At 47.3% G+C, this 286,514-nt stretch overlaps 6 protein-coding genes across 9 annotated transcripts in view; 2 read left to right on the top strand and 4 right to left on the bottom strand.

The window, feature by feature from the left end:
* APLP1 (amyloid beta precursor like protein 1) overlaps positions 1–32,541 on the bottom strand; it is a gene marked incomplete at its 3' end in the record, with an annotated part of 61,923 nt that extends 29,382 nt beyond the window's left edge. Inside the window, exons 1-12 of the mRNA XM_082232549.1 lie at positions 32,126–32,541; positions 24,422–24,589; positions 17,958–18,087; positions 16,065–16,177; positions 13,062–13,240; positions 12,475–12,731; positions 10,904–11,034; positions 10,107–10,181; positions 9,000–9,158; positions 3,082–3,210; positions 2,846–2,945; positions 1,101–1,247 (exon numbers count right to left, since the gene is read on the bottom strand). Of these exons, the coding sequence (XP_082088675.1) occupies positions 1,101–1,247; positions 2,846–2,945; positions 3,082–3,210; positions 9,000–9,158; positions 10,107–10,181; positions 10,904–11,034; positions 12,475–12,731; positions 13,062–13,240; positions 16,065–16,177; positions 17,958–18,087; positions 24,422–24,589; positions 32,126–32,227 (1,690 nt within the window). The 5' untranslated portion in view covers positions 32,228–32,541. The remainder of the gene's footprint in view (positions 1–1,100; positions 1,248–2,845; positions 2,946–3,081; positions 3,211–8,999; positions 9,159–10,106; positions 10,182–10,903; positions 11,035–12,474; positions 12,732–13,061; positions 13,241–16,064; positions 16,178–17,957; positions 18,088–24,421; positions 24,590–32,125) is intronic.
* Positions 32,542–42,351: 9,810 nt separating this feature from the next.
* On the bottom strand, positions 42,352–104,947 carry KIRREL2 (kirre like nephrin family adhesion molecule 2). Of its 3 annotated transcripts, none has more exons than XM_082231584.1 (15): positions 104,325–104,947; positions 64,733–64,882; positions 64,427–64,576; positions 61,789–61,946; positions 59,777–59,927; positions 58,646–58,751; positions 57,291–57,439; positions 55,821–55,948; positions 55,226–55,352; positions 54,703–54,803; positions 51,732–51,930; positions 50,610–50,717; positions 49,070–49,179; positions 46,004–46,087; positions 42,352–44,101 (listed from the first exon to the last, which is right to left on the bottom strand). In XM_082231584.1, exons 1-15 carry the CDS (start codon positions 104,392–104,394, stop codon positions 43,658–43,660), a joined length of 2,235 nt encoding a protein of 744 aa, XP_082087710.1. In that variant the 5' UTR covers positions 104,395–104,947; the 3' UTR covers positions 42,352–43,657. The 3 variants fall into 3 exon arrangements, with proteins under 3 accessions (XP_082087710.1, XP_082087709.1, XP_082087711.1); XM_082231583.1 differs by having other exon boundaries at positions 50,610–50,720; positions 104,325–104,945; XM_082231585.1 differs by lacking the exon at positions 46,004–46,087 and having other exon boundaries at positions 50,610–50,720.
* A 48,081-nt stretch (positions 104,948–153,028) lies between these two features.
* NPHS1 (NPHS1 adhesion molecule, nephrin) lies at positions 153,029–204,050 on the top strand. The gene is made up of 30 exons (XM_082231480.1): positions 153,029–153,168; positions 155,453–155,567; positions 157,497–157,700; positions 159,094–159,216; positions 160,264–160,395; positions 163,065–163,146; positions 164,140–164,243; positions 165,326–165,447; positions 167,192–167,363; positions 169,048–169,205; positions 170,669–170,810; positions 170,934–171,061; positions 171,655–171,823; positions 173,472–173,601; positions 174,537–174,709; positions 175,426–175,566; positions 177,429–177,569; positions 178,922–179,043; positions 184,112–184,283; positions 185,214–185,370; positions 190,313–190,464; positions 190,590–190,701; positions 191,649–191,830; positions 193,100–193,156; positions 196,265–196,387; positions 199,486–199,510; positions 200,214–200,304; positions 201,611–201,713; positions 202,149–202,270; positions 203,699–204,050. Exons 2-30 carry the CDS (start codon positions 155,507–155,509, stop codon positions 203,825–203,827), a joined length of 3,729 nt encoding a protein of 1,242 aa, XP_082087606.1. The 5' UTR covers positions 153,029–153,168; positions 155,453–155,506; the 3' UTR covers positions 203,828–204,050.
* Positions 204,051–205,118: 1,068 nt separating this feature from the next.
* Positions 205,119–237,838, bottom strand: NFKBID (NFKB inhibitor delta; the record flags this gene model as incomplete). Its single annotated transcript, XM_082232483.1, has 14 exons — positions 205,119–207,971; positions 208,530–208,694; positions 210,270–210,386; positions 211,210–211,355; positions 211,470–211,521; positions 213,236–213,382; positions 215,999–216,104; positions 217,399–217,610; positions 218,522–218,820; positions 219,118–219,151; positions 221,129–221,232; positions 236,025–236,144; positions 237,582–237,591; positions 237,818–237,838. The coding sequence occupies 14 exons, from the start codon at positions 237,836–237,838 to the stop codon at positions 207,906–207,908; spliced, it is 1,599 nt and encodes a 532-aa protein (XP_082088609.1). The 3' UTR covers positions 205,119–207,905.
* A 9,517-nt stretch (positions 237,839–247,355) lies between these two features.
* Positions 247,356–263,141, top strand: HCST (hematopoietic cell signal transducer). 2 transcript variants are annotated; one of them, XM_082232242.1, is made up of 4 exons: positions 247,356–247,580; positions 256,364–256,387; positions 258,861–258,998; positions 262,401–263,141. In XM_082232242.1, exons 1-4 carry the CDS (start codon positions 247,541–247,543, stop codon positions 262,439–262,441), a joined length of 243 nt encoding a protein of 80 aa, XP_082088368.1. In that variant the 5' UTR covers positions 247,356–247,540; the 3' UTR covers positions 262,442–263,141. The 2 variants fall into 2 exon arrangements, with proteins under 2 accessions (XP_082088368.1, XP_082088367.1); XM_082232241.1 differs by having other exon boundaries at positions 247,384–247,580; positions 262,398–263,141.
* Positions 263,142–270,904: 7,763 nt separating this feature from the next.
* Positions 270,905–286,045, bottom strand: TYROBP (transmembrane immune signaling adaptor TYROBP). Its single transcript, XM_082233070.1, has 5 exons — positions 285,821–286,045; positions 277,989–278,009; positions 277,385–277,516; positions 272,090–272,127; positions 270,905–271,372 (listed from the first exon to the last, which is right to left on the bottom strand). The coding sequence occupies exons 1-5, from the start codon at positions 285,879–285,881 to the stop codon at positions 271,304–271,306; spliced, it is 321 nt and encodes a 106-aa protein (XP_082089196.1). The 5' UTR covers positions 285,882–286,045; the 3' UTR covers positions 270,905–271,303.
* Between the last annotated feature and the right edge of the window lie 469 nt (positions 286,046–286,514).

Below are 286,514 nucleotides of genomic sequence, written 5' to 3'. Positions count from 1 at the left end.
TTCTGTCTCCAGACTGCTGCTGTTTGCTTTGGTGGCTTCTCTCATTATTTTTCTTCTCTGTGGCTGGATTCTTTTCGCTGGGTTCATCGCCATCGCTCTTATTTTTAAACCTGTATGCCTCTCCAGACAGCCTGCTTTTCGCACATTTGTGATGATTGGTTTATTGCACTTTATAGTTGTGGGTTTTTTTAAAAAAAGGAAAGAAAATCAAAGCAACTTAAAATATAATACAAAAATAAGTGAGAATTTGGCTAAATTGAAAACAGAAGAGCCAAGAAATCTAGTCCTAGTGTCAACAGAGCCAGTTCTAGAAAAGGCTTTATTGAGCAACCATTGTGATTTCTTTCTGGAGAGATTAGATGCTGTCTACTGAATATTTGTTCTGATTGGATCGCAGGGAGGTTAGATGACTTTGCATAAAGCAATTAGCAACCACAATTCCAGGTGCATTTCACTGTCATTTTCCTTACTGCAAGAAGTCTGGCTTTTTGGGGGGAGAAGCAAGATTAAGGTTCCGTAATCAACTATTATCATACAACCTGAATTTGTTCGGAAGTGACTGAATCACACCTGCAAACAGAGACAGCCTAGAAGCACCTTAGTTCCCCCAGTGGATATGTCTTCCCCAAATATCTATGTACCAAAAAGCAAGTCCTACTGATTTCACTCACAAGAGGAAACAAACAAGTCGAATTAGAAGTGACAAAATTAGAAGTGAGAATTTCTAAGGAGAGCTATATTTTGAAAAATCCAAATTGGGCAGGTTCACATTAAAACTCAAACAGAACCAAGTTTCTCCTCCATCCCTGCCCATCGTTCAGGCAATTCCTGATGATTCATGCTGGATTCTTCAATCCTATATGCCTGTATCATTTTTTTGAAATGTTTTGAATGCGTAACTTTATGGTGTGAACTGTTTTGCAGTTCTCTGAATAGTAAGTAGCCTAAACATATTTTAAAATAAAAACAAGATCTCTTGTGAACCGGCTCCTTTTGTACTGGGCCACTATGATGCTCCAGGGACAGTCATGACTTGAGGAGTGTGCTGGTCACCTTTGCTAAGCAAAGCATCGTCTCTTTCAAAGGCATCCTGAACTCACCTTCTCCATCACGTGGGTACGAATGGCTCTCAGAAACCAAGTCCTCGCTACTGTCCATGGGCAGGAATTCCTCAGTGGTGCGTGTCTCTGAGATGGAGGTGGTGAGCAGGTCGTTGGTGGTCACCCGTTCTGAGCGCAGCAGCTCCTCTAGGAGAGCATTACAGAGAAAGGGGTCAGAGAGTTGCCCTGAACATCAGCCGACTCTACTCCTGCCCTCCTGCAATTACATGTGCTGCAACTGTTTTCCCTAAACCTTATTATTATTATTATTATTATTATTATTATTATTATTATTTAAAGCCATCCTTATGGGATCCTCTCTGTGCTTGCTTGGCAAATCTAACCCCTCACTCAAAGAGGACATTCAGCATTTTGCAGAATTTCCCTTCTTTAATTAAAAAAAAAAAAAGCATTTAGACCACCCTTCATCTACAGAGACACCAAGATGGTATACAAAAGCAAATATAAATAAAAATGAAGGCCGTACAATTAAGGAGCACATCAGAATACATAACAACCAAAGACAAAGGTGTTAAACAAGCAAGCAGAACAGGCTGCCTACTAATAAAATTCCTAAAACTTGGGACTTTTTGGAACAGCCCAGGCAAATGAAGAAATTTTGATCTGACATAGAAATGATTATAACACTGCTGGCAGTTTTTACCCCTCAAGGGAGGGCATTAAGACTATATAGACAGCTGCCTTAAACTGAGTTGGACCATTAGGCCACCTAATTCAATATTGTCTCCACTAACTGGAAGCAGCTCCCGAGGGTTTCGGACTGAGGACATTGCCTGCTCTACCCGGAGACATAAGGCCTGACCCTGGGACCTTCCACATGCAACACAGATCTTCTTCTACTGGGCTTTGGCCCTTCTCCAAAATAGGCATATGGGAAATTGCCTTTTACTGAGTCCATTGAGTTCAGTATCGCCTACTGATTGTCAGGGATCATGATGAGGAGGGCTGCACTGAGGAATAATGGTGGGAGCCTTCCCCCTCCCCCTGCTCCTAAGTCAGGACCCTGAATCTTCCCAGGAGCAGTAGGACAGTATAGATTTGGAACAGTGGTTTGCAGAGGGACATAGTTCAGAAGACAGAAGTTGGGAAGAACTGGGTGGTGAACAGCTAGGAGAAGAAGAACTGGGAGAGAGTTGGTTAACAGACTCTCTCTTGCTGGAAAGCATCCATCCGCTCAGCCCAATGTCAAGGAGAGCAGAAAGCACAGTGGTTGCAAGACGAGGAACTGACCTGGGTGACTGGGGGGAAGCGGGTGGAACCCTTAATTGGGAGCACCTTCATTCCTAGGAATGGATTCTTTGTTCTCTCGCTGTGCTCATTAAAATCTCTAACTGGTAAGTGACTCCTTTCGCTTGTTCTACTTATCTATTAGGGGGTGGGGGAGAAGGAAGACGAGTCCCTGAAGCCTGACACTGACGGGCATTTCAGAGATGAGGCACTCGCCTGCAGATGTCAGGGGGCTGAACCTGGGACCTTCTGGGTGCAAAGCAGATGCCCTACTGCTGAGCCACAGCCCTTCACCTCCACAGATATGGTGCCATCAGAAAGATGGGTCTGAACTTCACAGGACAGCTGGCTGGGCATAAGGGCCTCATCTAAAGATCTTATGATATGGGCAGCTGGGATAAGGAGAGGAGGAGCTCCACAACATCCCCCTGAAGGCAGTCTCTAGGAAACCCTCTCCTACCCGGTCAGGCCTTAGGCTCCATCTCATCCAGACCTACCAATGTCTCCTCGAAGCTCTTGGGCAAGCTGAGGGTTCTTGTAGAGCAGCGCCAGACTCTGGTTCATCCGTTCCTCAATGACATGCAGGTGGGTGTAGACCTGGGGACGACAGCAGCCTAGGTTTATTATTGCTCCCCTCCTCCAAGAAGGTGTGAGTGCAGGGACCCCAGACAGGGGCACCTTGGGGGGGGGGCAGGAGGGGAAAGAAGAAGAAGAGGAAGGATGGAAACCAGACCTGGAACTTCATTTGCTCAGCCTTCTCGGGATCAGCAGCTGCCACGTGCTGGTAATGTCGGAGGGTGTGGCGCTGGTCCTTCTGCTCTGCCCGCACGTATCTCTTCAGGGCTAACAGGACGCGGTCCGGCTGGGTCAAAGGGAGGGGACAAAAGAAAAAACAAAACAAGTTAGGCGTAGCTCAACAGTAGAACATCTGCCTTGCATGCAGAACGTCAAAAGTTCTTTTCTTTGGAAAAGTTTTTATTGTTAAAATAATTCAGCATTAATACACACATATTGCGAATATACAAGCCTACAAACATACATTTCATACAATCCTTAAAAATGTTCAAACGTACCTAAACTCAATCCCACAAATAATTCCTTTCCCCATCACCATCCACCACCCCTCACCCCACCTTTGTGTTAGACTTCCAATCTACTCAATTGCAATTTCTTTCCACTTCTATTACTTTCTTTCACACACCTTTAACCTAATTTCATGCTTCTTTTTCTATTACACATTGTTATCCATCTTATTTAGTATTTCAGTATTTAAAACGGAACTTGTTTATTCTAATAGGAGTTCTGATTTTTCAATATGGTTTTGCAAGTATCCTTTAAACACCTTCCAATCCCTGTCTATCTTCTCTTTTGAGATCCTTCCAATTTCTCCCATTGTTTTGGATATATTGTAGTACAATAATTTGGCAAGCCACTCTATTTGTGTTGGTATAATACCGCTTTTCCAATTTTTCGCAATCAATAGCCTTGCGGCTACAGTTGCATACAAATATAATGTCTTGTCTCCTTCCTTTAGACTTCCTTGTACTATTCCCAATAGAAAACCGCAGAAGGTCCCAAGTTCAATCCCCAGCATCTCCATGTAGGGCTGGGAAAAAACCTCTCTGCCTGAAACCTTATAAAGCCACTGCCAGGCAGTGTGGGCATTATTGCGGTAGACCATGGGTAGGCAAACTAAGGCCCGGGACCATCCACAGGCCGGCCCAATTGCCTTCTGGATCCAGCCTGTGGATGGTCCAGGAATTGGTGCATGGATCGGCATGGAGATTCTGATCATTTAGGCTGCGCCATTTCCCCCCCTCCCTCACACACACTGTGGCGGCACCTCCTCCCTCCCTCCTCCTGGCTTTTCCCTGCCCTGCCTAGAGGAGGAAGGGGGCCAGGCTTTGTTGAGCCGCGGTTGGCTGAGCGCCATTTTAAGCAGCCCCTCTCTGCAGCCAGCCCTTTTGCGCCGCTCATCGTCTCACCGCCGCCACCAGCCCCAGCCACTCGCAAGGCACAGGTAAGCAGGCACTGGGGCTCATCTGGTGCTGTGGAGAAGGGAAGGGAGAGTCGGGGGGATTCCCCCCCCCAATATAGTCCGGCCCCCCACAAGGTCTGAGGGACAGTGGACCGGCCCCCTGCGAAAAAAGTTTGCTGACCCCTGAGATAGACCTACCAATGGCCTGAGCTCACAGAAACACATTAGTGAGTGGAGGGGACATAGCTCAGTGGTAGAGCATCTGCATTGCATGCAGAGGGTTCTGAGTTCAATTCCCAGCATCTTCAAGCTGGGAATGTCTCCAGCTTAAAATCTTGGAGAGCCACTGGTTTGACTCAGTATAAGGCCACTTTCGTACATTTCTATGATCACTGGCTAACCCTCTCTCTCTTTTTTTGTATAATTTTTATTAAATTTTCTGTTTTACATTTTAGAATATTCATTTAAACAACCTTAAAATATCAATGACTTCCCTTCTTCTCTTTCCATGGTTCATTCTGCAGAACATAAATCCCTGCCTATTTTATACAAACTAACCCATTCAGTATTCCATTATTACATCCATCAAAACTTTACACTGTTGAATTTATTTTAATGCTGCTCATGTTTTCAAATATACACAATTTTCCCCCATATATTCAATAAACATTTTCCAATCTTTTCTAAACGTATGTTCATCTTGTTCTCTTATTCTACAGAAGCTCAACATCAAAAAAAATGAAGATCATGGCCACTGGTCCCATCACCTCCTGGCAAATAGAAGGGGAAGAAATGGAGGCAGTGAGAGATTTTACTTTCTTGGGCTCCATGATCACTGCGGATGGTGACAGCAGTCACGAAATTAAAAGACACCTGCTTCTTAGGAGAAAAGCAATGGCAAACCCAGACAGCATTTTAAAAAGCAGAGACATCACCTTGCCGACAAAGGTCCGTATAGTTAAAGCTATGGTTTACCCAGTAGTGATGAATGGAAGTGAGAGCTGGACCATAAAGAAGGCTGATCGTCAAAGAATTGATGCTTTTGAATTCTGGTGCTGGAGGAGACTCTTGAGAGTCCCATGGACTGCAAGAAGATCAAACCTATCTATTCTGAAGGAAATCAGCCCTGAGTGCTCACTGGAAGGACAGATCCTGAAGCTGAGGCTCCAATACTTTGGCCACCTCATGAGAAGACTCCTTGGAAAAGACCCTGGGAAAGATTGAGGGCACAAGGAGAAGGGGATGACAGAGGATGAGATGGTTGGACAGTGTTCTCGAAGCTACCAGCATGCGTTTGACCAAACTGTGGGAGGCAGTGGAAGACAGGAGTGCCTGGCGTGCTCTGGTCCATGGGGTCATGAAGAGTCGGACACAACTAAACGACTAAACAACAACAAGTCCGCAAGCTGCGCATATTCCATCAGCCACGATTGCTATGTTTGGTCTCCACTGTCAGAGGCAGAATGCTCTGCTCATGTGCAGGCTTCCCATAGGTACATGGAAACAGGATGTGAGAGTAGATGAGCTATTGGCCTGATTCAGCTGGCTCGCCTTCTGATGTTAGATGTGCCCACTTCCAAGCATGCTATCAACAACATCTTTAATGTAACCAGCCAGGATAGCTGAGTCGGCAGAGCAGGAGACTCTTAAACCCGTGGTCGTGGGTTCGAGCCCTGCGTTGGGCAAAAGATATTCTGCATTTCAGGGGGATCTGAAGGCTGCCCTGTTTAGGGAAGCTTTTACTGTTTAATAGGTTATTGTATTTTAGTGTTCTGTTGGAAGCTGCCCAGAGTGGCTGGAGAAACCCAGCCAGATGGGCGGGGTATAAATAATAAATGATGATGATGATGATGGATCAGATGACCCTCAGGGTCCCTTCCAACCCGATAGTTCTGTGACAGCTTCCGTGCAACTTTTCTGCATCCTGCTTCCCCTTCCTGCTCGTATCCGGTCCATTTCCAAGCACCCAAAGGAGGCGCACAATACCAAGCCCTTCGCTTTGCATGGTTTTGATCTGTATTGCTTGGAACACATCGCCTCGCATTGTTTATATTACAAGACACAGGATGACAGGGACGAGCATCTTTCTCTTCTCGGCACCTGCACGCTCCGGAGGTTATTCCAGGCTAACCGTTCTAACCCCCCTCACCCGTTCCCTCGAAATGTTCAGGCAGGGTTTGCTTGTCTGTTATCCTCCCAGATCAACCTTCATTTCCATCTCTTTCCCCGCGCAGCAAATGCAATAAACAAACAGTTGCTTTATTGTGCATTCATGACACTCGACAACGTGCTTGCTACTGTTCTCCATTCACAACTACAGGCCTGTTGCTGAGGCCACGGGAGCCATTATCACTATTATTAATTGGATTTATATCCTGCCCTTCCTTCCCAAGGAGTCCAGGACAGGGAATATAACAATGCCATCTAGGGCAGCATTATTCTGGTTCAGTACAACCTGCCAGCCTCTGTCCATTCTCAGCCTGCCCTCCATGCTGTCCCAAAGTGTGTCGTGAGTTCTAATCCTGCCCCAGCGCTCTTGCTCCGCTGCTCAGCACATCAGGTGAGCAAAATACGAACAGAAAATTGTTTCTTTACTCTAATCTTTAATGTCTTTGCAAATGTGCCCTGGAATAGGCAGGAAAAGGCCCCTGATCCTCTTTTCTGGAACGAAGGGATATCAGCCATGCCAAGGAGTGGCTAAGCTGCCTCTACGCTGCCTCCCCAAAACTGCAGGTTAGCAGAGATTTTTTCTCTCTTGGGGGCTGCTGAGGAAGACACCCCTGGACTCCCAGGCTGCCACTACATTTGCCTTCAGTTAAGCTGGCCCTGAAACAGCTTGATGAATAACAGGGAAGAGGCTGTACCAGGCATAAGAAGCAGCAGAAAGCACAGTGGAGACAAAGGAGATAAACAGGAAAGGAGCTTGCAAGGAAAGACAACAGAAAGATAAAAGGAGTGGAGAGGGGAGATCTCTTGTACCTTCCTCCCTTTTGCTTATTTTTTGATTACAGGAAGTCCAAAAGTCATGTAGCAAACAGCCATAACTTTTAGCTCACTGGAATTCTGGTTTCAGAAATTTAACTTTGCATTGCCCATACGGGTTTCAAAAACTCATATTCTCAGCCTTTGCTGGGTAGGGAAAAAAATGCTTTCTTGCTTAAAATGTTTATCAGAGATTCTCAGGAGTTCTATCAGAAACTGACCCGAACCCACATCTTTCATTTCATTTTTTGCTCAGCCCTTGCTCCAAGGAGCTCAGGGCAGCAAACATGGCCCCCTTTCCCCATGTTATTCTCACAACAACACTGTGAGGTAGAGCTTAGGCTGAGACACAATGAATAAAGGCTCAAAGCCATCCAGTGAGATTTATGGCTGTGTGGAGAGTTGAACTGGATGTCCTGGGCTAAACAGAGAAATTCTAGGCATGTTGGCTTGATGTTAAGTCCCAAAGCATTCAATAGATCTTACTCTCTTTTAAAATATGTCTAAGATTGCTGCCTAATACTTTAGCCGCTTTGCTGCTCTGTGTATATGCAGGATTCTTCCCCAGTACCAGATTCCACACTGGAGTTCACAGAGTCCAAGCACACAGAGAACTTGAATTATAAAGCCTGATTCTTACAGGTGATGGGGGTAAGGCATTTACCCATGTAAGCATGTCATGTGCAGTCAGTTACATTTAAATGCACACATACATGGAGTGGAACATCCATGTACAATGTGAAGCATTCATGTGCATCTACATGACATTGGGCATGTGCTGGACAAATGTGTCCTGTATATTAACATGCCCAGATTTGTAGTCAGTGCAGAGTGCAAGGGAGTCTGGGTAATAAGGTCTCCAAGGAAAAACAAAAAGATATTTAACAGAGGGGGTGATAACAATGGGGGGAGAAGTAAGAGTTTGAACTAGAAAAGGACAAGTTAATGCATTTTTTATAAAAAAAACACCTCATACTTTCACCTACAAAAGGGAGCTGCTTAAAGTGGCTTACAAATGAAAGGAACAATTATCTTATTGTTAAAAATTAATTTAACGGTGAAAGGTTCACAGGCTATGAAGGACTTGCTCACAAATTCATTGACAGCTGCACGAATTATTATAGCCAGGAAGTGGAAGGGGCAAGTAGAATATAAAATGGAAGAATGGTAATAAAGAGGTGTGGGGTATAGCTATTAATGATAAATTAAAATGTGACATTAGGGTAAGACGGGGAATACGCAGGAGAAATGATTTTGAGGAGATACGGAGGGTGTTTGTAGAATTTGTACTGTTAAAATGGAAAGGGGTCAAACCATTGCAAGAGGTGTTGACATTCTGGGAGGTTGGCTAGTTACAGTGGAATGGTCTAGGTGGGTGGGGTGCACATTTTTATTCTTATTTATTTATGATTATGACTTTGTCAACAAATATTTTTTTTATATAAAAAAGAATGTATAAAATGTAAACAAATGTATAAAATATAAATAAAAGAATGAAAATAAGAAAACAAAACAAAAACTAATTTAACAAAACCAAAAAGAAGCAAAAAGCCCAAAGAGTGGTGCCATTCGAGGGAGGCAATGGCATCCAACCAGGTAAAGGTACAGGTAAAGGTAAAAGGTACAGAACGGCATCCCTGAGTAGGTCCCCACCCAACTCACCCCCTCCTCCTCTATATGCTTTTCCTTACCTGGGGATTATCAGTCTGCACAGCAGTCAGGTAGCTCTCTAGTGCTGCCCTTCGATTATCGTTGAGCAGGGCCACCACACGCGCCAAATGAGTCTCAACCAGCCGCTGTCGCTCTCGAGACACCTGCTCCTCCAGCGTCTGAAGGATGGACTGGAAGTGCTGGGTCAGCCAAGAGAAAAGGCGAGATGGTCATGAAGTTAATGTATCTGCTGGGGCCAAAGGGTGATGGTCTGGGAACATCTGGTGCTGCATAGCATGGCTGAAGTTAAGCAGATGTGCAAGCCCTCCCACGCTGCCCCCTTCAACACCTGATGTTGAGTTTTGGGAGGGTGGGAGGAGCAAGCCGCCTGTCAATCATGTGAAATAACAATTGTGTGATGTGATTGACATGTGGGTAGCTATGCCCACCTGTCAAAATTGGCCCATGGGGTGGGGGCAGAAGCAAAAAAGATTCCCCACGGGTTAGTGTGGGTTTTTTGGGGAGGTTGTAGGAGGGGTTAGACTGATGGAGGCCCCAGCAAATACATCTACACAGACAAAACATGAAGTTAATTCATTTGCTTTCTTCCACAAAATAGCAGTTTGGGAACAGGGGAGATAAATGATGCCATTTCAAAATAAAAAAAATATAGACATTCCAAAATCAGCATTCAAAAATGTAAAAATTACAAAAGGAGCCAAAAGTAGCAACAAAAGAAACTTAAAAATGTGTTATTTTAAACGAGTTTTAATTTATTTTGGGAATTTGTATCCTACCCTTCCAACTAATTCCCAGCGCAGCTGGCATTTTTAATACAGGCATGAAAAATACCCCCCAAGCATTTAAAAGCATAGAAACAATCTGTCCAAGATGTAAAACAATTTCCAGACCAGCATCATCATTAAAGAAAAACACCTAGGAAAAAGTAAGCTGGGATAGTTTTTTTTTTTAAAAGCCATTTAAAAAGTCTCAATCAAAAGCTCCATTCACACTTTGGTGGGTAAAGGGTTCCATAGCTGTGGGGCCATCACTGAAAAGGTCCTTTGGTATGCCCACTAATGTGATTTGATTTTACTGGCAAAGCGTCTCCAGAGCTGATCTCAATACAATCCTTCTCCAGTCCTCACCTCATTGAGTGCCTGACGATCAGTCTTGGGCAGGTTTTTTGCTTGGTTGTCTGCCTCGGCCCACTCCTTCATCACCTGTTGAATTGAAATGAAGTGATGAGGTGCAGACGATGCTCCCACAAAAAGGCCCACATCTCTTCTTGGCACAAACCCTGACCCCGTGATGCACTTCCTATTGTGTCCTCTCAGCCTCCATCTCCAGTATCGCTTCTCAGGCTTGAAGGCATGAATTTTATATATGGGATATTGCTGTTTTGTATAGAGCAGGCACGTCCAACTTCCAAGAGGTTTTTTTTTTGGGGGGGCACTCAGGGTCCTGCAATCGACCGGGATTGACCAGGGACACCCCATGATCAACTGGTAGATCGTGATCGACCGGTTGGACATCACTGGTATAGAGTAAATTCAACATTTAGAGATGGAATTATGGGCAGGTGTCCCAGGTGACCATTTGGAGCCCCTGCCACAGACTCTCTCCTATTCACTCAGCAGCCAAAACAAAACAATCAGCTCATCTTCACTTGTAAAGCTGGCCTACATGACAGCCATTGTGTTAACACTTGGTTTGTCTTATTCATGGGGAAAATTTACAACATCAAAGCCTATTCAGCAAGATGTGCCTCTGAGCGATTGTGATCAAATCCGCACATGCAAATTTATCATCTTATGCGACGAGGACAAATTGTGCCTTCTAAGTTGCGAAAGAGGCTACCGATGCATTGAAGACGTTCACAATTTAAGCGAAGGACGCCCCTCGCTTGGGGTGACAGTTACTCTAGAGCTGCACCCCCCATCACCTCATTGATCTGTCTCATGCGCCGTTCCTCCAAGTCCATCTTGGCACGCAGGAAGTTGGCGTGTTCGTTCCCATCTCCGGGCATTTCGAAATAAACGTCCACTCCGTCGGTGGGGCGAGGGGTGGGGGCCACTGCAAACACAGGAAGTGAGTTACACAAGGGGACATGCCTCGGCCCTCCCACCCACACAAAACAGGCCCCGCAGGACAGGGGGCTCCCCACTCGGGCAAGGCATCAATATACTCCCTTCTCCAACCTTCTAGATGCCATTGAACTCCAGTTCCCATCAGCCCCAGCATGATGGGAGTCATAGTCCAAAAACCTCTGGAAGACGCCATGTTGGCAAAGGCTGTAATATTGCCTCACATGGCATAACGGGCCCACTCCCCCCTTATTTTTCAGTTGCTCTTTCAATAATAGTGTTTCACAGATTGTAACTGTTTTATACATTATTTGTTGAGTATTTTATATGATTTGTGCTGTACAGACAACTCCCAGTTTATGAAGGGGTTACGCTCCAAGGCACTGTGTATTTAAGTGAAATCGCATATATTTCAAACAACGTTGAAAAAGCCTGCAAACACCTCATTCCGCTTCTGCCCCATTCTGCCCTTTTTTGTGACTTTTTTTGGCCACTTCCAGGTTCAGCATGGTGTGCGCATGCATGGTCGCGCATGTATTGGACGTGCCTAAACCGGTCGCTGCCTGTTTTTGTGATGTTCTACCATGTTGTTTCTTACTGTTTGTAAGCTGCTTTGAGATCCGTTTGAATGAAAATCTAAACAATACATTAAATTGAATCCAACCCCACCTCTTACTAAAACTGTACAGGACAAAAAACCCCCGCTGAATTCTCAGCTCCCCTTGGCTCCTCACAGACTGAGGCGGGAGTGCCCCCTTGTGCCCCACCCCCAAGCTATGTCGGCTGAGGGACGCACTGGCTCACTGTGTCTGCCCCTTTGTGTCAGGAAGAGCCAGGTTCCGAGCTGCCTCTAGAACAGGCGCCCCATTGTGAGGAGGACGAGGAGGAGACGTGACCAGGAGAAGCAGCTGAGCATTTCCGTCTTGTCTCACCACCCCTTGTAGCTGCTTGCTGGCTCCATGCGCCCCTCCTTTCATGTGCTAACATCTGCAGCAGGGATTTCATGAACTTCGCCCTTCAGATGTGCCCTGAATGAGAACACTGACTTCACCCACTCTCAGAAAAACAAAGTACAGCTAGGTTCAGGTTCCATTTCTTGAGATAAGCATCTTCAGTAGGCCTCTCTCATCCTTGCTTTTTATAAGACAGATCAACAGGGCCTCCCAGAAAGGTGAGGGAAAGGATGGAGGAGGATGGAGCTCCTTCTCCTCCGTCCTGCTACTTCTAAAGAGGTGAACAGGCAAGTGAGGAAGAGCAGGTGAGGAACCTGTAGCCCTTCGGATGCTGTTGGACTACAACTCCCATCAACCCCGTCTATTGGCCACACTCACAGGGGCTGATGGGAGTTGGAGCCCAACAACATCTGGTGGTCCACAGCTTCACCATCCCGGCTCCAGCCGCTAGCCCTGCCCTGTCCTCCAGAGCTTACCTTTGATATCCTCTTCGGTGGTCTGCGTGGTGGTCGTGATGGTAGTCTGGGTGATGCTGTCGTCATAGTAACCCGGCTCCACAAAATAGTCATCCCAGGCAGCAGGGAAAGGGTCGGGGTCAGGGGCACTATCTCCAGGGCTCTCCTCCTCGTCGTCCTCGTCCTCCTCCACCTCTTCATCTTCATCCAGGTCCCCTTCCTCCTCCATTTCCAGGCTCTCTTCCTCTGTTGGGATGCGTCCTGTTGGAACCTTGTTGCTAAAGAAAGAACCATCCGGTCAGGAGACTGCACAATAGATACTTAAAGGAAAGAGTGTGCATTTTGGGGGGGTCTTTCTGGCAAGGGGGAAACTGTGTGGGGAACGCCTTGCAGAACATCTGAAGAAGTGTGAATGCCACCGGGGTGGAAGCAAATAGGGCCTTGAATTTTGCACAATTAAAAACCTGAATTAAAATAAATTCTGTGGGGGGTGGGGAATATATGGCAATTTGCCAACATGGATCCTCTTAAGCTCCAAAGTGTCCCCTACTGCATGCCAACAACATTAAGGGGCGAGTGGCAAGTGGAACTTGGGGTCGTTTGCTCACCTGTGGAGGGCCTCCTCTCTCAGATGGGAAAGGATCTGGGGTGCCTCAGTGGCTTGTTCCAGCCTGAGAGCTGTGGGGCGTGCAGGGCAGCACACATATTCGACCCCACGGAAGCGGTCTGCCCCACAGGGCAACAGCATGCCATAGCTGTGAAGCTCCAACTCCTCACCGCTGCAGGCCTGGGAATGGGAGATGAACAATGTCAGAATGCTGCTAAGTCACTCACTGGCTCAGTTCAGACATCACGCCAAAGCATGATTTGTGCTAGCCATTGTGCTTTGAACCTGTGCTATGGTTTGAGCTTCAAGATGTACAGCAAGCAAGCCATGGTTCGCAGCCACTTGTCTCCTTTCATTTTCCATCTGCTCAACACACACCTTCACCCCTCTCACCATGGGGCAGCAGCCTCTTTTAAGGCAGAACAGTGACCCTAACTGTGGTTTGTGACTTCAGATGCCGCAGCAAACCGTGGTTAGCACAAACCATGGTTTGCAAACCACCCCCCAGTTCGTTGTTTGGATATTCTTATTTGGCAGGTTTCACAGAACATGGTTTGTAAATTGGTATAAATAGACAGACATAGTACCAACCCATGGTTTGGCATTATGTTTGAATGCAACCAATTCTCACTGTGAGGTTGGTGAACTTTACATTTAAAAGAAAATTAAAATTCTGCACCAAAGTATCTCAAAACTCTGTTACGAGGAATACCAAACAAATCATGCAACTTGTAGACCTTTTGCAAATTAAACACATCTACATGATTTCTCCTGCTGTGCATGATATATTCTACACTTTAAAACTGGTTTTCCTAATTTATCCCACTTTCTGCTACTCCAGAGTGGGGCAGGGCAAAGAAGAAATAACACAGGGACCTGAAACCTCACCCCTCAGCTAGAAACCTTATCCCGCAGCCATTCTTGTTTCTGAGATTTTGGCAGACACTGATTGCACCGTGCCAACATTATTTTCATACTCATGAGATCTAAAACCTTTTTTTTAATAAAGGAAACCTATGTTTTTTGGAAGCCCTCCTATCTTATTTTAGTCCTCAGATTAAGAACATAACCCATAAAGACTTCGTCCTCTATTTATTAACTGCAGTGAGATTAGTGACTGCAAAAAAAGGGGGAAAACTTTAAAAGCCTGGATTTCACAAGTATTGGACATTGTGCATATGGACAAGTTAACTAATTCACAAAAGGAATAACCGCCTTGGGGTGGGGAGAAAGACTCACACCTTCTCAACGACATGGTATCCCTTTATTGACTTGGTTAAGAGAAGCAGACAGGGGTTTTCACCCTCCATTGATTTACGGAACTTTATGGCTACTTTCATTTGGCTGCCTTTCTTGGAACACATAAAACTACAACCATCAGCTCCTATTTTTTCTTTCTTTTCTGTATGCCTACTCAGCTCTGTATTCCTTGTATGGATATGTTTTGTAACTTGAAATTAAAAAGCAGCAAAAACCCCCACACTATTTTAAAAAAGGAAGCTAAATTCCATAGTTCTTTTCTGTGCTTTTGAGAAATTGACACACACACACACACACACACACTTATACCATACCAGGAGTGGGCAGCCTTTTTGCGCCCAAGGACCACATGGTAGTGGGTAGGATTAAGACCTGGCCAGGCCTACTATCTCCCTCGTCCCCCATTCACAAATGCACCCAGTTCACACAAACTCTCCCCTTTAACACTTATCTGACACACAGACTCACAATCCGAGACACCCACATTCCCTCCGTGTTCCCCTCCACTCACACACAACACAACAACTGCCAAGCTCTGCAGGAACTTCCATGTTTCCTCTGCTCCCCAGCCCAAAAAGAAAGTCAGCAGTAAAAATGACTTGCTTGACATGATGTACAGTATTATTATTATTATTATTATTAATTTATTTTACTTCTATACTTCCCTATACCCGAAGGTCTCAGGGTATTTTCACATGAAAAATCACTTACATAAAATCAAAACAAAAACCAGATTAAACCCCCTCCTGAAAAGAGCCAGCATTTTAAACAGGGTATAGGATGTCAGGTCAGGTAAAGGCCTGGTTGAAGAGGAATGTTTTTGCCTGGTGCCTAAAGGTGTATAGTGAAGGCACCAGGCGGACTTCCCTGGGGAGAGCATTCCACAGACGGGGAGCCACTGCAGAGAAGGCCCGTTCTTGTGTTGCCACCCTCCAGACCTCTCGAAGAGGAGGCACACGAAGAAGGGCCTCAGAAGATGATCTCAGGGTCCAATAGGTTCATATGGGAAGAGGCGGTCCTTAAGATATTGCGGTCCTGAGCCATTTAAGGCTTTATAGGTCAAAACCAGCACTTTGAATTGGGCCCAGAAATTAATCGTAGGTCGCATTATATCACGGTCATCCTCCAGGGACACTTAATAGGAAACTTGGGAGGTTAAAAGTTATCATTGCTAGCATCCTACTTTGGGAGGAAGCGGCGAGGGTTCCTGTAACTATGGCACACTCTCTCAACATCCCTTAAAGCACTGTTTCCCAAACTGGGGCCTCCAGCTGTTTTTGGACTACAACTCCCGTCATCCCAAGCTAGCAGGACCAGTGGTCAGGGATGATGGGAACTGTAGTCTAGAAACAACAACAACAACCAGAGACCCAAGTTTGGGAAAACACTGTTTTAAAGAGTCTTGGCAGCCTCTTCACTTTCAGGAGAGCTTGCCTTAAAGCAGGGGTAGGGACTTGTTTTCAAGTCCCTGGAGAAAGGGAAAGAGGGCAGGCGGAGGATATGCGAAAATGGGCAGAGCGCCGGAAGGGGGAGTTTTCTACGAGCCACCAACTGAGACCTTGGGCAAGAGTGATCTGCTCTTCCCAAGGCAGCCCACTCAGCGGTGGGGAAAAAGAGAGGAAAGGGGAGGCTGGCAGATCGCTCCCGAGGGAATGCGATCCTCAACTGGAAAAACGAAGGTTTCCCACCCTCACTTTAAAGTATCTGCTACTTTCCCTTCGCTAAGTTGCTCTCAGCTGCTCACCTCTTTGGCCACGCTGTGCCAGTATAAGTAGGTCTCGCACGAATCCATTTTTTCTTGGTGCAGGAATTTGCACTTGTCGGGCACGAGGAGAGCTTCGCTCACAAATTCACCCACTAGAGAAGGGACAGAAGGAGGCAGCGTTACAATTTATGACTTTTTTAAAAAATCCCACCCATCCTTGAAAGAGTTCAAGGCAGCATGCATGGCCCATTTTATCCTCACCACAACCCTGCAAGGTAGAAAGGTAGGAGAGAGTGAAAGATTCAAGGTCGTGAAGCTTACTGTGTTGGTTAAGTGGGGATTTAAACCCGAGTCTTCCCAAGAATAGGGATGCGGGTGGCCCTGTGGGTTAAACCACAGAGCCTAAGACTTGCCGATCAGAAGGTCGGCGGTTCGAATCCCCGCAACGGGGTGAGCTCCTGTTGCTCGGTCCCAGCTCTTGCCAACCTAGCAGTTTGAAAGCACGTCAAAGTGCAAGTAGATAAATAGGTACCGCTCCAGCGGGAAGGTAAATGGCGTTTCTGTGCGCTGTACTGGTTCGCCAGAAGTGGCTTAGTCATGCTGGCCACATGACCCGGAAGCTGTATGCCAGCTCCCTCAGCCAATAAAGCGAGATGAACGCCGCAACCCGAGAGTCGGTCATGACTGGACCTAATGGTCAGGGGTCCCTTTACCTTCCCAAAAACCAAAAATGATAGAGTTGTAGAGTTGGAGGGTCAATCTAGTCCAAATCCCTGCAATGCAGGAATAAGCAGCTGTCACTTATGGGGATCGAACCTACAACCTTGCTAACCCAAGCTTCCCCAACCTGGTGCCCCCAGATGTTTTGGACTACCACTCTCATCCGCCCCAGCCGGCAATGGTAAGAGATGATGGGTGCTGCAAGTCCAACAACATCTGGGGATCCAAGGTTGGGAAAGGCTGCTGTTGGTAGAGCATGGGACTCTTAATCTCAGGTCCGTGGGTTCAAGCCCCACATTGGGTAAAAGATTCCTGCATTGCAGGGGGTTGGACTGGATGACCCTTGTGGTCCCTTGCAACTCTATGATGGACAAATAGTCTGAATCTTCTATAAGCCAGCTTCCTAGATAGCAAGCTTCTCATGCAGTCATGCAGCTTACAGCTGGTCCATACAAAGTTCTCATCAGCCCCAGCTAGCATGGCTAATGCTAAATGGAGGGGAACGTTGCCCTTAGCACTGCAACACACTGGTGCTTGCTCCTTCTATTTCCCAGTACATTTCTGAGCACAACTCAAAGTGCAAGTGCTGGCCTTTAGGGCTTTGTATGCACTGGGAAATAGGCCCTGTTTACCTGAAGGAGCATCTCCAACCCCATTGCTTAGCCTGGACATTGAGGTTCAGCTCTGAGGGCCTTTCCTCACTGCAAGAAGTGAGGTTACAGGGAACCAGGTAGAGGGTCTTCTCGGTGGTGGTGCCCACCTGGTGGGATGCCCTCCCATCAAAAGTCAAGGAGATAAAGAACTAGACAACCTTTAGAAGACACCAGAAGGCAGCCCTGTATAGGGATGTTTGATGTTTTGTTTTGTTTTTGAATATGCTGGAAGCTGCCCAGAGTGTCTGGGGCAACCCAGTTACATGGGTGGGGTAGAAAATATAACAACAACCACAACAACAGCAGCTCAGTAGGAAAGCACTTGCTTTACAAGCAGAGAGACCATGATCTGCAGGGTCTAGACCAGGAATGGGAAACCTCTGGTGTTCTCCATGCTTATCAGCTTCCATCAGCCCCTGCCAGTTTAGCCAGGGATGATGAGAAGCGAGGTCCAACCACACCTGGAAAGCCACAGCTTCTCCAGCCCTGGTCTACACAAAATACAGCAAGCGCAGCTCTCATGCCAACTCCCTGCGGCTGTTCCTCATCTGGCACTTACCCAGACACTGATAGGGCACCACGATGTGCTGGTGGCCTTTGCATTTGGGCCTCCCCTTCTTGCACCAGTTGTCGATCGTGACAGGCTGGGTGCCCTCCACGGCGTTGGTGATCTGCAACTCGGGATACACCTGCGGGTGGTGCATAGAAGAGGCACACAGATCACAGCAGGGAAGGGGAGACAGGGAAAGGGGACACAAGAGCTTTTGATCCTTACAATGCATCAAAGAACAATGGCACATGCATACACTTCCTCCTCCTCCCTCTGAAGGAGCGTCTTAAAGTGGCATACCTGGAGTTCCTAAGTACAGCGGTGGCCCTACTATGAGGCAGAGGGAGGCAGCTGCCTCAAGCGATAGGTGCTGAGGGGCAGAAAGCAATAGTGTGGTGTTGGGAGGGCCATCTGTGCATGATAGCTAGCCTGACGCCTTCAGGTGGGGTAGAGGATGCTGCCCTGTTGGTGGTGTTGACGCCAGCTTCAACTGCAAGTCTTCTCTGGCATGTTTTTGTACAATGAAGGGGAGAGGGTGTCAACTTGTCCTTTGCCCCAGGCAGCCTTGACTGAGCTGAGCTCCTTCAGATCGCACTCTGGGCTCAGATTCCATGTTCAAGGCACAGAGGTGGGTGGGTGGGTTGCAAGCACAAACAAGAAAAATCCCATTTCTCAAACAAGAGCAGGGTGAACCTGAAGGGACGGCCAGCTCAAAACTTTGGTGCCTGAGGTGGAAAATGGCATCCTTCTGCCAATGTGTCTCGTATATACCGGCCAGGACACCAAAAACCTTTTCAGAAGACATTTTCTGGATATTCCTGCCAAATGCGGCAAGACCAGTGGCCACAAGAGACAGTGACTTTTCAGTGGTGGCTCCTGGCTAGGGAATGCCTTCCTCACTTGTTCATTGCATTGTGCTCTTGTCAGCACCAAGCGAAGACCTTTATATTTCCCCAGTTTCTCTCTCCAGTTTCAGAACTTTTAAAAACAGTTCTTTACGCTATTGCTGTTTCTCTTGCTGGTTTTAACTATTTCTGTGGCCTATATTCTTTTATATATATATATATATATATATATATATATATATATATTCTTTTATATATATATATATATATATATATATATATATATATATATATGCAGGTTTTGGTGTCTTCGGGTGTCTTCCCGTGTAAGAGTCGGGGTGTCTGGGCGACGTTTCGACGAGGTCTCACTCGTCATCTTCAGGCTGGTGCTTTCGGCTTCTTGTTACTGGAACAGAGCAGAATCTGGTGTTTGAGTTCCTATAAATACTGTTGAGGGGTGTGGTGTATAGCCTCCAACGTTCTGGGCAGGGAGGAAGTTCCTAGATTAGTGTGCCTTTTCTTCTTTTGTTCCTTAATTACTTGAGGGATATCTTGGGTGATTTCATGAGTGATATTCTGAATACCACTGGGTGGGTCATTAAGTGTAGATTAGTTGCTAAAGCTTTTGTGTCTTGACCTCTTGAGCTTGTGAAGAGTTTTTCTGAGAAGATGGCTGTGCTGCATTTAGTTGTGCTCTGGCTTGGCTTCGTGTATAGGGGCGAGCTGTGGTTTTGTGCCTTGTGCCAGCCAGATCTGTGTAGGGATTGCAGGGGGGTGCAGCATCCGGAGGTGCCACTATAGTTTGGCTACTGGATGGAGTCTGTAATATGTCTGTGGAGAGGGTCTGGGTTTGGGTCTGGTGTGGTTGATTGGTGACGGCGTTCTGTGTGCCTCTGGTTCTGGTGTCGGTTTTTGTGGGGAGGGCTAATTTCCAGATGTCTGGCAGGCGGGACGTGTCGTCACGCTTGTTCATGTTGTGAGGGTGTTTCTCTATCTCGATGGCTTCCATGATTATTCTCTTGTGGTGATGTTCCATGTTAAAGAGCAATTTGGAATCTGCAAAATTAATTTCGTGTCCTGTTTCTTTCATGTGTTGGAAAAGAGAGGAAGTTTTTTCTTCTTTTTTGACGGCATTCTTGTGTTCTGCGATACGTGCATTTATTCGTCTGTTTGTTTGTCCAATGTACGTGGCTGGGCAGACTTTGCAGGGTATTTCATAGACCCCTTGGTCTATGAAAATGCAGCACAGCCATCTTCTCAGAAAAACTCTTCACAAGCTCAAGAGGTCAAGACACGAAAGCTTTAGCAACTAATCTACACTTAATGACCCACCCAGTGGTATTCAGAATATCACTCATGAAATCACCCAAGATATCCCTCAAGTAATTAAGGAACAAAAGAAGAAAAGGCACACTAATCTAGGAACTTCCTCCCTGCCCAGAACGTTGGAGGCTATACACCACACCCCTCAACAGTATTTATAGGAACTCAAACACCAGATTCTGCTCTGTTCCAGTAACAAGAAGCCGAAAGCACCAGCCTGAAGATGACGAGTGAGACCTCGTCGAAACGTCGCCCAGACACCCCGACTCTTACACGGGAAGACACCCGAAGACACCAAAACCTGCATTCCTGTACTCGTGAAAATCTACGAAAGCATATATATATATATATATATATATATATATATATATATATATATATATATATATATATATATATATATATAAATTTTATTTATTTAAACAATTTATATACTGCTCAACTACAGCAGTCTCTAAGCATTTTGCAAGCTTTACAATCAAATGACAATAAAAAAGCTTGCTGGAATTTTTAAAAAGTCTTCAGTAGATGCCGGAGGTTCGGTTCCGGGGCGGGGGGGGGGGGAGGACTGGGCCCGTAGTATTAAACGCATGGCTCTGGGTGGATTCGTGAATTTAACTTTTATTTGTGAACTGCACAGAGGACTTTCTGTTAACTGCAGGTAGAAAATCCGCCACTGTGGCATTACACAACTCTGGTTTGTTTGAACAACAGTTGTGCTGGAGACTAGATAGAGCCCTATGGACCACCTCTCTCTCCCCTCTGCAAACACTTTGGCACCAGCAAAGGAGCTCTGAAATCTGCCTCCTCTTCTTTGCTGTAGGACCACCCTTGGGAAAGGCATAGAGCTGCAGTGTTTCTTCCAGGGCAAGGATGGCTATGGGGGGTCCTTTTCTGCTTGCTTCCCCCTTACATCATTTGGCTGGGCTAATTTGTTTGCGCCTTTTGACTTAAATCGCCACTTAATGGTCCGTTTATTACAATACAACGGCATACGTAAGGCACTTTGAATACTTGAGCATAAATGCAGATGTGGCGTTATTATCCCCATACTGCAGACAGGAATGCTGAGAGGGGGTGGCTGGGCTAGGGCCAGCTGATGATTTCATGGCAGCTGAGAGAGCTTAAACTTTGAGGAAGGGTCATAGCTCAGTGGTAGAGCATCTGCCTTGTATGCAGAACGTCCCAGGTTCAATCCCCAGGTAGGGCTGGGAATGTCCAAGTATGTACTGAGAGCATGCAGGCACCCTGCACCTTCTCTGCAAACAGAGTGCTTATTATGATCTGGATTAACCAGGGGTAGTGGGAGGGAGGGATGACGCTCCCTTATTTCGGCAGGTAGTTGGACTTTCCTGATGCGCCAGTGGTACAATACTTGTCTTGGGTGGGGGGAGTGGCACTGCCGATAACATTCACAAACAGGGGGGCACTCGTATTTGATAGTGGCCTTGCCAAACGCATCTGTTTCAGCACGGGAGAGAGAAGTCCTAACCAAAGCAGGAGGGCACACAGCTTGGTACGTGAGAGACAGACAAATAGAAAGTCTGGTGCCAATGCTTCTGGATGCTTGTGTACCTGAGGGGCTGTCTATCAATGCATTTTGAGATGGAGTGGGGACCTCTGACGGTCCTTATATACCCCACTGATTCCAACAACCAGCACCTGTGTGGTTTTGTTGGTGTAGGACCTGGACAGGTAAAAGGTAAAGGGACCCCTGACCATTAGGTCCAGTTGTGACCAACTCTGGGGTTGCGGCGCTCATCTCGCTTTATTGGCCAAGGGAGCCGGCATACAGCTTCTGGGTCATGTGGCCAGCATGACTAAGCTGCTTCTGGGAAACCAGAGCAGCACACGGAAACGCTGTTTACCTTCCCGCCAGAGCGGTACCTATTTATCTACTTGCACTTTGAGGTGCTTTCGAACTGCTAGGTTGGCAGGAGCAGGGACCGAGCAACGGGAGCTCACTCCGTCACGGGGATTTGAACCGCTGACCTTCTGATCAGCAAGTCCTAGGCTCTGTGGTTTAACCCACAGTGCCACCCGCGACAACTGGGGTTCAAATCCCCATTCATCCCACTGGGAGAGCTTGGGCCAGAGACCAACTCTCAGCCTGACCTCCCTCACAGGCTTGCTGTGAGGAAAACATGAGGGAAGGGGGAAATCGTGCCTGCCACCTTGAGCCTCTTGGGAGGAAAGTGGGACGTAAAGATAACAGCACATAAAAGATACCAAAAATACATCACTTTCAGCGCTCATGCCCCCAGCATATAGGGAATAGCAGTGGGCAAAGGGACATCATTCTAGAAGTGAGCTCATTTATTATTTTCTTGCTCAGTAGGTTTATAGGCCATCCAATAAGCATTGTATACATGGAATGCCCAGGTAGCTAGACCAGTGTTTCCCAACCTTTTTTGGGCAAAGGCACACTTGTTCCATGAAAAAAATCTCGAGGCACACCACCATGCCAGATGGGGAAAGGTCACTTTTTACTTTTGTAAAAAAAAATAAAAAAATAGTAACAGCATAGAAGGTAATGGTTAGGCTAGCATCCCTCTTCCAAATATGCTAGGTTTTTATTTGCAGGGACTGTTCTACATGGGAAGGGGAAAGGAAAGTTAATAGAAGGAAAGGCGGGTGGGAGAGAAAGAGAAAGAAAGAGGGAAGGAAGGGGGGAAGAGAAGTAGAAAGGAGGGAGACCGAGGCGGGGGAGAAGCGTCTGGAGAGTTGCTCCGAAGTTTGGGGGGCCGCGGGGGTGGGCGCGCGTCCCAGGAGGCGGAGGCCAGCCCGGGCTGGGAGCCGCGCCGCGGCCTGGGGGCAGAAGGCGGACCGCGGCTCCTAGGATGTGGAAAGGGGACGGCGGCGCAGGGGGAGGAGACCCGCACGGCTAGGGCAGCGCGCAGGGGGAGGGGAGCGGGCCGGAGGCGGGCGAGGGGGGTCGCGATCCCGCGCGCCGCGAATATGGCCTCCTTCCCCGCGGGCCCCGCCGAGCCCCCCGGCCGGGGAGGGCGGTGCGCCCCTGCCGCCGGAGGAGAGCAGAGGCAGGAGGAGGAGGACGAAGGCGCTGCCGAGGAGGCGTGCCAACTTCTGCCAACTTCGGCGCCCGCCCCGTCGCCGCAGGCTCCTCCCGGCCGAGAGCCAGAGGACGGCGGCGGAGCAGGAGGAGGAGGATCGGGTTTGGCGACGGCTGCTGCGTCCTCTCCAAGCGCGGGGCTGGCCTCCGCCGCGCCCGATCCTCCGCGCTCGCCGCGCTTCTCGGCGGAGCAGGTCTCGTGCGTGTGCGAGGCGCTGCTGCAGGCGGGTGACCCCGGCCGGCTGGGCCGCTTCCTGGGCTCACTGCCGCCCGACGCCGAGGCACCGTGCCTGGAGGCGCAGGCGGGCGAGAGCCTGGCCAAGGCGCGTGCGCTGCTGGCCTTCCAGCGCGGCGACTTCGCCGAGCTCTACCGCCTGGTGCAGAGCCGGCGATGGGATGTGGGAGCTCGCTCGCTCGCCGCCCCGCGTGTGCCTATGTGGGGCACGTTACAGCCCCGTGACGTCAGCGCCACGCAGGCAGCCAGGCAGGCAGACGGCGAGAGCCCCGCGCTGGGCGGCCTCTCCTCGCTGCCGCCGCCCCGCCTCTCGCCGCCCGACTCGCCCGCCTCCCTCCCACGGCACACCAGGCAACGTCTCGCGGCACACTAGTGTGCCGCGGAAGACCGGTTGGGAAACACTGAGCTAGACAGCCAGGTAACTGACCTGTTCGGTTTCACTGATGAATCTATTCCTGGTGCATGTGTGTGGTTCTTTGTGTACATTTATGACTTAGCAGGTGATGGGAAATATGTCTGCCTGAAACCCTGGATAGCTGCTACCAAGCTAGCTGGACGAAAAGTCTCAGCAGATATAAGGCAAGTTCCTAACCACATCAAATAGCCTTGGGTCATTTCTCTGGACCCAGTTATAGAATAGAAATGGGGTTCAATGGATTGAGCTGGTAGACCAGTGATTCCCAAACTTGGGCCGCCAGCTGTTTTTGAACTACAGTTCCTATCTTCCCTGACCATTTGTCCTGCTAGCTAGGGATGGTGGGAATTGTAGTCCAAAAACAGCTGGAACCGAAGTTTGGGAAATGCTGTGGACGACAAAGACAGGGACAACCAAGTTTAGATTCACAATGGTGTGTGTGTGTAGACTTCTGTGCAGGGCTAAGCATATGGTTCAGGGTGAATTGAAGCAGAATTGGAAGGTGGAGATGGGACAAGGCAAAAAGGAGAAGGAGGGCTCGAGGAAGCACTGGGCGTGGAAGAGGAGCAGGCGAGTGCTTGATACCTCTTGGCAGTAGCTCCGGATCTCCTCACTGGTGTGGAAGCAGGTGTTGGTGCCGAAGGCGTCAGGCTCCCAGCGCCCTGTCTGTACATTGAGATGCAGGACCAGCTTCCCACAGAACATGGCCACTTGGGGAGTCCCGAGTGCCGGGCCAAGGGCTGCCCCCATCCCCTGCAACACACAAAGGGAAGAGAGGAGTGATAAACCGGGCACGTTCTGCAAAAACACCAGACACACGTTTGGATCACGTTGAACAGTCTCCTCCTGGCAGGGCACCTCCCAGAGCTAGCAGGGAAGGGTGTTCCCCGGCCACATCACTCCCATGACCCCCCACGAAGCCTCGCATCTTCGCATCTACCTGCCCTTTTGCTGTTTCCCTCCCCCCATCTTTGTTTGCACCATCTCTCTGTCTCTCTCCGTCTTCTCCTCCTCAGCAACCGTGGGGATGTTGTTGCTGTGGCAACCGCTCCCCATGGAGTTGCCAGATCTTCTCTGTTGCCATGGAGACCAGCTCCCAGATGGAAATTAATACTGCATCACCAGCCCCTCCCTCAGCAGTTTCTCATCTTGGGCCCACTCCCACCAGGCAGCACCACCACCTCCCCCTTGTCTTCCTCGCCGCCCCCCACCGCTCCCAGCTCACCTTCCTTCCACTCCTTTTCTCTATTCCTTCATCTAGAATCTCGCTATGCTGCCATCCATCTCTGTCCAAACGCCATCTCCCCCCTCAGTTTCCTCCCTCTCTCCCATCTCAGTCAGTGTTTCTCACAGTGCTGCTTCACTGGGCCTCCACAGCTGGCACCCACTAGAGACACAAGGTTCGGGGTGAGCAGGGGCTTCCCCACTTATCATTCTCCTCTGTCTTGTGCTTGCCCCTCTACACTTCCACTAAGGGCCCCAGGCCTCTGAGGGCCACTGCAGCACCAGTGTGCCTGGTTCAGTGACAACAACGCTGTTTTCATAACTTCACCCGGCTGGACCAAAGGCACAAACAAGGCCTTATTCACCACAGTGCCCAAGGATGCAAGCCAGAAGGCGGCACTAGAAAGGGGGAGACAAGGCCCCAGCTAAACAAGCAACTCTAGGCTAAAGATAGATGGGTCTGTTAATTTCAGTTCCTCCCCCTTTTTTTCTAATATTACGCTCAGTTATCCACATTTTCACATCAGTTCGCGAATTTGAAAGGTCCTCATGAAAATTGTCAACATTTTTGTGCCAATTCCTCCTAATGTATATGTGCTTTATGCAATTTTGCCTAATTCATGTTTGCATGCAAAACACATTGTTTATGTTACTTCTGCTAGCATAGTATATTTTTACTCTCATATATACATTTTTGTACATATTGCATGGCTGGAGAGGTGCATTGCAAAATTCAGAGACACGCGTGAATTTCGAGGGATAAAATCCTAGAATTGTAGCATTGGAAGGGACCGTGAAGGTCATCTAGTCCAATCCCTTGCAATGCAGGAATCTTTTGCCCAATGTGGGGCTCAAACCCACGACCCTGAGATTAAGAGTCTCATGCTCTACTGACTGAGCTATCTCAGCATGGTTGCATTTCAGTTTCTGTGCTGCCTAAGAAAGCGAGAATTACAACACAAACTGAACTGAACTTTCTCCCCTGATTCCTAGCCACAGGTTCCTCACCCTTGACCTAAAACAGCCCAACATTTCCCCAACATTTTCCTGACAGAGCCAATTCAAAACAGCCAGGCAGAAATGTGGCACAACCTTCCACAAAACACCAACATTCACAACAGGGAATTCATTTATTTCTGTGTCAGAAAAAAATTGTCTCCATGCAGAAAGCCAATACATTAGTGTGTTTGCTAGGCACTCACCCTTCAAACATAGCTATTTTACACCCACCACAGAATTTATAAGACTTGCAAGTCCATTTTTAATTTAAAAGCAAAACAACCGAACTAAAAGGGGGCATTTAATTAATAAAACATTTGGTAATTGCAAACTGAACTGAATCTCTTCCCACTTTCCTAGCTAAGGCCAAAGCAATAACAGGTCTGGAAGGGATGCAGCCAGCTAAGTCGTACTCAGAGTAACCCCACTGAAATGAATGGGTGCGCGATATTACGATTTATTAACTTACATATTGGTTCCAAAATGGCTTCTAAGCAGTTTCCAAGCACAAAATTCCTTACTAAATCCGTACGTAATCGAAATGCACAATGAAGTCGGACATGCCCGTTCCTTTCAATAGGTCTACTAGCATAAGATACAACCCATAGGAAGTCCGAATCCGGAGAGACAAATTGCAAGCAGTGCTGGCTGCAGGCCAAGCATGGGGGCCAGCCTGTGAAAGGGCTACAGACACATAGAGTTTGTTTTAAGTGTGGGTGTAGCAAGAGCAAACACAGCACTTGAAGGACAAGTGTAAAGAGGAGCTGCAGGAGGATGATGAGTGTGGGGGACCTGTGGTGCTAGTGGCGGGGGCGGGTGGGAGAGGAGATGGGGGGGAAAGCAAAGATGGCTTTGGTTCCGGCTAGGAGAACCAGCGGTGGAGCTGCAAAAAGACTTCCCTGCCACTCCCACTTCCCCTGCAGTCTCCGCTCTGCCTGGATTGAACTAAGGATCTCAGTTTTCCTGCTCTTGGGGAGGAGGGAGAAGGTGACAGCTTGAGGCGAGGGAGGGAGATTAGGAAGACCTGCTCTGCAATCCCCCCAAGAGATGGGGGGATGGACAGTGCAACCAGGAACACACGTCAGGTACATACGGGGCCTGCACTTTCCCTCCAAGCTGGTGGCGGGGGGGGGGGGAATAGAACAGTCAACTGTGTGTGTGTGTGTGTGTGCGTGTGTGCAAGGGGGAGGACAATGGAGAAGTGAGGCTTGGATTAAGTTGGATCCCGTGGCTAAGCTGTTGCTCTGAGCGATTAAGCAGCTGCTGCAATTTGGTTGCAGGCTGACCTCCCTGCAGGCCGGGGTGGAGTGGGGTTAGGCATCAAAAACAAAAAGGGGGGTGCAGAAAAAAGGAGAGGCCTGAGTCATCACCCCCCCATCCAATCAGCACCCTGACCAAGAATCGGGGGGCGCGTGCGCATACACACAGCAGCATCAATGACAGGTGAACGACAACAAAGAGGTAGCCGGGAAATGGAAGCCAGAGCGGCACGGAAGTGGTTAATTGGCACCGGGATTAATAAGTGCAGCGCTAATCCCCCCTCCTGCTCCCCCCACAAGCACTTAGCGAGATGAGATAGAGAGGAGAGGAAGCATCCACCTGCTCCCCCCCCCCTCCAACACAGGATCTGCGGGCTGTGTGTGTGTGTGTGTGTTAGGGACCCTGCAGAAAAAAAGCCACAGTCTGCTGGCTCTCCCCAACTTTACGCTGCAGGAGGAAACTATGCAGGGTTAAAAGAGGGATGCAGCCTAAGAGAGGCAGAAGTGCGGGGGGGGGGAGGGGTAAAAAGGAAGGGAGAAGGAAAAGGCTTATGTTTTCTCTCTGCCTCCCTCAAAGCTGCAGCTCGCCCTGCGTCCCATCCCTCCTGAGCTGATTCAGGCTGCTCAGAGCATCACAGCACCAGCTAACTGTGTGAGATGGAGGAAGAGCGGGCCGGGAGCCAAGCGAGAAGCAGAGGGGTGAGAGCTGGAAGAATTGAGGCTCCTTTTTGCTCCTGCTGTCCTGTGGAGCAGCAGGCACCTCAGGAAGCACCCCAAATTTATGGGGAACCTCACCCATGTAAAGACGATGGATTTTGCAAGTCTCTGCAGAAATGCAGGCTTGTGAAAGGACCCCGTTCCCTTGTCCAGTGGAAGAGGGTGGCAAGTCCGCCCACCCACCAAGCCTTGCTTGGCACCACACACTTGAAGTAGATAAGTCAAAACACACCACTGCAAAAAAGGTGAATGGTCGCTAGCGGGAGGGTGACGTTTTCTACACGGCACGTTTTGGGTTTAAGGCCTAACAGAACCTTCATGAAGGGTACGGAGCCTTCTCTGTGATTATATGGCCACAACCCCCATTGAGACCAGGAGGAGATGAATACGGCAACTGGATGAGTCCTTCTAGCCCTCTTGGTAGGTTGTGGCGCATGCAGAAGGGACAAGTAGAAGACTAGAAATAGCTTTCATTTCTAATACCGCACGCTATGTTCGGATTTAGGAACAATGGCAACTCAACTGCATTTACAACAGGAATTCCTCTGTGGGCTTTTACCACTGCCGTCCCACTTCAAGCAAGCCACAAATTGCCCGAGCTGCAGACAGTTCTCTTCTCTCAAGGAAAACAAAGAACAGCTCGTCACAAGTCGCCCAGCTGCCGTGAAGTAGAAACAGGGGACACCTAAGGGAGATGTGGGCTGGGCCTTGCGAAGCAGAACGCTTTGGGTTCCACCCCTGCTGACCCCATCCTCAATATGGTGGGGAGGGCAAAGGGTGTCAGGCCCATCCAGTCTTCTTCCTAACTGAAGAGATCGTAGAATCTTCTTGCTGGAACACAAAGATCATGGCTCTGTCTAGACCGATGTTTTGTCTCCAACCATAACTAGTTCGCTGCCTTGGACAGTTATAAGTTGGGCATGAGACCACAAGACCGGGCTTTTGGCTTCTCCAGGAGCTTCTCTACTGGAAGATGCCGTACCAAGAGATGTGAAGGTCTGGAAAATAACTGGGGGGTGGATCTGGGTTTTCTCCCTGCATTTTTGGTGGGGAAGAACAGTGTGTGTGTGTGTTTTATAGGGGTGGGAATCTGGGGAACAGGTTTTTCCTTAATTTTCCTTGTTTCTTTCCTGGGCCTTCACATCTCTCGCATGACTTCCAGAGCTGTACCACCCCCGACACCTTGCTGGGGAAGGAGAAGTGGGGAGAGTGCTGTTGCACTCATGCCCTGCATGTGGACTTCCTAGGCATGTGTTTGGCCACTGAGAGAAAAGGAGGCTGGGCAAGACGAGGTGTTAAATCTGGTCCAGCAGAGGACCTTCTCACAGAGGTGCTCTATTTAGCCAACAGGTAGGGCCTGCAGAAAAATGTTGCAGTAGGAAGCACTCCTATTCAGGGCTCAAGCCAGCTAGCCATGCCTACTTCAAGGTACTCCATTCCATTCTCTCTTCCTGCTGCCTCCCCCCCCCCAATACTCTACCTTTTATGTTGACAGAGCAAGCTAAAGTCTCATTAGATTGCTTAAAGGTAAAGGTAAAGGTACCCCTGCCCGTACGGGCCAGTCTTGACAGACTCTGGGGTTGGTGCGCCCATCTCACTCTATAGGCTGGGGGCCAGCGCTGTCCGGAGACACTTCCGGGTCACGTCATTAGATTGCTTAGGTTCCCCCATTTGTTGTCCTTCTCTAGCCTGCTAGGACCACAAAGCTTGCCATTCTGTATATTAGATATGGAGATGATAGGAGGTAGGTCTGTCTGAAACTAGCAGCTGTCACCATCACAAGAACACACGAAGAACCACAGTTCCCATGGGCTTTCTTGCTTTCTGATCAGAAAGGAGCCAAGTTCTGTATTGAGAACACAGGATCTTAGCGCTGACCGAGACCCATTTGGGAAGGAATAATTTTTATCTCATGCCTCCCACCAAGAAACAGCACATGATGACTCTACTGCCATTATTCACCTGCTCTCAGAGGGGTGGAAGTATCATGAGATCTGGGAGGGTACAAGCAAGTATGGCCAATTGGTTTTCTTTTGCCAGCTAGGCTCTTCAGCACTGACAACCTCACCACCATGGCAAACACAGACGGTGCTTCTCCGGCGCAATGTGCCAACCCATGGCCAAAAGCCATTCCCCCCCACAGAGCAAAGCAAGAAAGGAGTAGCGAGCAAAGTCTTCCCCATCCCCTCCACCGCCCCAACACATGCACCACGAGGAATCTGCATCCAAACCAAGGCTTTGGATGGGGGTCTTGTGCTACATAGGACCCAGAATGGTGCAGGACCAGGAAGTTGCTTCTGCATCTTATCTCAGTGAGCGAAGGGTGGGAGGCAGGACTTGGCGGGGGCTCCTTAGAGTCCGAAACACCTGCAGCCTTTCATCAAAGGGTTACAACAAGGTCCTAAAGAGAGCCAGGGAGAATGAAGAGCAGGCCTGCAGCTTTGGCCTGGGAGGGGAAAGGCAGCAGAGTGGGCAACAATCGAGACCAAAACCACATCTGACATGGAATAACTGCAATTTGAGCTCCTGGGTTTTTTTGTTTTTTTTTTTAATGGGGGCTCCAGATTTAATTTGAGTAGAAATGGTGGGGGCAATGCTGGCCCTAGGCCTAAGCATCCTCCCTCCCTCCCCCCGGGTCAGTGAGCTAACCCCCCACTGCAGTAGGTCCAGGGGGTCTCTTGCCAGGGGAAGGGGGCCTCAGCAGATGCTTGAGCAATGCCAATTCTTGATAGGGAAGATATGGCACAGTCTAGGCTTGATGTTGCGAGTGGAGGAGGGAGACCATCCTGCGCTCCACAGAAGATGGCAGGTTGACAGCCCAGATGGAGGACTGCAATCATCACCAGGCATGGGTTGGCCCACCAGCCTCTCCCTCTTCTGCTGTGCATATGAGAGACAGACAGACTCTCTCTGCAGGCCCCATCGCATCATTTCAAAACAAGTCTCTTTTGGTACTTCCCCTGAGCTCAGGAAGGCCACCATCTGCTTAACCCTCGTTGCTGTGCTAGATGGGACAGATAACAGGACGATTCCCTGGCTTCCAAGCCATGGGGATGAGGGGCTGTGAAGTCCACCTGGAGGAATGTGCCTGCAGTTGGTCAGTAGGATTTGGGTTGCATGCACACCATACATTCAAAGCACATTTCCCCCACTCCCCGCACCAGAAGAATCCTGGGAAACGTAGTTGGTAAAGGAGGCTTAGAACTGTGGATCTGGAGAGGGAAAATTCCCATGATTATGTTTAAATGTAAGGTCCGTATGCAGCTTTGCTCGCAGGCAAGCAAAAACAAAACAGAGAGGAGTGCCAATCCGGAGAGAAGAGCCACGCTCCCCAAAGGAGCCCAAGGGCCCCTTGAAAAAATGCCCCACTGGCTTTGAAACAAGGGGGCCCTGCAGCCCCGCCCCCAAATGTCTCTTTCCCACTCCGGAGGCAAAAGGTGAGACGTCTGGGGTCCAGAGGAGGTCTCAGGGAGGAGGCCACGCCACACCGGCCTCTCTTCTCGCTTTGGGGACACCCCGTCTCCCAAGCAGATGAAGTGGGTGGGTGTCGATCCCCCCCCCAGGCCTCCTATCTCCAGATGGAATCTGGGCAGGGCGAGGAAACAGCAAAACAGATGCCCGCTTCTCCTTGGAACAGGCACTAGGCGCGCAGGCAGAGGGGGGGCGGCGGCTGCTGGGCTTCCCCCCTCCCTGCCCAGTCCTTTGCCTGGCCATCACCTACGACGTCGCCTCCTCCAGCCGCTACCCTCCTTGCTAGCCAGCCAGCCAGCCAGTCTGCCCGCCCGCCCTCTCTCCCTCCAGGCGCAGGTTTCCCGATAAGCGCCTCCTTCCTTAGCCTCTTAACCGGGAGGAGATCCGAGGGGATCAAGGGGTCTCTCCCCTGTGCCAGTGACCTTGGGCAGCCCGCCCCGGACACCTTGAGCGCGCCATCCTCGCCCGGCAGTCCCCTCCTCCTGCGCTCCAAAGAGACACCTCGTCGAGGCTGGGCAATAAAAGCCCCCGCAAGCTCCCCGGGCGCAGCCGCCGCCCAGGAGGCTCTCCTTTCCTCCCTCTCGCCTGCCCCACCCACCCACCCTCTCGGCGGGCTCACCTGGGTGTTGGCTGCGCCTCCGGGCCCCAGGCAAGAAGCCAGCAAGAGCAACGGCGCCAGCAAGCAGCGCGCAGCGACGGCGCATCCCGCCGCCCTAGCCATGGCTCGCTCGCTCGCTCTCCCTTTCAGCCGACGCTGCGGCCGCTTCTCCTGCGGCGTCCGGGAGCTTCCCGCCTCCTTCTGGCGGCGCGGCCAAGGGGGAACCCGGGATGGGTGGCGGCGCTGGGGGAGATCCTAGGGCTTGGGGGTCGCCTCCCTGCGCGCGCTTGCACCAGCTCAAGCGCTGCTGCTGCTGCTGCTGCTGCGGCGCCGTCGGTTCCCAGCTGGGCTGTGACAGGAGGAGCTGGCCCCGCTGCTGCTGCTGCTGCTGCCACCGCCTGCTCCTCCTCTTTCCCCGCCGCCGCTGCGGCTGCAGCGCTTCTCCCTGGCCCCTCCTCCTCGCCCCTCCCGCCGCTCTGCCTGCAGCCACAATAGCTGCGACGTAGCGCCCAGCAGGGCGGAGCCAGAGTCGCAGCAGCCTGGGGGCGGGGCTCGCTGGCCCCTTGCAGACGGAGGCGGTGGGCGGGGAGCCTTCGCGGCTGCCCCGTTTTCCAAGCAAGAGAGTGGGGCGGGGGGAGGCTGGGGTGTCCCGTCCCCGCCGTCGAACCTGGTCGCCGTGCGCTCTTCTTCCCAGCCGGAAAACGCCCTTCGCCCCTTGGATCCGAGGTGCCTGGAGGAAAGGCGGCGGGATTGCGGAGAGAGGCGAGGGAGGGGCCTGCGGCGACCATGGAGAGGGTTTCTGGTAGAAGGAAATGGTACTCTGTCCATGCTTAGGGGCGGTCTCGCTTTAGGCTGCAGTTCAGAGACACCACTTACCCTGGAGCAAGGCTCATTCAGTTCAATGGGATTTATTTCCCAGTAGGATGGGGTTGTTAATTAGACAGTGGGTGCGGCGCAAGGAGAGCTCTTCTTGATGAGCCTTTGGGTGATGTCCGAAAGTCCCTTAGTGATGCGCTTAGGTAGTTTTAGACTCTGGACTTTATGGTCCCATGCCCCAGCTTTTGATGACAATGTGGAACTTTGCTTCCTTCCTGCTTGGAGACTGGTGGGGCCACGCCCCCGATACTGTTTGTTCATAGCAGTCAGAGGGGCAGGAGGCAACTGCCCCCTTTGTGAGTTCATATGAATGCCTAACTAGTGCTCCCCCCACAAGCCCTCTTCAGACATCCAAAAAACCTTGTTTTTGCATTTATAGCACACCTTTCCTCCAAATAACTCCAGGAGAAGCACACAGTTCTCTCCCTTCCGCATTTTATCCTCACAAGCCTGTGCGGTAGGTTAGGCAGAGAGAGCACGACTGGCCCAAGGGGTACCAGTGAGCTACATGGCTGTGGGGGGGTGGGTTGGGTTTGAACCCTGGTCTCCCATGCCCCAGCCCAGCACACTAACCTGTTGCAGGGACAGTGAGGTGCGTGATCTTGCTTCACCAATCCCATTCACAGCTTCTGAACATCCCAAAGAGCCTTTTCCCTTCTGTTCTCCTTTGAACTGAGAGACTCCTGTCGCTCAGATGAGTAGAAGCAGGTAGAAGTTCCCCATCATCTGGACTTCCCTTGTAAATTTCTGTTTGCTGTGTATGTTGTTAAACCTTTCAGATCCTTGGTGCATCTAGTAGTCCAGCACTGACTGCTCTGACTAGAAACAGCTCTCCAGGGTCTCGGACAGAGTTATTTCTCATCGCTTGGTACCAGAGATCTTTTTATTCATGGAGATGCCATGGAATTAGTGATGGGTCCCAAGACTTACATGCAAAGCAAGTTCTGTGCTTCTGAGTGACATTAAGCTCACCCATTTGAGACCCGCCACGGGGTAAGGTGGCCTCTGTAAGCAAATCCTTTGACCGTTGACACAAAGAGATTGTGAAGAGCTCTAGAAACGATCCAAAATTCCTTCTCCAAACTGAGAGAATGGTTAACATGGCAAATGCAATTCAAGTGTAAACAGGAGCAAAGTGATACATGTTGGGGGTGGGGACCCATAGTTTCACATATATGCTCATTGGGGTTTGAACTTGTGGCGAGTGCACAGAAATAAGACCTTGCAGCTGCAGTAAATAGCTTGATGATGATGTTGGTCATGCCAGTGTGTGGCACATCTCTGAAAAAGTACAAAATTCACATGGAAGGCAGCACATGGCAGCCTCAGGGGTAAGTTTGACAGCAAATTCAGCTTCAGAAACATGGAAAGGGCGCATGTTGCTCTCTTGTCCTTTAAGAGATGGGGAGTTGGTCAGCATCTGGTTAAGAGATGGCTAGAAGCCCCCTGTGAGCCACTCTGAATTTTCCAAGGAGTGATTTTGCCTCTCTGGAATGTGCCCTTGAACACTGATAATGCTAGAGAGACGGTATATGACTGGGTGCGCAAACTTTCACCCGCTTCTGCTCCTGACCGCAAGAAGCTTGCTGCATGAAGGAGAGCATCACATTCCGTTCGCTCACTTTCCCTTCTGGCCTTGCCCACTGCTTGGCATCTAGCTCCCAAAAGGTTGCCCTGCAGGGAATATGGCCCCTGAGTTTGAAAACGGCGCCCCTATGCTCCAGAGACCCCTCATGTGCGAGCTTTTGCTGCTGCTAAGTCAGCCACACCTTGTCTCTGTGGCCTGTTCATGCAGGGATGTTGGCCCCTTGCTCAGGGCAGCCTCGTGTGACAACCTGTGTAAGTGAGCGAGACGTACCTTCTAAAAAGAGGCTATTTGCACATTTAGCTGCTCTTTATTTTTGAGTAATGAGAGAGATCAAATGGACGAAGAATGGCCGGTTTCATTAGACTGACCACTGCCTCTTAATAGCTGCTTGATCTGCAGGTGCTGGATCTCTCTTCTCTCCATGCTTTGAAAATCTGCCCAGCCCTACATTGATGTTACCATCTTGGTCCAGTAAACATGGCATTATTGGGCTGAGGATGAGTCTGGTGGAGCTCCCTTCCTTCCTTCCTTCCTTCCTTCCTTCCTTCCTTCCTTCCTTCCTTCCTTCCTCTGGTGCTTCATACTGCAAAACTTCCTGTCGGAGCCACTCTTGCCTGTCTTTGTTCCATACCCATTCTGTCCTGTTTCTGTGCTATCGGCACATTTTTTTTAAAAAAAGGAAAAAAAACTGCACAAAAGTTCATATTTAAACACCTACTTTTGAATGCCTTTTGTCATGTGCATTTCTGTAGCATCTCTGAAGTCACCCTTTTATACTATTTCCTCCTAAGATGCACTTGGAGTGAAATGCAAAGCATAGCTACCCTTGTAAAAACATCAGGATCTGACCCATTGGCCTGTCAAGGCCAGCATCCCATTCTCACAGCAGCCAACCAGCCAGATGCCTATGAGAATCCTGCAAACAGGATCGTGAGCGCAGAAGCGATCTTTTGCCCATTCTGATTTGTCAGGATTTGTGCAGATCGAAGTTCTCAAGCATCTCTAGTTAAAAACTTCGGCTTTTCACTGATGTCTGAAAAACTGGGAACCCTCTTGCTCCCTTGATGGTGAACTGGGATGTGAAGCCGGCACAGGAAGGATGAAGAAGCAAAAGTCCTCCATGCCCCAAATCAAGACGTAATTCTTTCAGGGAGGAAAAGTGCCCTCTGGCATTCAGTTACAACCACATCGCATCACCTCATCTCTGCCTTGTGACACTGACACACTCTGTGAACAAACACTCGCAGAGCAGGGACCCAGCTGCTCTCCACTCTTGTTATGATGCCCAGCAGTGTTAAGCAGAACGCATTATGGAGAGCTGCAGCGAGGGCCAGGAGACTGCTGCAACCAATGGCAACCAGCTAGCATGCTAGTGCAGCAAATGCAATTAAGGCAGCTGAGAGAAGGAAGAGGACCTCTCTCTCTCTCTCTCTCTCTCTCTCTCTCTCTCCCTCTCTCTCTCTCTCTTGCCTTGCATGACTGGCAGGGTGAGGCTGGATGGTTTGCTAAATCACAGCTTGTTGCTCTCACCCGGCAAGGATGTCCCTGTGTTCAGCACAGGAGCCACAGATTGCCCTTCTGGGTTTTTCATCAGCATCAAGGAAAAATCCTTGCATCCTGTGTGTGTGTGTGTGTGTGTGTGTGTGTGTGTGTGTGTGTTTGCATGTCCACACACCCCAATGCAGGCACATTATCAAGCAGGTGTTGAGCAGCGTCAGCTCAAGTAGCACAGATCACCTGGTTGGGGGGCTGGTGGAGGTTGTAGAGTTGGAAGAGGCTGCAAAAGTCCAACCCCCTGGAATGCAGGAATCACAGCTGAAGGGTGGCTATCCAAAACCTTGAATGAAGGAAAGTTTACTAGTGAATATGAAATACCATCCTTCCTCTTCTGAAAGAAGCTGTCCTTTTGGAGTGTTTCTACATGCAGGAAGCTGGGTTTAGCTAGGAAGGGCCAAAACCTATGAAATTTACTGGTCGCGTGCATGATTTCGGGTTGCAACCTGGAGATCTACCCTGTACCTTTAAATTCCCTGAAACGGCAGTGGGCAGAGAAGCTGACCTTTCTCCCCTATCTCCTGTCATCCATCTCCACCCCATTCCAGAGATTCTTGCTTTTTACAGCAGGGGGTGGAGATGACACATTCAGGGATAGAAGGATTAGAAATAGCTGCCCCATTGGCGCAACTGAGCTTTCTACCTTGTGAGCCGGCAACAGTGCTTTGGCCCTCTCTATTCAATTATCTATCCAGCAGCTGAAATAAATATAGCATCATTTGCTAACCTGGTGCCCTCCAGAGATTGGCCCAAACATGGTTCATCTTTGCTTGTAAAGCTGGTGAGACCAACTTGTGCAGTCAACATTGCATTGGCATTCCTTTCTAAATCTGCTTAAAAATTGACAATATCAGTGTCCTTTGGGACAAGTTATCCACACCTGAATGATCGCAGATTCACACATGCAAATTTAAGGTAAAGGTACGGGCCAGTCTTGACAGACTCTAGGGTTGTGCGCTCATCTCACTCTAGAGGCCGGGAGCCAGCGCTGTCCGCAGACACTTCCGGGTCACGTGGCCAGCGTGACGAAGCTACTCTGGCGAGCCAGCGCAGCACACGGAAATGCCGTTTACCTTCCCGCTAGTAAGCCGTCCCTATTTATCTACTTGCACCTGGGGGTGCTTTCGAACTGCTAGGTTGGCAGGCGCTGGGACCGAGCAGCGGGAGCGCACCCCGCCGCGGGGATTCGAACCGCCGACCATGTGATCGGCAAGTCCTAGGTGCTGAGGTTTTACCCACAGCGCCACCCGCGTCCCTATATATATATGATGGGGGTGGAGACGCTCCTTTAGCCATCTCAGTTTCTGATTTGATCTCAGAATGTCCCGCCTTGCATTAGGATGTCCCTATTTTCATTGGATAAATGTTGGAGGGCATGGAGTCATCTAACCCCTGAGGCAGCCCTGTATAGGGAAGCTTTTTCAATGTTTCATGTTTTCTTATATTTTTATATATGTTGGAAGCCGTCCAGAGTGGCTGGAACAACCCAGTCAAATGAGTGAGGAATAATAATAATAATAATAATAATAATAATATTGGAATAGGATGTCCCTATTTTCACTGGAGAAAATGTTGGAGGGTATGCGGCCCCTGGAAGCTTGCCCACGAGGAAATGTGGCCCTCAGGCTGAGGAAGGTTCACCCCAGTGCCTGAACTAAGAGCTTCATGGTTATGAAGCACAGGCTTGGGTGAGTGTGAGGTCATCAAGTAAGAAGAGCACTTGAGGAACAATTGGGCTTTTCATTAGATCCTTCAAGAAGCAGGCTGGGCACAATCCATTGGCTTCCTGGAACATGCATGAGATAACCATCTATATGACACACTTCCATGGCGATTCATTGCTTACAGCAGAATTTGGCTGGGCCATCTGCATACCAGCCCTCGGAGGACACATGCTGGGACTGCTGAAGGTCACATTAACCTGCTGACCTCCTTCCCAGGCTGCCTGTTGGCCCTTCCAGCCACTCTAGAGCAGGGGTCAGCAACCTTTTCCAGCTGTGGGCCGGTCCACCATCCCTCAGACCAGGCACCCTTAAACTCGGCCCTCCAAATGTTTTGGGACTACAACTCCCATCATCCCTAGCTAACAGGATCAGTGGTCAGGGATGATGGGAATTGTAGTCCCAAAACATCTGGAGGGCCGAGTTTGGCCATGCCTTCCTCAGACCATGTGGTGGGCCGGACTATATTTTGAAAAATAACATGAACCAATTCCTATGTTCCACAAATAACCCAGAGATGCATTTTATATAAAAGCACACATTCTACTCATGTACAAACACGCTGATTCCCGGACCGTCCACAGGCCAGATTGAGAAGGCGATTGGGCCGCATCCGGCCCCTGGGCCTTAGGTTGCCTACCCCTGCTCTAGAGACACCACTGGCAGCCCTCTACTGATGATGACTTGATATTGCATGATGTGCCCCCAGTAGGATGAGTGAAGTCTGCCAGCTGTTGTGGAAGAAGCCCTCCAGGGGCGGAGCAGGATCTTTCCAGATGATAAATGCTGCACTTTTCTCTCTGTGCGACATTTGTGCCCGTGGGAGTAGAGCGAGCAATATCCTGTCCCCTGTTTATAATGGATGGGAGGGGAATCAAAGAAGATTGGAGTGCAAGTTTGCCAAATTCTTATCTGGCAGGAATCCAGTGCCTTAACAACAACAGCAACACCCCCCCCCACCTCATTGCCAGATAAGAAATGAAAATAAGGTGAAGTTTTCCTTGTTGTGGGTTACAACTCTGCAGAGGCACCCTTGTGCGGAGAACGCTGGCAACCTGGTGGTGCTGCAGAGAACATACTACTTTTTCTTTTAAAGCGTTATCATAGGAATGAAAATAGAGGGCACTCAAAATGGGAGAGTGGTTATGTGCATCTCAGGCAGGGAGGCAGTTTTGCTGGTGTTTGCTACTTTCTAAAAAGAGCTACACGAGAGCTCCTGCGTTTAAGTAACACACAGCAACGGCACTTGCCAAAAGCACACAGCAAGTGTTGGAAACTTATTTGCCACAGTTATGTGCTGCGTCTGCTGGTCATGTGAAAAAGTCCTGCCTGTGCATTTGCCCATGCGGTACCTAACAGGAAGTGGTCGAATAAATCAATAGCATTTGATTAATGCAATGCTATAATAATAAATGCGTGTTATTTTTTGTAACCTGCATGGGTTGTGTAGAGCTAATTCTGCTTCCTATAAGCTTACAGAATGGGTCTGTCTTGGTTGTGGGGCTTGTGTTTTTTTTCCAGGCAGTCAAAGCCAGCTAGTGGAGGGAAGCTGACTTGCCTAAGATTTAGGACTATATCAGGCCTCGTAGCATCTCAAACACATGGCTGCAGAGCGGGCAACTTGCGCAACTGGTCTGCGTAGCTGAGCCTTCAAGCTGCAGCTTTTGTGGTCTGCATTTTTTAAACAGTGGAGTAAGGTTCACAAATTTTGATTGGCTTTTGGTGCTGCTTCGCTTTTGTGCGTTTTTATTATTGTGTGCTTTTGGTTTTTATTCGTTTAATTTGTTTGCCCTCCTGAGAACTCTTGGGAGCTGAAAGGGTAGGATGTGAACTTCAACAACAAAATAGTCAACTTTTTGTATTCCTGACTCAGACCATTGGTCCATTTAGCTCAGTATTGTCAACACTGACCGGCAGCTGCTCTCCAGGATTTCAGATCAGGAGTCCTTCCTCCCCAGCCCTACACAAAGCTGCTTTGGCTTGAGCCTTCTGTATGCAAAGCAGATGCTCTGCTACTGAGCTACGGGACTTCCTCGGATAACAAAAGGAAAAATAATATGAACAATAGACAAGCCTTCTAGTTTCCATACCTTACTGTAACTCAACTTGTCTAAGCTGATGTAATGGAAATAATCGCCTATTGCTTTTCTGTTTACTCTGCTTCTGGTACTTCCTTTTCCCTTGTTTGCCCTTTGTGCAATGTTAGATGGTAGGCTCCTTGGGGCAGGGAGCTGCCCTCTTCTAACCTTGAAGGCACAATGCACCCAGCTGGCACAAGGTTAAGAAGACTGGAAACAAAAATAAATAATGATTATGTACCACGAATTAGCAAGTGATATCGCTTGTTATCTCCGGGTTGTGGAATGTTCTTGCTTATTTCTGTACTTCAAGCTGCTGTTAAACGACAAAGGAAAAGGCCAGGCTGCTGTTTTTCTGGACAGTTGAGAACCTCATGTGCTCACCAGTGTGTACCATACATCATAGAATCATAGAATTGTAGAGTTGGAAGGGACTCAAGGTTCATTTAACCTGAAGTGCAAGTAAATCATCATCATTATCAAGAACAATAATAACAGGAGCCTGCAAGCAGGACCTTAGCAGAACAACACTCTCCCCACCAACTGTATTCATAAGGGTACTGCCTCTGGCAGTGAGGAACACTATCAATGCTAGTACCTCTTGCTAACAATATCTTCCATGACACCCATTTGAGATGCTGTTTTACCAAAACTATCTCACACTCCCTGCCACAGCACCACACATTTCTGTGTGGGCGGGGAGGTGGTGGTGGGAAAGGCTGCTATTCCCTGCAAGTTATAGACCAGCAGCAAAGAGGAGCACTACTTTTAGCAGACAATTTAAAAGATAGTAAGGATAAAAATGACAATGCTCTTTAAACAACACAAGCATGTGGCTAATGTAACACTCATGAGAAGCAGAGATCTTCACTGATTTCACACACACAGTCATTTCCCGCCCCCCAGCCGGTGAGATACCCGCCCACCCATCTGGTTTCAAAAGCAGCAATGCCGCAGTGGAAAACCTGTGAAATATCGCTGAAGTGGAAAAAGAAATGTTGAAACAGGAAGGGTTTGGTGTAGCAAGCAAATCTCTTTCGCTCACTGTGTTGTGTGTGTGTAACATAGGAACCTGTCTTATACATCAAGTAAAACTGTCTGTTCGTCTGGTATTATCCGCTCTGACTGGAGTCTCCAGCATGCGTCCTTCACCTGCAACCAGCTATTGCACCTGAGGTCTTCTGCATGCAGTGCTTGTGTGCTGCCACTGCCCTTCCCCCAAAATAAAGCACTTCTCATCCGGTGTAACTTGGGGATAGACGAGGCTCAGTTTCTCTTTTTTCCAGTCTTAAATTCAGTTTGTCACAATTCTGCAGTGACTTGTGAAAACGCTCTCCCCTCCCAAATCCTCAGGAAAATTTCTCAGCGGATTTCTCCTAATAAACACATTTGTATGCAGTTTTGATTAATATACAGAAGCAACTTCTCCTAACGTAATGCATTTTTCATATGTAGTTTCCCCTAATCTGTGCATTCTGCCTGCAAACATTCCCCTGCTATATGATTTCTGTTCACATGATTTGGTGGGGAAACTGCATTGCAAAATCTGGAGAAGCGTAGATTTTGAAGGATGTATTTTGGGTTGTGTAATGGTTTGAGAAGTGCAAATTACTTCTCACTAAAACCTCTTTTACCTGGTCTTTGCATATCCGCCTGCTACTTGGTTTTTGTAGCAGGAGATGCCAGGGCTGGAACATGAGATGCTGTCTTTCCCCAAAGGGTGTTGTGCTATGTCAGAGATCCTAGGGGGAAGCCCCCACTGTGGAGGAGAAAAGGGGTTCAGCACCTTCAGTGTTTATTGCACAACAGGGGATTTTACCAATGCTGCTGAAATCTGTTCTTCTGTAAAAGGGTCAAATGTGGGTACCGCTTTTGGAGAATCTAAAGCAGAGGTGGGCAACCTGTGACCTTTAATTATAGTCCATCTGTTATGTTCTGAAGTTCTCACCCTGGGCCAGCAGGGGGATACTGTAGATAGTTATACAAATAAGGGATCGAAAGTGACGTTCAGTGATTGGATAGTTTTAGAAAATTGTTACAGTTACATTGTATTGGAGCTCTATATAAGCAGGCGGACTGAACCCTTCAGTCCAGTTCTGTTCTGGCCTGTGAATAAACAAGAGCTGTTTGAAGAATTGCTGTGTCGTCTGATATGTTCACCCACAACTTAACACCATCAACATCTGGAGGGCCAACGGTTCCCCACCTTTTCCTTCAGATTTTGAGTTTTAAAAGGAAAGGCTCCAGGTCTCATAGGTTGCAAATATATGCTGGAATGTGTATGGGTAAGATACATTTTTCCCTACCAGCCAGTCTGATCTGGTACAAGGCAGCTTCCTCTGTTCCCAGAATTCCCCTGGTGTGTATCTGTGCTCTGACCCGCTGCCTAGCATTCTAAGGCTAAAATAACAAAAGCATAACTCCGTCCTGCTTTTTAAATTAAATATAAATATTTGAATTCTGCAGTAGGCAATACATTTACAACTCCCCCTCGTCTTACGCAACGCACTCAAACAGGCGTGACTGTTGTGTGCTAGTGTGAAATCCCAGTCTAATAATAAAAAAATGCAAAAACAAGCAAAACAGGGGGAAATACCCCTCAAAAAAACCTCCTAGACCACTCCCAAGTGATTCTGGAAAGATCGAAACAAAAATGTCAGAACCATCAATAGCAGAGAAATACACTTAAGGCAAAAAGGAATAACAAGGAATAACTTATTAAAAAGAAAAGAAAAGAAAAAGAATCCCACAAATGAAATCAACAGACCCCATTGGCTTTTGGCTTCCTATATCCTCCCACATCCCATCCTTGGCTTTTTTAATAATTGGATTTTAATCCTCAGCATCATCCTGTCATTTAAAATGTGCCTAAAGAGAGTCCTGGTAAGTCTTAAAATGGCATAAACGTTGAGCACTATCGCCACCTCCCTGTTGGTCCGGTGCAGTGCAGGTGCCATCCTGTTCGAAGAGCAGTGCCTGGTTTATTTGCTTGTCTTTAATTAAAGGGAATGGGCGGGAGTCTAGGAGACACCCCAGCTAAAGAGGGGGGCAGAGGGAATGATTTAAACCACAGCATCAAGCCAGGAAAAAATTAAAAGGCAAGCACTAGGGAGGGGCCCATGCTTGGAGATTTCCCAGAATCATGCGGCTGGTGGAGAATCTTGCCTTGACGGCAGGGGATTTGCCCTCGAGGCAGCTCTGTTTCAGGGTGAGGAGAGAGAACAAGCATCACGTAGTCCCATCACTGTCCCGGCACCTTACTGTGTACCGTTTTCAGCACCCACTAGCTTCTTACGCCATTGCTTTTGTCTGACAGACAGCCATGCCCGCCATTTTGAATCCGGATTCTTACAAGCCAAGACAGATTCCCCAGAAAGTCTGTCCTCTGTTTCAGCCAAGGCAGTGTGCTTTCTGCCGTTTTCAAACCCACTCTTCACTCTGCGAAGGCAGGCAGGATGTTGGTTTCCTTGCTGCCCAAGGGAGATGGGCTTGGTCCCAGTCAGAGGATGGCGAGAGGGCTGTCGGCCATCTTGGCTGCCGAGCCAGCTACCTGCCGCCGTCCCACCCCACCCCACCGTTATACACACAAGGAGAATTGGGCACCCTCAGGAGGAAAGCGAGGGTCGCAAGTCTATCACCCTGGCAGTTCCGAGTCCGTTAGCCACAAGTGAGTGGAGTCCGTTCCCTTTTCTCTTTCTCCGGAGGTGACCGGCATTTGGCAGGGGACGGGCATGAGTCATACGTGGGTCTGCATGCGCTGGTGAGCGGGGCGCCCATAGTCAGACTGTTGGGACAAGGACGTGTAGGAGAAGCGAGAGCAACCCGAGACTTTGCTGGCCTGGTCCGACTGCCCGTAGCCGCTCTCCGCTTTCTCGTAGCTGCTCGGTTTGACGTAGCTGGTGAAGGCCCGGCTATAGGGTGCAGTGAGGTAGGCCGTCCCACTGTAGATGTTCTCCTGGGGGAAAAGACGCTCATGGGGGTCGTAGGCTGAGCGGGAGCCAGGTGTGCCCAGGGTATAGCGGTGAGCGTATTCATACAGCTTGGGCTGAACTGGCCCCGTGGAAGGGTACAGAGAGGTCGCCCCGAACAATGGGCGGGGGGCCGGCGTGTACTCCGAGAAGCTGCTAACCAAACTTGGTTCCTCATGGGCGCGCACCTTGTAGTAGCCATTGGTGGGATCCTATGGAAGAAAAAATACATATCTGTATTGGAATGCCAGGGAAGCAAATGTCAGGATGTGCCCCAAAGAATCTGAATACAGTGGTACCTCGGGTTAAGTACTTAATTCGTTCTGGAGGTCCGTACTTAACCTGAATCTGTTCTTAACCTGAAGCACCACTTTAGCTAATGGGACCTCCTGCTGCTGCCGCACTGCCGGAGCACGATTTCTGTTCTCAACCTGAAGCAAAGTTCTTAACCTGAAGCACTATTTCTGGGTTAGTGGAGTATGTAACCTGAAGTGTATGTAACCTGAAGCGTATGTAACCTGAAGTGTATGTAACCTGAGCTCCCACTGCATATGGGAAAGAATTGTGTACAGCTGAAAACGCTGGCAGCATTAAGATAAATTCAACAGTGTAAAGAAGTTTTGATGGATGCAATAATGGAATACTGAATGGTATTGCTTTCGTAAAATGTACAGGGATTTATGATATGCAAAATGAACTATGGAAAGTGAAGAAGGGAAGTCACTGATATCTTAAGGATGTAAAATGAGTATTTTTAATGGTAAAACAGAAAATGTAATAATAATTATATGCAAAGAATCTGAGAGAGAATTGACAGTGAGGCGTAGTGGTTGGAACTTAGGAGACCCAGGCTGAAACCATCTCTGGCCACTTCCAAGCACAGTTAGACCCCTTTTAGCAGTCATGGTCCCCCCCAAAGAATCCTGGGAACTGCGGTTTGTTAAGGGTGTCAAGAGCTGTTTGGAGATTCTTCAGAGAGCTAAAAATTCCCATAGTGGCTTAAAAATTCCCAGAGCTGTGGAAGTCATGCTGGATGTTCATCTTCTGAAAATTGTTTGAAAACTGGAAAACTCACTTCTGGATTTTGATCGTTCAGGAGCCGATTTGTTTGAGATCCAAGGTACGACTGTATACTACCAATTTAGGATTACTGCCAATTGTCAAGTGACTGTTTTTTTAACTGGGTTTTGCCACCAAATTTTAACTATGTTTTTAAGATCATTGGTGCAGTTCTTTCATTTATCCTTTTTTGTACATTGCCCAGGGTTTCTTTTTGGGGGAAGGGCCATTTATAATTATGACAAATAATCATAATAATCATTGATGTGATTTTGTTGCTTAACCATAGCACTCAAGACAGCTACTTCTCTGTCCCTTTCTACAGCTGGGGAGCTAAATTTCAACTACTGGGACCTGGCTTTAACTGAGCTGCCTTATGTATTTACAAAAAAGAAGAGGGCCTTTTCTGCAGTGGCACCCACACTCTGGAATGCCCTTTCCAAATAGGCACATTTGGTGCCCATATTACAATCTTGTCAAGTCCTATGCATTTTAGGTGACATTTTAGGTGGAATTTTGCCTTACTTCGTTTCTCACTTCTTTAAAAAACGGTTTTCACCTGCCTCTGCTTGGCTGAATATAACAATATTTTATTTGTTTATTTAAGAATCTATTGTTTATTTGTTGGTTTTTATGTTGTATTTATGTTTTGAAATCTTTGGTGGTGGTGAAGAAGTATTTTAAATGATTAAACATTTTTTGTAAAGGAGGAGGAGATGGCTATTACTCCCATGCCCTTATTGGAGGAGACAGATAGCTAGAAAATGGGACAAGCTTTTGGTATGGATTAGGAAGGCATTTTTAAATGTTCGTGTGACTCTTTGGTCTTCGTGAGGTTCAGAAAGGTATACTTAGGGCAGTGGTGGTGAACCTGTGGCCCTCCAGATGTTTGGACTCCAGATGTTATCAGCCCCTTCCAGCCTGGCCAACAGTCAGGGATGATGATGGGAGATGGAGCCAAGAACATCTGGAAGCCACTGGCTGGCCAACCCTGACGTAGGGCTCTTGTACGGTAGGCAGAGCGGTCAGCCTCCCAAAGTCCCAGCTGAGCTCACCTTCAGCTCTTGGCTCCCTTCGTCATCCTCCAGGATCTCACTGTGCTCAGTGTGGGATGTAGCTGGAGACTCACTGCTTGTGGCCTGGAGGGAGATGAAGGGGGAAAGATGAGCAGCCTATATAAAATGCCCTCCTTGTCCTGGCTTGAGTTCTTTAGGTCCCTTAGGACCAGGCGAGGCAAGACAGTGGAGATCCATGACAGCACCTCCTCTTGTCTTCTCTTTATCATTCAGGCTGTGAGTGCCATTCCCTCACAGGCCTAATTTCAGGGGCATAATCTGCAGGCTCAGAGAAACGACGAGGCTGGCAGAAGTACATTGTTTTAAGCTCAAGGGAAGACCCCCACCTCTGGCTAACAGCCCAAACCCTCCTGTCCTATCAGTGACCAGTCTAAGGGAGGTGGGGCTGGGGGAAGACAAATTATTATTATTATTATTATTATTATTATTATTATTATTATTATTATTAATGGAAAGGGTGGAGAGAGATCTTCTCTCTCATCCTACTAGAACCTGGGCATGGGTGCCTGATGAAATTGATCAAGGACACAATGGATGGTTTAAACCAGTGTTTCTCAGTTGTTTTTGGACTACAGTTCCCCTCATCCCTGACCATCCTGCTAGCTAGGGATCATGGGAGCTGTAGTCCAGCAACAGCTGGAGACCCAAGGTTAGCAATCACTGGTTTAGACTGCTGAAATTAATAGACATGGCACATTTATTTATTTAAGTCATTGTTTGCGTTTCTAAGTGCCGTGTGCTTAAAAACAATCCATAGAAAATGGGACAACAAAACATTAAAGTTTGCCATAAAGGCAATCCCTACTCCAACATGCCTGCTGAAACAAGGAAGTCTTTTGTCATGTGTGTGAAGTGCAAGAAAGGTGCCCGTGGGAGCTATAAGTATTATGAGCATTATTATATAATGGACTTGGGCCCTCAACACTGAATTCAGGGCTTCTAGTAGTTAAGTTATGGGGGACCCCAACAGAGACTCCCCGAAGGATCTCAGTGGTCAGGCCAGGATATAAAGGATCAGTCCTTAAGATAGCCTTGACCCAAGTTGTTAAGGGCCTTGCAAATTAATACAGGAACCCTGAACTTGTCCCAGTAACACATGGGCAGCCAGTATAAGCTTGAAGCATGTGCTGGTGGTAGGCAGCCTGTCCCAATCAATGGTCTAGTTGCCGCATTTTCCACCAGCTGGAGGTTCCAGACCAGACACAAGGGTAGCCTCACAAAGAGCTCATTGCAGTGCTCAAGTCTTGGTTAATTATCAGTATGCAAGGATGGCTGCTAGCTTAGATGGCCTTTTAGAAGAGTTAGGCAAAAATTCATGGCGGGTAGAACAAATTGGTACCATGACAGGAGCAATGTAGCCTCCATGTTCAGAGGCCACGTCGCAGCCTAGGTATACCTGAGTGCCAGTTCTTGGTCATTGGCGAAACCCTCTAATAACCCAGTGAGGACTGAGCATTAAAAAAGAGGGCCCAGACTTCGCTAACTAATGGAGTGGGGAGAAAAATGGAAAACCAGGTAGGAGGGGGAATGGGATATATTGGGAAAGTGTATGGCTGGCTGGCTGGCAGGCCAGACACCCTGAAGAGCACATAATCGTAGACTTGTAGAGCTGGAGGGGACCACAAGGGTCATCTAGTCCAACCCCCTGCGATGTAGGAATCTTTGGCCCACCTTGGTGCTCAAACCCATGGCCCTGAGATCAAGAGTCTCATGCTCTACTGGCTAAGCTATCCCAGCACTCCACCATGCAACATTTTATTGTATGCCCCACTTGCACTTTTGAATAATGGAGGCTTGTGGGTTTTCTGGAAACATCTGCTTGCCCACTAGTGGGAAAGGGATGCTGGACTCTAGAAGGGATCTACTTGTATTCTTAGCAGGCTGTGTGCTTTGTGCATTGAAGTAGTAGTAGTAGTAGTAGTAGTAATAATAATAATAATAATAATAATAATATATTATTTATACCCTGCCCAACTGGCTGGGTTTCCCCAGCCACTCTGGGCGGCTCCCAACCGAATGTTAAAAACACAATACAGCATTATAAACATTAAAAACTTCCCTAAACAGGGCTGCCTTCAGATGTCTTTTAAAAGTCAGATAATTGTTTATTTCCTTGACATCTGATGGGAGGGCATTCCACAGGGTGGGCACCACTACCGAGAAGGCCCTCTGCCTGGTTCCCTGTAACCTCACTTCTTGCAGTGAGGGAACCACCAGAAGGCCCTCGGAGCTGGACCTCTGTGTCCAGGCTGAATGATGGGGGTGGAGATGCTCCTTCAGGTATACTGGGCCAAACCCGTTTAGGGATTTAAAGGTCAGCACCAACACTTGTGCTCAGAAACATACTGGGAGCCAATGTAGGTCTTTCAGGACTGGTGTTATATGGTCTCGGCACTCGACACTCCCTGTCACCAGTCTAGCTGCTGCATTCTCGATTAATTGTAGTTTCCAGGTCACCTTCAAAGGTAGCCCCATGTAGAGCGCATTGCCATAGTCCAAGCGGGAGATAACCAGAGTATGCACCACTCTGGCGATACAGTCTGCAGGCAGGTAGGATCTCAGCCTGCGTATGGAGGCTGAGATGGAGCTGGTAGACAGCTGCCCTGGACACAGAACTGACCTGCGCCTCCATGGACAGCTGTGAGTCAGGGGCACAGTTACCTCATTCAGGACTAGGGAGTCCCCCACACCTGCCCCCCCAACAGTACTTCTGTCTTGTCAGGATTCAACCTCAATGATAACTTCCATCATCTCTGGCTCTAACTGGCTGTGTTGGGTGGGGCTGTGGAGTTGCACAGTCCCATTCGGAGAGACCCATTGCAATAAATGAACATGACTAGCTTTGGCGCATGAATTTAAATGGGTCTATTCGGATTAGAACTTAGTTGGCAACAACCCTTGGAGTCCCAGAACATCTGGAGGGTGATGGGCTCCATACCTCTGTTCCATAGGCTAAGCAAGAGAGGACCTCCAGAGAGTGCTTTCATGTATATTAAGTACCTTTTGAGTCATTGGGCAGTGCATCAGGACACCGGCTCTACTCACCATGGGCTCCTTGGCATCGTCTTCGGTCTCACTCGGCCGGCTGGGGCTGCTCTCACTGGTCGTGATCTGCACCAGGATGTCTGCCTTGGAGAGCTGTGTTCCCCGCTTGGCTGCAGAAAAGGCAGAGTGACAGATACAGGCATGAATTCGGTCTTCCTTGCCTGCAGCTCTACACAAAGATGACCCTCCTTGCCTCACAGAACTTGAGCTTTTGGATGGACGCACACATGAAGGTATCACAGGAGGAGATACCTTAGGCCCCATTGTGCTTCCTTGAATGTCTGCTCCTTTATACAGGGCAGCATGGCTGAGTGGTGCAACATTGCAGGAGATTCCAGGTTCAATCCCAGGCACCTCAAGGTAGGGCTGGGACAGAATCCTGCCCTCAAACTAGTCCATTTATGAACTGCAGCAAGTCTGTTTCTTTTTTAAAAAACAACAACTGCATTTGCCACGCTGGGGCATCAGAGCCATTTAATCTACTGTTTATTGGCACAGATTTAACATTTTCCAGTATGTGCTCCTAGATGCCCATGCAGATAGGATTTGAGTAAGAACAGCAGTGTGTGTGTGTGACCTTTCTGTTTTAATTCTGTGATAAGGTGAAGGTATAGAGTAACTATAATGTGCAACATAAATTGAAATTTTGGGAGAACCATGGAGGGAGAGAGGGGAAGTCGTAGGTGGCGTGATTGGTTGTTAAACTTGAAATGTTACTGAGTTGCTTGATACATATCTATCTATCTATCTATCTATCTATCTATCTATCTATCTATCATCTATCTATCTATCTATCTATCTATCATCTATCTATCTATCATCTATCTATCTATCTATCTATCTATCATCTATCTATCTATCATCTATCTTATCTATCTATCTATCTATCATCTATCTATCTATCATCTATCTAATCTATCTATCATCTATCTATCTATCTATCTATCTATCTATCTATCTATCTATATCTATCTATCTATCATCTATCTATCATCTATCTATATCTATCTATCTATCTATCTATCTATCTATCTATCTATCTATCTATCTATCATCTATCTAATCTATCTATCTATCATCTATCTAATCTATCTATCTATCATCTATCTATCATCTATCTATCTATCTATCTATCTATCTATCTATCTATCATCTATCTATCTATCTATCTATTATCTGTCTCATCTGGTACAGTCTTGCTCACTCTGCTTGGCAGTGCCAGCTCTCCAAACACAGGTCTTGGAGCCCCTTTTGAACTGGGAGACATTGGAGACAGAAGTTTCTCCAGGTGAGGCATGTGCTCTGAGCAGGTGTGCTGAGCAATGGTCCCTCCTCTCCAGTAATAACAGAAAGCCTCCTGCTGGGACTTGACCTCCCAGCCTCCCTTCTCTTCCCTGCTGTGCTATTCCGGCTCGTGTCACCTCCTTCAAACACAATTCAGGCTCCCTAGGCTCTCTTTAGTCCTGCAGGTGCACTTCAAGTCTGGAACGACCTACAAAGCAAGGGGAGGGGGGGGAGAGGGGGCTGCGGGGATCCTCACCTTTCCCACAGCGCTTGCGCCGGTAGCAGAGAGAGAAGAAGACCACCAGGAGAAGGAGAGCAGCAACGCCGGAGGCAGCCAAGGTACCCAAAATTAGGACGGACAGAACTTCTGATGAGAATAAGATTGGTTATTTACACACACACACACACACACACACACACACACACACACACACACACACTTTTTATTTGTCGTATTAGGTAGCCCTGCCCTCTCTTGAAGGAACTAGAGAAATTTACAAGGGTTTATTATCCCATGTTGTCACTGCAACTACAGTGGTGTCTCGCAAGACGAAAAGAATCCGTTCTGTGATTCTCTTCGTCTAGCGGTTTTTTCGTCTTGCGAAGCAAGCCCATTGACGGATTAGCCTATTAGCGCTATTAGCGCTATTAGTGGCTTTTAGCGGCTTATCGGATCAGCTGATAAGCGGCTTAGTGGCTTAGAAAAAGGGGGGGGAGGAAAAAACCCCCACAGGAACTCGCGAGACATTTTCGTCTTGCAAAGCAAGCCCATAGGAAATTCGTTTTGCGAAGCACCTCCAAAACGGAAAACTCTTTCGTCTAGCGAGTTTTCCGTCTTGTGAGGCATTTGTCTTGTGGGGCACCACTGTACTCTGTGGCTGCTGAGAGACTGCGATTTGCCCACAGGAGGTTTGTGGCTACAATTTGAACTCAGATCTCCCTGCTCTGAATTTGACACTAGGTGGCCTAGTAGTGGCAGGGCCTGGGTCAGCACTTGGCATCCTCAGGCAGCTTCTAAGGGCTCACCCATACTGCCTGCTCTGGGATTCCCCACAATATTATTTTTCTAGCCTGATATACTCTGGGCATCCCCATTAAAAGATAAGCAGAAATTTTCTCTCTTTCTTTTTTACTTTTTTCTTTAATTCGTAAACTTTTAATAAATATAATTTTTTTTAAAAAAAAAGATAAGCAGAAATTAAGGTCCAAAGAACCTGGAGGAATACAAATGTGGCCCTCCAGATGCCATTGGACTACAACTCCCATCGTCCCTGCCATGCTGGCTGTGGCTGATGGGGTTTGGAGTCTGCCAGCATCTGGAGGGCTGCAGGTCTTCCCTCCCTGCCCCAGGCTTCCTGGCCAAAGATAGGAGCCTCACCTTGGCGGCGCAAGCTGACTGCCGCAGAGCGGGCACCAAAGCGGTTCCAGGCCGTGCAGTTGTAGGGCAGGGCAAAGTCGGCATCGTGGGTTGGGTCGATCAGCAAGGCCGAGAGCACCCCTTGGTCCGTCACCACTGTGTCCACGGTGAAGCGATCCAGCGAGCCAGCATCCAGCACCCGTTCGCCCCACGCCCAGGCCTGCGACAAGAGGAAAGGGAGAGGAACAAGGCTATGAACAGCAGTGGGGCATTGGGACAGAGGTGGGCAGGGGCGCAACACCTGGACCTAAGGGAGAGCTACCTGCAAACACTGCATGACAAATAAGCAAGAGAGATATCCACCAAATAAGCCAAGCAGAGGGAGAGGGAGGTTACATCAACTTGCAAGGCGACGGGTCAAACGGCTACCCTTTAATTTTGCAAAATTCCCCATTATGCTCAGCCAAAATGTCACAAACTATTGAGCAAGCTTTTGAGTCTGCCAGAAGACTTTATCAGGCTGGATGCTAAGCAAAACAGGAGGGTGGGTGTGCTAAAAGAGCTGGCTTGTGGCTATACTGTTTGCATTTGTCATATATTCATTATTTGCTGTACACCTTAGAAAGGTCACGGCAATGGTGGTTGTCATGGAGAGATTCAGCACTTTGGAATGTATCCTTATATCATTGGTAGGCAGATGGGAGACTCAAGAGGGTTTTGACCCAGAGCCAGTGTATGTGTGACAGTTGTCACATGCACACTCTTTAGAAACACAACTCCATGTGGCATTTCCTCCACCTTGTGGCTGGCTGATCACGTGCATTGTACAAAAAAATACTATGGAGAAAATAGGATTGTTTGCACCATGCAAAAACAAAACATAAACTAACAACCCATGGTGCACCAAAATCACCATGCAAGAATCTTTCAGATTCTTGTGCGCAACGTAGAAAAATTCTTGTGTGCAATGTACAAAAATAGACCACACACAAAAATCTGCTTATTTTGTCCAGGCTGCTGCAGATCTGTTTGATCTCTGCCTCTCACGTAGAAGGGGGCTGGGAAATCACCAGAACTGCACAGTCAGTCACGACCCACAAATAGCTCTCCAGATGTTAATAGGCACCTTGCGTAGTGATTTAAAGCTGCAAGGGGAGCGCTAGGCCCTCTGAGGATTTCTCGGCATGGTGGGAACAAAGTCAATAAACCTTTGCCCTGCTTGGTGTATCCAAGTTGTATCATTCACTGACTTTCAAGAATGCAGGGTTCCCCCACTCCCCCTTTTCTAAAAACCCACCAGCTTCTCAAAAACCTTTGATCTGGGAAGGGGTGGGGGTGGCAATCTGCCATCTGGAGGCAGGTGGAAACACATATGGGATCCTGATTCAGGCTGGAACTGGAGGAGGGGGTTTAACCCTTCCCCCTCCATGCTGTTCTCTCAGGTTAACACTGCACCCCTCCCCTTAAGCTATTTGCCCAAGAGGAATCACGGCATCTATGTTTTGACTCATTAGCTTGTAGGTTTTTTTTTTTAGAAGGTGGAGGGAGATTTCAGCCAGAAAAAATAACAGCACAGAGAGGCAAAGGTGAACTCCAGTGTGGGGAACCTTTGGTCCTCCAGATGTTCCTGAACTATAACTCCCATCAGCCCCAGTAGGCATGGTCAATAGCCAGGGATGATGGGAGTTGCAGTTCAGCAACAACTGGAAGCCCCAAAGTTCCCCACAAAGCCCTGCAACTCTAATCTGAACCGGACAAAAAGCAAAAATAAAAAACCCCATGGATCTCCTCTAGTTGGTCAAGGAGAAATTAAAAGGCCAGAACGCTGTGTGCTTTGGGATAGGAACATTAGGATTCTGGGCCAAGAAACGCTGAATTCAGTGACCCATATAAATCCTGCAGATTAAGCAACTTTTGCACACTGAGCTGCTTATTTTGCACAATTCATTCTGCCACTGCGGAAGGGGGCAAAGGGCAATGCTGTGTCTGGCGAGCCCCACACCCTCCGATGGAGAGCCTGCTCAGAACGTGTCTCAGCTCAGAGCAAGCCTGAAGCTACAGCATAACTGCATTTGGGATATCGCAAGCAGTTTTGGTTGGGGAACGACCATAACTCCATTGTAGAGCATGAGTTGAAGAGCTCATTGAACCAATCCTTATTTTTAACAGCAGCTTTATCTGCTGCAGCTCGTCCCTGATTTGATGTGCTTTCATTTTTATAATGCGCTCGTGTCAGATTTGTTATAAGCAGTCCTGACCATCACTTCCCTCCCCCTTTTCCCAGCTGAAAGGTAGGATGAAGATACTTGTATAATAAAGAAATAGTGAAATTCAACTTGGAACTATAGCGAAAGCTGCCAGAGCTTGCCCCAAGATGGGCAGGAAAAAAAATGCACACATGTTTTAAGAACAGCTATCCAATAACCGCTGTGCCTATGTAATATTATGTACTTCCAGAGGGCTAGAAACCTGCGTACTCTTGATTTAAAAGTTGAGATTTCCAGAATGCTGAATTCCTGAGCTTGCAAAGTGCTACTATAATAATAATTCATTATTTATAATGCGCCCAGCTGGCCGGGTTTCCCCAGTGACTCTGGGCGGGTCCCAACAGAATTAATGATAATAGTAATAATAATAATAATAATAATAATAATAATAATTTTTTAAAAAATAAAATATCAGACATTAAAAACTTCCCTAAACAGGGCTGCCTTCAGATGTCTTCTAAAAGTCAAGTAGTTGTTTATTTCCTTGACATCTGATAGAAGGGCGTTCCACAGGGCGGGTGCCACTACTGAGAAGGCCCTCTGCCCGGTTCCCTGTAACTTAGCTTCTCACAGTGAGGGAACCGCCAAAAGGCCCTCAGAGCTGGACCTCATTGTCTGGGATGAACGACTGGGGTGGAGATGCTCCTTCAGGTATACTGATGTACACACAGGTTAAGGGACAAGGAACACCAGGTCTGGAAAGGCTAGTTGACTGAAGTACTTACTATCCTATCGGGAGGTGGGACGCTCCCCACTAAGCACTCCAGCCGTGCCTTGGTTCCCACCGCAGTCCGCTGGCTTGGTTCTGCGCTGATAATGGGCGGACCTGGAAAGGAGGACACAATCAGGGCAGTGTTCAAAACAGAAGAGGCCCTTTCTCCCCTCCCCATCCCTTAGTTACTGTTTTAGAAGGCTACAGGAGCTGGCTATGATTTGGTTAAAAAGAGAGTGTCTCAGATGTAGAGGCTTGCGGATTTCATCAAGGCTCCCTCCTATCTTTCCCAGGAAAGCAGGGCATACAGCTCAATGGTAAAGCATCTGCCATACATGCAGAGGAGAAAGATCCATGGTTCCATCTCTGGCTTTTCCAGGTAGGAACGAGAAGGACAATGGTCTAAGCTAAGCCAGTTTCTTATGGTCCCCAGGCAAGGCAAGCTGCAATCCTCTCCCGTCTTTGCTTTGCTCTGCACCCTTTAACAGTCTTGCCACACCCACCACCCGGTCCCGACACAAGGCCAGGCCCCTCACCGTTCACAGCCAGGGTCACCTCCTTCTCTGCCACTCCAATGCGCGGCACAATGGCTTTGCACACATAAACACCGGCGTCTTCCTGCGTCACCGCCTTGAGATGCAGAGTGTTGCCGTTGCTCAGCACCTGTTGGTACAAGGAGTTCTGGTTGTGGCTCTCTTAGGACCAAAGGAATCTTTCAAGCAGGGGTGGGGAGTCTCTCTCCTGACCCCAGTCCCTGGGGGTAACTTGTTGGGGGCTGCATGCTGGCGATGGGCGGGGCCAGAGGCAAAGTGGGCGGGGCATCCTTCACTTTCTTGCCTTCTGTGTTTATAGGCAAGTGAAGCAGTGGCATGTGGGCCTCCGAGATCTATTTCTTTTCTTCTTCCAAAATTTGTGTAATTTGCAAATTACAATCCCAGAGCTATTTGTTTTTTTAACTTCCAACTTTTGGAAAAAAAAGGGAAATTGGCATGATTTGAAAGTTGCAAGCAAGTTCAGAGCGCATGGGCTTCTGGTGTAAATCACTGGCCGCATTAGACTCTTTCTATTTCATATTTGTTTCTTGTTGTTGTTATAATAAAAATCTGAACAGGGGGCTGATGCTGCAATTACCACACTAGATCCTTTTTTGGTCCAGGCCAGGGTGAGAGGAGGATTCCCAGTCCAGGTACAGGTGAAAGAGGCGTCTGCACCAATGTCCACCGTCAGGGGCTTTGGCTGAGAGACGAGGCGGGGTCCGACTGCAGACAGAAAGAAAGGGGTTGCTGAGAGTTAGTTGAACGGAGCGACTGACCATCAGCCTCAGTCTCCCTACCTGCAATATAGGAATAACGATACTGGAAGTGGCTACCTTCTGGAGGTTTTGTAAGAATCATGGCAAGAGGGTATAAAAAACACATTGACCATGTAAATTAGGGTTGGGGTGAAAATGTAGAGCTAGTGTCTGACTAATCTATGAGCATCCCTGCTCGAATTTTTGTGAACAGGGCTGAAGCAGACACAGCCCATTCTGAGCAGGGTTGTCACACTCTGAGCCAAGGTCAAGTCCATCAAAAGACCTATTTGCAAACTGAAGGAAATGGTGTCTCCAATAGCTTACATAGGGGCACTTCCAGCAGGGCTGGTAAAAAAAATAATGGTTGCTGTCTGTGTGTATGTGTGCAACATCTTAATCCCTTGCAAAGTGGGTTTTCCCCTCCCACTAGAGCATCTGTTTTTGCTGGAACAAGGCTTTTTGCTGGAGCAAAGAGAGGTGGGAATAATAGTTGTTCCTCACCGACCACTCGTAATATTTCCAAGTACTCAAAGAACCTTCCAATGTTTGTGAGAGCACTCAAAAGCGATTGCTTGCAACACACCTCTCCATCGTTTCCAAGGCAAACAGAGGTTGTTCACCCATCCTGAATGTAATTCCAAGGATTCCTGTCATGACCTGCACTAGCCAAACAGCAGTTGGGCAAAACAGGATGGCAAGGGACTTTCTGAGGCGAGAGCCTGCCAGTAGTTACATTACCCATAAGCAGAGTAAACCCTGGGAGACCCTCTGCCAAACTCCATTTTAGGCACATTGAAAGCTGCCTTCCACAAGGCCAGGCCGGGGGTCACCAATCTTCTTGGGACAGTGGGCATGCTTTGGTCTTTTGAGAAAATGCCGTGGGAGCAAAATGGCTGCCGGTGTGCGTGTGGCATTGTGACACAAAATGGCTGCTGTGGAGGCCATGTTGGGTTGGCCAAGCAAGTTCAAGCAGGAACGGAGCAAGAAGAGCAAATGTCTTTCACACATTGTGGATTTTTGAGGCCATATTGACTGAGACTTAGGAGATACTGAAGGGCACTTGCAGAGGTCACATTGGTGACCCCAGAGTCAGGCAATTTATCCACCCTGCTCAGTGTTTTTCACTTGGACTGTCTCAGGCATTCTCAGGTCTCCTACAGGGGTCTTTCCCATTGTTCTGCTTCTTGATTCTTTTAAGGGAAGATGGCGGGGGCTGACCCTGGGTTTGGGTGCCAAGTGTGTTCTCTGCCACCGAGCTATGCCCCCCCCCACTTATCTCGGGGTCTGGAGCCTCCTCCTTTACTTACAATGCACATCCACCAGTGTGCTGACATTGGTGCTGCCCACAGCGTTGGACACCTCACACGACACAGGCTCTGTGAAGAAGGACTGGTCAACTGTTGCCTCGTAGCTGTCGCCATTGGCCTCCGAGATAGGCACACCTCCTTTTGCCCACCTGTGAAGAGATGTGCGGTCTTAGGAGAGATTGGCTCAAGGGTTCCTTTATGAGAAAAGATTCCCCTATGTCAGGGCCAGGGACGTTCCGGCTCATGGGCCAGATGTGGGTCGCAAGGCCTCCCCATTTTGGACCACAAGGCCATTTCCCCCCTAAAACTATGCCCATCAGGTGCAGGGCAGGTGGGGATGCAGCTTCAGAGAGCAGGATTGAACTCCCCACACACCCGCTGACACATGGGGAGTTCAATCCTGCTTACCTCAGGTGCACCAGCCAGTTCCCAGTACCTGAACCCTGCACAAAGCAGGATTGAGCCCCCTGATGTGTGGAGAGTTCACTCCTGCTTTGTGCAGGATCTCCGCTCACCTCGGCGGGTCAGCTTGGACAGCTGGATGCGACAACCCACTTGTCAATCACCCAAAGTCAATACAATGTAAGGTGGTTGGTTCAGCCTACCCAGCAAAGTTGGCCCATTGTAGGAAGGGAAGATCTCTGACCCAATGGACCCCCAAAAAATCCCCCTCTCCTGCTCTGTGTGGAATGCCATACAATGCTGGGGGATCTTTTATTTAGAAAGCAGGTACATAAGGAGCGTGTGGGGATGTGAGAGAGATATATAAAATCATGCGCTGTGTGGGGAAAGTGAGCCGAAGTTCATCTCCCTCCCCGGGGCCCATCCAATGAAGCGGAAAGGTGGAAGATTCAGAATGGACAAAAGGAAACGACTTCCTCACACAGGGCAGAGTCGAACTGTGGAACTCTCTGCCACAAGATTTGGAGATGGCAACCAACTTAGGTGGTTTAAAAGAGGGATTAGGCAGATGCTTGGAGGGTCAGGCTGTCAGTGGGTACCAGTCATGATGGCTATGCAGTAACGCCACTGCCTGAGAGGGCGGCAGAGGGCCAAATTGCTCTCATGTCCTGCATTTGGGCTTTTAGAAGGCATCTGGCTTCCCACTGAAGGAAACAGGATGTTGGACTAGATGGACCTCTGGCCTGATTCCCCAGGGCTCTTGTCTTCCTTTGAAAGGCAAGGAAGGGGCAAGAACCACAGCAAAAGAAAGCAAACACACTTTGCTGTCTTGCTAACTGGCAAGCGTCAACGAGCATGCCATCTCCAGTATTGCCATTAGAGGGCATCCCAGTCACACCATTGCCGCTGCATGATCTCTGATGGGCAGGCTATCTCCTCTTTCTAGCCCTTACCTGTAGCCTGTCACTTCGGGGTTGGAGGTGGCCGTGCAGAGGAAGCTCACTTTGCCACCCTCTGCCACAGTTTGAGGCTGCACCGAGAGCATGACAACCGGTGGATCTGCAAGACGGAGGGAGAGGAACGGATGAAAATCCTGAACATTTATTTCCTGTAGTGCAAAGGCCCCAGTGACCCGGCAAAGGGATGCCCAAAGGGTAAGGTTTATGCCTTGTTTCTCCCCGAGGCCTTTATCCCAATTGGGAAACGGGTACCAAAGTTTGTGCCTATAGCCAGCATCAGCTTGGGTCTTTTACCATCCATCACTGCATCTGCCTGGCTCCCTTACTATCAACCTATGCAGCGTCTATTAGCAGTTCCACCTGGGTACAGTCAGTTAGGCTGCTGCCAAGGCAGGTAGCTAAGATTCCACATAGCTTGCTCCTCCAGGTTTCCATGCTTTCAGAAGCCCCCAGCCACGGCAAGGTACCAAGAGCACTGCTTCTGCAGGATATAAGGACTCCAAGGGTGGCTCCAATCTCTTATTTCGTTTGAATCACTCCACAGTGACCTAGGCCCCATCTGGGCTATGCATTTAAAGCGGTATCACAGCACTTTAAACCGTACTTTATCAACGATGCTGAGAGTTGTTAGTAGGCCCCATTCCCTTTACAAAACTGCACACAATTCAGAGTGTTCCCTGGGAAAGGGGCTTGACTGTTCAACCCCTCTGGGAATTGTAGCTCTGTGAGGGCAATTGGAATCTCTTTTGACAGCTCTCAGCACCCTTAACAAACCACATTTCCCAGGATTCCTTGGGGAAAGACGTGGTTGTTTAAAATGGCATCGTAGCGTTTTAAATTTACGGTGTGAATGTGGCCATGTTTATTGCACCACAAAGCCATCCCGCCATCCGTTTCCTCTCTTCCCAATTCTCCTTCAACATGGGAAGCTGCCTCCCTCATACTGACTCAGACCACCAACTCAGTATTGCCTACACTGACTGGCAGCACCTCTCCAGGCAGGGAAAACGCCCAGCCACAACTGAAGTTGCCGGGAGATTGAACCCAGGAACTTCTGTGTGGAAGGCAGATGCGCTATCAGAGAGTCCCACCCCTTCCTGGCAGGCCCATGCCCCGTGGGCTCACATTGCACATTGAGGGTGACCGTGGTCTGCTTGCCGGCGGGGGCTGCTGGGTTGCTGACTCGGCAGGTGAACGAGCTGCCCATGTCCCTGCTGCTGGGGGTCAAGAGGAGGGTGCTGACAGCCACTTCTCGCTTGCCGTCGTCCATGAGGGCCTGCAGGAGAGGAAGAAGAAGGGTTTCCATGTTGAATATTTCCTTGGATAGCCACTGTCTGGAGACAGGGCCTCTACACACACACACACACACACACACACACACACACACACACACACACACTTCTTTTTTCTAGCCTGCATCTAGTATTCATTTATTCGATTTGTATACTGCCTGTCCGCCAAGGCACCCAAGGAGATTTACCATTTTAAAACCCTAAAATGATTCCATTATATATCAAATGTAGAGCAACAGAGTCCTCTCTGGCCAATGGGGAGCTGGTGGCATGCGTGCTTTGTGGCCTAAGCTCCCTTGCTTCTTCCTGCCCTCAGGGCAGGCAGGTCTAACACCACCATTTGTGAATGTGTGAATACAACACCCAGTGGTTGAAAGCTTGTATATCATCAGCTACATTTCATAGAACGCCGGGATTGGTCGTGCCTCCTTGTTCAAATGTACACTGAATGTTGGAGCTAAGTTCGCTGCTGTGCAATGCGTCTCGCCTATATTGAAATAATTTTGCTGGGCTTTGGTCTGTTCCCAAGCACGATTCAAAGTGGTGGTGGCTTAACTGAGGAAGCTGGACTGAGGAATCTGCAGCCCTCCAGTGGCCATTGGACTACAACTCCCACCAGCCTCAGTCGACATTACCAAGGAATGCTGGGAGTTGTAATCCAACCTTGCTGGTAGAGCATGAGACTCTTGATCTCAGGGTTGTGGCTTTGAGCCCCACGTTGAGTGAAAGATTCTTGCATTGCAGGGGGTTGGACGAGATGACCCTTGTGGTCCCACCCAATTCTACAATTCTATGATTCACTGAACATCTGGAGGGTCACAGGCTCCCCATGCCTGGTATGCTGAGATAGTTCCCTGCTTGATATGGTTACAAAATCCTGAGCCAGCCCAGATAAGGCAAGCTTGGTGTGGCGGTTGAAGTCCCCAAGCACAATCGACTGTGGGTTCACCAGCACTCCTCACGCAGGGGGGCTATTGGGCAATAACAGGGATGTGGGTGGAGCTGTGGTCTAAACCACTGAGCCTCCTGGGCTTGCTGATCGGAAGCTTGGCTGTTCAAATATCTGTGACGGAGTGAGCTCCTGTTGCTCTGTCCCAGCTCCTGCCAACCTAGCAGTTTGAAAGCACATCAGTGCAAGTAGATAAATAGGTACCCCTGCAGCAGAAAGGTAAACAGTGTTTTCATGCGCTCTGGCACTCATCACAGTGTCCTGTTGGGCCAGACACCATTTAGTCATGCTGGCCACACAACCTAGAAAGCTGTCTGTGGACAAACGCTGGCTCCTTCGGCCTGAAAGCGAGATGAGACCAAACCCCATAGTAGCCTTTGACTTAACCGTCCAGGGGTCCTTTACCTTTTACCTTTTTTATTGGGCAGTGAGGGCTATTGTTTCATCTCTGGGACCCCAACCCTAACCCTAATACTCAGAACAACCCCTAAAACATGACATTAGCTTCACAGTGAAAAATAACGGAGAAATAACAAGAAGGTTGGAGTTACAATGAGTGACAGTGACAACCTGTGTTTTTACACCACCAAGAGCTTGGGAGAGATTTGGCCTTCCCAGTTTGTCCACTGAGGTCTTGGTAATACACACCAGGTCAGCCCTGTCATCCACAATTAAATTGTGGAGGAGCCTGCTTTTATTATGGACTGACTTGTCGTTCGGCAACAGCAGCACTAGGTGAAAGGATAAGTCAGCCTGACAACCCAGATTTTGTTGGACGAAGGGAGGGTGCTGGATGTTTTGCCAGCCTTACCCAGATAGATCTCAGACTCGCTGTCCTACTTTTGATCCCCCTCCTCTGCTTGTCTAGCTCTTGCCAACACTCAGCAAAGTCTCACCTTGGAGTACACAGCAGACTCCTGGCGTTGCCCATCTCGGTACCAGCTGATTTCGGCAGCTGGCTTGGCACCGGCAGCACGGCACGACAAGTTGTAGGGGATGTTGGATATCACATGCACGATGGGACCGTTCTGGATCTCGGGGTCATTGGGAGGGACTTGGAAGAAAAGACATGGAGAAGATAGGCTAGCTGTGTTATCTGGTAGGGGGGCACTCCCAGATGCAAGAGGTTTGGGCCACACAAGCTTCTCCAGAAAAAAACCACAAACAACACTCTGGGCAGGGCAGAAGCAGCAGGAGAGAGTTTCCATCGGAGCCAGATTTTGTGAAGAGGGAGAAGTGAAGCACTTAATCGTTTACTGCACAACAGCCAGCAGCTTCCTGCCAGCAGATTTTTCTGGCTGGCCCCCATTCTTCAGGGGATACGCAGCAAAACCAGCTCATCATGTATGTGGGTCCTTTCTCCAGAAAACCATTAGCTGAGGTCTACAGAGGGAGCAGCACTGCCAGGTGTGAGCAGAGCCAGATAGGATTGCAGCAAAGTCTTGGCTGTGGTAGCTGGTCCTTGGGTGCATCTTTAATATAGGGCTGGGGTGGGCTGCTGAACGCAGCTGGTGGGCTGGATCCTTACCTGCCCACACCTGCGACAAGCCAGCTTCGACAGGTGGAAAGTCTTTCCCATCACCTGCTCACCAGATCCTTTAAATGTGAGATGGTGGGGATAGAACCAGGAACTATGCATGCGAGGCATGAGCTTGTCCGCAAAGCTGGCATTAAAATGGCACTGAGATCTAGGCCTCTGATAGCAGCGAAGGGGTGTAGCTCAGTGGTAGGACACATGCTTTGAATGCAGAAGGTCCCAGGTTCAATCCCCAGGTGGGCACAATGGTGGTAATGGGACAGATGCATGCCAACTCTTCACTGCACATAGGAGAGCGAGCCACAGTAAAAGTATATTTCTGATTCAGCCAAGACACAGGAAGGTGTGCTACAAAAGCAGTGAGTCAGGAATTCCTAACTAGTGGAGAGACGTCTTGAGTACCCCATAGGGATAGGGAAGAAATTCAATTCATCTCACATTTAAAGGCAAAGCTACCTAATTTGCCGTTTCCAAACGAGCCAATGAACTGAGCCACAGCTGCCCTTTAAAGTTCGCACAGCTCTGAATTTTGCAATGCAGTCAAGCCATGTGTACAAAAATGCCTAGATTAGGGTAAAGCATGTCTATGAATGGATGTGAAAGTATTGTACAAAAATGCATTATATTAGGGGACCTTGCTTGCAGAAATGTGTATGTTTGTCAAAATGGCAGCTGTTAGGAGAAATCCACACTGAAATTGGTGAATTTTCATGAGGGTGGGATTTTTGTTTTTGTCAAAAAATAATAATCTCAAATTGCTGCAGAAATGTGGGGGGCTAAATTCCAGACTGGGAAAAATGAGAGAAACTGAAAATGAGCCATTTGTTCAGCCCTACTTCCCAGCAACTAAAAGAGTACAGGATTCGGCCTGGGCAGCAGCGCAGCTGATGGGCTGTCACAACAACGTATCCTCCAGCTCCATTTATGCTGCCAAGACACATAGATAGATTAGCAGAAAAGCCAGGAAGGCTTTGCCAGTACGAGATCCAAGAAGCCAGAACTGGATGCAGGAATTTTCGACTCTCGCTATATATTAACCAGGATTGTCTTCTCCCTGGTTCTGAATGGGGTAACTGCGCCCCTGAAGGGTCAGGTGCGCAGCCTGGGAGTCATTTTGGACTCACACCTGTCCATAGAGGCGCGGGTCAATTCTGTGTCCAGGGCAGCGTTTACCAGCTCCATCTGGTACATAGGCTGACACCCTACCTGCCCGCAGACTGTCTCGCCAGAGTGGTGCATGCTCTAGTTATCTCCCGCTTGGACTACTGCAATGCGCTCTACGTGGGGCTACCTTTGAAGGGGATCCAGAAACTACAACTAATCCAGAATGCAGCAGCTAGACTGGTGACTGGGAGTGGCTGCTGAGACCTCATAACACCGGTCCTGAAAGACCTACATTGGCTCCCAGTATGTATCTGATCACAATTCAAAGTATTGGTGCTGACCTTTAAAGCCCTAAACGGCCTTGGTCCAGTATACCTGAAGGAGCGTCTCCACCCCATCATTCAGCCCAGACACCGAGGTCCAGCTCCGAGTGCCTTCTGGCAGTTCCCTCACTGCAAGGTTACAGGGAACCAGGCAGAGGACCTTCTTGGTAGTGGCACCCACCTTGTGGAACGCCCTCCCACCAGATGTCAAGGAAATAAACAACTATCTGACTTTTAGAGGACATCTGAAGGCAGCCCTGCTTAGGGAAGTTTTTAATGTTTGATGTTGTAACGTGTTTTTAATATTTTGTTGGAAGCCGCCCAGAGTGGCTGGGGAAACCTAGCCAGATGGGTGGGGTATAAATAATAAATTATTATTATCATCATTATCATTATTGTTATCATTATTGGGGGGGGGGAGAAAGAATGATTTTCAAAAACTGGATTTTAAGCACTCTCGAGCCTGAGCAGCTCTGATCAAGGATGGGACTGCCTCAAAAAGAGGGTGAAGTGGGATAATCATGTCAGTGATCCGAGGAATGAAGTTGGGTGTGTGTGAAGAGAACTCACTGAGTACGGTCAGCTTGGCCCTCTGCGATCGGAGGGCGGCCTGAGTGGCCTGGCATTCATAGATGGCATCATCATCCAGTTCGGCGTAGTCAATCTTCAGGTTATGCTGCCCAGCAGATGCATCTCCAACAATGGAGTAGCGTGACCAGCCTGCAGTGAGGAGAAAAGCAGGTTGTCACGTAAGGTAAGTTTGCAGAACCCAGGATGGAAAGAGGCACCCACAGCGCCCCCTGGAGTCGTACAGGTTTACTACAGCGACTGATCGCTGCTGTACCTGCTTCCCTCCCAGTACCACGGTGAGCATACCTGGCAGGTCTCTTTCTCCCCCCAAGGCCAGCCCATCCTTGGTCCACTGCACCATGCCTCGGTAGCCCATCACCACGCAAGCCAGTGTCACGGACTGTCCCGACACAATCACCTGGTCCATGGGCTGTTGGAAGAAATAGGCCGCCAACCCTGGGGAAGAAAGAACAACAGTACCAAGGTGGTTAAAGGTAAAGGTAAAGGTACCCCTGCCCGTACGGGCCAGTCTTGACAGACTCTAGGGTTGTGCGCTCATCTCACTCTAGAGGCCGGGAGCTGGCGCCGTCCGCAGATGCTTCCGGGTCACATGGCCAGTGTGACATCGCTGCTCTGGTGAGCCTGCACCAGCGCAGCACACAGAACGCCGTTTACCTTCCCGCTATAAAGCGGTACCTATTTATCTACTTGCACTTTAAGCGTGCTTTCGAACTGCTAGGTGTGCAGGAGCTGGGACCGAACGACGGGAGCTCACCCCGCCGCGGGGATTCGAACTGCCGACCATACGATCGGCAAGTCCTAGGCACTGTGGTTTTACCCGCAGCGCCACCCGCGTCCCTACCAAGGTGGTTAAGGTCAAGCAATTAGGGAGAGATTCAGAGTTCAGTCTGCGTTCAAAGATGAACCTCCCACGCTTGCGCTTTCTGAAACAGCACGTGAGCCAAAACACAGCCTTCCATCGAGACCTGAGCTCCTCCGAATCTTGCGGTGCCGTTCTCCCAGCCCAGAAACGTCTGCGAAAACACATGTAGGAGGGTAGTGTGTGCTTACAAGGGCACAGAGGAGGGAAAACAGCGTGGAAAGATGTGTCTGGGTTGGGGAGATTGCTTTGCAAACATGTGCACGTTAGGCAAAATTGCACATGAAATTGTGCATTTTAGGTGAAATTCACCCCCAACACACACACAGAGAGAGAGAGAGAGAGAGAGAGAGAGAGAGAGATGTGGAAAGGCAGAGAACGGAAGAAGGGGAAATGGAGAGAAGCTGAAATCGACAGAATTGCACATCCCTACTAGTGATGTGGGAGATCTGTGCCTGTTTACCCTCCTCCCTGGGGAAAAACCTGTACCCCAGCTGAGGTGAGAGCATGTCCCAATAACATTCCTCCTCCTGTTGGTAAATTCTTCCACCTCTTTCCTTTTGTGGGAGAAGCAGCAAAAGCCACAAACGCACTGAGGAGACCTGGGAGGAGTGAGAGGGGGGTTTGTGAAGCAGGAGAGCAGGGAGGGAAAGCTGATAGAGGAGAGTTTCAATTTTTGAGGCGCCGCAGGAGCCCCCGGGTCCCTGGCACTGCCTTATCTCCGCGCCACAGACTGCTGAGGTGCTGGTTTGGTGTGCTCTGCACATGCCCTTCAGCCAAGGAAGCCTCTGTTTCCACTCTGTGTTCCCACCGTCAAACAGTTTCTTTTGCTCTCCCTTCCCCTGGCTCTAGGCAAATGCATTAAAAGAAACTTTAGAGATGGTGTGTGTGTGTGTGCGCATGCGGACACACACACACACGTGAGCAAGCAAGTAAATCACTGCACCCTCTGGGGTCCTATATTTGCTTTGGGTGGAGGAAGGATCTGGGGGTCAATAAGAATGCAGGAAACGCCCAGATTATGCAGGAATAAATCAGTATATCCCATTATACTGTCAATCCCAATAAAACAATGTAGGTTTTTCTTTACTGCCTGCTTTGCAGTTGTTTTTCATTTGTCATGAATGTATTAGGAGGATATTTTGTTTAGCTGTTGCTTGAAAATGTGGAATTTCCGTTGTATGGCTTGTAGTTCTTCATGTGCAATGGTTTATTCTGACATCCTGTTCAGCAGTTAACTATAATGTTCTGTAATGTAGGGTTTTTAAAGGGTGGGGTCCCCCCTCCATTGAATCTTTCTTTATTCTGTTATGAGGCTGTGTAGACACTATACCTTTAAGGCACATTTGGAACACATTGTTTCCCTCAGAGAATTCTGGGCACTGTAGTTTACCCTTCACAGAGCAACAATTTCCAGAAACCGTTAACAAACTACAATGCCCAGAATTCTTTGAGGGGAAGAATGGTGCTTTAAAGGCATAGCGCATACACATTGTCAGATGTGTGCTTGGGGTTCTATTTAACCTTAATCATACTTAAGAGTAAACCCACTGAATGTAATGGACATCACTAACTTGGATCCATTCATTTTAATGGATTGACTCGATGGATACAATCCCAGTGGTGAAGCTACCTGGTCCAGCACCGGAAGTGGCGTACATCAGGGGGCGTGGCTGGCGCGCATCCGAGGGGGCATGGCTGCGATGTCACCCCCTGAATGGCATCTGAATGGCCCCCCTCCCCAACCTTTCTCTGCCAGTGTACAATCCTTACCCTTCCAACTGGTATATAAACTGTTTAAACAAAGAAACGAAACAGTCCCCTTGCATTTATTTTGCTATTTTGTTTATCTGAGGAATTTATACTCCATGCTTCAATAAAATTCCCAGAGCAGCTTTGCATAGGATCAAGGACTGTTTTTCCACCTGTGCATGTCCTTTAAAATCCTGAACATGTTCATGCAGCCAGAGTGTCATGTCTTATCAGGGGCTATTACGCAAATGGATTTCAAGGATCGTACATGTGCCTAGGCAGCCGTGGATGATCTCCACTCCCTGCCTTCGCGCAGACAGTGGAACAGATCCATGCTACTGCCCCGGAGACCATGGGCTCCTCCAGGGGACCTGAAGACTCAGCTTTCACCCTCATTTGCTTGCACAAAGCTTATGCAAAGGGTAGGCGGTGCATTCGTTCCAACCCATTGGCAGGGAAGTTGTACGACAATGAGCTTTCATCCTGATTTGCTGGTATGGTGTTCATCATATGCACATTCCACCCTCCCCAGTGCATTTCCCCAACACTTTCCTAACTGCAAAAAGTTTTTTTTTAAAAAAAAAATAAAAATAATAGTGGATTTGTTGCAGTAGGGCAACAGAGCACTTTAATCCGGGAAACCAAGATTTCCAGAATGCGCTTCAATCTCCTCTGCAAAATTCTAGCATTCTGGAGGTGACCCATGTGTCTGTGATGTGAAAACTGGATCTCTTGCAGAGCTTATTTTCTGTGTTAATTAGCAACCAGCTATATAGAGAAATGAAACTGTAGAGTTGGAAGGGACCACGAGGGTCATCTACTCCAACCCCCTGTCCAATGCAGGATACATTTGCCCAGCCTGGGGCTTGAATTCACAACCCTGAGATTAAGAGTCTCATGCTTTACCGACTGAGCTATCCCATTGGTCTATCTAGCTCAGCATTGTCTACACTGACTGATGCAGCTCTCCGGGATTTCAGGCAGGGCACATTTGCAGCCCAACCTGGAGATGCCAGGGGCTGAGACCCGTTTACTATCGTGGTTTGAAATGTTACAAAGATTTGTGTGTGTGTGTATAATGCAGCCAATGTAAGGGATTAATAATAATAATAATAATAATAATAATAATAATAATAATAATATCTTTATTGTCATTGCCCCCTCTCTCTTCACTTTGGACTACACTTTCAATTTTGATCTTGGTGGGTAGATGACTTCTTTCTTCTTTGGTTGGATCCAGACTAAGTTGGGTGAACTTGTTTCACTTTGGAATCAATGAGGTGACTTAAGCCAGGGTTAGCCGCCACCTTGGGGCAGCTGTTGGCAAGATTCCTTCATTACAGGGGATTGGCCTGGATGATCCTTGTGGTCCGCTCCAACTCCACAAGCCTTTGATTCCTCCTCGTTACAATGGCCCAAGTGGAACTCAGCAGGGAGGAGGATGGGGACAAACCTAGAATTAAGTTGCTCTAGCTCCCCCTACTGATGACCTCCCTGCCTTGCACACTCCCAGTCTCTCTTGGGTACCAGCCACCCCTGCTTCGCCAGAAGGTCCCAGGGAGGATCGCAGCATATAAAAATGCAGTTAAAACAGTAAAAGCAACACCAACCTGTCCATAACCCCAAAATCAATAATCCACGCAACACATCGCCAGGCAGATGCCAAAATCAATTCTCCGGTTTTCAACGGCCAGGGTAAAGAGGTGAATGGTATCATGTCTTGCTGGAACCACCGCTGGGCAGATTGTGGATGACAGGAGAGCAGGGGGCAGGAAGATGCTTGTGGATAATTCAAGGTGTGCCACACCACCTCCCCTGCCACCCTGAAGTTAACTTCAGCTGCGGTGGAGGATACTAAGTGGCTTTTAGATAGAACCAATGTGGGGAATTGGTGGAAGTGCTAGGGTTCAAATCTCCACTCGGCCATAAAGCGCACTTGGTGCGCTCTAAGGCTGCATACACCTAAGATCTTTACCTTCGAAGCAATTCCTTTCTCTTAAATAAATCTGGGCATTGTCGTATGCCCCTCACAGAGTTCCGGTTCCCAGCAACAAACTGCAGTGCCCAGAATTCTTTGAGGGAAATAATGGGCTTCAAATGGGCTTCGAAAGTGCAGTGTGTAGACAGGCGCAAGTTTCCCCGCTTATCCTACCTCACAAGGTAGTCGTGAAGGGAGAGCAGAAGAACCAGGCCTGCTGCCGTGAACTCCCTGGAGGAAAGGCAGGATGGAAACGTTGCAACAAGAAAATAATAAAACGGGATTATACAAATGCACAGAGGACAAAGATTTCTACGCTTTACCTCCAGAGCTATTGCCCTCATTTTCCCATAGGCATATGAAAATAGCGAGAAAAAGAGGCAAGACTAGATGATGGTCTGATCCTTTGTAGCTGGGCCTGTGCTTATTGTTGCTATACTATTCTATTTACGTATTGGGGGGTGGGGGGTATCCTTTTTCACAACTCTCTGTGTGTAAAGATCCCCAAAGGGGATTTGCTAGGTTTGCTTGCTGAGGATGTCATGCTCCGTTGAATAGCTCGTGGTTTCCTGCTCAATTGACCATTAAAGAAACAAGAGATGCTTAAATAGATATTTTAGAGAAGTTTCCCCAGAGACTGCTGATCCATATAAAGCTCGCTTGCTTACTGCAGAGTGAACTTGTGCAACCCTGAGATCAGGCCTATCCAGGAGTCGGGAGGACTGATCATTCATTAGTCTGCAAACTAATGAGAAAAACCTAACACTTGCTTGTCTGTAGAAAATGCTCTTCAAGCCGGTGTTCTTTCGATGGACATTGCTGTCCTCAGATTAATCTCAAGAGAGAGAGAGAAGAGCTTGCTCAGGGGACAAATTGTGGGACCTTGGAACAGCCTGCTTCAGGGGGTAGTGGACGAGAGGTTTTTAAGCAGAGGCTGAATGGCCAAATGTCAGGGATGCTGTGGCAGTGGACTTCCTGCATCAAGTGTGGGCAATTACTCAGCAAGGTGAGCCCATGGCCTGACTCCCCATAGGGCAGCTTCTTATCTTCCAATGGCTGCAACATCCTGGTGTGGTCCACACACTATAAAACAGATCCTTACTACAGTGGTACCTCGGGTTAAGAACTTAATTCATTCCAGAGGACCGTTCTTAACCTGAAACTGTTCTTAACCTGAGGTACCACTTTAGGCTAATGGGGCCTCCTGATGCTGCTGCTGCTGCGCGATTTCTGTTCTCATCCTGAAGCAAAGTTCTTAACCCGAGGTACTATTTCTGGGTTAACGGAGTCTGTAACCTGAAGTGTCTGTAACCTGAGGTACCACTGTATTGCTAGAGATAACATCCACCCATTTGTAAGAATTACACGTATACTGCAGTTTCACTTAAAAACCACACAAAGCAGATACACGCACGCACACATATGGTGATAAACCTCAGAAAAACGTAAAATTATGTAGTTAGCAGACCACCAGCTAACTATTGCAGATAATATTTTGTCTTTATTATCTGCATAAGCCTGGTAACACAGAGACGTTTTCAGAAAACGTTTAAAGGTTAATCTGGAAGACGTCTCCTGAATCTCTATTGGAAGAAGTTTCCACAGGACTGGAGTCTGAGACTTGAAAGGCTCGGTTTTGTGCCAATGTCAAATGCGCCTCACTAACTCAGGGGAAAACCAGCCTTGCTTCCACGGATGGTCTCAGTGATCAGGCTGGGATCTGAGGGATCTGAAAGGCCCTAAAGCTGTTCAGGGTAATAAATGAGTGACACACAGGGATGTGTGAATCAGCCTTAAAAAGTTGGGTTTTGAGACTCTGCAGAAACAGCCTTTTCATTCTCCTTCCTTCTTACTGTGGCTAGAATATAGCATGGCAGAGTGGCGAGAGTGTCAGATTAGGACTGAGGGGAGACCCAGGTTCAAACCCACAGGCAGTTAGATAATCTTGGACGAATCATTCTTGTTCCACCTGGTCTACCTGACAGGGCCGCTATGGGAATAAAATGGGTGTGTTGTGGGGGAACCCATAAGATGGGGAGGGGTGGAAAGGTGAGATATAAAAGTAAATAAATAGATTTAATGAAAATGTATTGTTGTGAGTTGGTGCCTGCTAGAAACCCTAAATTCCTGGGAATACTACTACTACTACTACTACTACTACTACTACTACTACTACTAATTTATTTATACCCTGCCCATCTGGCTGGGTTTCCCCAGCCGCTCTGGGTGGCTCCCAACAGAGTACTAACAACAATAATAAAAAAGCAACAACATCAAACATAAAAAACTTCCCTAATAGCCGCTAGAATTTAATCAATGCTTGGTGTGTTAAAACCAGGAAATAGCTAGACCCTGAGTATTAGACTCATGCGCACTAGACCAGACCCATATGGATAAAGCTGTGTGCTAGACGATGCTAGTCCTTTGGAATCAGCATGTGTCAAGGGCTAATTATGCCAGGCTGGCCTCCTGGGTGAGGTGATAGCCTGGGGATGGGCCAATAGGACAACAAAAACCTTCAAAGGGAACTATGCGAGACGGTAAAATGAGTGGGGGCTTTCATGCCACAGCTAAAGCGATGTGAGTTAGGAGCTTGGGGAGCAGAATGGAGCCAGAGCATGACGGCTGATGTCCATCTGGATCCTAAGTTGTGCCTACAGAGGAAACAATCTTCTTGGGAGTATAATGCTGGGAACTCCTCCACCGTCGGCTCAGGTTGTATATATGTGTAAATAAACCATATACCATGAAGACACTGCAGTCTCTGCCATACCTCATTTTCCAAAAGGAAACATGGACCTTGGGTCAGTCTGCCTGGAACCCCTGGAATCTTGCAACGCTTGGAGATGGGGTGACCTGCAATAGTATTTCCCCTTCTATACATGAAGCAGCATCTGCCCGCTGCTTCAAACATATGGTAAAGATGCGCCTTTCTGCCTGGGCTCCCCCAAACCCATAAGATTGGACCCTGTTTAATGTGTTTCTGAATGATTTTAAACAAAGAAATAAAATAAATGTTGATGGTTTGCACACACGCACTCCCTGCTGAAGCATATCTAGTTGTTCCAGCACCCAGCTTTTGCCCCCCCCGCGCCTTCCGCCCTTTCGGCCACTGGGAGACTGTTAAGATCTCCGAGGCTGAAAGAGCCTTTATTGGCACACAGATCCCTCCATCTTGAGACTCTTATCTCCTCACTAAAGCCTGCTTAACTGCAATCCAATAACGCCAGGCCTTTGTCCTATTGTTTAAAAGTTTACCCACTAAACGAGGGTCTGAATAGCACGATAATCCTCTCAAGAGGGTCAAGAGGGCTGAGACATGGAGATGGAGCCAGAGACAAAGGGCTGGGAGAGAGTCAGAAAGGCAGGCTGGTTCAACCACCCCAGGGGAATAGGGGATCTGGTGCCGGCTGGAACAGGGCCACCAAGCCTGGTACCAAACCTGAACTCCCCGCCTGAGCGCCGACTGCCCAACCATTTTCTAAAATTGTGTGTGGGTGTTGGTGTGTGGGTGTGTGTTTACAGCAAGGAAGAGAAGGGCCCTCTGTACGGCTCTGTTTCATCTCACTCACCACCCAAGGGAGAACACTTTTTGATCTCCAACACCTCACTTACAAAACAGTTCTTAAAACAATGAAACAGTGAAAGGACCAGACCTATTTTTACGGGGTGTGTTTGTGCGTGTTCCCCCCTGAGCCCCGCCCCCCCAGGCACAAATGGGGCACATACTCTTCTTCCATCGCAACTCACCTCTCACACCTGCTCCTCTGGAATGGGTGGGGCCACCAGGGAAATAATAAAAAGTGGGGGTAAATAATAAATAATAAAAAAGTGAGAAAATGCTCCTGAGAGAGGTGGAGAACCTCAGGCTCGGGGGGGGGGGGGCTGAATTTGGCCCTCCAGGTCTCTCTGCCTGGCCCTCATAACTCTCCCCAGGCTGCACCCTTCATTGGCTGTGCTTTGCATGTTCCTTGAGTGTTTTTTTCCTGGCTGAAAGGTGTCCCTGAATCCTGATAATGCCTCTTGCTTGTCTGGATAGCTGAGGAAGAGAGGTACATGTATGTGGGGGAATTAGCCACACGTTGAAAGGTAAAATTGGCATCTGTTGCTGCTCTCCCTTTTGCCTCTGGCCCTGCCCAACACTGGCATGTGGCCCTTGGAAGGTTGCTAAGAGGAGAATATGGCCCTTGGTCTGGAAAAACTCCTGGAATGTCCCACTTTTCCCTAGGACATCTCTATTTTCAGTGATATGGAGCTATATGACCTCTGAGCAAGGAGATAACTATTAGAAGACATCTGAAGGCAGCCCTGTAGAGAGAAGTTTTTTAAAAAATGTTTAATGTTTTATTATCTTTTTATATATGTTGGGAGCCACCCAGAGTGGCTGGGGCAACCCAGTCAAATGGGTGGGGTTTTAATAAAATAATAAGAATAAGAATAATGGAATAGGATGTCCCTATTTTCATTGGAGAAATGTTGGAGGGTATGCGAAGGTTGTATCCAAAGCCAATCCTACTCTGAGCAGATCCCTTGAAATCAATGGACTTGACTAACAAAAGTCTGTTCATTTCAATGGGTGTACTCTGAGCGGAACTGGATACAAACCCCAAGGGTGCAAGCAGCTTGCCTTGCCTTCTCCTTTGGGTGCAGTTCAGATCCAGAGGGAGACATCTGAAGGCAGCCCTGTTTAGGGAAGCTTTTAATGTTTGATGCATTACTGTATTTTGATATTTTGTTGGAAGCTGCCCAGAGTGGCTGGGGAAGCCCAGCCAGATGGGCAAAGTATAAATTATTATTATTATTTATTATTATTAGTGAGTGAGTAGGCAGTGGGGAGAGCAGGGAGGTGATGGGCACATTCAGGGACCCTGGTGAGCCCAATGGGACTGCCCAAATATCTGGAGCCGACACTGTTTAATAGCCTGGCAGATTCATTCATTCACCTCCCTCCCTCCCTTCCTCTCTCTCTCTCTCTCTCCCCCCCGCCCCACGCTTCCTGAACACACACACACAGCTGCAGGGGACACTCCTGCCACAATCCCACAAGGGGGACTCCATATGGGCTCCCATCTGGTGACATTCGAAAGCATTGCACCATTGCAAGGGAGCCTCATGTAGGGCAGTGTGACTCCCTCTGAACGGCAGGGTGGATGAGCTCTCCTCCTGACCTTACCACCCTCCCGAAACCATCACTTCGCTTCGTGCCCTTCTGCTGGTTGGGGGGTGGGGTGCCACTGCTGGGCTCCAGTTCTGGCAAAAGCCTTTCCTTTTTCCCATGCTCCCCACGGCTGTTGGGGTGTCGGCAGATGCAGTTTGTAAACAGCAGGCAAAGGGGCTGGCGAGAGGGGAAGCGGCAGAAACTGGAGTGCAGTGTCAGGCAGGGAAGAACATTCATGGTTGGTGAATAGGGAGATTCCCTTCCTTGAGCCACAATGAGCCACTAACTCTCCAGTGCCAAAGCGTGTCCAAGACTGGAGACTTCCAAGCAACCTGATCACCTTTAAAGGACGTGACACCATTTCTTTCTTTTGGGATAGTTGTGAGAGCATGGGGCTAGCCGGCAGGGCCATAGCTCAGGGATGGAGCATCTGCTTTGCTGTAGTATTACCAGCCTGGATAGCTCAGTTGGTTAGAGGGTGCTGCTGATAATGCCAAGGTTGCAGGTTCGATCCCCATAAGGGACAGCTGCATATTTCTGCATTGCAGGGGATTGGATTAGATGGGTCTCACGGTCCCTACCAACTCTACAGTTCCATGATTTTATGATTCTAGGTATGCAGGAGGTTCCAGGTTCAATCCCCAGCATCTCCAGGTAGGGTTGGGGGACAGCCTGAAAGCTGTTGCCAGTCAGTGCAGACAATATTGAGCTAAATGGGCTGTTGGTCTCATTTAGGCAGCTCCCCATGTTGCTAAGACAGAGTTCAAAATTTTGCGTAGGTTTGGGGTGGAGGGGGGGGGTGATAAAGAGCTACAAAGCTATAGCCTGTTAGTTGGGCATCCTGTTAGTCACACAATTCCCATCACGTTGAAGTGGAGGCGGGGATGAGTGTGCCAGTCCTGCCCCCTTTGCCAAGGTCCCTGCCACCCACAAGGAGTGGGAGCCTGGTCTACTCATAGCTCATCCCTGGCCCTCATCTACTCATAGGCCTTCACTGTCACCCACTGAGAGGGGGCGCCTGGTCTACTCATAGCCTGCTCATAGCCAATTTATTTATATATATATCACAATTCCCACAAAAAACATCTGTGCGCAAAGATGTTCAGGAGGAAAACAGTCTAAATACAGAAGCGCGATAACACCTAATAAAGAGTCTAATACCACCGCTACAACCTAACGCTAAAAATAAACAAATCCACAATTAACCGGTGTACATCAGAACCAAAGGGATTGCAAAGTTCACCAATATGTAAATTAAAAACATCCCATAACTCCACATCCAAAAACAGCCCATAGCAACCGCCCACTCCTAGGTTCCCTGCATGGAAGAGGGTTACGGGGACATGTTTTATACTCATTACACATTTTAAACAGGGATTGTTTATTCCAGGAACCATGATATCTAGAAACTTTTAATATGTAAACACTATGATTTGTCTGATCTGTGCTCCGTTTTAAACCAGGAGTGCACCATGTGACTTTGTGAGACACGTGCTTATTTATTTATTTCACAAAAAGGTATACCCCCTTTGATTGTGAGAAACCTCAAGGCGGTTTACAAAGAGATAAAACAGTAAATTCGAGAGAAATGCACAACCATACATTAAAACGTACGAAAGTTAAAATACTAAAACAGGATTCAAATCACTTCAACTTTCTAAGCACCTGGGTAAAAAGGTAAAGGTAAAGGTATCCCTGCCCCTATGGGCCAGTCTTGACAGGCTCTAGGGTTGTGCGCTCATCTCACTCTAGAGGCCGGGAGCCAGCGCTGTCCGCAGACACTTCCGGGTCACATGGCCAGCGTGACAAAGCTGCTCTGGCGAGCCAGCACAGCACACACGGAAACGCCGTTTACCTTCCCGCTAGTAAGCGGTCGCTATTTATCTACTTGCACCCAGGGGTGCTTTCGAACTGCTAGGTTGGCAGGCGCTGGGATCGAGCAACGGGAGCGCACCCCGCCACGGGGATTCGAACCGCCGACCATGCGATCGGCAAGTCCTAGGCGCTGAGGTTTTACCCACAGTGCCACCCGCGTCCCCTAAGCACCTGGGTAGGCTTGCCCAAACAAGAATGTTTCCAGCAGGTGATGGAAAGAGTACAATGATGGCGCTTGCTTGATTTCAAGAGGCTGAGAGTTCCAAAGTTCAGCTGCTGCCACACTAAATGATTGAGTTCTCATAAATGGGTATTGAGTGGCACTTGTAATAGTGCCAATTCAACCGATCGAAGCAGTCGAGTGGGGTAAGGTGATTTCGTGGGTGAACTGGTCCCATGTTTTTAAGGTCTGTATATGCTAACATTAACACCTTGCAACATCAGCAACCAGTGCAGCTCTCTGAGCTCAGGTCTTATATGCTGACAAATCCTCACTCCTGTCAGCAATTGTGCTGCAGCATTCTGCACTAGCTGCAGTTTCCGGATTGTACTTCATAACTGCACTTTGTAAGTTGAATTGTTTTTCCTGCGTCCCTGAGGTTGGGGGTGCGGGAAAAGATCAAGCGCTAGGATGCCTGGGCTCTGTTATCAGCTCTGGAAGGGAGAGACCAAGGCAAGGAATGCTTTACCATTAGAAGTTGTCAACACCGCAGGAATAGACTGCGAGGAGACAGAAACGGCTGTCATCTGGCTAGGAGACGTCCCTTTGTTATGAGAGCCGTCTCCATACACAAAAAGATACCACTGCAGCCAAGATTAGAAATGGGTGAACTCTCCAAAAACCTGCCTTACATTCACCTGGAAACTATCCAAATTTTTTTTTTCCTGGGGGAGGTGACAATCAGAAACACTCAGGTAATTTCCCCAAGCAAATCTGAGAGTTCAGAAAAAATACCCTCCCTCAAGAGCCAGCTGGCCAGCCCCTCACCAACACACAAAACACACCTCCCTTATTTTACCCCGCTGCACACATTCACTGCTGCTGCCACAGCTTCAGGGAATGGGAAGGGAATGTATTTTAGAGTGGGTGGATGCGGGTGGTGCTGTGGGTTAAACCACAGAGCCTAGGACTTGCCGATCAGAAGGTCGGTGGTTCGAATCCCTGTGACGGGGTGAGCTCCCACTGCTCGGTCCCAGCTCCTGCCAACCTAGCAGTTCAAAAGCACGTCAAAGTGCAAGTAGATAAATAGGTATCGCTTTGGCAGGAAGGTAAACGGTGTTTCTGTGCGCTGCTCTGGTTCGCCAGAAGCAGCTTAGTCATGCTGGCCACATGTATGTCGGCTCCCTTGGGCAATAAAGCGAGATGAGCGCCGCAACCCCAGAGTTGGTCACGACTGGACCTAATGGTCAGGGGTCCCTTTACCTTTATGGGTAGCTTTGGGGGAAGGAAAACGTAGCAGGGGTGGGCCAGGGGAAGCCATGAATTCTTCTTTGGTTTAGATTTTAATCTGAGCCCAAGAAGAACAGAGAGGGGGACTTTACAAGCTCAGCTCTCATTTAAGGTAGGTTTTTACAAGTCCTTGGAGTTGCTTCTTGAACTTGAGAACTTTGTCAGCATCTCTAGCTAACATTTCTTCTTATGCCCCCCCTTTAGCCAGTCCTGAAACAGCTTACACCTTTTTTTTAAAAAAATGATATTTATTAAGGTTTCAAAGAAAAAAATTACATAGATAAAAAGAAAAGAAAAAAAAACAGAAATAAGAATAAAAAAATACAAAATACACAAAAAAGATAAAAAACACTTTAAAAAAATACATCAATTTTTCCACCTTACATTCATTTCCTTGCTTCCCTGACCTCCTCACACCTCCCTTTTTTGTATTCCAATTCAGTTAGTTAGTTCAGCAATTTCTTTCCCTCTTTGTTTTTATCTTAATCCTTTAACTTAATATATTGTAACTTTGGATTCTCACCTGTTAATAATTCATTTTTACGTACACCTTTATAACATTGCTGCTTAAACCACTTAACTTCATTCTGACATCATTCTAACATTCATTAATTCTGAAACAGCTTACATCATGGATGGGGAACCTCTGGCTTTCCTAATGTTGTTGGGCCAACTCCCATGAGCCGCAGCCAGGCTAGCCAATGATCAGGGATGATGGGAGTTGTAGTTCAACAACATTTAAGGGTGGCAGGTTCTTCACCCGATATCACAATTCTGTTGCCCCTGGATCAGAGAAAGCAGCATAGCACCCACAAACAAGGACACTTCATCTGGCAAATACACCTAGGGACGCTTTTTCAGGATCCCCTAAACCAGATATGGGGTCGTAGCCAACCAAGTCTTACTCAGAGTAGACCCACTGAAAATCATGACTCTACCTTAAGTCTTGTTCATTAATTCAAATCAGTCTACTCTGAGCAGAACTAGCATTCAATACAACCCTTTGTCAGAACTGTTGTATTTGAAATGCAAGTGTGTGTGTGTGTGTGTGTGTGTGAGAGAGAGAGAGAGAGAGAGAGAGAGAGAGAGAATGAGAATGGAGGGTTGCCAACTTCTTGCACTGGATGTGCCATAGAGTCATCAGCTCTAAAGGAATTTCATAGACTGGAGATAAAGCTCAATCACTGGCTTAATTGCTGCCAATCCAATGGCCGTTAAAAGACAGAGAGGTGGATCAAAAGCTGACAAGCCTACTCAAGGGCAGGAGGAACTGTAGCTCTGGGAGGGTAATAGGGAGGTGGTCTCCTAACCACACTCAGCACCTGTTAACAAATTACACTTCCCAGAATTCTTTGGGGGAAGCTGTGGCTGTTTAAAGTGCTACGATACTACTTTAAATGTAGGATGTGAATGCAGCACTGTTGAGTGGAGACTACCTATGGTCCCACGAGGAGGCGGCATAATACAGTGGTACCTCGGATTAAGAACTTAATTCGTTCCGGAGGTCTGTTCTTAACTTGAAACTGTTCTTAACCTGAAGCACCACTTTAGCTAACGAGGCCTCCTGCTGCCGCAGCGCCGCTGGAGCACAATTTCTGTTCTCATCCTGAAGCAAAGTTCTTAACCTGAGGTACTATTTCTGGGTTAGCGGAGTCTGTAACCTGAAGCGTATGTAACCTGAAGCATAGCTGGAGCACAATTTCTGTTCTCATCCTGAAGCAAAGTTCTTAACCTGAGGTACTATTTCTGGGTTAGCAGAGTCTGTAACCTGAAGCGTCTGTAACCTGAAGCGTATGTAACCCAAGGTACCACTGTAAAAGGGAATATGAGTTTTAGGCTCTGAAAAGGTTGCCCTGCCTTTGGGCTACAGGGACTGGCAGAAGTTCTCCATAGTTCCCCCCCCCCCCAAAACCCTGCCTAAAGATGAAGGGGATTGAATCTGGGACCTTCTGCAAACAAGGCATGTGTCCTGCCCCGGATCCACGGCTCTTCGTATGGTTGCAATCGCCGGGGCCTGCCGGGAGGTGCGACTCCAGTGTTCCACTTAGAAAACACTGCCCTGCGTATTCCCCCTCCCCTCTCCCCACTTGTTGGCTCCGTTCGCCCTCCTCCCACCGCACCCTCCCCGCCTCGGGCCCAGGGCCGCCTCTGCGTTGTATTTCCACGCTTCACGGCAAATCCTTTTTGAAGCTACACAGAGGCAGAGGCGAACCGCTGCATTCCTGCCTGCTAATAGGCGTGAAATCGGCGGTCCATTGTGCCAGAGCTGCAGGGGGAAGGGAGATGAAAGCCGCCCAGATAGCACAAATAGCTCTTGCCAGGCTCCTTGTCCACCCCCACGGAAATAGGGCAGGATCACCAGGGAGGTGTGCGGCTCCTCCTCCCCAGCAAAAAAGTTTGCCCAGAAGAACAGAAGCCGGGAAACCACCGGGTCCAGGAACTAATTCACCTCCGGGAGCCAATTAGAATCCAGAATAGGCAGGAGACCGTGGCAGCGCCAACCTGGGTACAAACCTGGGTAGCATGAACCTCGTGTGGAAGACCCAGCTGCACCCCACAACAGACTTCCTGGCCCCTCGGCTCTAAAGCTAGCAGTGAATCTACCTTCTCCCTCCAACCGCAGAGTGCAGAACACAGAACAGGGGGCGTCCCCCCCCCCCACAAACAGGCAAAAAATTTGGCTGGCGTTGGGCTTTGGGTTTGGGATGTTTTTGTGACGCTTGGCTAGCCGATAGCAACTGGCAGAGCAGACTATACATTAAGAGGCATTGCTGTGGCAGAGATTTGGAAAAGGTGTTTGAGACTGAGCGGCAATGAAAAATAAAATGGAAAGTTGCTTCAAAAGAAGCCCAGTGCTTTTAATTGGGCGGCATAAAAACTCAAGGATGAGAGAAGCAGTGGGGAGCAGACAATAGGTGTCAATGACCAGACCCCATGAGTGTCCCTATTTTCCAGGGACAGTCCCTGATTTACAGAAGCCATCCCAGTTCCTGATTTATCCCAGAATGTCCCCATTTTCAGTGGAGAAATGTTGGAGGGTACGGAGTTACGCAACCCCCAAGCCACGGAGATAAGTAACTACACAACCTTTAGAACACATCTGAAGGCGGCCCTGTATAGGGAGGTTTTTTAATGCTTCATGTTTTATTATGGCTTTATATATGTTGGGAGCCACCCAGCGTGGCTGGGGCAAGCCAGTCAGATGGGCAGGCTATAAATAATAAATTTATTCATACTATCATTGTGGAATAGGACGTCCGTATTTTCATCGGAGAAAGGTTGGAGGGTATACAGTGGTATCTTGTGTTAAGAACTTAATTCGTTCCGGAGGTCCGTTCTTAACCTGAAACTGTTCTTAACCTGAAGCACCACTTTAGCTAATGGGGCCTCCCGCTGCCACCACACGATTTCTGTTCTCATCCTGAAGCAAAGTTTTTAACCCGAGGTACTATTTCTGGGTTAGCGGAGCCTGTAACCTGAAGTGTCTGTAACCTGAAGCACCTGTAACCCGAGGTACCACTGTATATAACTTTTCTAGAGCCATTCCACAAGGATCCAATAGGAATCGGGGTTGTTGTCGGAGGGAATTTGCTAGCAAATGGGGTAACAGGTGGAGTTGTCCCCCCAGGACCACTTCCGAAAGTCATCCAGCCAAATGGTCGTCCAAATGTGCTAACGGGGGTTGATAGAAATACAGGAAGTGACCTTATTCTGAGCAGTGGTCCACCTGACGGGCTGGTAGCGGCTCTCCAGGGTTTCCCCCAGCCCTACCTGGCAATGGAGAGATTGAAGCTGGGGCCTTTTGGGTACAAAACAGGTGCTTTGCCCCCTACAGCTCCAGAGAGCCTTGGCTCTCCTCTATGATGGGAAGCAGAAAGGAGGTTGTGGTGATATTGGCTCAACGGCGATCGAAAGCCGTGATCGGTTCTTGCTCAGTAAGAATGCTTTTCAGAAGTGAGCCTGGAGGGAGAACACAGGGCAAAAAGAGGGGAAAGCCGTGTGTGTGTGTGTGTGGCACAAATCCCATCTTGCCGTCCTGCGAGTGGGGGGTGGGCTTGGGGGAATTCAGCCAGAGCTGGCAGCTTGTGAGTGCGCAAGTCGGCAGGCGGACAATAGGCGCTTTGTATCACAGCCTCATTCAATTCCCATCAGTTCCGCCATCCAGCCACCTCCAGGCTGTCTGGTCTGGGTGCCCCTCATGCTCAGCAGCGCTGCCAGGACTTCTGACCCATGTGTGCCCCTTGCTCGGGCACCCTCTCAAAAGACTTCGGCTTCTGCCCGCCGGGAACTTGGTAACTTTCCACACACCTGTGCTTAGGGGAGGGCTGGAGCCTGGAGGGAAGGGAGCATCTGCTCTGCATGCAGAAGGCCTCAGCTTCAGTCCCCAGCATCTCCCATCCCTGAAATCCCAGACGGTTGCTGCCGGTCTGTGTAGACAGAACTGAGCTAGATAAGCCAGGGGTCTGAACCAGTAGAAAGCAGCTGCCTGTGTTACTTTGGGAGAAGGGAATCTGGCCAATGTAGGACGCAGGGCCTGACTGACACGATGCCCGTCACAGCCTTTCCCTCTATGTAGATTAAAACACATTAATAGCACACGTGGCACAAATAAGAAGCTGCCTTAAATCGAGTCAGATCATTGGTCCATCTAGCTCAGTACTGTCTACACTGACCGGCAGCAGCTCTCCAGGGTTTCTGGCAGAGGGCGTTCTCAGCTTTACCTGTGGATGGACTCAGGGATTTTTTTCCATGCAAAGGGGATGCTCTACCACTGAGCTACAGCCTTGCAGGCCACATTTTAAGCAGAGGTTGGATGGGCATCTGCCATGGATGCTGTAGCTGAGATTCCTGCATTGCAGGGGGTTGGACTAGATGACCCTTGGGGTCATTTCCAGTTCTACATTTTTATGATTGGCCCATTCCTTATGACATTTCCTGCTTTTTAGATTTTTCTTACGTTTAAAGTGGTACCTCGGAAGTCGAACGGAATCCGTTCCGAAAGTCCGTTCGACTTCCAAAATGTTCAGAAACCAAAGCATGGCTTCTGATTGGGTGCAGGAAGCTCCTGCAGCCAATCGGAAGCCACATCGGGCTTCCGGGTTCCAAAGAACGTTCACAAACCAGAACACTCACTTCCGGGGTTGTGGCATTTGGGAGCCGAAATGTTTGACTTGCAAGGCGTTTGGGATCCAAGGTATGACTGTACAGTATTGTGTTTTGTTTCCTGGTGGTTTTAAAGCATGCCATTTATTGGTTGCTGTAAGTCTCTTTGGGTTGCACTGCGGTGGGGGGGGGGAATGGCTAAAAAAAATTAATAAGTTAAAATAAATCAAATAAGGCACATGAACCACTCCCCGGGGAGTGGGGGGGGGAGGCTGATGTGTCGTGAAGTTGTGATAGGTCTTTCCTACCTCCCCCTAGTTATTAGCGGAGTATGGAGCAGGCATAGGCAAACTCGGCCCTCCAGATGTTTTGGGACTACAACTCCCATCATCCCTAGCTAACAGGACCAGTGGTCAGGGATGATGGGAATTGTAGTCTCAAAAAACATTTGGAGGGCCGAGTTTTCCTATGTCTGGTATGGAGGATGCTTTTACAGCAAAGGAGACCCATTGGCTCTTGTCCAATCTCCTCAGAACCAACTTTGATGAAGGGAGTGAGCGTAGGCACCTTTGTCTGTGCTACCAACGTGAACAGATCGTGGTGACAAGGACACACCTCTCTCATTTTACCAGCCCTTCACGCTGACAGGCCTGGCATTGAGCTTTGCACACCCCTGCAGTATGTTGCCATAGCTTCCTGGCACCAGCTCAACCGCCAGAAATTAGGTCATTCCCAGAAGCCAACAGATGTTAATTTTGTGCATTTGTCTCTGTAAAGCTGGCCACTCCTTTGGTCTCCTCCCCCTCTGCCCTGAATTACAGGGCCTGTGGAAATCCACCAGCCACATCTGCTTACCCCCTCTGTTGCCACAAACGCACACAAAGTTTGGGGACGGCGCCACTTTAATATAAGCCACCACTATCTTCTCTGTGAGTCTTCCCAGGCCCTGGTGCCCTCACACTCTGTCCCCAGTAGCTTCAGGCTAAACCAAAATCAAATCTAGGAACCCCTTGGGCAGATTGTAGGGGAATCATAGAGTTGGAAGGGACCAAGAGGATCATCTAGTCCAGTGATGGCCAAACTTGGCCCTCCAGCTCTTTTGGGACTACAATTCCCATCATCCCTTGACCACTGGTCCTGTTAGCTAGGGATGATGGGAGTTGTAGTCCAAAAATTGCTGGAGGGCCAAGTTTGGCCAACACTGATCTAGTCCAACCCCATGAAATGCAGGAACCTTGTGCCCAACATGGGGCAAAACATGGAAGGTCCATAGCTCGGTGGTAGAGCATTTTTTTTGTATGCAGAAGGTCCTAGCTTCAGTCCCTGGGATCTCCAGGTAGGGTTGGAAATATCTCCAGTCTGAAACCCTGGAATGCCACTGCCAGTCAGTGCAGACCAGGCACGTCCAAAGTCTGGCCCAGGGGCCATTTGCGAATCAGGGCCTCGTTTAAACCAGCCCCACAGTTTGGAAAAATCAATCTGTTGCGGCCCCTGAGCACCTGCCTGCTGGTCTGCTTGCTCTCCCCTGGAGCCAACGCTCCACCAAGGAAGGTTAGAGGTGGGCAGGGCGGGCTGAGATTGGTGCGTCTCCGGCGGTGGTGCTGCGTGTTTGGTGGCTTGGGCGGTGCTGCTCAGGATCTCAGTGTGCAAGCGTGATGCAGACAAAGCAGGCAAGGCGAAGCGAGAGGGGAATTCTGCAGCAGCCCATCGTTTGGCTCTCTGTTCTGCCTGTGAACCTAATTTCTGCTATGAACCTAGTTTCCGCTATTCCATTTTGTAAGGATTGTGAGACCCTGCATTGACTTCAATCCTGAAAAAAAGTCAACAACTTTGGGGGAACAATCAAATAATTTCAGGCAAAATGGTCAGCCCTCGTGCATGTTTGGGCCCCCCTGGTGTAGACAGTACTGAGCTAGATGGACCAAAGGCCTGACTCAGGATAAGGCAGCTTCCTATGTTCCTAGAGGTGGAGAACATGTGGCTCTCTAGATGTTGTTTCATGACAACTCATATCATCCCTGATCATTGATCATACTAGCTGGCACTGATGGAGGAGAAATCCAGCAACCTCTGGAGGTACATAGGCTGCCTATTCTTGCCTTAGGACATATGCTCCAACTTGTTTACAGCCTTCCCTGGCCTGTTGCCTTCCAGATGTCATTGGACTACAGCTCCCTTCATCCCCAACCATAGCCTGATGGAGGCCCTCATGCTAGAGAAAGTGATATACTGTAAGAAGTAAGAAGGCAGGCAGGTGGGGTCTAGCTGAGGGCAGATGATTTTTGGTGGAGCAAGGCCTCATCTGTCCTAATGGACCAGCCTCCACTGCTATTGCAGATGGATAGCTCAGTTGGTTAGAGTCAGGTGCTGATAACGCCAAGGTTGCAGGTTCAATCCCGGTATGGGATAGCTGCATATTCCCACATTGCAAGGGGTTGCACTAGATCAGTGTTTCCCAAACTTGTGTCTCCAGTTGTTTTGGGACAACAGCTCCCATCATCCTTAGCAAGACCAGTGGTCAGGGATGATGGGAACTGTAGTCCAAAAACAGCTGGAGACCCAAGTTTGGGAAACACTGGACAATGCTCAGGGTCCCTTCCAACTCTACAATTCTACGGTTCTCTTCTCCACCTGCTACATCCCTTGACTGTGCAATCAACTGCCCTGTACTTCTGAAGCAAGTGTGTTAGTAACCCAACAGGGCATCTCCTTTTAAAATATATCTGTATGGATAGCCCTCGGATTGTAGAGCTGGAAGAAAGCACACTCTGGACTCTGGAATCATCCCAGGGACTAAGGGATCCTCGGTTAGCTGCACAACCCCTGCCCAAGCAAGACAAAACCAGCCTGGCCACAGCTGGATGTGCATGTCTGTTTATAACTCACGACTTTGTCCTGGCATTGTCAAAACGGATGTCCCTGTTCCCTCCGCTCTCCTGCCCTGGCTGTCTTTTTTTAGTCCGTAAGCCTGAAGGCAGGGAGATGGCTTTCGTCTGGAACTTTGTTTTATTGATACGAACTCCTTTGGGAAATAATATTAATCTGAAAACCAGAATAGGAATTCTGGGTTGCAGTAGAACTAAGTTCTACTCAGAATAGACCTGCTGAGATTAACAAACCTACCTAAATTAGTCAAGTTTGTTAACTTGAAGGGCCTACTCTGGGTAGGGCTCACAGCAAACACCACCCATTATGTGTTTGCATCAGGGATGGGAATGGGGAACCTGTGGCCAACCAGAGGATGATGGAATAAAACTTCTATCCTCTTCAGTGGTCGTGGCCCACGCAGGATGCAGTGGATGTGAGTTAGAGCCCAGCAACATTTGGAGAGAAACAGGTTCTCCATCCCTGATGTCCTATATTAGTAATAACCGTGTGTTTAAGATTGCATAAGGGCTTGTCTCATGCCAAGGAAGCATGGGTCTGAGTGGTTTCTCAGCTTGACTCACAACCCTCCAACATTTCTCTGGTGAAAATAGGGATGTCCTAAGGAAAAGCTGATCGCCGAAGAATTGATGCTTTTGAATTATGGTGCTGGAGAAGACTCTTGAGAGTCCCATGGACTGCAAGAAGATCAAACCTCTCCATTCTTAAGGAAATCAGCCCTGAGTGCTCACTGGAAGGACAGATCCTGAAGCTGAGGCTCCAATACTTTGGCCACCTCATGAGAAGAGAAGACTCCCTGGAAAAGACCCTGAAGTTGGGAAAGATGAAGGGCACAAGGAGAAGGGGACGACAGAGGATGAGATGGTTGGATAGTGTTCTCGAAGCTACCAGCATGAGTCTGACCAAGCTGCGGGAGGCAGTGGAAGACAGGAGTGCCTGGCGTGCTCTGATCCATGGGGTCACAAAGAGACGGACACGACTAAACGACTAAACAACAACAACAAGGAAAAGCGGGACATTCTAGGATCAATCAGAAAGCAGAATGGCTTCTGTAATTCTGGGACTGTCCCTGGAAAATAAGGACACCTGGAGGGTCTGTTAAGTTTTGCCTTTGCTGCTCCACTTTCCCCAGGAAAACCTGCTCTTTAGAGCTAAATTAGAGCAAACATCAACCAGGAGAAAACCCACTTGACATTTGCAGTAAAAATTGGGTTTTCCCAGAGGGAAGTGTCAGGGCAAGCGAGTGCAGATGAGCTCTGTGACTTATGACACATTTGTTGAGGTTGGCCCCAAGAATGGTGTAAAGAGCTCCAGAACACTGTTTGGATGTCCTCTGCAGCAGACCACTTTCTTCCCTATGAATTAGTGCTCCGTACTGGATACTTCTGTTCCTTTGCATGAGCTGTGTCAAAACCATTCTTCCAACTACTTGGAGGTTTTCTGCTCCTGTGAAAGAGGCTTCTGCTGCTGCTTCCTCATTCACAGCCAAGAAAGTTTTGAACGCCCTTTATCGCTTTGGTTGGTGTGGTGTACTTTTCTTTCCATTAAACATTTGCCTTGTGCTCTGCAGCTTCCTAAACTGCAGCTGCTTCCCAATATGGAAAAACCTCATAGGAGGAGGATGGAGGGGAGAATCTGCCATTTTCAACTTCTCTCGGTTTCTCATTTTCCCAGTCTCAGGTTCAGTTCTTGTCATTTCCACATCTGTTTCTGATTTTTATTTAAAAGCCCTCCAGAAAATTCACCGGCATTTTAATGCCAAATTTATCCATATCCCCCCACCACGTTTTTAGGCATTTTCCACTAATATATGCATTTTTATGCATATTTGGTCTCACGTATATGCATTTTTGTACTCATTACTTGGCTGAAGAACTGCGTTGCAAATTTTGGAGAGGCATGGACTTCAAAGCGTAGCTGCGTTTCAGCTCATCTATTGTTTCAGAAAGTACAAATCGGGGAGGTTCGCACTGAATCAAATTTCACCCCATTGTGTTCTCATATCTTCCTCTGGGCTTGAATTCAAGAATGGAGTCTGGCAGCCATTGTGCCTGAAACAGGTGCATCTGCTGATCTTGTCTTTAAGGGGAGTCTTCCCTTTTATCTTTTCTTTTCTTTTGTTTTTTTTAAAAGAGACCTTTCCAGAATGATTTCTTTTACATTCAATTTAAAAAAACCATGACCAGCAGCAGTCAGGTGTACAATAGGTTGCTTTCCCAGCTTCCTGCCCTTACAGAGAAGCCCCGCAGAGGATGCTGTAGTTTTTTCCCTAGTAGACACGCACACCCTGAAAAGGAGCAGGATGCAACCTACCAGAGATATCATTTGTAGAATAAAAGGATGGACAGCCACCCAATGCCTTGGTGGACTCAAAAGTGATGAAAGCACAACCAGAACAATGCACTCTGCCACGAGTTTTCCACCGAAGCTTCTCCTTTCTGTGCATAACTTTAAAATGCAATTTCATTTCTCACTAATTGATGGTGGCTGGTTGGGTTGGGGAACCGTGAAACTGCTGCCCAGGCATCCCCACCAGTCCTGCCCAGCAGACATTCCCATCCCCCCCAAAAAAGAAACCCAAAAGGAAAGAGAGAGAGGCAGACAATTCATTTGGTACAGCTCCTGCCAATTCTTTCACCTTCTCCCCTTTCTGCTACAACAAGTGTTCAAGATGTGACAAAGTGCAAGTCAGCTGCGCCGTCTCTTTTTTGGAAATGCCTAAGTGGCTGTGAGGCCCGATAAGGGACTCCAGAGTAGATTAGCGCAGAGCCACATGCCAAATTTAAGGGCTTTTGTGTCTGGTTAATGTTCTGGAGAAAGGTGAGCCTGAGCTGGCGGGGTGGAGAGAGGGAAAGAGACGGGCAGCAGCCTCACCCTAACACTTCTTCAACATTGCTAGGGCTTTCCCCAAAGCTTTTGGAAGTTGGTTGGCCATCAGCCCTGCTTTACAGAGGGACAACCCTCTATTTCAGGAGTGGGGAACCTTTGGCCCTCCAGAGGTTGCCGAACTACAACTCCCATCAGTCCTTGCAAATGTAGCCAACGGCCTGGGATGATGGGAGTTGTAGTTCAGCAATGTTTGGCAGCCTAAAGGTTTTCCATGCCTATCTGAAGGGCTGTCTAGCTGAAGTCCGGTTGAAAGATGAATAATGGCAAGAATAATAATAGAACTGTAGAGTTGGAAGGGACCCTGAGGGTCATCTAGTCCAACCCCGTGCAATGCAGGAATATGCAGCTGCCCCATACGGGGATCGAACATGCAACCTTGGCATTATCAGCACCATGCTCGAACCAACTGAGCTGTGAGAAAGCAGAGACCTTATGAAAATGATCTACAGGTGGTACATGACCCCAGTCAAGCTAGCAAAAATTTATCACCTGCCTGACAACAAGTGTTGGAAATGTAAAGAAACGGAAGGTACTTTTTATCACCTTTGGTGGACGTGCCCGAAGATCAAGGCCTTCTGGGAAATGATATATAATGAAATGAAAAAGGTACTTAAATGCACTTTTCCTAAGAAACCAGAGGCCTTCCTCTTGGGCATTGTCGGCCAATTGGTCTTAAAGAGAGATAGAACCTTTTTTATGTATGCTACTACGGCAGCAAGAATTCTCATTGCAAAGTATTGGAAGACACAAGAGTTACCCACCCTGGAAGAATGGCAGATGAAAGTGATGGACTATATGACATTGGCCAAGATGACTGGCAGAATCCGCGATCAGGGGAAGGAGACGACGGAAGAAGATTGGAAGAAATTTAAAATCTATTTGAAGGACTATTATAAACTTGATGAATGTTAAAATGTCAAGGCTTTGAGAATGAAAGGGTTACAGCGAGATAAGAATAGATTGAAGGAAACATTAGTAAGACATATCTTTGACAGAATCGTTAGAAGTTGCTGAAAAACTTTGGACATTGAGATGCAGAAAGGGGAGGTATGGGGGAGTCTAAGAAACGAGGTTTATGAAAATTTGGTTATGAAATTATACGTGTTTGTATGTCTTTTTATATGTTTGTATTGTTCTAAAAATTCTGTAAAACTAATATATATTATATATATATGAGAAAGCAGAGACCTTGAAACACCAGGACAGCAAAATGTGTAGGACAGCAGACCGCACAGGTCACTTCTTCCCCCCCCACTTGGGTAAGATGTGCCATATTTCTATTTAAATCAGGGGTTGTGAACCTTAGGCCTGGGGGCCAAATATGGCCCCAGGAGTCTTCCTGGACCACCACCCCACTCTCCTCAGGCCACACCCTTTTGCTAACCCTGCATTGCACCTCCCTTGAATTTTTTTGCCTGCCTGGAATGTTTCCTTGAATTCTGCTAATGCCTCTTGCTTGCCTGGGTAGACGAAGAGAGAGGGGAACATGAGTATGTGCAGAAACTAGCCTACCATACAAGGAGAACATTTGCATCCATTGCTCCGCCCACTTTTGCTGCTCACAACTACCAAGTGGCTGGTCCCCAGAAGGCTGCCTGTGACTCAGACTGAAAAACGTTCCCCACCCCTGATTTAAATTATAGTAGTTATTTCTAAATTTGCCTCCATCCATATGAATTAGCAGATCGATGCAGTTAACATTAACAAACAAATGCACATGGCATGCAAAAACAGTCTTTCTGGCGATGCATTTAGTCTTTATCAGTAATGTGCGAGCAGCCACCCTCATTTGACACACAAGTTGGAAAGTGGGAAGAGAGCTGCATTCAAGGCAAAAGCTAGTGTGGATCAGGAACACTGGCAAGTCTCCTGTCATGTCTTTTCACAATCCCTCCACTGCTCCTTTGCTGTCCCAGAGACTTCTGAACACGTGCAGTTAAGGTTGCCTAGTATCCAGTTCAGAAAGCCCATTCTTGGGGCCTGAGGCCAGTAAGCATCAATATCAAGACCATGAACCAGTCCCATATTGCTGCCTATCTTGGGCCTGGGTGTCTTGCGGCAATATTATTTCAAAATATAGCTGTTGCTTTTGATCAGTGATATGAAAGAGAGAATATACTCCTCTTTGCCAGTGCTTCCCCCAGATCCTCATTTTTCCAAAGCGGAAAATTTGCCCAAAACGTGGGAGAGAAAACATGGAAAGCCTCGTTGTTTGTCATATTCCTGCATCTTTACATCGTCACCTTTGCCCTTTTCCGGCTGGACCACTTCCCCGGGCCCTGCCTAGATTTTGGCTGCGAGTCTTCTGTAACTTGAGCAAGCAGACACCAGGCTTGTGTGATCTACTTCATTTGTCACCGGAGTCCAGAGATTCACCAGCTGGAACCAGGTGGAAAACAGCAGCTGGCAGTGGGTGGTGGTGAGACATGTACCTTCAGGTTTATGGAACAGAATTCCCCTGGAGAACATTCTCAGGAATTTGTTTCGGGTACCAGAATACAGGTCAGTCATGTTTTCTCCTGGTTTTCCCCACAATCCACGCTTTCTTCATCTCAGCTGCCTTGTTTAGAAGGGGGGGGGACCCCTATTTTTTGTTATTACAGTAGGAAGTCAATTATCTTGCTCATCTGCTGCAAATTACTCAAGAGATCTATGAGTTAGATCCAGATCTCTTATGTTGGCAGCCCCATGGTGTCCTACATAGCCTCACCCTATGATAACACTATGGTCTGCCCCACAAGTCTCAGGCATTGGGATGATACAGACACATTTCATTTTACCTTGTATATGAAGGATTTTCCTTTTTTTCTTTGCCAAGAGGCAGTGGCATGTAACAGATTGCAGGATGTACATCCATCTATATTTGCATATAGATGTCACTAACCACCTGGGGAATTATCTGGCACATTCTGATGCGCTCCCTCCGCAGATCATGCGCAACCAGCACTGCACTTTAAATGCGGCTCTCGTGATTCATGTACCCGGTCTTTAAAGGATATACACTTCAAAAATATGGCAGACAACAGTGTCTTAATGAGTTACGTAGCTTCACGAATCATGACAGCACCACCAATGCCATTTGATAACGTGGGCCTGCTGGGTGTGTTGGGGAGGCAGACTGAATCCCTACAAGTAGGACATGCAACAAAGTGTTGCAGTGCGGAGTGATCCTGTTCCAGCCAGCCAGCCACATTCCCCCTCCAGGGTATTCCATCCCATTCCCCCTCTGACCTTCCCAGAATTCTGTGGCCGCTGCACACATGCAGTCTACAACTGGTCTGTTTTGGGGTTTCCCCCTTGTGTTTTCCCCCAGCCATCATTTTTTTCTGATTTGGGGGTATTTCTACAAATTTTGGGGTCCCCGCAAGCCTGCCCATACCTCCCTCTTGCATGGCACTGTTTTGGCAATGCAAGCACCGCTACTCCCACCTGAATATAAGATGCAGAACAAATGACAAATCCAGAAACACAATAGAGAATCATAGAATTCACCTAGTCCAACCCCCTGCAATGCCGGAATCTCAGCTAAAGCATCCATGAGAGATGGCCATCCAACCTCTGCTTAGAAACCTCTAAAGGAGGAGAGTCCACCACCTTCAGATGGAGTCTGTTTCACTGTCAAAGAGCTCTGGTATTTAGTCTGAATCTACTTTCTTGTAACTTAAATCCATTGGTCTGAGTCCTCCCCTCCAGAGCACAGAGAAAACAAGCTTGTTTCCTCTTCCATGTGACAGCCCTTGAGATATTTGAAAATGGGTATCCTCTCAGTCTCTTCTTTTCCAGGCCAAACTAACCCACCTCCTTCAACCATTCCTCATAAGGCTTGGTTTCCAGACCCTTGATCATCTTGGTTGCCCTCCTCTGCACAAGTTCCAGCTTGGCAACCTCCTCCCTAAATTGTGGCATCCAACTCTCCATTTGTCTGTTTGTTTTTATTCTGTGGAGAAGGGTTTTAACTGAGGTCCAGCTCCAAGGGCCTTCTGGCAGTTCCCTCACTGTAAGAAGTGAGGTTACAGGGAACCAGGCAGAGGGCCTTCTCAGTAGTGGTGCCCGCCCTGCGGAACACCCTCCCATCAGATGTCAAGGAAATAAACAACTACCTGACTTTTAGAAGACATCTGAAGGCAGCCCTGTTTAGGGAAGTTTTTAATGTGTGATGTTTTATTCTTTTTTTATTCTGTTGGCAGCTGCTCAGAGTGGCTGGGGAACCCAGCCAGATGGGCGGGGTGTAAATAATAAATTTATTGTTGTTATTATTATTATTTTATTTTTGTGACTCAAAAAGGGGAGCCTCGTTGTCATAATGCAGGGGGGCAGCAAATGTGTTGACCCTCCAGATACTGCTGAAAGGTGGTGTTAAGTTGTGGGTGAACATATCAGACGACACAGCGATTCTTCAAACAGCTCTTGTTTATTCACAGGCTAGAACAGAACAGAACTGAACTGAAGGGTTCAGCCAACCTGCTTATATAGAGCTCAACTACAAGGCAACAGTAACAACTTTCTGTAACTATCCAGTCACTGAACGTCACTTTCAATTCCTTATTTGCATATGTGGACCTGAGTGAAAACTATCTACAGTATCCCCCTGCTGGCCCAGGGTGAGAACCTCAGTACATAACAGGTGGAGAGTAGGCAAAGGTGGGGTGGGAAATGATATAATACAGTTGCGGAACTCCATCTCCCATCAGCCACAGCCAGCCTGGCCAGTGCTGAAGGATGATGGGAGTTGTAAGCCAGTAGCATCTGGAGACCACTGCATAGGCTATCCCTGCTGTAGGGGATGAGGACTAAGGGAAGGAGCTGGGCAAAATTCGTCCCAGAGAAGCTGGCCTTTGATGAAGGTAGGCGGAAGAGAGAAACAGCATCACAAAGGTGTTTGGGGAAGCAATTCCAGGCAGAAGAGGAAGCAAGGAAGACCAGGGGCGGAAATCCTGTGACCCACCAGATGTTGCCAGACTCCACTCCCCATCAGCCTCAGGCAGCATGGCCAATGGTGTCCAACCACAACTGGAAGATCACAGATGGGCACTTCTGAAAGTTTATACTGTTCCTCCAGGGTTACCATAACAGAAAAGCAGCCTTCCCAAACCTGCTGCCTTCCAGATGTTGTCGAAGCCCAGCTCCCATCCGTCCCGGCCATCATTTTTTTGTACGCGTTTTTGCACTTGAGATAGTGTTTGTGAAGCGATACGGTTACAGCTGGAGACTTTGTGCGGTATGGACAATATCTCGGGTTTGTCAGCTGAAATATTACCTAGCCTATTCCCCAACAGAGCCCCTGTGCTCTCTTACCTTTGCACCAACTGTGATTAAATCAGGAAGACTCTAACAGAAAAGGGTTTGCTAAGTTTGTTCAAAAAAAGACAGGATGTAAAGGAACTAGCTCCATGGATTCATCTCCTGCTTTGTTCTGAATTTGGTAACCACACGTTTCCAGTTCAGGACAAACCAGAAAAGGTCCTGGGTTAGGTTCATTGTGCTGCAATGGGGGGAAAGAAGGAGCTGAATGCACAGGCATTAATAGATTATTGGCTTATTAAGCCACGATAACATCCTGTAAAGATTGCCCTAATTTATGGATGCATTGAAGCTACACTTACCTTTAAAGAAAAACAAAAAACCCACCTATTTTGGGGGTGCAAAGCTGCATGGGCGTAGCCAGGGGGCAGCTGCCCCCCCAATCAAGCAAATTAATAATAATACTTAATTGACCACTTGTATCACAGATAACTCGGTTCTGCCCGCCTCTAACAATACCTGCCCCCCCAAATAAATCTTGGCTATGCCCATAGGGAAGGAAATCAGCCCTGAGTGCTGACTGGAAGGACAGATCCTGAAGCTGAGGCTCTAATACTTTGACCACCTCATGAGAAGACAAGACTCCCTGGAAAAGACCCTGATGTTGGGAAAGATGGAGGGCACAAGGAGAAGGGGACGACAGAGGACGAGATGGTTGGACAGTGTTCTTGAAGCTACCAGCATGAGTTTGACCAAACTGCGGGAGGCAGTGGAAGACAGAAGTGCCTGGTGTGCTCTGGTCCATGAGGTCACGAAGAGTCGGACACGACTAAACAACAACAACGCCCATAGGGAGATGGGTTTCTGGGGTTCCCCACCCAGTTCAGTCTTCTGGTTTTCAAGGCCTTCAGCAAACACCAGCTGCACATTTCCCAACTTCATACCACAACCATGAGGTTTAGAAACCAAAGCTGCATGTGGGCCAAGTGCTACAGAACATACAGAATCAAAACGCTGATTTTTACAGTGGCAGCCAAGTCCCAGGTTGTTCTGGATTCATGCCCATTATGACACACCAAAAAAGAGAGCGAGGATTGTACCACTACCAGTGGAGGGTGTAAGCACAAAAGGACAAAAGCTGATTCTGCTCTTGTCCAAGCTGTCCGAAGGGCCTTGAGGTGCATAACATGTAACAAACCACAGCTGAGCAATGTACAGTGGTACCTCGGGTTAAGTACTTAATTCGTTCCGGAGGTCCGTACTTAACCTGAATCTGTTCTTAACCTGAAGCACCACTTTAGCTAATGGGGCCTCCTGCTGCTGCCGCGCCGCCGGAGCACAATTTCTGTTCTCTCCCTAAAGCAAAGTTTTTAACCTGAAGCACTATTTCTGGGTTAGCGGTGTCTGTAACCTGAAGCGTATGTAACCTGAAGTGTATGTAACCCGAGGTACCACTGTATTGGATGTTGGGGTGGCCAGACACGGTGGCCTCCAGTTGTGGACTGCAACTCCCATGAGGCATAGCCAGTCTGGCCAATAACCCAGGAGAACGAGTGTTGTAGTCCACAATATCTGGATGGCACCAGGCTGTCTACCACCATGGAAGCCAGCTTATGGGGCAGATCATTGTGTTCCCTTGCAGATATGATGTGGTCTTCCAGACTACAGCTTCCTTCAACCTTAACCCATTGCTCATGCTGGATGGGGCTGATGGGAGCCTGAATTCAACATCAGATGAACTGGCTTGTCACAGAATTGGTTCATCAAGCTCAGCATTGTCTACCCTGTTGGTGGCTCTCCAGGATTTCAGACCAGAGTCTCTCCCAGTTCTACCTGGAGATGGTGGGGATTGAATCTGGATCATCTGCATACATGGTGCATGCTCTACCAGTGAACCAAAGCGCTGCCCCACCATGGCAAGAGGAGAAAACAATGTCTTGAGAACAGCATCCTCATTTTACAGCAGATACATCCATTATTCTACAGCTCCACGTGTTCTGGGGCTGGGCTCTGGCAGTAAAAAAGCACAAAAACCCCCGGGTTCTAGGGCGAAACCAATACATCAAGTTAAGTCCTGGCTCTGGAAGGAGCAATAACTGCAGAAGAAGAGTCACACGGCTCTTTGAATCCTCTCTTCCCCATGAAATATGTTCAGCAGTGACAAAATCTTTGGGAGCCTGCCAATCTATCTAGTGGCCATCAAGCATGTAATAACTGCAGTTTTTGAAGGCTTCTGTGTCTTTTCTCCCTGAGAAAATTCAATTTTCCCTATTTCCTCCAACAATTTTCACTGGTAATAATCAATGGCTATCTTAAAGCATCTCTCCAGACGTGTTAAAAAAAGGGAGGAAAAATCAATCCAAAATGTTTACTGCCGCAGGAAATTAAGGGAGCAGACAATTACTTCGTGACAGAAGATGAGACGCGAGAAAATAAGAGCTTTATTTTGTTTAATAGCAACTGCCACTTCATACAGTGTAAGCAGCCTCACATCCACAAAGCATGCCAGTATTTACAGGAGATGGAGAGATAGGCACTTTTATGCCCCATTCATTATGGGACTGAGCTGTTCATTTGTTTTCATGCGTCCTTTTTTCAAATCTATAGACTCTTCTCCTCCTCCCCGTCACCCCCCCGCCCCAGTTTGTGCCAATGCCACAGGCTGGTGGACACAAACCAAAATCTGTAAACAGAATAATCCATAGAAAACACCAATGTTTGGGGAAAGGCGCAGTTGGGATCCACAGCCAAGCACTGGCTGTGTTTGGACACACTGTCCAGCTAACTAGCTTGGCTCACATCAGGGTTTCCCAAACTTGCGTCTCCAGCTGTTAGGGGACTACAATTCCCAACATCCCTGATCACTGGTCCTGCTAGCTAGAGATGATGAGAGTTGTAGTCGAAAGACAGCTGGGGATCCACGTTTGAGAAACCCTGGTTTACACAATGCGCATGATCTATGGCAGCCTTTCTCAACCTGTGGGTCCCCAGATGTTGTTGAACTACAACTCCCATCACCCCTAGCTAGCAAGGCCAGCGCTCAGGGATGATGAGAGTTGTAGTCCAACAACATCTGGGGGCCCACAGGTTGAGAACTGCTCATCTATGGGCTGCTGCATGAGGCTCAAGGCTCCCACTTTTATCCCTTACTTCATAAAGGCACTGCAAAAGGGCAAACCTTCGCATTTTGCCCTGACAAACTATGACCAGTAAAGCCAGCAAACCTTGGTTCAAGGCTGGCTAGCAAAACAAACCACAGTCCCGGGTTTTGGATGGAATGTGATGCTAGCTCAGGGCCGGAAAACTTATTGTTGTACTCCAACTTCTATCATCCCTGACCTTTGGCCTAGGGCTGATGGGATATGGAGTCTAAGAGCATTTGGAGGGCCAGGTATCACAAACACCCAGCCCTGCGCTAACCCTCACATACCTGTAGCTTTTTTTACCTGCTTGAACCAACAGAGAAGCAAAATGGGAGAACTCAAGCTGTGCCAGCCAGCACAAAGCTCCTGCAAAGCATAATTTTTCAATACTCAAGTTTCTTGGTCTGCCGGGGGCAAGACGAGAACTGCTCGTGATTCCCCCTAAGCGGCTGGGTCACCAACAGCCAGGGACAAATTGCCTGGTGCCATGCCAAACTTAACTTATTAACACTTTTCTATATGTGGTGGTCCATACACGCATGAAATACTTAATTCTGCAACATGAACCCAGGACAGATGCAAAGTGATCAAAGCAAATAGCATTCCACAGCAAAGAACACATGAGCATAGAAGTCTCTCTCTCTCTTTTCTTGTTAAGCACATGGGCTCTAGATGCAACCCATCATTCAGTGCATTTGTTCAGTTCGTATGGCCCAAACAACTATGGACAGGACGGTGTCCATTTTCCAATTCCCGTAACCCGTCTTGTGCAAGTGTGGAAACAGGTAACGAGTTATGGATTCAGCCTCGTGGGAAAAATCACTTTTTTAAAAAAAAGTATAAAAGCACACTTAACCCCATAAGGTTTAGAAGACTGGCTTGAATGATTCCAGACAGCGCCTGGTGAAATGGCGAAGGCTTGAAGAACAGTGCCGTTGGTGTTTTCCTGTGGATCATAGGACTGGATTTAACTATGCATTTTTGCCCCTTTGACCTGCAGAAGGTTGATGTATGCAAATATATGTACAGTGGTACCTCGGGTTAAGTACTTAATTCGTTCCGGAGGTCTGTTCTTAACCAGAAACTGTTCTTAACCTGAAGCACCACTTTAGCTAATGGGGCCTCCTGCTGCCACTGCACAATTTCTGTTCTCATCCTGAAGCAAAGTTCTTAACCCGAGGTACCATTTCTGGGTTAGCAGAGTCTGTACCAGTGGTTCTCAACCTTTGGGTCCCCAGATGTTGTTGGACTACAACTCTTATCATCCCTGAGCTCTGGCCTTGCTAGCTAGGGGTGATGGGAGTTGTAGTTCAACAACATCTGGGGCCCCACAGGTTGAGAAAGGCTGCGTGTAACCTGAAGCGTATGTAACCCGAGGTACCACTGTATATGCATGCATTGTGCATAACGGATATGGCCAACTTGAAGCCTTCCCATTCCTGTTGGCTCAAGCCAGCATGCCCAATGGTTCGGAAGTTGGCATCTGACGGCATGTGGGCGACCACGTGGCCCCCACTCCACCCCTCCTGCCCGCTCTCTGCAGCTCTCTAGCTAAGCAGGTTTCCCAGCACTTCAACGATTTGTCATTTCACTCAGAGAGGGGGAAAGAAGCCGCACCATGTTAAGTTTCCTCCGAGATACTCTAAAGATCACCTTGAATTACGGCAAGGCTTATTTTTAGTTGATCAATGCATCAGTTATAATTGTTTTGTCAGCCTTACCAAGGCAGCCTTCTCTTCTTCCTCTTCCTCCTCCTCCTCCTCCTCTCCCACCCCACCCCCACTACTGCTGGGGGCTGCCGACCAGCCATTCCTCCCTCCCACCCACCCCACCTCCCAGCTCTGTGTCAGTGATAGGCGGAGGGGGTAGTCATTTGCATAACTTAATACAGGCAAGGCTCAGCATTAGTATTCAGATAAATGCACTCGTTGCAACTTTGCCAACTTGAGATCACTGCAAATTTGAGTGGATTTCCACAGAGACAACAGAAGGCACATCCCCCAGGCCAGCTTTTGCTCCTGCCAAATTTCAGTCACACAGCTTCTCAATGAGATGGCTGCATTTTGATTTTTTTAAAAAAATAAATAATTTTTTTTGAAGGTTTAAGAGGGAAAATTATCCCCTTTTCTAGAATTCTGGGAGCCAGCTGGAAATGCATTTATTTATTTATTTGTGCTGCTGGAACACCAAACAGAACCCTGAAGCACAGAAGAAGGAGGGTAGGGGGGCGGGAAGAGGGAAAAGCAGCCTTAGATGGGCAGAAGCTGTGAATGTTTGACAATAGCAGGTTCATTAAGACTATTTCAGATCAGATGCTTTTTTAAAAAAATAAAAAAGCAAGGACAGAACAGGGACGCACAATACCATTTTTTTTTTGCCAGCTCGGAACACCTTTGGCTTGGTGGAGAATTGTGTGCTCTTTGAAAGCTTTGTTTAAACTAAAGAAAAAGAGGGAAAGTGTGTGTGTGTGTCGGGGGGGAAGAGTCTGCCTTATTCTATGTTACTAAAATAGAACAGTGCTTTTCAAAATATATTCCAAAGAACTCTGGGGTTCCACAGCAGCTTGCCAGGGGTTCCTTGATGGAGAGAAAAGCAGCTCCTGCAAAAGGCACAGTCTCCGCAACCACAGACCTTCCCCTACAATGAAGGGGAGCGTGGAGGTCACAACTGCAAAGCCTTAGCCAGGTCCTTATGGGAACCAAGAGCAGAGGCGTACCTAGGCTCCCTTGTGCCCTTGGCAAGGAGCTGTAAGGGCATCCCCTGTCGGTCCCTTGAACCCTTGGCAAGGAGAGTGTGCAAACAGGTGGGTGGGCTCCTAGCCACTCCCAAGCAGAGTGGAGAGTTGCGTTTTTTGTGCCCCCCTTGACCTGATCTCACCAACCCATTGTTACCCCCCCTGACAAAAAAGTACACTATGAAATAGAGAAGGGGAAACTCAAGCGTCATCCTCAAGGCCTCTGTCCACATATGGGACTATTCCTCAGGCCACGCCCCTTTGCCCTTCAAAGCCACACCCACCCACTCAAGGCCACACCCCTGACCAGCCTTGCTCTGTGTCTTCCTTTGAGTGCCCACCTTGGCCAAGTGGCCCCTGAAAGGTTGCCTCTGAGGAAAGCGGTCCCTGGGCTGAAAACAAGATTTCCTCCAAACATTTCTTAGGATCCTTTGCCAAATGTAGTACTTATTGTTGGTCCAGATGTGTGGTAGGTCCTTGATGAAGGCAGGATGTATGGGACAAAGCAACAAACATTGACAAAGACCAACAGCCTACAAATGGTGTGATGCGGGTTAGCTCATGTGCCGCTCTCCAGAGGTCATTGTACTCCAACGCCCATCAACCCCAGCCAGCAGGGCTGACAGTCAGGGATGATGGGACTTGTAGTCCAACATGACCATCCATGGTATACTGGGTTGTGTCAGTGATGGAGCCTTTGTTTTATCCGGGGCTTTGTGGGAAGCGACTGAGGGACTTTTGCCTTTAGAGAAGGTGAAAGAGGTTAAGGGGGGAGAAAAAATGCGGCAAAGGAGGACATCAGACCTAGAAAGGGGTTCCGTGTTGGAGATCCATGTTAAAGAGAGGTCCCAGCTCTGGAAAAAAAGTTGGAGATTATGAGGACGTTGCAATGTCAGAGAATGAGTGGGGGGAAACGAAAAGTGTTGCAGCTCCTTGGAAATTAAGTGCATCACTGCACACGCTGTGACAGGCAACAACCTACTTTGCAGGTTGCTTCCTCAGTCTCCTGCAAACAGCGAACCTGTTGTGGGAAATGAAAATAGGAACAGTAGGGGTGTGCTTTTATTTATTATTTTAAAAAAGGTAACTGAACCAAATTCTGTTGGTAAAGAGCTGAGGAGGAAGCTGTAGCCTTCAAGCTGTTGCTGAACTCCACCTCCCATCAGCTCCAGTCAGCATAACCAATGATCATCCGCTCAACATCTGGATGCCTACAGGGTCCCCAAGATGGCAGCCACGGAGTCCTCCTGAGGCAGCCCAGATAAGAGAGCCTTGGCTTGGATGTTGAAGGTCCCAGTTACAATAGGCTGATGTTCTCCAGCACCACCGGTGAGACCATCTTGTGCATGGAGTCAGTATCCCCCAGCTGCTTATATGCATTGGCCCACAGCCAGTACGGCCAATGGTTAGGGGGTGTTGGGAGTTGTAGTACGGCATCAGGGGATGCCCACAGGTTCCCCATCATAAATCACAGTGCAAGGACTGTGGTGGCTGTTAACTTTCCACCCCATGCATTAGTGCCACAGGGAAATTCTTTTTCTAGGGAGAAGTGTTCAGCTGCCCTAACGCGACCGTTTGAAATCCTGTTTCTGTCCTTAAACTCCCCCGCCCTGCATCTTAGTCTCCCATGTTCCGGCTGCTGCCTCTGGCTGCTGGCTCAAGACACATCATCATTAGACACTGCCCCCCCCCCGTCCCCGGTTCCCTCCCCACCCTTGTGCAGAGGTTGATTCAACGCCAGCGAAGAGCAGGCGCCATGGGGGGAAAAGAGCGCCACAACCACTCAGGAATCATTAGTGTTACTGCAAAGGGAACTTGTAGCCAGGGGGCAGAGGCTAAGCCAGGCGTGCAAGTGTGAACTCACTTATCCCCTCGACACCTCCGCAACCCACGCATCCCCGACACCCCCAAACCCTGCCCTGGGGGCGCCACTCTGCACTCCCATCGCTGCCACTGAAGGCATCTGACAGCAGATGAGCCAAGAGAACCCAGCCAACTCCGGAGGGTTGCCAGGCCCAAAGGAAGACACATTCAACTCCTTGCATCGGTGGTAGAGTCCCGTTTTTGCTTTGTACTCACGAGGCCCTGGGTTCAGTCCTCAGCATCTCCAGCTAGGACTGGGAGAGGCCGCTGTCCGAAACCCTGGAGAGGCGCTGCCAGGGTTGGTATGGACCATACTGAGCTTATAGGCAGACCATTGGTGCAATTCTGCATAAGGCAGCTTCTGGTCCTCTCCAAATGAAACGGCTCCTGTGCCTTTAAGAGCTGTCAGGGAGAAGTTCAGCAGGTGCACCTTCCCCCATCACTGCACTGCGACTGGAGGAGAGCTCCTCCTGGCCGAACAGCAGAGCCATTTCACAGGATTTCATTTCTACATTGGAGGAGGTGCAACCACAGCTGCCCACTGGTCCAGGTGGCTCCTCCCAGTGACCCACTGCCAGGATGACCCTGGGGTGCCCTGCTTGGAGGCAGGCTTCCCATGTTGCAGCAGGCCAAGGGGAGAGGGGTGTGTGTGTGTATATATGATGCCCTTAAGGGAGGCACAGCAGAACACAGGCAGATGCCTGACCCACAATCCACCAGGCCTGTCCGCTGCACCGCACAAACCCCACTGAGAAGGAACCACGCTATCTCTTAACATGCAGATCCTGATTCTTTCCATGGGGGGGGGGGGTTGCACAGGCAAACTTTCCCAGCGCATGGCGCTACCTGCCAATGGGGACAGGGTGTGGAGAGGAGAGTGCTCTTTGGATTCCGCCCCCCCGCCCCCCCGCCCCCCCGCCTCAGGCCCCAATGTGCCATAGGCTGCCTAAACACCATACATTTAAAGCACATTTCCACCACCCACTGGCAGCTGTAGTTTATTCATCCAGAGCTACAATTCACAGGACTTTTAAAACTACAATTCCCAATTTTTTTGGGGGGGGGTTGCTTTAAATGTATATGATGCATATGGAGTCTCCAGCTAGGCCTGCTCCTGGGCATGTAGGGGGTGCAGCCTATTGAGGGGCTGACCAGTGGTGTAGCGTGGGGGGTGCAGGGGGGCCCGGCCGCACCATCTGGGGGTTAGGGGGCGCAAATCCACGGGTTAGGGGGCGCAAATCCATGGGTTAGGGGGCGCAAATTACTTGCCTTGCCCCGGGTGCTGACAACCCACGCTACGCCACTGGGGCTGACCCCAAATCTAGGCAAAGAAATCTCATAACCAGAGACTGAAGCTGATTGGCAGGTTAACTAGCCAACCACCTTCCAACATTCCCTACATGACTCAATCACAGAACTCTTTCCCTTGACACCAATGCCAGTTGAGGGAGGTGAGAGGCGAGAGGCACAACTCTGGGCATCTGCAGAGGGCCCCCCCAAGTTTCCACTTATGCATCCACAACAACCAGAGTTTGGTATTTCTGGAATTTATCCTAAATTCCGCTTACCTGGGCGCAAGCGTCCAATGAACTCAATAGGACTTACTTCTGTACAGAGAAGGGTTAGCATTGAACTTGCCAGGCCTCCTGAAACACCCCCCCCCCCAATCCTGAACCTCTGGTAGAAATTACAAGACAGGAAGGGGAGGGGGAGAAATTAAATCATATTAAAAGTAAAGGTGTTGCGGGATGGGGGTGGGATGGGGAGAAGCACACCAGTGCCAGGCGAGGCTTACCCAGATTCAGAAGGGGAGGGGGGAGTTCAGAGGTTCCGCGCTCCTCTTCCTCCTCCCCCACCCGCCCCCTTCAAGACTGATCGCGTATGCTTGCTAAATAATAAAGCCGCACCTGAATGACAACGAGGTGTGGGTGCTGGGGTTGCAGCACTGTGGGGGGGGGAAGGGGGAGTGGGTGGGAGGGGGGCGCTGGTCGGCGTGCGAACCGAGCTGGCTTGAGATTTAGCCGTTCAAGGTTAACCACGAGAGGGAGTCTGCGGGTGGAAGGGAACTCAAAGATCAACCCTAACCCCAAGCACGCCCCCGCGGAGAAGAGCACTTCAGGGAATCAGGCAGGGCGATGGTAGCCCTCCCATTCCCACAGGGAAAAATTAGAATTATTCACACACACACACACCCCACGCACAAAATAAATAAATAAATAAATAAATAAATAAATAAATAAATCCCTGAGATGAAACTGCAACGCGTGGTTTTAACGAGGGTGTGTGTGTGTGGGGGGGGGGTAATACCCCTCCCCATAGAAGGGGTGGGGGAAGGACCCACTCACTTCGTTGCTGGCTGCACCAGAGGTTATTTACTTAAGTTCACCCCCGCAGATAACAGGGAACGGCAAAGGCAGTGGTACAAAGGCGACTTCTCCTCAAGGTCATACATACATGCGTACTCAAGAATCATTGGCACAGTCCGGATGAGCCCCCCACCCACCCCAGGAAAGAAAAAACACCCTCCCCAGCAGTTCCGAGTCCCAACCCATTCCTCAAGGAAGGTCCCAGCCGGCCGCCTCCGTTCCTCTGCTCAAACCATTAAGCCCCATGATCTCCCCCAGAGTCAGGAATAGAACCCAGGTGTCCTGAGGCACCGCTCCTTGTCCCCCCCCCCCTTGTAGCCAGAAACAGAGCAACCTCCCCGCACTCTCAGCCCGGTCCCAATCCTAATAATATATAGCCTGGTATCTTTCGTGAAAGAGTTGGACCCGTTCAATTTTTTTTTTTTAAGTCTTAAGTTTAGCGTCAGTGGGTGGGGTGGCTTTTTTTGGGGGGGGGTCCCCTTAAGGCTGGCAAACTGGGAGATTCCTCCCCCCTCACACACACCCCTCCCCCCTCCATCAGAAGGAAGTTTGACAAATATAAAGCAGTTGCAGTTCATACCTGGGTCTGCAAAGTAACTCAGGGATACGGTCCAGGTCAGCAGGAGCGCCGTCCTCATGGTGGGTGGCATCGAGGGTGGGTGCTGGTGGGAATGGGCGCTTCAGCGGGGATGGGTCTCACTGCAGGAGCCTCCCTTTCACACGACCGCCCTTCTCCCGTGTCCGCCTTCGAATTCCTCAGCGAGGCTGACCCGGGTCTCGAGGATTCCAACAGTTGCGGGTTCTTTCCTGCTTTTAAGAGAGGGGGCGTCTACCGTGACCTTGGTGTCTGGGACTGGGATGGTTTAAAGCAAAAGTGGAGGATGTTGGGGGAGGAGGAGGGATTTTTGAAGTTGCAAGGAAAACCCCGAAGCTCATCTCCTTAAAATAAAAAAGGAAAGGAAAGCGGGGAAGGACCGGACCACTTTCTCCCTTCTTCCTTCCTGCCTTCCTCGCGCTCTCCTGCCCCTCCTGCAGGACTCGCCAGCTCCCCAGCTACTTCCACACTGTAGCCGTCCACCTCCAGGGAGCTCCTGCTCATTCAGCAAGGGTAGAGCATGGCCACGCCCACCGCGGCTCCGGATTGGCTGCCTGGGAAGCTGCACTCATTAAGAAAAAAAAATATATATATCACACGCTCGCATTCAGAAACCGCTCGCTGGCTAGCAGTGGCTGGCTGGCTGGTTCGCTCGCTCGCTCGCGGGCGGGCGGGCACGGGTGAACCAGCTCGGGCATCGCCCCCTCCTCTCCCCACCCACCCCCGTGGGTGAAAAGGTCCGAGCTTAGTGGGTGCGGTGGGGAGTGTGAGGGGGAGGAGGCAGCTGCTGCCTGCGGAAGGGTGTGCCCCACGCTAGCAAACGCGCCTCGTCCAACGCATCGTGTATCACAATGGGGCACATCATATACTGAGTGTTAAATTAAAGGCTGTGTGTGTGTGCGCGTTGCTAATTGTCCTTTTTTAATATTTAAAAGGATCTTGAGAATGCCAGCATCCGATAGTCCCAGGAAGGATGCAGTGGTGCCTTCTCATATTCCAAACTCCTTCCATACAGAACCTCGTTAAATTGCATTTTTCTCTGGGGTGGTGGTGGGGAAAGTATTTGTTTTCCTGGTTTCTCTCCCCTACCCTGGAAAAAGGTATTTTTTTTATTTCGTTGAAATCCAATCTCCCCTCTGATATTTTGCCTGTTCTGGGCTTCTATGTTGAAAAGTGTGGAAGTTGCATTATTTATTTGTGGTGGGGGTGCTGGTGGGATGATCTGCTGACCCGCTTTGCAGGGAAAGAGAAAGGTGAGAAATAGCGGGGGCTGAACAGCAAGGCCCTGGGGTGGGAAAGCACGCTGCACAACAATCTGATGCAACAACTACATGCATCAAGGCAGCTTTCTGACCTGGCCTTGCTTGCCCCCAAGAGACTCTGCCTGTCCCCTTTTGCACATAACCTAGCTCCCTCCTTAAACTGCCCCAGGCAGGCCTAAGCAAAACCATAGTTTATATCGTAGGCTGGAGGGGCTTGTCTAATTCAAATTTCTGCTTCTCTAATTCATAGGCAGGGATTAATAGAAGCCAATTTTTAGCTCTATTTTTTGTTTTAACCTGCAGACCCTTGGAACATGAGTGCATTGAGCACGTGCAGAGTGCATTCCTCCCAGCACAAGTTCCTGATCCCCTAGTATCGGGCTATGTACACATTACTATCTAAAAATGCAATTGTTCTTTTCTTTAATTTGCATTGGCTGGGTTTTTTTTTTTTTGGGGGGGGGGGAGAATGCATATAAATGCAGTATTGCCTAAGAAATGGCAGGAGAGATATGGGTTGTGGCTTACTCTGCTTACCAAACTGGCAGTGGTAGTGCACTGTATGCAGAGCAAAGGAGGGAATGTGTACACAATTCCTCAGGGCAAAAGGTCACATGACACCCAGTCTACTCTCCCTCCCACCCTGCTTTTGGAAATGAATAATGTTAGGTTGGCATTCATTCAGTACTTTTAGGCTGCACTCCTAAATACATTTACCTGGGAGTAAATCCCATTGATAGGGACGCGGGTGGCGCTGTGGTCTAAACCACTGAGCCTAGGGCTTGCCGACCAGAAGGCCGGCGGTTCGAATCCCCACGACGGGGTGAGCTCCCATTGCTCGGTCACAGCTCCTGCCAACCTAGCAGCTCGAAAGCACACCAGTGCATGTAGATAAATAGGTACCGCTCTTGCGGGAAGGTAAACGGCATTCTGGTTCACCAGAAGCGGCTTAGTCATGCTGGCCATATGACCTGGAAGCTGTACGCCAGCTCCCTCGGCCTATAGAGTGAGATGAGCGCACAACCCCAGAGTCGTCCGCAACTGGACATAACGGTCAGGGGTACCTTTACCTTAAATCCCATTGAAGTAGACAAGTATATGATTGCACTACCAGGCTGCAATCCTGAATGCAGTGGATAGGAATGTGCTTTGAGACGGCTCAGAGAATTTCGTATGCCTGATCTCAACCATTGCTACAACAACGCCGCAGAATGGGTCGGTATTATCCCCATACTGAAGATGGGAGAGGGCTGAGGCTGAGGCAGAGCGGCTTGGGCTTTTTCATTGATCCCAGATGTTCGGAGTTGCGGTTACTCTTTGGTGAGGAAAATGCACACCGCCATGACTTCATGCAACCTGGACCGGGCCTGGACCTATGGTAATCCTGCAAAATACTTTCTGTAATGAAAGAGATTACAGAAAGGCTACAGCGGGAAATCCAAGGTTCAATCTCTGCACCTCCAGATAAAGTTGGGAAGGAGCTCTGCCTGAAACCCTGCCAGTCAGTGTGAACAGTTCTGAGCTTGGATGCAACAGTGGTTGGCTTTCTTGGTTTTTGGTTGATGGGCAGCATGTGATTTTGGGTGGGGGATGACCTGGGAGAGAGGAACGGGGGAGTCAGAGGCATTTTTGCATCATGTTTACCATGATTACTATCTCTTCGTTTCCTGTGCCCGTAGTTTGACTGCAAACCCTACACTGATTAGAAAATATATTCAGTCTCAAAAATAGCTTTCTTCTGCTTTTGATCCTGCACTGCTCCCATTAATATATGTGCACATGCGGGGCAGTTTCAAAGGTAGCTCCCCGTGCGCTTGGAATTCTGCACAATATGAGAAAAGACAGGCTGATTTATGCTAATGGTTTGAGGTAGAAAAAAAGGTGTCAACTGCCATGGCTTTGTGACTGTTCTGTCACCTGCTGTGAGTGAAAAGCATGTAGAGTTAGGATGGGCTGCATTTCTGCATTTGCAAGACAGGTTATGCCACACTGCCAAAATGAGCAACTCTGTTCTTTTTGATGCGGTGATCGCATGGGATGATGTGAATTGGCACTGCAGCATCCCTGCATTCCTTGTGAGCACAGCCATGGTTCTTGGTGTGAGCAGCAGGGGTTGTTGACCTGTGAGATGAGGGAGGTTTGATCAGCACATCTAATAGGTCTGCTCTCTGTTCTGACCTATAAGTGAGATTGAATCATTTGGACGGACCTGCTAAACGCATCTTCCACATCCTGTAAGGGGCTGGCTCTGTGGTTCAGTGGGAAAGTGTGGAAAAAAGTTCACAGGTAAGGCCTGTGACTGACCAGGAAGAAGTGTGAGGCAGGTAGGCTGCATAATACAGTCCTACTACATGGGGCTACCTTTGAAGGTGACCCGGAAACTACAAATAATCCAGAATCGGCAGCTCGATTGGTGACTAGGAGCAGCCGCTGAGACCATATAACACCGGTCCTGAAAGACCTACATTGGCTCCCAGTACGTTTCTGAGCTTGATTCAAAGTGATGGTGCTGACCTTTAAAGCCCTAAATGGCCTTCGCCCAGTATACCCGAAGGAGCATCTCCACCCCCATTGTTCTGCCCAGACACTGAGGTCCAGCTCCGAGGGACTTCTGGCTGTTCCCTCACTGAGAGAAGCAAAGCTACAGGGAACCAGGCAGAGGGCCTTCTCAGTGGTGGTGCCCACCCTGTGGAATGCTCTCCTATCAGATGTTAAAGAGATAAACAACTACCTGACCTTTAGAAAACATCTGAAGGCAGCCCTGTTTAGGGAAGTTTTTAATGTGTGACGTTTTAATGTATTTTTAATCTTTGTTGGAAGCCGCACAGCTGGGGAAACCCAACAGGATGAGCAGGGTACAAATAATAAATGATTATTATTATTATTTTTTAAAATCACTACATTTCTATCCCAACTTTCCTTCAAGGATCTCACCTGAGTCTCCCCTTTCTCGTTTTTGTTTTTTCTGGCAACAGACTGAGAGAAAACGCCTGGCCACAGGTCACCCCGTGAACTTCATGGCCTCCCTGTTTCCTACGAGGGCAGCACTGGCACTAAGGAAGAGGAAGCTGGCAGTGCCACTTCCTAGTCTAGATATATGTGAGAAAGTAGGCAGGTGAGATCTGGCTGAAGGGAGGCGGAGGTTGGTTGGGCAGTGCCCAGTTTGCTTTAATAGTTCCAGCCTCTGCTGCCCTATCACCTGCAGCACCTGGATAGCTCAGTTGGAAGAGCATGAGATTATTAATTTCTGGGTCGTGAGTTTGAGCCCACATCGGGCAAAAAAGAATCGTTTTTTGCAGAGGGTTGGATTAGATGATCGATCCTCGTGATCCTTTCCAACTCTACAACTTTTTGGTGATTCTAACCCCTCTGGCTGCATCACCATAGGGCTTTGAGTCCTTCAGTCCAGTCCTAGACCTCCTTTTCCTCTATGCCTGTTTCCAATACTCCCTGTTTAGGAGGACAAAATTATTGAGGCTGCCCCTCCGCTGACCTTTTTTTTTTTTTTTTGCTGGTTCCCGGGTGGGATGCCCTTCTGCAGCAGAGAACTAAGATGCCGTTAGACTGCGGACACCCCCTCCCTTCTTTAGCACACGCCTTTCCCGCTAGCATCTGTTCCCAATTATCTCTTGGAAGTGTGTGCAACAGGCAGCTGGGGGCTGGGGTAGGGCGAAGGACTCGCAGAGCTTGCTTCTCTCCCCCCCACCCCATGTCACAATAATGGCATTCACTGCTGCACTGGTCAGGGCTTTTCGTTTCATCTGTCCTGTCCTGAAGCAGGTCTCATTTTATTTACTCGTTGTGGGGGAAAATACAACGGTGAACAACATGGAATTATGGGAGCCTTTCAGATCCAGAGATGTAACTCCATGCAATTGGTTCCAACCCCACACCTTAGAACCCAGGATTTCTGGTTCTGCTATTCACGCCTCCATCCACTGAGCCCACTAGCCTCTCAAAAGGAGAGAGCCATTCTGCTGCCTGGGGCCCTGCTCCTCTTTGTCCAAAGCCCGAGAGCTTAAAAGTGCTTGGAACAACCCACATATCCCTCTCCGCTTTCAGGTTCCTCTTTCCAAGCCACTAGTGGGAATAATTCCATGTCACAGGTTAGTCCCCTGAGTGAGGCTCAGCGAATGGGAAGCAGATTGCTGATCAAAGAGCGGGAGGGGGAGATTTAAAGCGATTTCTGCTGCTTTATACATATATATATTTCTGAGGTGGAGATTTAAGCGGGCCAGGAAGATTGGCTGAAGGCTCAGCCCTGGAAAATATGCTCCAGCGTCTTTCCCTCTAAATCTCCACATGTGTCGGTCTGCCACGCTGAGGCCAAGCCCTGCTGACACACAGACCATCACCAGCAGAAACCTGCCGAGGTGTGGCGGCAGAAATTCTCCTGCGATGCTGTGTTTGCAATTGGTGTGTGTGTGTGCACGTGCACCAGTAGTACATGTGTGTGTTTTTGTACACGTGTAAGCAGGATTCTGGGCGAGCGTTGCAGCTGGCCTGGGGGAGGGGAGCTTCAAGACACGAAGCAAAGCACCCGCTGAAAATCCCCTCCAAGAGGATTTGAAAAGAATATTCTGAAGATTTGGGGATTAAAGAGGGGGGTGGAAATTGGCATCTGTATGGGAGGGGGAATGATTGTGCTCTCGGCAGAGGCAGGGCTTGGGAGAAGCATCAGACTCCATGAATGGAAGCTTTGGATTCTTGCCCGTGTTTACATCAGCAAAAGCAGACTGTGGCACATACAACTCCAGAGGTTTGTTTAGAGTAACTGCACTACTTCTAGTTCGGTCAGTAGAGCAGGAGGCTCTTAATCTCAGGGCTGTGGGTTTGAGCCCCACATTGGCCAAAAGATTCCTGCACTGCAGGGGGTTGGACTAGATGGCCCTCGTGGTCCCTTCCAACTCCATGATTCTATTTCAATTTTTCTCCAAGGGCCTCAATGTGTTATGCATGGTTCTCCTCCTCTGCATGTTTATCTTCACAACAACCCTACGAGGTAAGGTTACCCAGTGAGCTTTATAACTGAGTTGGGATTTGAACCCTGGTTGCACTCTAACCACTACCCCACACTTCTGCGTGGTTCAAACTCAGCCAATCAGAGCGCATGCGCCTTCCCGCCCTCATGTTGTTTTGCTGTAGCAAGCCTTGGGGCTGTACGCTTTTGCGGTAGTACAATGCATTTTAATCTCCCTTCAAGGATACAAGTGAAAAGGCGGTGGCATGCTATATATCAGAATATTCGGGATAATGATGCATATACAGGAAGCACATGGAGAGGCCCCTATAGTGACCTCAGGCTTCTAGCTCAAGTGCCCAACTTTATGGTGGTGATATAAATCCAATTTTTAATGCATTTTCTGATTTCACCCCCAATAACCCTCTTCCAGAGATGGGAATATTAGAAACCAGAAGTCCTTGCTCTTGACACTACTTTCACAAGCTCCTCAATATTTCAGAGGTGAAAAATAAAGACACTTGTGTATTTGTAATGCATATTCTAACATCAGGCATCAAGTCAGAAAGTCCTTTACTCTACAAGAGCCTGTCCTCCTCTGCCTTCATGGTTACAGTGTTTTCGAGACACATTAGCTGTGCTCGTCTGTTGCAACAGGGTTTGCAGAGAGTCATGAGGCACCTTAAAGGAATGGATTCAGACCAGGATTAAGGACGGTTCAGACCTGGTTACTTGGCTAATTCGCGCTATGTGCTGCTGAACTTAGTGGGGATTGTTTTTGAGTAGGGGTCAGCAAACTTTTTCAGCAGGGGGCCGGTCCACTGTCCCTCAGACCTTGTGGGGGGCTGGACTATATTTTGAAAAATAAAATAAAAAATGAACGAATTCCTATGCCCCACAAATAACCCAGAGATGCATTTTAAATAAAAGGACACATTCTACTCATGTAAAAACATGCTGATTCCTGGACCATCCATGGGCCGGATTTAGAAGGTGATTGCACCGCATCTGGCCCCTGGGCCTTAGGTTGCCTACTCATGTTTTTGAGTATACAGGTATAGGATGGCAATATTCAAGGGTCCCCAATGGGGTGTCTGGAGGAGCATTTGCACCCACCAAGTCTCTCCCTGGTCCCCACTGCCCTCTGAAATTAGGTTTGAAAGAATAGTTTTACTGTAGCCTGTAGAATCAGCTGTAGTCTGTGCTTGGTTGTGAGGGTGTGTGTGTGTGTGTGTGTATGTGTGTGTGTGTGGTGCTCACAACAGTTCCTCCAATTGCAAACTTGCCCATAGATCCCAAAAGGTTGGCAATCCCTGCACTATAAATTGGTTGCTTCGTTCCTACAGAAACCAATGGGACTTAAGTCAACTTGTCCCATTGTCTTCAACTAACAATGCAGGATCCAACCCTGAGCATTATTATAGCATAAGCTTTCATGGTCGACATCAGATGCCTGAAATATTATCCATACTTGAAGATATGCAGAGAGAAATGGGTGTAGGGAGAGAGAGAGAAAATTAGCTTTAGTACAATTAGCACTTTATTTCTTGAATTTAATTTCCCACTGACCTCACAGCTAATATTTTATTTGTTTCTTTCTTTCTTTGCCAGGAATGGAGGACTTGTGCCATATGCCTCCTCCATCGTTCGATTACATCTCACAAAATCCCTGATTGCTGACCATGCAGATTGGGGGTGATGGGCGCTGGAGTCCGAAAACATTTGGAGCTCACAGGTTTCCCATCATCATTCTGCACCCTGTTAATTTGACCCAAGTGGAGTCCGAACCAGCAAACACATGTACAGTGGTGCCTCGGGTTACATACGCTTCAGGTTACAGACTCCGCTAACCCAGAAATATTACCCCGGGTTAAGAACTTTGCTTCAGGATGAGAACAGAAATTGTGCTCCGGCGGTGCGGTGGCAGCGGGAGGCCCCATTAGCTAAAGTGGCACTTCAGGTTAAGAACAGTTTCAGGTTAAGAACAGACCTCCAGAACGAATTAAGTTCTTAACCTGAGGTACCATTGTACCAGAATAAAACTGTTTGTCTTTAAGACACTACAAGACTCTTTGTTGATCATAGCGGTTTCCTTTTCAGCAACAGCAATAAAACCCCTTAGGAACCCTTAAGCAAAACATCTGGATTTCACAGTGGAGCCAATAGCACTTCTAGCAGTGACATAAACACATGGGGGTTGGACTAGATGACCCTCAGGGTCTGAAAAAGATTCCCCACCCCATGCTGGCATGCCCTATGCAAGGGTGTGGGCCTCAGCAGGTGCTCTGTGGTGCTTTCCTCTGCTCCAGGACCAGAGGCCTTGTGTTTGTATCCCTCTTCCTCCCCAGTCAGATATTTAACATCTAGAAGCCCAGAGAATAGGACTGAACCCCATAGAATTGTCAATATAGATGCCTACTTCCCTTTAAATATATATATATATATATAGAAAAAGGCACCTCCCAACATTTTCCCCAAAGGCAAAATAGGGGCAATGATCTATTGGGGGCATGAATAGAAGGGAGAGATCTGTCTCTGAAATAGATGGGTGCTTGAAAGTGGCATGGCACCCAGCCGTTGTGATTCTCAAGCCCCTTACTCTCCACCCCAGCAGCACCTTCTGTCTACTGGAGCCTGTCGTCCCCCCCATCACCACTCTGTTGGCCCCCCAATTCCAGCACTCCACTGAGTGGCGGCTGTTTGACGGCAGCTGGACTGCGGAGCGAGCGGCCGAGGATCCGGTGGGAGCGCAGCCACATGTTGCCATAGCCGGCTGGCAGTGTGTGGCTGCGCTCCCAGCCGCCTCCGCCTCCTCCTCTGCCGCCACTGCCATGGCTTCAGACGGGGGACGGGGGGGGGGAGTGTTCGAAGAGATGCCTTCAAACAAAGTTGGCGAGGAGGGGAGGAGCTTTGGCCTTTTCACACATCCCTCTCAAGTTTTGTCTTTTCTCTCTCTCTTCCCCCCTCAGGAAGAAAACACACACACACACAACAACAACAACAGCCCCGCCACACACCACCGCCCCTTCTGCTGCTCCCTCAATAGGGACACAGCAGGCTGCGTAACCAAGGGAGACGAGGCCTGTCCTCGGCTCTCGCCTCTCGCTGGGCCTGGGAATTCCAACAGCTTTTTCTGATGCCTCTGCCAATTGATGGAGTCCCCCTTTCCATTTTGGCAGGGCGAGGAGCTGAGCAGGGCGGGTGGACGAACTCGAGGCAGGTGGGAGCGGAGGAAGCCGGTGAGAAACAGAGCTCAAGTGCCACCGGTGGGGACTGGGGGCCCTTCCTGGGCCTGCGAGGTACCCAAGGCTGCTTGAGTCCCGCCACTTGTTCACATGTGGGGCTCTCCTTATCGACTGGCCTGCCAAGCGCCGGTTGGCAGTTGGCACTCACAGGCCCTTTCACAGATAATCGCAACAGGGAGTCCCAGGGGATGAATGAGCTGGGAAGGTTGAATGTCCCGTCCCCCACCTTTTTTTAAAACAACAACAACAATTCAATGCTCTCTCCCCATCCCTGAGAAGAGGGGTGTGTGATGTTCAGAGAAGCTGTTGTCGCTCAGAGAACATGCATTCACACCCATTCTCTCTCTTTCTCTCTGCTGCTCAATGGAGTTTCCCAAGAAGGATGCAAAACAGCCTACATTCAGAGTGCCATCACATAGCAGCTGTTTGCCTTCTCAGGTGGGACAGTTGGGATGCCGGAAGGGTTGGGGGGAAGGAGCGTCAGAGCATCCCCTCCATCACAGCCAGCTCAGGTTTACAAGAGAGATGCAGCACTTTCTCAGAGTTGCATTCTGTTCTTTGACCCAGAAGCAGTACCACCAAATCCTGGATGAATGAGAGCCTCTTCTGGCTGCTCCACGTGGGGAGGTAATGATGCTCTCCCTATGCTCATGAGGTTTTTTGTCTTGTAAGGTAAAAGTAAAAGGTAAAGGGCCCCTGGATGGTTAAGTCCAGTCAAAGGCGACTATGGGGTTGTGGCACTCACCTCGCTTTCAGGCTGAGGGAGCTGGTGTTTGTCCACAGACAGCTTTCTGGGTCATGTGGTCAGCATGACTACACCGCTTCTGGCACAACGGGACACTGTGACAGAAACCAGAGTGCACAGAAACACCATTTATCTTCCCGCCACAGTGGTACCTATTTATCTACTTGCGTGCTTTCGAACTGCTAGGTTGGCAGGAGCTGGGACAGAGCAACGGCAGTGCACCCCGTTGTGGGGATTCGAAATGCCGACCTTCGGCAAGCCCAGAGGCTCAGTGGTTTAGACCACAGCGCCAACCGTGTCCCTGTTTTTGTCTTGTGTACACATTTGAAGTACATCTCCTGCCTCCCCCAGAATCCTGGGAACTGTAGTTTACCCCTCACAGAGGTTCCAAGCACCCTTAGCATACTACAGTTCCCGGGATTCTTTTCTCTTTAATTGTATGGTGTGCATGATTTTTCTTATTATGCTTCACATTCTGCCATGTCTCCAAGGCACTCATGGCAACGCACATTGTCTGCCTTTTATATCCCCTATGTAACAATCCTGCATGTGATTGGTTAGGCTGAGATTCAGTGACTGACCCAAGGACACCCTTCATGGCCGAGTGGGGATTTTGAAGCCAAGTCTTACTCTTATCCTAGTCTGACGCTTTAACTATTACCACACACAGGCTCTTATGTTGCAGGGCTGAGTCCTGATTTAGGTAATAAGGTAAAGGTAAAGGGACCCCTGACCATTAGGTCCAGTCGTGGCTGACTCTGGGGTTGCAGTGCTCATTTCGCTTTATTGGCCGAGGGAGCCGGCGTACAGCTTCCGTGTCATGTGGCCAGCATGACAAAGCCGCTTCTGGGGAACCAGAACAGCGCACGGAAACACCGTTTACCTTCCTGCCGGAGTGGTACCTATTTGCATTTTGACGTGCTTTCGAACTGCTAGGTTGGCAGGAGCAGGGACTGAGCAACGGGAGCTCACCCCGTCACGGGGATTCGAACTGCCGACCTTCTGATCGGCAAGTCCTAGGCTCTGTGGTTTAACCCACAGCACCACCCGCATCTCTGATTTAGGTAATATCTGAGTCTAAACCAGGTTGAGTCTTTTGCTAATGGTTTATTAATTTAATTTTGTTTCCTTTATGGGCCACCCTTCATTGAAAACCACAGAGCATTTTACAATATGTTAAAAAAAGAATGGCATACTTACAACCAATAAAACAACAACACATCAAAGTTTTAAGACCAAAGCAGCTATCCAAGCCTTGATAACTGTCCCATAGGAGCAAGCTTCTTCCTTCTGCTTCAGGGCTGGAGACCCTGCCCTACAATCATTGCCCTTAGCCACTCTCACCTCCCCTTCCAATAGATTTGACGTTTGATGCTTGCTAACCCCATGATGATCAAAACATGTGCTAAAACATGTGCAGAAGCATTTACAATGTGGGGAACCACCAGTCCCCACCCTTCTGCTCTCCTGCCTGATGTGATTTGCTTCAGTGATCTGTAGCCAGCTGCAAAATGCATTTTCTCACCTTTTTTTCTCTGTGTGGCTGCAACACGGAACTTAATAAGCCCCACTGAAGAAAATACAACACACTTTGGGCAAACTTACAAGCAGATTGCACACTGAGAATTCCTTAAAAGCCTGTCTCCTCCAGCTCCGCTCCCAGTAATTTCCTCTGTTCCTGTAGACTTGTTGAAAAGTAAGTAGGTGTCAAACATCAAGTGTCAGCGATGCAATAAAGCCAGCCTAGGAATTTGGGTAAGAGGGTCAGTAAATGCTGTGTATATATTTAGCAGGGAATGTGCACAAACAGATAGCCTGAACGGGGGAGTCACACGTTGCCAAATCAACATGCATAGCTTTTGCGTGATGTTGGAGGTCTTGCGCACAAGATAGTGACAATGTCAGATTGGTGAAGTGTGCTAGATGACCGATATGAATGGTGCAGAAATCAAATTGACATTAATTCCGTACCTTGGGGTAGAACTGTGTGCTAAAATCAGCAGGCACCGGTTACTACCACATATAGACTGAATAAACTGAATGTGAGTGGGATGTACCTAGTGGTAACTGGTGCCTATTATTATTATTATTATTATTATTATTATTATTATTATTGAGAGCTGGACCATAATGAAGGCTGATCGCTGAAGAATTGATGCTTTTGAATTATGGTGCTGGAGGAGACTCTTGAGAGTCCCATGGACTGCAAGAAGATCAAACCTATCCATTCTTAAGGAAATCAGCCCTGAGTGCTCACTGGAAGGACAGATTGTGAAGCTGAGGCTCCAATACTTTGGCCACCTCATGAGAAGAGAAGACTCCCTGGAAAAGACCCTGATGTTGGGAAAGATGGAGGGCACAAGGAGAAGGGGATGGCAGAGGACGAGATGGTTGGACAGTGTTATTGAAGCTACCAGCATGAGTTTGACCAAACTGTGGGAGGCAGTGGAGGACAGGAGTGCCTGGCATGCTCTGGACCATGGGGTCACGAAGAGTTGGACATGACTAAACAACTAAACAACAACAACAGCAATACCTGGAGGTCTCAGGGCGGTTCACAGAACAAAATCAAAATATAAAACCACAAAATATATAATCAGAATGAAAACAACAACCCAATAACGCCCCCCCCTTGGGACTAGTAGGGCAGAAGGCAGGATGGGGCAGCAGTAGGGAGAGCCAATAGTAAGTGGAATGAGCCAATGACAGGCAGAGCCAAGTAATTCTAGGTTTTCCCTCATCCTCCTTGATGCTGAGTCCTAGAAGGGCAACACTGAGAGCAAGGAGGTGGAAGCACACAGGCAAAGCCACACCTTGGACAGGTCGGAAGCAAGAAGGCAGGCAGATGGGGGCTGGCCGAGAGCAGACTGAGTTTGATGGGGCAATGCCCTAGTGACCCAGCCTCTATTGGCTTGTAACCCCCCCCCCCTCCACCCAAGCTGGCTCTAAGATCAAAAGTAAGCTCGTGGGGAGGATGGCGAGGGGAGAAGACATTGTGGTGGTGGGGTGGGGGTGGGAAATCACATGTAGGGGAAGGGTGAAACCCCTCCCAGCTGCTGTTTCTCCCCTGAAAATGCCTCCCCCCTGCACTTGCAGCTTGTATTTCCATCACCCAGCAAATGCACTGAAGGGAACTGGATTCTGCTCAGCGGCTCTCATACAGTTAGGGTAGTCTGGTGTCCTGCTTTACAGAGAGCAGCCCTTTAATTTGGAGAGCAGTCAGAGGACTGGCGGTAACTGGCCACCAGTCAGAGGACTGCCTAGCAGTCTGGTTTAAAGATAAGGAACTAGAGAAAGAGCAGGAGCTTTGAAGTTGCCCACCCCCAGTTTGCAGCACTTGGTCAGCAGATTAAGCCTGCATGCAAGTCACCTGCTGTCTTACCCACTACGGTTAGAGGTATTGCATTTCTATTTAAATTATAGTCATTGTTTCTAAATTGGCAGCTATACATATCAATTACTGCTTTATATGCAAATTGCTGTCTTCCTTTTTTGGTGATGCAAACCACCTTTTTTAGCAAATTGCTGCCTTCTACTTTTTTTTTTTGCTGCACTCCCCCCCCCCACTTTTTTGGGGTGTGTGTGGATACTGCTGCTAATGATAATGCAACCGCTCTTTCCTTTTCTTTTTTGGTAACAGGCCACCATAAATCCAGAGCAAGCGAGTTGAACTTTACATCTCACGTGTGGGAATGGAATGACCTGCGCCACCAGGCTGCCCAAAAGGCCCTAAAGAACCCTGTAAGATGTAAAAGTGTGTTAACTAAATTGCTCCTGCCCACATACACGTGCCTATGTTTATGTGCCAGCACCACGAGGGGCCTAATGGGACTGCTGGGTGAGCTCATGGAAGGAAGCAGGTAGAGCCAAGGCAATAATTATCTCCAGTGGGAGGTATCCTCAGTGCCATGAATGGGGTTGGGGTTCTGTCCTGGACAGCAGCTGTAGAAGGGAGACAGGAGTACGAACACAAGAAAAATAAACAGCATGCTAACGAATGGCTAATTAAAGCTCAATTTTTCCAGACAATAATAACCTGAGAGTCTCACGGGAGTGGAGATTTTTTCCATTGCAAGAGTTGATATCTGTGCTTCATGCAGGTTTGGTTCTGGAAGAGGCTGAGAGCTCACGGAGATAGACAAAGTACCCCAGGAAGTGGCTTTGCTTGGACATTTGTACTGCCCTCTCAAGTTGGCAGGATAATAATTGTGTAAAAACCACAAGAGGCACAGGACTTTTTTATTTAATTAACCTGGATAAGTTTCTGTGGGGGGACTTGAAATGATAAGCACTGCTGTTGAATGAGGGGAAGGAGAGGCTGGGCGATTAAACAAGGCTGGGGGAAAGTACCAATTCATGGTTAGTTGTTTTACACATTGAGTTGCATGCATATGTGTGCGTGTGCGCGCGCGCGCGTGCATGTGTGTGCACAACAGAAACAATGCAGGTGATTTACATTTAAAAAGCAATCACATAAATGGTATCCATATACACAGTATCAGAATAAACAAAGTGAGATAGCATTGCAAGCATTAAAATTATAATAAAATTTAAACATTCAGAAGAGTGGGAAGGAGGATTTCCCCACGCATCAGACATACATATGCGTCAAATGGTCACCTGTAGCTGCCCAGCTGCTTTGCCATTCTTGTAGCCTTGATGCACAGCATCATTTCTGAAGTCCACACCGTGTGAATTTACATCTTTCAAAGGGGTTAGATGTGATGTGCTTACACCAGTTTGAAATGCAATGAGCAGTAGGCTGTTCTTTCCCTTTTTCTTCTTAAAGTGAAACATGTGGACTTAGAATCTTGGTGCGGCCTGTTGAAAGAAAGCCAACTGGTTTGCCCAGGGCCAGTCTAAGACATTTTTCTGCTTGACATAGAGCAGCAAACGCCCGCCCCCCCCCAAGTGTACGTTGGGACTGTGCTGTTACTTGCCCAAATACAGATCTAATTCTTGCTTACAAGTAAGAGCCTCTGCCTGCATGTTTTGGGTGGGAGCAGGACGCAAAGTCAAGGTGCCCAGTACCCAAGGCCAGCCAAGTCCTTTGGCACCTGAGGCTCAAAATCTCATTAGCGCCTCTCGCCCTCCCTGTCAGGAAAAATGCCCTAATAATAACCAACAAACAATTTGTTACCTTTTCCTAACATCTAAAATCAGCTGCCTGAGGCCGTCACCTCACTCTGCCTAATGGTGAGGCTGGTTAGGGTGGCCACATGTCCTACTTTCCAGAGGGCTGTCCTCTGTTTGAAGGAGCCCTTTATCTTGACGGGCTGATGGGACCAAGCAGGGCCGGCCCATTTGTGAGGCAAGGTGAGGCGATTGCTTCAGGCGGCAGGATCCACAGGGGCAGCAGATCCCGAGGTAGTTCTTTATTCCCCCCACCTTTGTTTCTGATGCACATCTTCATTAACCCCTTCTTCCCCAGTCGGGAGCGGGGTGCCATTTTATGGTTCGCCTCAGGTGCCAAATGTATTGGGCCGGCCCTGGGTCCATGTCAATTTTGAAGATAACAAACCATAAGAAAGGAGAGCAGGAGGGGTCTTGAAGTTGCCTATCCACATTTAGCACCTGGACAACAGGCTGAGCAGGTGTACAACTCACCTGACTGTAGCCTTTTCAATGCTAGTGAGATGCTTGGGGTTTCTCTCTAAAGTCCATCTTGATGTCTAGATTTTTAGTTCTCCCTATAACTTAGCATATGCAAATGTTATGAAAACCGGCGTTTTCTTTTTTGGTGACATGAAAATCAGGAGGGGTGAATCTAACAATGCCAGTTCCTCATGTTTTTAATTTTCAGTTCCTTTCCCTGCACTTACACATTAGTTTGCTTTTTCTTTTTTTAAAAAGAGAAAAAGTCCTGACCAGTATTTTGGTGTGAATATCTCCTAACACACACATTTTGTATGCAATTTTGCCTAAGCTGCAAAGCAGGTTGCACTCATATAATGAATTTTTGCATGCTTTTATTGTTAATATAGGCATTCCTTTACCCCAGTATATGTGTTTTTTCAGCACATTACTTGGCTAGAGAACTGCATTGCAAAATTCAGAGATGTGTGAATTTTGAAGGCGGGCCACTTCTCGGTCCATGCATTGTTCCACACTGTGCAAATTAGGTGAGTTTACCTTAAAATGCAAACCGAATCAAATTCTTTCCCCGTCCTTGTGTGCAAGTGGCTGCCCTAAGACTACCTCCAACGTGTTTGGATTCCTACTGGGCAGGAAAGCTGTAAGGAGGGGGAGAGGGTAGGAACGGACACGAGTTGCATAGCTCAGCTTGTTTACAGCGTCCCCTTTTCTCTGCTGTCTCCTTTGCCCTGTTCCAGTGTGCACTCTGCTCCCCTCCTTGTTACCTTTGCCTGTGGCCTGCTCCCTGTCGAGTGCTTCCATAGAGCCGTGACAGGCTGGATGATGGACGGTGTACGTGGCCGGTCACCCATCTGCTTCCCATACGGGAACAGCCTGGCAAGAGTTGTCCTCTCTGTTGGCGATGGCATGTTGCAGGCCGCTCCAGATGGGGTTTCTCCTCCTCCACGGTCTAAGCAGCCATCTTTGCCGGGGATCCATGGGGCAGGGAGGGGGGTTTGAGATAAAGGAGGGGACGGTGCTCGTCGGCTTGGCCTTATTATTTCTATTCATGAGAATTGTGCAATATGCCATTCCTGAGCTGTGGGGGGAAATTATTGTACCAATGTGGGAGCCAGAGGCTGATGGATGGTTTTGAATTTGGAAACAGAGGCAGGGGAGTGAAGGTCCTGGAATCGTCTCGGTCCCAGCAGCTTCTTCTCTGAGTGCTTCCAGACTGTAGTTAATTTCAGTCACATAACTGGCAAATTCAGGTTGGGAACTTTAAGGAAAGTGCTGGATGTGGGGAAGGTAGTGGGGGAATGTGGGCTAACACTTGCTTTGAAGTGAGAGGGAGGCAAATCTGTCGATTTTGGTTTCCCTCCATTTCTCATTTCCTTCACATTTCCACATCAGTTTAAAACCAGCCTTTTCGTACAAATTTCTCCCAAAACGCTCAATTTTGTATGCTGTTTTGCCTAACAGACACATATTGGCAATGCAATGGGACCGAAAATAACACACTTTTTGTATGTTGTTTAAACTAATTTGTGTGTTTCGATGTGCAGTTTACCCCAGCTTAGGCATTTTTGTACACTTGGCTGAACTGCAAAATTCGAAGGGGTGCAAATTTCAAAGGGTTATTTCAGCTCACATCTTGTTTCGGAAAGGGTGGATCTGGCCGATTTGCCTTAATTGCAACCTGAACCTGCATTTTACGCAACGTCGTCTAAACTCTCCGCAAACAAATCTGAAAGAATGTTTAACAAATACCTGTTGCCGTCTAACCTCCCTGAAAACTTTTCGCAAGCAAATCAGGATGTGTGCTGAACAAGGAGGCGGTTTGGAAGTGGCCTGAGACAGGCGATTGGTGTAACTTGCTCAGGAACTTACGTTGCAGAAATACTGCTGTGCAGTTTGATGAATGGTTCCCAAGCTGTGTTAGCAATGCTCTGTTCTGAGTGTTCAGCATGGCCCAGATAGCTTCTCCCTCTTTCTTCTTAATTTACAACCAGACATTTTTGGCTCAAACAAGCCCTAACGGCAGCTTACGGGCAGCTTTACTGCAGTTGTTATTGCTGCACATAAATGTGCTAGGTGCTGTAGCATGTGTCCCCCCCCCATCGGAAAAAAATGTCAGGTCCTTGCTTACTATGTGCCATCTACAAGACAGGCATGTGCAAATCAGGATTGGGGGAAGGAAGGAATCGTATGTTGTGAAAAGGTTTAAGACAACTTTAATGCACAGCCTGCCAATTATAAAACAAAAGGAAAGTTCTCTCTCTCTCTCTCTCTCTCTCTCTCTCTCTGTGTGTGTGTGTGTGTAAAAGAAATGTCTAAGATAGGAACGGAGGGGCTGGTTCATTGCAACCCTCTGGAAGCCTCACAGTTGTTCTTCCTGGGCTAGTGGGCTCCCACTGTGAGGAACTTAACTCACTCCTCGGTCTAGTGGCGTTTCCAGGGATCCAGGCCAATGTGCTTATTCCTGCTGCTTGGTAAATTCCCCGGGCTCTGTCTGATCAAGGGGAAGAAGGGGGAGGAGAGTGGGTGGGGAAGAGAGGGGCTGCCTCTCTGGACTACTAAAGGCACTTCCAGACATCAGGCATTCGGAGTGTCGGAGGCAGTTCATCTATACAGCACAATTAAGCGGGCTGTCTCTGCATCACAACAGGCTGCAGTTGAGGAAGGGTCTGTGTTTGAAAAGTCCCCCCCCCCATACAAGCAAGCAAGCAAGCAAGCAAGCAAGCAACAAGCAAGCAAGCAAGCAAGCAAGCAAGCAAGCAAGCAAACAAACATCCTTGAGCATAGAAAAATAGCATGTCAGGAAGAAGGTTAGATGCCTTTGAATCCTGTACTTTGGATTCTATTTTCTCTCTCTGTTTAAAAATGAAGAGGGCTTTTCATCTGGTTCGGTAATGTGTGCTGGGGAGGGGGCATAACTTTCTTTCCCTGTACCTTTTTCTTGCTGAAATGACCCCCCCCACCCCAAGTTGCTGTTTGCCTTTGAAGTGGCAAGCCTGCCCCCCTGACATGCTAGCTTTTTATGTGCAGGGAGTATTTAAACATGCCATCCCAGCCTATAAGGGTTATAGATGGGGACATTCAGTTTTGTTTGCATTTTGGTGAGGAAGTCACTAATTTGCACTTCTGGAACCAGTATGCAAATTGAAGCACAGCTTTCCTTCAGAATTCACACTTCTCCAAATGTTGCAAAGCAGTTCTCCGCCCGAACAATGCGTACAAAACAACCCACAGAGGTTTTGTTACAATCAAGGAGGAAATAAATGTTTAAAAATAAAAGACATGCCATCACGCACAAATTAGGGGAAAGCATGCATAGCAATGCATATGTTCGTGAAAATAACTTACAAAAAGGCATTATATTGTGTACAAAAATGTGGGCTTTTTAAGGAGAAATTTTCACTAAAATGTTGATGGGTTTAGATAAGATTTTTTTTTTAAAAAAAAATAAGTAAACAACAAATCATTGTGTCAATGTGGAGAACTACATTTAAGAGTGGAAAAAAGTTGAAACTGAAAGAACTGAAATTGACAGATTTATCTGTGCTTAATAGGGCTTTGTTTTTGTTTAGTTATTTAGCCATGTCCGACTCTTTGTGACCCCATGGACCAGAGCACACCAGGCACTTCTATCTTCCACTGCCTCTCGCAGTTTGGTCAAACTCATGTTAATAGGGGTACAGTCCACTAAAAATTTAACCAATTAATCTTGCTGAATATGTTAATAGAAAACATGCAGTGGAGTAGCAGGATCAGTGCAGGAGTTCAGCCCCAAAGGTGCAAGCATAGTGGAACCTTCCCTTTGCCATCTCTTATGGTTGTAGCTTTCCTTCTCTGAGATAATCTTCCCACACCCCACTTCCAATTCTGCACTACTGCACTTTATCAGCTGCGGGGGAAGCTGCCGCTGGGACCATCTCACAGAAGATGAGTGATGAGGAGGATGGTCAAAAGTCTAGAAGATACATGCCAAAGAGGGCAGACTGAAAGAAGTGGGCATGTTCAGCCCACAGACAAGAAAATTAAAGGGAGGGTGTGTTGCCAGTTTTGAAATATTTAGAGGGATGCCGGAAAGAAAAGGAAACACACAGGTCCATTCTGTTGCTGAGGGAAGTTCAAGAAGCTGTAAGTTTAAGCTAGCGGTTCTCAAACTACACTTTCAGAATAAAAATTTGCTCACGGCACTCTCAACATTTTACTCATAATAAATCCATTGGAAAACCAAAAAGACAGAATGCAGAACACAACTACTTTATAATATGATCACGGGGCATCCAGATAATATAAAACAAAGCAGCTACATATGAACTTGAGTTATTCCCAAAATATAATATGGATTGTCCTTGAATCTTCCTGGCACCCTCTCCTGCCACACCCTTTGAGAACCGCTGGCTTAAGATGTAAGGAGCCATAGTAGGCACTGGGAAATCTTTTTGGGCTGAGGGCCACTTTCATTTCTGCGTAACCTTCTAGGAGCCACATTCCAGCAGTGGTTGGGGCCCAAAGGAAAAAGTGGCTGGAGCAACAAATGTAAATTCTACTTTTCTATTGTAGGCTGCTTTCTGCACAGACTCACACGACCTTCTCTATCCCCAACCCAGGTAAGCAAGAAGAACGTCCACATTCCAGTCAGGGAGGATGTGACCCAGCGCTGGTGAGGGGCCTGGCTTAGGCAGAGGCAAGGTGAGGCCACCACCTCAGGTGGCAGGATCTGTGGGAGCCATTCGCCTCTGAGAATGGAGCTGCCACTACCTCGGCAGCCCCCCTCCAATGCCACCTCTACAGCGGCCTCTTGGCAAATAAGTGTGGCTGCTCTCGTCCCACCCCTATGGAGGAAATTGTGGGGGCTGCCCTCCGGGGTCTCCTGGGCTCAGTATGATTCAGAGCAGGCCCTCCTCCTCACCCTGCAACAGCCTCTGATTCACACGTCAACTGTTCATCAAACTATAGAGTTGGAAGGGGACACGGGTGGCGCTGTGGTCTAAACCACTGAGCCTCTTGGGCTTGCTGATCGGAAGGTCAGCGGTTTGAATCCCTGCGACGGGGTGAGCTCCCATTGCTCTGTCCCAGCTCCTGCCAACCTATCAGTTGGAAACCTCACCAGCACAAGTAGATAAATAGGTACCACTGTGGCAGGAAGGTAAACACTGTTTCCATGTGCTCTGGCACTTGTCATGGTCCTTCATGAGCCAGTAGCGGTTTAGTCATGCTGGTCACATGACCCAGAAAGCTGTCTTTGGACAAATGCCGGCTCCCTTGGCCTGAAAGTGAGATGAATGCTGCAACCCCATAATCGCCTTTGACTGGACTTAACCGTCCGGGGTCCTTTACCTTTTTCCTTAGAGTTGGAAGGGACGGCGAGGCTCATCTTGCCCAACCCCCCTGCAATGTAGGAATCTTTTACCCAATGTGGGGCTCAAACACACAGCCCCAAGACTGAGAGTCTCATGCTCTACCAACTGAGCTATCCCAGGATTTGATTCCCCTCCTTGTTCTCAATGTAGATCTTCACTCACCCCTTCTTCCCTGTTGTGTGTGTGTGTAGGGGGGGTGCATTTTGTGGTTCACCTCAGGTGCCAAAATGTCTTGGGCCAACCCTGGGGAGAGGGGCCATGTCTGAGATGTCTGGGGAGAGTCCTGAGGGCTAGATAGCGAAGCCTTTGCCTGAGCTTCCTTATCCCAGATGTATAGGGTCACTACTATTTATAGTGTCTAAATGCAAAATGTATTACTCCCTCCCTCTCCTCTTCTCCAGGCTAAGCATACCCAATTCCTTCAACCTTTCCTGTACCTTTAAGATTTAAAGGTTGGGATTCCAGCCACTGACCCTGTTGCTGGGATCTATTAATGAAGAGAACATCACTTACTCCGGTAAAAAGTTTGCACAAAATATGCTGTTAGGAGCACGGATGCTCATAACTCAGTGATGGAAATCGAACACGACTACAAAAAAAGAGACAGCTTGGGGGTATAAATTATGGGATGTATTGATTATGGACGCAATAAATTTGGGGAAACAAAAAAAATAAGAGAGAGAGGGGCCACGATTCAGCTCACATTATAGGCCCTGGTCTGTCTGTCTAGAAATGGATGCATATATATTCAGCATAGCTGAATATTGGAGGGCTGGATCGAGGTTGAGAAAGATTAAGTAAAGAAAGATGTGTCCTGGGAAAGGAAATAAGCTGGTTTGCTATTATTAATTACATATAGAGCCATGTTTTCCTCTACGGAGTTCAAGGAAGCAGGCAAAACATGCGGGCAATTTGTAGGCTGCCTGCAGCTGTCAGGTACCTTCTGGGTGGACCACATGAGTGACCGAGCCACCTTGTCACCAAATTTGCTCCACTCATGAATTTTACTGCCTCTCTGCCAAGTTCGCATTCCCCCAAACCTCCAAATACCTGTTATCCACTGCCTCAGAAGACAGGACTAGATCAAATAGGGAGGTCCGCTCTCAGCATGTGCACATTTGTGTGCATTTGTGAGTCTATATGTGTGCTCTGTATATCAATCTATGGCATATTCGTATGTGTGGTATTTTAAATTATTTACAATCAGTGAATAGAAAGAGTAGAGAGGAAGATCAGCAATGGATCATAGCAATTTGTAGTGCAGTGTCATACAAATTATGTTTAAAAACCCCCTAAATAAACTGAAAAGGGGGAAGGGGGTTTGATGGGGCAGCGGGGAAGTGAGAGTCCCACCTATTCAGTAGCCCAGGCCACTCCTACTGCCTGTTCTGGTACTGCTCACCAACAGCTCCAAAACACTACCAAACCCTTTGTCACGTTAATACAAAACTGATAACAACACAAACAATGTAACAGGCTGCATGCAACTATGTAAAATTTTTTTAAATGCGATTCAACACATCAAATCAAAATATATGGTTCTATAGACCAACTTATTAATATGTTTCGTTTATATGATAAGTTGGTCTATAGAACCATATATTTTGATATGATATGTTGAATTGCATTTAAAAAGAATTTATATAGTTACATACAGTGGTACCTCGGGTTACAGACGCTTCAGGGTACAGACTCTGCTAACCCAGAAATAGTACCTCAGGTTAAGAACTTTGCTTCAGGATGAGAACAGAAATCGTATGGTGGCAGTGGGAGGCCCCATTAGCTAAAGTGCTACCTCAGGTTAAGAACAGTTTCAGGTTAAGAACAGACCTCCAGAACAAATTAAGTTCTTAACCCGAGGTACCACTGTACAGCCTGTTAAGTTGTTTGTGTTGTTGTCACCAACAGCTCCAGCCATACCCAATAGCGTGCATCTCCTGACCGCCCACCTACGGCTGCATACATAGGAGCGAAATCCTAGGAGTTGAGGTCTCTTCAGCTCCCCCCCCCCAAATTGAGGCGGCCAGGGACCTCTCAAAGTCAGTGGGCATTGCCATTCAAATGGTGTGCATGTGCCGCAGTGCCTTGAGTGAGTGCCCTGTGAGGCAGGGCTTACGTAAAGGTAAAGGTACCCCTGACTGTTGGGTCCAGTCGCGGACGACTCTGGGATTGCATGCTCATCTTGCTGTATAGGCCGAGGGTGCCAGCGTTTTGTCCGCAGACAGCTTCCGGGTCATGTGGCCAGCATGACTAAGCCACTTCTGGTGAACCAGAGCAGCGCACGGAAACGCCATTTACCTTCCCGCCGGAGTGGTACCTATTTATCTACTTGCACTTGACGTGCTTTCAAACTGCTTACTTGGGACCCCCCAATATTTTATTCAGGTTGGCACCCCTGGCTGTGTCTGAACCTTGGGGGTGGGGCAACAAAAGTCCGCTGGCTTCTAGTGTGCAAGATTGCCCCCTCTCCGTTTTATTCTCACAACAACTTTGTGAGGGAGCGGGCTAGGTTGGGAGAGAGTGGGAGAGGGACCGGCCGAATGTCACCTTCTGAGCTTTACTTGCCGAGTGGCCTTTTGAACCTGAGACTAGTAGGACAACTTGGCAAACCACTGCAATACGGTTCTTTTTTGCTTTGTATCTCTGCTTATCTCAGCTAACTCAAACATAATAGCTTTTATTTTAAGCATTATGTAAAAGAGGGGTTCTAGTAGGCGCTCCATTTTTGTACCCCTGCACCCCCCCAAAAAACTCACATCTGGTGAAAGGCCATGTTTTCTACAACTCTTTAAAGGCACCAAAGCCCTCTTCCTCCCTCTCTTCTCCTGAACATGATACTAGTGTCTGGCTTGGATTTTTCTTTTTGTGGCTGCTTATGCTCTATTTGTTTTGAATGGCCTATACCTTAGGGATGGCCTTTTACCTGCCTGGCAGGGCTGCGAAGCTTATCGTGAGGCATTGGGAAACAGTTGCTTCATGCGACAGCCGATTCCAGAGGGTGCACTGTTTTTCATGTCTCCAACCTGCATCTCTATTTGCCTTTTCTTAAAAAAAACAACAACACAAACAAATCTCTCTTTGTGTGCGTGTTTATTGTTTATGTGCATGTGCGAGATATTGATTTTTCCACTCAGGTGCAAAAAGGGCCCTGCTTCCTCGGAATGTGGATTTAGGTCAGGGCGACGCAACTCGTGTGACCCCAGGAGTCGAAGGCAGCCTAGCAGCTATGAAGGGCAGGTTGCTGGGGACCTGGTAAAAGACAAGCCCTCTGGCTTTGCTGCTTGTCTGGGGCCCAAGCAAAGTGGCAGAGCTGGGGCATTTCATACTGAAGGTCCCAGGTTCAGTCCTCAGCATCTCCTGTTGGAAAGACCAGGTAGAACAAGCGGTGAAAGACCGTTCCCGGCCTGAGATTCTGGAGAAGCACAGAGAATCACAGAATCTTAGAGTTGGACGGGTTGGAACTCTTAGAGTTGGAACTCTGAGAATTGTAGCTCTGTGAAGGTAATAGTGGGGCCTCCTGACTACTCTCAGCACTCTTAACAAACTCCCCAATTTCTTTGGGGAAAGTCATGACCATTTAAATTGGCTTTAAATGTAAGGTGTGAATGAGGTCTAGGTTAGGCATGCCCATTCATTTCAATGGCTCTGCTCAGAGTAGGACTGACATTGGGTACAACCCACTATTACTTAGAGTAGCCAATATTGGACATCTAGGTCATCTAGGCCAACCACCTGCATCACAGGAATCTCAGCTAAAACATCCATGACTGATGGCTAGGGCTGACATTACTGGGATTTCAATGGTGGAATCTCTCTCTCTCTCTCTCTCTCTCTCTCTCTCTCTCTCTCTCTCTCCCCTCTCTCTCTCTCTCTCTGTGTATGCTTTGTCCTGGATCTTAGGCAAGTCAATCAAAAGGTTCGGGGTGTTTGGCGTGGTAAAAAAAAATAAGCCCAACAACTTTGGGGTTTGTCTACCTCCAAGGAAGGAGAGTCCACCACCTCTCGTGGGAGTCTGTTCCACTGCTGAACAGCTCTTACTGTAATATTCAGACACAGAGTTATATTCAGACATGAAAATTAAAAGACCCAAGGCCATGCATTTAAAGCACTATGATACCACTTTAAAGAGTCATGATTTCCCCCAAAGGATTCGGGAATCTGTCGTTTGTTAAGACCGTTGATAGTAATTAGGAGACCCCACTATTCCCCTCACATAGCTACAGAGTGAGCTCAGAGTGGTTTAACAGCCAATCACTTTTCACAGGGAACTCTGGGAATTGTAGCTCTGTGAGGGGGATAGTGGGGCCTCCTGACTACTCTCAGCACTCTTCACAAACTCCCTGATTTCTTTGGGGAAAGTCATGACCATTTAAATTGGCTTTAAAATGTAAGGTGTGAATGCAGCCAAGGTTAGGCATGCCCATTCATTTCAATGGGTCTGCTCAGAGTAGGACTGACATTGGGTACAACCCACCATTACTTAGAGCAGGCAATATTGGGCAAAAAACATGCACAAGTCATCTAACTTGGACAGATATAAGGCAACATCCTCTGGTCCTTAACAGGGCTGTCTTAAGCTTATGCGGCGCCAGGGTGCAAAGATCCGCCTGGCACCCCCAGAGGTTGCCCAGTCCCAGGCATGCAGGGGGGTGGAGCAGGCTGGCCACCTCAGTGTCTTGCTGGCTTGGTCACCCCTGAACTTGTGGCGGGCTCTTCCCTGGACTCAACTCTCGGGCCCCGGACTCTCAGCCTGACGCCCCTGAGAGTCCGGTGCCTGGGTGCCCCGCACCCCTAGAGCCTATGGGTAAGACTGCCCTGGTCCTTAAGTCCGGTCCAACCATTAGACAGAGTGAAGCAACAGCAGATGCTGGCGGGTAGAGAACAGTCACCTAAGCCAGCTTGCTGCCTTCAGATGCCGAGGAGGCTGCTGTCTTGTTGCCAGTATTGAACCGAGGTCCATCTTCCAGACAGCTGACTTCCGTACCTGGAAGTTGGGGGGAGCCATCTTGCCCTTCACCTCAGGCAGCCAAGTGTCTCAGGCCAGACCTGGGGGCTGCATTTACTCGTCAAGCAACACACTTCCCCGATATAGGGTCCCCTCCAGACCGGTGGTGGGTTTTTCCCCAGGTGTATTCTGCAACATGCCATTGAGGTAATAATAGCACATCGGTGGTGGATTTTTACTGGGGCGTCCAAACACTTTCCTGCTTTAATGATTATCCTGTTATATAACCCAAGGTTACTGCATTACAGTAAAACCTCATGTTACAGCTGCTTCAGGTTGCTGACCGCCGAAACCTGGAAGTACTGGAATGGGTTACTTCTGGGTTTCGGCGGTCGCGCATACGTAGAAGTGCTAAATCGCGCTTTGCGCGGGTTGCGAATGCTGTGGGTTGCGAATGTGCATCCCATACAGATCACGTTCGCAACCCGAGTGTCCACTGTATTGCCATTTGGAGGGGGACTTTTCTGCTACAGCTCAACAGTTGCTCAGAGCATGGTGCTGACAACACCAAGGTTGCAGGTTCGATCCCCGTATGGGACAGCTGCATATTCCTGCATTGCAGGGGGTTGGACTAGATGACCCTCAGGGTCCCTTCTAACTCTATGATTCTAACCTGGAACATTTGTGGAATGAAAAGTTATAGGATTTCAGCAGGAAGCTACTGGACTTCTACCAGCTGGGAAAGAATCAGAACGTCTGCTCTGAAATTTTTGAAACTGAGGTTGTTTTGAAAGTGTGTATAACCACTTCTGGCACTATCATGAGCACAAATAAGGATGAATTCATGACAAACATAACACTTAGACTAAATATTAGGGAGATCTTAAGTAGCAACCCCCCCCCAAGAGAAGAAACTGCTTAGAGAAGTTGTGGGCTCTCTTTATATGGAGGATTTTCAAGGCAAGGCATTTAGATTCCCCTCATCGTGCCAATTGCCTGTCCCACGGCTGACTAAGTCCTCTGTGACATCAGAATAGGTGGGCCAATGTCAGCCAGAAATTGTGAACCTCCCCTTAGCACAGGCCCACACGGTGACATCACAGCAGCTCAGCCACCCACTCACGGATAATACTCAGAGGTGTGATCATGCTCGTCATTTTATGCTGAGTCTCCACAGCTTGTGACTCATTAGGCTGAGCACAGCCACCCCACAATGCTATAAACATTCAGAACAACCTCCTCAGCAAAAACCTAGAGACTGAAGCCAACAGGAAGGACCACGTCTAACGGAGATATAGATTTATTTCCTTAAACAACAATACACCTTTACACGTTTCTGCACACGGTGAAATTTAACGAAGTAAAAGGGAGTGGGGGGAAATATTAAGGGAGGTGCATTTTAAAATAAACATACATTGCTCTGTTTGGATAAGTGCATCCTCCTGTCTCCTCCAGCCTCACAATAGGCCAGTCAGCTAGACCAATATTGTTCCCATTTTACAAATGGGGAACTGAGGCTGAGAGGCAGCAATGTAGCCATGCAGTGAGTCACCTTGGTTACTCTTTATCAGCAACACGATTCACCACCCCACACCCGCCACAATTACCTCCTCTTTCTAACTTCACTGCTATGAACTTGACACCAGCGAGGGCCGAGGGAGGGTCCAGAGAGAGTGATCTATTAATAGGAGAGTCAAGTTGCAGCAGGCCAGAAGCTGAATCTGCACCATGGTTTGGCACAAAAACAGCAGAATTTTTTTTGAAATGGAAAACCTTCCCTTTCCAACATGGGCATATCTCTGGAGTTCTGTGGTCCATAACCAAATATTCAAGGTCAGTCTTTTTGATACTCACCCAGTGCAATCCTATGCATATTTGTTTATGTGAAACTCAAGCAATGTTCAATAGAGATATCCTCCAACATTTCTCCAATGAAAATAGGGACGTCCTATTCCATAATGCTGATTTTACTATTTATACCCCACACATCTTACGGGGTTGCCCCAGCCACTCTGGGCAGCTTCCAACATATAAAAAACATAATAAAACATTAAACATTTTTAAAAAAACCTTTCCCTATACAGGATTGCCTTCAGACAGCTTGGTGTTTGGATAACTCCATACCCTCCAATATTTATCTGATAAAAATAGGGACATCCTACCACACCCTCCAACATTTCTCCAGTGAAAATAGGGATGCCCTAAGGAAAAGTGGGACATTCTGGGATCAAATCAGGAACCGGGATGGCTTCTCCAAATCACGGAGGTCCCTGGAAAACAGGGACACTTGGAGGGTCTGGGGTTGTAGCCTGACTAATGCAGAATACAGTGGTACCTCGGGTTACATACGCTTCAGGATACAGACGCTTCAGGTTACAGACTCCGCTAACCCAGAAATATTACCTCGGGTTAAGAACTTTGCTTCAGGATGAGAACAGAAATTGAGCAGCAGCAGCACGGTGGCAGCGGGAGGCCCCATTAGCTAAAGTGGTGCTTCAGGTTAAGAAAAGTTTCACGTTAAGAACAGATCTCCGGAACAAATTAAGTTCTTAACCTGAGGTACCACTGTAGCTGCCATTCCCTGGTTCCCATAGCTGCAGCAACTAATGTAAATTAGATGTCAGGTATATCCTGTCCCTCGGGGTGGGAAAGCTGTGGCCCTCCAGATCGTGTGGGCTACACACCGCCCTTCATCCCCTGACCATTGGCTGGCGAGAGCTGGAGTCCAACAACATCTGGAGTGCCACAGATTAGCCCCCCTCCCCCGCCTTACAATGTCCCTATTGTAGCCTTGTCAAAATGCCGTCAGTGAGAGTTGCTCAATGTGTCATTCGGTTCATCTCCTTCCTCTGGGCTGGGCAGACTTGCAAGGATCTGCATTTGATTTCTCTGCAAAAGAGGGTGGTCATTCACATTCTTAGTCTTGTGATATATATATGAGATTTTTCATTTTGCTTTCTTCTAACTTTAAAGAGCACAAACATACTGTATCTCCCAGAAGGTAGCTCTCAACTGCTTCTAGGATATGATCAGAATGATCTATTTCTCATGGGGGACCCATTGTTTGTGTAGCCCACAACGTAGCTCACACATCAAAGCAGGGATGGGGAACCTGTGAATAGCCATCCAGATCTCCTCAGACTACAACTCCCATCATCCCTGACCAATGGTCATGCAAGCAGTTGGAGCCCAACAGCATGTGGAAGGCCACAGGTTCCCCATCCCTGCTATAGACCCTCTTAACTGAGAATACCTTCCTACCTAATCCAGAGGGACCTACTTCTCAAAGTTGGCACAGGTAGGATTCCAGAGTCCCCGCTTTACCTGTGAGCCTACTTTGAAGAAGGCAGAACAAAAACCTCCCACCTTTTTACTCCTTGGCTGAGTATTCATTTACTGCTCTAAGAATTGGGAAATTAATTCACATCAAAGTGGTTTGTTTGAATATGTGTCCCTGATGGCTCCAAGTCATTTTCCCTCGAAAAAGTGGCGAAATGAGCAGATTGCTACCCAGTTGGCAAAATGCCTTCGTTTTTAGTACCTCATTAACGCCAGCCGATTGATGATTCCCAATGTTTTTTTCCGTTAGTGGAGCTGCTGATGTTCTGTAATTCAGTGTTTGCTTACTTTATATGATGCATTTTGTATCCTATCTTTCGGGGTACCCCCCACCCCTGAGCCTCCCATCTTAAAGGGGGTCGCTGATTTCTGTCCAAGCTGTCACCCGAGAACTTATTTTCCCATCGGAGAAGCCACACAAATATGAAGGCAATTGTTGGACCTGAAACACATTGAGGCTTGTTGTTGTTTAGTCATTTAGTCGTGTCCGACTCTTCGTGACCCCATGGACCAGACCATGCCAGGCACTTCTGTCCTCCACTGCCTCCTGCAGTTTGGTCAAACTCATGCTGGTAGCTTCGAGAACACCATCCAACCATCTCGTCCTCTGTCGTCCCCTTCTCCTTGTGCCCTCAATCTTTCCCAACATCAGGGTCTTTTCCAGGGAGTCTTCTCTTCTCACGAGGTGGCCAAAGTATTGGAGCCTCAGCTTCACGATCTGTCCTTCCAGTGAGCTCTCAGGGCTGATTTCTTTAAGAATGGAGAGGTTTGATCTTCTTGCAGTCCATGGGACTCTCAAGAGTCTCCTCCAGCACCATAATTCAAAAGCATCAATTCTTCGGCGATCAGCCTTCTTTATGGTCCAGCTCTCACTTCCATACATCACTACTGGGAAAACCATAGCTTTTACTATACGGACCTTTGTTGGCAAGGTGGTGAGGCTACAATCCCTCAAATTGTATTGGACTACAATTCTTACAATCCTCTGACCATGAGGCATGCTGGCCAGGGTGGATACGAGTTTGGATCCCAACACTTGCAGGGCCACAAAACCCCCATCCCTTTCTTGAAACCCTACTCCATGGGTAGGCAAACTAAGGCCCGGGGGCCGGATCTGGCCCAATCACCTTCTAAATCCGGCCCACGAATGGTCTGGGAATCAGCGTGTTTTTACATGAGTAGAATGTGTGCTTTTATTTAAAATGCATCTCTGGGTTATTTGTGGGGCATAGGAATTCGTTCCTTCCCCCCCCCCCAATATAGTCCAGCCCCCCACAAGGTTTGAGGGACAGTGGACCGGCCCGCTGCTGAACATGTTTGCTGACCCCTGTCCTACAGTATATGCCCATTGAAGTCAGCTAGACTTACTTCATTCAGAATAAGCTAGTTATATAAGATGACAGCTGCTTATCACCCCAACGTCAGCTGAAATTAGAATGCGCCAGCTTGCAAGCTACACTAGAGTCTTCATCAACCAGAATGCAAGACAGACTCAGTTGATACCAGTTTGTTCTGGTCCCTGCTTCCTTAAACTAGAAAAAAGAGAAAGAGGAAACCTAATAGCTATAATCCCTCTTACTGTCTGGACGTCCATTGGTGGTCCATATTTATTTTCCTTGGAGAGAAAGGTGAGGTGGAGAATTTTAAGTTCAAGCTGTTTTGAGTAAATACTGGCTTAATCTCAACGGAATTGGCTGGCACTCCCTGCCCCTTCCCTACATGTGTTTAAAGCAATGAGGAATTTGAAATAAAGCCCATATTGATCCAGAGCGAAGACAGTACAATCCAGCTATCCATCCATCCACAGGCAACCGCAGGAATTTTTCCAGGGGTGGGATTTTTCCCGGGGGTTGGTGCAAAGCAAATAACTGAAACTGGGGTGGTTGGCGGGGGGTGGGGAGGAGAAAGCAGGCTAAATTTGCACTCAAAAAAATGAGAAGAATTGTTTCTGCACATTTTGTCTCATATCTGTGCTTTGAGCTGTATTGGTTTTAATTTCATGCTATGGGTCCTGTGTTGGGATAAAGACGGGATAGGAGAGAAATAAGTAAAGGATAGCTCAGGTTTTACAAATGCTAGGAATGTACTTAAAAAAATTAATAATCAGGAAATTTGGGGATTGTGGATCGTGAGGGCAGGGGGAACCGCCACCTTGTGTGAAATCTATCTATCTATCTATCTATCTATCTATCTATCTATCTATCCATCCATCCATCTATCTCATAGCTGTCAACCTTCCCTTTCTTTGCGGGAAATTCCCTTATTCCAACACCGTTTCCCGCTGCTTCCCACTGCTATCCGAGATTGTTAGATATCCTGTAGACTGTCCCTGGGACAGGTGAGGCTGATGATCCCTTATTTTTGAGGCTGCTGATCCCTTATTTTCAAATCTGAAAGTTGACAGCTATGATCTATCATCTATCTAGCTATCATCTATCTATCTATCATCTATATCTATCTATCTATCTATCTATCTATCTATCTATCTATCTATCATCTATCATCTATCTATCTATCTATCTATCTAATCTATCTATCTATCTATCTATCTATCTATCTATCTATCTATCTATCATCTATCTATCTATCTATCTATCTATCTATCTACTTCTGTCTGTCTAGCTAACCAGTGCTTTTTTCCTGGGGGGACGCAGGGGTACGCATACTCCTAAATATTTTTTGAATCTAAGTTTGGCCTCATTGAGGGGCAGTATTTCAATATGAGTAGGAAAATGAGAGTACCCCTAAACATTTTTTAATAGAAAAAAGCCCTCTCTCTCTATCTACCTATATCTATCTATCTCTATCTATCTATCTATCATCATCATCATCATCATCATCATCATCATCATCATCTTATCATCTATCCATCCATCTAATCCCTGGCTGTCCTCTTCCACCCACCTTCCCCCTCTCCTCCTTCCCAGTCTAAAGCCTGGCAGTTGGTTTAATCTATAACCAAGTGTGAGGCCTCCCCCAGGCTTTGTGTATCTCTGCTGAGGCGGGAGGGCGCTCTTTTCACCATGGAGACCCCTGCACCCCCACTGGGGTCGGAGACCCTTATTGTCTCTCTGTGTTTTGCTTCATTAAATCTTTATCGGAGTTCATTAAAAGTGTGGTTTGGACATTCCTGCATAGTCTATTAATCCTGCCTGACACAGTCCCCTCCCCCGCGCTCCCAGCAGCCCCACCATTATCCCCCACCAAGGTCACAAAAGCACCATCTGTTTCTGCCGTGTTTACTCCCTCCTGACATGTTGGCGGTGCGGGTGGGGGGGAGGAGGGGAAGGGATATTACAACCGTTGCCTCTCTCCCCCCCCGAACTTCTGCTGCACCCCGCTTCTCAACGGAAGGCTCCTTTCATTTATTGGAATTTTCCCGTCCGTTGGAAAGCTGAGATGGTACACGGGAATTTTGTCTACCTGCTCCCTATGTTCATTTTTAGTGCATTTGTGTCATCTGTTCTGATAGAGGCAGACGCTGCTGCGCGAGCTCCAGAGAAGAATATCATTTTTCGCCATCGCACTGTCGTTAAAGACGTACATGCACGCTTCGTAGTAACGCAAAGCTCTTCGTCAGGAAGGGGGCTGGCCTGATGAAGGGATCTGTGTGACTTGGAAATCTGTGCACTCCTGTAAAGATCAAAGATGCTCCAACTAAGCCCTAGAAACCCTCTTAGGACATTTTCACAAATGACTTCCTCTTTCCCAATATGCATGCAGCAGTGTAAAAGAAGTTCAGAAACCTTTAAAATTATTTACAGTTTATGGTACGGTCTTCTTAGTTTTATAATGTGTAGTTTAATTTTTAACAGGTTTAATGGTTTTGTATAATACAGCGATTGTTATGTTTGTATCTTGAGCCACCCAGAGAACTTACGTTATGGGGTGGCCGTGTGAATACAGTTTAAAGCATGGGTAGGCACACCAAAGCCCGGGGGCCAGATCCGGCCCAATCGCCTTCTCAATCTGGCCTGCGGATGGTCCGGGAATCAACGTATTTTTACATGAGTAGAATGTGTTATTTAAAGTGCATCTCTGGGTTATTTGTGGGGCCTGCCTGGTGTTTTTACATGAGTAGAATGTGTGCTTTTATTTTAAATGCATCTCTGGCTTATTTGTTGGGCATAGGAATTCGTTCATTTTATTTCTCCAAAATATAGTCCGGCCCCCCACAAGGTTTGTGGGACAGTGGACCAGCCCCCTGCTGAAAAAGTTTGCTGACCCCTTTAAAGAATGTATGAATTGTCAGGGTTGAAAACGCCTTTAAAGTTTTGTTCATTATATTTAAGTGGGCTTATAAGGACTTGGGGGCAGGGGACAACTTGCTCACTTTCCTATCCTATCCTTGGGTCCCATGAGAGATTGGCCCCCAAAGACGTGCATTTTGGGGGGCCGTGCTCTCTCGCGAGTCACCTGTCTCCCGTGAGAGTGCAGCCCCAAAAGATGCACGTCCCGGTTTTCCTCTGCAGCATGCTGGAGGCTATGCTTAAAAGGCTTGTTGGATGAGGTTCCACAGGTGCTTAAAAGACAACAGAGATGGTGCCTGTCTGGTATTTAAGGGGAGGGGATTCCAAAGGATAGGCACAATGACACTAGGGGCCTGATTCCTACATTGTACGATCTGGACCTCCTGAGAAGTTGGCATCTGCAGGAGTCCCTGATCTCCAGAGTGCAGTGTTCATGGTGAAGTTACAGTCGTACCTTGGTTATCAAACTTAATTCGTTCCGGGAGTCCATTCGACTCCCAAAACTGTTCGATAAGCAGTTTCCGATTGGCCACGGGAGCTTCCTGCACTCAGGTGGAAAGCCGTGTCAGAAATACGGCTTCCAAAAAACATTCGCAAACTGGAACACTTACTTCCGGGTTTGGGAGCCGATTTGTTCGGCAATTAAGCCGTTCGATAACCAAGGTACGACCTTAATCCCCCTTTACTAGACCCTGGTGACAGGAGATAGGTGAGGGGGTCTAGAATCTCCTGAGACAGAAGCTTTCCCTTCTGATCCATGATGTGTGGAGATGAGTCAGTGACGAGGGAAATGAACTCAACACATGCCCAGAGGCTCTCTTGTCTTTGTTACTTTGTAGCTTGATAGCAAAATACACACTTTCCGTGCAAAAGGTCCCAAGTTCCACTTTCTGATTCCTCTAGGAATAGACTCCTGTCTGAAATCTGGGAGAATACCTTCCGTTCAGTGCAGAGTTCTGAGTTAAATGGGAAAGTGGTCTAACATGGTATAAGGTAGGGATGGACAAAATTTCAGTTTCAGATTCTTTCAGTTTCTCCTTTTTCCAGTCTGAAATGCAGCTCGCTACATTTCTGCATCAGTTCCTGATTTATATATATATATATTAAATCCCTCATGAAAATTCACCAGCATTTTAGTGCTAATATGAACATTCTTTGCAAAACACTTTCCCCTGATATCATGCATTATTGTACATTATTTTAAAGATGACAATGGTAATAGTGATTTTCACTAATATATGCATTTCTATGCACACTATACCCCAACGTATGCATTTTTGCACTCATTACTTGGCTAGAGAACAGCACTGAAAATTTCAGATAAGTGGACATTTTGCAAGAAGGCTGTGTTTCAATTTGTATAATGTTTCATAAAGTGCAAATTAAGTAGGTTCACCTCTAAATGCAAACTGAATCTAATTACTCCTCCAAGGCAGCTCCTTGTGTTCCCATTCCTTACACACCAGAGCTGAATTTTCAAGCTGCAGAGAACAGGCCTTTGTTGAACCCGGGTTCAAATTAAGCCCCGGCTTACTCTGAGAGCAGCTGTTGCCTACTCTGAGCCCAGGCTCTTCTGCTGTCGAGAGCAATCCCCTTGCCCAGCATTACATAATGTTATCTCCAAATGCACCTGAATAGTCTGAATTTCAATGTGTCTGTGGGTGGCTGCGACTGGGGAAACAGTCAGCGGATAAGGAAATTCAACCAAGTTCAAAACCCGCTCATGGATGCGTTCAAAAATCATATTCACCACCTCCCCCCCATCCTTCAAAAAGAGAGAATAGATTAGAAGAGCATTTCGTGAGATTATTTTCATTTCTTCTGTGTATTTAGGAACCTAGGAAGCTGCCTTATACCAATATATATTGCTCCATCTAACTCAATATTGTCTACACTGAGTGGCAATGGTCCTGCAGGGCAGAGGACTCTCCCAGCCCACCTGGAGATGTCAAGGATTTCACAATGATAGAGTTATTGGCTGAAGAGTTGTCCTTCCATGTGTAATAAAAGGACCTGAGCGTTTCAGAGGCATGCCTTGTGCTGAGGCCCATCTGGGTAAGGTACCCAAGCCTTTGGGGGCTAGACGTCAGGCAGGCTCTGGGCTCTGATTCTTGCCATTGACTCTCTGGCTCCCCCTACTGTTGGGCTCCCTGCCTTCCACCCAACCAGTTTCAATGGGCAGCAGGAACCGCCCAACCGCTGGGTTGCTGCTGCGCCACCTGTGGAGCTGAGAGCATTAGCGGCAAACGCACCGTTTCCTCCACGGTGGGGCCAGTCTGGAGGACAGGGATAGCAGGGGAGCTCTCAAAGCTGCAGCAGCCATTCACTGGCTGTGCCCTGGATCCAGGAAGTGTTTAATGCAGATGTTCAGGGAACGCTAATCCCCTGGAATTGACTGAGGATAAAAGGCAACTCACTTTATTGTCCATTACACAAGCCGGGCTCTTTTATCTGAGGAACTATGCAGATGATAGGAGATGCCTTTTAAATTCTTCTGGAGGAGCCAGAGAGAGTTTTGCAGGCTCAAGTAACATCGCTGCATGCAGCACCTGCCCGGAATCCTTCCCAGGAGGATGTGTGGGAGAAGCTGGAGAGCTGTTGCAATTTTAAGATCCCCTCCGGGCTCATATCTTATCTAGGGCTTCAGTGTGGGGAGGCTGGGATGCAGGCTTTGTTTGACTAGAGGGAGAAGCCTCACTTTTATCCAGACATTGATCCCAGCCTGAAGGAAAAATGGTTTGACATATTGTCATTTGCATTAAAATACATTTTTTTTAAAAAAAAAACGTTTTGTGCAATCAAGGAAATGCAATTGTGAAGCTCAGCAAAGCAAGCAAATGCAAATTTACGTAAAGTGCGTAACGCATGTGGTCAAAACTCTACCCCCCATTAATTTCAGTGCAAAGGAAACACCATGCAAATGTGTGTGTGTGTTTGGGGGGAGGGTACGTAATCAATTACATATTATTTTGCGGGCTGAAATCAACAGCAGCAAATATTGATTGTATTTGCTGGATTGATTTCTGTTCTGGGCACGGGGCAAATAAGTGGAAACCTGCGATTGCTGCTCCTGCTTCTGTGTTCATTGGAATTGTCTGAAATCCTTAATTGCAAATGGGCCGTTCAGGCCAGGTTTTTCTGGTGCACACATTTGTCATGTTAGCTTCCTCACAATCCTGCCTCTGCCCGCACAATCCTGCCTCGTATTCTTTGGCCTGGTTCACATGTCATGGTGAGCCGAACTCTCGTTTTCTGCGACTGCGGGTTCATGCTCCTCCCCTTTTCTTTACATCCTCACTATGCTGAGGTCCGTATAGTAAAAGCTATGGTTTTCCCAGTAGTGATGTATGGAAGGGAAAGCTGGACCATAAAGAAGGCTGATCGCCAAAGAATTGACGCTTTTGAATTGTGGTGCTGGAGGAGACTCTTGAGAGTCCCATGGACTGCAAGAAGATCAAACCTCTCCATTCTTAAGGAAATCAGCCCTGAGTGCTCACTGGAAGGACAGATCCTGAAGCTGAGGCTCCAATACTTTGGCCATCTCATGAGAAGAGAAGACTCCCTGGAAAAGACCCTGATGTAAGGAAAGATGGAGGGCACAAGGAGAAGGGGACGACAGAGGACGAGATGGTTGGATAATGTTCTCGAAGCTACCAGCATGAGTTTGACTCAACTGCAGGAGGCAGTGGAAGACAGAAGTGCCTGGCATGCTCTGATCCATGGGGTCACAAAGAGTCGGACACGACTAAACGACTAAACAACAACAACAACATGCTGAGCTAAGCCAAGACGTGCGCTTCGCATGGTGACATCTAAACCCGACTTGTGCTTAAGATCTCCCTTCTCCAACCGTGAGCTGTAGCAAAGATTTGTAGCGCTAGCGTTGCATGCTCTCCAGCCTTTTATCGATGAAAATAAGGAGGTGTGCTTAAGGAGGATGCTGTGGAAGCCCTTTTCCTAGTAATGAATGAAATCTGTCAATTTCAGTTTCACCCAGTTTCTCGGTTTTTTCAATCTTAAGCTCAATTTGCCCCATTTCTTTATTGCAAATACAGCAGAAAGAAAACAGCTGCATGTACAAAGCACATGGCCTTCCCCAAATAATTCTGAGAATGGTAGTTTTATCCAAAGAACTACAATTCCCTGCACCCTTCACAAACTACAGTTCCCAAGATTCTGTTGGCATGGGGAATGTGCTTTGAATGTATAGCGTGTTTGCAGCCAATGACAGTTCACCTTACCCATAGATCCTAATTTGAACATATATATTGGCAGTCTTTATGACCTAATAGCTTTCCAAATGAGATTAACAGTTATAAGATATATGTTCAGCCACAGAAAGGGCAGTAAGATGTTCAAGCCATTGAGTAACGGAGGAGTTTGTCCCATTCCTGCATATGTTTGGATAGTTGTGGTGTAAGAGGGAGATGCTGCTGTTGTGCTGTCCTCCTGGCTGTGGGGTGCTGCTGCTTGCCAGGGCTGGGATGGGGCAGGGGAATGTCCCATAAAGATAAAGATAAAGAGACCCCTGACCATTAGGTCCAGTCGTGGCCGACTCTGGGGTTGTGGCACTCATCTCGCTTTATTGGCCAAGGGAGCCGGTGTACAGCTTCCGGGTCATGTGGCCAGCATGACTAGGCTACTTCTGGCAAACCAGAGCAGCGCACGGAAACGCCATTTACCTTCCCGCCGGAGCAGTACCTATTTATCTACTTGCGCTGGTGTGCTTTCGAACTACTAGGTTGGCAGGAGGAGGGACCGAACAACAGGAGCTCACCCCGTCACAGAGATTCGAACCGCCGACCTTCTGATCGACAAGCCCTAGGCTCTGTGGTTTAGACCACAGTGCCACCCTGCCCTCAACTCTGCCCTGTCCCACCCCATCCTTAGGAGTGGCAGTGCCCCCATGCACCCCACTTCACATGCCCTGACCGCATTTGCAATTTTCTTTCCAAAGCCTGCATGGAATTCCATACACATTTTCACGTGAATGACACCAAATCTATGCACATCTCTACACGATGTTGCCTAGTTCTGTAAAAATTATTTGTTGCTGCATTTATAATGCACCATTTTCCAACAGGAGCTCAAGGAAACATACGTGGTTCTCCTTCTTCCACAACAACCCTGCAAGGTTGGGCTGAGAGGCAGTGACTAGTCCAGGCATAGGCAAACTCGGCCCTCCAGATGTTTTGGGACTACAACTCCCATCATCCCTGACCAGTGGTCCTGTTAGCTAGGGATGATGGGAGTTGTAGTCCCAAAACGTATGGAGGGTCGAGTTTGCCTGCGCCTGGACTAGCCTGAGGTCACCCAGTGGGCTTCATGGCCAAGTGGGGAATCGAACCCTGACCTCCCAGGTCCTATTCTGACCCTCTGAAATGTAACTTCAAGAGAGGTGGCGATTATGACAACTATAGCAAGGCCTTTGGTGGGTATGAAGAGACAGCTTGGCAGCAGAGCACCACTACATGTGCAAAGGGTTCAATCCCCAGTATCTCTAGAAAGACCTCTGTCTGAACCCCTGGAGAGATGCTGCCAGCCAGTGTTGACAATATGGAGCTAAATGGACCAATGGCTTGACTTGATATCTGTCAGCTTCCTATGTTCCTTATTCTTCAACGAACCCCTTCTCCTTTGTATCAGATTCCAGCTAAGGGCCTCCGAACAAGCAGTCCATTATCAACCCCACTATGTTGGGGCAACGGGATTGTGTCTGCTTGGGGATGCCATGGTATTTGCCCAGAGCTCAGCTCCTTTCCATAGTCTCATCTTGGCCAAGAGCCCAACCAAAGACTTGGGTGGGGGGAACCAAGAATGGGCCAGACCAATACCTCCCCCCCTGCTCTGCTTCTTCCATCTAATCTTGGCAGGTGTTTGCCGAACCTTTGCCAAGGAGGTGGGGGTGGGCGAGTGGGTGGATGGTGTCCCCCTAGCTAATCCTGTTATCTCATTAACAAGAGCTCTTTAATTGCCAAATAGCTCCTGAGTTAATTAGAAAAGGAGAAGGGAGGGGGGACTGGGCAGTATGTGTGTATGTGTAGAGAGAGAAGAGAGGCAATGTTGGGTCAACACAGACTCTGGTATTGTTAGTATGAGGAAAACTGTGGAGAGGGAGAGTATATATGGGGCAGGGGGAAGAGAAAGGAGCCAGGCTAATGAAGGGCAAAAAAGAAGGGGAAAACCCAAAACAGTTGGTGAGCAGGCTTCAGAGATTGGGTACAGGGGTGAGGTGTGTGCAGGAATGAATCTACTATGAAACGAATGACGTTTAAGCTTTGGGGGCCCCTAATCCTGGAAGGGCCCCACATTGCTTTAGTCCACGTTGCTTAAAAATGGGTCTAGTAGACCCCCCAAAATTGGGTCTGGTAGACCACCCCAAAATTGGGTCTAGTAGACCCAGTTTGAGCCGCACGATTCAAGTTGATTAATTTTGGGCTGTATATATTTCAACAACCCCAAAGTCTGAGAATCTGTAGCACAGATGTTGTAAAGATAAAAGTGTCACGGTAAGTTGGCTGCTCTGCTAAAGAGAACGCCAATTCTTTATGTGTTTTGTCTCTGGAAAACGGCATCGCGAGGAAGCTCTCGTAGGATGAAACTGCGTATGAATATGTTGCTAGAGAAACCGGAATAAAGTCTATTTTGTTAAATGTGCTTCATGTAATAGGAGATAATCCAGTGCAGGAATTGTAATCAAAATCTGAGATGTAGTAGTTACATTTAAAAAAATAATAATATTGCAGTGATCTGTCGTGGAACAACCCCACTGAAGAAGATAACAGTGGTTGCCCAGATCTTCTTGCTGGTTGTGAAGGGACCCCCATTACAGTTGAAGCTTCAGGGCCCCATATATAGGTCCACCACTGGGAGTGTGTTTGAAATTCACTGAAAGAGATGAACGCCCCACTTTTGGAGAAGGAGTTAGGATTGATATTGAAGCAGGTACCTATTTCTCCTCAAGTACGGGGAGATGTTTTGCAATGTGGTCCTGGATCCATCCCTAGAACAAACCCCGCTTTGAAGTCTTGAAAGAAGCAGGCATCAGTGTCTGAGGCTGCGCACACGCCATCCCTTTGAAGCACAGCCAAAGCCCATTTCACCCCTCAAAGAATTCTGGACCCTGGAGTCCGTCAAGGGCTGCCTGGAATTGTAACTCTGCGATGCTTGAACTACAGAGCCCAGAATTCTTTGAGGGAAAGGATTTGCTCTGACTGTGCTTGGAAGGGGTTGTTTGTAGGCAGCCTTGCTCCGCCGGTAGAAGCAACAACCAACCTGAGCAGAGCTTCTTCTCCGGCTGCAGATGCAGAATGGCGCATGCCGCCCCATGATCTCCCGTTCCCCATCTGTGAGCGAGGTGGGATTTTCACACGGTTGGGAGGTTTAAACCGGCAAGGCTTTAAACCCTTCTCTGCCGGCGGATTAGACCCTCAGCTGCTTGCAAGGGCATATGTTGCTCCATTATGCTCATCCGTGCGTGCACGCCGCAGCCAGGGCATGGAGGGCCTGTTGCTACCCTCTGCCGGGTAGAGCTTGGCACAGCGCAACGCGCATGCAAATCTGTCCGGGCGCCCAGTTTCGTGTGTGCGAGGGGAGGGTCCCTCCCTGCGGCTGAGGTTGCTGGAGGAGCAAAGTGTGGCCTGCCGCTCTATCCCCAGTGCGCACCCCCTCCTCCCTGGCAACCGTATGGAAAATGCACTAACTCATCAGATCTGCGCACACAGCCCATCAAAAGTAGGACATGGATAAACAGCCAGGCTGAGGTCTTTGCGCAAGGGAGGAGGAGGGTTCCCTCGAAGGTTGCCGCGTCAAGAGGTTTCAGCCAGCCCAGCCTACTAGGCCATTTCCACACCATACGTATAATGTGCTATGATACCACTTTAAACAGTTATGGCTTGCTCCGGGAGAATCCTGGGAGCTGTAGTTTGTTACGTTCGTTAGCTGTAGTTTGTTACGTTCGTTAGCAGAGCTATAGTTCTCAGGGTTCCCTGTGAAGGAGGACTGGTTGTTTAAACGACTGTGGGAACTGTAGCACTGGGAGGGGAATAGGGGTTTTCCTAACAACTCCCAGCTCCCTTAACAAACTACAGCTCCCAGGATTCTTTGAGGGAAACCGAGTCTCTAAAGTGGGATATTAAAAAAGTGGGATATGATGAAAGAAAGAAAGAAAGAAAGAAAGAAAGAAAGAAAGAAAGAAAGAGGTATCGCCAAAAAAGAAACCAATATTTATTCACATCAGATATCTGTATGTTAATTGATATGGATAGAGGCATGTTTAGAAAGTATTATTATCACTGAAAGGGTGCAGCAAGACTATTGAAAGCATTGGGCAGGGCTGCAGAACCTCAGGCAGTGAGAACGGATGTGGCCCCCCAATGCTTACTTCCTGGCCCTCCAAACTTTCCAGGTCCCTTCCCCTGCCAACCTTGCTTGGTATCCTGAGTATTTTGCTTGGTGGAATGTATCCTTGACCTCTGATAAGGCCTCTTGTTTGGTTTAGGTGAAGGATAGATAAGGAGGGTGAGAATGTGTGGAGAAACTAGCCGCTTGTCCAAAGGTGAAAATTGTATGTGTTGCTCACTCACTTTTTCATTGGGTTCCACCCACCACTACCATGTGGCCCCCAGAAAGTTGCTCAAAAGGGAAAGTGGCTCCTGGGGTCATCAAGGTTTCCCACCCCTACCTTCCTGCAGCTTATATCTATGGGGGCTTTCTTGGACTACCTTAAGTGACAAAACGGATGTGTGCCTATTTTACAAAGTAAAAACGGACATCCACTTTTGCCCCTGGGCTCACCTGCCACTGGCATCGGTCGTACGAGGGGTGGGTTCGGGTGCCGGCTGGATGATGCTTCGGACAGCAGAAATGTCCTGTGCCAGTCCTGATTCTGTCAGTCAAGTCTGACTGGCCATGCGACTCCACTGGTGAGTATGCCAAGATGGACTGTGCTAGGTTTACACAAGGGATTGGCCAAACCAAATCTCAGCCCAGTTCCATGCAGCACGTAAGTGTTGCGGCGCTGGGGAAAATCCTCACCCTCTCACTGGGTTGTTTTGAGGATGAAATGAGATACAAAGAGCTCTGAATCCCATGAAGTGCTGCAGAAATTAATAATCACCCATTAATCCTATAAAGAAACACCTGCTGGGGTATTAGTTCTGTTTCATTACTTATTTGCTGGGAGAGGGCGGGGGCAGGGAGGAAGAGAGAGATGATTTGGATTTTTTTCCGTATAAATTTTCTTTCCCAGCGACAAGAGAGAGCAGTTCCTCCACAGTTCCTGGGTAATGCCTTGCCAACCTAACTTGTGACCTTTCAAGCACCGTGCAACTCACACCGCAATAAGCCCTCCAGGAGCCCAATAAACTGCTGGTTTTGGATGCCTGCCCAGGGCTGCGAAAACCATGGCAGCGGGAGTCTGCGAGCGCCTGGCAAGGCTACGTTGGGTGGTTCGTGGTCCGTCCTTTACTATGGTGGGGCCAGAAGTTGGGCAGAGCTGCCCAACCACGAGGAAACAGAGGCAGCGTGGCCTAGTGGTCGGAGTGTCCAATGAGGATTGGAGAGACCAACGTTCAGTTTATCCCATGAAGCTCATTGGTTGCAACCATGGGCTGGTCACGACCTCTCAGCCGTTGGGCCCTACCTTACAGCGATGTTGTGAGGATAAATGGGGTGAGGGGAGAACCATTAACACGACCTTGAGCTCCTTTGAGAAAAGGTGGGCTATCACAGAATTGTTAAGAATTGGAAGAGACCGTGAAGGCTGTCTAGATCAACTGGGGACTCAGCTACATTCATCGAAAGGCAGCGTTTTGAATGCGTTATACACATGCAACACCAGATGGCGCTGGAGAGCAAACAAAATTTATTTGCGATTTTCCATAGCGATTTTCGATTTAATTTCTGACTTATTTATAGCATTCTACCCCGCCCCCATGTGTAGATTCCACCCCCTGTTAAATGAAGGATCTGCAGTGCAAGATGCAACTGAAGCATCCCTGAGATATCGTATCTCCAGAGAAAGCCCGTCACCTCCCGAGACAGTCTGTTCCACAGTTCTTATTCTTAGGTTCCAACTCTACAATTCTATGAAATGTATAGTGCAGATGGGACCTTTAGCTGAAATCTGCTTCCTTGCATTTTCCACTCATTGGTTCTACATATAGCCCTGGGAGGAACAGAGAACAAGGACATTGGAGGTGGGGCAAAATCATGACCCTACTTCTTGTTGTACGCCAGGAGAGTAGGGAACTTCTTCTTTTTTCCAGACCAAGGGCCATGTTACTCTGGCAACTTTTGTGGGGGCCACATGCCAGTGGTGGTGGTGGGCAGTAGCAAAAGTGAGTGGTGCAACTCATGCAATTTTTACCTTTATCTAGCAGGCTATTTTCTATACACCTCTCTCTGTATTCTCCACCCAGGTAGGAAAAGAGCATTCTGAAACACATTCCAGCCAGGCAAAAACACTCAAGGAGGGCGGGAACCAGGTTTGGTCAATGGTGCGGCCTGAGGAGAGTGTGTGGCTGAGGAATTGTTGTAGGCTGGGGAGAGTCCCAATAATCAAATAGGATGGCTGTGTTTGGCTCCTGGGCCGCAGGCTTCCCACCCCACACTTTATGCCAGAGTTTTTCAACCAGTGTGCCGTGGCCACCCTGGGGTGCCTAGAATGATGGTCTGGGGTGCCGCCGGCAACACTGACCTCTCCCTCTGTTCTTCCCTCCCTCCTCTGATGCCCTCTCGCATCTCTGCCTCCCAAAGGCTTGCACAACTGTCTGTTGCAGCAGCCCCTGCTACAAGCTCCCTAGGTGAACGGTGTCTCTGGTGCTGGCCAGGGGGTGCTTCTCAGGCCCCTGTGGGGCAGCGTGAGGAGGCACCTCTCTCTGGGGCAGGGAGGCAGCTCAGAGACCAGGTGCTCAGAGGACTCCCAAGGAGAGAGGAGAGGAGAGGCGGCTGAGGGAACACTCCACAAGGGAAGGTTCAAAAAGGGGTGAGGGGCTGCCAGCTCTGCAGGAAAGGGGTGACATAACTGGGCTCCTGAGCCCCACAGAAAGAACATAGTTGATCAAGGGAGCCATGGACCCCAAAAGGTTGAAAACCTCTGCTTTATGCCCTAGAGATGACTAATGTGTGGCAAGAGTTTAAGGTTCTGCTCTGTTCTGTGTTGGTCACGCCACCTCTAGAATACTGTGTCCATTTCTGGGCACAAATTTAAGCAGTGTGCAACTTGGGCTTGCAGTCTGGTACTCTGTGATTCCAAGTAGGCAGCCTATGATTGCATTAGGTGTTTAAGCAGCTGCATCACACAGCTGGCTCATGCTTTTTTCATGAATCAACAAGCTCAAGGTGCAAACTGATGGAGGTGTTTAGCAAGGCAGATAGCAACAAGATCAGTTCTCATTACTGAGGCCTCCTCCTTAAGTACCGTAATACGAATGGCAACAGACTGGGCTCTTGGTCTAATGGCAAGACCTGTCCTCCTCACCCCCACCCCCAGGAAATTGTGGTCACTGGGGGTGGGGAGCTGGTTTAGCTCTTATCCTTCAAAGGTTCCAGAGCGCAGCTTTTCACTGTCTGCTGTTAATGGATGCTATTCAGTCTTATTTGAGGAGGGAGGAAAATCAAAGCATGTCATTGGAGTCCCTAAGCTGGTGGCAATGGGTCAGTGCACCTGGTTAGTAACCAAAAGGTTGGTGGTTCGAGCCCACCCAGGGATGGCTGGGGGCAGGATTCCAGCATTGCAGGGGTTGGACTAGATGCCCCTCAGGGTCCCTTCCAACTGTAGAATTCTATGATATGCCTGTGCAGGAGGAACATAACCTTCTTCCTGTTAGAATTCCTGCTCCATGATTGCAGTCATAGGATTGTCTATCACATGAAGGTATATGTTTTGACTCCACAAAGTGGGAAGTGACGGAGACAGGATGTTTGTGTTACTGTGTTCCGTGAAGTGGGAAATTGTCCTTTGTTCATTCCCTTTGCTGTCTGATGCTAGAGAGAGAGGGAGCCATGTTGCAGTGCTCCATGTGTGTTTATATGTAAATAAAGTAGATCAGTCAAAATGCTGAGTTGCTGAGGTCTGTCATGCATGATGCGCAAGCTCTGCAGATCCCTAAGTGTGCTGGTGTCGGTTGGCATCGGTCGCTGTGATGTTTGGGCTGAAGAAAGCTTTCGAAGCTCCCGAACGAACGGCCAGGAGGGAGAGAACATGCCAGTTGGGAATGTGTCTCTGCCAGGGTCCTATTCGAGTGTAGGCCTCCCTACACACCAGGAAGCCACCAGGGTCATTGCAACAGACCATCCCCTTTCCACTCCTCTTCCCATGAGGGCCAATTCACTATTCAAGACTGCAGAGCAAGGAATGGCAATAGGGCAGAGATGGGTCTACCATTTGTGCTGATTTTTGCACCTGCCTTGAGTCTTTTTGCTTGGATGGAAGGTGTGTTCTCTGACAATGTATCCTGCATTAAATGCTTGTGTGTGTGTGTGTCAAAGAGCAATGGTCGCTCTCCCCAAGCCCTGTATCCATCCCCTCTGTTGGAGGACAGGGCTCTTTCTGTTTGCCATTCAGCCTGCCCTGTGCCCCCTAAGCTAGCCTGCTGCCCTCCTGTGTGGTTGAGGATGCTCTTCCGTCTCCACAGTTGAAAGAAGAATCACAGAATTGTAGCATTGGAAGGGACCATTAGGGCCATCTCGTCCAACCTCCTGCTATGCAGGAATCTTTTGCCCCACATGGTGCTCAAACCCACAACCCTGAGATTAAGAGTCTCATGTCCTAACGACTGAGCTATCCCAGTAGGATCCAGTAGAATCAGCTGTGAGCCTGACTGACTTCTGTGCCTGAAGTTTGGAGGGAAGGAAGACACCATTTTTGCTCTTCTCCTTGGGCAGCAAAATGTACTGAGGCATCCCTGAAGACTTCTATGGAGCTGGATGGCTGGTGTGCTCTGCTAAAGGGTTTTGGAAACAGGGCATATTCCCTTCTGCAAGAAGCCTCTTTCATGATCAGCGGGCCTAGAGAGAAGAGTGTTTTCAGCTTTTGAAGGAGGATGTCCACATAAAAGCATGCGGCTGCACAACCCCCCTGAAAAGGGCAGCCCCCCCGATGGTGCATACAAAGCCTCCATGCGGGTCCATAGTCTGTGTGCATTGGCTTTTCCATAAGTTATGCTGAAGCAGGAGCAAGGACAGTGCTAGAAAACCCCTGTCTCTGTCCAACTCATGCGCAGAGTGCTCTGACGCCATCAAACTGGCAGAATCCATGCAGCTGGAGGACAAACCAGCTCGCATTCTGCTGAAGAGATGCAGAGGAGGGCTGTGGCTCTGCGGTAGTGCATCCACTTCACATGAAGAAGGTCCCAGGTTCGATACCAGGTTGGGATGGGAATGTCCTGTCTTAAAATCCCGGAGGGCTGCTGCCAGTTAGGGTAGAGAAAACTGAGCTAGATGGTGTCTGTACAAGGCAGCTCCCTATATTCCCCACCTCTGCTTAGCCAGGCAGGACCAACCCTATCATTGGGCAAAGCGAGGCAATTGCTTCAGGCGGCAGATGCTCGGAGGCAGCAGTATGGATATTCCTCCAGAGCCACTCTCTTCTTTGGCTGGCCGCTCTGTTGATCTGACTCTGTGTAAGGCAGCTTCCTGTGTTCCTGTGCTGTGACTGAAGGCCACCTGCCAAGAGACCCCCATAAAATATACGTCCCTTCCACCGAGTGCCAAATCTGCTGTCTCTGAGGACACTTGGCTGAGGGAGCCTGGGATGACAAGCCAAAGGCCAGCGCCTTTACAAGTGGCTCTTGTAGGTCCAACGCGAACGAGAGCGGCAGCAAGGCGCATGGCCCGACATACTAATGTGTTGCGCTGCAGGATGACCTGGTGCCATTGCTCTTCCTGCAATCCGCTCCGATCGCTATTATACCTGAGATTATGCCTGTGCTGCAATGCAGATCGCATACATTGGTCGTGAACTGGCACACACACTGCCTGATAGCACGGAGTGGGGTGTGCAGGCAATCGTTGCCAAGGCGCGCCCAATGCAAATGGGCATTTGTGCGCGCACAGCCTCTGGTCAGTGCAGGTGCTGGCAAGGAAAACAAGACCCTTTGTCCCTGGCAAGGTGTCTGTTGCTAGTGGTGATTTATCAGGGTGAAACGTTTCTGGATGGCAGTCCCCAAATCAGGGTGTCCCTTTTACCTTTGCTTCGGTAACTTTCACAGATGCCGGTGGCTTCCTCTGTCCTTTTGACTTTGACCATGTTTGCAGAACTTGCCTCGTCCCTAAACAGGCTTGCTGTTTCCAGGGGGCTGAGCGCCCTCCTTGTCGCAGAGTGTGTGTGATGCTGCTGCCCTCTGCTGGTAAGAGCTGGCCTGACTTTGGGCGGATTCGAATGTGCCCAGGTATTCACACAGCAAACCCTTGAACTTTTAAAGACCTGTGATCATCACACCTACTCATGTGAAAGTGAGAGAGCATTGCTTTTAGCCACTGCAAGCAGAAGGATAACAACATCCTGGTAAAGGAGCCGAAGATGCTGTTTGGGTAATGCAAGATCTTCATGTGATCAGAAATCACTGCCCCTTTAGTACAGCCCCGACCAACTAGGAAAAATGGCTAATTTAGACTGCAGAGAGGTAATGTATTATCTCCTCCTAAAAGTTCAAAAGACGGGTCACTGTTTGTGGTGTGTATATTCAGCCACTGCTGCCTCTGGAAAATAGGTTAGAAAGAGATTCCCAGCCCCCAATATCAGGGGCCACTGGTATGTAGTGCCATCGTTTCCATTTTGTGTTATCGTTTTCCATTTTGCACAAAGTATTCAAGAAGACCAGGAAATTCATTTCACATGCCCTGCTTATTCCCGTTTAAGGCCTCCCCTCCCAGTCAGGATTCTGTGGAGCCCACCCAAATCGTGGAGTCAGCACTGCCACCTCCCAGGCCTCCTCCATGGAGAATGGGGTGGATTCCTTGCCTCTGCTTGTTTTCCTTAGGTGCTCCTAAGCGATGAAGTGGGCAGGTTCCTTAGCAGGCGGCTGTGGAGGAGGGACCAGCGCTGGCATCTCAGCCATCTCACTGACTCGGCAGTCCTACTTCAGGAGAGGCTCAGAAGAGTCAATCTCTGGACACCGGGCACTTGGAGCAAGGTAAGATCATGGTGTGTGTGTGTGTGTGAGAGAGAGAGAGAGAGAGAGAGAGAGAGATCAATGCTTTCATTAATGTCCAGTCTGCTCTCTTCATTGCTGTCCAGGCAGTGGCGTAGCGTGGGTTGTCAGCACCCGGGGCAAGGCAAGTAATTTGCGCCCCCTAACCCGTGGATTTGTGCCCCCTAACCCTAACCCCCAGATGTTGCGCCCGGTGCGTCCGGCCCCCCCTGCACCCCCCACGCTACGCCACTGTGGCCAGGCTGAACCTAGAGTACTGCACCCAGTTCACATTTTAAAAGCATTGAAGTGCTTTAGAGTTTCCAGGGAGGGGAATCAGGATAGTTGCTGGGTATGGAAACCAAATCCTATGACTTGAGGAAGGACCTGGGCATGTTGACTTGCTTAACAGCCAGGGACCAGTTTACTTGCTTACCCCATATAAACCCACCTGGCTGCTTCAATATAGCAAACTGGCATGGTTAGAGGCATCACTTGATACTTGCTCTGCAGCTGTAAGAAATTTTAGTGTGGCAGTATCTATACTTTGGAAGTCCTGTCTGTTGACACCAGGCAGGTGCATTCACTCTACTAGTTCATGCTGAAAAACATTTTCATTTAGGCAAGCCTGTCTAGACATGGAGATGTTGATATGTCTTAATCTTTTATGCTGTTGAGTTTAATTGTTTTTCAAGGTTTTTATTGATAATTTTAATATTTATTGTAACCTCTTAGAGGGTTTCCTACAATCAAGCAGTATATAAATCTTGTTCAGTAAGATAAATAATTGTTTAGCTCAGGGAAGAGAAGATTAAAGGGAGACATGATAGCTGTCTTCTGACTGTTGGATGGGCAGAAGTTGGAACAGATGTTTGCTGTTGCTCTGGAGAGGGCAGAAGGCGATCTGACAGCTGGGCATTGCAAAGAAGAATAAGAAAAGCTTTAATGGTTGTTCAACATTTATATACCACTTCTTTCTAAAAAGGAACCACAGCACCTCTAAAGCTATGAACTAAAATGTCAAAATTCTCAATAAAACCAGTTATTGATACTTTCCCGACAGTGAAAACTAAACGTTTGAGACTTTTAAGTTTGGGGAAAAAGACAACTGATGGGAATAATTTAAAAAACCCCAGGGTCACCAATGGCTGTTGTGGCCCCATCGAGTCCCGTTGCTGAGCAAGCTGGGGCTAGGAGTCTCTAAGGAACACTTGCCTGAGAGCAGAATCCACATATGAAGTCAAACAGCCCTGAGGTCAGGGAATCCAGGTGATCACAGAGTCAAGGGCCCAGATGTAGAGGAAGAAGCAGCAAGGTAGGGCCTGGAACCATAGACATTGTTTCCAGCATCTGAGTGCTGCTGAGAGCTCTGTTTAAGAAGGCTGAAGCCAGCTGTTTCTCATCACTACCCTTCTTCTCCATGTCCTTGAAGGCTGATCAGTTGCAGGTGGAGCCATTCCAGCTTCTCCCCTTCAGGCTGCTGTTCAGCAGGTGAAGCAGGTGAAGCTGACCCCTGGCCCACGACAATGGCACTGGTTGTGTGATGTGGAGAAATGGACGGAGAGACGTTTCCTCCCCTCTGTCATAATACTAGGATCCAGGGCCACGCACTGAAGCTGAATGCTGGAAGCATTTCTTTACACAATGCACATTTGAGCCATGGAGTCCGCTAACCTCTGATGTAGCTCATTGACTTCAATTAGATAAATTCATGGAGGATGAGGCTGCTAGTCGCGAGGGCTGTATATTACCTCCATTATAATAGGCATTATGCCTCTGGGTAACAAGTTGATGGATGGGCATTTCAGAGGACCTGGGCAGCCACTATGGGAAACAGGGTGCCAAACTAGGTGATCTTTGTTTTGATCCAGCAGGGATCTCTCTATATTTTTAGGACTAGATGCAGTGGTGCTGTTAGGGAAGGACTTTGGGCGCAGAAGACCAGGGCTTTGCTCTGCAGAATGAGCAGGAGGTCACGCAAATGCAGCAAACCCACATTCTGAAGCAAATAAAGCAACAGTATACATCACTCTCTAAAGAGCCCACCTCTGCTGGTAGACCATTAAGTCCAGAGCCTAAAATTACCTACGTGCATCACTGACTGGATGATCTAGCACAATGATGATCTCCCAGATGATCTCCTTATGTTCTTAAAAAGTCTTTTTCTCCTTCATATTTAAGTCTAACATCATCCACATCCGCTCGCATGAGGGTAAAGGTGCCAATGGCCCCATCACTATCCCTTACCTTCACCTCTCACAACCATCTCTGTGATGATCGCTTGCAGGTTTACAAGACCCTGAGACCCTGATTCTTATTTCCAGAGTGACAGCAGGTAGGAATGGTTTCCTGGGGCCTGGGCGTCCTGCTCATCCGTCTCCTCCTCAACCTGATCAACCAAGGTGAGACACACAGAACTTAAGAGGAGCACTGCTGGTCCAGACCAATGATCTATCTGGTCTGCTGGTCTGTTTTGCCCAGAGGCCAGTCGCATGTCTCCAGGAAGGGTCTAAGCAGGCGAGGTGGCATGGGCTGTAACCTGCCTTGTGAGAGGAAATGGAAGAACACCAACCCCTCCTTCCTTTTCACTTCACCATTGCTGCCAAGTGGATATCATGATTATTCTCTGGCTATCTCCACTAAATAGCCTGCTGGACTTAACTGGTTCAGGCTGTGCCAAACCATCCCTCCTGTACTTTTGACCTTCCTGTGAACTTTTGACCCTCATGTGCAAGTAAGTCTTTAAAGCAAAAAGCAAGCATTTTACAACTTGAGTTTTACAACCTAAAACGCAATATAAAATACCCCAAAGCCCTAATCCTTCACAGTAGGACATGACAGCTTAGAGCTCCTGACAAGCTGGGTGTGCTGGTCCTGGGGGGAAGGTTACCGTTGGCGTAGTCAAAGTCCGGTCCTGGGTCACTAGCCTGGAAACAGTTCACAAGGAGCGGGGCGAGGTCCGAAGCAGGAAGCCGGGCGGGGACAGGAACACTGGAGGGTCAGGTCTGGGTCCGGGCACGAACAGGTACTCAACAACGACGTTGCTCCTGCAACCTGGGACCGGGCTGACTGGCCTTTATCTTCTCTGAGGCCAGGGGCAGCCCCGGCCCCCAGGAGACCTGCCTCTCCTGGCCTTAAGGCGAGCACTCCTCCTGGGAGAAACCAGTTCCCTTCGCCTCTCTGCCCTGAGCCTCTGCAGTTCAGGAGATGCTGAAGGGTTACTGGGCCCAGGGGAAGACTCACCTGTAGGCACTGAGTCCTCAACCACCTCTGGAGCCAGAGTGGATTCACCTGGTACCTGCTCCTGAGGATCCGGCACAGGTGCAGGCGCCTCAGAATCAAGGCCCTGCCCCAGTTCAGCCGGCCCTGGAGGCGGGGACTCCTGTGCAGGCTGGGATTCCTCCGGTTCACCCTCTGAATCGGATTCCCAGGCCATCACACTGGGTCATATAATGAAGGATGGGGTGCAGTTCCAAAGGGGTATCAATGCTTCTGTTACCCAGATCTTGTGTCCAGATCTTGGGAAGTAATAATTGCACCTGATTCTGAGCTGGACAGGCTGCATCTAGAGTACTGCATCCAGTTCTGGTCACCACATTTTAATAAGGGCATTGAGGAACTTAAGAGAGTCCAGAGGAGGGTGGCTGGGATGGTGATGGTTTGTAAACCAAGTTCTGTGAAGAATGGTTGAAGGAGCTGGAGATGTTTCACCTGGAGAAAAGAAGATTAGGGGAGGAGCAAAGGATGCTGCTTTATACTGAGTTAGACAACTGGTCCAGTGAGTCCAGCATTGTCTACACTGACTGGCAGGGGATTTTCACACAGGGGATGTTTTCAGCCCTTCTTGGAGATGCCAGGGATTGAATGTGGGACCTTCTGTATGTATAGCAGATGCTATACATATATGCTATACATATACCATGACCTGCCACCCTTCCCCAGGAGAAGCATGTCAAGTGTCTTTAAATATCTGAAGGGCTGTCATGCAGAAGTTCAGGCAGCTTGGCTAGAACCAATGGATGGAAATTTCAAGGAAGTAGATTTCAGCTAAAGATGAGGGGGAATTTCCCAACAGCAAGAGCTGTTTGAGAGTGGAACAGAGGCTGCTGTAGGAGGTGGTGGGCTCTCTTTTGCTTGGAGGTGTTGAGGCACTGACTGGACAGCCACCTGTTTGGAAAGGTGTAGTTGCATTTGAGCTGTTCTCTGATAGCCTCCCTTTTCTTTGCTGAGTTTCAGGGAAGTGGACATTTGCATGTAGTTGGATTGGAGGAAATAGGCAGACTTTGAATGAGCATAGCTGTTGGCCATCATTCATATTGTGGATCTCCTAGGTTGCTGTGCTGAGAACCTTCAACAGGCCTTCCGTGTGGAGCCGGATAACATCACCGTCCATGAAGGGAAAACAGCTCTGCTAAGGTGTGAGGTGGACAACCTATCTGGCATTGTGCAGTGGGTGAAGGATGGGCTTTTGTTGGGACCCAACCAGGACATCCCTAGGTTCCCACGCTACAGCATGGTGAGAGATCCTAGCCAAGGTGAGAAGTCTCCAGGTTTTTTGTGTGGGGGTCATTGGAACTAGCTTCCACCAAGCTGCCACTTCCAACTAGCTGCCACTATCAATTAGGGCAGGGCTGGGAAATCTGTGGCCTTCCAGAAGTTGCTAGACTACAACACCCATCATTCCTGGCCATGCTGGCTGGGGCTGATGGGAGCTGGAGTCCAACAACATCTAGAGCAGGGGTGCACAACCTGTGGCCTTCCAGATGTTGTTGGACTACACCTCCCATCATCCCTGATCACTGGCTATGTTGGCTGGGGCTGATGGGAGCTGTAGTCCAGAAACTACTGGAGGGTTGCAGGTTGTGCACCCCTGATTTAGAGGGCCACAGATTCCCTGTCCTCCGACGTCTGGTTCTGCTTTGCAACACTGCTTCAGCTCTATTTTTGTGAATAAGGTTTTCAAATAATTTCAAGAAAATTGCCAAGGAAGGAAGGGAAGGGAAAAAGCATGGAGACATCTCCAGTCTCATGATTTGCCAGCAATCATGAGAGCTAGGAACATATTTGTGATTTATATTAGGGAACACAGACCCGCGATAGGAGTGATGGGGACATTTGTCAGGTTCTGGGGGAAAGACTGGAACTGACTAAGATGTATGTTGGGAGGAATTGTTGTGAAACCGAAAAAAACAACTCCTCACATTAGGTTTGTATGAACGTGCTGATGCTGTATATTCCATTGGTGCTAAGATATATTGCTTCATCCACTGCCATCCTACTGTTTTAATTTTTTGGGGGGGTTTTTTTTGGAGAGGATTTAAATGGTTATGATATTGACTTAAGTGTTCTTCCTGGGGAATCCTGTAGGATTTTTTTTAGAGGGGAAGCGGTGACAATTTCTTTATTTAAATAAAACAAAACTGAAATGAAGTTGAAACTTGGTGCTTCTGAAATAACTGATAAATGGCATTTTTAGGACACTAAATCCTGCATTAGGAAGAACAGCACCAGCGCATTAATAGTTATGGAGAAGGTGACACAGTATAGTCATACCTTGGGTTACAGATACTTCAGGTTGCGTTTTTTTTTCAGGTTACGGACCGCCAAAACTTGGAAGTACCGGAACGGGTTACTTTCGGGTTTCAGCAGTTGCGCATGCGCAGAAGCGCTGAATCTCAACCTGCGCAGGTTGCGAATGCTGCGGGTTGCGAACGTGCATCCCGCACGGATCACATTCGCAACCCAAGTGTCCACTGTATAGTGAAATAGCTGGGAGAGGATTGGAGAACCCTCTTGGATGGGTAACAGTGCCATGTGCCTGATAACTAGCAAGCCCAAAGCAGGATTGGAGAATGTGTCCCAGAATGAGAATAATTTGAACCAAACATGGGGGGAAATATCATTTCGACTTGCCTTTTGATACTTCAGGCAAGTTTAACCTGCAAATAACAAGGAGCCAACTGGAAGACGATGCCGTGTACGAGTGCCAGGTGGGACCTTCGGAGAAAAGCAGAGGCATCATCTCTCGCAGTGTGCTGCTCTCTGTGCTGAGTAAGTGCCAGAAGGAATCTGGGAGCTCACGGTCGGCTCCTCTCCTAATCAATTCATTTGCATTCCCTCTTCCAGAATTGGTTGAGAAACAGCCATGTGACTCTCTGCGGACCACACCCTTTCCCAGAGGCCACACCCTCTTTGGGTTCTTTTGCCTGGCTGGAATGTGCCCTTGTGGTGTGACAATGCCTCTTTCTTCCTTGGGAGAAGGAGGGAGAGATGTGTGGTGCCTGGGCCTGTGTGTGTGTGCGTGTGCCCATAGAAACCTTTGTGTTTCACATGGCTGGAATGAAGCCTATTGGACAAGAGAAGTATCACATCCAATGCTCTGCCCACTTCTGCATCTGAACTGGTATGCAGACCCTGGAAGGTTGATCCCAAGAGAATTTGGCCCCTGAGCTGAAAAGGGTTGCCTGATCTGACTGAATCTGCATTAACCCTTTGCACACAATGGTTTTCGCTATGAAAGTGCTGTGTGGTGTCAGGGACCGTGTTGAGGAGGGATGCACTGAGGAGGAATGGTGGGAGCCCCCCTTCCCCCTGCTCCTGAATCTTCCTAGGAGCAGGAGGATAGTCTAGATCTGGAACAGCGGTTAGCAGAAGGGCATAGTTCAGAAGGCAGAAGTTGGAAAATACTGGATGGGGAACAGCTAGGAGAAGAAACACTGGAAGAGAGAGGGTTAACAGATTCACAGCCTCTGGACAGCCCAAGTTTGAGAAGAGCTCAGAAAGACTCAGAACAGAAAGCGCAGAGGGTACAAGCTCAGATTACAAGACGTAAGAGTGACATAGATTAATAGGGACGGAGGGAGTGTGAGCCTTAATTGGGAGCACCACCATTCTGGGTTGACGCTTTCTTTTGTCCTTCGCTGTGTTTATTAAACAAACTAACTGGTAAGAATTCCTTTTGTTTGATCTGCTCATTTAGGGCCACGGGGGCCAATTCCCCAAAGCCTGACATGTGGGGAGGATGCTTCTGGTGGTGGAAGCAGAGTGGAGAAAAGCAACCACATCTCACCCTTCTTCACTTTACTTCTTTTCTTATAGTTCCCCCCAAGAGGCCACTCATTAGGGAGTACCCAGCCAACAGCACAGTGACCTGGGTGGCTGGTATGGAATATACGGTGCACTGCCAGGTGGAAGATGCCCGGCCTGCAGCTGAGATTACCTTTCGCAGTGGTGAGGAGGTTGCATGAATCCTAGTTCCTTCCACAAGTTGCGGGATTGTTCTTTGGGAGGGGAGGGGCAGGGGCTGATTTTGTGTCATACACCTTGCCAGCGGTTGCTGGTGCTCTTTGTGACTTGTAGGGCGGGGAGGCTAACCAGTAGGTGGCGCTGTAACCCATGGCTGGCAGAGGCAACTAATTCTAGTATTTGCTCCATCCTTCTCCCCACTGAGTTCTACAAGGGCAACACAAAGACGGAGGCGGTGGCAATGCCACCCCCTGGACTGAGCAGAAAGAGGAAGGCAGGCAGGTGGGGCTTAGGTGAAGGCAGACAGGTTGGTGGGGCAGTGCCCATTTGCCCTAATGGATCATCCTCCAGTTTCTCTCATTTTCACTGAGCAAAGAGATGTTTCTGGGACAATGGTTCCACTGGCTGGTTCACAGGCCCTCTCCGAGGTCCAGAGAGACCTGTGCCACTTCCACATTTTGTGCCCCCCTGGCCATAATAACAATAATAAAAATAACACATGAAAACAAAATACGGCACCCACCCAGAAAACATTGAGATATAATCTGAATGTTTTATTTATTTAGGAAATGCTTTCCTAGCGTCTCTCTGTGCAAATGCATTCATCATTGATTGAGGAGGAAATCTAGCTTTTGCACAGTTATAATGAGGAATTCTCATGCATGAATAATTCCTTAGTCAACTAGAGATAAAACTATAGAGAAACTTAAATGTAACATTTCTCCGCCTTTCAACATACATTTGATCCAGCACCAGACACCAGCAGCGGTTTGTTTATACAATCAGCTGATCTGAGAAGATACATTCACCATGGTCTAATCTTGTGCTATCGGAACCATAAATATTAATATTGGCGAACATTTTAAAGTCTCTAAAATAACACAATCAGATTTGTCGGGGTGCCATTAAAAGTAGCAGAGCAAATGGCAAGACGAGTTTTGGCCCATGGAAGTTTGGGTGCAACTCAATTCGTAAAAAGAGAGCTTTGCATTGGATTAACACAAATAGACTGAGGGACAGTCACATTCCCATACTATCCATGTACCTTTAGCCTATCAGCTTAGTTCTCTATCTACTTGTTGTTTAGACTGATATGTCTTCAGTTGCATCCTGTTTACAGCTTCTTCCTCTTCCCACTGATTCTTGGACCTCAAGAGGAGAGGTCATCTTTTACTATACTCTGAGAGAGTAGATGAGCAAGCATGGATGCCTTGTTGTTTTCTAGACTAGTTAGGTTGTTGTTGTTGCTTGTTTAAGGGGAACATACTAGACATCATAAAATAGAAGGAAAATTCTCTGGATGCTTAAATCCAGGGTTTGGGGCAAGTAATCATTTGGTGAGAGAGCCCCAGCAGAGATTTAAAATCACAAACATGCAGCAAAGTAAAGCGTGGAAATATTGGCTGTTAGACCTTTAAAATACCCCCTTCTAAGTTTCTTCCAAAGCTCCGCTCTTCCCTTAGCATAGAAAGAGACCACATGATTGGTAAGTTAAAAATAGTTTACTTACTCTTCAAAGGTCAGATTCATGTGTTTTTCCATACAGCAGCAAGAAAAGACAAGCAGTACAACTTAGTTTCAAAAAGTGGGAAATGCTTCTAAGTTATTTGTATAGAAGCACAAAGATGACTTGGAACGTTCAGCTTAGATATCCTTATTAGAAGGGTTCACATGGTGGAAGAAAAAGAACAAAGTGTTTGGTAACCCTACCTCCCAAAGTGAGGGTGTATAACCTAGCTAAGCCTGGCAGGACAGCTTACTCTGTGGTCTTAACCCCTTCATGCATCCATTTGAGTTAAGTATGTTGGCTAAATGAGGCTGGTATATACCACATTCTAGAACTAGAAACTTTTCTATCTGAGTTATGTATTTCCTACAATAAACAACTCCCCCTTTCCCTACACGCATCTCTCTCTGTGTAATTGCAACAGGTAAACTCTACTCTCTAATCAAGATTCACTAGTTAAACGCTGCTCACACTGCATACGAAAGGATTTCTTTAGGTAATTGGACCCTCTTATCCCAATAGAAATTCTGTTGCACAAGCTGTCGTTGAAATGTCCTGGAACTGTGCCAGAGCATGGAAGATGGTGATTTGTGTTTAGAACTTAGGAAGCTGCCTTATTCTGATTCAGACCATTGGTACATGTGGCTCAGTACTGGCCACACTGCCTGGCTGTGGTGTTCTAGGGTTCCCGGCAAGGAGACATTCCCTGTGCAATCTGGAAATAACAGTGATTGAGGCTGAGACCATCTGCCTGCACAGCAGATGCTCTTCAACTGAGCTCTGGCCCCTGTCTCATAATCAGAGCCCTGCTAGATCAGATCTAAGTCCTGCATTGTGTTCTCACAGTTGCCTCTGGTAAGCCCTCAAGCAGTTCCTGAGCAGAATAGCGGCCTTCTCCTGCTAACTGGTTTTCAGAGGTGTGTTTATTAGTGGGGAAGGGAGGTACCTTTCTAGGCTCTCACCTTGGGCACCCAGCTAGTTTAGGCCAGTTTTTTCCCCTTCCTAGCATGGGGTCCCTTGCTTCATACTGTGCTAGTCTTGGCGGGGTGGCGTGGAGGTATTTTTGAGGGCTACCATGGGGGTATGTGGAAGGTTGACTAGGCCACGGAATTAGCATCCCCCTTACCAATCTTCCCTTCCTCCCCAGGTGACAAGGAAGTGACAGATGTGTCATCCAGCATCCAACCTGGCTCCAACGACAAGCTCTTCAGCACAGAGGCCATGCTAAGGTGTGAAGAACATGGAAGGAACTCTATAGTACTAGCCCCCAGTCGCCTGTATGCAGGGCTGCTCTGGGATGTGGGTGGCACTCTGGTCTAAACCACTGAGCCTCTTGGGCTTGCCAATCAGAAGGTCGGCAGTTCGAATCCCGCAATGGGGAGAGCTCCCGTTGCTCTGTCCCAGCTCCTGCCAACCTAGCAGTTCAAAAGCACACCAGTGCAAGTAGATAAATAGGTACCACTGTGGCGGGAAGGTAAATAGTGCATCCGTGTGCTCTGGTTTCTGTCACGGTGTTCTGTTGCACCAGAAGCGGTTTAGTCATGCTGGCCACATGACCCGGAAAACTGTCTGTGGACAAGCGCCAGCTCCCTTGGCCTGAAAGCAAGATGAGCGCTGCAACGCTATAGTCACCTTTGACTGGAATTAACCGTCCAGGGGTCCTTCATCTTTTTTTTAAAGGCTGCTCTACAGTGGAAGTCAAAAGCTGAAGGAATGTGGAGAGGGGTACATGCAGAGTAGGGGCCAAATGAGAGCATAGCTAGGGAAGAATAAATCCTTCCATTCTGGTTTGTCTCAGCTTCTCATTTTTCCAATCTTAAATTCGGTTTGCCACCTTTCCTCATCAGTTTGCAGTTCAAAAAAAATTCTCCTCAGATACACATTTTTGCATGCAAATGTTCTCTAATCAACACATTTTTTGCAAAGCAATTTCCCCTCCAAAAGGGATGCATTTTTTTCACGCTGTTTTCACTAACTTATGCATTTTGATGCACACATTTTCCCCTGCTAGACCCATTTTTTAACCCATTCTTTAGCTGGACAACTGTATTGCCAAATTAGGAGAAGTGAGAATTTTGAAGGCAGCTGCAGTTTGGTTTAGTGTATTCCTTTGGAAAGTGCAAATGATGTAGGTTTGTGTGAACCAAACCAGACCACCCCCCACCAAAAACAATTACTAGCTTTGAATCGCTCCTGTGGTCTCCTCCTCTGCTTTCTTCCAGGATCACTCCCCAGAGCTCAGACAACAGGCAACGGCTGACGTGCGCAGCTTCTAACCCAGTTGCCTTAATCCCAGTTGTTGTCAGCTTCACCATGAATATCCTGTGTAAGTCACTCGGAATGCTTCGTCAGACCTTTCCCTTTTCCAGGGCTAAAGGTAACCGTCAGCATAATCGCCACTAAGTGCCCAAGGAAACTGTTATTTCTTTCCTAATAAAAACAAACAAACACAAAAGGATAAGGAATGAGGAGGTGGAGGAGGAAGCGAGAGATCACCCAGGGCAGTTGCAATAAAAGGCAGAAGAAACAAGAGATGATAACAGAGCAAATGGACAAGGGAAAGTATGAGATAATTAAAGGGTGGGTTGGGTTTTCTTTTTTTAAAGGTTCTTTTAAAAACAAGACAAGGTCAGCATGTGATGGAAATAGCCCATATCCGCTGAGGTCCAATCCACACCACACTTTTAAAGCACACGTCTTCCCCCAAAGAATCCTGGCAACTGTAGTTTACCGTTCACAGAGCTACATTTCTCAGCACCCTTGACAAACTACAATTCCCAGGATTTATTTGTAGGAATACATGTGCTTTAAATGCATTTTAAGATAATGGTGTGGATGTCACCTAAATCTTTAAGGTCTGGTCAACCCAGCCAGGCAAACGCCATCCTCCTAAGTCCTTGTAAACAGCCTGTTTGATTTGGGTGTGTTTAGTTTCCTCTGTGGATCAGCGCTTGTCATTCAAAACAGACCTGCGTCCCAGCTTTTGCCCTATCATTTTGACGATGATAACTCAGTAGCCTTTGACTGATTTAGAGCAAAGGTGCAGAATCTGTGGCCTCTAGATGTTGCTGGACTCCAGCTCCCATCAGCCCCAGCCAGTCTGGCCAGCGGTCAAGCATAATGGTCAATGGGTATGACATCTTTGACCATTTCTGAACAAGGAGAGCTTGGCTACCGTAGTTGATGCCCTGGTGACTTCAAGAATGGATTACCGCAATGCATTCTATGCGAGACTTCCCTTGCGCTTGCCTTGGAAACTGCAGTTAGGCCCTAGTCTGACACTCTAACCACTGCACCACACTGCCTCTCTATGGAAAGGGAAGGTTGCTGTAGGTAAACAGGAACTGGTGGCCTTAGGGACCTCTTCTCCTTTGAGTTTCAGCCATATCGTTCTTCTCTCTTTGACAGTCCCACCACAGCCACCTGTCATCAAGGGATACGGTGGCCCCACAGTAAAAGCCAAGGACAAGATAGAACTGACCTGTATTTCTTTGAGTGGGAACCCACTGGCTACCCTGCAATGGCTAAAGGTGAGTGGGGGAACTTTGAGGCGCTAGTCTTTTTGTACTGACTTGTTTGATGAGTTGAGTCCCCCCCCCCTTGTGCTCTGGGGAGAGGAGAGCTGTTTTCGTGTGTGCACAATTCTTTTCTTTTTTTGTGAGCAGGACGACAAATCATTTGCTATTGGAGAAAGCCCAGATCCTCCCCCCAGGTGTCTGGAGCTTGGGATACTGTACAGCAGACCATGACTCCTGCTCTCCTTAACATTTGGGTGGACATTTCTGTGACTTCCAGGCTGTAAATGCAAAAACGTTCCAGTGAGTGCCACCTGGTGGTAATTATTCTGTTAGCAGCCAGTGAGGGACCTGCAGCCAGATTTTCTGACAGGCTATATGTTATGACCCCACAATTCCCCTTCTGCTACATCAGCAACAGTACAGCCCTTCTTGTCCCATTATCTGGTGCGGAGCTTTAGCTCAGCTTTCTGTTCTCTTTGATCTCTCCCTACATTCCTCAATGCACTCTGTCTGTCTTTTAGCCCTTGGCCTCTTCCACCTTCTCCTTGACTTGCTGCAGCCTCCATCCCCCCCCAGTCATCTGGCCTTCTTCCATGCCTCCACCATCCTTGTTCCTGATGGGTCTTTTCTTTCAGCACCCCCGTCTCCCCTCCGTGTTTCTGTTCCCTTTCTCCCTTCTTTATAGCAGTAGCTCAACATTCTGTGATTTGCCCATCCCTCTCATCAGTTGGAATGTTCATGTATATTCATTGATGACAAAGCAACTAAGGATTGCTCAATGTATTACAGTTCTCACATGGTTTGAAACAGCCCGCATACAGGAGTTGCTCCACATGGTGGCTGTTCTACTGGGGAAGAGCCACAGAGCACACGGCGTTCACACAGAAGACCCAAGATTCAATGCTAGCCTTCTACAGGAAAGACCCCTGCCTGAAATTCTGGACTGGCTGCTCCAAGGGGTATAGCTAGATAGACCAGGAGTCTTACAAGCACTAGAAAGCAGCTTCCAACATCCCTGAGGTTTTCTAGTGATGGTGCATAGGGGTTTTATGAATGGACATGTTGTCCAATTTGTATATGGTGTTACAAGGTTTGCTGCGCCCTAGGCTCTATCCTCCTCCTGGCATCTAAGAGAAGGAAGGAAAGAAGTCTGGGAGCCCTGTTGGCTTGATAAAGTTTGCTATTTGCTCAGCCCCTGTGCTCATTGAGCTCCAAAGTCATGGTGCCTTAGGGCCAGCGGATTGTTACTGATTGCCTAACTGCATCTGTCCTCCGCTCCTATCCTGGCATACTACTAGTACTACTAATTTATTTATACCCCACTCATCTGTCTGGGTTTCCCCAGCCACTCTGGGCGGCTCCCAGCAGAATATTCAAAACACGATAAAACATCAGACATTAAAAACTTCTCTAAACAGGGTTGCCTTCAGATGTCTTCTAAAAGTCAGATAGTTGTCTATTTCCTTGACATCTGATGGGAGAGCATTCCACAGGGCGGGTGCCACTACCGAGAAGGCCCTCAGCTTGGTTCCCTGTAACCTCACTTCTCATGGTGAGGGAACCACCAGAAGGCCCTCGGAGCTGGACCTCAATGTTTGGACTGAACGATGGGGGTGGAAATGCTCCTTCAGGTATACTAGGCACTGCCAGGCCCCTCCCCTATCTTGTCAACACTGCCCCCTGGTTGGTCAGGTCCCCATCCTTCAGCTTCCAGGCTCTTCCCCCTGGATCTCAGATATGGGCTTGTGCCTTACAGAATGATGAAGTGATTTCCACGAACTGGGAGACAGACGATGCCAGCCAATTGTCCCGGAGCTCCCTCAGCCTCAGCATCACAGCAGAAGACAACATGGCTACAATCAGCTGCCAGGCCTTGAACCAAGTCTTGCCCCTTCCCCTGCAAGCCAGCATCACTCTGCACGTGGTCTGTGAGTGTTGGGAATGTCCCTTCCCAAAACATGCCTGGGTAGTTTGTCATGAAGGTGACTTGTTTCAACCAAGACTTGACTGAATATCCTGCCCTTCCTTTCCTGGGACCACTCATCCCCACAGAAGTGTGTGTGTAGGGGGGAAATATTTGGTGACTTGGGGAGGGGACAAGCAAATGCTAATTTGTGGGTGCTGTAGCCATGCTTTCAAGTATGAGGTGTGCTCTTTTTGCAATACAGTATAATACAATCACAATACAATTGTATAATACAATTGTGTGTTCTTTTTGCAATACAGTAAGTCTTTCCATTACTTCAAGTGACAGTAGATCACTGGTATTCCTGGAATTAAATGCCCCAATGGGGAAAATGCTCCCTCTTGATAGTGTTATTCCCAGAGGAACTTTTTGGAGGGGAAGATTGGTCAAGGAGCAATGTTTCTTTAACTTTTATTTAAAAAAGAAGTAGAAGGAAGACAAAATCCTCAGCTAACATATCTTTCACGGTAATATCACCCCTTGAACGTTCTTAGGAATTCACCCCCTGAAAATTAATCTTGTCTTCAGAAGCATATTTTCCCCTCCCCACCTTTGCAAAACTTGCAAAATTAAATGGGCTCAAAGACTTTGACTCAGCGCTGGTTCCAAGAAACCATAGTTAAGATTAAGCGCATTTTAGGGTTCAGATGGAAAGGTAAACTGTGGTTATTTTAAGACAGAAGCGAAGCCTCCAATCTCCTCCTTTCCACATGCGCACAAATCTCTCTGTGTCTCCTTCCTGTAACTAGAGCTTTTTGCTATGTTTGAACGCAGACACTATCCTGCACAGGGCTGTCTTAAGCATATGCGGTGCCGGGGTGCAAAGATTTGCCTGGCGCCCACCTCCCAGTTGCCCAGTCCCAGGCGCGCAGGAGGGTGGAGCTGGCCAGCCACCTCAGTGTCTTGCTGGCTCAGTTGCCCCCAAACTTGTGGCACAGCAGAAGAGCCCAATGAAGTGCTCCGACCAATGGGCGGGCTCTTCCCCAGACTCAACTCTCGGGCCCCAGACTCTAGGCCTGGAGCCCCTGAGAGCTGGGTGCCCCGCACCCCTATTGCCTATGGGTAAGATGGCCCTGATTCTGCGTACCCACTAAACCAGCCGTTCTCAACCTGTGTGTCCCCAGATGTTGTTGAACTACAACTCCCATCATCCCTAGCTAGCAAGGCCAGAGCTCAGGGATGATGGGAGTTGTAGTCCACCAACATCTGGGGACCCACAGGCTGAGAACCGCTGCACTAAACCTTTAAGGCACATTTACCCCCTCAAATAATACCGGGCACTGTGGCTTACACTTCACAGAGTTACAATTCCCAGCAAGCCTTGACAAACTACAACACCCAGAATTCTTTGAGGCGAAAAATGTGCTTAGGGTGTATATGCAGCCTCAGCCACTAGGTCCATTTTGTAAATAACAACAACAACAACCTTGCTTCCCTTCGCAAAAGTCAAGCATGTTGTACTTTCCCAGAGGCACTTGGAACGACAAACAAAACCGCAACCAACTTTCTTCTCCTGGTGAAAGGGAAAGAAGGGCACACTGATTTGAAAACAAAAATGGGCACATCTAAGTCTTGCACTGGGTGACTAATATCCTTCTCTCTCTCACCCCCCCCCCCGCCCCTGGGCTCTACTTTTTGGATGACAGTTCTCCCCGACCAGGTGAAAATCATAGGCTCAAGCATCACCGAGGAAAACAAGGAGGTCTCGCTGTCTTGTTCCACCTCTGCCAGCAACCCACCTGTCTTGCTGCGCTGGTGGCTGGGCTGGAAGGAGCTCAACGCCACAGAGGTCACTGTGTCAGAGGTAGGCAATAGCAGGGACCCATCCTGCTAGGAGGCTGAGTGAGATGGGTCCTATGTGGACGGTAATTGGAGGGCGTCAGTGGGCATTTCATCCTCTCTTGTTCCTGAGCCAAGGATGGGGCAGGAATTTGAAGGCAAACTTGTTTAATCTGCACTTTCTGAAATGATAGATGAACCAAAACACAGCTGCCCTTTGAAATTCGCACTTCTATGAATGTTGCAGTGCACATAATGTGTACAAAAATGTGTACCCTGGAGTCAAATGTGCATCAGAAGGCATGCGTAAGTAAAATAGGAGACAAAAATGCATTCTGTGAGGAGGAAGTGCTTTGTAAGAATGTGTGTATTGGGCAAAATTGTATAAAAATACAGTGGTACCTCTGGTTACGTACTTAATTCGTTTCGGAGGTCCATTCTTAACCTGAAACTGTTCTTAACCTGAAGCACCACTTTAGCTAATGGGACCTCCTGCTGCTGCTGCGCCACCAGAGCACAATTTCTGTTCTCATCCTGAAGCAAAGTTCTTAACCTGAAGCACTATTTCTGGGTTAGCGGAGTCTGTAACCTGAAGCGTATGTAACCTGAAGAGTATGTAACCCGAGGTACCACTGTTTATGCATATTGAGAGAGATTTGCACTAAAATGCTGCTGAGTTTCCATGAGGACTTGTCTTTATTTGTTTTTTTTTTGTTTGTTTTTGGTGCAAAGTGGTATGTGGAAAGGTGAAGAACTGAACTTGAGATTGGGAAAATGAGAATGGAGAAAAACCAAAACTGACAGATTCTCCCTTCCCTACTTTTAGATGTCACCTGCCAACTTTTCCAGACAAACAGGAGATTTTTGAATCCAGGGGGTTATGTGGGGGCACAAAATGGAGGCGAGGCGGTACATTATGGCAGCAGTCCTTTGGGACACTCTCTCTAAGGGTGTCCCAATTTGGAGAGTACTCTCTTTCCAGGGCCTCTTAGCCAATGGGTTCCTGGTGGACAGGCTCCAGCCCATCAGAGCCTGGGTTGGGGTCCACCACTTCCACCGCTGGTCTTCCGAATCCAGTGGATTCCATTGCCTCCATGTCAAGACTTATCTGCTGGTTCGGATCATGACAGGGAGGGTCTGAAGCATGAGTTTAGGGGCCATGAGCGTGGGAAAGTAAGGGCCTCTGAGAAGATTGTACTGTCCCAGATTGTGGAGGAAGTAAGAACATTGTATGAGCATTGAGGAAGGTTGTAGATCAGTGGTAGAGCATCTGCCTTTCCTGCAGAAAGTCCCAGGTTCAATCTTTGGTTGGGTTTGGAGTTTCCTCTTCTCTGAAGCCCTGCTGCCAGTCAGTGTAGACAATAGCAAGTTAAAGGGACCTGTGGACTTTCAGAGTGCTGGGAAATCAGGGAAACAGCCATTTTGAAACCAGTTGTTTAGATCTGCCTCTTCTCCCTTCTCAAAATGAGAATTGCTATCTTCCTACAGGCAGCTCATGGCGGGATGATCACGGTGTCTAACATCACATACACAGCACGCCGTGAGGACAACGGATTGTCTCTGATCTGTGAGGCCTTCAATGAAGCCATCCTCTACGCCAAGAGTGCTACCGTGACCCTCCGAGTACAGTGTGAGCAGGAATGATGATTGTGTGTGTGTCATGGCAACGGTTGTCATGTGTGACGTGCTTTGAATCCCCCCTTCTAATATCTGTTTCCTCCTTCTCTTCCCCATTCTTGTTTTTGTCCTTCAGATCCACCTCAGAAGATCTGGATTGATGTGCCACCCCCAGAAACATGCTTTCGAGCTGGCACTGTAGTCAAGCTTACCTGCTTTGCCAGTGGCGGACACCCTCTGCCTCGCCTCGAGTGGTACAAGGTGGTCCAGCATTACTGCCTCCAGGGCCAGCCCTACTATTAGGCCGGGGTGGGAAACTTTTTCAGCCTGAGAGCTGCTCCACAAGTCAATGGTGGTGGCTGAGGAGCAGAGGCAAAACTTGGCAGAACAACGAATGCAAATTTTATCTTTGTACAATATGCTTGTTGCTAGACACTCACCCTCATATGCTGTCCTCCTTCTTGGCAACCAAGGGACATGATCAGTGTTCAAGGGCACCTCACAGCCAGGCAAAAAAGTTGCGAAGCCAGGACAGTGAGGGGCATGGCCTGGGGTGAGAAGGTGTGGTTGGGGAGGGGCTGTCACCCAGAGAGAGTCTCAAGGACACAGGTAGGAAGGTCTGAAGGCCAAATTTGGCCCCTGGGTCTGAGTTTCCCCTCCATTGCATTAGACAAAGTGAGGTAGATGACAAATGGTAGCTGCTTGGGGCAGTAGAAGTGACCCCATGGCTCTTCCTCCTAAGGACCGTTGGCCAGTCCTGTTAGAGGACAGAGCGATGTGTGCCCAATTGGCCAACCCTCCTAGAGCGGCTGCCTCTCCACTTACCCCCACTGCAATCTGGATTCTTCCTACAGAAGAGCAAAGTAGTGAGGGACGGGACAACTCCGGGGTCATCGGGGAACATTGTGTCCAAGGAGCTGCTCCTCACCACGACTGCCAGCGACAACATGGCTGCTTACTACTGCAAGGCATTTGGAAGTTCCATAACCCCAGCGCTCACTGCAGAGACTCGTCTGCATGTCCAGTGTAAGCTTCAACACACATGTGCACCCTTCCGGCCTTGATCTGAATGGAGGGCATGTTTGCGGGGGGACATGTGACTGAGAAATAAGAGCAAGATGCTCAAGAGAAATGTAACTGTCTGCAGAATCACAGAACTGTAAAATTTTAATGGACCTCAAGGGAGAATTAGTCGAACCCCCTGCAATGTCTGTCAATGTCCACGTGGTTCCCCATCTATCTTCTCCACCCTGGGGCTGGGGCAAGGCAGCGTAGAGGCAAGACTGGGGCTGTTTGAGTCCACTGGCGGAGCCAATCTGACCACTTCACTGCTGCGGCTGCACAGCCCCAGCCTCGCGGCCACCTGCCCCAGCTGCATCCAGGCAGGCTGCAGTGATGCCAATGTCAGAAAAGTGGCTCCATCCCAGTGGGTGGGACAATACCAGGTCCACCAGGCAGCAGGAGAGACCTGATGGATACGTCCGAGCCCCTTTAAACCCAACCAGTTTCCTTGGAGGGGATGGAGCTTGAGACCGCCACCCAATGATGGAGAGGCTGCTTAAGCTCATTGTTTGCTCCAGACTAAACCATTGATGGGACAATGTTCCAAGCTGGCTGCTCTTAGGTGCCTTGTGTCCATCCTGCCTCTGTATACAGAACCACAGTGAGCTGTCCGTGGTCCTGCCCTCCTCTGAAGCAACCTGGGTGCCTGCTGAGCTTCACCAGTATATTGTGCAGGGTGCAAGGGCAATATGCCAAGTTATAGCATCTAGCTTACTATTGTCGACAGTGACGGTCAGCGGTTTCCCAAGGTTTCAGGCATAATAAGTCTGTTTCCAGCCCTATCTAGAGAAACCAAGGGTTAAACCTGGGACCTGTTGCATGCAAAGCCCCTCTCTCACTGAGTGGCAGCTTTCATACACAGTCTAGTAGAGGGTGCCTGGGAAGCCACCCTGGGCTCCTTTGGGAGGAAGGGTGGGATATAAATAAAATAAAATTGATGACTTAAGCAAACAAGCATCCTGGGAAGAAGACTGGGCTTTAGAACTCCTGACCTGCTAGCTTTCCAAATGCAAATGATTTACAATATGGGTGAAACCCATAAATATGGGATTTCCCTCTTCTATTATTTTAAAGTGATAGCATCCATAAGCAAGAAATATTCTTTTTGGCTTGTTTGTTTCTGGTGTATTGATAAGCTCAGCCCCAAGAGTTGTGGCACCACAAGTGGAAAGATGGGACCTGAAAATAGGAAGCTGCCTTTTACCAAATCACGCCACTGATCCATCCAGCTCAGTATTGTCAACACTGGATTGCAGTGGCTCTCTGGGATTTCCAGAAAAGAGGCTCTCTGAGCCCTATCAGGAGATGCCAGGGATTGAACCCGGGGCCTTCTGCATGTGAGCCAGAGGCTCTGCCACTGAGCCATATCTCCTATCTGTACTTCAATGCAGAATGCCTGAATACAGACTTTATATGGCCTTCCCCAATCCACACCCCCTGCCAATTTCTTCTGAATGACAACTCCCATCATGGTCACTGTGGCCAAGGCTGGTGGGAGTTGTAGTTTAAGGCATCTGGAGGGCAGCTGGTTGGGGAAGATTGGCATGGAGGGTAGAACTAGGAGGTGGCGCCGAAGCCTGAGTCTTCACAGCCAGCCTCTTTCTTTCCACAGTCCCGCCCCTAAGCGCAAAAATTACAGTGACAGCCAAGGAGGTCAGGCCTGGCCAGTCGGTGACACTTCACTGCAAATCGGGCAGTAGCAACCCTCCCGCCAGCCTAACCTGGCTCAAAGATGGGAAAAGGTAAGAGGATGTCTGACTTCCCCAATGCCCATCCTACTTCAGCTTCACCTGCAGGTCTCTCTATATCTTCAAAGGCCCTTGTCCATTTCTGCCTGGGCTAGTCCAATACATTTTGGAACCTTGGGTAGGATTGTGTCCTTTGACCTCTCACTCTTTGCTCCTCCAGTTTGCTGGAACATCTTAGGGCTCAGCCATGGACAAAGGTGATGTGGACACCCAAGTCTCTCCAGCTTGTTTTCCTGTGTGTATTATTATTATTTCCACTTATAGAGAAGTTATTATCCAAAGTTCTCCAAGTGGTTTACAGTAGGTCAGCGTTCTTCAGCCTTGGATCTCTAGATACTGTTGGGTGACAGCTCCCTTCATCCTTAGCCTTTGGCTAAGTTGGCTGTGGATGATGGGAGCTGCAGTCCAACAGCACCAGGGGACCCGGAGTTGAAAAACACTGCAGTAGGTTACATGTGAATATAAGCATTGTAAGTAAGGCAGAGGGCCTTCTTGGTAGTGGCGCCTGCCCTGTGGAACACCCTCCCATCAGATGTCAAGGAAATAAACAACTATCTGACTTTTAGAAGACATCTGAAGGCAGCCCTGTTTAGGGAACTTTTTAATGTCTGATGTTTTATTGTATTTTAAATATTTGTTGGAAGCCGCCCAGAGTGGCTGGGAAAATCCAGCCAGATGGGCGGGGTATAAATAATAAATTATTATAGTATTATTATTATATAAGTACCACAAAAACCATGCTTGGGAGTCACAAGTGGGCAGAGTTGCTGTTGTCCTCAGGTCCTTCTTGGAGGCTTTCCGTAGGCATATTTTTGGCTACTGGGAGAACAAAATTCTGGACTAGATGTGCCAATGGCCTGATCCATCACAGCTTTTTCTTGTTCCTATAAGTTCTTGATAAGTTATTGTTAGTAGTGTTTCTTCTTCAGGTTGAAGGCAACTAACCCAGAGCAGAAGAAAGCAGAATTTGGAGGGTTTTCCACTTCAGGAAATGTGACTCTAGTGGCGTCATCTGCAGATCATGGGATGAGAGTAGAATGCCATGCATACAGCTCTGTCCTCTCTGAAGGTGTGAATACCTTCTACCAGCTCACTGTCCTATGTAAGTATGAAGTAGGGAGGGGAGGGAGGTTCAGTTCAGTTTTACATTTGAAGGTGAACCTACCTAAAATTAATGCAAAGCTACCTAAGCCACACTTTCCGAAACAATGTGTGAACCGAAAAGCATCCGCCCTTCAAAATGCATGGTTCTCTGAATTTTGCACTGCAGTTCCCCAACCATTTTTGTAATGTGCATAGGCTAGAGTAAAATGTGCATAGAAATGCATGAAAATAACAAAGAAAGATGTATTGTATTAGGGAAAACAGCTTGCAAATAACCTAGCATATTAGGCAAAACTGCAGAAAATATGTATATGGAGAAATGTAAAATAAAATGCTGTTGGATTTTCGCAAGGATTTCAAAAACCATTTTGCAAACTGACGGAGAAATGAGGAAAGCAAACTGGAAGGAACAACCAGGAGGCGGGAGCTGTCACTCATGTGTGTCTTCCATGACCACATTGCAGTTCATTGGGCTGAAATCATGGTTGATTTGTTTACAGTTTTAGCATGTGTTGTCCCCAGGGCGGATGTAAGGCAATGTTTACCCAGAGGGTTTCTGTGGAAGCTCTTTGAAATGTAAGCCTGGCTCTTTGAAATGTACCAGCAACAACCTGCCATATGCTCATATTAGACACCTTTGGGCTTCAAGAAGCAGGAGGGAAAGTCAGTGGGAAAGTCATCTGAGAATCCCTTATTCCTCTGCTTTTTGCACAGTTCCCCCAGAGTTCTCCTCTGAGCAACCTCTAGTAGTGCAGGCTGTGGAGCACGGAGCTGTCCAGCTGCCCTTGCTGGTGTCGGCCAGCCCTCCAGACATCACCTATCGCTGGACCTTCCTTGGTGAGGTACTCTTGACAGGTGGGTCCAGCATCATTCTTGGAGAGAAGTCCCAAGCTGTTGCTGTTATTTCGTCACCAGTGTGCCCGTCTTTTTGCAGACAAATGAGACTGGTCCTAGCTGCAAGGAGCTTCCAATCAAACGGCCAAATTAGATGCAGCGCTGAACATCTTTGCATTTAATTTGCACTTTAAAAAAATGCAAATAGCATCCACACAGTGAGTTATGATAATCACCTGGCTTGCAGCAAGTCAGGAGGAATTTCACCATTAATTCCCTGGCTGCTGTTCTAAGGAAAATTCTCCTTTTGAAGCTATTTGCACCAGAAGGAAAAGACATTTGTTGACTAATACAGGGGTAGGGAACCTGTAGCTCACACATTGTTGCTTCACTACACTTTGCATTATCCCTGGCTATGGGCCATGTTAGCTGGGAGGGAAGGAAGTTGGAGTTGAACAAATATCTGGATGGCTACAGGTTCTCCATTCTGAGTTAATATGCCTCCTAGAATCCTTAGCGGGCTTCATCCTTCTGGTGAAAAAAATGCCTTGCAGTGGAAGGGTAAATTGTGCAATGACAGCTGGGTGGGCCAGTGCCAAGAGCAATAAATCACACGGCATCAGTGAACTTAACTCTTTATTCAAGGAAACAAGGTCTGCCTAGTGAGCACAGCAAGTCATCCCAGTAGGTCTTGCCCCTATGAGGCAGTTGTGGAGATTGAAGGTCCCCATCTTCTCACAGTTGCCTAAGTCTCCTCCTCCTCTGAGTCCTTTCTAAGTAATCTGAATAAAAAAATTCCTTCCAGTAGCACCTTAAAGACCAACTAAGTTAGTTCTTGGTATGAGCTTTCGTGTGCATGCACACTTCTTCAGATACACTGAAACAGAAGTTGCCAGATCCTTCTATATAGTGAGAAGGTGGGGAGGGGTATTACTCAGAAGGGTGGTGGGAATAGGAGATTGGCAGATAGTTGAGATGAGCCTGTTGACGACTCTTAACGACTGTAATAGGTCTTACAGGAAAAGGCAAGGGGTGAAAAGGTGAGAAATGGCTTAGTCATGTATAATGGGATAAGAATCCAATGTCTTTGTTCAAACCAGGTCTCTCCATGGTTTTAAGTTTGGTAATGAGTTGCAATTCAGCAGCTTCTCTTTCCAGTCTATTTCTGAAATTCCTTTGTAGTAAAACAGCTACTTTGAGATCTTGTATAGAATGTCCTGGGAGATTGAAGTGTTCTCCTACTGGTTTCTCTGTTTTGTGATTCTTGATGTCAGATTTATGTCCATTTATTCTTTGGCGTAAGGTTTGGCCTGTTTGTCCAATATAGAGAGCTGAAGGACACTGTTGGCATTTGATGGCATACACAATGTTAGACGATGAGCAATTGAATAGTCCCGAGATGGTATGTGTGATGTTGTTGGGGCCAGTAATGGTGTTGTCCGGGTGTCAGATGCCAACTTTGCTGCCACATACAGCAAAGTTCACTTTCCCTGTCATTGGTTCTGGCTCCCTGACCTCTGTCCCACCAGGTCCAATAGCCAACAGCCACCACTGTCCTTGGCCCTTGCTGAGAGCCAGTGTGGTGTAGTGGTTAAGAGTGGTAGACTCGTAATCTGGTGAACCAGGTTCGCTTCCCCACTCCTCCATATGCAGTTGCTGGGTGACCTTGGGCTAGTCACACTTCTTTGAAGTCTCTCAGCCCCACTCACCTCACAGAGTGTTTGTTGTGGAGGAGGAAGGGAAAGGAGAATGTTAGCCACTTTGAGACTCCTTCAGGTAAATAAAATAAATAAAATAAATAAAGCAATATATCAAATCCAAACTCTTCTTCTTCTTGTCTGCAATGCTTTCCTTAAGATTGGTCGTCTCTCTGTCTTCCTTAGAGGGTTCCCCACGGTATCACCTGCGGGATGGTGGCTCTCTAGAGATTTGGAACCTGACCAGGGCGGATGCTGGCAAGTACACGATCTACTGCGAGAACCCAGAAGGCCACAATGAAACGGCCCTCTTGTTGGATGTGCAGTGTGAGTATCAGGTGGAGAGGGCATACCATGTATTCTGTCACTTGAAGGATGAGGGGCCTCATCTGTGCTTTTCTGTCCTTTGTGATTATAGCTCTGGCATGCTCTCCTCTGCCTTCCTTCTCTTGGTGTCTCAGCACACATCCTCTCGCAGCTGGCCTGGGTTTAGCTTCATGCCTGCTCTTGGGAACCAATGCTACATCACACACTCTCTTTGTGCAGTGGTGTAACATAGGAATGGGCAAATCCTTCGGTTTCAGTTTCCATCATTTCCCCAATCTGAAGTGCTATTTGTCACATTTCCCGTTACACACACACACACACACACACACACACACACACACGTGTGCATCCCTAAGGCGGTCGGATGGTGCCTTGCTCACCTCCTTCTGGCAACTCCTGAAGCCCAACCAGTGCCAGACATATTGCTCTGCTTTCCTTTGGACCACATCAGCAAAGCTGAGAGGGGTTCTCAACATTTGGGTAGCCCAAGACCTCCATACACCCTGGCCAGGCTTTTGCCCCAGAGAGGTGGTTTGAGTTCACTCCCAGAGGTGTGCTCCATTCTCTCTCTGAACAGCTGGATGCCAACAACGTATACTCTCTCTCTCTCTCTCTCTCTCTCTCTCTCTCTCTCCTCTTTATGACATTTGTCAGCATTTTGGAGTTCACTTCTTTTAATATACACATATTTGAATGCCATCTTACCTAATGAACACACCTTTCCCAGCAATTTCCCTTAATATACACTAGTGGCCAAAATTGTGGAAACCTTTTGGAAGAAGTGTATTTCTGAGGTTTGATGGCTCATAACACCACTTTTTTTTAAAAAAAGTAATACCATAAAATTACATATCAATGGAAAGATAATTTAATGAATAATGTAATGCAACGAAGTTTGTTCAGTTATCTGTATTCTATAAAAAGGTATAGCCGAATAACCAGAAAAAGGAAGCACAACTTGCTTAGGCTGATATGCAGTAGGTTTCCTTCATCTGAGTCTAGCCAATGAGGGTGAGTGTTTAAAGAGCCAGTCAGGTGTTTTGAGCAATCAAACTTGGGAAATACACTTTCCCCAAAAGGTTTCCACCATTTTGGCCACTAATGTAATTCACTTTCATATGCAATGTTTATGAATTCTCTTTATTTATTATTGTGCATACTTTCCCCTGTTAGACACTTCCTTGTTTGGGAAACTGCATTGCTAAGTGTGCATTTTGCAGGATAGCCGCTTTGGGGGAGTAACTATTGTTTCAGGACGTGTGAATTAGGTAGGTTTGCATTAAGATGTGGACCAAATTGAAATTCTTGCCTGTTGATAGCATGCCACATGCCTCCCCCCCCCCCGTGAACAGATTCGCCATCCATCCGTAGCATTGGAGACCCAACCTATGTGGACTTGGGGGGAACAGCTGAGATTGAGTGCCAGGTGGATGCCAACCCCACACCTGCAAACATGTTCCAGTGGAGATGGCTGGTAAGTGGCTAGTCTAGACCAGAAGCTGAGGTTAAGGGTGGAAAAAGACTTTCTGTTTGCTTCAAGCTTTTACCCTGTGGCCCTGCTGATGATGCTGGACTACAAATCCCATTATTGCCAACCGTCGGGCATGCTGGCTGGGGCTCATGGGAGTTGGAGTCCAACTATATCTGGAAGGCTGCAGTTTCCTGACCTTTCCAGTCCAAGGGCTGCACTTCCCTTGTGGGTAACCTTATAGGGGCCACACGACAGTCCTAGGTGCACCCAAAGCCAAAACTGGGTGGAGAAATGGATGTGACTCTAATCGACATTCCAGCTATTCAAACAGCTACGTCTCTCCATCCTTGATGCAGAGTAGCACGAGACACGAGTTCAACTGTGTCAACAGTTTGATGACACAGTCCAGACAGGCAAGAGCACTGAAGGCAGGTATGGAGCAGGGCTGGTAAAGGGTGTGGTTTTGTGGCCTAGAGAAAATTCTGAGGACCAGGTGAAGAGGTTCTGGACAGGACTGGCCCACCCACGAGGTGGACTGAAGCAGCTGCCACGGGCGGCAGAGTTCCTCAGGGTGGTGCTTCTGTGGATAATTCCTCTGCCACTGCCAGAGTCATATAGTTAAAGCGGCTTGTGGAGTTTGTGTAGGATCTCACCAGAAGTCCCTGCCATGCAGTCTTGGTAAGTAGAGGGGGAAGTGGTGGGAATTGAAGGCGGCACCTTCCTGTTTCGCTTCAGGCGGCAAAACAGGCTGTCTCTAAGTCCTCCAGCCCTGCTTGTCCTCACTGCCATCCAAAATGCCACAACAGAGGCTGTTACTTGTGAGTAAGAGAGAGATCTTTATTCAGGCTAGGAATGGCACAAACTCATCAGCACACTCAGGGTCCATAAGACATGAATTCAAAGTACACCAGCAACAAAACCTCAAGCTGCTTTATTCTGTCAGCCAATAGTCTCACCAGACTATTTATTTCTGCACTTGGCTGCAATATATACCGAACGCCGATGCAATGTAAAGCATCTTTTACTCTCGATGCCAATAGGTTTGCGGGTTTGTTTGCTCTCCATTTCATTAATGCTTTTAGAAATTGTTTATCGCACTTGCATTCATATCGATTGTATTGCACAGTTTTTATTATTAGGTTATTTGCCGCTCTGGGTACTTTTAGCAGAAGAGAGGGATATAAATAAACAAATAAATATTGACAGCTCCGTTGCGGCGGTAAAAAAATATGAAACCCACTACACCATGGTTAGTTTGCTTTTGCAGAGAACCAGACAGTTCTTACCCTGTTAAGCTGATGTGGCTTTGCTCAGCGAGGTGAGCTTTTATAATAATAATAATAATAATAATAATAATAATAATAATAATAATAATAATTTTTTATTTATACCCCGCCCATCTGGCTGGGTTTCCCCAGCCACTCTGGGTGGCTTCCAAAAGAATATTAAAATACTGTGATACATCAAACATTAAAAGCTTCCCTAAACAGGGCTGCCTGCAGATGTTTTCTAAAAGTCTGGTAGTTGTTGTTCTCTTTGACATCTGGTGGGAGGGCGTTCCACAGGGAAGGCGCCACTACTGAGAAGGCCCTCTGCCTGGTTCCCTGTAACTTGGCTTCTTGCAGTGAGGGAACCGTCAGAAGGCCCTCGGTGCTGGACCTCAGCGTCCGGGTAGAACAATGGAGGTGGAGACGCTCCTTCAGGTATACTTTTCCTCCAAGCTGTTGCCTAACTTAATAGCAAGTAAACCTGGTTTTCTTTCTTCTTTTGCAGATTAGTGAGGAGTGTCTGGCACTGCCAAGGAATATTTAGGAACCCCAAAATACTGTGATTTTAAAATGACTAGTGTAATTTGTAAGCTTAGACCCATCATAGCAAAAAATAATGGGTGAAGTCATGCCAAAGTCACATTTCAGTCCACCATCTTGAATCAGAACGGTGCTAGGCACTCCAAAGTTGGCAAAGACTGCCACCCCCCACCCCAGGAAGCCTCATGTCAGGTTTTGCTACAATAACTTAGAGGTGGGGCAAACCCATGCAAAAAAATGGGCAAAGTCACACCAGAGCCATGTTTTGTTCTGCCATCTTGATTCAAACAGCTCCCAGAACCCAAGTTTCAACATAGACCACTCCCCGCCATCTTGGGAACGCTTGTGCTGAGTTTGATGATGGTATCTTGAAAGGCAGCTGAACATATAGAGAACCAATGGACAACCCCTTTTCCAAAATATATAGTAGATCTATTTATTTATAAACCACATCACAGCCAAAAGCTCTGTATAATCAGTGGTGTATAATAAGATCAAATGAGATAAAACAAAAGATTGCAGGCTCTATGGACTAAAATAAAATAAAATAAAATAGTTTCTACAGTATATTTCTACGATTGTGCATGCTTCTTTCCTGGGTGCTGACAGCTGGAAGATGCTTACTTTAATGGAATTATTTTTTTTTTTGCCTGCAGCTCCTAGCCTGTTGACACAACCCCATTTCTTAAGTGAGGGGCAAGGATTACTGCCAGTAAAAGTGACAAGTCAGTTTTTGTAGCTAACAGGCAGGAAAGGCTCCAAGGATATGGTGTTGTTTTGTGTGACCTGATATTCTTTTAGAGCAGGGGTAGGTAACCTTTGGCCCTCCAGAAGTTGCTGAATCACAACTCCCATCATACCTGGCCATCGGCCATGTTTGGTGCGCCTGATGGGAATCATAGTCCAGCAACATCTGGAGGGCCAGAGGTTACCCACATTTGCTTTGTAGGACCTTCCTCAACCAGGTGCCCCCCAAATGCTTTGGAGTACAATTAAAATAGTGATAGGGACTGTCAATTTGGTGACCCAGTTGAGGCCAGTGGGTGCCATGCCAAACCCTGTCCAATACACTAGCCCTCATTGGGTCCCCCCCCAGTCAAGGTTTGAATTTGCTCAGTGGCGACCCAGAGGAGCAAGGAGTAAAGCTTAACCAGCAAAACCCACAGGTTCAAGATTAGGACTGGAACTAATAGCTCGGTTTATTATTGTACAAAGCTGAACAGTTTTATGAAATGCTCTTCTGAAAGTTTATAGGACTTACAGAAAATAAAACAAAAGATATAAAATAGAACGTCCAAAAATAAAGCAATTTACATTTGATGAAATGTAAAGCAATTTGATGTCACTTGCATAAATTAATTAACGGTTTAGTACCAGCGTGAGCTAATAAATAGCACCGAGAAAGCAACTGATCTGAGCAAGTTACACGGTCTCCTCCTAACCTCCTCCACCTAGTTCTAAAACTATTCCATAGCATAGTAGATCAATAAATTTCTTAGCTACCAGTCCAAGACAATAGGTCAGACTTCAGCTGGGTGATACACACAAAGGTGCATAGGCGGGAGACAGAAAGAAAGAGGAAGAAATATAAATCATACAACCAACCTTCCCACAATGCCCTCAAAGAACTAACTAATCCCTCCCCCCACATACAGACATTTTTGCATCAATCAGTAATTGGAAATGGGGCTGGACTTTTCCATCAATTTTGCACAATTTCACTACTTGTGTAGGCAGATCGTCATAAGATGTGGAACATGAATGGCCATAATCTACCGTACTTGGGAAGGGGGAAGAAAAAAGAGTGTAATTGAGATACCTGCTGAGATAAACTTGTGCTCCATGCAGGGCACATGGGCATATGACAGCTGTCATGGGCTGACTGGGAACCCCCAAGGAAACCCCCGGGGGAAGAAGGTTCAGAGCCAGGGAATTGATGGTGGAATGATGATGAGTGGTCAGAGGGAAAAGAGGGAGCAGACTGGGAGGAGAAAGAGGTGTCAGAAGCTGAAGAGGCAATAGGGTTTAGTGAGTGGGAAGAGGCTGTGGCAGAGAGCAGTCCAGAATGAGGGGCAGAAGTAGAGGGTGGGGAGAGGGGGCAAGAGGCAGAGATGAGTCAGGCTAGTGAAGAAGCCGGGGTGTGTGTGTTTCTCCTCCTGCTGCTGTCATCAGCTCCCCTCCCCTTCCCCGTCTCAGGGCGGTTCACAGTATAAAATTGCAATATAAGATGAAGGTGTGCTGGAGAAGGAACCAGGGGAGGAGTCTTAGAGAGTGATGGGAAGATGGAGACCTTTGGTCCTCACAACTGCTTCTTTGGGCCAAGACCTACTGGGAAGAGCTGTTGTGACCACTAGGCCTGAGCTGTTTTGATGTCTTTGAATAAAGAAATAAGTAAGTCAGAAATTAAATAGTTATAACAAAAGGAAAAAAAACTGCTATGGAAAACCTCTTAGAATTTTTTTTTTTGCTCTCTAGCACCATCTGGTGTTGCATGTTAATAACACATTCAAATCACTGGGTTTTTGTTTTGTTTTTTTACTAATGTAGCTGAGTCCCAGGTGTTTTATTGTTGACCTGCTCCTGACTCTGGCTCCTGATACCAGCCCTGGCTTGCCAAAATAGCTGCCTTTCATTTTTGCCTTGGCTTCGGGGCCATTTGCTGCGACTCTCCACTCAAAGTGCCTAAAGCAGCAAAGGTTTGTGCAAAGGTCCAGGCAGCTTACACAAAAATGATGCAGATGGGGGATAGCATTGTCCACCTTAATCCGTTATGGCTGCACCATGGTGTGCATTAACATTTCTATAATGGCTGAGAATGCAAGCCTAGATGGGCCCAGATTAACAGGGAGCCTCCCCCTTTGTCCCATAAGGCTATTTCAATGAAGGTACGTTCACCTGTCCTATACCTAATGTGTATGACATCAGATGGGCAGGTAAAGATGCAGCTGGGCCACAAAGGGTTTGCAGGCCAGCTGCGGGCTGGGCTTTGCAAGCTCTGACAAGAAGCTGATCATTGGGGCTTGCAAAGTGCCGTGCACGGGGCTTTGCAAGCACAGTGTTGGGGCTTGCAAAGCACCTTGCCTTAAAAATATTAAAATTCTTATGAGTATTAAATATTAAAATTCTTATGAGTGATATTGAAGGATAGCAACTAACTAATATCCAGAATGCAGTCCGGATTTCTGTGGAGAGAGGCTTCAGTTCTCAAGTGTGCTCCAGTCAGCACCAAGAACTGATCCCTCTTATCTTGATATTGTACCCAGAACGATTTGGAGCAGAGCCTGGAAGAGCTGGGGATTGAACTGCTGTCGGACGGGCTGATAGGGCGACTTCGAGTCCAGGAGGCAACGCGAGCCCATGCCGGACTCTACGAGTGTCAGGCGGACAATGGGATCTCCCCAGCAGCAAGGAGTAGCGCCCGCTTGATTGTTCGATGTAAGTTTCCTACTTAGTATTTCTGCAACTCCAACTTCTATATTTTGCCCTGCCTCACCTTCCCTGTGTACGATGTCCACCACTTATTTCATTCCAATTATATAAAGAGTAAGATATAAAGATATTGAGTTGCTGGTCTTACTCAGAGTAAACCCACTGAAATTCCTGGACATGACTAACTTGGGTCCGTTCATTTCAATGGGCCTACCCTGAGTAGCTGACTAGAACCCATCAAGATCTATAATACTAGGAGGCTTGCAAATAGTAATAGAGCAACCCAGTGCTCAAAATTATGCAGGCCGGCTGGGCTTTTTACTTATTGAACAAAATGTATAGATTGCTTAATCAAAAAAAAAGCAAAAGCCCCCAAGCAGTTGTCATAAAATGGCGTGAAATATTTATCAAAAATTACAGCTAAAATTAACATTCCTTTTTGTTTTAAAATGAACATGTGTTATGAAATGACCAAAGATACAGATAAAAGCAACAAAATTTAAATCTGAACCCATGTAATAAAACTCCACAATACATAGCACTGTGTTCAACTCAGTTCTGCTCAGAGAAAACTCACTGAAATGAATGGTTATTTGTATCCATTACTTTTACAGGGTCTACTCAGACTAACTTGGGATCCAACCCCTTGAGCTCGCAGAGTAGGTCCACTGGAAATGCTCATTAGTTTCAGTGGGTCTGTGTAGGACTCTCATCGGACACAACTCATAATTCATAATACCCACTGATTTACATGAACTTACGCAGTAAAATTGAAACAAGAATTAAATACTGTGGTTTTATTGCTTTTGAAGTTGGAGCTGAAACTCTGGTGGCCGTTGCAAATATGCTCAGTCTCCTCACAGACCATTCCTTTATGAATGCTGCAAATACTCTCATGATTTCTTCCTTGTTCTACTCCCCTCACTTGTACCCCAGACCCACCAGAGATCATCAAGAGCCCTGGACTGAGGAAAGTGGCGGCTTCAGGAGATGGGAGAAGCCAGGCAGCGCTCCAGTGCCGAGCTCACGGTGTTCCCACTGTGCACTTTAGCTGGGCCAAGAATGGTGTGTCCCTTGACCTTCAGAGCCCCAGGTGAGAGTTCTCAGGTGAACAGGTAGGTACATGAGCAGGGAACCTGATAACAGGCATGAGAAGGGATAGACGAATCCGTCAATTCTGGTTCTTTCATTTTCTCATTTTTCCAGTCTTAAACTTGGTTCTCCACTTTTCTGTAGCAATTTGCTCCCCCGCCCCTGCTTAAAAAAGGAAAAACAGTGCATGGAAATTCTTTAGCCTTTCGGTGCAAATTTCACTTAATAAGCACATTTTTGTATGCAGTATTGACTGTTGTAGACATTTTTGCAAGCAATTTGCAGAGTGGCTGGGGCAGCCCAGCCAGGTACAACAACAGCAACAACAACAACAACAACAACAACAACAACAGCAACAAAATTCCCCCATATATAATGCCCATTTGCATATCCACGCACTTCCCCCAAATATATGCATTTTTGTAAAAATTGTTTGGAGAACTGCGCTGCAAAATCCAGATAAGTGCAAATTTCAAAGCCTGCCTGTGTTTTGGTTCTTGTAGTGTTTCGGAAGGAGCAAATCTGGCTTTAAATGCGAACTGAATGAAATTTCTCCTCCCATCTTTAGCCAGGAGCGGCTAAGACAGAGCCACAACAATAACCTCCTGGCGAAAGCGCTGCTGCTGTATGCCAAGAAGGGGCTGTGGTGAGAGCAGCGGCGAGGACACGGCTGCACAGATGCCCCGGTAGGCACATTAGATCGGCTCTGCTGGTGCATCTGCATGGCCCCAACCTTTCTGCCAATTCCCCCCTCTCCTTCCTGGTACACACCAGCAACGCTGCTGATGGGAGGTTCGTGTGCTGGGTCTGCCCCCACTGGGTGGGCCACTGCTGATATGTGAGGATGCTGTTGCGGTTCATGTCCTGCTCTCAGGTTGTTCTGTCATCTGATTGGCCACTGCGAGAACAGGATGCTGGAGTAGATGGATCTTTGGCTTGCTGCATCATGTCCTTCCCAATGTCCTTAGTTTGTCTTATAGTGTAAAGGCTATAGCATCATCCCACACTCTCATCCCCTGGTGCCCTCCTAGTTAAGTGCCCCAATAACTCTGGCATCTGCAGGAGCCTAATGTGCAAGTCTTCTGTGATGCATCTGAAATGTCAAATATTGTTTGATTCGAAGGTGTTGCAGGGGCAAGCATCTAGTGACAAACATCCTTCCGCCAATCCTGGGGAACGCTGCCTTGCTTGCAGGGCTGGGCTTACCTTCATCCTGCAGGCCTCTGTTGTCTCCCCCTTCCACCTACTCCAAAGTAAGCTCCTCTGTCCTGACACAGCGGAAGGAGGAATGATGATGATGATGATGATGATTGATTAATAATAATAATAATAATAATTTTTATTTATACCCCGCCCTCCCCAGCTCAGGGCAGCTAACACCAAATATAAATTACAATAAAACATAATAGAAAAAAACAAAAACAATTAAAATACGGCTTAAAATACAGCTTAAAATACAGCTTAAAATGCAGCTTAAAATGCAGCCTCATTTTAGTGTAGCCCACAAATCAAGACCATAAAGGGAGGAAACATCAGATATTCACCTGAGCCAGCTATCCATGCTGGTCCTATGTGGGCTAGCAAAAAAGCCAAGGGAAAATTTATATGCTGTTGATGGCAGGTGTTCTCGAGGTTTCTTGAGCATGTGTATAGGACCCTCACATTATTTCAGGGGAAGGTGTGGGATGCTCATGCGACCCGAGTTGTTTTCATCTCAGAAGGGGGGAGGGCAAGGAAAACCTGTGGCCTGCCAGATGTTGTTGGACTCCAACTCCCATCAGCCCCATGCAGTATGGCCAATGGTCAGGAATGATGGGAGCTGCAGTCCAGAGACATCCAAAGGGCTGCATCCCTGCTGTAGGGAAACAGAAGGAGAATAATGGGAGCCGTAGTACTAAAAATGTTCAGTTCAGTTCTGGCTCAGATTCAGTTCTGGCCTGAAGTTTGTTCTGACATGGATGCTGGCCAGTCGAAGCAAATAAAGACCTGGCAAGAGGTCTGGTAGTCACCTGGAACCGGCCCAGTTCTCATTGAATTGGGAAAAGTTTAAAATACCACTAATGTTCCTGTGCTGATTTGCATAGCAGAATGGGGGTGGAGCAGCTTAACGCGTCTAATTTGTTCCAGCTAAATGTCAGCCATAACCCATAAATAGTATGAAGCATGTCTGAAATTAAAAATAACCAGAACACTTATCTGTAAGTTCATGCTTTATATATAAATTAAAAATGAGGTTTTATTTTATTTATTTATTTTTTGAAAAAAACATTTCAGGCAAATTCCACTCCTAAACCTTGAAGCAATTTTTATCCTGTTTCCTGCTTTAGGCATTTTAAGGGCAAGAGCTATTGTTGGCTACTAACCCAGATGTCTTTGCTCTACCTACACTGCTGGAGGCTGTGTGCTTCCAAATGCCATTTGCTGGATACCTCAGAGTGAGAGAAGGAGGCTGCTATTCTCAGGTCCTACTTTTGGCTTCTCCTGGGCATCTGGCTGGCAACTGTAAAAACAGGAGGCTGGATGAGATTTGCCACTGGCCTGATCCAGAAGGCTATTATTATTATTATTATTATTATTATTATTATTATTATTATAGAATCATAGAATCATAGAGTTGGAAGAGACCACAAGGGCCATCGAGTCCAACCCCCTGCCAAGCAGGAAACACCATCAGAGCACTCCTGACATATGGTTGTCAAGCCTCTGCTTAAAGACCTCCAAAGTAGGAGACTCCATTATATTATTATAATTTATAAACTGCCCTTTGTCAAAAAACAACTACAGGGCAGTTTACAACACAGAACATAACAAAAAATGTATGTGCAAAAATAACATTATATCTAAAAAAGGTGAAGGTAAAGGTAAAGGACCCCTGACAGTTAAGTACAGTCGCAGACAACTCTGGGGTTGCGGTGCTCACCTCTCTTTACAGGCCGAGGGAGCTGGCGTTTTTCCGGGTCATGTGGCCAGCATGACTAAGCCACTTCTGGTGAACCAGAGCAGCACACAGAAATGCCATTTACCTTCCTGCCGCAGCGATACCTATTTATCTACTTGCACTTTGACCTGCTTTCGAACTGCTAGGTTGGCAGGAGCAGGGACCGAGCAATGGGAGCTCACCCCATTGCAGGGATTCAAACCACTGACCTTCCGATTGGCAAGCCCAAGGCTCAGTGGTTTAACCCACAGTGCCACCCACGTCCCATTAGCATTATATCTATACAATACCCCCCAAAATCCTCAAACCAGTTATATAAATCTGCTCCACCTCTTTGTGGGGACACGTTGCAGGCGAGCCGCTGAGCCTCTCCCCTCAGTGTGGTGGCAGGACCGTGTCCCGCCCTACGCTGGGGAGGCCCGGCCATGCCAGGTAGGCAAGTGGGCAATCAGGCAGCTTGGGGTGTGTGGCCAGGGCCAATTTAAACCATGGTGCGATGCTGAATCGCCCCTTTTCAGCCTCGCACCCATTAACATTAACCTAAAATTCTGTGTCCTTGTGTCGTTATTCTCATGGGGGTGGCTTGGGGGTTTTGACACACAAATGCAATTACAGTGGTACCTCTGGTTGTGAACGGGATCTGTTCCGGAGGCCTGTTTGCAACATGAAAGGAATGCAACCTGCAGTGGCACGTCTGTGCACACGTGGGTTGTGATTTGCCACTTCTGAGCATGTGCGTGACATCATTTTGCGCATTTGCACACGTGCAAGCGGCAAAACCTGGAAGTAACCCTTTCCGGTACTTCCAGGTTGCCGCGGGACGTAACCTGAAAGAACATAACATGAAGTGGACGTAGCATGAGGTATGACTGTATAAGTATAAGGAATGGATGCTAAAATACAGATTCTCCTAAGCTAAGTTATTACCTACTCATCTCAGGTACAACTAAATCAGTGCATTTTTTCTAGAAAAAGAGGTGCCAGAACTCACCACAAACCCTTCCCTTGTTATAATGACAATGGCTCCCACATGAGAGGTGTCAGAACTGAGTTCCGGCTTGGAAAAAAAGCCCTGACTTTAATACACATCTAACAGTGAAGTCTTAAGAAATAAGGGGGGGGGGGGAATCAGCAGTACAGAAGCAGTGCAGAAGGACACACTCTTCTCTCTTTGCAAAAGTAGCTCTTGATCTCCATCCCCGCAGAAAATGAAGTCCTTGTGTTCTTATTGACAGAGTGCTTCATTACATTGCAGCTTGCCTTCAGCTTCTGTTTTCAATGGGCGAGATATCATTTGTGTTTTGATCTTGAAGTACAAATCTGAGAAGAGCCCTTGTTGCATCAGCCAATGGCCAACCACCCAGCATCCTGTTCTCACAGTGGCCAAACTGGTGCCTACAGGAAGCCTGCAAGCAGGAACTTAGAGCAACGGCAACAGCCTGCACTTGTGACCCCCAGCAATTGGCACTGAGGGAGCAATGACTATGGAGGGAGAACATAGCCATCGTGGCTGGTAGCCATTGATACCGCTATCCTCTACGAAAGATCTGGAAAGATTGTCAGTCGGTAGGAGACTGCCTAGCTAGCTCAGTTGGTAGAGCATGGGACTCTTAATCTCAGGGTTGTGGGTTTGAGCCCCACGCTAGTCTAACTAAACCACTCCAACTCCATGATTTCTTAAAGGGGTAGCTGAGGAATGGTAGAAGCAGCAGTGACCGAAAGCTGGGTGGGTGGGGAACTTCTCCTGGTCACCTGCAAGACTCACAGAAAACTTGTTGGTGGATGAACAGCAGGTTTGGCAACTCTTGGAAGTCCAGCTGGCAGATTCCCTGGAGAGTAGATATCCCTGGAGAGAATAGGTATCCCTGGAGAGCCTGGGCACTCACTCGTTGTCAAATTCATGTCTGGAGGACTAGATGATCCTTGTGGTCCCTTCTAAGTCTACTATTCTAGGATTCTAGTATTCTTTTCTACCTGATCTCTTGCCGTCATTACCTTCTTCCAGGTATACTGCGGCTGCAGAACATGAAGGCACCCTGCACACCGGCACCTTAACCATTGCCAATGTGAGCGCTGTTCTTGACTATGCCACCTTTACCTGCACAGCCAGCAATGAACTGGGCACAGATACCCTTGACATCCAGCTACTTAGTACCAGTAAGGACATATGGGCTGCTAAGATCTAAGCTGTAGACTTGGCTTGTGTATCAACTGAATATGAGGGGCAAAGACTCACTATCCCTTTTTACAAGTTCTTAAACAGTTCGTTTCTTTCTCACTAGGCCGCCCTGACCCACCATCAGGGCTAAAGGTTGTAGGTGTTGCCCACAACTGGCTGGCTTTGGAGTGGAGCCCTGGCTTCGACGGAGGGCTTCAGCAAAGCTTTCGTGTCAGGTAGGAGTCATTTGGCAAAAGCCACAAACATTACTCAAATGGGAATCTTTAAAAATGAAACAGGTCCGTTGTTTAAAACAGGGAGCTATGGGAATCGGTTTGGTGAGGAGATCCCCTGGCTCCCTAACAGTTCCAAAGACTCCCTTGTGGATAAGCTTTGGTTAAAAAAAAAATATTAAGCCAAAATGACAGTGTACACCCTTGCACTATTAGATCAAAAGTAAATATATCTTTGTCTGGCTTCAGAAAGATGAAAAAGTCCATCCCAGAGCAGCTTCCTTGGGGAAAGCATTCCTTCTGGCCTATTATTGCAGTCAGCATGACCTTGACTGAAAGAGATAACAGAACCAGTGTAAACCAGCTGTACTCAGCTTCCCTGAAGGAATAACCCAAACATCACAAACCTTCTGCTTGTTTCTTTCACACAGAGAAGCTTGAATGAAGTAGAATAGGAAAGACCGCTACACATCAGATCAATACCTTCTGCACTAAGAAATGCAAACTGACAATTCTCTCATCGCCACCCTCCAAACATCTTTTGGAGGGAACACATAGAGAAGGGCCTTAAATCTCAACCTCAGGATTAGGTAGTTCGTATGGTGAAAAAGTGGTCCTTGAGGTCCCAAGCCATGCAAGGCTTCAGAGGTCAAAAACAACCCTTTGAGTTGGGTTTGAAACTGATTGGTAGCCAGGACAAGCAAGCCAGAACTGCAGTTGTGTGTTCCTCTATCTGTCTGAAAAGCAAAATAACTTACCTGAGCATGTTTCTTGAACCAAGTACCACATCAGTTTTACGATGGGAAGGAGGGAGGAGGCAGTGACGGCCACCAACTCGGATGGCTTTGAAAGAGGCCTCATCCAGCAGGCTGATTGTATGTTCTTATGGAGATGTTGGACATTAAATGACACTTTCCACTTGCGCCTCTTTTTCGCCCACTTCCATCCAGGTACCACTGGCCAGCAGCTCCCAGCTTTAGGTATGTGGATGTCTTCCCGCCGCAGTCTCCTGCATTCACCTTGATGGGCCTGCGCCCAAACACCATCTACAATGTCTCCGTCAATGCCCGCAATGCCCTTGGTGAAAGTGACTTTGCTGATGGTGGGGCAGGACTGAGTGTCACCACTACAGGTAAGGAGCACCTTGCTGCTTAGCAAGGATGGAGCCAGCGCAAGGGTGTGGCTATTAAAGGTCACATTCAACCACACTTTCACTGCGTGAGTATACTTGTGTGTAGGCACCTCGTTAGAAGCTTTCAACCATTTAGCAGAGTTTCTGGAAGCAGTGGTCAGCAACTGAAGCTACACCTTGAGAAGAAACACTCAGAGACGCCGTAAAACTCAGTCAAGTGATTTATTGCTTGATTGGTCATAAACGCATCACGGTAGCACTGTTTACAATCATTATAGCAACAGCTGTAATGTTTCAGTCCCTCTTTCTCTTTAGCAACGATGTAGGCAGACACAGTCTATCAGCAGCCATGACGCAGCAGCTTGCAGACAGCACTTGTTGGTCAGTCGTCTCCAAAAAGTGAAAACGGAAGTCCTCCTTTTATTGGCACTTCCAGCTGAAGCTGCCCATGCTCTGAACGCCACTCCCACTTTCTCCCTAACAGTGGCCTGCACTTCAAGAAGCAATAGGCAGTGCTGTGTAGTAGACTGAGCATTGCATTTGAACCGTAGAGATCCAGGTTCAAATCTCTGTCCAGTGATCAATTTCTGACCTTGCGCCAGTTGCTCTCTCAATCTTGCCTGCCTCTCATGGTTGCGGTGAGGATAATAAAATGGGAAGGGGTGGAGAGGGAGTCAGGTAAACTACTCTGAGATCCTAAAGGAAAGTAAGGTAAAGGGACTCCTGACCATTAGGTCCAGTTGCGATGACTCTGGGGTTGCGGTGCTCATCTCGCTTTATTGGCCAAGGGAGCAGGCGTACAGCTTCCGGGTCATATGGCAAGCATGACTAAGCCGCTTCTGGAGAACCAGAGCAGCGCACGGAAACACCGTTTACCTTCCCACCGGAGCGGTACCTATTTATCTACTTGCACTTTGACCTGCTTTCGAACTGCTAGGTTGGCAGGAGCAGGGACCGAACAACGGGAGCTCACCCCATCGCGGGGATTCGAATCGCCAACCTTCTGATTAGCAAGTCCTAGGCTCTGTGGTTTAACCCACAGCGCCACCCGCATCCCTAAAGGAAAGTATAAGCAGTGACTCAAGTACTGGAAAGTGGCAGATTTCTGTGATTTCGATTCTTTTTTCCTGAAGGTATGGGATTTTGCTTACCCTTCCTGACCCAGCCTATAGCACTGCATTGATATGACCATCCTTGTATTAGTCCTGTTCTAATGCTATCAGAATCTGGACACTATGTTCCATTGTGGTTTAATGTGTTCTCTTCTAGGGAGTGAGGAAGAACCAATTGACAGAGAACCCAAAACGCCATCTCTACCTGAACCAGGTACAAAAATGTTAACAACTAGTAGAGTTGAAGTCCGTGTTGTTGAGAGAGCCATTTCCTGCTGTGGCCCTCTCTGCCTCGATGCTCTGTTGCAGTCAGGGCTGAATGTATGGATAGATCAGTTGGTTAGAGTTTGCTGCTGGTAATGCCAAGGTTGCAGGTTCAATCCCCGTAAGGGACGGCTGCATCTTCCTACATTGCAGGGGGTTGGATTGGATGATCCTCAGGGTCCCTTCCACCTCTAATTATCTATTAACAATTGCTGAATTGCTCAAGTCAAAATGTCGGTGTGTGATACAGCAGTCAGTATCCCAACAACCACTGTGTTCCTTAAAACAGCAACAGAAGCAAACCTATGTTTCTAGTCTACAGAGATAGGTTTGCCATACAATGGTAATACAGTTGTACCTCGGGTTAAGTACTTAATTCGTTCCGGAGGTCTGTTCTTAACCTGAAACTGTTCTTAACCTGAAGTACCACTTTAGCTAATGGGGCCTCCTGCTGCCACCATGCCGCTGGAGCACAATTTCTGTTCTCATCCTGAAGCAAAGTTCTTAACCCGAGGTACTATTTCTGGGTTAGCAGAGTCTGTAACCTGAAGCGTATGTAACCCGAGGTACCACTGTACACAGGAATATTTGGGAATGCAGAGGGAGCCTGAGTGAGAGAAGAGCTTAGCAGCTGAAGCCTGAGCCCTGTGAAGTCCCCAGTGTTTAGTATAGAAGCAGAACAATAGAAAATTTGCAAAGACACAATGCTGATATTTTTCCAGGTCTTCTCTCTCCCTCTCTCTGCAATTTGGATTTTGCTTTCGGTTTCATTTTGGAACCGAGTACAAACAGCTTTGATTGTCGATTGCATACGGCTTCTGGCACATTTAGTTTATTGCACAATGAATGTGTAAAAGTTTCCATTTGATGTGCACGCTCCATCGATATGCTCAAGGCGGTGAGCCTGTTGCAGGGATATTGCATTTTCCAGGCACTCTTCAATCTTTTTTACTGGTTGCTTTTGCCAGATAATGGATCAATGGTTGATCAGAGTCTACTGTGCGGGATGTGGAAATGCAAGTATGTTGGCTGGGTTTGCCAGAGTTTTCAGCAGCACCTGCTCCTCTCCCCCCAGGCAGTTTGGGAACTGTAGACATTAGCAAGTGACAATGCTCCATACTGTGTAAAATGTCACGTGACGATTTCTGTAGGTCACACACAGATTAAAAGCACAGAAGCAGGCCACACCAGACTGTATGGTCAGTTGGCAAACCTCCTCGCTGGCACCAGCAGGAAACTTTTTTAAAATGATAAACCAGTCATTAGTCAATTACCACTAGGAATGGATGAATCTGTCAATTTTGGTTTCTCTCAGTTTCTCATTTTTCTGACCCTAAATGTACTTCTCCACCTTTCTGCAGCCATTTGAGATTTTTCTAAAAAATACTGAATTCCACGTGAAAACGTGTAAGGGTTTCAGTGCAGATTTCTCATAGGGTTGCCATATATCCTCTTTTTCCAGGACATGTCCTCTTTTCCCCCGGGTGTGTAAATTGAGAGTCGTCATAGCAACCCATAGTTAAAAGCAGAAGTCGGCAAATGAGTCCTCTTTTCGGCTGTCTGAAAAACGGCAACCCTAGCAAGCATATTTTTGTATGCAGTTTTAACCAGCCTACACATCTTTGCAAGTGATTTCCCCCAGCACAATGCATTTTGTATGTGCTTTCATGAATATATGCATTTATATGCACACTTTCCTATAATATATCGTTTTGGTATGTAGGCAGTTTCTCACTGAAATGCAAATGAAATCAAAATTCTCTCTCTTCTCCATTTGTATCACTTAGCGCATTATCATACCACTTTGCAAACCAGTGTAGTTTTAATTTCCCTTAAGGAAAAAAAAAACTTTTCTTTCAAACCTCTGCCCTCTCCCTCTCCTCAGCTGGAGTATATGAGACACTCAGGTTTGGGGGGAAGAGGGGCAGACAGCAGGAAGGCTGCAGTAAAACTATTCCTAGGGCCAGCACATGACAATGGGACAGCTCTGCCTTCTCCCATCCTCCTCTGTTCCTCCGGATACGCTGCCCGAGTAATGTCTCATGGTACAGCCGGCCCTAACAGTTCTGTCCAAATCTGCTGTGCACAGCAAAGGCTATTTGCTGAGAGCCAGTGTGGTGTAGTGGTTAAGAGCGGTAGACTCGTAATCTGGTGAACCGGGTTCGCTTCCCCGCTCCTCCACATGCAGCTGCTGGGTGACCTTGGGCTAGTCACACTTCTCTGAAGTCTCTCAGCCCCACTCACCTCACAGAGTGTTTGTTGTGGGGAAGGAAGGGAAAGGAGAATGCTAGCCGCTTTGAGACTCCTAAGGGTAGTGATAAAGCGGGATATCAAATCCAAACTCTTCTTCCATTGTGGGATTAATTTTGACTTTTAAGAATTTGGAAGGAGATTCTAACTCATGGGTGAGGGAGTTTCAAGATTTTGGGGTCCTTTCTCCTGGTAATAATAATAATAATAATAATAATAATAATAATAATAATAATAATTTATTATTTATACCCCGCCCATCTGGCTGGGTTTCCCCAGCCACTCTGGGCGGCTTCCAACAAAACACTAAAATACAATAGCCTAGTAAACATTAAAAGCTTCCCTAAACAGGGCTGCCTTTAGATGTTCTTTAAAAGTTTGGTAGTTATTTTCCTCTTTGACATCCGGTGGGAGGGCGTTCCACAGGGCGGGTGCCACTACCGAGAAGGCCCTCTGCCTGGTTCCCTGTAACTTGGCTTCTCGCAGCGAGGGAACCGCCAGAAGGCCCTCAGCGCTGGACCTCAGTGTCCTGGCAGAACGATGGAGGTGGAGTAAAACGATGGAGGTTGTTGCAGTAAAAGGAGGACTGCATGTTTAGGGAAGCTTTTAATGTTTAATAGGTTATTGTATTCTGGTGTCCTGTTGGAAGCCACCCAGATTGGCTGGGGAAACCCAGCCAGATGGGCGGGGTATAAATAATAAATCATCATCATCATCATCATCATCATCATCATCATCATCATGGTGGCGGCGAGGGAGCTGCTTTCCTCTGTGCCCTTACCATTTAAACGTTTTCCTTCTTCCCCAGTGAGCCCTTTGCTGCCTCTTCCTCTTGTTGGGCTCCTCAGCACCTTAGGGGTTCTTCTGATAGTTTCCAACTTGTCCTTCCTGGGCTGTTTACTCTGCCGGCGACAGGCCCGAACTCTCAAAGGTAAGCAAACCCATAGCTCACTACTAAGGAATGGGGCATGGGGAGATTCACACTGTCTGCTCTGCATAAGAGCCCTGGAAACACTGGGCACTGAAGGTAAATTCAGAATCATTGGATGGCTCTCCAGTTCTAATAACATGAAAAAGGTTTTTGCTCCCTATCCACATTTTTCATGCCATTGCATAATTTTATACACCTCTATCATGTCCCACCTAAGTAGCAAGGAGTGAATTTGTCCACTTTAGGTTCTCTCCATTTCTCATTTTCCCAGTCTTCTGTTCAGCTCTCCCTGTTTTCACATCAGCTTGTGATGTCATTTTAAAGGCCAAATGATAACACTGGGCAACAATTTTTTACTTTTTGAATGTTGTCTAGATTTCTACAACTGATTTAGGGTATTTTTGCACTGCTGAATCAGGAAATGGCATCCGTTTCTGTCCATCAGGTCAGGTTTTCTGTAAACTGAATGGTGGGCATTGATAAAGGTAAGTACACGTAAATTGCATGTTGCTTCATCATTTTTCAAACTTCAGGGCTTGAACTTCTGTTTCTTGGAACTCCTGGAATGCTCAGCAGCACGGAGGTCTCTCTTCAGAGTCCAACAGTAGTCAGCCATCATGACTGCGTCCCAGTGACCCTGATACCTGGTCTCCATCTCTTTCATGCCCTGATGGAATCTCTCCCAATGCTCGTCACTCATTGAACCCAGGTTCTCAGGAAACCGGTCCATATGTGAAAATAGGTAGTGCATCTTGATGCTCATGTTGCAGCCCAGGTTTCTGAAAGCAGTCAGCATGTTGTTGACAAGTTCTGCGTAGTTTCTGGCCTTATTGTTGCCAAGAAAGTTCTTCACTACCAGAACAAATGCCTTCCATGCTCCCAGTTCTACTTCGTTCATTGAGTTTCCGAACTCTGGATCTCTGATGAGCTGCCGGATCTGAGGACCGTCAAAGATGCCAGCTTTCAACTTCTCCATGGTCAATCCTGGAAAAGCCTGGCACAAGTAAATGAAGCAGTCACCATCCTTGTCCAGAGCCTTGGTAAACTGCTTGATTAAGCCGAGCTTGATGTGCAGCGGTGGGAAGAGTATTCTGTCTCTGTCCACCAGAGGGTCGTTGATGACGTTCCTTTCTTTGCAAGGCACCAATTCCTCCCGCACAGGCCAGTCCTTCTTCGTGTAATGCTGAGCACGGTCCCTACTATCCCACATGCACAGAAAACCTAGGTACTTGGTGAAGCCAGACTGTTGTCCCAACAAAAAGTTCACCATCTTCAGGTCAACACAAATAAACCACTTATGCTGATCACAACCAATTTTCTCCAGCACATACTTCACTGCTTCATAGTTCTCCTTCAGTGTACTCGAATGAGCCAGGGGTATAGTGGCAAACTGGTTGCCGTTGTGTAGCAGAGCACATTTCAGTGATCGCTTGCTGCTGTCAATGAACAGTCTCCAATCTTTGGGTTTGTACTATGGCACTCCAAGCTTGAGCAGAAGCTGCACAATATCTGCACAGTACACCAAGTCCTTCTCTTCCGAGAAAAAACGGAGGTACTCTTGATGCCTGTTGATGCGAGCACTGTCAGAGAGGAGGTTTTTTCTCTTCAATCTGGATGCCAACAGTTCGGCAGAGTCCTTTGACAAGCTGAGGTCGCGAAGTAGATCATTCAACTCCTTTTGGGAAAATGGATGTGGAGCATCATCTTCAAGAACCACTTCTTCTTCTTCATGTCCTTCAACACTGGAGGCATCTTTGTCACTAATGTCAGGAGGTTCTCCGAAGATAGGCACTGGAATTTCATCACAATGAGCTACAGGACGACGTGCTGATTGAAGATCAGGATACTTCGTGGGGCGGCTGCCTCATTAATTTAGTTTTGATCCCCCAACTTTATGCTTTGCTGGACCAATTTATGGAAGATTTCGAGGTTTTATGACTTCAAACTGATCCCTTTTCGACATAATCACCCAGAACTATCAGACCTGAATACTTCTTGTCATTAAAATAATCATTTCCAATCAAAACAATTATTTGACAAGGCATTTTACCCCCACCAACTTCTTCTAAAATGCTCCACACAAGTGTACATGTGAACAAAAACGTAAAAAAAGACATGTGGCCATAGCTCAAAAACTTGACCTGATTGAGCAAAACCAATGTGATTTTTGGATTCAGCGCATCAGATTCATCCTAAATCAGCTGAAAAAATGCAGACATCAAGTTTGTTGTTGACCAGTGTAATTCATCAGCATTTTAGTGTGAATTTATATTAAAAGACACCTGTGTTTATGCATCTTGTTCCTGAGATATACATTTTTTTGCAAAGGAATTTCCCTTAAAATAATCTATTATTTTCATGGATATATCGTATTTTTCTCCCTATAGGACGCACTTTTCCCCCTCCAAAAATGAAGGGGAAATGTGTGTGCATCCTATGGGGTGAGTGCAGGCTTTCGCTGAAGCCTGGAGAGCGAGAGGGGTCGGTGCGCACCGACCCCTCTCGCTCTCCAGGCTTCAGGAAGCTATCCGCAAGCCTTGCAAGCCCGGTGGGAGTTCCCGCGGGCTCTCAAGGCTTGCGGATAGCAGCCTGTTCTGGGGGCTGGGGTCAGGGGAAGCTCGGGCTTCCCCCACCCCAGCTCCGCGGCGGGGGGGGGGAAATATTTTTTTAAAAAAATTCATTTCCTCCCCAAAAAAGGAGGTGCATCCTATGGGCCAGTGCGCCCTATAGGGTGAAAAATACGGTATGCATTGTGCACGCACTTTGCACCAGTATATGCATTTTTGTACCCATGTCCTGCGTGGTGTATTGCAAAACCCAGTGAATGGTGAATGTCAAAGAATGACTGCATTTTGCTTTGGGATAATTTCAGAAAGTGTGACTTAGTTGGGTTTACCTCTAGATGCAAATTGAATCTAGTCTCCCTCATCCATTTCCCTTATGTGCATTTTCTCTAAACTCACCCCCTTCCCCTTAATGTCGTAACTTTTTCGGACTGGGGAGCTGCTCCTTCCACAGTGTTGGACTCCATTGACTCCCCCCCCCACCCACTGCCTGTCTTTGTATGACCCTTCTTTTGTTTCTCTCTCTCCTTGCAGTTGATGGAACCCAAGAAGAAGTCAAGTAAGTATTAACTGGGCAGGAGGGAAGGAGGTGATGGCGGGGGAGTGTCCACCACTTCACCCAGAATTATCTTTTGCACATATAGCAACAGTGAGACTAGGAGACGCTGCTTAGAACCCTCAAGTTGGAAGGGGATGTGGAAGTCATCTAGCCTAACCCCATTAAATTCAGGCTCTGCAATGCAGGATGCAACCAGAGCATTCCTGACTGGTGGATGTCAACCCTCTGCTTTAAATGCCTCCACCACCTCTTGAGTCAGTCTCCACCATCGAACAGCTCTTCAGGTGAAACCTTTCACAGCAGCATCTCTGGAGGGACAATGCACTGACCAATTTTCTTTCCTGGTTATGTGGCTGTTAAAGGCCCAGGAGATCTCCCTCCCCCCCCAAAAAAAAACTTTTAGGGGAAATCAACTGATTTGACCACTAGACACCAGTGCCATAGCCTGAAAAGGCTTATAGGGTACTGAGTGGTAGCTAGTGGCTCAGTAGGACTCAGAGGATTGAAGGCGGTGAAACCACTGGTAGGTGGATCCAGAGCCAATGAGAGTTGGAGGTGGAGCTAATGAGAGGAAGAGCCACCCTCTGATTGGTTGTAAGTAAGACGGGCAGGCAGGGGCTGACTGAAGGCAGACTGAGATTACTGGGGCATTCCCCATTCACCCTAGTTGACCACCCTCCCCAGAATGTTGTTGCTATTTCAGGGGAAAGGTGAGATTTGGGAACAACTACGCAGTGAGCAAGTGGCTGAAACTCGGCACACGGCCAGCCCAGCTGGAGGAGCACAGCTCTGAGGTAAGCACATCTCTCTGGGGCCTGGGAATTGTGGGTAGAACATCCAGGTAGCATTCAGGACCAGAAAAGAATCCAGCCAGGTCTAGTCTTGTGCCTTCAGCAATATCTTCCTTGGCTGAGATTAGTAGGTGAATTTTTTCATGATACAGATAATATAGACTGCCTGTTGTGGTCTGCAGATGGTCTGGAGATGCATGGGTGCAGAAGCTGGTACAAAAGGCAGCAACCATGGCAACAAGAGTCCAGGAATACAACAACCACAAAGAAAAATAAATCCATCGGGGTGGGGGTGGGGAACAGCTCTATCCTTTGTTCCCAGAGCTTCTTTTTAAGTTTGCTGTTTCCCCCCCCCCCCAAGGGAGGCAAACATGACATTGAAACAAAGGCAACCGGTTCTGCTCACTGGTAACACCCATTCAACATCAAGGCTTCAGCCCCCGAAAAAGTAAACATTGCAGTGTTGCGCAACAAGGTTGTGTTCAATGTTAGTCCTACTCGGAGGACACCCATTGAAATTAATGGACATGAGTAATGTAGGCCCATTCATTTCAATGTTTCTACCCTTAGTTGGGTGCAATGCACAGTCAGTTTTACAGGGACTTCAGAATTCTGAATCAGTCAATCCAATTTCTGTAATAGGGATAATTTACACCAGACAGTGAAGTTTAGCGCAAATTGTGGGAGGCAATTAAATGTATGAATCTTTGTTACCCACTTGTGTGGGTAAATTTAAAATATTTTACTTACAGATTCAAAGGTCTGTTACCATGTTCCATGCAGCGGCAAGGAGGACACAGGCAAAATACTGTAGGGTAGAAAATGCAGCAAGATAGTTTCATACTAAAGAGAGTCATCTCCCAATAGACCAGCCTTCTCCAACCAGGTCCCTCCAGATGTTTTAGACTACAACTCCCATCAACCCAAGCCAGCATGGCAGTGCTGGCTGGGGCTGATGGGAGTTGCAGTCCCAAAACATCTAGAGAGTATCAGGTTGGCCAAGGCTGTTGTAGACCATGGTTTCCAGACTCTCCACCATCAGGGTCAACCTTCATAGGAGTGTGAGAAATTTGATGTTGCTTTGGGGGGAAAAATCACAGTAGACAGGATTTTGAGCTGCCAACGAGGGGCTCTTATAGATTCCTATTGAAAAACTGCCTAGTACGTGAGAAGTCCCCTGTATGAAAGTTAGATGGCTGGAAGCCGACAAAGAAGGGACAATGGACGGGGGTCAGTGGACCTGATACAGGCAGTAGATATTGTCCTTTTTCCTGGGAATAGAGCTGGTTGGTTTGCTCTCTCTCTGCAGGGCAGCTCTCCCAAGACAACATCAACCGGCTCTGAGGCTACTGCAAGGGGCTGGTCCCAGCCAGGCCACCACACTGACAGCGAGATGGATGCTAGTGTCACAGGTGGGTGGGTGCTGACATGTTATTTCTCCTCTGCCCGGTTTTTCCTCTAGGCCATAGTACCATAATCTGGATTCACAGCAAATCCCAAATATCAGTGCTCTGTTTCAGCACTCGGGTCATATTCCCATCTGGCGAACTTTTCGTGGGTCATGTGTCAGTGGTGGGAGAAGCAGCACATTTAGTTTCTGCCTTTGTACATTAGGCTACACTCTCTCTTGCTGTCTTCATCCAAACAAGCAAGAGGAACCATCAGAGTTCAAGGATACATTCCAACCAGGCAAAATGCTCAGGGGGAGAAGCAGGACCACTGAGAGGTGGGGCCTGGGGAGAATTCCAAGGGCAGAGAGTGGCCCCATCCTTGCTCTTGAGGAACAATCTCAGGTCCCTGAAGGCAGGCTTCCTTCATCACGGCAGACCCCGATATTGCACCCACAGGGCTTGGTTCTCCAGGTCAGCACGAGTACGAGGAAGTGAGGCTGCCCGGGCAGTATGAAGAAATGAAGCCTCTGTATGAGAGATGGTACCCTCAGGAGGAACCGTGGATTTATGAGTATGCTGTGAGTACCTGGGGAAGAGGCTTAACGGTGGGGGAAGAGTCACAATGGACTCTCCTTCTGAACCAAGTCCACAGGACTTGTCCTCTCTTGTATGTTTCATTGTGAGTCATGGATCCCCTTGTTTCCTCCATCTTCCTCATTTAAAAACAGACACCCAAAAGGAACTCAGAGAGTGTCCCATCTTAGCCCCATAGTGTACAACATACAGGAAGATAGGAAGATGCTTTGTACTGAGTTAGAACATTGGTCCATGTAGCTCAGTGTTGTCTACACTGACTGGCAGTAGCTCACCAGGGTTTCAAGCAGGAGATTCTCCCAGCCCTATCTGGAAATGCCAGGGATTAAATTTGGGACCTTTCTACCAGCAACCAGCTTTTCCAATGACGAGAGGAAGTAGACTGGCAGCTGCTGGACTGGTAGAAAAAAAGGACCCCACAAACTTTTTTTCAGATTGAAAAACAAGTTCTGGAACATAGAAAGCTGCCTTATACTGAGTCAGGTCAGTACTGCCTACTCTGACAGGCAGTGATTCATCTCAGGCAGAGGTCTCTCCCACCACCCCAGGTCCTTTTAGCTGGGATACCAGGGTGGAGCCTGGGACCGTCCGCACATAGAACGTGCCCTCTGCCTCTGAGCTATAGCCCTGCCTCCTCAGGAAGCTGCTTCAGGAAGAGTCAGACCAATGGTCCATCAGCTCAGTATGGTCAGTGCAAGGAATGGGGAGCCTGTGGCCTTCTTGAGGTTGTTGAACTACAGCTCCCATCATCCCTGATAATTGACCGTGCCAGCTTGGGCTGATGGGTGTTGCAGTCCAACAGCATCTGGAGGGTCACAAGTTCCCCATTCTTGGTCTACACTGACAGTCAGCCCCTCTCAAGGCTTTCAAGCAGGAGTCTTGCCACATCTTGGCTGGGATTAGAATCCTAGAACTGTAGAGCTGGAAGGGACCATGAGGGTCATCGAGTCCAACCCCCTGCAATGCAGGAATCTTTTAGCCAATGCGGGGCTCAAACCCACAGCCCTGAGATTAAGAGCCTCACACTCTACCGACTGAGCTATCCACAGGGATATTTTACCTGCTATATTTTTCTATTTTAGGATTGAAAGCAGATGCCCTACCACCAAGCTGTGCCCTTTCTCATTAAAGGACTGGGGGCGGGGGCTTTGGCCTCGATAGATGAGGCCAGAATCCATTTAGCCCCGCTCTTGTTTGTCAACCTGGGCCAACCAGATGCAGGACATGTAGGCAATGGCCTCCTGCTGTTTGGCCTGCGTGGCTGGTGTTCAGAGGTAGAGTGCTCCCACACATGGCGGCTCCATTTAGTTACAGCGGTGGTGAGTCACTGACACCTCTGGCCTCCACCCATTGTCTCCTGCAGTTGAGAGATGGTAGGGAACCTCAGCAGGTCTTTCTTCCCTTATGTCTAGGGTGATTATCAGCGAAGCAGAAGATCAGTGGATGGCTATGCGGAAGTGACACAGGTCTACGACCCTGTGGCAGATTTTCTGCCCCTGGATGGGGAGCTGCCTTTTGAGCAACGAGGGGAGCTGGTCTGAGCAAAAGCTGCAGCAAGGCTGCTTCTGATCCGTCACCCAGGATTCGAATCCTTACTCAGCCATGAAGCTTTGCTGGGTGACGCCTTGGGTCAGGCATCGTCTCTCAGTCTAACATACCTCCCAGGGTTGTTGTGAGGCTAAAATGAGGGGGGGGGGATAAAGAACCATGCACACCCACCATGAACTCCTTGGAGGAAAGGTTGCAATAAATAAATCTACCATATATTTTTGAAAGTGATTTGTTTGCTTGCTATGAATTTGGACACCTTGGAAGACACCGCAACCCAGTTTCAGATGTTGGCTCTGAGATTGAAGAGCAGCTTTCTATCTACGTTTGGATACAATCAGGTGCCATTTTGAATCAAGATGGTGGACTGAAAAGAGGCGCTGACTTGCGCCCAATATGGAGGGGGCCCAGCATGTGTTGTGTGTGTGTGTGACTGTTGCATTGTCTAGAGGAGGCCACTGCCACCATACCTGACCTGAGGAGAGAAGGTGCTGCTCCACATGTGCCTCCATCTCCCCTACTGCTCCTTGGCTACCACTGCCACCTCCTCAGGGACATGCCACCTTCCTTTTCTTCCCCTGGACCTTCCCCCTCTGGCAGCAATGAGGGGGAATGCAGGTGGCAGCAGTGCCACCTGAGCTCTACTCAGCCTCCCCACATCCCAGAGGTACATTTCAGGAGCAGAAGGTCCCGCACCCTGACTGCTGCTCTCCAGCGGCAGTGGCTTCCTGCCTGACACAGCCCTTGCCTTGCTAGCAGCCCAAGATGCTCCCTCCACAGACCCTTATCCTGGCTCCTGGCATTCTTCATTCATGGAGAGCTGCCTCTTCCTCTTCCTCCCTGCGTTCGGCCTCCTCCGCCCCCTCAACCTTGAGGGGACCCGGTCCCCTGCCAACAAATATTGAGGGGGCCAAAGACACCACAGCCCCATAGAGTTGGCGTGCCTGGGACCGACCCATTCAAACCTGCCCTGATTTCCACTGCTGATTTCAAAGCTACACTGCGCTTTTGCTTTCTCCGGGTTCCTGAGAAGCACCAGGTACACGGCTGGTAGCAAAATGAACAAATTATCTGGGGCTTGGCTGCGTGGCATGAAGTCGCTTCTGATAGCAGACCTCAACCCTTCCCTCTCTTGTGTTTCTATTCCCTCTTTTCCTTGGTCATGGGGCTGAGTGGTCCAAGAATGCTGGCAGTGAGACAAAAGCGGAAGCAGGCAGGCGCTGATGGGTTCACAGGTTCTGCACCGGGGCCGGAGTGTAGGCAGTGTGAGACGGAGACAGCGGAAAAGATTAAAAAGTGTGCTTCTTTATTGCCACAATTAGCTTGCTTCTGTTCCAATAACATATGGTTCATCATAAACCCTGGCATGTCCTCGCCTCCATTTAAATATTCCATTAGCACAAGCTTGGAGTGTTTATCAAGCTGAACACAGAGGAGGGCATGTGAAAGGTTGCCAGACAGAGAGAGAGAGAGAGATGGGAAAGGGGAGGGATAAACACAAGATTATAGGATGTTGGCTTCTACTGAGTCAGACCACTGAGTCTATCCAGCTCAGTATTGTCTGCATTGACTGGCAGCAGCTCTGCAGGGTTTCAGGGTGAATTTTTTTCAGCCCTCCAGGGAGATGGACTCTAGGGCTTTCTGCATGCAAAGAAGATGTCCTATCACTTTGGGAAGGGTTCCCTCCATAGCTGTCAAGCGTCCCTTATTTGGCGGGACAGTCCCTTATCCCAGGGCCATGTCCCGCTGCTGTCCCTTATTGATGATGTCCCTTAAATAAGCTACTGAGGGTAATGGGGCCCTTTCTATGTCCAGCTGTCCTTTGTCAACAACAAATTGTTGCTGTTTTTGTGTGCTGAATATATGCTATATGGTAATTTAGAGGACCTAAAGCCATTTGCATGCAACAAAATATGTATTTTATCAAAGTAATTGTTGATTCCTTATTTTGGCTGCTGGTCCCTTATTTTCAAATCTGTAAGTTGACAGCTATGGTTCCCTCCTAGTTAGTGAGCAGGAATAATTCTTGCAGCAGCTGAATCTGCAGCAGTATTTTGCGGCAGAAGAAGCTGCAACTGCCAGAATTCTCCCTTTCTTCACAACAGTTAAGAAATCCCAGGGAGACTGGATTGGGTGTCTGGCAATTTCAGATGGGCAGATCTACTCGTTTTGGTTTCTCTTCCCTCCCCTCCCCCCATCTGAAGGTCAGTTCTTTGCATTTCTGCATTAGTTTGCAGTTCATTCACATTTGAAGGTGGCGAATTAGGTTGGTTCGCCTTTAAATGCAAACAGGATCTGATTTCTCCCTACCCAGCAACGGGAAAAGAAGAGAAAGTCAAACTCCTCAAAGAACTGTGGAGAGCAGGAATTGGTGGGACAGCATGGCTTAATAAGGCGAGACCGCCAAGAAACGGGATGGGTGGGGAGGATAGGAAATGAAAGGGGAGGTGTGTTAATTTCCCCACTTTGTGGGGATACAAGCTGATGCAGTCATGGGGGGAGAGAGAGAGAGAGACACAGAGAGAAAGACTGCTTCCTTGGCGATGAGCCAGAGATAAGAGTGTGAGCTACACAGAGCTCTCTCAATTAAGCCAGGGACCTGGCTACAGGTTTCTGCACACAGATGCTGTGAGCGGGTGCGTCACAGGCCGGAGCCTAAATCGAGAAAAAACACGCAGTGTTTATCCCCGCAGCTTAGAACACGGAAGGCCCCCACCTTGCCTGAGGGCCTCCAAACCGATTCCAAGCGTCAGAGGGGCAGCACTGAAAAAGTGTGCATATTGTCATTTGCCTCAGGTTATTATGAGGCGTAATTAAGTCGGCTGCCAACTTCATCTCCTGAGAGGGCACCTCTAACTTCTTAAAAGGGCAGTTCTCTACCACGACGTTGTTTCGAGGCTGGCTTAAGCGTTGCAGCTCCGGCCTCAACACAGGGACTCCTGGGAACTGTCATTTGGGTGAAGGAGCTGAGTCGCCTCTTAAAAGACCTCTCACTGGAAGTACAGTTCCAAGGCTTCCCCGGTTGTGGAGAGAGAAGGAACAACAATTAAGCCGGTTAATTTTGTAGAGAAATACCCGGAGGCGGGGGCAAGACACCCGTAGCCCTCCAGACGTTGCTGAACTTCAAGTCCCATCATCCCTGATCTCTGGCCAGGCTGGACTCCACTCATGGGAGTGGTGGTTCAACAACATCTGGGTACCACAAGGTAGCCGCCCGTGTCCTAAGATTTGCACAGAAGGGATAATTTCGGCAGCTGTGGCTTGGAAGATCACTCCCATGCCACAGTTGCGAGAAGCTCCAAGCAGTGGAATTTCCTTCCCCCCTTCTGTGCAATTCTTTGAATTAAAAAGTTACAGGAACTCTCTTAGGTTTTATGACGTAGCATCAATAAGTGGATCACACCAGAGATGGCCTAAACATGCAACTCAGTTTCACCAAAGTAATTCCTCCGGCAAAGGCCAGCCCTGTGCTACTATACGATCCAAATTTTGCCAAAAACCAATATGGTTCAATTACAACGATCCATTTCACAGAAATGATACTTGCGGCAGCTAAGAGGATAGAGAGGGGCGGACCTGGCAGCTGCCTCCCCCTCCCTTGCATGCAAGGATACCAAACAGGAGCACTTAGAACTCCAGTGGGAGAAGCAGCTGGTTGACAGAATTCGCACTCGGAGCCTGAACCGTTTCCTTGCTGATGAGGGTGAGCCCAGTGGTGCTGGGTGGTGGTGGAAGAGTACCTTTGTTCCCTGCCTGATCACTAGCCTGGGGCTGGAAGGATGCAGTGACAGTGGGGAAGGCAAAGCCCTCCACACTGCCAGCATTGCAGTGGGAGATAATCTGGCACCACTGGGGATAGACTATTGGCCGCCATCAGCAAGGAAAGTCAGGCACACAGCCCTCCCTATCCAATAAGTTAGTTAAATACAGGCAGCACAAGGCAAAGTTTCCTTGTCACATAAGATAAAACAGCATAAACAACAACGCCCCCCAAATTGACACTCCTTCACTTCCTGGGCGGCTGAAAAAGAGACGGTGTTCTGCCGAGGAGTGTGGCTTGACAGGAGGTCTTCATGGGCAAGGGGGGAGATGAGCTGGTCCAGGGCCCAAACGGCGGCTCCTAAGCAACAGGCGTAGCTGCAGAGGGAAGGAGACAACAATCATTCAAAGATGAAGCATAGCTATTCCTTCTTGGGCTCTTCCCTGTCCTGATGCAGCTAGGGATGAACAGATCTGCCCATTTCGGTTTCTCCTAGCTTCTCATCCTTCCAGTCTTCAGTTCTCCACTTTTTTGCATCAGTCTACTGGTTTAATTTTTTTTTGCAACAAGTGCACTTGAAAATCCATCAGCTTCTTAGTGTTCATTTCCCCTAACGCAGACATTTCTGTAGGCGATTTTCACTCAGCATACACATTTCCCCCCAAGCAATTTCCCCTAATGTCATGCATTTTTTCTCGGGGTACGTTAGTTCCTCTAAGCACACAATTTTTTATGCCCCCTTTCGCTTAACATATGCATTTTTTGAGTAGGTGGGAGAACTCCACCGCAGAATTCGGAGAAGCGCGAATTTCTCAGGACAGCTGCATTTTGAGCTGCGTGTTGCAAATTTGGTAGGTCCTGATGAAAATGCAAAGTGAACTAAATTTACCTCCCCCTGCCCACTGCCACCAACCATAGACCCGCCCCCAGCTGACCTGTTCTGTTGCTGGGCCTGGTGCCAAGAGGTGGACTGGTTGTTCGTTCTCCAGGTTCCGCGCACTGGGATCAGCCCAGTGATGCAGCAGGAGGTGCACAATCTGCTCCTGAAAGGGGTGTCCATGCAGACCAGCGGCCATGTGCAAGGCGGTGTTCCCGTGGGCCTGAGGACAGAGATTTCCCCTCCAAGTTAGCCTGCACAATATCCATTTATTGCAGATTTATTAACCTTACTGAAGCAGTGGGCAATAAAATAAGACAAAATGCAAAAAGACTGCAAACTCAGCGATGCTAAAAGCAGTAAAGCAGTTTCTACCATTGTGCAACTATTGTTTTTTTTCACATAAGCAACTGCATCACACTTTGGGAAAGACTTCTTAAAGAAAAAAAATGTCTTCAGTAGCCCCCTAATTGCTAAAAGGCTAGGTGTTTGCCAGAGTTCGGCTGATAACTGATTCCAGGCGGCTGGAGCTGCAACACTAAAATCCTGGTCTCTAGGGCACACCCAGCTCATCTCTGGGGCATGTGGGTACTCTCAGCGGTACCCCATCTAGGGAGTACAATTGCTGGACATGGATGTGTGGGTCAAGGCCATAGCTGTCAACTTTTCCCTTTTATTGCGAGGAATCCTATTCGGATTAAGGGAATTTCCCTTTAAAAAAAGGGAAACGTTGACAGCTTATGGTCAAGGCAGTTCCTCAGGTCCATTGCAACTCTTTCCAAAGTTCCAGAAAATGCTGGTGGCTATGTCAGAGAATTCTGACGAAGAAAGAAATGGAATCAGAAATTGGCGATGTTCATTTCTTCATCCCATGGCCAGAAGGGAACTCAGTCCAGTGAATACAATGGGCATTTGCTGTTTCCTGTTGCTTTCAGTCCACAAATGACATGTAATTGATTACATTAACCCCCCATCACTTGAATTGTGTTTACTTTGTGTCCTGCAGTGCCATGCTTTGGTTTCCGAACATTTTGGAAGTCGAATAGACTTCCGGAACAGATTCCATTCGACTTCCAAGGTACGACTGTACAGGGCAGAACAGAAAACGATGGCTTCTTACATCCCTGAGGAACAGGACACCTCAGCAGCACACTTGTTTAACATGCCATTTCTCCCTCTGCCCTTTTAGCTGAGCCTCTGTGCTACTCAGGATCAGTCCTGGGGAAGCTGGAGCAGCCTTTGGGCCATGGCAGCTGCCAATCACCTCCCCAATATTCCTCTTCACTTTTCAAGGGAAGCATCCATTGGCATCAATGGCATAGAATTGTAGAGTTGGAAGGGACCACCAGAGTCATCGAGTCTAACCCTCTGCAATGCAGGAATCTTTTTGCCCAATGTGGGGTTCGAACCCATCACCCTGAGATTAAGAGTCGCACGCTAACCCTCACAATGCAAAGAGCAGCGTTGGAGAGATCATCATGGGAGAGAGGGAGGAACAAAAAATATAACTTTCCCTCTTCCTTTCCTAAGGTCCCAAAGCTGCAACTGACATAGACAAAAACCTGCATGTCAGCTGCTACGGCCCAAATGAACCCATGTGACGTGTGATTCTCAGAGCTGGGCCCTCTGCTGCAAGGTGCTGAGCAGGCTTGATCTGCTCTCCGAGGGCCACCAGTTCTACCCACCCGTCTGCCTTTCATGATACAAAACAACAACAACACCATAATGGAAAAAAACTCCTTTCTATCCCCAACCTTGGGCAACAGCGCCCCCTAGCAGAGAAAACCCAGAAGCACACCTTCATATTGACAAAGTTCTGGAGTTCTCCTTCAGGCAGCTGGAGTAGGAACTGGATCAAAGGCAGGTTTGCAGCTTGGACGGCCAAATGCAGAATGGTTTTGCTGCTCTTCAGTTCCTAGAAAAGGGAGGAAACTGTCAGGAGGCCAGATGCAATCTCCAGGATGGGCTGGCCAAGCTTTCTTGGCTAATCACAAAAGAGAGTCTTATCTTTGAACCGTTCTGGGTGGGAGAACATCTGCTTTGCATGCAGACAATCCCAGGTTCAATCCCTGGCACCTCCAGCTAGGACTGGGGGAGAAATTCTAGAGAGCAGCTGCCTGCCAGTGTAGACAATATTGGGTTAGTTAGATAAACAAACAGTCTGACTCAGGGTAAGGCACTTTGCCAGTCCTGTTTAGAAGTGCTTCCATACTGTTAGTATGTCACGATGTCAGTGGGAGAGCTTCAAGTGTACACGAGAAATCTAGATTTATGCAATTAAAGTGAATTAAAGCATTGTCTTGCCCTGGTGAAACAAATCCACATTTTTATAAGACTTTTTGCAGTTAGGAAAGTGATGAGGAAAGTCACCGAAAAGGGTGAGAGGAACAAATGGGAAAACACTAGCAGATTAATAATGCTAATTGTTAAATAAATCAGAAGGAATTTCCAGTAAAGACAGGTCGCAGTCTAACCTCCGTGTAAGCTTTGTGCAAACAAATCAGGGTGAATGCTCAAGAAACAGGCCATCTGGAGGATCACAGAGCACCCTAAGCGGTATACATTGCATGGTCACATTCTTCCCCACCATGGCAAGATCTATTTTTCTATTTTAATTATGGCAATGCTTTGCTATGTCTCCTTCTTTTGCTCTCTTTTTGGTTGATGCAGAAGTGGCCACCTTGGTCTCCTGGCCTGGGGAGAAGGAACCCCTCCTCAGAGCCCACCCACCCACCTACCTGGCTCTTGTAGTTGGCCCCGAGTTCGAGGAGCAAGCGAATACAGAGCAGGAAGTTCTGGAGCTGCTGCTGAGACAACGGATCCATGCTTTGGGACTGGAAGGCGGCATTGTGAGCTATGACAGCACAATGCAAGGGGGTCAGACCTACAGTGCAGAAAGGGGTGTCAAAGACTCCACACATTAGCAGTGTGAAAAATAATATGCATTCTCAGCTTGAAAATGTTTCTGGGGATACACAGCACTCTCCGATCATCTTACCTTCGAAATTTCTGGCATCGACATTGACTGGGATACCAGTCACCATGACGGCCTGGGAAAGAATCCAGAAGAGATCGTCATTCTGACATGTGCTTAGAACAGATTAAATCCCAACCTAACGGAAGCTCAGCAAGTAGATGTTGGCCATGGACTGAGTGGCTCTAATGCCTAGCTCCTTCAACAGTATTTGTTGGAAAAGCAGAGAAAAAGGGCAGGAGGATGACTATAAATATATACAGTGGTACCTCGGGTTAAGAACTTAATTCGTTCCGGAGGTCCGTTCTTAACCTGAAACTGTTTTCAACCTGAAACACCACTTTAGTTAATGGGGCCTTATGCTGCCGCCGGAGCACGATTTCTGTTCTCATCCTGAAGCAAAGTTCTTAACCCGAGGAACTATTTATGGGTTAGCGGAGTCTGTAACCTGAAGCGTATGTAACCTGAAGCATATGCAACCCAAGTTACCACTGTAGACCTTTTCCCCGCTGTAGTGACTATTGCATCACAGCCTGTTTCACTGTGTTTTAAAGGCGTTGTAAGCTGCCTCAAGAACATCAGTTGGTAGGCAGGCTATAAATACTCCAAAATGAATAAATAGTATTTTATCAGATAGCCATTGTCCATGCATGGAGAGCCACCCATTGTCCGTGCATGGAGATCAAAGGAAAGCATTGGCCTGCTGTATGTGCTATCGTGCTGCTAACATTTGCAGGAGTATAAAGAGGAACAAATGACAGAAACGCTGCTGCAATTTGAACTCTGCGATGAGGCACTGTGAGGCCCATCTCCCGCCAACGCCAACTGTTGGCCCCACTTGGTCATGGGAGTTGGAGTTGGTGGTGACTGGGTTCTATAGTGGAGAGCCAGTGTGGTGTAGTGTTTAAGAGCGGTAGACTCGTAAACTGGTGAACCGGATTCGCTTCCCCGCTCCTCCACATGCAGCTGCTGGGTGACCTTGGGCCAGTCACACTTCTCTGAAGTCTCTCAGCCCCACTCACCTCACAGAGTGTTTGTTGTGGGGGAGGAAGGGAAAGGAGAATGTTAGCCGCTTTGAGACTCCTTCGGGTAGTGATAAAGCAGGATATCAAATCCAAACTCTTCTTCTTCTGAAGGAATGGCCCGGCTGCTGCCCTTGAGCTTTTGCCACCTGAGGCAATTGCCTCACTTTGCCTGATGATAGGGCTGGCCTTGCTAGCAGCGATGGGACCATAGACAGCTGCCTTGTACTGGATCAGGCCATTAATATTGCCTGCAGTGACTGCCAGAGGCTCTCCAAGATTCAAGGCAGGGAATATTTCCCACAGGTGCATAGCTAGCTGCTCCAGCACCCGGAACAGCGGGGACGGGGTGATCCGCACACAGGGGTGGCATGGCGAGCTGCCCTCAGAGTCCTCCTGGTGGACGCAAGCCCCATGCTGCTGTTTCGGGCAGCACGGGGCCCCGAGCCACTGTGTCACTCCCAGGAGAGACGTGTGGCTCGGACGTGCTGCAGGCCATGCCCCGTGGTAAGTGCCGCCCCATGGTGTGCTATTTTGTCACCCCCCTCAAGGAGGACACCCGGGGCAGACCGCACCTCCCGCGCCCCACTTCCTACACCCTGATTTCCCAGCCCTACGGGGAGATGCCTGGGATTGAACCAGAGACCTTCTGCACGCAAGGCCAGTGCCCTACCACTGAGCTATGCCTTTCCCCTGTGGCGCTCCAGGAATTGTTGGGTAGCGACTCCCATCATTCTTAAATGTTGGCCATGCAATAGGGACACTCACCTCAATGACAGTGGGCAGCCCATAGGTGGCGCCAAGGTGCAGCACAGTTTGCCCCTTCTGGTCTGCAGCGTTGACATCCGCTCCCAGCACGATCAGGTCCTTCACGATCCCAGGCTGATTTGCTGCAGCCGCCACTAGCAGCGGAGTCTGGGCACACAGAGAGGAATAGCAGTGAGTGGCTGCGGCTGGGAGTGGCAGACCTCAGCCTTGCCAGGCGCCTGGTTCTAGGCAGCTATCTAGGGCAGCAGTTGATAGGCGACAGGCAGCAGTTGACCGAAGGGAACATTCGCTACTTCAATGCATATACACCAGGCATGCAAAGCCTGTTTCAGCCTGAGGTCCGCATCTCCTTTTGGGCAACCTTCTGAGGGCCACATGCCAACGGTGGGAGGGGCCATAGGCAAAAGTGGGTGGAGCAATGAATGCAAATATCACCTTTGTAGCATAGGCTAAGTTTCTGCACACCCATCACCCATCCCAACAAGCAAGAGGCATTAGTGGACTGCAAGGTGTTACAGGGGAGCTGGACAGGAGGCACATTTAGTGAAGAGCAGAGAGATAATCATCATCATCATCATCATCATTTATTTATTTATTTGCAGTGGTGCTCTGCAAGACGAATGCCTCGCAAGACGGAAAACCCGCTAGACGAAAGGGTTTTCCGTTTTGGAGGTGCTTCGCAAAACGAATTTCCTATGGGCTTGCTTCGCAAGACGAAAATGTCTTGCGAGTTCCTGCGGGGTTTTTTTCCTCCCCCCCTTTTCCCCAAGCCGCTAAGCCGCTTATCAGCTGATCCTAAGCCGCTAAGCCGCTTAACAGCTGATCCGCTAAGCCGCTTATCAGCTGATCTGCTAAGCCGCTTAACAGCTGATCCGCTAAGCCGCTAAGCCGCTTATCAGCTGATCCGCTAAGTCCACTAAGCCGCTAATAGCGCTAATCCGCTAAGCCGCTAATGGGTTTGCTTCGCAAGACGAAAAAACTGCAAGACGAAGAGACTCGCGGAATGGATTCTTTTTGTCTTGCGAGGCACCACTGTATTTATTTATACCCCGCCCATCTGGCTGGGTTTCCCCAGCCACTCTGGGCGGCTCCCAGCAGAATATTAAAAACACGATAAAACATCAAACATTAAAAACTTCCCTAAACAGGGCTACCTTCAGATGTCTTGGCTTCTCACAGGGAGGGACACTGAGGTCCAGCACCGAGGGCCTTCTGGCAGTTCCCTCACTGCAAGAAGTGAAGCCACAGGGAACCTGGCAGAGGGCCTTCTCAGTAGTGGTGCCTGCCCTGTGGAATGCCCTCCCATCAGATATCAAGGAAATAAACTACTCTCTGACTTTTAAAAGACTTTTAGAAACTTCCCTAAACAGGCCTGCCTTCAGATGTCTTCTAAATGTGAGATAGTTGTTTCTTTCTTTGACATTTATTTACTTTTTATCCCTTTATTTTATAAATTGCCTGATGGGTTTTAAAATAGCTGTCACAGCGGGATGCAATATGGAATAACAGAGAATATAAATTGAATTTCTAAACATGTATGAGCAATAAATGAAGTACATATACTGTTAGAATGGCAGAGTAAGTGCATTTAAAAACACACACAAGAAAAGAAATCAGAATAATCAGTGAAAGTCACAACAAATAGGCTGCCTGGATACCTGTAGGAAAGAATAGAGTGATATTCATCTAAGATACTCATAGCAGACCCTCTGAAATGAATGGATATAACTCCATGGACTGGCGTTTGATTGACCTTGGATATATTCCATAGCAAATGCATAACTTATGAAATAAATTCTAAATGCTATAGGGCTGTCGCCAATGCTAGTCCTACTTAGAGTAGACCCATTCAAATTAATGCGTTAAGCCTATCTTTAGAACCATTAATTTCAGATGAGTATGCTGGATTCAGATGATGAGCAAGGGGATTATGACTAAGCATTAGGAAGAACTTTCTGATGGTAAGAGCTGTTTGACAGTGGGACGTTCTCCCTCGGGAGGTGATGGACTCTCCTTCCTTGGGGGTTTTAAGACAGAAGTTGGGTGGCCATATGTCAGCTGTTTTTCCTGTATTGCAGGGGGTTGGACTAGATACCTCTCTGGGTCCCTCCCAACCCTACTGTTATGTACTAAGCTTGGATCCTAGAACAATAGGCAGGTAGGGTCCTAGAATGCAACAACTGATTGGCTTGCAGGAGAAGACCAATCAGGCTCCAGGAGGAAGTTAATCAGCCTATTAGGCTGGTAGGATCGTAGAATGCAGCAACTGATTGGCCTGCAGGAGAAGACCAATCAGGCTCCAGGAGGGAAGCAGAATCAGCCAGTCAGACAGGACTCATCGTGCAAATAATGTACAGTCATACCTCGGGTTACAGACACGTCAGGTTGCGCGATTTTGGGTTGTGCACTGCGCCGAACCCAGAAGTACCGGAATGCATGCACAGAAGTGCAGAATCGCAAACCGCGTGTGCGCAGATGCGGCGCTGCAGGTTGCGAACGTGCTTCCCGCATGGATCACTTTCGCAACCCGAGCATCCACTGTATATAAAAGCCTAAGATTTGGGGGGGGGGGGAATCCAATCACCATTTTACAAGCTGCAATAAAGAGCATGAAATCACTGCAGGACTCCAAGTATATTTCACCTACAATTCTATGATTCTATGCATAGGACTTAGTTGGAGACAGCCCCATGGGACAGCTGGAGAAAGATATTCATGTGTCTCCTCCATGCAAGGAGAATTAAGCCCAGGCCTCATCCTCACCTTCCCCCTGTGCTCTTTGACGTCAAGCTGGCCACACTCCCGGAATACCTCAGCGGTAGCATATGCCAATGGCCGGTGTCCTTTGGCCACATATAGATGCAGAAACCTGAAGAGGAGAGGGGCACGGAATAGTTTAAGAACTTGGCGATCGGCAGACAAGACTCTTCTCCCCTGGCAACAGCAGCGTAGCGTGAGTTGTCAGCACCCGGAGCAAGGCAAGTAATTTGCGCCCCCTAACCCAGGGCAAGGCAAGTAATTTGCGCCCCCCCAACCCCTAACCTGCTGCGTCAGGTGATCTGAGGCGAGTTGCCGCTGGCGCTGCCGCCCAAACGACGCCGCTTGCCCGGAGGAGGAGGGGGGCAGAGAGGCGAGGAAAATGCAACATGGCCCAGCAGCTGCAGCAGCAGCGGTGGAGGCGGGGCTGTGAGGAGGGGCTGCCTGGCGCGTCCTCCACGGCCCTGACGTGCGGGGACCGCGGCGAGCGCTGAGAGCCGCTGCCTGCCGGACGCCTTCAGCCCGGACACGCGCACAGCTCGTCGGTTCCGCGAGACATGGGGCTCTGCTACAGCCTGCGCCCGAGGCTCTTCGGCGACTCTGGAGGCAGCGAGCGCGCGCCCCCCAGATGTTGCGCCCGGTGCGGCCGGCCCCCCTTGCACCCCCCACGCTACGCCACTGCCTGGCAATGCCGTGAGAGAACCGCCTGACATAGTGGCTAGAATCTCGGACTAGGACTAAGGAGACCCTGTTCTGATCCCTGCTCAGCCATTGATTTCACACGGGCCAATGGTTCTCCCTCTTTCTCAGAATTAGCCTGCTTCACAGCGTTGTTGGCAGGATAAAAGCTGGGGACAGAACCACGTGTAGAAAGGTGGCACCTAAATGTCAAATAAATGTAATAAACACACAATATAACAATCTGTTCATGTATAAGAACCAAATTTTGAAACAATGACTATAAACAGAAATAAGAGTACATTTCACCACAGTGGGGAAGACTGTGCTGAGGCATACCTGCTTAGAGTCACTAAGTTGTTCATGGGCAATTTCCCTACTCTCCCTTCTTAGGGTTCTTCATCTGTATTTGTCCAACTAGGGTCATAGCCGCATGTGCTCATACATTTAGAGCACATGCCTTCCCCCAAAGAATCATGGGAACTATAGTCTACAGCTGCATTTCCCGGTACCCATATCAAACTACAACTCCCATGATTCTTTGGGGGAAAACAATTTTTTTAAATGAATGTGACCCTGGGCTAGACAGAGGACTATCTGCTAGAAAATAGGACACACAGCCACCTTACTTCAAAGGGGACAAAGTGAGCACCCGAATGGGATGGTATTCAAAGCGATTTCCTGGGAGGAGGGAGAATCAGTGCCCTCACCACCGGCAACAGACTTACGTGTCTCCATCCTCATCTTGATGTAGCAGAAGAGGCAGTTCTGTGTTCCGGATCTCCACCCGGGCTTGGGCCAGTTCCCCTGGATCCACCTCCAGGGATGAGGCGGGGAAATTCTCCTCAGGAAGGAGGCAGGGGTTGTTCAGTTCTTGCTGCAGGCAGACACCCCCTGGAGCGGGGAAGAGGTCCAAAGGCCCGGTTTCAGAGACCGCCGTCTGTGTGGAAGAAACCATGGTAAAGAAGCATTGCAATATTACCAAATTTCCCCCAGATATACGTCAGGGTTGCCAATGTGGGCACATGTATGTTCACAGAGGCATTTCCAGGGTCCCCTCCTCCCACCAAAATTAGGCTTGGGAACAGCTTCTGACTCTGAACCTCCCTGGGGCAAACATTCCACAAACGGGGAATGGAGATACATTCCCAAGGATTTCCTTGGAACAGGAAAACTGCTGTTTAAAAAACAGATTAAGATGATAGCATGAGCTTCCTTGTCTCCAGTTTGTTTTTTGTTTTCCCCCACAATAATTTTTATTAATTCCCCCCATATATCTGAAACACAATACAGCTTAACAATATTATTCTCCTTTCAATCTATATCTTATCTGAATTAACTTCTCTCCACCCCTCTTCTGGCTTCTCTACATTGCTCTTACTTAAGCGTGATTACTATATATACATTCTATAATTGTCTATAATTCCTTAATAAATTTTTCTATTATACTTTAGACATACAGTGTTACCTTGGGTTACATACTCTTCAGGTTACATACGCTTCAGGTTACAGACTCAGCTAACCCAGAAATAGTGCTTCAGGTTAAGAACTTTGCTTCAGGATAAGAACAGAAATTGGGGGGTGGCAGCAGGAGGCCCCATTAGCTAAAGTGGTGCTTCAGGTTAAGAACAGTTTCAGATTAAGAACGGACCTCTGGAACGAATTAAGTACTTAACCCGAGGTACCACTGTACATTCCTTATTATATTACAGCATTACATATTGTGGTCTCACCAAATGTTTACAATAAATGTTATGAGTTTTATTTCAGCCCTGTGAGTGTCTTTATTTATGTACTGTCTCCAGTTTGAGCCACTCCTCACCCACCCACATCCCATAATTCCACATTCACCTCATAATCCACCGCTGACGCCATCTTGGAACCGTACACTGCCTCAGTGGTACTAGGTCCTGCAGGCCCATAAACACTGGCTTCCAAAGAAGTAAAGGGGTTGATGATGCCATACTGGGGCCCTGGAGGTGGAAGGAGGTAGTTCTTGGTGGGGTCCACTGGTTGGAAGTGGCAGTCGGCAGGGAAGGCCGCTTGGCTTGAGGTGTCTGGCTGCCAGGTGGGAAAGGCCGCAACCGGGTACTCGGGAGCGGCGGTCTGTCCTGGAGTAGGTCCTCTTCCCTCGGCTGCTCTGGGGGGCTCTAGAAAGATGGACTCAGATGAGCAAAGAATACAGAAGCAGAAGAAAAGCCCTGCTGGATCAAGCCAGTGGTCTCTCTAGTCCAGCATCCTGTTCTTACTGGGGCCAACCAGATGCCCATGGGAAGCCCGAAAGCAGGACCCGAGTTCAAGAACAACTCTCCCTTCCTGTGGTTTCCAGCAACTGGGACGCAGAAGCATATTGCCTCCCCCAGTGCAGACAGAACGTTAGTAGCCATTTCAGGCGCACCGACTCTATGGGGGAAGAAAAGCATCCCCGTGTGTCCATATCCACTCACCTGTTCGGCTGGATTCGAAAACTCCTGGGGGTACCTGCAGAGGAAGAGTAAAAAAAGAGGATCAGTAATGAGCCTGGTAAAGCAGTTGTGTCTGGACCAGTGTGGTGTAGTGGTTAAGAGCGGTAGTCTCGTAATCTGGTGAACCGGGTTCGCTTCCCCACTCCTCCACATGCAGCTGCTGGGTGGCCTTGGGCTAGTCACACTTCTTGAAGTCTCTCAGCCTCACTCACCTCACAGAGTGTTTGTTGTGGGAGTGGAAGGGAAAGGAGATTGTTAGCCGCTTTGAGGCTCCTTAGGGTAGTGATAAAACGGGATATCAAATCCAAATCCAAACATGCTATGGTCGCCACCCTAGACTAGGTTGCCCCTTAATCTGACCCCAAATGTTCATTTGCATGGTCCCCAGTTCATAACGTAGGAAGAAGCCACCTTCTGCTGAGTCAGAACAATGGTCCATCTACCCTCATGGACGATGGACCAATGTTCTGACTCAGCAGAAGGTAACTTCTTCCTATGTTATGAATTGGGGATTACGTGAATGAACATTTGGGGTATGTTCTACCCTACGTGTTGGACCTGTAAAAGTGTTGGGAAAAAATGTTTAAAAGTACTTTTCAATAACAAACAGACCAGAGTCCTTTTTGTTGGGGATAATTCAGATGGAAATTCCAAGATGTCAAAAAAGATTATTTATGTATGCCACTACTGTGGCCCGTGTTTTGTTAGCCCCCAAATGGAAAACGAGCGAAGTCCCAGCTAAAGAAAAATGGCAACTTAAACTGATAGAACATATAGAATAAGAGAACAAGAAGAACATACGTTTAAAGAAGATTGGGAAATGTTTATTGAATATATGGGGGGAAATTGTGTATGTTTGAAAACGTGGGCAGCATTAAGATTAATTCAACAGTGTAAATAAGTTTTGGTGTATGTAATAATAATGGAATACTGAATGGTTTCGTTTATATAAAATATGGAGGGATTTATGCTATGCAAAATGAACCATGGAAAGAGAAGAAAGAAAGTCATTGATATTTTAAGGTTGTTTAAATGAATATTCTAAAATGTAAAACAGAAAATTTAATAAAAATTATTGGGGGGGGGAAGAACATTGGTCCACCTGCCTCTCCACTGACTGGCAGTTGCTCTCCAGGGTTTCAGGCAGGATCTTTCCCCAGCCTAACCTGGAAATGCTGGGGATTTTATTTGGGATTGAACCCTGGGCCTTCTGCATCCAAGACAGATGCTCTAACACAAGGCTACAGCCCTCGTCTCAAAGAATGCAAAGCAGGTGCAGCTAGCCTAGGTGATGGACCCTAACTTAGAAGGCTGAGACAAATTCATTGGATGAGAAGGCTGTCAATAGGTACCAGTCATGATGGCCACATGGAACCTCTTGTTAGAATTCCTGCTCCGTGGTTGCAGTCATGGGATTGTTGTCTATCACATGACAGTGTATGTTTTGACTCCACAAAGTGGGAAGTGACGGAGACTGGATGTTTGTGTTACTGTGTTCTGTGAAGTGGGACTATTGTCCTTTGTCTTTTTCTCTTTGCAGTCTGATGCTAGAGAGAGAGGGAGCCATGTTGCAGTGCTCCATATGTGTTTATATGTAAATAAAGTAGGTTAGCCAAAATGCTGAGTTGCTGAGGTCTGTCACACGAACTGCGAAGACTCTGCGGATCCCTAAGGGTGCTGATGTCTGTTGGCATCAGTTGCTGTGATGTTTGGGCTGAAGAAAGCTTTTGAAGCTCCCGAACGAACGGCCAGGACGGAGAGAACATGCCAGTTGGGTATGTGTCTCTGCCAGGGTCCTACTCAAGTGCAGGAAAAGCTCCTGACACCTCTATGCTCAGAAGCAACAGCCACTGAATGCTTGCTGTGGGGAGCAATAGCAGCAGGAGAGGGCTGCTGCCTTGCTGTCCTGCTTCGGAGTTTCCTGGAGACATCTAGCTGGAAGGGGCTGCTTGAAGCAAGGAACAATCACAACTGGTTTCAGCGGATGACTCACCTGGGGTCCAGTGCTGTGGCCAAGGACCATCTGCTGTTGCCTTTTTTGTTCCAGTAATTCCCGCACAGTCTGGGGTGCTAAACTGCTGCGTGGAACTTTGCAACCTGAAAGCAGAGAGAGCAAATGGGGTTGTCAGGATTGAGAGGAAGGACAGCTCTAGCCTGGGATCAGATCATTTCCTAAAAGCATGCAAGCATCCCACCTTCAGAGTGTCTATTTCAGGGCTAGGCAACCTAAGGCCCGGGGACCAGATGCAGCCCAATCGCCTTCTCAATCCGACCTGCGGATGGTCTGGGAATCAGTGTACTCATGTAAAGAGTAGAATGTGTCCTTTTATTTAAAATGCATCTCTGGGTTATTTGTGGGGCATAGGAATTTGTTCACCCCCCAAAAAAATATAGTCCAGCCCACATGGTCTGAGACACGGTGGACCAGCCCACGGCTGAAAAAGGTTGCTGACCCCTGGACTATTTCATCAGTGGGGAAGCTACAGCCTAGTTAGCCCCACCAGGCCTGACCATTTGGCTCATGGGGCCATTTTTGCCAAGCCATACTGACGTACCCCACTAGGGCATGTTGAAATTTCAAAAAACGAAGGGTGCTAAAACATTGTAACATGACTTGGGAATTCAAAATATATTTTGGTTAAATTAATATAATTTAGTTTTGCTTGGTAAGTAAAAGGTGTGTAAAATTGCATAGAAATCATTAAAAATGATTTGCCAAGTTAGATTACATTCCTATTATTCTTATTGTTAAGGATTACCTGACATTTTCAGAAAACAAAATTGATTTTTTTTGCTTTCCCGAAAGCCTCATGTGCTTCTTTGTCAAACATAGACTTTCAAGCTAAATGTTGTCCAGTCACAAAAAAGAATAACAGCCCTGAATTTCTCACACCCTAAAACCTATTTGTAAGACCAGTCACTGAAGAAATTTGGAAAAAATTAAGTTTCAGCAGCTAAAATGGCACTCCCTACTACACCACTCTTGATATAACATATGATATCAGTCAGGTGTAGGGGAGGTAAAGCTGCAAATTCCTACTGAAAATGGGGTTTGAAGGCCCTGCCAATCACCTGAATGTTGGCTCTTTCAAAGCCCTGTGCATTTGCCAGGCAGAGGATGTCAGGTGATTGACAGGTAGGTGACCACACCTGTCAAAGTTGGCCTGACTGGGGATGAGGAAGCTAAGAATCTGATCTACTAATCCAATCCATTTTCCCATCCCTGGTCTACTTGAAAACAGACCCACAGCAAAGCTTCCCTGCTTGCAGAAAGCTAACCTGTCAAGAAAAGGATAAGCATCTTCCTTGTGATGCAACAACTTCCCTGCACAAAGTCTAAAAGGAAAGTTAAATGGCATACGTACACCAGAATTGTTTATAGTCTGCACCTAGCAAAACTGCACCCAGCTAGCACAAACCTTGCACTGAGAAAAGCTGATATCTGCACTTCGTGCAGAAAAGATGGTGAACATTTTCAGACCAGCACATCTTGAGTTATTTTGCCACTTTCTGCTTCCACTGCATATTGCAGGGCAAAGTAGCTCTACCATGCAACTAACAAAAATCCTATTTTGGACCTAGTGCTAATTACTGCATTTTCACATTGCAACTGCAGAATTCTCACACTGCTCTGATTCCACTGTTTCAGCATGTCAGGGGCAGAGATGTGTGAACAATATGTCAATGCCTATTTCTCTCCATTTCTCACTTTTCCAATCTGAAGTTCACTTTTCCACATTTCTATATTGGCCTGCATTTTTTTAAGCTCATGAAAATTCAGCAGCCTTTCAGTGTGAATTTTTCCAACAAACAAAATTTCAGTATCTAATTTTGCCTACTACACACATTTCTTGCAAGCCAGTTTCCCTGAATATAATACATTTGTATATGTTATTTCACCAATTTATGCATTTTTACATGCACTTTACCGCAGTATATGCTTTTTGTACATACCGTATTTTTCCATGTATAAGACAATGTTCTTTGCTAAAAAAATAGCCAAAAATTAGGGGTTCAGGCTCTGGTGCAGGTGGCCTGGGCTTGGGTTTGGGTTTAGGCTGTGGCCAAATTTCTTAATTTTGGGCTCCAAAAAATAGGGGTTGTCTTATACATGGGGGCGTCTTATACACGAAAAAATATGCTATTACTTGGCTGGAGAACAGCATTGCAAAATTCAGAGAAGTGTGGATTTTGAAAGACAGCGGTGCTTCGATTTGCATATTGCTTCGGAAAGTGTGAATTAGGCAGGTTCTCCTTTAAATGTGAACTGAATCAAATTCAAATTCAAATATCTTTAATACGGTCAATGACCAGGAAACAATTTATAAAATATGACATTAAGAGTGCTAGAAGTAGCAGTAAAAATATGGCCAATTCTCAGAGTTGGTGCTTATATTTATGACCAGGTTTCAAGTTTTAAGTTTTTAAAATTCAATTCAGGAGTCGCTACTGTTTAATATCGTTCCTTCGATGTTTACAGTTTGGACTCCTTTGTAGACATCATTGCTCGTCTTATTCTTGTTGCAATGTAACAGTACTTTGCCACGGACCTGTTAATTTCGGGCTCTTTGTCAGCTAACAGGTGTCTGATATAGGTGTCGTCTGTGCTACGAGGTATTTTCCTCAGGATCGGTTCGATCAGCTCTTTTCTTGAGTCTCGATATAATGGGCAGTATAAGATGACATGCCCAATGGTTTCAATTTCATTGCTGTTACAGGGACATAATCTTTGTTCGATCGGTGTTTTATTGTATCTTCCCTCTAGAAGAGCTGAAGGGAGAGCGTTGAAGCGGGCCCTGGAAAATGCCCATCGGTGTTTAGCGTTGTCTAGAACTTTTAGATAGTTTGCTAGATGGGGCCTTTGGGAATTGTATAGAAGTTTATAAGTTATCGGAAGTTGGTTAAAGTCATTTTGGGTTTCAATGTCCCTGAGCCTACTGAATCAAACTGAACTGAATCAAATTTCTCCCCTTTCCCTAGTCAGAGGTTGGGAACCTGTGGCCCTCCAGATAATATAAGACTACAACTCCCACAATCCTTTGCTCACAGGGGAAGCCATGACTTTTTAAAGTGGTAGCCTAGTGCTTTGAATGCATGGTGGGAATGTGGTCTTGAGACTGGTCTGGCTTCCTCATCCATTCTGTTGGAAATTGTAGCTCTGTGAGGGGAATAGGGTTTTTCCAGTACTCTTAATGAACTACGGCTCCCAGAATCCTTTGGGGGAAGTCATGATTTGTTTGTAGGATTAGACAATGATGGCTGTCCAATGAGCATTCATTCTGATTTGTTTGCGGGGAGGTTAGATGACATTACATCAGCGAAAGTGTTATCTCACACCTCCCAGGCCATTTCCCCATCACTTTCCTTTCTGTTTTTATATATAAAAAACCCTGATCTTTTGGGGAAGCAGTTTTCTTGCACAATTCAACTACAATTGCACAACCTGAAATTGCTAGTACGTGCTTGAATCCCATTCAAGAATAGCAACAGTCCGGAAGTGCCCTTGAAATATTTGCTTTATTCATCAACGTGAAGATGCAGAGTACGTCAAAGCAAAAGTAGATATTCCTATGAAGCAGATCCTTCAAAGACTGTCTGTTTCAGCTTTCCAGAAATTCTTGCATGTGGTGTCTCTGTCTGTCTGTCTGTCTGTCACCTATACACATGGCCATTGTCCTTACCAACCAGCCAGCTTCCCTATCTCACATGCATAGCTGCCTCATCAGTGGGGCACCACCTCCTCCAAACTCCGGTTTCTCATTCAAAAATGGAGAGAGGTTTCTAGCTACCCGGAGACCATGTCATACAGCCCATTGAAAAAAAGACCAGCAAACCATTCTGGGCTGTTACCAGCAATCTAACAAAGGAACAGCGGATCTGCAGTGCCAGTAACAATATATTCCAGACCCAAGCCTTGACAGCAAATTAATCTTTCCTCCAGGCAACCTGTATATTCAACATTCACCCTCATTTCGCTAGCACAAAACTTGCAGCGCGGCTAGAATGCTGGGTCTTTTTTGAGCATTTGCTCTGACTTGTTTATGGGATGGACAACGAGTATTTATCCTGCATTTGTCTTGATTTGTTTCTGGGGTCTTCAGACGTCTTCCTGTTATTCATTATTTCACCTCACACTTTTCAGTGCATGTTCTCCTCCCTTCCCAAAGTGCAAAATATATGTTGTTGTTTTTTTAAAAAACAGATTAATGCACCAGGACATTTGCAATTACAAACTCCCCACCCCCTGACCAATGGAGCACTTGATAATTGCTGAGGGTCTTAGTGGAACATTTCTGCCCATTGTAGCAATTTCAGAGTGCTGTGTGATTTTTAATTGCATTTCTATTGTTTCTTTTCTTTCGTATGTGCTGTATTTGACTGCATTACAATCTGAATTCCGCTGAATTCAAAATACAACACTGTAAAGTGCAACATAGGGAACGGTGAAGCAATTAAAAACCATAGAGCGATAAGGAAGCAATAAAAAGGTAATTAAGGATCAATATAAGAAATAAAAGAAGCAATAAAAATACAGTTAAAAATCAAAGCGGATCTTTAATGGGGAAACATGAATGAAGTCCGCAGACCCCAGTTTGAAAATCCCTGTGCTCGAGCGACAGAGCGATTTGATCCAATTTTTTATTACAGAGACCTAAAGTTTCAGTACATGCTCGGGTTCCTCCTGCAAAATAGTGACAAGTCTCGGAAGGCCCCTCTTAAATTCCTGAGCGCTCCTGTGACATGATTCAGAGTTTGCCCTGCCTGCTACTGGGACAAGGCTGCTGGCAGAAAATAACAGCTCTGTGCTGCTCATGAATCCTGCTTTGACCCAACCTCGGCCTTTCATCTCCGTCAATTGTGGTTTCCCTTCTCGACGCACAAGGGATATTTTCCAGAGCAGGTGATGCTCTAACGCAGATATTGTGGCCATCCCCCACCTCCCCAGTCCCTTGTTAAAAGCCTTCTGAGAGCAATGTGAGGAGGAGGGGAATGGCGGGCAGCATGCCAGCTCAAAGGCATGTGCTGTGGTTGTTGTCCTGGCTGCCGGTGTAAAAAACGAGGCAACTTGCAGCGCCGTCGCTTCCGTTGACGGAAGGCATGACACTGTGAAGGAAATGATGTGGAAGAAAAACTAAGCCGGCAAGGGCTGCTGGTCAGAGCTATTCCTCCACTCAACTACATTTCCTTTCCGGATCCTGTGACCTAAACCTGCAAAGTTCAGGGTGAGTCCCCTGGTGCAGATGCAAGTGTGTAAGTCAACGGAGTGCTCTCCTCTTATTGCTGGACTCCAGCCCCCACCAGCCTCAGCCAGCATGACCCATAGCCAAGGACGATGGGAATTGTAGTCTATAGGGTGGTGTAGTGGTTGGAGCATTAGACTAGAGATAACACTTAATGCTGAGCAGAGGAAACAGACTGCCTCTGTAATTTTATTAGAGAGAGAGTACAGAGGAGAACAGTGCAAGGCAGGCATTGGGAAATTTGAATCAGGGGCGCAGGCAGTGTTGCGGTACTTCAAATCCCTGTGGGCGGAAGAAGTTACTGTTCTGATCTGTCCCGTGCTGCAGCGCCACCCTTGTAATGGTCAGAGCAAGTACTACAGATCCAGGATTCGGTCCCCAATCTGAACAGTATGTCTTGCCCATGTCCAATTTGGATTCTCTCTGTTTCTCAGTTTTCCAACCTAAAGTTCATTTCTCCACATTTCCACATCAGTTTGCGTGATTCTTTCTTTTTAAGGGTTCAGGAAAATTCGTATTTTAGTGCAAATTTCCTCTAATATGCACGTTTGTATGAAATTTTGCCTAAGAAGTATTCCCCCCCCCCAATATCCCCTAATTAATGCATTTTTTCTATGTACAAATACATGCATTTTTAAAATACAAACTTTACTTTAGTATATGCATTCATGTACACATGTCTTGGCTGGGGAACCACATTGTTGGTGCAAGGAAAAAAATATAGGTATAAAAGGAGAAATCCTGGATGCCAAGATCCAAGGCTGGGGCAAGTACTCTGCAAGGAGAGAACCCCAGCAGAGATTTAAACATAATAAAATATGCAATAAAGTAAACCATGGAAATATGGGCTTAGGCCTTTAAAATATGTCCTTGTGAGTTCCAAAACTTCCCTCTAACCCCACACATCTGGTAAGTTTAAAATGGTTTACTTACAAACTCTCCAAAGGCCGTATTCATGTGCTGTTCCATATACCATACATTCAGAAAAGTTGCACAGGCAGTAAAATGTAGTTTAGTTCCAAAATGGCAAACGTTTGTAGATTATTGGTATGGAACACAAGAATGACTTGTGAAAGCCATTCACCTAAGCTGGAGCAACAAGCTGAGCCTCTTCACACACCGAGATCACCAGGTAGACTGAGAGGAGGTACAATAGTCTTGATTACCTATATCCTCCCAAGGTAAGGGAAGTGAACACAGCTAAGGACAGCTGGCAAGACAGCTCACTCTATGGTATTAACCCCTTTATGCATTAAATAGACTTAAGCATGTTGGTTAAATGAGGCAGGTTATCCCCCATACATTGTTAAATTTGGGGAAGTACGAATTTAGAAAGGATGTCTGGGTTTCAATACTCTTACTGTTTTGGAAAGTGGAAATTTGAGAAGTTCACCTTTAAATGTTTACCGAACTGAGTTTTCTCTGCAACACTACTTTCCAGCTTGACTTGAGGGTGGCAACAATTAGTCCATTCTTGGACATATTTTTGCCTTTCCTAGAGCTCCACTTCAAGTCTCTTTAGGAACTTCGCCAAGGCCTGTTAGCAAGCTTTGCTGGTTTAGATAAATAGTAGAAGCAGAGTACTAGATTTGGGAGACGGAGGTTTGTGATGGAAATCCCTCTTTTGCTACAGCACTTCAAGTTGCCATCATTCTGGGGAGGCAGTAAAATGGGGCCCCTCCTGCACACAATCCCATCCTACACATACAATCTCATGCACCATGAAAGAAAAATTAACATCTAGATTCCTGAAAATGATATCTTAACTGAGAGCTTGAAATTAACGTTTGTTTTTAATTCAGAAATTCCACCTTCAACAGTTCTGAAAACTGTATCTTGGCCCAGACCGGGGATTCTTGCCATATCCCCAAATACCCCTTCACTTTCAGCTATCCTACACACTCACAGGAAACATCCAGGCTGGAGACGAGTCCTACTAGGCTTTTCTTGGTCTTTATAGAAGTATTATCTTGCCAGTGTTTTGAATTTTAAAAAATTATGGTGGACCAATATGGCAGCAAATATTCCATAAACCAGGAGTGGGAAATCTCCAGCCTGGGGAACAAATGTGGCCCTCAAAGCCCCATTAACTGGCCCTTGGAATTTTCCCCAGGCCACACCCCTTCTCCAGCCACACATACTTGCCTGGCTTTGAGCCATTGAATGAATTTTGCCAGGCTGGAATGAGTCCCTGAACTCTGATCATGCCTCTTGCTTCCTGGATGGAGGACAGAGAGAGTTGTGCACCTAATGCACAAAGGTACCATTTGCTTTAATTGCTCTGCCCAGTTTTGCCCCTGGCTCTGCTCACCTCTGTAATGTGGCCCCTGGAAGGTTGCCCAGCAGGGAATGTGGCCCTTGGGCTGGAAAAGAATCCCCACCTCTGACATTGTTCAAAAGTGGAGATCCATCCACCTACAGTCTAATGTGATCTAGACTGCTTTGCCACCTCCTCATTGGGTTGCCTGCCTCATTCAAGGGGTAAATAAATCAGTGGAAAGGAATTGAAAGTGGTATACACAGAGATGTGAGAGCCAGATTAAATGCCCTCCAATAATTCACCATTGTAAATCATGACTGGGGGAGGGAGAGTAACCTCTCTATCTTTATACTGGAACTGGGAGCCATCAGAGGAATCTAGAGGGACAGTGTTGGTGGACTATAGCTCCCATCATCCCTGACTATTGGGTGAGCTAGCTAGGGATGATGGGAGTTGTAGTCCATCCCAGCAACATCTGGGGAACCCAGGTTGAGTAGCCTGACATATCTGTGCTCTTAAGTACAGGGTTGTTAAAACACAAACCAGCAGTCTGGGCCTTCCAGTCCAGACTAGGAGCTTAGCATGGTAGTAGAAGGCTTTAACCCCCTGCCCTCGGCTATGGTCTTGATCTCTTTCAGGCTCCCTGCTGTGGTTGCAGAATGCATAGGAAAGAGAAAAAACCACATTTATCTCACTTACTCCAATGGAATTCGCTGCCTTCTCCTTGTCTCCACCCACCGCTGTATGGATGGAGAATGTAGGGCTCCTGATTTGGATTGGGGCCATAGCAGAGCACAGGTATGAAGCTAATGTATGACCCGGTTTGACCCCAAATAGCAGACTGTTAATCCAGAGTAGATGCTAGGAAGCGTTCCCAACAGTGCAGCTGCCAAAATTATATCATTAAATAATCTTAATATTATTGATTAGCCCATTTGAGTGGCCCTCATTCTACTCTAGGTGCCTCCACCCCAGAAGTAGTTAAGAAGGTCCTTCCTTGGTAACTTCTTCTACAAAAGCAGCCTCTAGAGGAGGCTGATCACTGCTATCATTGGCTAATCACTGTTGATGGAGACCTATCCCTCTTGAGATCGCTCAATTCTTTTCGAAAACCATCTCAGCTAGTAACCATCAAGCGGCAGTGCCAAAGCTATGGAATAATCTCCCTGGAGACCTTCGCTTGCTTCTATTTTCGTGCCAACTTAAAACATGGAAGGTCACCTCCTGACTGCCTGAATTTTGCGGGAGGGATTGACGTGCATGCTGGAAATGTAGGTCTGCATAATTCAAGTGGGTTTAAGCACTCTGTCACCTTGGCAGAACAAATCCACTTTTAAAAAAGAGAGAAAGCGAGAGAGAGGACTTTTTGCAGTTAGGAAAGTGATGGGGAAAGTGTATTGCAAAGTGTGGGGAGAATGATCGACGGGAATTCATTTAACCATCACAAAAGCAAATAAGGATGAATGCTCATTGCTTTATCACCTCCCCACCAATGAATCAGAACCCATACACAATAAAGACCAGATGTAAGCTACCCAGTGCGCAAGCTTTGCACAAGCAAATGGATATGAATGCTGAGTCAATAGATCACCTGGAGGAGCCCTTATTTGAAAGGGATTTTAATATCCGTTAGCTGAATGAACTTTATGTTGTTTGCAAACTGCTAGCAAAAGCAGCTGTTGCAGACACACTGTTTGCCTTGTCTCGTATCATCAAGGCTACCCATGCAGGAAATGCCAGTCTTTCTCTAGTCTTAAACTGTTGAACAAGAGGTCAATATAACAGATACAGCATATTTTATTACGGTGGGAAACCTGTGCCCCTCTGCATGCTGGTATGTCTTATAGGTGTGGATGAATCTGCTGATTTTGGTTTTCTCAGTTTCTCCTTTTTCCAATCTCACGTTCAGTTCTACAGCAATTTGTGATTTATTGGGAAAATTGATACGCATTTTAGTGCAAATTCCCCCTAATAAGCACATATTTCTATGCAGTTTTTGACTAATATACAGATTCTTGCAAGCATTCTCCCCTATTATAACGCATATTTGTATATATTTTTTAACTAATATATACATTTTTATGTACACTTCCCCCAATATATGCACATTTGTAAACATTGGTTGGTTGGAGAACTCCATTGCAAAATTCAGAGAAATGCGAATTTCAGAAGATAGCTGAGTTTCAGTTCTTGAACTGTACACCAAGTGTGAACTAGGGAGATTCTCGTTAGATAGAGTATCATTAATTAGTTGATTTTGCTTCTGTATTAATGAGAATCTACCTATCTCCCCTTTGTCTAGCACTGTAATGGTTAGTGTGTTAGATATGGACATGGGGACGAGGGTTAAAAGCCTTACTCAGCCAGCAAACTCCCTGGGTGACCTTACTTCAGTCACTATGTCACAGCCTAGTGGAGCAAGGGTGGGGGGAAGAACTATTTTTTCCAGTCTTAGCTCCTTGGAGTAAAGGTGGCATAAATATTTAAATGTGCTGTAAATCCACTTTTACCTTTGGTGGACGTGCCCAAGGATTAAGGCTTTCTGGGAGATGATTTATAATGAACTGAAAAGGGTATTTAAATATACCTTTCTGAAGAAACCAGAGGCCTTTCTCTTGGGCATTGTCAGCCAATTGGTGCCAAAGAAAGATAGAACTTTTTTTATGTATGCCACAACAGCAGCAAGAATACTCATCGCAAAGTATTGGAAGACACAAGATCTACCCACTCTGGAAGAATGGCAGATGAAGGTGATAGACTACATGGGACTGGCTGAAATGACTGGCAGAATCCGTGACCAGGGGAAAGAGACGGCGGATGAAGGCTGGAAGAAATTTAAAATTTATCTCAAGAAACATTGTAAAATTAATGAATGCTAAAATGTTGAGGTTTTAGAAAATAGGGGATTACAGCTGTAAAAGATTAAGTAAAAGAAAAGAATAAGGGAAAATTTGATAAAACCAAGGGGCAGGATTTGCGGAAACAAATTTGGGAATTGGGATGCAGAAAGGGGAGGTATGGGGGAGTCGGTGAAGTAAGGTTTAAGAAAAAAGGATTTGAAATTATACATGTTTGTTTATGTGTTTGTTTGTTTGTATTGTGTAATGTTTGTGTTTCTAAAAATTGTGAAAAACCAATAATTTCTTTTATAAAAAATAAATAAATCCAGGTGTATATCCAGCATTCAGCCTCAGCCAGCATAGCCAGGGATGATGGAAACTAGGTAACAATTGTGAATTTTGACTGCTGTTTTGTGGGGGAGGAAATCTCTGCAGGAAGAAAACTAGCCCATCAAGGAAAATGGGTTCTACCCAGTTTTCTTCCCTCCCACATTACTTTTCTATCCCTTGGATAGCTCAGTTGACAGAGCACGAGACTGTTAATCTCAGGTTTGTGGGTTCAAGCCCCACGTTAAGCAAAGGATTCCTGAATTGCAGGGGGTTGGACTAGATGACCCTTGTGGTCCCTTCCAACTCTACAATTCTTTGAACGATGGTGTTGCAATCGGCACAGAGGGACCACCTGTGGTTTGAGAGAAGAACTTCCACCCACTTGGTGCGGGCAGAGGAGTCAAAACCCCAGAGACCCAGACTTAACCCTGAGAGCGCAAGGGGCTTTCATGGGGAAGCCGGAGGACATGGGGATTCCGAGTCTCTGGTTAACCAGCAGACTGGCAGACATCTGGGCCTGGCTCTGAGCCCAGTGCTTTCTTTTTTTTCTGGCCAAGGGACTACCATTGCCCCCCTGCCCCCGGTGGCAGGAAAGAGACAAAGCGTTCTGCTGTGTGTGGCCATGTGTGATCAGCCCCCGCACTCGGCAAAGAGGCCGCGTGCAGAATGGAATCCCCAGCGACGCGTCACTGGGAAACCCCAGATTGTTTCCTGTCTTATTGGAAGCGGCCAGATGGCTCGATCTCTTGAGATGGTGTGTGTGAGAGAGAGGGGGGGGGGAGAGATCTGGGGGAAGCCAACCATCTCAAGGGGCTGACTCTGCCCATGCCCCTTCTGAAACAAGAGGAGCAGGAACCCAGGCGTCCTGGCTCTTTTGTCCCCCCACCAATCAATGGAACATCAACGGCCCACGCTTGCATCCTTTGCTGATACAGCTCTCTTCCTGTGCCTGCTGACAGCTGTGCTGCGAATACACAAGCGGTCCAGGGGGTGGGGAAATCTGTGGGTCTTTAGATGTTGCCGGACTCCATCAACCCACCACTGATGGCCATCCTGGCTGAGCCAAGGGCATCCCAAAACTAACAACATCCAGGGTCCTTACTGCAGCATCGCTCCTTGCACGTGTTAGCTGCCAAGTTGCCCAAAAAGCAGGACAGCCCAATCTGTTCTTACGCCTTTGGCAACACTTTGCTGGATGGCAGGTGGCAGAGCCTGAAGCCTTTCACAACACAGTAGCTCCTGAATACCTGCACACATCAAGCTGCTCGTTAAAGGTACAGCAGCAGCTTTTTCAACTTGCGATTGGAGCAGGAGGGAGGTAGAGGGTCCTTAATGAAATAAATATACTAGGTTCACACCCAGGGTTGTATCCAATACTCAGAGGAGATCCACTGAAATTAATGGGGATGATGATATTTGGTTCATTAACTTAACTGGGTGTAATCGGAGTAGAAATCAGCTTGTGGCAAACCCCAGACACTTACCGATTATAGCCAAAATGTACCCCCCCAAATAATCTTTTTTAAAAGCATAGTGAGGGGGCACCAGGAAAGGCCAGCCTCCCCCCGACTACAGTGGTACCTTGGTTGTCGATCTTAATCTGATCTGGGAGTCCGTTTGACTCCCGAAACTATTTGAAAACCAAGGCGCAGCTTCCGATTGGCTGCAGGAGTTTCCTGCACTCAAGCGGAAGCAGCGTCAGACGTTCGGCTTCTGAAGAACGTTTGCATACCGGAACACTTACTTCCGGGTTTGTGGTGTTTGGGAGCTGATTTGTTCGGGAGTCAAGCCGTTCGAGTGCCAGGGTACCACAGTGCTTCTAATTTTAGCACTGAAAGCCATGAGTCAGAATGATGCAATTCATGTTGCATAATGTGGCTTGCGCAAAGAGGCTCCTTCTCTTACGCCGGACTGGGCTCCCCACGGGGCTGGTGCCACTTGAAATTGTGTACGGCAGGTAAACACACCTGTCTGGCAAATGCAGTTGCGTTCTGATCTGCTAGTTTTAGGAGCCCAAGCACAAATGCCCTCCCGCAGTAGGCCTGTTTGTTTATTTATGAAACAGTACCCTGGCATGGAGGGACATGGGTGGCGCTGTGGGTTAAAACACAGAGCCTAGGACTTGCCGATCAGAAGGTCAGTGGTTCGAATCCCGACGACGGGGTGAGCTCCCGTTGCTCGGTCCCTGCTCCTGATAACCTAGCAGTTCGAAAGCACGTCAAAGTGCAAGTCGATAATTGGTACCGGTCCGGCGGGAAGGTAAACGGCGTTTCTGTGCACTGCTCTGGTTCGCCAGAAGTGGCTTAGTCATGCTGGCCACATGACCCGGAAGCTGTAAGCCGGCTCCCTTGGCCAATAAACGAGATGAGCGCCGCAACTCCAGAGTCAGCCACGACTGTACCTAACTGTCAGGGGTCCCTTTACCTTTACCTTTACCCTTGCATGGTGACATGTAAGAGTGTAGATCAGTCTCCTGATCTAACTATAAATGTGTCATTTTAGAGCAGTGATTTCCCAAAGTCAAGCTGCTCCTTTGGGTGGGGACAAAGGACACTGGGTCACCTCCACACTGTATACAGTGGTACCTCGGGTTACATACGCTTCAGGTTACATACGCTTCAGGTTACAGACTCCGCTAAACCAGAAATAGTGCTTCAGGTTAAGAACTTTGCTTCAGGATGAGAACAGAAATCGTGTTCCGGCAGCGCGGCGGCAGCAGGAGGCCCCATTAGCTAAAGTGGTGCTTCAGGTTAAGAACAGTTTCAGGTTAAGAACGGACCTCCAGAACGAATTAAGTACTTAACCTGAGGTACCACTGTATTTCAAGTACACAACTCCCTCCTCCAAAGAATCATGGGAATTGTAGTTTCTGAAGGGTGCAGGGGATTTTAGCTCTCTGGGGAATAAACAACAGATCCAATGATTCTTTTTTTTGGGGGGGGGGTGGAGTCATGTGCTTTGAATGTATGGTGTGGATGTGACCCATAACAGACACGGCTGCAAAGGAGGGGGACATTAGAGTGCCTGCATGTCAGTGAATCACCACTGCATGTCCCTTCATGCAGTGAGGAACCAGATTGACAGGACCAGGCAATCACTGTTTAGCGACCACCAGAGTGTGTGGCACCCTAGCTGAGTCACATGAAAACGTGACGGGTGGAAAGTAGATGGCACCTCTGAAGAACGCCATCACTTTTGTTTCCTAGCTCTTGTTACTTCGAACAGCGACTTCACCCTCCAGCAGAGTAGGCCTGTGACCTCAAATGCTCTTACCGGGGTCTGGAACCTCTGAATAAGCATTTCTTAGGGTGGCTGAGTCAGTTTCCCACGTCCCTTTATTTCCATGCCATGTATACCCCCCATTGCATCTCTAATTGCAAAATGTAGCCATACCCTTAGCATGCCAAGAGGGCAACTCCAGCACAGCATGGACATAAATACTGCACTGAGCTCAAGGCAGTATAGCTCTAATCGAAAAGCCCACAATGATCTTCTCTTGGAGAGAGAGTCCACTTCTAATTGTTAAATGTTGCAGTATACCAAATCCATCTTTTAAGAAAGCTTGCCAGTGAGGATTGCTAATCTTTCCTTTCTGGCAGGGCTTCTGTGCTGGCACTCTCTCCCCCACCCCACCCCCAAATGTTTATTTATGGATATCTGAGTGCAAGTATTGCAGGTAAGCAATAGTGCTGATACAAATATTTAGGTGCATCCAGTAGTCCTAACACGTCAGGAGCAAAAATAATAAGCTTGAAATAGCCACTCTCAGGACCACACGTAGGGAAGGCAAAAATGTTTACGGCTGTGTTTTTAGTAGAAAAACAAGGTCTATCCCAGAGCTGGAGAAAAGCTTATGCCATATTTAGCTTCTGTTTATTTGCATTGACATAATCCCATGGACAGATGCCAGATTGCCAGATTACCATTGGTTTAGCTCTTCCTTTAGCAAGTTTTTACGGTGAAAGTCGGCTTCTGTGCTCTTTAACACCGGCAAAAGCAGGCAGAAATTCAACTAATGAAACTTTTTAGCCCATCCTAAGGAAAAGTGTCACCTGTTGAATTGCCTGCCTTGCAGCTGTTAATAAGAAGCCTTGTCTGGAAAAAAGCTGAAGCAATTATTTTACATCTAAAGGGGACTGATTACACCCCAAAACAGTCAACAAACCGATTACACCCTCCCCCCAAAACCCAAGGCTTCTTTAGGAATCTGCCACTTACCTTTCTGTAGTCTCAGACCCATCTCCAGCCCTTGTGGGGCACCAGACCCTTTCCCTTCCTCCGCCACCTTCCTCTGCTGCTTCTGACACAAGGCAGCCGTCTCACAAAGGAACTTTTGAGCTCATGAAGAGGAAGCAAAGCTTCAGTTTATACTAGCGAGAGGAAGTGGTTCACAGCCCCTTTCAAGAGAACCACGCCTCCTTCCCACCTGTCTAGAAATAACACACTTTTTAAAAAGGGGAGCATGCAGTGTGCCCACAGAGCCAGAAATATTGTGGAGGGGAGGCTGAAGGCAAAAAAAATCTTTAAGAAAGAATGCTGTGTTTTGCAAGGGAGGTTCTGAATCTTCACTTTGTTTTTATTCATTCTGGTTTCATATAATTTTATTTAGAATATATATATATATATATATATATATATATATATATATGCTTTCGTAGATTTTCACGGGTACAGGAATGCAGGTTTTGGTGTCTTCGGGTGTCTTCCCGTGTAAGAGTCGGGGTGTCTGTGCGACGTTTCGACGAGGTCTCACTCGTCATCTTCAGGCTGGTGCTTTCGGCTTCTTGTTACTGGAACAGAGCTCTGTTCCAGTAACAAGAAGCCGAAAGCACCAGCCTGAAGATGACGAGTGAGACCTCGTCGAAACGTCGCACAGACACCCCGACTCTTACACGGGAAGACACCCGAAGACACCAAAACCTGCATATATATATATATATATATATGCACAATAGTTCATTTTAATATTTGTTAAGTGGAACAATGCTTCTGATACGATACGATACGATACAATACGATATGATACAATACAATACAATACAATACAATACAATACAATACAATACAATACAATACAATACAATAATCTTTACTGTCATTGTCTCCCATACAGAACAAAGAAATTGAAAAAAATCTACATCAGACGTTCAAAAACCAACAAGCCTGTTATCCCAGTGTGGTGTAGTGGTTAAGAGCGGTAGTCTCGTAATCTGGGGAACCGGGTTCGCGTCTCCGCTCCTCCACATGCAGCTGCTGGGTGACCTTGGGCCAGTCACACTTCTGTGAAGTCTCTCAGCCCCACTCACCTCACAGAGTGTTTGTTGTGGGGGAGGAAGGGAAAGGAGAATGTTAGCCGCTTTGAGACTCCTTAAAGGGAGTGAAAGGCGGGATATCAAATCCAAACTCTTCTTCTTCTCTTCTTCTATCCCAGCCTGGTTAGCCCCCCTAAAAACACCATAATTAAATACAATATACTCCCATAGAGACTAACTTATACTGCGTTTAAAACCAAAATTGCATTTGGATAGAAACTGTTTCTCAGGCGGCTAGTCCTAGTCTTTATAACCCTGTACCTTCTTCCAGAAGGCAGAAGGTGAAAGAGATAATTTCTGGGGTGTGCACTATCCTGCACTGTCTCTGCAGCTTTCTTATGACACCTAGAAGCATAGATTTGATCCAAGGCTGGTCCAGCACATTTGCCACTGGAGGGAAAATTATGCCACTGCCTCCAACATTGATGGTTCCCCCGCCACTGCTGCCCTCCCTCCCACTTACCTGCCACCTTCTGAGAAAAAAAGGAGGCCGAAAAAGAGGTCTGGAGGCAGTGGCAGAGTCACTGTTATCATCCCTGGAGGAGGAGGAGGAGGAGGAGGCAGGGGTGGCAGCAGAGAAGTTGGCAGCGAAACAGGAGGAGGAAAATGCAGGAGATGGCAAGCGGCATGCTCCTTGCAGGCCCAATCTGTTGCCCCTCCCAGCTGTCCCGAATTTGCCACCCAAGGCAATAGCCTCACCAAGCCTCCTGGCCAAGTCATCTCCACTATCATCATCATCATCATCATCATTATTACAGTGGTACCTCAGGTTACATACACTTCAGGTTACATACGCTTCAGGTTACAGACTCCGCTAACCCAGAAATAGTGCTTCAGGTTAAGAACTTTGCTTCAGGATGAGAACAGAAATCGGTCTCCGGCGGCACAGCGGCAGCAGGAGGCCCCATTAGCTAAAGTGGTGCTTCAGGTTAAGAACAGTTTCAGGTTAAGTACGGACCTCCGGAACGAATTAAGTACTTAACCTGAGGTAAGGTAAAGGTAAAGGTAAAGGTAAAGGTACTCCTGCCCCTACGGGCCAGTCTTGACAGACTCTAGGGTTGTGCGCTCATCTCACTCTATAGGCCGGGAGCCAGCGCTGTCCGCAGACACTTCCGGGTCACGTGGCCAGCGTGACGAAGCTGCTCTGGCGAGCCAGCGCAGCACACGGAAATGCCGTTTACCTTCCCGCTAGTAAGCGGTCCCTATTTATCTACTTGCACCCGGGGGTGCTTTCGAACTGCTAGGTTGGCAGGCGCTGGGACCGAGCAACGGGAGCGCACCCCGCCGCAGTGATTCGAACCGCCGACCATGCGATTGGCAAGTCCTAGGCGCTGAGGTTTTACCCACAGCGCCACCCGCATCCCATCCACTGTATTAAAAAGGGGGGGTACCACTGTATTAAAAAGGGGGAATGCTGTGATTTGCCCAGAGAGCCTCCTCTGCCGATCTTAACACTTGAGGAGGTCTGTGGAGAAGGAGGCAGTCTTTCAGGTATCTGGAGTCAAAGATGTTTACAGCTTAAAGACCAATTGGAGCACCTTGAACCAGGCCCAGTTTGGAGGTTATCTACCAGAGGATGGAGTAGCCAAGTCATCTCTGTCCAAATCAATACATGACTGCCAGAACCTAAAAACAAGTAGCTTAATATGTTTGCGGTTTAGTTATGGCTGACATTCCATGCACACTTAAAATGGAAGTCAGCCCCACGGGAAAGCAACAAGATGCATTTCCAAGTATGCAAGGATAGTGTGGCATTACACTGTTACTGTACTAAATTTTATTGTAAGCAAGTCTATTCCCAGCCTTTCCTTTCCATATAGCTCATTCTAATAGACCACCGAACAGTTCCATCCCTCAGTACATTCAAGATTGCCCCTTCTACAATTCCTTCTTCCAAACAGATGCTGCCAGTTTATCCATAGCTGCCAGTTCAATACATTTCAGGGACCAGTCCTGCCCATCCATTTCCCAGCCCAAACAATTTCTGCAGCTGTTCTTAAGATAGAAACTGAAAGTATTTGTCTTTTATCAACAGGATCAGCAATATTGCGGGCCCTGTTACAAAAGCCAATTATATCTGGAACACATTGCAGGGTTTTTCTCCGATAATTTGTTACAGACGGACATTTTCACTGCACGTGTGTATTGCTGTGTGTAGTCTGCCTGGCATTTCCGATACTTAAAGTTGTCAGCTCTGTAAATTCTTTTCCATCTTGCTGGCATTAGATACCATTTCAATAGCAGCTGATACCATGTTATTTTAATTGATAAAGATAAGTTATCTACTTGGTTCCACACTTCATTCCAGAATGGCTCTCTGATATTCCTTCCTGGTTCTCTTTCCCATCTCAGTCCACAGACTATTTCACTCTCTTGTATCCATCAAGACCTAATAGTTTCTTGAAACAGATCCCTTTGTATCAGCTTTGATACTCTTCTTCCATGCTGTCTTCAGCCTGGGGGACAACCTAGGCCGCAGCAACTCCATTAAGAAAACCATCATTTGACAATATCGATGCCAGGATGGTAGCAACCTCCCTGGACTTAAAGATATTTCATGTCTTGTTAATAGACATCCATCTGGAATAAACTCACCACAGCACAACATCCCATTTCTCAACCAATCCGAGAAATCCGATTTCTCCTAATAAAGCTGCAATGCCAAATCACCATGTCATGGATGAAATGTAAGAACTCAGTTTTGTTTCATACTTATCCCTCTTTTTTAATAATTTCTAAGGAACTATGGGGTTTTTCACCCTCCCTGATCCTCCCCTCCATCCTTCCTTTATACCCACATTAGTTTTGCTGGAGGGGAAAATCTATAAATAGCTATCTTACTGATGCAGGTCTTCCTCTTTCTTCTGGGAAATCCGTAACTTCAGCTGTAATAGCTGTGCTGCTTCGCAATATCTAGCTAGAATCAGGACTGCGAGCCCTCCTTTCAGTTTTGATGTATGCATGCTGTTACTATCTGCTGTAGGATGCTTATCTTGCCAAATAAAATTCTCAAGACTTTTCTCCCAGCTTTTCAGCTCTCTCGAGACAACCAGCAGGGCTAATGTAATAAACAAAAATAAAAAATCTCTGTAATATTCTCATCTTTATTGCATTAATCCTGCACTAACCAAGATAACTGCAGCTTACTCTGCCTATCTATATCAGACTTCGCCGCCTATCCCAGAGGATCATAATTGATCTTCCCAATTTTATTGACATCATCTACCAGCTTAACCCCAAGGCACTTTACTGCTTTTTTGGTAACTAACTCATATGGTTGCGTGATCTGTAGTTTATCCTGTGCATCAAGGTTGATTGCAATAACCTCTGTTTTGTTTTTCTTCTCATCACACTCAGAAACAGGCCCAAAAGCTTCTATAACATTAAAATCACAACACTGCAATAGTATTGGGTTTTCCCGAGATGACATTATATCACCCACAGGCAACGCTATATTAATTTGACCGTTTCTTAATCCAGTGCAGTGGAACCTTGTTTCTCGAACGGCTTAGTTGACAAACATATCAGCTCTCAAACGCCGTAAGTCAGGGGTCAGCAAACTTTTTCATCAGGGGGCCGGTCCACTGTCCCTCAGACCTTGGGGGGGGGGCGGATTATATTTTGAAAAATAATAATGAACAAATTCCTATGCCCCACAATTAACCCAGAGATGCATTTTAAATAAAAGCACACATTCTAATGTAAAAGCACGCTGATTCCTGGACCATCTATAGGCCAGATTTAGAAGGCGATTGGGCTGGATCCAGCCCCCGGGCCTTAGTTTGCCTACCCATGGCATAAGTGTTCTGGTTTCCGAACATTTTTCGGAAGCTGAGCGTCAGACACGGCTTCCCGCTTGAGTGCAGGAAGCTCCTGCAACCAATCGGAAGCTGCACCTTGGTTTTCGAATGGTTTCGGGAGTCAAACGGACTTCTGGAACAGATTAAGTTCAAGAACCAAGGTTCCACTGTACCCTGTGTCTCTGGTTCATGTCTAAGAGGCTACAGGCTCTACTGCTCATGTAAACAGCAGCAGTGACACTGGACAGCCTTTTCTTGCATAACCTCCAACATTCCTCAAATGAAAATAGGGACATTTATCACTCAGTCTCCCCACTGGCCCTCCACAAGCCCCTCCCCGCAGAACTGGGAACTGTAGTTTATTAAGGTTGCTGAGAGTTTTTAGGATACCCTGTATTCCCCTCACAGAGCTGAAGTTTTCAGAGTTACCTGGTAGGAGGGATTGACTGTAAACCCACTCCGAGAACGGCAGCTCTGTGAGGGAGGGGGGGTCACGTAACAACTCTCAGCACACTTAACAAACTACAGTTCCCAGGATCCTTGGGCGGGGGGAAGCCATGGCTGCTTAATGTGGTAGGATGCTGCTTTAAGTGCATAGTGCAGATGGAGTATTTTATAGGTGTCACATTCAGGACCCAGGAATGTTCTTCTTTGTTTAAAATAATAAAAAAATTCTAAAGGCAAATTTCTAGGATTGATGGAGAATTGGAAAATGCTCTCAGCAGCTTGAAATCAACAGAAAATAAATAGATTAAAAATTTGTAATGAGGCAAGTGGTGCTCCACAGTGTCACCTTGTGGATATTTGTGTGAATTTTCTGCATAATCACAGTGAATATGGAGGAACAGCCCCAGAGAACATGCCACCTGCCGTGTAACATTTGACTTGGAAAAAGCTGTGGCTCACTGGTAGAGCCCTGGAAAGCTCAACTGGCAGCGTTTCCAGGGGGTGCTGGAGTGCCGCTGCCAGTCAGTGTACACAATACGATGGGCCAATGGGTCTGACTCATTATAAGGCCTCCACCTGTAACGACAGCTCACCAAGCCTGACCACAGAACCCCTACTCTGTTCCACTGAACTTTCTAAGAAATGTATTCAAATCCCCAACAGCTCTCCTCCTTTCCTGAGAAACCGGTGGACTATGTGAACACTGGCACAAACGGCTTCTCAAAACTCTCAGCCCTGTTGGTCAGCGGGAATTTCACAGAATTTATTCGGGGCGGGGAGATAAATTCCCCCAACAGCTCAGTCAGGGGCTAGGCTCGCTGTTAGCAGTTGTGACAACAAGGCTTCTTTTCCCTCAGCCCTTTTGCCACTGGCAGCAGCAGCGGCAGGTCTGGCGTCCATTTGCAGTATCCTGGGCTGAGCATCATTCCAGGGAGTGTGTGTGTGTGTGTGTGTGTGTGTGAGAGAGAGAGAGAGAGAGAGAGAGAGAGAGAGAATGTGGTGCTGGGAATGCTGGCTGTTCTCAGTATATTCCTGTGAAAGTGCCCTTGGTCTAGGGAGTTAAAGTAAAAATCCCCTAGGCAGATGTGTACAGAGAAATTCCAGCTCCGTCCAGTGCCTTTCTCGAACACTTATTTATGATTGTTTATTAAATTTACAGCCCACCCCTTCCTCCCAAAGGGGGCCAGGGCAGCAAATACACAAACGATAAAAACGTCTCAACGCAATTCCGACTGGAGAAGATCTCTGCCCAAGCAACCCATCTCTTGAATATGGTCAATGACTACTGTTCCACAAAAAAGGAACTTTGCACAGATATACAGAACAGTACCAAACGAAACGAGATAGAGAAACGTAAAGGCAGAATTGCTAATAACTGTATCGTAATGCAAAATGCCAGGCGTATAGAACAAAATTCTAAGTTTGTAAAACGAGTCCCTGGCCCAAGTTTCACATGCAGCAGCAAAATATTTAGCCACAGTCTCTGCTTAGAAGGCCATACCCTCCAAAACTTTTCAGATGAAAGTTGGGATATTTTCATCTGAGGAATGCAAGGTATTTTTGGTTCTGGAAAAAGCAGGATGGGAGGGGGGATACATGTGCGCCCAATCTGCACATCCCCAAAGGTGCTACTGCCACTCCTTCATTACTTCACATGTTACTGGGTGGGACCCTAGACCTCTCCCCGATCCCGCAAGCTGCTGAAGACTCACCTACCACCGCTGCTGTTTCCAATCTGCACCGCGGCCCTTTAAGCCTCTCTCTCAGTCTCTCTGCCTATGGCTCCCAGTGGCACCTTGGTGAATAACATCAGACCGCACCACCAAGCTTGGAGCCGGCTGCCATGTTTTGAGGGGCAGAGAGGCAGGATGGGTGAGGATCAGATCCAAACCACCTACTTTGGAGAGTCAGGCCCCATGTGGCTTCCGTGATTTCACTTGCTGCCAGTGCAGTGCTGTGAGGGAGGGAAACAAAGCCTTGAAATCAGGATGCCCGGTTTCAAGTCAGAAGCTGTGAGGGCAAAACTGGGGCAGTTAAGGCGCATGAAAGGCTTGTTGGAAGAGGAAGGCCCTGAAAAGAAGTGGGGAAAGGTGCTGTTTCACCCAGGACCTGCTTTCAGGCTTCCAGTTGGCCTCTGGTTGGCCAGTATGAGAACCAGATGAACCAGATAAGAACCAGAGAACCTTATCTACAGAGGTCTTCTTATATTGTGTCCAGTGGCTGGGGTTGATAGGCGTTGTAGTCCAGCAAGATCTTAAGGACCTCAGATTTCCCCATCTCTGTTCTCAAGTTGCCTATAAACCCATGATGCTGACAACTGCTTCATTAAATGTTCCTGTATTTTCTAATTGTTAGACACAAACAGTGGGATTTTGAGTGGGGTAGCCACATTAGTCTGTTGCACCAAAAATAACCATCTTGTGACATCTTGAAGATTAACAAATGTATTATGGGACAGTTTGTTTGTTTATATTTTCAGAAGATAGAATGATGCACCAATTATTTTATACTGTTTTGGAGGGTTAATATGTCTCTGAGAAAGGCACTGAAGGCACAAGAAGAAGGGGACGACAGAGGAAGAGATGGTTGGACAGTGTTCTCAAAGCTACCAGCATGAGTTTGATCAAACTGTGGGAGGCAGTAGAAGACAGGAGTGCCTGCCATGCTCTGGTCCATTGGGTCATGAAGAGTTGGACATGACTAAACAACAACAAACAATGCCTCTGAGATATGACATGGCACCGTTCTCTGTTAACAGAGTTCTTTCCTGACTTAGGCCTGACCTACACATGCAGCAGTACGACAGACAATAATTTCAAGGTTATAGGCAGGTACCCAGGGGTACAGTACTTTCTATCACTTGTCCCCTTCATCAGAATCACCTCATTCTCCTGAAGGACAGTCCAGGTTTGAGAAGCACCTTCTCCCAGGCTTACTTGCTGTCCCAACTGTTCATGCCCACCATTTTTATGGCCTTGGCTGAGCCACACTAGAAAGCCCCACTCTAGTCTACACCACATGAACTGCCTTGGACAGACTGATTTGCCCTCACTTTAAAAAGTTGCATTTTATAGAAGCGGTAATTATAGCATGCATTGAAAACAAGGGGAAGTGATGTGTCACTGGGCGACGTGAACAGGAAATGGGAACAGCGAGGGGCTGTGGGTGATTCTGGTGGTCTCTCACTTTATTACTCAGAGAAGAGGGAGGAAATGGAGGGGTAGGATGCAGCCATAAACAACCGAAGGGCTTTGCAGTTCCTCACATTTGGGAAGGTGGAGGAGGAACGATGACAGAAACAGAAACCCAGCACTCCTCTCTTGACTCGTCAAACTCCTGAAAGTTTAGGGTCTCTGAACTGGTGGAGGGCAGCAAGCTGATTCATGCTGGGTTTTCCTAAACTAGCTAGCTTGGTGCTTGAATAAGTTTCAGCAATGTTCCCCTCTGCAGCTCAGATGGGGCACCATCTATTGGGAATTTCTCCTCGACAAGCCCTTGTTGGAATGAACAGAAGGGAATTGAGGTGGGAAACCCCTGGCCGACAGTGTCAGAGGCTAAACACCCTTCCACAATCTGCTTACAAAAGCCAAGTTGAGCAGTGTTAAGAACATAAGAGCACTGATAGATCAGGCCAAAGAGATGTACAGTCCATCATTCTGTTGCCGTAGTGGTCAGCCAGATGCCTCTGGGAAGCCCACAAGTGCTACAGCACACACTCAAGTTGTGTGTCATCGTCCTGTGCTGAGCACACAAGGAGCAGAGCTCAGGGGAGTGGGAGGCCAGCCAGCCATGAGAGTCTTGGAGGTGTACTTGCCTGAGGCAGAGTCAATACCCAGAGTCAGGTTGGGCAAACAGCAGTCCCAGCATGGTCAGACAGTCCAGAGGTCAAGGAATCCAATGATCAAGTTGAACAGGAAACCAAACACCCACCCACCCCACTCACACACAAAAACAAAGATCACCACAGCCAATCACAAACAAACAACCACACCCTAGGCCAACCCCAACCTCTCTCACCACCAAAGGAACACAAGTGAACAGCACAAGCAACGCTGACACCAAACCCTACATACATTAAGCATAACAGAAACATCGCCACCCGACCCCACCCCCACCCATCTTCCCTCCCTCCACCCCATCTCCCCCCCTCCCCCTAATGTCTCAACAAATGAAATGGATTTGTAAAAATGTTACATGGAAAAATATGAGGGACATTACACTTCTGTAAAACAAGAAAATCTTTAATAATGATAATGATAATGATAATAATGATAATAATGATAATAATGATAATAATGATAATAATAATAATAATAATAATAATAATAATAATAATAATAATAATAACAGGAAACAGCAACGTCAGGAATGACAAGCGGTGCTTCCAGCATCTGACTGAGGCTGGAAGCTCTGCTTAAGAATAAAATAAATAAATTAATAATAATAATAATAATAATAATAATAATAATAATAATAATAATATATTTCCCCAGCCACTGTGGGTGGCTGCAACAGATTAAAAACAGAATAAAACATCACATATTAAAAACAGGGCTGCTTTCAGATGTCTTCTAAAAGTCAGAGAGTTGTTTATTTCCTTGACATCTGATGGGAGGGCGTTCCACAGGGCGGGCGCCACCATCGAGAAGGCCCTCTGCCTGGTTCACTGTAACCTCACATCTCACAGTGAAGGAACTGCCAGAAGACCCCGGTGTCTGGGCAGAACGATGGGGGTGGAGATGCTCCTTCAGGTATACTGGGCCGAGGCTGAAGTCAGCTGGTTCTCATCAGCGCCTTCTCCTTTGAGTCCTTGAAGGCTGATCAGCTGCAGGTGGAGACCCTCTGTCTTCTCCCCCTTCAGGTTGCTGTTCAGCAGGCGAAGCTGGCCCATGATATTGTGGTTCCAGAAACTCATACTCCAAAGTGTACTCCCTTCCTACTGGAGGTAGCACCCAGTTATCACGACTTGTCTTGATAGGCTTCTCTGCGAATATAAAAGCTAAGAAAAAACAACCCCATTCTGGAACTGATTTTAACGAAGAGCATTTCATAGACTAAATAGAGAGAATCTCAGCTCATCAATGGCAACAGGACAGCAATGCTCTCTGGATCTAGAAGGGCAGTAGGTTAGCTGAGGGGGCACCAATTTAAGCCGTTTTAAAAAGGGGATTAGATAAAACCACAGATAAGGCTATCAAGGTCATGATGGCATTGTACTGCCTACAGTACAGATGGGAAACCTCCGGCCAATGGACCTAATTACTGATGCCTCTTATGCATGATTTTGCATGGACACTGTTTGTGTGGGCAAAAGCTGGTTGCCTGACATCATTGTGACAGCCAGTGATTGACAGTTGGGCAACCTTGTCAAACATGGCCCCCAGAAGGTGGGAGAGATAATGAAACAATTAATTAAGCAATTGATGGCCTTTTAAACTGGGGAGGGGGCACTTATTGTTTTTGTTTGTTATCATGATATATATATTTGTTTTTTATGTTGTAAACTGCCCTGTGATCTTCAGATGAAGAATGGTTTAGAAATTTAATAAATAGTATTTTTTTAATGTATATAAAAAACCACCTCTCGCCACCAATGAGCAATATATTTTACATTTTGACAGTAGGAGAAACAAGAGAAGAGCAATACTTAATTCACAATTTTGGTATATGTGTCTGCTGGAGACGGGCAGAGAATGCATGTTTGTTTGTTAGTTTGAAGAAACATTATTTACAGATAGGAGTGCCAACTGACGAGGAAAAAAAAGCTCCTCTTGAGTCCCTCATCACAGCGAAACCTGCAGAAATCAGCAGGCGAACCTCTTTTACAGAGGAGTCTGCAGATCCAGCTGCTGCTGCGAAAGACAGAGCCACAGAGTTCAGCTGGAAAGTTGGCAAACCAGTTTGCGGCGCTCTCCTTTCATCTGCCGCATGCAGCCACCCCGGAGCCAGCTGAAGACAGAGACTTGTGGCTTTGGGGAAGTCAGTGGGATGCAGCAACACAGATGGCAGGGATTGCCTCCTCTTTGGCTTCGAGGAACTCAGGTCTCATGATTCTCCATGGGCCATCCCACATCCTGCTCAAGCATCAGAGGATGAGGCAACCCATTTTTTACCCTTTTTTAAAAAAGAACCTCATATCTGGTTGTGCAGTCCGGAGACCAGTCTCAGAAAGACCATGTGGGGCTTCACTGTTTGCATTTTCTCCCTGCTTGCTGGTGAGTGTCTTTGGAAATATTTTTTTAAATGGTTGGAGTTTGTACATATGTGCTTCCAGGCTCCCTGTAGCTCTATTGAGTAGGCAGACTAAGGCCCTGGGCCCAATCGCCTTCTAAATCTGGCTCGCGGACGGTCCGGGAATCAGCGTGTTTTTACATGAGTAGAATGTGCCCTTTTATTTAAAATGCATCTCTGGGTTATTTGTGGGGCCTGTCTGGTGTTTTTACATGAGTAGAATGTGTGCTTTTATTTAAAATGCGTCTCTGGGTTATTTGTGGGGCATAGGAATTTGTTCATTTCCCCCCCTTCAAAATATAGTCCGTCCGCCCCCGCAAGATCTGAGGGACAGTGGACTGGCCCCCTGCTGAAAATGTTTGCTGGCCCCTGCTCTAGAAGCTTGGCTAAAATAGTCCCTTCATCTGGTTTGATGCTTGTTGGAGACTCAGCTCATGAACGTCACTCTATACAGTGGTACCTCAGGCTACATACGCTTCAGGTTACAGACTCCTCTAACCCAGAAATAATACCTCAGGTTAAGAACTTTGCTTCTGGATGAGAACAGAAATCGTGCTCCGGCAGCATGGTAGCAGCAGGAGGCCCCGTTAACTAAAGTGGTGCTTCAGGTTGAGAGCAGTTTCAGGTTAAGAGTGGACCTCCGGAACTACTTAACCTGAGGTACCACTATACTGCCTTGAACAGGTAGGGCCATAGCTCAGTGGCTCAGTACATACTTAGGGAGCAATCCAAACCCAATATACCTTGGGCTGAGTGAAGTTTGGAAAGTGGAGATCTCCAGCTGGGCTAAGCCAGGGCTATGCTAGCCAAAGTCCTGCATCCTAACTCAGCTAGAGATTCACTGGTTTAAGTCCTCCATCCTGGCTCCACCAAGTTCTCAACCAGGGCTCAACCAAAGAAAGGGTAAATCTAAAAGAAAGACAAAGGGGTGTGGCCAAAGAGGACAAGGGGAGGCTTATCTTTATTCCAAACTTGGTTCAGATTGTTCACCTGTAAAGCTCTGATATTGTGATGGACATTGAAAAAAACATGTTCCGCATTCCTTTCTTTTCCCCTGATTACTTTCCTTGTTGTGTTGTTCGGAAGCTTAAAAATAAAAATTACTAAAAAGAAGCACCTGAAATATCTTGAAAATAACTTCTCTGCCTGAGACCATGGAGAGCACCTGTAAGTCAGAGTAGGCAGTATAGGGGTTAAATGAACTAACTCAGTATAAGGTAGCCATGTGTGATGCGGCTGATGGCTTTGCCCACTGTTTACTTCTTGTGCTCCAACAAGATATTTGGCGGATTGTTTTTAATGATAATTGATTCTGAAAAAAATATGATCATTCATTAATTGGTGCTAGAACCTATTTGTTTATTTCATAAAATTTATACACTGCACGATAGTTGCTAGGTTCATAGCAGGGGCAATCAGAATAAGGAATCTGACGGCAGATTCAGGACTTTAAATTGTGCTCTTATATCAAATTTCCTTTTCTGTGTATACTGTAATGTTTTACTGTTGCTATGGCCATTGGCTAATGCGAATAAAGTTTTATCTGTCTATCATCTCAAAATGGTTTCCAAAAGATGAAACAGTAAAATCAAGAAAAAATGGCAGCCCTACCTTAAAACATACGGAAGTTGGAATACTAAAACAGATTGAAATGACCTTGACTTTCTAAGCATCAGGGTAGGCTTGTCTCAACAGGAATGGTTTTAGTAGGTGTCGAAAAGAGTACAGTGAAGGCACCTGCTTAATCTCAAGAGGCAAGGAGTTCCAATGTCTAGGTGCTGCCACACTTTTTAGCAATGTGGAACGGGTATTATGGGGCACCTATAACAGTGCCAATTCAAGTTAATACATAGAGAGGAAGGGCACCCTGACACAGAATCATACTATTGTCGAGTTGGAAGGGACCTCAAGGATCATCTAGTCCAACCCCCTGCAACGCAGGAATCTTCCACCCAACATGGGGCTTGAACCCATGTCCCTGAGATTTAGCGTCTCATGCTCTACTGACTGAACTATCCCTCAGGGCTATAACCAAACTTTGTGTGGGATTCGGCTAGCTGTCTTCTAGTGGTTTGAAAGTTCATTAGCTTACATTTCAGCTTAGCCCTTAACTCATGAGGTGACCTTAACCAAGCTGCTTCTATCAGCTTCAGCCTCTCCCCTGCCACTCCCAAGTACAGTGGTACCTCGGGTTAAGTACTTAATTCATTCCAGAGGTCCGTTCTTAACCTGAAACTGTTTTTAACCTGAAGCACCACTTTAGCTAATGGGACCTCCTGCTGCCACAGCACAATTTCTGTTCTCATCCTGAAGCAAAGTTCTTAACCTGAAGCACTATTTCTGGGTTAGCAGAGTCTGTAACCTGAAGTGTATGTGACCTGAAGTGTATGTAACCTGAGGCAACTTTACACTAGTGTTATCAGGATTAATGAGATATCATATAAACATACACATTTAAATCACCCCCTGTCCCCGGTCCAAAGAATACTGGGAACTGTAGTTTTTTTAAGGCTGCTAGGGATTTCTGCTTGGTGCGGGGCAAACTACCATTCCCAGGATTCTTTAGGCAGGGAGTGTGTTTTAAATGGGATTTAAATGTGTGGTGTGTATGGAGCCATAGTTTAAGAGGGATCTTGTTTCAGCAAGGGCTTGTCCTTATGTAGCTGAAACAGTGCTAGCTATGTCAAAGAGGGAGGTAGCTTCTTCAGGGGAATCCCAAGGTTTGCAGAAGTACAAAAAAGGAGAGAAACCGTAAGAGGAACCTTCCTCCCCACCCCCTACTGAGGACTGAGCATGCTCCGTGGCTGTTCTAGAGAAGTGGGGAACCAATGGAAAGCTAGTGCAATGGGAGAATGGAACGGACTACCTGGAAAAAGGCCAGGGTACCAGCCATGAAAAAGGAGCTCCCCACGCTGCAGCATTTTGTTGCAGTTCCCGCTTAGTCTTTGTCACACAGTATGCCTTGTGGATGAGTGGGGATCCCAACCCCAGTCTCCTCAGCCTAAAGCCAACACCCAAATTGCTACTCTCTTGAGACCATGCATGCAAACGGCTTTGAACACCAGTGCAACATGCATAAAGCCATGTTGCTGTTATGGGTGGTGACGATGATGTCATGTGCCTTCGGCTTTGTGCCGATTTAGCTGTGCAAAGCTGAGGTTAAGCTAAGGGGGTTGTGGGTCTGTCTTACGTGGGGGGAGAGGATCCCCTTCTCAAAGCTGTTCTTTGCCGAGTGTGACGGGGGGTTTGCCCATGTGTTGGAGGAACTGAAACTGCTAGCGGAGTCTGTATTTGTGTGTGTCCGGTGGGAGGAAAGGGGGTGGGAATGCAAGATGGTGTGGCAAGAGGAAGTCGCAGCAGCTGACAGGAAAACTATATGCACTGTAACCACCGCTCTTTCAGCCTTCACACAGTCTAGTGTCCCAGATAACCTCTCCCTTTTCTTCAATGCATCTAGTCCCCAGAATTCACAGCTTGCCCTCATCCCACAAAATAAATAGAGGCTAGGAACCTCAAGCTCAGGGGCAAAATGCAGCACTCTGGGCCTCTTTACCTGAGCCTCAGGAGTCTCCACAGGTGAGACCTCTTCTCCAGGCCCCATCCTCTCTGCCTAGGTTGTCCCCCTCACTTGTCCTGTTCTATGATCTTGTCAAAGACCCAGAATTGTGGCGATGCTTCTCACTTGGTGGCCTGCATGGACCCCTACCATGGATAGCTAAGTTGGTTGGAGCATGGTACTGATAATGTGGGAATGTTCAGGGTGGCAGGAGAGGATATATTGTTTATCAATATCCTTCTGAACGTGCGTTACCAAGTTCCTTTACTCAGCAGAGTTTACATTCCCCTTCTAACACACAGCAGATAGCTGGTCGCAGGCTTGTGTAAGCCTCTCACTATCATACAGATCAGTATTGAATTGTATGTTCCTGGTAAGTTCCCTTTTATCCCTCTTAAAAAGAATAAAGGCACGGCAATCTTATTTAAAGTCAGCAAAAGTTGTTTACTCACATCAGTTCACAGTTGGATCCCTGAAGGCAGACTTTGTTACAAATATGTACATGTGGATCTACCCCATATGGGGGGTTAAGGCCAGTGCTTCTGCTAGCTGGGAAGCTAGCATTTCTAGCTGGTCCAACGACAAAGAAAGTGAAAAAGAGAGTGGCAGCATGCCTTGGCCTTTTGTTACCTGGGCAGGTAAGGTCATGCCCACCTCTAGTCACATGCAAAAGGAAGGATGTTCCAGCCCAGGAGGAAACAGGAAGTTCCGACTGGCTGGACCAAACATCCCCTTGCATGCCCACTCTAGGAAAACAAGGAATGTTGTATTTGACTGCTCTCAGTGGGAAGCAGTGATGTCAATGTTGCAGGTTTGGTCCCTGACAGCTGCATATTCCTGCATTTCACAGGGTTGGACTAGCTGGTCCTCAGGGTTCCTTGCAACTCTATGATTCTATGAAAAATATATCCGTTACTCTGAGTATATTTTTGCCTTTGGCCTTGCCAGCCAATGATATGCGGACCCCAGAAGGATGCCCAAGAGGGAATGCAGGCCTCAATCTGAAAGTGCTTCCCCATCATTGCATAGAAATTAACTACTTGCAGCTGTACCCTGCTTTTCCTTCAGGGAAGCGATGCATGAGGTTACTACCCATTTTGTTTTCAACAGAGCCTTAGCGAGAATGACTGGCTGTAGGGCAGGCATGGAGCTTCATAGCTGAATGGGGATGTGAATCCAGTCTCTTTCAAAGGGATGGGGAGAAATTTGATTCAGTTCACATTTAAAGCCAACTTTGTCACATTTGCACTTTCAGGAACAATGGGGGAACTGAAACACAGCCCCCCTTTGAAATTTGCGCTTCTCTGAATTTTGCAATGCCATTCTCCAACCAAAATGCATTTCTTTGCAAAATGCATTGATGAGGAGAAAGTGTGCCCCCAAATGAATATATATTTGAAAATAATATACAAAAATGTGTGTGTATATATATTGCTTTGCAAAAATGTGTACATGTGTCAAAACTGCATAAAATGGGGTAATTTTGCAATAAAATTATATATAAATAGAGAGAGAGAGATACAAATCGCTGCAGAAATGTGAAGAACCAACATTAAGATTAGAAAAATGAGAAACTGGGAGACCCAAAATGACAGATCCTTCTATCCTTGTTTCATCCCAATGTACCACACCACGCTGGGTATACCCAAAATAAAGCCAACCTTGTTTATTTTCATGACAGTTCATTCAAATTGCTTATTGTGAAAGTCACACATTTTTCCTTTGAATATATACAATTATTCAAATTGTCTTACACTCTCTCCGCGAACCTTCTTGCAACAGACCTCTAAGGTAGGCCAGGAATTAATATTAACCCTTTCCCCACTTCCCCTCAAATACTGATGTTGATGTTGATGGAAAGTAGCGTTCTGAAAACCATCTAGCAAACTCAAATTTTAAACTGGCAAAAACAACATAGGGTAATACCCAACGTTAGTCACACTCGAAAGCAAACCCATTTAAATCAGTAGACTCTGATAACTTGTCCATTAGTTACAGTGGGTCTACTCTGCGTATGATAGAACCAGTCCCCAGGAAATCTTGTGACACCTTAACAACAAACATTTAAATTTTGATACAAACTTTCAAGCTATTATGAACCTGTTAGTTTCTAAACTGCCACGAGACTTCATGTTATTTTTGCTGCAGCAACCTATTTCACTACTGTTTTGGAAGGTCTGCGTCTAAGCGTTCCTGATTTCGCACTTACAGACAGTGCTATCCTATGAGTCACACGTAGGTCTGCGTAAACACCATATATTTAAAACACATACCCCCCTCCAAATTCTGGGAACTCTAGTTTGTTAAGAGTGCTGGGAATTGCAGCTCTGTGAAGGACAAGCTACATAGTTCCCAGGATTCTTTGGAGGAGATCGTGTGCTTTAAAATGTGTTTGAAATGCATGGTATGTACACAGCTTGGACCCTATTAAGTTCAGGCTGAATCCCAAATTAATGTGCTGGATCTCAGCATCAGTCTCTTAGCTACTACACAGAGACTGTATCAAACCTCCCCACAGACAGATCCTGTTCCATTAACCAATAATATTGGGTGATATATAAATTCAAATAATAATAATAATAATAATAATAATAATAATAATAATAATGGACTCAGCTACATTAGTCAAAAAACAGCGATTTGATTGTGTTATAAACACGCAACACCAGATGGCACCAGAGAGCACAAAACATTTCTATAGTGTTTTTACATAGGTTTTCCCCCCTTTCGTTCTAACGATTTAATTTCTGACTTTTTAATAGCGTTTCCCCCCCTGTGTGTAGTTCCACCCTTGGTTGCCACCATTTTGTTTTATTCTATTTTTAAATGTCCTTTAGAAGTGACACTCCTTTGCACAAATGTGATGCTCATAAATATCTTTTTAACAACAGACTGTGAGCCAGCCTCCCCTCTCTCTTCCTCAGAGGTGATTGGGGCCTATCCATCTAGGCACATATTCTCCCCTTTAAAAGGAGAATTTACTCTAAGAATGGTAAAAGTGATGATCAGAGTGCCCTTCAATAAAAGTTCTCAGGGTGGTGTATGGCAGGGTCGGAATGGGATCACACGTGTAATTCTTGAATTATATAAGTGTTGTCCAAAAAGCTCAGGGCAGTATAATTGGCTTCTTCCCCCATCTCACTTTCCGTGGTTAATTTACCCTTTAAAGCTGGCAAGGCAGCATAATATTACTGAAAGCCTAAGAGCATAAAGGAATTTTTCCAAAATGCTTCTGATAAAAAGCTTTCTGAAGGTGGCTGACAAGCTAAAACATAAAAAGCATAAATAGTAAAATGTGTTTAAAATACAATTAGCTAAAATAACAGCTGATAGGCTATACAAGTTTAATCCCTCGAGTTGTGTGGGACCAGAGGAACTGGTTGCAACTTGATATTGATTGGGGAAAGGCTAACAGGCTTCCTCCTCTCCAGAAAAAGTTGAAAGGAACCTATTGTTGTTGTTGTTGTTCTTCTTGTTATTCCATTTGAAGATGTACCAAGGAAGTTCAGAAACAAATAAAAGTCAACATCAAAATACCAGGAATAAAACGAAAACAAAAAACAAAATAAAAACACAACTACCAATAAATAAAAATATATAGCAAAACAACATTAAAACATCCATAATTAAAATACATAATAAACAAGCCCATTAAAAGAGCAGAACAGTTAAGGCCATTATGGCTTTGTTCTATGCTTATCAGGCTATCTATGTTGGGTCGGAAAATGCGACAGTAGTTGCAAGTTAGGAAGCCACTCCCTTCTTATGAGAAGCAAGTTTGCAGTGCACAGAGAACCCCTTCAAGCACAGCTGGCCCTGTTGTTACCAAGAGGGAGGCAGCTGCCTCAGGCAGCAAATCTGGAGGGTGGGGAGCAGGAGCGAGGAGCTGGAGGCCAGCTCTGTGGGTGCCACGTGGCCCTCGCCCGTGCCCTGTGAACTAGTCTGACTCGGGCATTGGGGAAAGATTCAACAGCCATTCTGGGCAACTGAAATGGGGAGAGTGGGGGCAGCTATTTTGTTATTTGACACGGGCAGCAAAATGCATTATGTGAGTCACACACCCCTCTTTCTCTGCCATCCACACAAGCAAAGGGCAAGGTCAGAGTTCAAGGACACGTTCCAGCCAGGCAAAAACACTGAAAGCAGGGCCAGCAAAGAGGAGTTCCAACACTAAAATTCAGGGAACTCCAATGAAGCTGAACGTTTGAGGAAGATTCAGGGCAGCACAATAAAGTATTTCTTCATACAGTGCCTAGTTGAACTCGGGAACTCACCCTAGTGGTGGCCACCAACTTGGATGACTTTAAAACAGGATTATGGAGTAGAAGGCTATCGGTCAGAAGCAGTAAAGGCTCTGAATACCAGCTCCTGGGAACCACAGGAGGAGAGCGTCTCCACCCCCATTGTTCTGCCCGGACACTGAGGTCCAGTGCCGAGGGCCTTCTGGCGGTTCCCTCACTGCAAAAAGCCAAGCTACAGGGGACCAGGCAGAGGGCCTTCTCGGTAGTGGCACCTGCCATGTGGAACGCCCTCCCACCAGATTTCAAAGAGAAGAACAACTACCAGACTTTCAGAGGACATCTGAAGGCAGCCCTCTTTAGAAGAAGAAGAAGAGTTGGATTTGATATCCCGCCTTTCACTCCCTTCAGGAGTCTCAAAGCGCCTAACAATCTCCTTTCCCTTCCTCCCCCACAACAAACACTCTGTGAGGTGAGTGGGGCTGAGAGACTTCAGAGAAGTGTGACTGGCCCAAGGTCACCCAGCAGCTGCATGTGGAGGAGCGGAGACGCGAACCCGGTTCACCAGATTACGAGACTACCGTCAAACAGACCACTGTATTTTAATACTTTGTTGGAAACCGCCCAGAGTGGCTGGGGAGGCCCGGCCAGATGGGTGGGGTATAAATAAATAAATTATTATTATTATTATTATTATTATTATTATTATTATTATTATTATTATGTTTGGGTCTTGCTTGCAGTGGCTGACCACTTTGAGAACAAGATTTGGGACTAGATGTGATGTTGAGCTGATCCAGTAGGCTGGGAGTGGTGCATGGCCTTGGGAGAGTCCCGAGGGCCTGACAGAGGGGCTTGGAGGCCACATGTGGTTCCCCGCCCCTGGCAGATGGAAAGAAGGCTTGCCTTGTGAGAAGGGATTGTTATACCTCTGGAGTGACAGCGTTGTTTTCTTTCCCTCTATCCTTTCCAGCAAGCGCCGCCACTGGGACAACAGGTAAGAGATTTCAGCAGATCGTCACGGGGTCCGGAAGGACGGCTTTGTTTTCTACGAGTGATTCACACATATGGAAACAGCTATGCAGCCAAGCGTGTGAGAAACAACAAGTGCACTTGGGCCTTCGAAACCACTGGGTTTCCCCACCCCAAACTCAACCTGTACCCCCTGGGGAATTGGCCTTTGAGTCAATGCTTTCGAGCTGGGAAGGTTCACCCGACTTTGCCTTTGAGCAAAGACCGAGGAGCTCTTCGTCAGGTGCCACACCAAAGCAAGACTCACTGGGTTTTCCCTCTCCCTCTAGGCACCAGCTCCTTGTTGTGATACAGTAGTCTGATTAAGGAATCCGTGTTCTTAAAATCTGGGGGAAGTACAAGGGAGGCTGCCCACCCAGAAGAGAACTCCCCTTCATGGGCACATGTTAGTCTAAATGCATCCCGTTGCATACTGTCAGAGGTTAGGGAGGGAGCCACAGTCTGACATCTATATTTATGCACAGCTATGCAAAGGAAATGGGACATGGGTGGCACTGTGGGTTAAATCACAGAGCCTAGGACTTGCCGATCAGAAGGTCAGCGGTTCGAATCCCCGCGATGGGGTGAACTCCCATTGTTCGGTCCCTGCTCCTGCCAACCTAGCAGTTTGAAAGCGCGTCAAAGTGCAAGTAGATAAATAGGTACCACTCTGGTGGGAAGGTAAACGGCATTTCCGTGCGCTGCTCTGGTTCGCCAGAAGCGGCTTAGTCCTGCTGGCCACATGACCCGGAAGCTGTACGCCGGCTCCCTTGACCAGAAAAGCGAGATGAGCGCTGTAACCCCAGAGACGGTCACAACTGGACCTAATGGTCATTGGTCCCTTTACCTTTAACTTTATGCAAAGGAAGCTGCCTTATACCAAATCAAACCATTACTCCTTCTAGTTGAGTACCATCAACACTGACTGATAGCGGCTCCCTGTGGTTTTAGACAGGTGGTCTCCCCCAGTCCTACCTGGAGATGGCAGGGTTTGAACCTGGGACCTTCTGCATGGAAAGCACATGCTCTACAACTGAGCTATATGGGGTGTGTGTGTGTGTGTGTGTGTGTGTGTGTGTGTGTGTCCAGATGAACAGTGGATAGATCATTAGCAGATGTAAAGAAGTTTTATTTCAGCAGGTGTTACTTTTTCCTCCGGCACCCACAAACCAATCTTTTCGGTATTGTTGCTTTGCTGAAATTTCCCTTTACAAGACAGAGGACAACTCTGACGTGAAATTACTTGCCGCTTTCCTAATCATTCTTTGGGGCTGAGCAAAAAAGACTCCACCCCAATCCTCACCCTGTTTGCAGGTGGTGAAATTGGGGCCGAGGCATTTTGTTGAATTTTGTTGTTTTTGGTGGTGGAAGGATTCCTCAACAATTTCTTGTGAGGGTTCACCAGTCATACCTGTGACAGGCAGTTTAATTTCCTTCTTGTTCTCTCCATTTTGTTATCCCTCCACCACAGGTTACAGCAGCGGCAACAGCAGTTTAGGGCAGTCTGGCAGCCATTTTGTGGCCCGCCCCTCACAATACCCTCACCTAATTTTGTTTGGGGGCATTGTGTGGGACAGGGGCCTCCACTATAAAAATGGCGAAGCAAATGTTTGACAAAGTGACCTCTTCTTACAAGGGGGCAGGGGGCTAAAGGGGAAAAAATTAGGTGAAATTTGAATTAAAACTCTTGTGAAAATGCTTGGTCTAGGTATCCTTCCTCATGAGGTCCACTCATAGCCTCTGATGCAGGCTTCCTCAACCTTGGCCCTCCAGATGTTTTGAGACTACAATTCCCATCATCCCTGACCACTGGCCCTGCAAACTAGGGATCATGGGAGTTGTAGGCCAAAAACATCTGGAGGGCCAACCCCCTGCAATGCAGGAATCTTTTGCCCAGTGTGAGTCTTGAACCCATGACCTTGAGATTAAGAGCCTCATGCTCTACCAACTGAGCTGCCCATCTAATGAGTCCCATCAGATCTTAGGGCTTATCCACACTTATTTTTTGTGCCACACTTTCCAGGCACAGCTCTGCATTTTAAAGCTCTGTGTCTGAGCGTTCTCCCCACCCCACCCCCCATTCTGGAGTCCTCCCCACAAAAACCCGCTCTTTAAAACTGAAGCACAACAAACGCCAATTCAGGTTTTCTGCAGATTACCGTTCATTCCGATTCAGCAGTAAAGAGCGGGATTTTGCGGGGCAAGCTATGGAGGGAAAAGAATAAAATAAAGAGTGCTCAGACACAGAGATTTTAAGCACAGACTGTGCCTGGAAAGCACGGAAGGAGGGTAATTGTGCCTAAACCTGATTCTCAAGAAGAGGGACAACTTGACGACAAATGGTGATGCAGTGCCCTCTGGTTGTGATCTGGGGTCACTGCATTCAGCTGCTGCCTTGACTCGAATGGGAGAAGAGAAGCTGATAGCGTCCATGACTGGTTCTTTCTTCTCACATCCAGGGCATTATGAAGACTGCTACCACATCACCACAGGCATCATGATTGCCATTGTGGCCGGAGATGTTGCTCTCACCTTGCTCTTCCTCATCCCTGTCTATTACTGCATACGCCCAAAGGGCAGCAAAAACAGTGACTCTGGTAAGTGAGGCACACTCAAGTTGGTCTCCTGTGAGAAGCAAGACAAGTGAAATGGTGGGATCTGTTCTGGAGAACTGTGCCAATTTGAAGGAACGGCTCTTTGGAAGAAGGAGGGGCGGAGGAAGGGGGTGTGGTGGGGCGGACCGCCCCGGGTGTCTTCGTTGAGGGGGCTGGCATTTGGTGCACCGCCAGTGACTCCTGAGCCTACCCCAAGCCATCGGGGGAAGGGGGAGCTGCGCCATTTTGCTGGTGGCATTCCCCCTCTTTCCCTTTGTTTTGACAGCTTGGGGGATGCTTTGGAGTCATGGGCAGGTGGTGCGCCAAATGTCCGCCATCGGCGGCTTTCTCCGCCCCTGGCTGCAGGGTGTGCACGCCACTCCGTACACCCGAGCGGCTATCCTGCACCTGGGTGGGCACCCTCCGCATCCCACCCCCCTCAGGGGTATGCCCTGCCCCCCTCAGGAGTGCACCCTGCCCCCCTGGGAGCGCGGGCATATGCTCTGCCACTGTTTGGAAGAAGGGCAGATTCATAGCCCTTAGCGTCCCACAGGTGGTTTCTGAAGCCTGTTATGCGGTAGAGTAATTTTTATTGATTGACCTCCCACTTTTCAGCCAAGGAGTTCAAGGTTAGCAGACTTAGCACCTCCTTTCATTTTCCCCTCACAATAACTCCGTGACATAGGTTAGGCTGAGAGATCATGACTACACTAAGGTCGGCCACTGAGTTCCATGGCTAAGTGGGAATTTAAACCTTGGTCTCCCAGGTCCTAGTCCTTTGCTCTAACCTCTAGACCATTCTGGCTTCCATAAAAGGTCTGATTGAAAGTGCTAATAATTAACACACACTCCCCCCAAAATGGGTAGGATAGATACAGGGCAGAAGTTATTCTCATTTTTTCTTTTATTTATACATTTTAAGTTTATACATTTCACTAATTTTACAATCATTTTGACATTTCAAAACTTGACTTCCTTCCCCCTTTTTCTGTGGTTCCTTAAATTTGTTTTTAATACCTTCGGCATATCCAAATTAACTTAATTTACTCATTTATTTGTCTTCTTTAAATATATACTCTTATCAAACTGCAGGTTATTACAATAATCCTGTCCATGTTTTTATCTGTTTATAATTTATCTGTAAATAAACCATTTCCATTCTTTTGTTTAAAAAAGGGTTATCTTGATATTTTATTCTTCCGGTAAGTTTCGCCATTTCTGCATATTCCATAAGTTTTTGTATTCATTCTTCCTTTGCTGGGACTTCTGCTTCTTTTCATTTTGGGGCAAGTAACATTCTTGTTGCTATAGTAGCATACATGAATAAGTTTCTATACATTTTAGGTAGTTCTGTCCCTATAATTCCCAAAAGAAAACCTTCTGGGTTGTTGTTGTTTTTTACAAAGTTTATTTTAAACATCCTTTTCATTTCATTATATATCATTTCCCAGTAAGCTCCAGGGCAGAAGTTATGAGAGATGCAGGGCTGCCACTGAAAGCTGCAACCCTGCACTCTCCCTGGTAAGGCCTAGTGGGGCTGGCATAGGACAATTTGTTGCCTGAGGCAAAGGACAAAATGGTCCCCTGCTTCCGTATACAGTGGTACCTTGGGTTAAGAACTTAATTCATTCTGGAGGTCTGTTCTTAACCTGAAACTGTTTTTAACCTGAAGCACCACTTTAGCTAATGGGGCCTCCCGCTGCCACCGCGCTGCTGGAACACGATTTCTGTTCTCATCCTGAAGCAAAGTTCTTAAGCCAAGGTACTATTTCTGGGTTAGCAGAGTCTGTAACCTGAAGCATCTGTAACCCGAGGTACCACTGTACAGAAGCCCTGCAAAATCTTGCCGGAACCCAGAAGCTGCAGCTGTGCGACCCTGGTTAGCATGGTGGGGGTGACAATGATGGCGGGTGGCATGTGTAGGGCAGCACCCTTCTATTTTGCCTCAGGTGGCGAAATGGTATGGGCCACCCCTCTCTGCTGCTTTCCTGGATAGGGATGGGACGATGCAGCACAAGACAGAGGTGGGTTCCCTGGTGAGAGTGCAGGATCCATTGGCAGTAGTGGTTTGATGTTGTTTAGTCGTTTAGTCGTGTCCGACTCTTCGTCACCCCGTGGACCAGAGCACGCCAGGCACTTCTGTCTTCCACTGCCTCCCGCAGTTTGGTCAGACTCATGTTTGTATCTTTGAGAACACTGTCCAGCCATCTCGCCTTCTGTCGTCCCCTTCTCCTTGTGCCCTCCATCTTTCCCAACATCAGGGTCATTTCCAGGCAGTGGTGTTTTACCTTTCCAGTTTACCTCCCCAGGTAAGCAGCAGCAATGCCATTGTAGGGAGGGTAGCTCCTTTTTTTATATAACATTTTATTAATTTCCCAAAAATAACAAAGATAAAACAATAACAATATCATATCGAAACAAAGCAAAACAAATTGACTTCCCCCTAGTCCCTTCCTTGGTTCCATTGTTTATCAACATACTGCATGTCCATTGTAAAGTTATAAACCATTGAATTACTTATTGTCCATTCAAAATTACCTTATTTTTCACTCTATAAGACGCACCAGACCACAAGACACACCTAGTTTTTGGAGGAGGAAAACAAGAAAAAAATTATTCTGAATCTCAGAAGCCCGAACAGCAAGAGGTATCGCTGCGCAGTGAAAGCAGCAATCCCTCTCGCTGTTCTGGCTTCTGGGATAGCTGCGCAGCCTGCATTCGCTCCATAAGACGCACACACATTTCCCCTTACTTTTTAGGAGGGAAAAAGTGAGTCTTATAGAGTGAAAAATACGGCAAATTACAAGTAGTTTTAAAACGCTGCTAATGTATTAACCTGAGTACATTGCTTCTGAATATATGCAACAAACTCCTTCCATTCTTCCTTAAATTTGTTATTGTCTCTTCCTCTGAGTTTCATTGTCATTTTTGCCATTAATTTAACTTGCCAATCTTCTTTAACTGGGACACCTTCTTCTTTCCAATGTTGTGCTAATAATATTCATGCGGCCATAGTTGCATACATAAATAGATACTTTAGTGATCTTAGTCAATCCACTCCTGTAATACCTAGTAGGAAAGGTTCTGGGTTGTTTTTTTAAAAAACAAAGGTTATTTTAAACATCTTCTTCACTTCATTATAATTCATTTCCCAATATTTCTTCACAATTTTGCAATCCCACCACATATGAAAAATTGTCCCTTCTGTTGTTTACATTTCCAACACTTACTTTCTTTCTTTTTGTACATTTTTGCTAATTTGAATGGATTTAGATGCCATCTATACATAATTTTCAGGGAGGGTAGCTCCTTGGCTTTGCCCGCTATGCAAACCATTGAACCCTCTGTGCAAACTTAGCCCCCATATCCGGCCTAATTGTGAATCTTTCCATCTTTCTCCAGGAGAAATGCACAGTTATGTGAACGTGATTGGAATGAATAAATGACACTCCTTCCCATTTGGAACTCACCACAAGTATCCAGCAGACATGACCAAAATCAGCACCTCTACAATACATTTGCTGGTGGGGGGAGGTCCGCTTTGTGTTGGGTGGGCTGAAACCTGACATTTTGGGTGTGCGAGGGCTTTGGTGTTATGTCTCTTAAGGGGCAGAATTTAGCTCCATCTGTTGATGTGCATTTTGTTGTGAATTTCCGCTGATACAGTGATTTTTTATATATTTTTTATCACTAGCAAAAGCCTTTTTATCCAAGCTTTATATATGTGTTTTTGTACATACTGAGCTGTCTTCAACTAAACATCACTCAGACGAGACCTGTTAAAATTAATAGGCCTAAGTTAGTCATCGTCATTTATTTCAGTTGGCCCTCTTTAAGTAAAAGTTAGTTGAAAACAACCCATAATGTGGCTGGAGCTTTGTATTGCAAAGAAGTGTGAATTTCGAAAAATGGCTGCATTTCAGTTTGTGTATTGTTTCATAAAGCGTAAATATAATAATTGAATCATAGAATTGTGGAGTTGGAAGGGGCCACAAGGATCCTCTAGTCCAAACCCCTGAAATGCAAGAATCTTTTGCCCAATGTGGGGCTCGAACGCACAACCCTGAGATTAAAAGTCTCATGCTCTACCACCGTATTTACTGGCACTGACATAATAGGTTGAGGTGAGGGAAGAAATGATGGAATCAGCCTAAAGGAGATGATTTCTAGACCTTGTAATATAATGGCTGGTTTTGTGTGAAATATAAACTGACTTGATACTTGCTCCCCTATCCCATGTACAAATGCAACTAACTGGAAGCTGTCTGCCTGGAGGCCGGGCAAATCTCTGTTAGCGCTCGGATATGGATTCTGAAGGTCCATTATTAGTTAAAACTTATATTTTCCCCTGTTGGGTTGGCACCCTTAACCCTGCTGGATTCCTACCAATCCAAATGGAAAGCTACACTGCATGAAAAGCTAAGAGGCTTGGGGTTTTCCCCACAGGCTCTGATAGCTGTAGGTTATGAGGAAGCCAAAGCAATTATCCGCCAACGAATTTGGGATGTGGAACTGCAATGCCACATGAGCCAGATGAATAAACACCCAGCAATAAAAGATAATGGGAGAGGATTTACCCCAGCAAATTATTTGTCAAAATAGCTAAATAGCTAAATACAAATACCTAAATACAGACGGTCATTTACCCTTGCTAGATTCAATGTGCTGCCATCTGCCTTACTGCAGGGCAGATTTGAGGGTAAACCATACGCAGAACGAGTCTGCCCCTGCTGCTTGATGGAGGTAGAAACTGTCTCTCATGCCTTGTTATGCTGCCATTTCTACAGGGATATAAGCTTGGTATTTATTACTCCTGCTATGCAAAGATCTCCAAATGAATCTGAACTTCAATGTCTAAAACCCCTGGTAGAGGACAAGGATCCCGAGATCACGTTAAGGGTAGCCAAATTCTGTGTGATTGCCATAAAACATAGGGAACAAGCTATGCTATCATAATGATTAAGGCCTTAAATGATAATTTTAGGTTATATTTTAGTGACTAAGTTTTAATTTATATATATTTTTAGCTGTTGCTGTATCTGTATTGCCCCTGTTATACCTAATTGCAAATTCAAATGTATCCCTATTGTGTTTTATGACTTGCTTGATATTGTATGTGAGCTGGAATTGGTCTGTGACCAAAATAATAAATTCATTCATTCATCCATTCAACTAACTGGTTGAGTCATAAAGCTGACTTCTGCAACTTCTAGCAGAAACATGTTCTAAAATTCCTTGGATTGAGACTGTTATTTTGGTACCAAAAAATGCTTCTGTGTGTTTCCTCTGAAATATAAGGGCACAAGGGGAGTCCAGGTGGATCGGACCAAAAGGTCCGTCTAATTCAGCATCCTGCCTCCTGTAGGGCCAGGGCCGACCCGATACATTTTGCTGCCTGAAGTGAAGGGCAAGCTGACACCCTCCTGTACCATCTGCAGAAGCTCACTTGACTAGCAGTTAAATTTTCAACACTGGCAATAGGACATCTTCCACTGTATCCGAGGACAGCGGGTTGCACAGGCACACACCTCCCAGCACCTTGCCACCCCTTCCTGCCTCTCAGCATTTGCCGCCTGAGGCAGTCATTTCCCTCTGCCTAATGGTAGGGCTGGCACATGGATTGGCGTGCCCTGCTGGAAAAAATAATAATTCATGAACAATGTGCTATTCCACCTGAAGCCTCGAGATGGTGGTACTGCATGCATCTGCTATGATGATTCGCATTCAGCTTATCTTCCCTTCCTGCATCAGGCTTGCAGTTTGTGGAACTGCATTCTCTTCCACAAGGTCACCTTTGGGGGCGAAGTTAGCAGTCAGACCTCTCTGCAATGCTGTGGGATGTTTATATTCAGCATATGTGATCCAAAGATAAAAACGAGCACGACAAGTTTCTCTGTCTCGTTGCGATGAAAGGTTTTCAGAGGCCCATCTTTTTAGCAAAAGGATAGCGATGAGATCTTAGGATACAACATTTAATTGCACCCAGTCTTTGATATACTAAACTGTGTGAAAAAGTCCATAAGGAGGAAGCACAGAGAATTTGTAGCTTATATAGTAACAGCAACCAGAATAACACATGCAAAAAAATAAAAATAAAATGAAGGCAGATGGGTATACAGTGGTACCTTGGTTTGCAACCACATTGGATTACAACCATTTTGGATTGCAACCATGTCAAACCCGGAAGTGCGTGTCCCCTTTTTTGGATTACAACCCATTCTTTTGGGATTACAACCCATTTTTTGGGGGGAGGCCCCATTGGCAAAAGTGCGCCTTGGGTTACAACCTGTTTTGGTTTACAACCGGACCTCCAGAAGGATTATGGCTGTAAACCAAGGTACCACTGCACCTTCTACCAAAGAATGGTATGAGAAAGTCTGGGAATGGCAAAAACAACCCTGAGGTAAAAAAAAAAGGGCAACAGAAGCAAGATACTGTCCGGAGGGAAGTTGAGACATTTGTATTCAGTGTAACAGGTTTAGGAAGGACATGCAGTGGTACCTTGGGTTAAAAACTTAATTCGTTCTGGAGGTCCAGTCTTAACCTGAAACTGTTCTTAACCTGAGGTACTACTTTAGCTAATGGGGCCTCCTGCTGCCGCCGAGCAATTTCTGTTCTCATCCTGAAGCACAGTTCTTAACCCGAGGTACTATTTCTGGGCTAGCGGAGTCTGTAACCTGAAGCATATGTAACCTGAAGTCCCTGTAACCTGAGGTACTAGTGTACTGAATATAGGTTATGGATTCACACTGTTTTGAATATAAGTACCAGTGGTGGCTTCATTTCTGATTTGCAATATAATGCATGCTTGATGCTGCCTCTAGTTCTTTTTCTTGTCATTTATTCCTCTTTACTGTATAGTCATCATAAAATTTTAAAAATAATGACACCAGGAGTCCAAAGCAGTGCCTGAAAATACTGGTTGATGAAAATACACAAACACGGCTTCACAAAGACATCTTTGGTTATGCAAAGCCAATGTGCCATGTCCCTGTTGGATGCGCTGGTCTGGGTTCTGGCAACCGCAGGAGAGCAGTCTTGTGTTCAGGTGCTGCTTGGGGCTTCCCATATGGCATCTGGGTGGCTGCTGTGAGAGCCAGATGCTGGACTAAAAGGGCCACTGGCGTAATCTAGCAAGCTCTTCTTACGTTTGTATGCTTTTTTGCATTTTGGGGAAATGGAGGGTGGCTGCAGCCTTGCCAGGCCCTTCGCTTTCCAGGACAAGCACTCCTGGCCTTTTGACCTAGTGAGAAAGTTGGGGAGGGGGAGAGAAAGAAAGGGATGCCTGACTCTGCCAGTACCCATCCACAACCAGTAAGCTTAGCAGGGAGCAAGCGGGTGGTCATGATGAAGAGCACACTTTGCTTATGCACGGTTGTGGTCCTCGTTGCACAATGGGAGCACTGCTCAGTGGCAAAGCACCTGCTCTGGATGAAAGAGGATCTCAGTTCAATCCCTGGCAAATCCAGTTAAAAAGAATCAAAGGGTCAAAGAAGCTTCTGGGATCACAGGTAGGTATGGACAGAGGCATCATTTTTGGTTCTCCAGGTTTTTGCTTTTCCCAATCTTAAATCAATTCTCCACATTTCTGCAGTAATTTGCAGGGTTTTAAAGAAATCATCGTGCATATTAGTAATCATTCTAATGTGATTTTCTCCCAATAAACACATTTTCATTTGGAGTTTTGACATAACAATTGCAAGCAATTTTCTTCAATAAAATGCATCTTGGCATGCAATTTTCACCAAAATATGCATTCATATGCACATTTCACATTTTTTTACCTGTTGTCCAATTGGAGAACTGCATTGCAAAATTCAGCGCAGCACAAATTTCAGAGAATACCTATTTCAGTTCACGTATTTGTTTGAAGCATCCAAATTGGGTAATTTCTCGTTAAAATTCTGCAAACAAAACTGAATTTTAACTCCATGCCTACTGTGGCCCTCCAGAGGTTATTGGACTCCCCACTCTCATCAGCCCCAGTCTCAATGGGCAATGGTCAAGGATGATGGGAGTTGTAGTCCAGCCACATCTGGAAGGCAGCACCTTACAGCTGCAGTAGTGGGTGGACTGGACTGCTGAGTTTGATCAGTAGTCACTTGGTGTGACAGAGAGAAACTTTAAAAGGAGCTGAGAGAGAGAGAGACAGGAAGGTCAGATGGTTTGAGTGAGTCACATCATGTGCTTCTTGCTGGGCTGTGGCTTCAGCCAGACAACAGGGACTGTCGTGCTAATTACCCCATGTTCTCAGACAACACAGGAAATATGGTAATACTCTAGCTACAGCACACCGCACATCTAGAATGGAGCTTGTCATTAGAGCAGCAAGGAGGCATCAGAAAACCAGGCCTGGCCAGTCAAGAGGCTTTTTACTGCCAGCCAACTGTAGGGCACAGTTTTTGCACACAGCTGTTCTTGGTTGCACCAGCAGAGGATAATGAAGCTTGGATACCCATGGTCACTCACTAAGTAAGGTTCCCATCTCCAGAGCCATATATGTGTGAAAGGTTAAACATAGGGATAAGGGTGTGCACACAAGCTCTGCCCCTGATGTTCTCAGTGGACTGTTAGTCACATGAAGATATGAAGAGACTTTTCTATTCATAGGCATATATGGCCTAGGCGAAGCTTTGGCCCTCCAGATGTTGCTGAATGACAACTTCCATCAACCCTAATTATTGCCCATGCTGGTTGCGGCTGATGTGAGTTGGAGACCAATATCATCTAGAGGGCCACAAGTTCCCCAAATCTGACCCGGGACTGGGTTACTTTACCCTACAGCCCAGCTAAAAGAATGAACCTGCCTGAGATGGGCATCAGGGGCCGTTGTCTCCGGCCTGACATTTGCAAGGATTTGCTGTCCCCCCAGGAAATCTAAAATGCCCCATTTCTCCCTATTTTTAGGAGAGATCTGAAGATGCTTGTGTTCCAGAAGGACCTTAGCTTTATGCTGGTTTCTTTGATTTCTGTACCGAAGTGTGTGTGTGTGTGTGTGTGTGTGTGTGTGTGTGTATGTGTGTGTATTCAATTTGCTTTTCACCATGGATTGCTTTAGGTTTCATTTTATTGTTGCTCTTATGTATATATTGGGCAGGGCTTGCTAAATTTGGGGGTCAAACGATTAAAACAAACAAACAGGTCCAAATGAAATGAAATGTTTGGGTCACTGCTGGCGTTGGAGAAAAGGAGACGCCGTTAACCTATCTGGGGTATCTGGGGTGCGCTGATAGGGGAAGACATGCTATGTTACAAGTTCAAAATATGTCCTTCAGATTGGGGCAGCCTTAAGCTAAGAATCATTTGTTTGTGGAGCTAGGAGCAGGTTGAGTGAGTGGCAAGGATGCTGTTCTTAAAAGGGCCATAGCTCAGTGGTAGAGCAGCTAATTTGCCCGCAGCAAGTCCTAGGTTCCAATCCCCAACATCTACAGATATGGCTTGGCATGAAAACCTTATCATGGAACCCTGGAGAGCTGCTGTCAATCATTCTTGTCAATACTAATCTAGATGACTGATAGTCTGACTCAGTACAAGGCAGCTTCCTGTGTTAAAAACGCCCTGCCCAAGCAGCAGCAGCTACTCACTTTTTGCCGTTGCCCACCATCCTGCCCACCCAACATAATTCTTTAGGTTCAGCCTTAGCCCAACTGCTGATTCCTCCAAATCGAAGAGCAGGATCCTCTCTGTAGGAAGGAATAAAAAACCTCTTTCCCCACCCCCTCCAGAGCAACAAGGCTGTCTGTGGTCTCACACTGCTTGCTCCTCCCGCTGAGAAAGATCAGATTAGAAGCAAACACAGCACGCAGTGAATGGTTACCCAACTCTTACTTTGCAGCCTGTTTCAAAAACAGAATAGTTAGCCCACACTAGATCTAACAGACTGGATGATTTTGCATCTTATATTCTGATTTCTCAGCCTTGCCCTGTCACCCCTTTTCATCCAACAACTCTGACGGCAACAATGTTGTAGATCAGGGCTTTGATTGCTTTTCTGCGCTTTCCCCCCACTGCTGAATGTCTGAAGTGTTTGGAATCTGAATGATCATAACTTAGCAGATCTAGATCAAGGGTAGTCAACCTTTTTATACCTACCACCCACTAATGCATCTTCCTTGATGGTAAAATTTCCTCACCGCCCGCCAGTGCTAGATGGAAGGAGGATTCAGCTTGTGCCATAGAACCCCCTACTGCCCACCTAGAATCCTGAAATGCCCACTAGTGGGTGGTAGGGACAAGGTTGACAACCCCTCATCTAGACTAAAACATTCAATTGGTTTCATAGCAGCTTTACCATCAAAGCATCCCCACATAGGAGTTTGGCAGCATGCACTGGTGAGGATGTTTAGAATTCTGTATCCATTCCCTTTAGAGAATCACAGAGTCATGAAGGACAGTTGGAGAGGTCCAGGGGGCTACATTTGTCCCCTGGGCCCCATTCCCCCCACCCCACTTCTTAGGGATATCATGCACAAAAGAACAGAAGCAATGTGTCATGTCCTATGAGTGCCTGGAAATAATTTCTCAATGGCCCTGGTGGATGGGGATTACTAACAGGAAAATCTAGAGCAGGACTGACAAAGAAGTAAAGTGATCAAATAGGGGTGGCTCTCTTTAGTAAAAAAACAAACAACCCCCCCCTCCTGCCCAACCCTTATTGGGTTATATATTTCAGTCCCGGAGTGCTCCCCCACTGTAGTTACAGAGTCTCTTGCTTCTTTCACTGTAAATTGGACAAAAGTATCAGTTTACAGCGGGGGTAGTCGGAATTCAGGTTTATGAGACAGACTCTTTTTTGTGTGTGCTCCAACTCCCCAGGTCCATCAGTGGGAGCCAGGAACAAAATAAAAATATCTGGTGGTGGAGCCAGATGTACAATGGGGGTCTTAGGACTGGGGAAACATGCTGTTAGACTATTTATTTTTGGTACTACAACTCTCATCATTCCTGGCCATTGGCCATGCTGGCCGAGGCTGATGGGAACTGGAGTCCAGCACCAGCCAGAGAGCTTCAGGTTCCCTATCCCTGTCTTATGGCTATTGAGAAGATAGGAATTGTGACATATTTGTAGAACAACAACACAAAAGCATGTTTGATTTGTTTAATTATTTATTGGAATAATTACACTGCATTTATTACAATATATATTTGGCGTATTTGATATAGGCACCACCCATTTGCACTGGGCTTACCTTGCGGGCCCCCACGCTCATAAGCAAAATCATGTAAATTGGGGAGCACCCTCTAAAATGCTTCCGAATGTCCATTTCCCCCTGCTCTCCGGCTCTTTCTCCATGACGCTCTGGGGCTGACTGGAGAATGCACAGGAAAACCGCATCTGCTGCAGTGCTACCCCACGCATCAGCTGCTAGGTGGTTTGCAAATTATTTTTTATAAGTCCTCGTGAAAATATATCATCATCATAGTGCACATTTCTCTGAATAGAATTTTTTTTGTATGCAATTTTGCCTAAGATGCCCACTTTTGCAAAGCTAGTATCATGCATGCATTTATATGGATGGCTTCCTCATATATATGGATTTTTGGCTGGAGAACTGCATTGCCAAATTTGGGGAAGTGCAAATTTCAAAGGAGGGCTTTGCTTCCATTCATGCATGGTTTCTGAAATTAGGTAAGTTGGCCTTTAAATGTCAGCCGAAATGGATTTCTCCTCTAGTCTTATGCATGACACAGCATTACCTGGGATTTGGCCACCAGCCAGAGTTTCTATGCTTGAAGAAGGGGGTCCTGGTTGAAGAAAGGTGGCCTCACAAGTCCCAATCCCCTCCCACCAAGAGCTCTGCATTGTGTCTCAACTCGTAGCAGTTCCGACCATGTTGCAATTGATGCATGTGGGTGGGTGGGTGGGGACAGGAGAGAACACGCTCCACAAAAATAGAGCAGACGATCTCTGTGGAGGAAGTTCTATATTGAGAAGAAGCAAATGAAAGTTCACAGTTAGAAAGCTTTCCTTAAAGTACAACTTCTGAGTAGGCCTGCTGAAGAGGAGAAACTGAACAGCAATCTTGTACAGTGGTACCTCAGGTTAAATACTTAATTCGTCCCGGAGGCCCGTACTTAACCTGAAACTGTTCTTAACCTGAAGCACCACTTTAGCCAATGGGGCCTCCCGCTGCTGCCGCACCACCGGAACACAATTTCTGTTCTCATCCTGAAGCAAAGTTCTTAACCTGAAGCACTATTTCTGGGTTAGCGGAGTCTTTAACCTGAAGCGTATGTAACCTGAAGCGTATGTAACCCGAGGTACTACTGTACGTAGAAGCTCAAAAGAGCAGCACAGAGAAGGAAGACTATTTGTAGGTTCCAGGGCCCGGATTTTTGAGGTCACTGTAAATATCCACCCCACGGACTTGGAGCTCCTGTAAGGTAAAAAAGAAGCAGAGTGTTAAGGCATATCTTCATTATTTGGCTGGCTGAATAGTCATTTCTTCTCCTTTGTCAGAAGTGCAGCAGCCGGGACAGGGGCGTCTATTATAGGGGGCAGAAGGAGTCCTCTGTACTTTGATACTAAGAATGGAGAGCAAGGGGACTTTACAATGGGCAAGAGACCTGGTCACCATCTGCACACCCTATGGGATACATACATATAAATTACTACATGAAAATTTTATACCTGACTGTGATTTCCCTTCTGGACATGCATTTCCTCATTTTTTGGGCAACGAATTGGAGGCAACCCTGACCGCTATGTACATATGCACACCCCATTTTGATTTTCTGCCCTGGCACTATAATTTATTACTTAAATAAATTTCATAAAGTCCATATACTGCTGGACGGCAAAAGCAAAACAAAACAAAAACCTCAAAATGGTTTACAAAAATAGCAAAATTATCAATAAAAATGTTTTTTTTTTAAAGCTATTGAAAATAGGGAAAAAATTACAAACAGCAATAAACTAAAAACAGATTAACACGCACACCAGCATTCAACCTATCAGGGTATAATGCCTTGGTTTGCCTTCCCATTGTGGCAATGATTCAGGGCCCAGCGTCATGGCAACCGCTTGGCTCATCACAACAGGCCTGCTCAGTAGGCCTCAGGGTCAAAGCAAGGAATCACATGGTCACACTCACCTCATATGGGGACTCATGCGGAGGGTTCTTTAGGTCTCCTAAGAAGAAGAAAAATAAGTGTTTGCATGTGGGAGAGAAACAGTTCTGCTTCTTATTCCATCTGTGTAGATCAGGTGCAGCTAACCCGTCACCCTCTGTATGTTTTGGGTGAAATAGCTGGAGGATGACAGGCTGACATAGATGCTATTTTTGAAGCATAAACGAGACTCTGGTATTTGAGAGTTATATCAACATTTGTCAGTTACATGTCTGAAGGCTTATCCACACATCCTCTTGCTCTGCTGCTTCCCGCCGCCCCCGGGAAAACCGCTCTTTAGCTCTCAATCAGAGCAAACTCCAATTGGGTATTCTGCATAATGCTGTTTGTTCTGATTTAAAGCTAAAGAGTAGGTTTTCCCTGGGAAAGGAGCCAGGCTTTCTAGCTGTGGGATAAGCAGAAGTGTGAATAAGCTCTTAGTGTGAGCCATTCCTCTCAGATATTTGCCCAGCACACCCCCTAAGGTGAAAGGAGATACGGTATTGAAAGATTCACTGGAAGGGCCATTTTTTTAAAAAAAGTTGCTATGGGGGATCACCTCAACTTTCATCAGATATGCAGGAGAAAGGTCCTCCCCACCATGGTCCTGAGGTAAATAACCTCTCCCCTCTCATAAATGCTAGGCACCTTATAATGAAAACCCCTAGTTCACCCAGTGGGGGGGATTTTCGTTGAGACTATGGTGAGAGAGAAAGCATGACTCTAGTGGCCGCTCCCTTCTGCTGCTCCGCCTTCCATGAAGGGAAGAAGGGGCGAGGCAGCCTCTTGCCGGTGGCAGCGCTAGGAGGAGGCAGAGAAGGAGCCGTGTGACCACAGTGTCTGCCTCCTCCCGATGTCCTGACGTTAGGTGCGCAACGTTGGGATGTTGCACATGTGTGATGCAGTGGCGTAGCGTGGGTTGTCAGCACCCAGGGCAAGTAATTTGCGCCCCCTAACCCGTGGATTTGCGCCCCCTAACCCGTGGATTTGCACCCGGTGCGCCCGGCCCCCCCTGCACCCCCACGCTACGCCACTGGTGTGATGTCACAAATGCAATCACCCTCACAAGCCGGTGCCTCTGAACTAGCATGACAATATCTTGGCTAAAACTTGCTTCAGGGTCCTACAATGGCTGGCCAAGAATAACTAGGATCGCTCTGAAGTTTCTAACCCTCCCCTGCCAGAGTCTTGTTCCTCAAAGGCAAATAAAGAGGCAAAAAAGCCTGAGCAGGTGGTTGCTGAGGTTACGTTGTCCTCCCTGCTCAAGGGAGGAAGGGTGTAATGCTGGTTAAAGTTTGTGGTTAAAAGGGTTCAGTTAAAACCTCCGGCTGCAAGCTGAGAAGGCCAAATTAGAAGCTAGGCAGGGTTCTGCAAGTCTTTTCCTTGGCTTTAAAAAAGGAAACCGACTCTTTTACATGTCACAGCCAGCTAAGCCCTTCTCCAGGATGCTCCATTCCATCCTCCCTTTTCCATTTCCCCCCGTTCCAATTAACATGTAACATCCTGTGGCTGCTGAGCGTGCTCAGTCTGCATTAGTCTGTTTCCTCTTCCATTGCAATTTATTGTCTGCTTGTTTACTTGCTTGTGTCTGCAAACCTCTGGTTCTCACAAACTTGCTGTCGTCCTGTTTTGACTCCAGCCACAGAGGTGCTCTTGGGGATCACGACTCCAGCAGTCACATCAAGCACAGAGTTTCTGGGGCACTGGAGCAGCCACTATTACTCCAATGGAAGATGAGAGGCAGGGAAGGGCACTGGATTTTGGCATTACATGGAACGCCACTGAAATAGGAGACACCAAGTTCTGCCACTCACCACGTCCATTTGCTATTAAAGGGAGTTATGGAAAGTAAGCTCAGGAGTTGCAAACAGTGGCACAGTTGGAAGGGATTGGTTAGTGCTTTCTTAGCCTGCCATTTGCCTGCTTAGAAAAAGAGAATCACCTTCCCAAACTGCTTTCCCATATCTGTGGGGGAAATATACTTTTTCCACTTGTAGAGAGAAAATAGTTTCTTTGCATCTGTTTATTTCTGTGTTTCTAGCAGAGATGCATGCAAATTAGCACAAAGGAGAAGTTGGGGAGACAATTTCACACCACAATCTTTTTTGCAGGTAAGGAGGAGAAATCATTCAACAGTTTCTTGGGAGTGGGTTCATGATTAGCAGCGACATTTGCACAATTCCTTCCTTCCTTCCTTCCTTCCTTCCTTCCTTCCTTCCTTCCTTCCTTCCTTCCTTCCTTCCTTCCATGACATCAGCAGTAGTAATTATGCTGGCAGCCAGCTTTGCATCCTCCCCAACACATCCTTCCCAATGCCCAAGACCTAATGTCACTCCAGACTTCCGGGTTGGCGCGATCTGGAAATGGCGGATTCCCTCCGAGCTCCGGAGGGAATCGGCTCAGCGGTGGATGGGTCTTTGCCGTGCCGGCGACACGGGGACCCTTAAAAACCGCAGGCGCGGAAGCCTGCGGACTGAAGACTCGGCGGGTGCCTTAAGCGCCCCCCCTGATTCGCGAAGAGCCTTTTTAAAGGCTACGGAGGGGATACGGGGGACGGCGCGGCACTGAGAGTCGATCGCTACCGCCGCTGAGCGAAGCCGCGAGCCATAACTGGAGAGCGCTGACTTCCTTCCTTGAAATTTGGACTGAAAAAAAAAAGAACCCGTGAGTAATCTGGAACTGAACTTTAAAAATTTTACCTTCTGAATTTGAGACGACCGGGGGGTGTGCTAAAAGGAAGTCCCCACCCCCCCCTTGCAGACGATCCAGAGCAACGATATAAGAGCTAAGCTGGAGTGCCTACCCTGTAAAGGGTGAGTTTCAAAAGGTCAGTAACTTCCAAGATTTGAAAAGGCAAACTTGAGCAGGAGAGTGGAGTGTTGGAAGAGACTTTGTTTTGTTGTATACAACCCTCCCTCCCGGGCCCGGGAGCGACCTGCTTTGGAGCCTGTATAGAGGAGCAGAATTTGACAGCTGTCAAAGCTGTCAATTGGACTGTTAACAGTGGAAAAATTGTTATTTAAGATCTCTCCGGATTAAAAGGAGTTACAATTGAATCAAAATTGTTGGAAACAAAGAAACAATAACAGGACAGAGGATTGTTGGAGAAAAGAACATTAAGTAACCAGATTCCCTCTAGGGGGAATTCTGTGGAATTACAATGGCTGTGGGTGGAAAGTTACTGAGAGAAATCGAAAGGATGTTTTCACTGGTGGGAACTTTACAGGAGCAGACTACAGCTATGAGTAAACAACTGATGACCTTGAATTCTGAAACAAGTAGTTCTGCTGAATGTAATGAGGACCTGAGTGAGAAAGAACCCACAGCTGAATTCGAAATAATAAACAAAGAAGAGGAGAAGACAAAACAAGAAAGAGAACAAGTTAAGTGGGAAAACACTAACCAGAAGCTGACATCTGGAGAACACAAGCAAGGAGACTATTGGATTAAGTCCATTTTAAGCCTACGAAAGATACAGAAGACGAAAGTGGAGGCCCTGGGAGTTTATGGAATTCAGGAACTTGAAATAAAGAAGTACAATTGGGGCCTCCACACAGACTTTGATTTTGATTATCATCAAGACTCAGGCCTTGCGGAAATTCTTCAACAGTTGTCTCTAAATATGGGAAGAGACTATGGACTGATTGGATTGATTGTGAAGGAGCTCTTTCGAGACTCGATGACCGACAAAAAGGACTACCAACAAAACCGGCGGAGAGGGACTGAAAGAGATTTGAGGGCCTCGGACGTGCGGAACCCAGGCTAAAAACTGTTATTTTGGACATGTCTTGGGAAAGGACGCAAACCGGGGATGGGAGGGAGGGAAGTATTTTAATTCAAACAACACTCAAGACCAGGGGGTTTAGTTAATAAGAAAATCATTCAAGAAAAAATGAGAAATCGACGGAAGAGAATTGGGGTCCAACTTAGGGAAAATTTATTTTTGTTTTTCTTTATAAAAGGATTAATATTAAGATGGAAAAGGAAATGCTAACTTGCTGACATAAATTTGGGAATAGGGAGGCAAGGGTGGGGGTGGGGGGAAGTCAAGGACTAGGGTTAGAAAATAAGATGTTAGGAAATTGTACATGTTTGTCGTCTTTTATGTCTGTTTTGGTGTTTTGTGTTTTGTTTTTGTCTATATAAAATGTGAAAACCCAATAAAATTTTTTTTTTAAAAAAGACCTAATGTCACTCCATGGCATTGTGGGGGACATGAGAATGGTGACTACTACCAAAAAAACCTTCGAATATTTGGAGAAAATTCTGCAAAGTGGCCTCCTTTTTCTTAGGGGGTAGGGTGAGAAAAAGAAGAATCTCAGAGATTTTCTCAATCCTCACAGTATTTCGCAGTTCTCAACCCCAGTATTTCTGCTCAGCTCTAGTTTCTAGTCTTGTACCCATATCCAATCAAGATACACTGAACTTGTATGGCTAGGTGGCTGGGACTCTGCTTTTGGCATAAGCTGTACAGATTTTCCATATATAGATTTTACACCCAAGTTATGCTAAACTGCAGAGTAGACGGGCAGGGTCAGCAGGAACAATCCCCCACTCCCCGTGCGCATTCAGTGAACACCCATGCAGCAGGTTTATAGGCTTCTTGCCTTGTTCACATCTATGCATGTAGTGTTAACCTCCACCGTTCTTTCAGAAGGGGAACAATCAACCAAGCTCAGGGGACAATAATTGTTAAGTGCAATTCTTTAATTGACATGGAAATGGAAAATGCCTGTATGTGTATTGCTAAGGGTTTTAACAACAGGAAATTCTATCTGAGTATGCTAAAACAAAGTTTTGAGCTTCTAGATGGGCTAAATGTTGATGTTCTCTGCTCTTTCAAACAAGTGTTTAACCTTAGATCATGTGATTAAGGTATTTGGTTGCAAATTGCCATTTTGAAGGGAGTTGCCTTTGGTGTTCTGTTCCCAGTGGGAAAAAGATGTGAAAATGAGTCTCTCTGGAAGATAATACAGCTCCAGGCTAACAGAGACTGTAAGGAGAGAGATACCTTTGATTCTAGGTTTGTTTAGAGTTATTATATTTCTAAGAAGATGCTGAGCCTATGCTTGGACAAGTATATGTCTTAGGGAACTATCTGGATGCATTATTGATATTTTTTTTACCTGTTTTGAATAAGTTCTGGTTAGTAAAGCTTTGAATAATGCTTATGGGTGTGGACAATTTTTATTTGAAAATGAGTCATTTTTTAATGCATCCATTTGCTTCAAGCTGCACAATATTAATATCTGCAATAAGAATGGCTTTTCTCTCCTTACCAGCTGATTGGCGTTGATGGATGCAGGCAGCCACGTAGTATACAGCCAATGCAATGAGCAAAGTCAGCAGCAGATCTCCCAGCACCACGCCGGCAATGGTGCCTGGGTTGAGCTGGTAGCAGCTGCCACAGTCTGGGGAGAAACAGCAGTGGAATTGTGAGACACACAGAAAAGCAGCCACTAGGGTTTAAAACCCACCCACAAATTTCTCGACTGGGGACATTGTGAAAGGCAGGATTTAATATTATGAGAAAAAATATTAAAACTCTGGAGGGCCGCAGCTTCCCTGTCCCCACCATTGGGCAACTGTCAGCACTTGTAGGATACAACCACCTGACAAGGCTGGGTGTCTCGATAGTGAGAGACTGAAAGTAGAAACTGAAGTGTTTCACAAGGGGCTGTGAGTGGTGCAAGAATCTGGAGGAACCACAGTCAAGGAATTGAAACCTCAAAGAACAGGTGCCCCCTTGCTATATCACTGTTAGGAACTGAACAGCCTAAATAAAAGTTTCTTTATCACAGGCTCCCATATTCTGCTTGCATCATTTATTTAAAACAGTAGCAGCAGTAAATAATATGAAAGAAGGTGTGAAAAGGTTCTTACCTCTCTGGGCTTGGACAGCTCCTACGAAAAGAAAAGGAAGAAAAGAGAGAGGTTTGAGAAAAGAGAGGTTTGGCATGTTTCCCCAGGGCATTCCCACCACCATCTTGAGTCCCATCTGCACTGTATATTTAAAGCCAGTATCATGCCACTTTATAAACAGTTATGGCTTCCCCCAAAGAATCCTGGGAAATCTAGTTTAAGGCTATTGAGAATTATTAGGTGACCCCACAAAATTTGTATTAGAGATGCATCAGTTAAACTGTTTGGAAGCTTTCTTCTTCAAAAATTACAAGCATGAGTTGCAAATAAATAAATAAATAGTGGAAAAGCTGGAATTAGGCAAAATTATAGTACTATTGAAAAATGTTTTAGATTACAGGGTCTAATAAAAACCACTATATATACATTCAGTACTTTTTGTGATGGGGTTCACCTGCCCTGAGCAGCAGAAAATTTTGTTCTGGTGCCTGTGATGTGAGTAATGGCACTACATTTTTGACCAAGGGAGGGGAAGCTTTGGACACATCTCACATGTGCTGCCTTGCCCCCGCAACTGAGGGGGTCCTGGGCCATGCAAAGTCAGAATAATGATTGCTTTGCTCATGATCAGTTTCTGTACGCAGAGAATTACTGACAGGCAAAGCAACACTCCACCTCCAGGTGACTAATCTAGGAAGCTGGAATCAAACGGAAGCAGAGATGTGAACTAGACCGCAATGCTGAGGCTTCTTTGGAATTAATCTTTTCCTGTTGATTGGTAAGGGCTCGAAAGCATATCAAAGAACAATCAGATGCTTGACTGGCAGGTGATGAAAAAGGGTCCAGGATAAAAAGTCCACCTCATGGCAGGGAAATCAACACCCATCTCTAAGCCTCCTGCAGTCAGCTGGTGCTGTTGAATCCATCTGGTGGAAACTGAGGGTGAAAACTGCATGTTATGTATAGTTCCGCAATTCTTTTTTGGGATAGGCTCTTATTTTTTTTAACCAATGCAGCTGCTGATGTTGCCATTTGAAGTAGAAAACCAGCAGGGGTTCCTTAATTCTCTCACTTCACATAATTTTTCTACCAAAAATTGCCCCTCCAAGGTGTTTTCGTCTTATTTGGAGAACTTTCCCCAGGGGCAGGAAAAACAGGAGGGGGGGGGAATAATTGCATAAGGGGAAAGGGTTCAGAAGCCCCGTTCCCCTGTTCTGGCCTTCCACTTCTAACTGCAGCTTCATCAACTTCCTTGAGTTAAAAAAAGAAAAAGGTCTCCAAAAGCAATCACCAAACTATCTAGAGACGAGACAGGGAACTTTTAATTGGCTCCCAATTCAGCCAAGTATAAAGAGATCAGTCTTCTAAGCTGTTCCAGTTTTCTTCTTTCTTTCTTTCAGACTTCACAACCCTATGGATCATAAACGTACAAATAACAGGAAAGGGAATAATCTCAGTTACCTTTCTAAGAGTCCTGTGCGTCTTTCTCCCCATGAGTTTGTGCAAGTATGAGTGTGCATGTGCACGTGTGAATGCATATTAATGTGCCTGTAGATCAGCATTGGGGGGCATGTACATGTGTTTGCGTGTGTGTTAATATGTGTGAGAGTATGGTTGGCTCCACCCACATCTGCTGACATAACCATGTGCTTTAATGTATCTGTGGATGAACATGTCCCTTCCATCTCTTCAATTCGGTCTATAAACAGGATAACTATCTGAAGTTACATTTCACCCTTACTAGTCCCACCTTATCTATTCTCGCTGGTAGCACTTTCCAAGGTCTCAGGCGGATCTCCTCTTTAGCCTTTCAAGATTCTTTGGATAGGCTGCAGACTTAAAACCTGATGGATTCACTTGGTACATGCCCATGTTGAAACTGCCTGCACATCTCTCCTCTGAACAGCAGCCCCAACAGTAAAAAGGTAAAGGTGTTAAGGGACCCCTGACCATTAGGTCCACTTGTGACCGACTCTGGGATTGAGGCGCTCATCTCGCTTTATTGGCCGAGGGAGCCGGCATACAGCTTCTGGGTCATGTGACCAGCATGACTAAGCCGCTTCTGGCGAACCAGAGCAGCGCACGGAAACGCCGTTTACCTTCCCGCTGGAGCGGTACCTATTTATCTACTTGCACTTTGACATGCTTTCGAACTGCTAGGTTGGCAGGAGCAGGGACTGAGCAACGGGAGCTCACCCTGCCGTGGGAATTCGAACCACCAACCTTCTGATCAGCAAGTCCTAGGCTCTGTGATTTAACCCACAGCACCACCCACACCCCAACAGTAAAACAAGCCAATTCCTAATCCAGGGGTGGGGAACCTGGATATTGCTGGACTCCCATTCCCATTACCCTCAGTCAACACGGTCGACTGTCAGGGGTGATGGGAGCTGCAGTCCAGAAACATCTCAAGGTCCCCAGATTCCCCACCCTGACTTAATTCATAGGACCAGTGTTGCAACTAGGCAGTTGTAGACTTTGAACTTAACAGTCAAGCACATTACCTTACTTACTTGGAAATGTGATCAGACAGCCCTGCTGCTTTCCCCCTTCCAACTCATTCTGTAGAGTGGGACCCTTGACATCCTGCCCTAAGACCACTGACCTATAGATTAGGTCAGGCTCCTGATTTTGAGCCCCACACACAGCAGTCAGCGTCCCTGAATCACAAGTATCGTTGTGTGTCCTATAGGTGGGATCATCTGTGCATCAGAGTTCACATATCATAGGGGAGGGGAAACTTTATCAACCTGAGGGCCACATTTCCTTCTTGGCAACCTTCCAGGAGCCACGTGCCCTGAGTGGGCAGGGCCAGAGGGGAAAAATGGGTGGAGCAACGAACATTAATTTTACTTTTATACAGTATGCTCATTTCTACACGGATGAACATATGTCTCTCTATTCTTCATCTAGATTTGCCAGGGGCATTGTCAAAGTTGAAAGACACATTCCATCCAGGCAAAAACAACCACGGAGGGCACATTGTGGCATGCTGACTGGCATGCTGACCACTTAACAGCAGCAGCAACAACATCAGACTCTCTTCTCCCACTGTCTGGTAACCTGTAAACAGAGGGGGAGCAGGGAGGAGAGTGGCGTAGTGAGCAGTATGGGGCATTGGTGAGGGGATGCCCAGCATGGATGCAGCACTAATCCACATGGATTATGCATGTTTTTATGCATCTCAAAGAAAGTTTAGGTCCCTCTCATCACTTTTCTTACATATTGCCTAGGGAGCCCTTGCAGAGTAAGGCACCAATGTTTTATATATTGATTTATGCAATGCTCAGGGTGTCTAGGGAGTAAGGCTGCAATTCTAGGCGATGGGATGAGGAATCTGTAGCCCTCCAGAAGTTATTGGACTCCAGCTCTCATCCTCCCCAGTCTTTAGTCATGCTGGTGGAGGCTAATGGGAGTTGTAGTCCAACACCTGGAGGGCTACAGGTTCACCACTTGGTCTACAGCTCCCCCGCTCCCCCGGTAAGATCATTAAATCCAGAGTGAAAAATCATCTAGCTGAGCAACAGATGAGAATGGTCAGAGTGAATGCTAGAACATGTAGCTCTGTAGTCGAACTGATTGATGGTGTACTGAGGACAGACAAAAGGAAGCCTTCTTCAGGGGACACTTGTTGGATTGAGGCACTGGAGCTGGGAGAGTGGGTTTTAAGCCTTTTCTCCACGCCATTCCCCTGATCTAATTTGCTCCTCTGCCACACAGAGGAAGCTGCTTTATAGTGAGCCTGATAAGTTGGCTTATCTAGTTTAGAATTTTCTGTTACACAGATGGGCAATGGAGCACCAAGGTTTCAGATGGAGGTCTTTCCGAGCCCCACCTGGTGATGCCAGTGATTGAACTTGGGACCTTCTGAAAGCAAAGCAGGTGTCCTATTAGCTGAGTGACATACCTTCCCCAAGGCAGCTGAAAATATTGCTACAGCAGCAGAAGAAAGACAGGCATAGTAGAAGAACTTGTCTTTTTTCCTCTTTGGTTCCCCAGTAGATAGCAGCTTGGGTGATAATGAAATTTAGACTTGAGAAATGGTGGGGAGAGGTGTGTTAAACAAGCTCTCCTTCACCACAAATGCACTGATCGTGCACGCTACCAGAAAGTGGTTTTAAAATGGCTGGAGGGGAAACCAGTTTGGGGGAATCTGCTCACAGATCTCACAAGGCATGTTTGCTTTGGCCCTGAATGGCTTGTCACTTTCAGGAGATGGGCCCTTCAGAAGAGAGATAACGCCACAAGATCAGCCTGGGCTCATGACAACGGTGACACTTAAAAACAAAACCATTATCTTCAGGAAGGACTATCTGACAGGAAGAGTTGTTCGACAGTGGAACACACTTGCAAGAGAAGTGGTGGACTCCCCTCCCTTGGAGGATTTTAAGCAGAGGTTGGAATGGCCACCTGTCATGTATGAGATTCCTGCATTGCAGAGGTTTGGACTAGATGACCCTCAGGGTACCTTCCAGCTCTATAATTCTGTGATTCTGTCTAAGGCTGTCGACTATCAGATGCTGCAGAGAAACACAGATCTGCTTCAGATCATTCCAGAGACATCTGGCTGGTCACTGTTGGAGACAGAATACTGGGTATCATGGAATGATGCAGCACAATCCAACCTATGTTTACTTTAAAGTCTGCTTCACCGCTTTAAGTGGGGCTTACTCCCAGGACCCATAGCTTGCTCACCTTAGACTGATCCAGCAAGGCAAGAGGCTTGTTCACACATTACACTGAACACAGCTACAAGCTGGTCTGACACATATAAAAGCATTTGGGTGAAATCGTTTACACTTGTTGACTTGTACCGCTCAAATCTTCTGAACACAAGTGTATAGGCTCTGCACTCACTGATCTTTACAAGTAAAAAAACTGTACACCTCTGGTATGGGGTAGAGTGGTACGCTAATTGTATTTGGGTTGACCTTAGATTTGGCCAATTGGGTTGATGCAATCCCAGATTGCCCTGAGTTGGATAGGGTCAACCCTGAACAATTGGGGGCTTTGTAAATGTGAGGACATTCTGGCAGCAGTGAGAGCAAGGAGAAGGAGATGTGCAGGAAGCCTGTGTTATCTCCTCCTTCCATAGCTCCCCACTGCATGTGGGTGGAAGGGGAGTGAAGAAGAAGAGGCATAGCTTTGTCTCCCTCCTTCCTGACCACATGGCTGTGCAAGGCCCTCAATAGATTTTCTTCTGAGATCCACTCAGTCCCTGATCATCCTGGGTCAGATCAGGGCCGTTCCAAAGCTCCAGATCAGGCCTCAGATTTAATCTGGTGTGTGTGTGAGAGAGAGCGCAGCCCTGTTGAAGGCACCTAATATATTACGTAGGATTGGTGCCATACTCTGGCATTGATGGCCACAACACCCAGCTGGTACTGCTGGAATGCTTCTATCAAAGTCAGGGAAATATCATTTCTAGAGTTCCTTCCTCTCTCACAAGATGGAAAGGGATAGAAAGAGACACAGCAGACAAAAGCTGCAGTCCTAACCTGCCCACTCCCACCCCAGTGTGGGGTTAGGATAGAGTACAGGTGCTTCTCCAATCAAACTATAGTGAGACACCGGTCACACAATGAGCCCAGGTAAGTGAGTGTACCTGTAACTCCCAAGGCTACCTCTGATCAGTGGGTGGTCTTGCCTAATCACCGATTATTCAGGACCAACTAAATAAATGTTGCTGTGGCATTTCTTCTTCTTCCTGGGGTTTTGGGCTAGTGGGTTAATGGGGGGAAACAAACAAGATATGTATCCTATGGTGAGTTTTTTTGTATTGGAAGGTGTGGGGAGGTCTGGCTGCTTTAGAAACTGTCATACTGATGTAAGCATTTAAAAATTTTAAGTGCGCAAGCGCGGTTACACACACACACACACGTCAGTTCTCCTTGCTCTGTATTACCGGAAATGGATGTTCAAGAGTTACACACACCAGCTAATGACTCATATACACCATGCTTGCTGGACCTGACTTGGTCTGCTTCTAACAAACAGATGTCATATCTTTATTTTCTAATAGTACCTGAGTACAGAAGAGCAGTTTTATTGCCTGGTTTTACCCACCAATATCCTAGACAGGACAAGGATAGATGGTGTCTTTGTCCCCATTTGGAGTTTGAAACAGCGTCTCGTGTATTTTGCTACTGTAGATGTTACCAAGAGGATAGAGAACATGTAATTTATTCCCTTATGACGCAGTTTCCTAATCAATCCTTAGGGACACTTTTTTTTTTTTTTTTTAGTCTCAAAGGAGGTCTAATAAATCCATAAGAGGCAGATTTAGGGGAGCGCAACCAGTTTGCCTGCACTGGGAGCCGAGAGGGTGTTGCAGGACCACCAATGGAAGGTGAGAGGTTGGGGAGGGCACTGGCTCAAACCGGGCGCTGCTGAAATGTTAAAGCTGCATCCACCACACCAGCTGAAGGAGAACTATGCTTAAGTAAAACCTTCCTGCGAGAACAGGATGTTTGAAAGCCTCAGCCCTGTTGAAAGCAAGAGGTAGTGGCCACAGATGGACTAATTTTCCCACCCCGAGTGAATGAAGGGGAAAACAGGAACTCTCACAGAAGAACATAACCACCACTGCCCCCCAGATGTTATCTAACTACAACTCCCATCATTCCAACCATGGGGCTGATGGGTGTTGGGAGTCCAAAAATACCTGGAGATTGCCATATTGGCTGCCCCTGGGTTAGAGGCTGGCTGCTCAGCTTCCTGCATTGCCAGCCCCAAAACATTCTCCAAACTACAGCACCGAGACTCAGGCTGCATACACGAAATATATACGTGTATTGGAATCACACCTTTCCCCTCAAAGAATTCTGGGCACCGCAGTTCGCCTCACATAATTACAAATCCCAGCAACCCTTAACAAACTACAGTTCCCAGAATTCTTTGAGGGGGGAATGTGCTTTGAATGTGATTTAAAGGGATAGTGTGTATGTCGCCTCAGACCTGGCGATGCAATGTATTCAAGGTTACTGCTCAGGTGGGGCTCCTGCCCTGTTTACCCTCTTCCCACAATCACTTTTCTCTCTGCTAAGGGAGAAGATAAGCCGAGCCACTGGCATCCTGGAGAGTCCTTGTGGGCCCTCTCTTTGAGCATAGTAACAAGGCATGCAATTAAGCTGATGTTTTAAAATGGCAGTTTTTAAACTGAACACAGGAACATAGGAAACTGCCTTATAGAGAACCATCTAGCTCAGTTTTGTTGACGGACACTGGAAGCTTCAGGCAAGCTTACTTCCCAGCCCAGCCTTCAGATGCTAAGGATTGAAACTAGGGTATTCTGAATACAAAGCAAATGCTAAAATGTTGAGCTAGGATCCTTCCCCAAGATAAAATGAGAACAAGTACGAAGCTGATTGAGCAACACGGGGAGGTAGAAAAAGAGAAAGAACGGCTGAAACAATTACACAGTCATATTGTTCACATATGTGTCAGTTGCCCCTAAATTTGGGGGAAGAAAATATCCTAGTGAGATTATGGGCACGGGAAGCTGCTAGAAACCGAGAGAAGGCAACAAGTGATGGTCCGATAGAACTACCTGTGAGTTTGTGCGGGGTGTGTGTGGAAGAGGGGAAGATTCAAGTCTAGCTTGTTGTGTTAGTTTGGGACGGACACAACAACCATTGAGCAAAGGTTGGAGGTGTACTTTAGGGCAATTTGTCCCAAGCTCTGACAAGAAAAACTGTGTAGCCCAAGACAATGCAGAGATGTCGCATTTGTTGAAAGTTGTTTGGTTGGTCAAGGGCTGGTCGTAGCCAAGGAAGAAGAGTCACAGTAGGCAGAGGAGGAATCAGGAAGTTCAGAGGAGGCTGAAGAGATGGGAAGTATTTGATCCAACTCACCCAGCTGTGCCCAAGCCAAGCCCAGAAGAACACGGAGGATAGGGAATCCTGGACGGCCCATGGCGAAACCTCCTAAATTGGGGATCAATCTGACGCTGACGTCTCCCTGGCTGAGGATGATCCGATTCCGGGTTCCCAAGGGTGCGGAAGCCAAACCCCCAGGGACAGCAGTGGTTGTCTCTGGCTGAAGAGCAAGGAAGGAGAACTTGAAATTGCTTCAAGCAGGAAACCTCAGAAAAGGGGAAGGGAGATGTCAGAGGGGCGGGAGTCAGATTGTGGGCCGTGATCTACAATCTAGTCCACAATCAGAATGGAGAGAAAAGAGACCAAAGGACGAGATGTCGCTGCTCACCCACCTCACCAATTCCATCAACTTAAATGGACTTGAAGATGCCTCGGAAACTTCAGCTAGTCCAAAACACATCAGCCAGATTCCCGGCTGGGCTTCTCTGTAGAACTTGTGTAACTCCTGTTTTAAAGCAGCTACGTTGGTTGCCAGTTTGTTTCCAGGCCCAATTCAAAGTGTTTGTATTAGTGTTTGAAGTTCTAAAGCAACCCAGGCCCCAAATATATGAAAGAATGTTTCTTTCCTTTCTGGTGTTAAGATCAGCAGAGGTCTTCTTTCTAGTTCGGCTGAGGGATTCACCTGCTGCTGAGCGCCTGAAGGGCCTTGCCTGCCTCCTTCCATCTGGGC

The sequence above is a fragment of the Podarcis vaucheri genome, assembly GCF_965113315.1.
Source record: "Podarcis vaucheri genome assembly, chromosome: 7".
Classification (NCBI taxonomy): Eukaryota; Metazoa; Chordata; class Lepidosauria; order Squamata; family Lacertidae; genus Podarcis; species Podarcis vaucheri.
The sequence above is the reverse complement of the archived record's forward strand: the minus strand, read 5'-3'. Positions and strand labels throughout refer to the sequence as shown.

Bases quoted from the DNA above. Each gene is read 5' to 3' on its own strand.
- KIRREL2 (XM_082231583.1), bottom strand. From the start codon at position 104,394: ATGCCACCCACCATGAGGACGGCGCTCCTGCTGACCTGGACCGTATCC. The intron at 46,088-49,069 runs GTGAGTAGAGCC...ATCTCCCTCCAG, and splicing joins ACGATGCCAAGGAGCCCATG to GCCACAAGCAGTGAGTCTCC. The intron at 44,102-46,003 runs GTGAGCTCAGCT...TTTCTTCCATAG, and splicing joins AAGGGAGCCAAGAGCTGAAG to GATCCCACCAATGGCTACTA.
- NPHS1 (XM_082231480.1), top strand. From the start codon at position 155,507: ATGGTTTCCTGGGGCCTGGGCGTCCTGCTCATCCGTCTCCTCCTCAAC. The intron at 157,701-159,093 runs GTGAGAAGTCTC...TTGATACTTCAG, and splicing joins GGTGAGAGATCCTAGCCAAG to GCAAGTTTAACCTGCAAATA. The intron at 169,206-170,668 runs GTAGGCAATAGC...ATCTTCCTACAG, and splicing joins CAGAGGTCACTGTGTCAGAG to GCAGCTCATGGCGGGATGAT.
- HCST (XM_082232241.1), top strand. From the start codon at position 247,541: ATGTGGGGCTTCACTGTTTGCATTTTCTCCCTGCTTGCTG. The intron at 247,581-256,363 runs GTGAGTGTCTTT...TATCCTTTCCAG, and splicing joins CATTTTCTCCCTGCTTGCTG to CAAGCGCCGCCACTGGGACA. The intron at 258,999-262,397 runs GTAAGTGAGGCA...ATCTTTCTCCAG, and splicing joins CAGCAAAAACAGTGACTCTG to GAGAAATGCACAGTTATGTG.
- TYROBP (XM_082233070.1), bottom strand. From the start codon at position 285,881: ATGGGCCGTCCAGGATTCCCTATCCTCCGTGTTCTTCTGGGCTTGGCT. The intron at 277,517-277,988 runs GTAAGAACCTTT...GTTTCTCCCCAG, and splicing joins AGCTGTCCAAGCCCAGAGAG to ACTGTGGCAGCTGCTACCAG. The intron at 271,373-272,089 runs GTGAGTGTGACC...TTTACCTTACAG, and splicing joins CGCATGAGTCCCCATATGAG to GAGCTCCAAGTCCGTGGGGT.